This window comes from Symphodus melops (genome assembly GCF_947650265.1).
Source record: "Symphodus melops genome assembly, chromosome: 6".
NCBI lineage: Eukaryota > Metazoa > Chordata > Actinopteri > Labriformes > Labridae > Symphodus > Symphodus melops.
Genome location: NC_136696.1, coordinates 13111780 through 13397614, shown reverse-complemented (window position 1 = coordinate 13397614; position 285835 = coordinate 13111780). Strand labels below are relative to the sequence as shown.

General features: G+C 41.0%; 17 protein-coding genes and 2 long non-coding RNA genes across 30 annotated transcripts in view; 10 read left to right on the top strand and 9 right to left on the bottom strand.

The window, feature by feature from the left end:
* Positions 1-29389, bottom strand: part of banp (BTG3 associated nuclear protein) — a 30704-nt gene extending 1315 nt beyond the window's left edge. The window contains exons 1-13 of the mRNA XM_079346888.1: positions 29246-29389; positions 27375-27453; positions 27083-27192; positions 26740-26939; positions 26518-26607; positions 26141-26301; positions 24814-25053; positions 23044-23199; positions 20146-20267; positions 18364-18435; positions 16348-16392; positions 3438-3578; positions 1-899 (exon numbers count right to left, since the gene is read on the bottom strand). The exon at positions 1-899 is cut by the window's left edge and continues 1315 nt beyond it. Of these exons, the coding sequence (XP_079203014.1) occupies positions 783-899; positions 3438-3578; positions 16348-16392; positions 18364-18435; positions 20146-20267; positions 23044-23199; positions 24814-25053; positions 26141-26301; positions 26518-26607; positions 26740-26939; positions 27083-27192; positions 27375-27444 (1524 nt within the window). The 5' untranslated portion in view covers positions 27445-27453; positions 29246-29389 and the 3' untranslated portion in view covers positions 1-782. The remainder of the gene's footprint in view (positions 900-3437; positions 3579-16347; positions 16393-18363; positions 18436-20145; positions 20268-23043; positions 23200-24813; positions 25054-26140; positions 26302-26517; positions 26608-26739; positions 26940-27082; positions 27193-27374; positions 27454-29245) is intronic.
* A 12431-nt stretch (positions 29390-41820) lies between these two features.
* LOC306825994 lies at positions 41821-43117 on the top strand. Its single transcript, XR_013779341.1, has 3 exons — positions 41821-41919; positions 42593-42735; positions 42858-43117. It is a non-coding gene; the product is annotated as an uncharacterized lncRNA (long non-coding RNA).
* Positions 43118-45102: 1985 nt separating this feature from the next.
* On the top strand, positions 45103-50527 carry ces2b (carboxylesterase 2b; the record flags this gene model as incomplete). The annotated part of the gene is made up of 12 exons (XM_079345590.1): positions 45103-45290; positions 47091-47283; positions 47367-47508; positions 47691-47824; positions 48597-48750; positions 48874-48978; positions 49108-49206; positions 49311-49466; positions 49593-49809; positions 49906-50055; positions 50184-50256; positions 50341-50527. Exons 1-12 carry the CDS (start codon positions 45212-45214, stop codon positions 50525-50527), a joined length of 1689 nt encoding a protein of 562 aa, XP_079201716.1. The 5' UTR covers positions 45103-45211.
* A 683-nt stretch (positions 50528-51210) lies between these two features.
* Positions 51211-59029, bottom strand: fbxo31 (F-box protein 31). Of its 2 annotated transcripts, XM_079345588.1 has the most exons (10): positions 58481-59029; positions 57304-57375; positions 56905-56991; positions 56450-56526; positions 56125-56292; positions 54781-54855; positions 54526-54635; positions 54228-54381; positions 53224-53600; positions 51211-52991 (listed from the first exon to the last, which is right to left on the bottom strand). In XM_079345588.1, exons 1-10 carry the CDS (start codon positions 58893-58895, stop codon positions 52769-52771), a joined length of 1758 nt encoding a protein of 585 aa, XP_079201714.1. In that variant the 5' UTR covers positions 58896-59029; the 3' UTR covers positions 51211-52768. The 2 variants fall into 2 exon arrangements, with proteins under 2 accessions (XP_079201714.1, XP_079201715.1); XM_079345589.1 differs by lacking the exon at positions 56905-56991 and having other exon boundaries at positions 58481-59027.
* Positions 59030-62549: 3520 nt separating this feature from the next.
* On the top strand, positions 62550-73755 carry fanci (FA complementation group I). The gene is made up of 38 exons (XM_079346883.1): positions 62550-62685; positions 62812-62911; positions 63025-63097; positions 63182-63312; positions 63438-63591; positions 63716-63773; positions 63980-64021; positions 64245-64368; positions 64465-64550; positions 64638-64770; positions 64868-64945; positions 65042-65178; positions 65492-65672; positions 65785-65872; positions 65967-66097; positions 66184-66254; positions 68278-68392; positions 68498-68620; positions 68848-68916; positions 69011-69112; positions 69207-69404; positions 69715-69836; positions 69926-70087; positions 70390-70569; positions 70655-70821; positions 70910-70986; positions 71074-71190; positions 71274-71325; positions 71401-71528; positions 71866-71931; positions 72033-72129; positions 72215-72399; positions 72494-72550; positions 72634-72693; positions 72783-72857; positions 73036-73131; positions 73232-73333; positions 73448-73755. The coding sequence occupies exons 2-38, from the start codon at positions 62819-62821 to the stop codon at positions 73508-73510; spliced, it is 3993 nt and encodes a 1330-aa protein (XP_079203009.1). The 5' UTR covers positions 62550-62685; positions 62812-62818; the 3' UTR covers positions 73511-73755.
* On the bottom strand, positions 73546-82344 carry polg (polymerase (DNA directed), gamma). 4 transcript variants are annotated; one of them, XM_079346884.1, is made up of 23 exons: positions 82150-82344; positions 80731-81328; positions 80418-80613; positions 80025-80192; positions 79740-79886; positions 79541-79620; positions 79239-79421; positions 79026-79159; positions 78618-78741; positions 78299-78523; positions 77723-77840; positions 77473-77553; positions 77019-77132; positions 76755-76915; positions 76361-76414; positions 76159-76276; positions 75923-76058; positions 75312-75558; positions 75095-75217; positions 74832-75000; positions 74460-74668; positions 74213-74373; positions 73546-73682 (listed from the first exon to the last, which is right to left on the bottom strand). In XM_079346884.1, exons 2-23 carry the CDS (start codon positions 81300-81302, stop codon positions 73618-73620), a joined length of 3585 nt encoding a protein of 1194 aa, XP_079203010.1. In that variant the 5' UTR covers positions 81303-81328; positions 82150-82344; the 3' UTR covers positions 73546-73617. The 4 variants fall into 4 exon arrangements, with proteins under 4 accessions (XP_079203010.1, XP_079203012.1, XP_079203013.1 ...); XM_079346886.1 differs by lacking the exon at positions 82150-82344 and adding an exon at positions 82045-82130; XM_079346887.1 differs by lacking the exon at positions 82150-82344 and adding an exon at positions 81846-81891.
* A 2990-nt stretch (positions 82345-85334) lies between these two features.
* LOC306825085 lies at positions 85335-95746 on the top strand. Its single transcript, XR_013779219.1, has 4 exons — positions 85335-85480; positions 86928-87131; positions 88600-88905; positions 94807-95746. It is a non-coding gene; the product is annotated as an uncharacterized lncRNA (long non-coding RNA).
* A 10094-nt stretch (positions 95747-105840) lies between these two features.
* On the bottom strand, positions 105841-113745 carry rhcgb (Rh family, C glycoprotein b). Its single transcript, XM_079346948.1, has 11 exons — positions 113296-113745; positions 111122-111311; positions 110223-110373; positions 109454-109601; positions 109182-109348; positions 108945-109082; positions 108505-108641; positions 108240-108364; positions 108006-108079; positions 107044-107111; positions 105841-106401 (listed from the first exon to the last, which is right to left on the bottom strand). The coding sequence occupies exons 1-11, from the start codon at positions 113516-113518 to the stop codon at positions 106368-106370; spliced, it is 1455 nt and encodes a 484-aa protein (XP_079203074.1). The 5' UTR covers positions 113519-113745; the 3' UTR covers positions 105841-106367.
* A 2428-nt stretch (positions 113746-116173) lies between these two features.
* gdpgp1 (GDP-D-glucose phosphorylase 1) lies at positions 116174-118272 on the bottom strand. Of its 2 annotated transcripts, none has more exons than XM_079346351.1 (2): positions 118111-118272; positions 116174-117658 (listed from the first exon to the last, which is right to left on the bottom strand). In XM_079346351.1, exon 2 carries the CDS (start codon positions 117648-117650, stop codon positions 116586-116588), a length of 1065 nt encoding a protein of 354 aa, XP_079202477.1. In that variant the 5' UTR covers positions 117651-117658; positions 118111-118272; the 3' UTR covers positions 116174-116585. The 2 variants fall into 2 exon arrangements, with proteins under 2 accessions (XP_079202477.1, XP_079202478.1); XM_079346352.1 differs by having other exon boundaries at positions 116174-117624.
* Positions 118273-119022: 750 nt separating this feature from the next.
* Positions 119023-127541, top strand: LOC306825509 (titin-like). The gene is made up of 4 exons (XM_079346300.1): positions 119023-119145; positions 119694-119787; positions 120260-126505; positions 126613-127541. Exons 1-4 carry the CDS (start codon positions 119125-119127, stop codon positions 126645-126647), a joined length of 6396 nt encoding a protein of 2131 aa, XP_079202426.1. The 5' UTR covers positions 119023-119124; the 3' UTR covers positions 126648-127541.
* Positions 127426-129452, top strand: cib1 (calcium and integrin binding 1 (calmyrin)). The gene is made up of 7 exons (XM_079346305.1): positions 127426-127582; positions 127943-127977; positions 128080-128179; positions 128343-128496; positions 128578-128696; positions 128817-128905; positions 129253-129452. Exons 1-7 carry the CDS (start codon positions 127532-127534, stop codon positions 129272-129274), a joined length of 570 nt encoding a protein of 189 aa, XP_079202431.1. The 5' UTR covers positions 127426-127531; the 3' UTR covers positions 129275-129452.
* Positions 129250-131942, bottom strand: rccd1 (RCC1 domain containing 1). The gene is made up of 8 exons (XM_079346304.1): positions 131626-131942; positions 131319-131525; positions 131067-131232; positions 130835-130956; positions 130642-130746; positions 130035-130211; positions 129918-129947; positions 129250-129773 (listed from the first exon to the last, which is right to left on the bottom strand). The coding sequence occupies exons 1-8, from the start codon at positions 131813-131815 to the stop codon at positions 129613-129615; spliced, it is 1158 nt and encodes a 385-aa protein (XP_079202430.1). The 5' UTR covers positions 131816-131942; the 3' UTR covers positions 129250-129612.
* A 1221-nt stretch (positions 131943-133163) lies between these two features.
* On the bottom strand, positions 133164-139542 carry unc45a (unc-45 myosin chaperone A). The gene is made up of 19 exons (XM_079346301.1): positions 139381-139542; positions 139084-139276; positions 138357-138532; positions 138157-138246; positions 137841-138008; positions 137375-137543; positions 137086-137256; positions 136684-136855; positions 136263-136563; positions 136066-136160; positions 135772-135913; positions 135429-135569; positions 135047-135174; positions 134898-134964; positions 134681-134794; positions 134475-134590; positions 133979-134096; positions 133736-133891; positions 133164-133635 (listed from the first exon to the last, which is right to left on the bottom strand). Exons 1-19 carry the CDS (start codon positions 139402-139404, stop codon positions 133348-133350), a joined length of 2829 nt encoding a protein of 942 aa, XP_079202427.1. The 5' UTR covers positions 139405-139542; the 3' UTR covers positions 133164-133347.
* Positions 139543-141722: 2180 nt separating this feature from the next.
* On the top strand, positions 141723-156968 carry man2a2 (mannosidase, alpha, class 2A, member 2). The gene is made up of 23 exons (XM_079345478.1): positions 141723-141880; positions 142874-143804; positions 144219-144476; positions 144612-144756; positions 145436-145607; positions 145789-145916; positions 146143-146316; positions 146725-146911; positions 147818-147995; positions 148320-148522; positions 149008-149190; positions 149395-149509; positions 149628-149698; positions 149779-149944; positions 151494-151730; positions 151981-152103; positions 152339-152453; positions 152711-152844; positions 153000-153141; positions 153428-153561; positions 154335-154529; positions 154630-154743; positions 155391-156968. Exons 2-23 carry the CDS (start codon positions 143673-143675, stop codon positions 155541-155543), a joined length of 3459 nt encoding a protein of 1152 aa, XP_079201604.1. The 5' UTR covers positions 141723-141880; positions 142874-143672; the 3' UTR covers positions 155544-156968.
* Positions 156969-159591: 2623 nt separating this feature from the next.
* Positions 159592-231415, bottom strand: furinb (furin (paired basic amino acid cleaving enzyme) b). 4 transcript variants are annotated; one of them, XM_079347031.1, is made up of 18 exons: positions 224932-225031; positions 224729-224846; positions 223740-224030; positions 200460-200678; positions 199323-199421; positions 191579-191674; positions 190010-190138; positions 189796-189872; positions 177937-178025; positions 175337-175509; positions 170993-171205; positions 169373-169473; positions 166636-166739; positions 165532-165649; positions 164943-165122; positions 164632-164759; positions 163938-164066; positions 159592-161727 (listed from the first exon to the last, which is right to left on the bottom strand). In XM_079347031.1, exons 3-18 carry the CDS (start codon positions 223914-223916, stop codon positions 161024-161026), a joined length of 2736 nt encoding a protein of 911 aa, XP_079203157.1. In that variant the 5' UTR covers positions 223917-224030; positions 224729-224846; positions 224932-225031; the 3' UTR covers positions 159592-161023. The 4 variants fall into 4 exon arrangements, with proteins under 4 accessions (XP_079203157.1, XP_079203155.1, XP_079203156.1 ...); XM_079347029.1 differs by lacking the exons at positions 224729-224846; positions 224932-225031 and adding an exon at positions 230532-231415; XM_079347030.1 differs by lacking the exons at positions 224729-224846; positions 224932-225031 and adding an exon at positions 230912-231415.
* A 585-nt stretch (positions 231416-232000) lies between these two features.
* accs (1-aminocyclopropane-1-carboxylate synthase homolog (Arabidopsis)(non-functional)) lies at positions 232001-240641 on the top strand. Of its 3 annotated transcripts, none has more exons than XM_079347028.1 (16): positions 232001-232309; positions 232503-233143; positions 233398-234140; positions 234238-234297; positions 234424-234494; positions 234600-234669; positions 235786-235852; positions 237084-237181; positions 237308-237385; positions 237612-237712; positions 238014-238103; positions 238198-238243; positions 238367-238508; positions 238988-239130; positions 239278-239431; positions 239744-240641. In XM_079347028.1, exons 2-16 carry the CDS (start codon positions 232504-232506, stop codon positions 240160-240162), a joined length of 2922 nt encoding a protein of 973 aa, XP_079203154.1. In that variant the 5' UTR covers positions 232001-232309; position 232503; the 3' UTR covers positions 240163-240641. The 3 variants fall into 3 exon arrangements, with proteins under 3 accessions (XP_079203154.1, XP_079203153.1, XP_079203152.1); XM_079347027.1 differs by having other exon boundaries at positions 232477-233143; XM_079347026.1 differs by having other exon boundaries at positions 232434-233143.
* Positions 240642-241066: 425 nt separating this feature from the next.
* Positions 241067-245657, top strand: LOC306825670 (uncharacterized protein). Its single transcript, XM_079346553.1, has 4 exons — positions 241067-241411; positions 241563-241769; positions 244062-244253; positions 244646-245657. The coding sequence occupies exons 2-4, from the start codon at positions 241577-241579 to the stop codon at positions 244957-244959; spliced, it is 699 nt and encodes a 232-aa protein (XP_079202679.1). The 5' UTR covers positions 241067-241411; positions 241563-241576; the 3' UTR covers positions 244960-245657.
* A 10095-nt stretch (positions 245658-255752) lies between these two features.
* rag1 (recombination activating 1) lies at positions 255753-262445 on the top strand. The gene is made up of 4 exons (XM_079346233.1): positions 255753-255895; positions 256878-257226; positions 257311-258443; positions 259255-262445. Exons 2-4 carry the CDS (start codon positions 256895-256897, stop codon positions 261000-261002), a joined length of 3213 nt encoding a protein of 1070 aa, XP_079202359.1. The 5' UTR covers positions 255753-255895; positions 256878-256894; the 3' UTR covers positions 261003-262445.
* A 903-nt stretch (positions 262446-263348) lies between these two features.
* On the bottom strand, positions 263349-270314 carry rag2 (recombination activating gene 2). 2 transcript variants are annotated; one of them, XM_079346842.1, is made up of 2 exons: positions 270249-270314; positions 263349-265001 (listed from the first exon to the last, which is right to left on the bottom strand). In XM_079346842.1, exon 2 carries the CDS (start codon positions 264985-264987, stop codon positions 263389-263391), a length of 1599 nt encoding a protein of 532 aa, XP_079202968.1. In that variant the 5' UTR covers positions 264988-265001; positions 270249-270314; the 3' UTR covers positions 263349-263388. The 2 variants fall into 2 exon arrangements, with proteins under 2 accessions (XP_079202968.1, XP_079202967.1); XM_079346841.1 differs by lacking the exon at positions 270249-270314 and adding an exon at positions 266552-266667.
* Between the last annotated feature and the right edge of the window lie 15521 nt (positions 270315-285835).

Genomic DNA, 285835 nt, shown 5'->3' with positions numbered 1-285835 from the left:
CTTCACAATTCAAGCCCTCCAAATATATTTTTATAATTACATGAATCAAACAAACAAACAAACAAACAAACAAAGCTTTATGGAAAATCTTTATGAAAATGAGCTGTGAGGAGTAACAGACGGCCGAGATCACAGCCTGGAGAGATAGTATGGACTGTCACAAAGAAGCAGAATAATTGCAACCAAGCCTCGCTGTCTTAAGCTAAGTCTACGTTCCACTGCAGTCCATTGTGACAAGAATGACAGGAAAAGACGGAGTAAAGTACTGGTTGTTTGAGTAGGGATTCAAGGGTTTTAAAGACCCTCATGGGGTTTTTTTTAGAGTTAGCCAAGCAGCTTGACTCCAAGGAACTCCACTATTTTCCAATGCTGATGTAAACAAGCGCCTCTTCTGATGAAGTGGCAGGGTGATGGTCTGCATAAGCATCATCCTCCCTGGATAGACTATAATCCCACTGTGAGTGTTTTGCGATGGGCCAGGTCCTTCTGGTGAAGAAAACAACAGAAAGACCACAGCTGATTTTGGCCTATCAGGGTCTTTTCAAGCTCAATGTGAACATTTCCACATGGTGACATCTGGTTGGCAACAATCTTTAAAGTTTCAAGAGGAAAATAAAAACACAAACAAAAAAAAATGCTTCTTCCCCGTCTCTCATCAGTTTTTAAAAAACTTGTTTTAGACTCGATTCCTTTTTCAGAGCGTAAGCAGTTGTTCAGCTCTTTATGTTCAACCAAGACTGGTTAGGTGATGCTGTGGTGCTTCGTTTAGCTGTACAGAATCCTCATGTGGCCACAGATGTGACAATCTGGACCACCTCGCCATTTTCTCCCTGTATGGCACCCTGGATGGCCTCTTTCACCTCCATGTCTGATTGCAGGGCCGGGGCCAACTCAGCCGCCTGAAACACAAAAAAAACACAAGATAATCTTACATGAGTAAAGTGTAGCACCAAGGAAATGCGTTTCTTTTCTGAGGGAGCATAGAACTGACAGGAGAGATCAGAGCAGAAATACACAAGGAGAAAAAAATGGCTGAGAAAACAGGCCAAGTGCTAGGTGAAGAGAGACGTGATAAGTGATGAGCTTTGTGTGTTTTGATGCCCTCGGACTGTCTCAAAGGTGCGCGTCAGACGGAAGGTTTTGCGCGGCTTAAAAAAAAAAAGTCCTTAACAAATGATGAGAGAGGCTCATGACTCAGTCCTGGATGATGACCATGAATAGTGACTCACTTCTTCCTCGAAGGAATGCCAAAGGTTCCCTCAAACACACCTGCAACATTTAATCCTCCCGGCCCAGCATGCTGTCACTAGACAACAGTGTTGAGTGGAGCACAGCTGCTCCACAGCAGCACAAACACAACACGGAAAACATGCAATGGAACCAATGGGGGTAAGAAAACAAGTTCCTAGTAAAAGTAGCGTACATACATGTGTTTCAAAGAGACGATGAAATGCTGGACATGTTGAAATGTTAGATCTCCACTTGTAAATACTTATGGATAATCGGTCATTGCTTTGAACAGTATCAATCAGATACCGGTCTGGCATTTTCTCGTCAAAGCCTCCTTGAGCTCGTTTGTACAGATTTTACACCCGGGCCGAAGATGAATCACGCTGCATGAAAATTCAGCCCTCGTTTTGTATTTTTTTTTGCAAACGTGCAAAAATGTCACTCAGTGCCCCCCCCCCCCCCCCCTCCCTCCCTCCCTCATGTTATCGACTTTGTGTAATAGAAACCATTAAATTAAGGGAGAGGAAAAATGCAGAGATAAATAAATACAAAAGTCTAAGTAATTTTTGAAGAATTTGTATAAATGCTTCCACATGTCTGGAGACAGATGAGAGCAATTCACAATTCACTCAATTCAACACTTGAGGACGGGGGAAAAGAACAGTGTAAACCTCTCTGTGAACTCTTGAACGGATGGTCTGTAATTACATGTCATTCGTGTACATGAAGGGATATTAAAAAAAGAACTGTGATAATAACCCACCTGGATCCAGATAGATGTGTTTATCAATCTCTTCATACTGAATATGCTATTTGACTCAATCAGTGCAATAAGCCTTTACAATACAGATTCAATGTCCATGATATTTTCTTTTCTTTTTTAAGTGTTTAAACTGCATGCAGGGAGTTTTCTGTTCAGTAATTGAACACTGGATGGATAGACTGTTAGGTTAATATTCTGTTCAAGGTTAAACAGAGTCTATTTGAACATGCTGCATGTTAGCAACAACCGATTTGGTTGGAACATCATTATTGGGACCGTTGTCAATCGGCTTTTAACAACTCTTGGATCAACAGACAGCGCATTGCTAATCGACAGATATTCTGTCCATGTGCCCTTAATGAACCCGAGGCTGATGACTTACTCTGGCCAACGTTGTTGAGTTGTGTTCAAACCTGTTTACAATCAAACAATGGGAAAAATATCCTCTCCATACAAATCAGTAAAGTAAACAATCGGTTTGACCGTGCCAAGCAACGTGGAGCACAGACCTTGGAGCTACTCTGCATGATGCTCCAACCGTTTTCTTTTTTTATCTGTGTGCATGCGCTGCAGACAGAGAGCTTTGGAATGAACCCGTTTGTTTTTGATCCAAATAAGAAAAAGCATTAATTAATACAGGATGCTTTAATTACCTGTGCACAGGAGGAAGAAAACAATTACCTGGCAACAGACAGACAACAAAACAACAACAACAACAACAACAAGCTCTAAGTGAGAGGCTGAGTTGAAGATTCCACTGAAAAATCAGGTGATCCACATTTGCTCTCTGTAGTTGTAATGGGAGGACAGTCTAGAGGGAGAATTACAGGAGGGAACAACTGGTATTTTATAGGTCCACTTTTCATTTGAAGTTCTCTTTTGTTGGTACAACAACACAACCCAGACTTGACTCACGTCGGGGCGAAAGCGGAGAAAATGTTCAAACTCGAGGGAGAGATCTTACAGGGATAAAAGGGGAAAAAAAAAACATTCCAAAAAACGGAGAGAAAACAATGGTAACATGCTGTTCTGTTATATTCTTTACAGGGCTAACCTGACCACTTCAAAGACAACTGTGCTGTGCGTCTGTGAACCATCCCGACTCCACATGTCGCTGCGTTCTTACAAGCTCAATCAACACGGTGTTTTAGCGATATCTACCAACGACCTCTCATTTCCTTTTAACACTGCATGTCCTCCACTTTATTATGTGAAATGCAGCTGTGATGACTGAAAAGAGATAGTAATGGGAAGCTGACAAATTGTGGTTATGTGGTTTAGCTTAATTGCAGAAAAAATGCTCAAGAAGTAAAAAAAAAAAAAAAAAGAAATCACAAGGAAGAAACGTGTTGAACTCATACAATAGAGTTATACATGAAAATTAGGTGTGTCTGTATTATCTGAGAGGATAGCGGCATATTGATAACTTGTGTGTGTGTTTTACCTGGACGGCGGCAGTGTGATCTGCAACAGGGGCGAGTTGGACGTACTGCACTTGGATGTCAGGGGGCAAGGTAGAGCCTTCGACTGCTGTAGCCCCGCCATCAGCTGACGCCACTGCTATGAGCTGAGCCCCACGAAGCACCTATAGGACAGACCAGGAGGAAGAGGGGAGAGGAAACATCAACCAAAAGTGACATTTTCAGACTATTCCTAACATCATCAGTGTGAAAACACGCCCCCCTCCATCAGCTTCAAAAGAAACAATCTGACTGGCTCTTCGTCGATGTAAAGCGCACACCACTGGAAACAAGAACCAAATCAAAACAAACAGCGGAAAGCCTCATTGATGTCATATCTGATCTGTTTATTTCTTCCTTTATTGATTACAGCCATCCGTGTGTACATGTGCAGTGTCAAACAAGAAACTTTGCAGCAAAGAACGAGGCACACAGGGTTTCTGGGTGAAGTAAATAAACAGCTCAGTCCTGCTGTTTTCACTCTTTATGATCCTGCGTTGTGTTTTTACATCGAGTCGGAGAGAGACTTTACGATGCATTCAACTTAATTATAATCTTTACAAGTTTCTTTTCCTGGGCTTCACAACACAATCTGCTTGTTTGTTTTATTTAAGTCATATTTTGACAAAAAAAAAAAAAAAAAGCCTTGGCAGAGGGCGAGTAAATGCAGGGGGATCCTAATCTCCCCACAGCGTTGACAGTCAGCCAGGCAGCGTCAGTGCTCCGCAGTTCTGACACGATAATTACAGAGCGGAGTGTTGTTGGGTATTCCTATAGTTTGTTGAGGTTTATTCCTATAGATGGACTTTAACTACAAACACAGAAAGGATAGCGCGTGTGTGTTTCTATGAGTGGCTTCCACACACATGTGCTCTGGGATCAGCAGCGCACTGCTGTTCATTTGAATAGCTTAAGTCCCATGTGACAACAGGCATACAAATTAACATACAATCATGCTGTCACCGCGGACACAGAGAAAGACGAATGGAGGGACACACTCATTTAGTTTCCTGTTGTTTGTTTTAATCAGGGAAGAAGTCAGAGACAACGCTACTATCCTCCAGTGTGTCCCAAAGCTTTCCAACAATAACGGTCTTGGGTTTAAATAAAAGGCATTCCAACATGAACTGACAGTATGATCTCATTCAGATTTTTCCCAGGTTCGTGGCCTTGGACTGAAAGCGGGCCTCTTGCAGTATCTTCTGTCTGACAGGTTTTATGTGTGCGTATGGGAGCTCTCTTTGCCATGTTATGTGAGGTCTTGGTCTCCTTCTTCCAGCTGCATTTAGTGCTGGGACTGGCACAGGCATGCTCCGCAGACATTAAAAATTTAAAGGAGAATATGCAAGCCTGCAGAAAAACCCAAACCCTCACAGACCACAATTACAGACGATGCTTGCCCCCTAACCCTTTCAATCGTACACTGCCTCCCAGCCCCCGGTCAAACCTTTGCTTTGAAGTTTTGAGTTAGTGACAGGCCCCAAAGGTTCAGCTGTCCCCCCCCCCCCCCAACCCCAATTAAAAAAAACAAAAAAACAACCAGCCTGCCTCGTCATGTAAGACACTTTGCCAGATTTAACCACAAAATCTGCTGCCTCATCACCATAATGCGCCAGACCCAGCCGACCCGATGGAAGCGATTAGTTTAAAAAGTCTGTCTGACTCACCCAATCAGGCAACCAGGATGCTCAGAGAACAGACATGGATTGAGGCTAAGTGAGCGAGACTCTTTAAGACCAAAAGACACTTAGACTTCGAGTGAATCAGTGTTTGATCTCCAATAAAACATTCCTCATCAATTAGAGGATCAGCCCAGAGGATTGGTGTTTTAGCAGTGATCAGAAAGTTAGAGAAATTGTTTAACAAGTTGGAAACTGCGCTGATTGGTCCGAAAGGAAAATCAAAACCATCCGCCAGTCTATCGGCAAAACACAAGGCACGTTAGATTTGCTTAACATTCTTAGCGTTAGCTTAACAGATGGAAACACCTAGCTTGGCTCTGTCTCCAATATACTGAGAATCTTCTGGTATCACACATAAACAAACCCAGCCAGTTGTTGAAGTGTGTCTTCGTGGAGATCGAGCCTCATCCTCACACTTCATCACGTTGTTTCTTTTTAAGAATCAAAAGTAGTCTGCCAATTGCTCATCTGTCTGTATTTTGGGGAATCTGTTAGCATGCGTGTTCATGTGTGTAAAATCATGTGTCTGTACTGTCAGACTTGTGTATCGAAGTGTATCATTACCAGAGATCAAGAGATGCTATGGTTGATACCCGATATCGTAAACCCTTGTCTTATTCAATTAGATTCTCAACCTCCATTTGAGAGCACTTTGCATTCTCAGCTGCGAGCAGCCGCACACAGAGGCTCATAAAGCATTTACAGAGTTGGAACGGTGTGTGAGAGCTCTGCAGCGATTACACAGGAACTTCTCGGGTCCACATCCTGTCCCACGACTCGGTTCATCAGACCATCTCGTCTCCTTTGTTTGGGCGTGCTTATGTTGCGCTACGCTTTCAGGAAAAACTCAAATTAATCATTAATGAAATCTATGCCAAAGACATGAACATCCAACGCACTAAAAATGTCCAGAAATGTGTTCCTTTCTTTTTGGATTCTTTTCTTTTTTTTCTCCTCTATCAGCATAATTTATTGGTTTGCAGTTTATGGTTACTCAAAAGGTTTAAAGTACAAATAAAAACCTCCTTGAGCAACATTAAGTGTTTCTGTAAGCACTGATTGTAATTACATCTCATTCAGCTGATAGGATCTAATTATCATCAAGCTGGTTGGCAATGATGCACACAAAAAATAATTACGAAATTGCATTAAGGAAAGGGTTTAAGAGGAAGACGATCGTTAGGTTGAATCAACAACAAATCAAGATTGTAAGTCAAAACATACTGCTACACTATTAAACAAGACGGGAACTGTTTTGCAAAGGCGTTCTTGGAGCAGACAACTCCCATGACACGAAGAAACTTCACAGCTTTGCCTTTATGCATCAGTTTTCATGTGTGAGCTGGAAGGACTCACTTAAAATGTATCCCACTATATTATCTTTGACATCGCGAGCTCAAGATTTCACACACAAAGCCATCAACTGATCATAAGGGTATCAACTACTGCTGACCTCAAAGCTTGATGAATAGTAGCCTTTAAAAAAAATAAAAGTCAACATTGAGTGGCTGCCCACCACCATGCTGGAGGTCCAGAGAGGAGAGTAGACGAGCAGGATTTAAGTGGTGGGAAGATCCCTGAACAATCAAGAGCATCTTAAATTCTCTGCTTGCTGCTACGGGCTTCAGGAAAACAAAAAAAGGGGGAAGAAAAACATAAATCTTTTGCTGATGCTGTAATGCTTTCAGTAATGGATCCAGTACATGGAGAGGAAAGGCAGAAAAATGAACAACAGCAGCAGCTTGATGCAAAAAACATTCATGACTGCAAGTCTGAAAGACAATAACAGACTGCATAAACAACACTTTGAAACAAAACCCTGCTCTGTGCCTCTCGGACGATTACAAAATGTAGGTTTTCTCCTTTAATGTCACATGAAAGTATTTCGGAATGACTAAAGGTGACTTTGAGAGCACACAACAATGCTTGAAATCTCATCTTCATCATTTGTTGCGCTTGCAAAGTTTTGTTTTATATGAAAATCTGCCTCACCAATGCACATTTTTTGTGCAAGCTGGTATTGATTTCCAGGCTCACAGGAGGTCTCAGTTAAACTCAGCTGTTCATCGGACGATGCGATGAGTCACTCGCTTCATGTGCATGTGTGTGTTTGTGTCTGAAGATTTTTTGTCAAGATTCTGCTACACCCTGCTGCAAAATAAAAGTATGTTTAAATCACCCACAGCAACATAAGACCCACTTTTATTTTGTGCTTTCAGAGGAGACAAATGTGGTTCCTATCACCCTCAAAAGAATGCCTCCTCGTCCCCTTTTTTTTTTTTTTTTTTAAAGATGTGACGAAAAAAAGAAAAAAAAGAAAAACAGGGAAAGCAGGGAAATGTTAAAAGAAACGTTTGGGCTTTGGAGTGGCTGGAACTTCCTACAGGGTTCACAGCCGCCAACAACATCTGCCTCTGCCAACACTGGACAGATGTCCAGGCAGAAACAATATCTGCGGGTGGGTAGGTGGTGCGGAGGGAAGTGGAATGGAAGGGGATAAAGCCTGGCTGCGACTTGGCTGTTAATGTGCCCAAAGACACTAGGACGCACTAACTGCTTGTTTTTTAGTGAAGATTGGAAAAAAACAGAAAAGGGAAGACACTGGCCTACACTGCAGCCTTTAATTCTTAGTTATACAGACTTTTTTTTCTCCCAATCAGACAGTTGATTGTTGGACTGCATCCACACACTGTAATTACTCTGTTTTCCCGTGATAATAAGGAAATTCCATTGGTTTTCCGAAGATCTCAACTTATGTATCTCATACGCCCAGACAAAACAAACAGAAACATGCTGAACTTAATTCATAAGTGTGGCAACGTTGTTTGTAGTGGTTACACGGTTATTTGTTTTTTTTCCAAAATGGCCAGAATATGATCCAGTTATCATGAGAAAACAAGATTTGTTATCTCAACATAAGAAGAAAAATAAGATCCACGCAAAACAACTTAAACCAACAAGCCGTCACTGGGAAACCAGCATCCAGTTAACTTAGCTCAAGTTAATGGGATTTATAAATCAAGAAAACAAAAAAAAAGGAAATAAAATGTATGGATGCATGTCGTAGTAGCCCTTCTGTAGCTTTCAGCTGGGCCTGAGCTTATATATAATTTAACTATAAAAGAGGAGAGGTGATATGTGAATTGTCAGAAGCTGAGGTTCGACCTTTATGACCTTCATTGTAGGGGGGAAAAAAAATCTCTATCATATATGAATTCTATTATTTTGAAGTAACTGTTCACTCTTTTAAAAAAGTGACATTGCTGATGTATCCATCTCCTTTTACAATTAAGTCTTTGATCTGAAAAGCTTCCTTTAAATTCTTGTCCTGCTTGACCCCTGACCTTGTAACCTGGGCCACTGCTTCCCATCTCCACCTACACACCTTGATACTGTCCACACCAGAGCTCAACACCTGCATCCAATAAAACCCTCCCCTGCATCCTTTGCTCTGAAAGCTCCCACCAGCAGACTGGGAGTTAGATTCAGACGAGGCTCATAGAAAGGGTTTTATGTCTAAACCGACTTGACTTGAATCCTGATCCAGAACCAGCAAACCAAAGGGGAACTAACAACAAAAATAACAGCTGTAATTAAAAGTCAGGCCTAGAAAAAAATGAAATGGAGGAAAACTCGACCGAAGGTTCTCTCAAAAACAAATCCAAACTTGGCCTCCCTAATTGATGAAGGCGTATTTACAGTTGGTACATTTTATGGTTTAAGATGATGACTTTATTATGTTTTCCATTTTCCTGTTTTAGTCAAGGGAGATGATAGCCATAGGTTGTAAAACCCCACTAAATACCAGAATGCATAAAACAAAACCTCAATATGTCATTACATTATACTTTTTATTTAGAATTACGTCAGAACAGACATGTAGAATAATATATGCAAAGCTCTTCCTAAATCAAATGGGTTTTTTTTTTCAAGAAACTCGGGGGACTTATCATTTTTTGCTTTTAGTTCTGCATTTCAAATATTCAAAACAAAAGAAAATGCTTTTGAGAGAGAATCTATAGACCTGACATCACCAAGCGACCCAACACTGAGCTTGAAAGGAAGCAGCCAAACTTCAACAATCTTTCTGAAAGAGGACTCAGTGGGCCCTGAGCCTGAATGCAACAAGCACCTCCGAACACTGTAGGCAAGAATCCAACTCTTTTACTTCAAGCCTTAAGTCACCCGTCAGTTTATATCAAAGTGTAGAACACTTAAACTCACTGAGGCATCACAGCTATCATAAACCATTTGCCTATTTTTTCACAAGTCTCCTTTACGTCCAGTAAAAACTCTGCTCTCAAACATTTTATGTTAATGCATCTTTAATGTACTGCTTTTTACCGTTTTGCGATCTTTCCAACAAAATAACAGCTTTAACTGTTCGCCTACTGCGGGCATATAAATTAGACTAAAAAAAAAAGGAAAAAAAAAGACTGGAGTAATTTGAAAGAATGATGAGCCATCATCTCTGTTAATCACATAATGCTTATTCAGGCTATGACTCTAGTGTTAGTCAGATACCTTGATTCATTTGTTTACATGACAGTAATAAGACTTTGGCCTGGTCAAACTCCTCCCAGAGTCCATATAAACAAACTTGTGCCATGAGAAATAGCGGTCAGTGTCAAGAAGATGCTGAAACCAATGGATGATGAGCACTGTTGGCGTGAGACTGGTGGGAAGGGCTTTATCGAGCCTGTGCTGATGAGTCATACTGTAATCCATCTGACACATCTGGTCCCTCTTACTCTGCCCGCAAACACAAAGGACAACACTGCTGGGGGTACCCTCCTGTGCACTGCTCTAAAATGCTAAGTAACAAACACACACACCACGAGGGAGTCCCCAATCTGCGACGCTTTATCTCCAGGCCAAAAATGCCACAAAGCATAACACTTCTACTTTGAAACACAATCCACCACTAGACCTCTGAATCCGACACTGCTTATGTACATCCCACTTACGCTAAACATCAGTCGTAAAACATCTTGTTTGTATCTTTTCATCTCCTTTTACCCTCCCTCCACGCTGTGAATTACAGGAATCCAAGAAACCCCTTACACACAAGAAGCAACATTCCAACGCAGAGAGAGAACCAAAAAAAGAAAAAAAAAAGAAAAAAGGGACAACAGAGGAACTCGGGACTCAAGCCAGCTGTTTGACTCCCAGCACAAATCACACCCTGATTCTGTGAGATCAACCCTACACATTGTTGAGGCATCTGCTTTGTGTGAAGGAATGACAGGTCACATGACAGTGGGACAGCATACATTCACTGACGAGTGTGTCGTCCTTGGCCCAGACACACGACTTTTACACTTGAAGTGCAACATGAGTTCAAAGAGGGGGGGAGGAGGAGTTGAGGGCAATAAATATGAATTCCTCCTTTTACCTCTTCATCTCTTCTTGATGACCTCACTTTATTCAATTATGTTTCCCTAGCTTGTCCTCTTTCACAACATTTAGAGCCCGTTCTTTACTGCTTGCATGTTAACAGGTCCTAGGAGCCTTTTCTTTTTTTTTCTTGAAGGACCAGTAAAGCTCGTCTCTGTTCTGTGACCCATTTCCCATAATGACCATGAATAATGCCACTTGGGACAGTCAAACAGATGCGCTGCAACATGTGCTGACAGAAAGTAATGGCCGGAGTTCAGCTAGGGTGAGGAAGTGAGATGGGGGACTGGGTTCGCACTCGAGACAATCACAGATTAAGAACCCCGGTGGGCTGCAGTCAGGTCTGTGAGGAGTATATGACGCAGGGAGATGACAGGATCAGTAAATTTGAAAAAGTAAATGGCTATCTCTTGAGATGTGCCGATTTTTCACACTGGTTTTAAAGCTTACATAAGACAGTGACTCAAACGCTCTGAGCTCACCTGCCCTTTTACATGCTCATCACATTGGTTTGTTTTGCTTCAGATATGTACGAAAGACTGACACTTGAATGTGTGTGTGTGTGTGTGTGTGTGGGGGGGGGGGGGGGGCGCAATGGAGGCCTCTACTCCCTTTTCTCTGGCACCTTGTTGATCATGTTTGCTTAAAGGAGTGTTTTTCTTTTGTCCAAGTCATGGCTCAACTGGTTTCAGTTTTCAATCATAAATGGGACAAAACATCTCTTCCAGACAGTCTCCTGTTTTTGGCTTTCCTCTCCCTATCCTTTCATTTTTTCTCTCCTCCTCGTCAGCCGCTCCTTTCATCTACCAGTTCTCCATTTGGTCTGCATCAGTGCTGGGTAAGATAAAAGCTCAGAGAAAGAGGGGCACAAGACAGGAGGCTGTGACAGACAGAGAGTGCAGTAAAAGACTAGTTATTTTATAGTTTCAAGGCTCCACCTTCTCCTTAGTCCTAAGAGGGTTTTTATTGGCCCACAGAGAACATTGGATTCATTTTTTGTTTAGACTTTCGACCGGCACAGTAAAGCCCAGATCAGAACTACGCTGGCATGGACTGATACGGCAGCAGATGCAGAAAAAATACTGTCTGATGCTAAATATACGCATTCAAATAGTGCAAGACAAGCTAGACAAAAAGAAGAGTGAAATCTGTGAGGAGCATTGTGATGTTCTGGCATGCAGTACACATCAGGTGACAATAACAAGCATAAAGAGTTAACAGCGAGCAGAGAGAAGGAGGAGTCTGCAGCCTGCATTACTTTTATCAGTGCATATGGAGCGGGGGGGGGGGGGTGGCCCCTCTTTTAAACTAACCAGGCCTCATATTCTCTCTCGTATGTCGTATTCTGATGCTCGTCCATCTGGAGCTGCTTCTGTTGTGCTGACTCTACCTTGAGACTTCTTTAAATAACAAATGTCTTGATTTGCAGATTTAACATCCAGAAAGGAATGAATATATTTCTTAAAGCAGTGGTGACCACACAGCACTGATTGTGCCCATCATGATGGAGTCCTAACGCTAAATGTTTTGCAAATAAAAACAATTAAAAGCTTTAGTCAGAAATAGAATTCATGAAGATGAAACAATCCTAACAACAACATGAGAGAGCGTTGCAAAAGCAGCAAGTATAAAACACTGAGCGAGACACCTCATAAACACTTCACACAACTGCAATCCGCACCCAAAACTAAGATCCAAAAAGAAGGAGAGGGAGGCAGGCCACTTCAGAATCTCAACTTTGATAATGAATCTCGATGGGAAAGTCATGTTGCGCAAGAAGACATAAAAAAATGTTTTTTAAAAAGCAAATGTGCAGGGAGCCACAGAAACGTGTGCATTTATCTCAGATGGAGGCTCACACAGCCAATATTCCACCCGAGGGTGTACACACCTGACAGCACATGTGACTTGAAGTGATGGGATGAGGCAGGTGGCCTTTAAAAGACAGGTGTAAGCACAGCTACATAGCACAGAAAAGATTAAGGAGAGAGAGGGAGTCTGAGGAGAGGAAAGCAGCCCGGGGGATAGAAAGAAAATGATGAATGGTGTATACTCGGTTACACTAACACAGCATGAGCAATACTCTGCCAGATAACAAAAACAGTAACATCATATGTAGCCTATTTAATCTAAGCCTCTCTGTAAACACACAAATGACACGTTTAAAAAAAAAATACATGAAAAAAGACTGATCTGTATTATGTTTGTCTAAAGCTCTTCAAGTCCAAGATACATTACACTTATCGAGATAAAGACTGAATATTTCATTTGTTTGCAAGCATATCTGCAACGATTAATCTCATGAATAAGTGCTATGACTTATACGTTTCCCTTCGAGTGTCCTTCTGTCCAATCTGAGAGTCATCAGATTTAGGAGCTGACCCAGCTCTGCTCCCAGAGGCTATGAGAACAGGCAAGTGAGGAGAACCAACCACTGTCATGTAAAGTACAACTGCATGTGTGAAAAGCTTGACCTGCAGCATGATGGTTAAAAAATAAGTCACAGTGTGTTTGACTTGGCACTGCACTTGTATCATTTTACAGAACCAAACAAAGCACGAGCTAAAAAGAAAGGAAAAATAAAAAAAGATTTTTATTGGACTCGGCTCCCAGACACTGCCAAGGGAATAGAGGCCTTTGTGAAGTTCTTTGTTCTCCAATCCTGCAGTGCTTTGGTGTCCCTCTGCAAAGAACCAGCGCCTATATATCCCATGCTGCATTTCTCAATTACAGCATGTCCTGTACCGTATAACTTATACCCTACAGACATAACAAATCTGAGGGAAATCTCTGCAAACTGCTTTGAATTAAAAGTTGCAAATGTGCGCTGTGGTGCAAAATCTAAACCAAAAGCTGCCCAACACTTCTTTCAAGATGCTAGTGAGAGACACAGAGGAATGCTGCAGTCAGGCCCAGCATGCAGGGTCACCCGAGGACGCGAGCATGAGTGTGTGTTTATGTGTGAGAGAGAAGGAGCATGAGGATGTGCGGTGACTACCTCAATCAATTTGAAACACACACACGGAGCCCAACAAGCCATAAAACAATATAAACAACAAAAAGGCTCATATAAAGCAAATGCATTCACACATTATAAACATGCACGTACATAGATAGCCAACGGCGCTGTGAACGTATGAGGGAATTGGATGACTGAGGTCTTAATCAGACCATAAAACAGAGAGCTCAGCAGCTGAAAGTACATTGTTTCAGGCTGTGGGTGGCTTGTAACTTCCCCGACAGCCAATATTCTAACATATGTGTAACATATTAAGGCTGAGTTTTAGAGTGTAACGTTTAAAGAAATAGTATTGTAATCACATAAATACTTTCTGCATTGGAACAACAACAGGCCCCACCATACTGAGTAAACAAATAGGTAGTTACTTCCCTAACATTCTCAATCCTCTGAAGTCATTGGTATAACGTCGATGGAAAAAAAAAAAAATCTGCTTTGTCGTATTCAGACTTCAGTTCATGCCAGAGAGTAGAGTGAATTTAACTGAGCCAAATAAGTGGCAAATGCAACTCAGAAAGTTTAAATTTATAGCGGCAACGTTTTTGAATATTTTTTTTTACTACAAACCTTGGAAGCAAGAGGCAATGTCTTCAAGAAGTTTTACGGGGGCTTTAAAAAACACGAGGCTGTGTTGGACGGGTACGATGTCGACGGTACAGCTGACGAGAGGATGAATTACGATCCGATAAGAATGGCTCCAATAGTGCTTCCAAAAATGTGAGAGTTTATCGATTGCAAATGTTTATATGCCTTGTGGTGACTTCATTTACTTCCCAAGCGCCTAGTAAACAGAAGCATGGCACAACTTATCTATCAGAAATGTGCTCTGAGAGAAGCTCATTTCTTGAGTGCTGATGATGGTGCACTGTTTTGCAACAGAAGTTGGGAGAAAAAAACAACTTACTGGTGATAAACATCACGTTTCTGTGACAGGTGTTTTATGAAACAACCAATGGAGAGTTTTTTCCCTCTTCAATTAAATTGCACATTTTCACAAAACAGTGTAGCCCCTGGAGACGGGCAGCGTGAGACAGTACTTCCTTCCCTAAAGCCTAGCTGCTAGCTGAACACGATGAACTCATAAATGTGTAATTATTATTATGTGTTGGTCTTCAGGCGTCCATATGTGGCCTTCAATGGTCATACACATGCTGGCTCTCCTTTGATCCACGCTCACTTGGATCTAAGAGGAAAGGAAGGAGAAACAGGAAGAGCCCTCCATCCAAAACATCCCAGACAGAGATGGAGGAAGGAGAGGGATAAACAAAGACATGGACACTGGGCGGACACAAAAAGAATCCATTTATGTGTGTTTTAGGACAGTGTGAGTGTATGTTTACAATTAGTATATAAAGACAACAGAATGTAAGATTTTTCAATTGACTTATCATGACCTCACTATCTTGATGTGAATTTTTGTTGCGTCACTTTTTTTGAATTTTTGCTGTGAGCTCTTTTATCAGTTTGTTTTCATTCAGTCATTTATAACCCCCGACATGTCTGTCGCCTCATTTCCTACTTTTATTTTGCTACTTTCTTAAGATGAATGTCTGTGTTGTACTGCACAAAACCAAACGTCATCCAAATTAAGAAAATATTTGCCTGGAGGAGAGTTATTAGTGACAAAATGACAGGTCCATAACACAGTGATACGGCAATATAGGGAAGGATTGACGTTTTTCTGGAGACACACAAGAAACATCTTTGTATCTCAAAGGGGGTTTTTGTTTTGTTTTGTTTTTTAAATACATCCAAGCTGACTCACATCATCCATCAAGTTAATGTGCTACCTTGTTCATACATTTCATTTCACACATATTGAGAACAAACTGAAAATCTTTTTTTATGGTTCTTGATTTCTCATTTCTCACTGTTCCACTATAAATTGGTGGAAGTAAGGCAGACACCCAGTGAATCAGCAGCAGAGCCGGTGAGGAACAAGACTGCTCACCATCACATAAACAAGTTGAACGATGCTGGATCATTTGGAATACTTGAAAAAACCGGCTTATGCTTTATGAGAAGGCCTCTACTTTTGGAAATAATTCAACACATTTGTTGCAGCTCATAAGATTGAGAAACAGTGAATGTACTGCAAACACAACTTCTGTTTGTATACAGGCAGACACAGCTGGACAGTTTCAAATGCCTTATTATACCAATCATATAGTAATTTATATGTTCTGCCTCACTATACAGTCATCTCTTTCTCACAGTCTGCCTGAGCAGTGCTCAACCTTGTACCTTCATGGTGTGTGTAAGGTTGTGTGTCAGGATCAACACTGCTGCTAGCCTTGTCTAGTCTACATATTAGAGTTTGCCCCTTTTATACGGCCATGACTAATCATTTGTTTGATCTGGATTGATTATAGATTTCATTCATATAAGAGTCGAGCAGAAATCTAAAACTGAAACGGGCAGTTATGAGCTAAAAACAAAAACTTTACTTCTCTTTCATGTTCATGAAATACTCTGCCCATGTTGACACTGAAGCCGTACTAAAGTTGGCTGTGATATTCCAGTTATCACATGTGGGCAGTGTCTAAGTGGCAAAGTCAATGTAGCGTTAATCAAAGTTAGTCTTAAAATGTTGAGCTTAATATTCCCAACGCAGCCAAATCGGGACACTCACAGTGACGGTATTGTGGAGGGCAACAACGGGACATCACCTTACAAATAGGTCACCAATTACCATTATTCTAATTCAGACTTTGTAAGAATTGATGCAAGTGTATGGTGTATTGATTTATAAGTGTATTTTAACTCCTATTTAGTTTACTTAGAATGTGTTCTTACCTGTCCATCCTGTCCAACATGTACCTGGTGGATCTGAAGGTTTCCCTGAAATAGAGAAGTGAGAGTCCATGTTATCCACTTGCAGCTCTGTCGATATTTTAACCACAAAACATAAAGATGTGTGTTTCTAATGTCCTTACTTTCCCATCTGCAGCAACCTGTGCCGAGTTTGGGTTGATAAGAGCTGAACTGTCACAAGGTGATTCAACCCAATTACCAATGTTGCAGAGTGACAGTGTGGCTCATGTTGGCACGGTATACACAGGTATTACAACATGTTGGGTTTGGCAAAGAGAAGTGTTTGCAAAAGATGACATAAGCGTGCAAATCGGATGTAATGTCCTTGTATTTATGTCAGTCACTTCTGGCAACCCTGATACTGTTGTAAACAAAGACAGACAGGAACAAGTCTAATCACTGTCTCATCAAGATAAAATGACCATCAGAAAGGATCTGAACACCCACAGTGTTGTTAACAAGACCACAAAAGAGAGGACATCATATGAGCCATATTTGGCCAACCCCAGTCTTCAGCTGTGCTCGCTTGCTAATTTTATTTCATGTATATATCAAGCACTGGCTGAACTGCCATATGGCCAGAGAGCGGTGTAATCTCTCAAACAGCTCATTTCCTTTTCAAGCACGCAAAAAACCCATGTCTTTGAAGAAAAGGGCTCGGATCCTAATGAAAACATATTCCATGAGTGGCACTTGAGAGTTTTGGGATTTTGTTGCTAAGCTTTGAACTCCAAAAAAACAAACACTATCAAGCAATAGGAAGGAGAGAGGAGAAGAAAATCTGGGCTCAGCCACAAAGAGCAGGAAAGACTTTAAAGCTTTTCAGCGTCCAATTCACCCCGTCTCTCTCACTCAATGGTCCACTTCTTCTTCGGAGCGTTGTTTAGCACAACTTAATAGGAAATGAAGAAAAACACTCGGTCAAGGTGTCAACTCCTTTTTGCACAAATGTCATGCATGTGTGGAGCATATCGTTTAGAGTGCGTGCGCGTGGACACAAACTGGATCCTCTGAATAAATCTTTGACCCACATCCTTGAAGAGTCACTAACAATGACGCTGAAGTGGAAATTCCTCCACAGGAGTCAGTGCGGTGTGAAGTCAGATTTTGGTTTCAGCTGGCAGGTTAGTGCAGCGTGCGCATACACGGAGCGTACGCCTGCTGAGGGACGAGAGACATCAGGGCATTTTGTGGAAACAAACATCATGACCTTGGGCATTAAGATTAACTCAACACAGAACATCTGTTTTTGTTCATATTCACTAATGACTTAAATGCTGTCAGGTATTACTGGGTTAGGTTATGCTTCACTGGGATTGCCAATAGAACAGACCAACACAAACATCCAGGGCTCAAAGGACATATCAATGTTTGAAGATTCAAACCCTACATAAATGAACAATTACAGTTTGAAAATGTGTCTTTCCTTTTCTTCCTACGTGTGTGGATTCACTTGAAGTTACAAAGAAGGGAGTCAGTCGATTAAAACATTGAATCAATTATAGATACATTGATGCAGTTCTTAATTTTGGCTTTAATATTGCTTGAAAGAAAGCTTGTATTCACAGTAAAATCTCTTCCTGTCCCAGTGTGACTAAGCGTTTGTTGAATTTATATGCTGCCACAGATATCAAATTTCTCATGGCCAGTCAAATCATGTAAGCCATCAGCTCGTAACAAGTTGACCAAATAGCAAACCGGACTTTCCAACAAAACAAACTGAACCTCCCACACTTTGAAGTATTTATTTTTCTTCTCAGTAAACCGACGTCTCTCTCAAAAGTGAGTTCACTGTAACAGTTATATTCTTGTTTGGAGACTAATTCTCCTGACTGACGTGTTTGCTGAGAAATGTAATACACCGAGAAGAACGATTCAAGAAAAGGAGCGGCCCTGACACACACACACACACACACACGCGCACACAAACACACACACACACACACACACACACACACACACACACACACACACACACACACACACACACAGACTTGCCTCACTGTCCTGTGTGATCTGCACCTCCTCTCCTTGTGGCACCTGGGCAATGTGCAGCTGACCTTGTGGAATCTGAGAGGAAGAGATAAAGGATGAGAGACAGCTACTGCCGGAAATCCTTTTTTGTTTTTTTTAAATCATGAAGTTTACAAAAGCGTGTTTTTCAAGTATAACGTCATCTACATATATTGTTACACAGTAATAAATCACAGTTAAAGGATGTTTCATACATGTTTAAGTCAGATTTTTGTCAGACACCACGGCTGCAGCACTGAACCACAGCCGGTAAGTATACTTGATGCCCTTTGCTGTATTAGCAGCACTCATAAATTTGAGGCTCAGCTGCAGCCTCTAATAGCCTGCAGAGCGTCGAGAGGGTAATCACTGCACAGCAAGCTCCAGACAATCATCGGTCTCTCCCACTCCTCCACCTTTTGTCAAACTCCTCACCCTGCCTGTCCACCCTCTTTCTTTGATATCTTTTATCCTTCCAGTCACCTATCATCAGGACCTCCTAAGCTATGCATCGTGTACGAACCTTTTTGCAGGAGTAACACTCCACACTGTAAATCAGCCTGTGGCAGTGTCAGTCCATACAGTGGGTGTTTCTCCCAGCAGAATGAAAATTACTTCTCTAATGCTCACTTAGTATAATCAAATCATGTGTTATAATTACACTCACATATTCAAGTTGTTTACTGTCATACTGCAATTTACCAAAAAAAAAAAAAAAAAAATCTAATTTACTTTCCCCCATGAAAAACCATTCATTGTCTCACAGCTGGTGTGTGTCTTTCATTGGCTGATTGAATGCACAGCATGGAAGCAAACTGCTCTCCCTCAGTTTCAGTTTGGAAACATATCAGAGTTGACGCTGGTGTATTATTTGAGTTTATTCACTTATGTATTCATGTATGTATTGGCTCAGCATATGAATGCAAAAACTGAGGTGTTGACTAAATGATCACACCGGCAATCCATAGTGTGCCTTCACACGCTTCACCCCTGAAGTCCGGTTTGTTTGACCGGTGCGATCGCTCCGTACCGTGCACAGGCACGCCTCCTTAGCTCTGGCACGCTTCGGTATAGTTCATACACAAGCACAAACATACGGGTACACAACGCTGACAGCCTTCATTATGCAGAAATCCCCGAGTGTTCTGGCTGAATCTAACACCTTAAAATAAGTCACAAAGTCGCTGTCATGTTCTCCATGTTGTTCTCTGATGTGCAAACACTCAATTCGGCTGCACATCCCTTTTTTCCATTTATTTTTTTTCAGGTCCGTCTGTAAACTGAGCACGCTTCAGAAATAGCATAAAGCATGCATGTGCTGTAATACGACGCTATGCACAAGAGGTAACCGTGCTGGAGCAGTGTGAGCACAGTACGGATTGCAAAGTGTGACCGTGCCGTTACAGTGAGAGGATATAAGAAGGGTCAACAATATTTCTCTCAGGCCCTCAAGTGTTCTGTAAAAAAAAAAGTATTTTGGGTTTCATAGCACATGGAAGAGTACATTTGAGAGAGCCAGCATCTTTCCTTTTTCCCCTTTTTTTTTTAAACCTTTTAAAAAGTATCGGGCCTGAATATGACCTGAGATCATGGATGCTGTATGAGGTCATCCAATCCCAGAAAAATCAGAAAAGAGAGCTTATGAGTATAAATATCTAACAGATGTTTAGGTGGAGGTGGAAGGATGATGAAGAGAACTCCGTGTTTTGACAGTAAATGGCAACATTTTCTGCAGGTTAAGAATAAGATTCAACTGCTGACACTCACCACTTGAACTTGTCCGTCCTCGCCAATGCGGTGGAACTGAACTTGCTGGTTCGCGAGCGTGTAGTGCAAAGTCTGCGGGGCGGCGGTCTCAATGTGTTCCGTTTCGTCTGCGATGCCCCCCTCTGGTTAAAAGGACAAGCAGCATGGTCATTGATGTGCTCATGTTCACAATAAAAAGGAGTTCAGGGACGAACCTCAAATCATTCCAGCACATATTAGAAAATGATATTAAATCTCTAAGACACAGACAAACAAATAACCACCCACTCATGTTCATGTGAGGAGCCTCAGCAACCTCTCAAAAAAAAAAAAAACTGGCTAATTCCCAGGCCATCTGCTGGATGATGCTGTGTTTATACTTTATCGTATGCCTAAATACACAACAAGGTCTCTCCAGCTTGTCATCAACACACACTCATTGTCTAGCAGCCAAACACAAACTCCAGACCTCAGTAGAAACACACACAATCCTACAAGCAGCCTTTTTTTAACATCTTTATCATGTTGCATCAGTGTTTCCCACAGAATAACGTGACGTGCCGGGTGCTGGAGTTCACAGCTGCGCCCAGGTAAATTCTAATATCAGGTTTGTATTCACATCAAAAGTGTTTATTCCCTCTCAGTGAATGTACTGTTTCAACTCTATATTCTGTGATTTAGAGGAGTTCAGCACAGCATCAGCATCAAGCACAAGACAAAACATTCACGTTATTCAAACCAAACCATGAGAGGCTTCAGCTTGACTATGAGCAAGGCACCTCAATCGATGCATTTACAAAAGGGATGTCCAGGCAGTGGACTTTCTCTTCTCTCTCTCTCTCTCTCTCTGAAGCTGATGTCATTCTGCTCTCTTGGCTTTGCTGAGTCTCATCTCTCCACAGGAGTCGAGGGCTCAGGCACGGTTTAAAGTTCTGTGTGTTCACTCAGGTCCTTGTGCTCGCTCCTGTGCGCAACTTTATGTAAACAGTTAATACATCAAATCCGGTCGGAAATATACTTGGGTGGCTCAACCAGGTATCGTCTATGTGTGGGGAAACACTGTGTATACATAGAACTCATGTCACATGGCTGTCTCCTTGTTATGCTGCTGTCAGTATATGACAATATATAGAAAAATGTTATTTACAAAGTATTGGTTATATTGCAGTTACACACGTGTGTGTGTGTGTGTGTGTGTGTGTGTGTGTGTGTGTGTGTGTCTCAATGTATGCTCTATTACTTTACATGTTCAGCATTACTTGATGATCAAAATAAGCACTACTTAATTTTTAATACTGCAATCTAATTTCTCTCTTTTGCTCTTCCTCTGCAGTTACTGCTACGATTATTATTGTTGGTATGGTAGTATTATTAGTCCTTAGTGTCACTACTGTCTTCATGTGATTTCACCAACCATAAAAAAAAAAATAATATAACACAAGCAGCCTTTTTATCACCTAACGCAGCTGTTAAAAACAGCCACACAAAAAAGATTGAGACGTCGTGTCAGCAGAGCAAAGACAGCAGCATGCTAAATAAAATGCTGTCTAGACTTCACAGGTCACAAAACAAACTAAATCACGATGTCTTCTGAAAAACAAAATGTGCAGCTATAAAAAAAATAAAAAAATAAACATTTGGGAGACTGAGATGCTTAAAGATGACCTCAGTGTGACTTTGTTTTCAGCATATCAAATCCAGCACACACAGCTCAGTTTCTTTTTTCCCTTTATCTAACCAATCTCCTTTTCAACAGTGTCCTGGCTTTGCACACTAATTCTGTCTCCTAGCTTTAGTTGTTACTATTTTATACTATTATGGGAACTATTACTAAAGGAAGTATAGCCAGGTGGCTTTGTAGAAATACAGTTTGAGCTCTACTTAATGGTCCATTGACAAAAAGTGGTTTAAAAAAGCAGAAGAATTTCCTCTTTCCGGTCTGTTAGCGTGTTCTCTGATTAAAGAGGGAACTTGTATTTGCGTTGTACACTCTGGGGTGTGTGTCCTGAAAAAGGCACGGCCTGACAATCCTTCCCTAGTGTGTGCACACAGGATATTTGGGTTTCCCCAACAGTTTGACTTTTGGCCTGGTCAGAGGTGAGAGGTGATGGCTCACAGGGAGAGAAGGACAGACGGCATTGTGTGCAGATTACAACCATCTGCAGCATTACACACTGTATGTGCATTTGGGTTCAGGTCTTGATATAGCTTTTATATAACAGATTGAGTGTTTCTGCTGAACATTTACTTGGTCATTGTCCTGAAAATATGTAGTAGGAGGAACTGAAAGACAAAAAGGGCATTTCTCAATCATGTATCTTTCTTAGAGAAAAGTAGCCAATCAAAGAATCGCATGTAAATTCAGAGCTTCCTCTGAGTCGCAGGAGAAAAAACAAACAATACCTTCCTTCAAAACAGATTTAGCACCAGTACAAAGTCTCCTCTTAACATTTAGAACTTTTTTTAACGGATCCATGACGATGAGGTCACCAATGCAATGTGCTGATTTGAAACACTACAAACCACACAAAATTAAAATGTAAATAAAGAGTGGTGTTGGCCCATCAGACACAGCAGATCTTAATTCCCAGCACTGAACCTTGTTTGATTAGCATCAAGCAGATTGAAAGCAGGCGCAGAATCATAGCGACGTTATCAGCCAATCAGTCTCATGAAAGAGGAGAAAGGGTTGGCATTGGGTTTTTTTGGAGGCCAATCAGAATTCAAAGTGACAGAGTGTGTTTGTTTGTTTTCTTTTAAACAAAAATTCACACGCTTAAAGGTTTGGCTTTTGTATCTAAAAAAACAATCCAGTTTTCAAGTCATCGTCTGATACTATTTCACTTCTCCTTTGCTACACTTCAGCTGCATAGAGAACTCCACGCCTGTTAAACAATCCAACAATAAACTGAACTTCACCTGAAGAAGAACGAGGTGTGCGTTTGGAGAAGCTCTTGACAGCCAAACTCTGGCCGCGCTGTTTCCGTCTCCAGGCCGTGCGACACTTGGAGTCTATGCTTTGCTTGATGCGGTACCAGTCTGACTCAGAGATGGTAAATTTGTGAAACAAGTGACCTGTGGAGAAACAAGAGAGGGTGAAGGTCTCAACATAGTTTTAATCTGTTCATTATGCTTAGGCGCAGTGAAAAACATAAGGGTAAGGGACAAAAAAAATAAATATATATATATATATATATATATAGGTAAATTGCACCTTCATTTCAGCAAATTCACATCCACATTTTAGTTTTAACTCTATTTTAATGTTAAATTCTATGATTCCGTCCATGCATAGGGCGCCGGGTAAATACCAACTGTGACCGTGAAATAAAGCAGCAGACAACGGCTCAATATCTTCAATGTGGTCATTCTGTAACTCTCGTACGATGAGGGGAAACAACTCTCTCCACGTCCTTTCAAGAAATGTAGTCACAGGTTTATAACATTGTCGAGTCACTTTCTCAGAAACCAGAAGTACTTTCTTAATCCCAGGGGGAAATTCATTTTTTTTAACTTCGTTATGTGCAGGTGACACTGGTTGCAGCTGCAGTAGCTGCCTACCTCACTCTAAAGTAATGCCATTCCTACATACATTTAAAAAAGCAGTTACAGCCTCAGGACAGTAAAAGTAAGACGGTGAGAAAGCTAAGGGGTGTCTGGGGATGGAAGTGAACAGCAGTCCTTTTACACCTGATGGGTCCTGTACAGGCAGGCAGAGCAGTTGCTCCTTCATTCCTTCACTTTTTTTTTTTTTTTTTTCTGAAAAGGCAGTATGAGTCATTCAAAAGTCACCTGGCCCTGCTCCAGCTTCTGCATAGCTCTATGTCAGGGCAAATCTGCATGTAACTACACACACACATCACTCAGAGGAAATACAGGTAACCAAGTACACAAACAGTTTTGTATGCCATGGGGGACGTCAAGTAAAAACCTCCTGCACAGGGCCCAATGTGATCTCTGACGGAAAAGCTACAGTTAATACAGCCTCTCCTTGTGCTTCCATCTGAACCAAATACAACAAGTTTATAACCAAATGACATTTTGATCAGTTGGTCTGCAGTTATAAACCTGACCCTGCTTAATCAGGAATCCAACAGTTTGCTGAATGTGACGGTGACTCTGTTAGGACCTTCGTAGCAGACATGTGCTTGTCGTTTAGAGTCCGCTATGTTATAAAAATGTGTTGCACATTTTTGCATGTGTGCAATGATGAATACATGTTGTTGTAACCCCGCCTTGGGAACACAGACTGCAGTCTATTTCTGTGTTCAATTTGATGCTGCTCTGTAATGAGAACGGGATGAAATGTGGGGAGGTCTCAGAGAGTTCATTTATTGCTGAAAAGGGGGCACGGGTGTCGAACGTGGCTGAGTGAAAAGTATTAATTGTAACTTTCAACAATCAGGTTGTAATCATGAAATGAACTAGATTCTCTGAACTCCCTGTGGGTCATTAGTCAATGAAGTGAGAACAGACAGGAAACAGCAAGACATGTTCTAACTGTATTTCCAAGCCTTTGTGGCTTCTTTCAGTGGCAGCAGCAGGTAAACTAACGATGCTCCTTCATCTGATCGGAGAGGAGATACTGTTAAGCATCGGGTTTTCTTCCACATTATTTAACAAAAAAACGTCTCACGATGTGAAGCAGCTGCCGTGGAATCGATGAAGATGAGATGCACAGAGACTCACAGCGAATGCCGTAGATCATGAGCGGGTCCAGCTGCTTCTTGCCGTGTTTGCCCTGGCCAGAAAGGTTCGACATGGCCTGGATCTCCCGGTGGAAGAGGTAGTCCAACAGCGTCAGGGCCATTTTCTCAGCTGTTCGACAGTTTGAGGTGATGTGAATCATGTCAGCTGGAGACACTGGGCAGCGAACTCGCATCTCTGGGTTGTTCTCGTCTCCCAGCCAGGTGCCTGCTGGGTAATCCTCTACAGGAATTAGAGGAGGGAACAGTTACTCAAACAGTTCTAGAAAGTTCTCTTTACACAAACCTGAAACCTGTTTCAAACGGTGTCATCTGGACCAGCTATTTAATTCTAATGAAGCTTCCTTGACTGAAGGAAACAAAACTGTGTCACACACAGAAAAACACTACGCTGACAAGAAGAGACAGAGATATTCATGTTATACAACAGCGCACCCATGTGGCTGTAAAGGAGATAGGTAAAGTAAGGGCAAAGCTGTCTTATTGTTATCGCTCAACATGTGGTTTGGCTTTCTTCTCACAGCGTATGTTAGATGTTAGGTTTACCACGTAAACAAACACACAAACAAAGCATGGGACACGCTCTGAAGCCCACATGGTACCATCGAGTTCATGCTGACTAACACAGTTTTAATACGGTAACCCACAGCTGCAAATAAATGATTAACAGTTTGTCTTTGAAGATAACCGAGAGCTGCCCAAATCCAATTAAAAAGACCTAACCAAGAAATCAGCTAAATTAACAACAATGGCGACCTTATTTGAGTTTTCAGGATTATAAATTGACCACTTTCTTTCAGGCTCAGCCAGAACAATAAACAAAAAAATCACTGAAAATCTAAAAATACCAATCAATGAAGCCCGAGATAAAACCAAAATGACATGAACATGACACATCAGCACAGTGTTTTTGCCATTCAATATGGAGACCATCTGAAAGAGTCACTACAGTCAAAATAACTAAACCCAATCTCATAAAATGTCAACAGCAATTGTTTAGCGGTTCAGTGGACGAGGACATTAAGCAGGTCATTAAATGATCAAAATCTGTGCGTGACTGAGAGGGAAACAAAAAGTTTACAAAAAACTGACACGTGGCCTGTGCATCTTATTCAATGGCAACACTGATTTTGTTTTTGTGAGGTGGGTAACTCGACCCTGCCGGTTTTTCTAAAGTCCTACCAAACAGAAAATCTGATCCGTGTCTTCAATCAAGCAAAGGAAGGGTTTGATCATGAAGAAGAATTTCCATCCGCTGACAGACAGTCATGAATACAACATCGCTCTAGTTCAACAGTCTGACGTCATACCCTCTGAATTCAGTGTGATGAGTGTGACATTTGGCGTGTTGGAATTTCCACCGTTGGAAACAGAGTCACTGGCCTCTGAACCGCTTTCTTGGTCTTCCTGGCTTTCCTCAGGACCAGGAACCTTTACTAAGATTGTGTTCTGTCGCCTCCTTGCCACCGTGCTGAAATGAAATAGGGATACATTTTCAGCAGGACCAACACACACAAAACATGGCAGTGGTCAAATGAATAATTCAGATTTTGTATCTACTTTCTATCACGAGAGCTGAAGGAGTCAAAAGCTTTTTTGTCAAAGAAATTGAAAAAAAACACTCCAGCACTGTTTAAAAGACACTTTGATGGGAAGGATTTGTAGGATTTAAAAATGAGCCACTTACTTGCTAAGTAGGTTCTCCAGAGGAGTGTCTTCTTGGCTCGTACCCTTCGGATTTTCACTGCTCACAATTACATTTGTTTGTGGAACAACACTATAAAAAAGTGAAACACTTTTGTTAATTATCAAATTAGCATGCTTTGGATACTCTAAGAGATGTTTTAACCTATCATTTACCTCCTTCATTGAACCTAATTTAGACCATTTTTAATTAGCAATCACTTGCCATCGCACTTTGTTCCACGTTTGAGTGGCCCCCTGAGGAGACCCAGCAACCATGGGGACCTGGATAGGACTTTTTGCACAGGGCATCAGGCTGTCCAGTTTGCGCCCAAGGGCCCTGCATGTTGTGTCCAGAGCCTGTAACTTTGACTCAATTCCTTCAAGTCTCTGAGTGATTGATGCAGTGAATGAAACCAGCAGATTCTAGGAAAGGAAAAAAAATAAATAAATACATGTGTCACTTGTCCTGAGAAGTCCCACAATGTATTAATTGTTTCCCACTGATTTAAGAACATTAAAATTGATTAGCTTTGGAGAGTCGCCGTTTCATCAAGCTCAGCTGGTACCTTGATAAAAGATATGTCTTGGCAATTGTTGCTATTTTCTTGGCTGCTGCTTAATTTCCTCCTTTTCTTCTGAGGCCTTTCTTCGTCATCATCGTGATTTTCCAGCATTTCTAACAAGAGACAAATGCAAAGACGTGATCAAAACAACTTTCTAAGAGCATCGTGTTAACCCCATCAACCTGACTATATCTTCTCAAAAGAGCAGAGGATGTCTAAGTCTAGCAATTCAGCTTATACTGGTAAGGAAACAGAAAGAATGATACACTGTCATGTTGTACCACAGGATTCTTACCTGTTTGGGCATCCTGGTTGAAGTCCTCTACCGTTATCTGCACAATATCATCCAACTCTTGTTCCGACATTATTCACAACTGAAAATGTGACCATAGAAAACCCTGGTTAACTTAGCACAAGAATACTCACAGATAAGCTTCCATAAAGCAGAATAAGGATAAGGATAACCTTTATTGATCACAATATCTGTTCAAGCAGTGAATTTCAGTAGTGTGTGCACATAATATGAGTAGTTTGTTAAACAACAACAGCCGGAGGATTTTTTAAACCAGGTCTATTTTAATGTAAGCTTTACATGAACAACTAGAGACAGTGTATTGGAATGATGATTACCAACATGCATTTGGCCACACTGCAGTGCTTTGAATATCCTTTGAATACAATAACAGCAGACTAAAGCTTGCATGTCCTTCTTGTACAGTGCAACAAGTGTAAACAGGATGTCGGTAACAGTTGAGTTACAGAAGCAGCTCAACTGCCTTAAGGACATATTAAGCGTTCTCAAAACTATTGAGAAGCTAAATAAGAAAGAAAAGTGTCATTTTCATTGTCACTTAGATTTTCAATTACAAACTATTTCATTATAGTTGAGTTATGCAGATGAACGGCTTAAAGCTAAAACACTTTTTTCTTCCGTACTAACAGAAATCCCAAAGAAAAACACAAGTTACACTTTGCATTAAATATATATTATATACATTTTATGTATGTATTACTTCCCCTGTTCTATGTCTTAAGATCCAAGAACATTTATGTCACGTCAGTTATTGTGTATGTGCGCTCATTTGGTCTTCGCTGCACTACAACTCAATATTCTAACTGCATTTGAAAGACGGAGTAGGAGTGCAGTCACTTTACTTGTTGTTTACACTTTGTATGACAAAATAAAGCCCATATAAAATGTACCGCCTTTGACATTATTTATCAATTTCTGTTAAAGTAATAAGTACACATAGCGGTACAGACTTCAAAAAGTTGGAAAACATGAGACGTATTAATGTATTTACATTCATAAATCTAAAGAAATGTCTTAATCATTAATACGTATACGTATTATATGTGGTTCTATGTAAGAACTTAATGAATGATTGCAAAGGTGCATTTTCATCTTGTCTGAACTGCAGGATGAAAACATGACCAAGAAAGACAGCTTTTATAAACAGTAATGACGTTTCAGAAACACTTCTTTCACTTGAACAAATGTTTAAAATCCGTTTCAGTCAAACATGCATGAGGGCCTTTGTAATGGTATTCACAATTATCAATATATTAATGGAAAAGCGGTACGGATCAGTTTAACAGCATAGACTATAGTATAACTGTTGTCCCTTGCTACCTCTTAAAATTTTACCACCATGAAAATGGCACAGTGCATCCTAACTCTTGAGGGCTTCCTAGTTTTGTATCTTATTTATGTTAAGCTGTATCAACGTGATCGCTAAAGCTAAGCTATCAGGGCGGGGGTCTCGGGCTGAAGTTAAAGCGAAATAAAGACGATCAGTTTCAATTATAACAGTGATGAGAGGTTGTTTTGTAGCGACATACTTGACTCGGTCCAATCTAGCCTTTATAAAAACCTTAACAATTACGTTACAGCTAGTTAACAAGCATTAGCAGACGTGCTAATGCTAGCTAGCTAGCTTAGTGGGCTAAATGGGATTTGTAGCTCGCGCGCTAACATTGAAATAGAGTCGCGTTTTAAGCTAGCGTTGTAGTTAGCGTGCTTGTTAGGCCTGGAGGCCGCCCAAACCTCACTCAAATCTCGTTAACTGATGAAAAACAATGACCATTAAATGTGAATTTAAGTGAGCTCCTTTTCCACACTGCTGGCACACGACACATGTACCGTGTAAGATTGGGTTATTTTACCATGTGAATGATGAATTCTCGTGTTGTTTGTAGAGATTTCGATAATGGCGTCGTTCCTCGCGAGAGATGAGTCTTCGTGTGTTTTCATCGAACGGAGCGCGAGCTGCTTCCTCCAGCTGAGTACAAGCGACACAAAGCTCCGCAGGCAAATATTGTATTTTTATACGTTGAACAGCAAACAACTTTTAAATAAAGAAGCTGTTGGGTTAATTGTGCCAAATATTAGTAGTAAACAAGAATATGGTGTTGATTTTAGTTTTCTGATAAACACACTTTGTAACACATTATATATAAACCTTCTTAAGTGGTTCTTTTGGTTGTGTTTCAATCTAAACTTACACTTTTCGTCGCAGAAATTATAAATTAGGCAACCCCGATATTTTACCAATATCCCACTAACTCTGTTAATAAAATTGTAGATTATCGTCGTACTCGTTGTCATGCGTTTGGTTTAATTATTTCAGGCTCAATGCAATATGTGGGAGTGCATGTTGCCAAATTTGGCGACCAAAGATACACAATTTGTGCAGAGGCCAGCGCGTGTTGGTCGAGGTGAACAACAACAAAGCCCGTGAGATGACGCTGAGATCAGTAGATCGAATCCTGTAAGTGATGAACTCGTTGGGATTCCCACATCATAAACATTGTATATTAATATTTCCAAATCAAATATATAAACCCGTGTGCAATTAATCATTGCCTAATGTCACCATACACAGTTATAAACAACGATAAGAACTCGTTTATTTGGCTGGTTTTGTCCTGTTGATGCATTATTCGGACAGCAGGTGGCAGATTGGCTTGCATACCAAATCAAATGTTTTCCTTAATCCCCTTTTAATATTATTTGTAGTTTGCAAGATTATCAAATCGTGTTTTTAACCATATTAGTACTTTGCAAAATGTATAAGCCTATATTAAATTCCCCAAAACATTTGGCATCAATAACCCTTATTTTAATATTAAGGATTATTACTCTCAAGAGAAGCTGACAAATATTCAAAAGCATGTATGTAGATGACTATAGATATTTATATAGCCTATGAGTGTCTGTGTGTTATATCTTATGGGCAATAAAAAGAAAAGAAAAAGACACATTTAGATTTGTTTCATTTATCTAAAGAGGATAAGGAAGAAATGAAGACAGAAATGTTTGTTTGTTCAATTTTACATTTTATGAAAAACATTAATAAACAACACAGTGATTACAAGAACAATCAAGTGTTACATAAAAAATAGAAAAATAAATATAATAATAATAAAAACAATAATGGCATATGACACAGCAAACATGAACCGCATGTTGCCAGCCTTTTCCAGTTTTCCAACTGTACTCCTGGTATTCAGGTTCACAGCTAAACGCTGGAGTAGAGTAAGTAGAGGACAGGGAAAATAGGGCAGATCTACCACAATAAAATGCTTCCTTTAAACATTAGAAGTCTTTTTAGATGTTTCTCTGTCAGGCATTTTGATTAAGTCCTAATGTGGAGTGATCCTTAATAAATCCCAGTCTTGTTACACACACAGACTTAAGAAACTCAAGGGTTGTCATTGCTTGGCTTTTGTTTCTTCCCATATCCATGTTTTGCCAGCACAGCCCTCCATTCTTCATAAGATTGAGTCTCAGACTCTGTGCAGAACCAGTTTCCAAAGTACTGGCGATGTGACTGTGGCTTTCTGTCCTTGTTGCACTTTTTGCAAATGATGACATCCGACTTCTTTTCATATTTTCTTGTCATTTGTCCAGCGCGCTCTTTGTCTTGCTTTCTCTTCCTGTATTGCAGGGTTGTATATGGAATATCTTTATTTGAGGTCTGAGTGAAGGGTGGCATGAATGATGGTGGCATGGTGATGAACATCATCTGTGAGGGTCCTGCAGAACACTGCACAGATGGGGGAAAGAGAGGATTTTGGGGTTGTGAAGCCTGGGAGATAGTCTGAGGTTGTGGCCTTCTCTTTAGCCTCCCCAGCAGCTAGGAGGAAGAATGAAAGAATGAGGTTCAGCAGCTCCTTTCTGCAAAGCTGCAGGAAGCGTTTCAGTTGCTGCCATCAATGCGTCTGGAGCTGGGATGCCTTGCATCACAGTTTGTTGTTCCTGTGACCTACAACGCCTGCTGTACCTGAAGACAAAACAAAACAAAACAAAAAAAACTTCAGTTTTATCAGCTGATCAAATGTATCCTCCAATAGCACTTCATCACATAAGATAAGTTAAGATATAAGGTTTTATTGTTCTCAAAGGAACATTTGTCTTTAAAATAGCACATAGATTTATTTTACTTCACAGGTTATCTACATTTCTTTATATAAATATGAGTCTATTTTTAATTGCACGGGTTTAATTTGTAATTTGTTTATTCTGAGTCATATAGGGGGTCCTCTACATCTTGTTTCGGGTTTATCTATGGTTTAAATATGTAAGGGAAGGAGGACAGCAGTTGTTGAACACTAATGTCTTGTATCCCTGTGTCCCGCATGTCATGTATGTATGTATGTATATGTGTGTGTGTGTGTGTGTGTAGCGGTTTCATATATATATATATATATATATATATATATATATATATATATATATACACACACAAACTTGTATTATCAACACTATAGCATGATTACACTTTTTTTAAACTGTTTTCACATTTAACAATGAAATGGTCCTTCGTTTCATCATTCTTGTTTTTTTTTTTACTGAAAATAATGTAAGGCCATGAAGTTTCAGGTGGAAAACACTTGTTATTGTATTGTTTTACGGTAATTAAAAACACAAAACGGGTTAATTCGACCCAAACACCACTTCCACAGCTTGCGAAATTGTATTTTTTTCCTATATGCCTGTTTTTTTTACACCGATTACATTCAGTCATGATCGCCTTGTCATGCTATGCTCATAGCCACATTACACGAACTAAGTTAAAACAACTAACAGTAGCCTTGGGCCGGCGCGAGCGCTGATTGGCCACATCGTGGTAGAATTCTGGTAGATTCTTGGTAGCAGACGGGGACGTGATTGGTTGCCACTACCAAGAATCACCTCGACCGACGGGTGACGGGGGGTGCAGAAAAAAACGGAACGAGCCAGCCAGGAGTCGAACCTAGAATCTTCTGATCCGTAGTCAGACGCGTTATCCATTGCGCCACTGGCCCGAACTGGCAACATATAGTACCACGTGACTTATTAAAGGGCCAGCTAACTCCTAACCCTAACCCTAATCTGCGTTTTTACCTAAACCTAACCCTATTATTAGCGGTTATTATTGAAACGTGACTTTTCCCCCACAAAATAACCGAACACTTGAACCGTATCAGCATTTATTTTCTTCAAAGTTGAAAATCCTTCAATTCATCATTTAAAGGTAGAGTAGGTAAACTCTCAACAAAGATGTTAAATACATGCTGCTGAGATTGGAGGATCGAATCCTGCTCGTGATGCACTCGTTTGGGATTCTCATAGTATTGTAACCGAGCTCTCTGGGTTAGTCGGACCTAATACACTTCATCTGAAAAAACAATAAACGGGAGGTAGATAGGGAGCTTCATAGACATAGCCTACTAGACGTCGCGGAGCCTGTGTCCGCCCACCGCTTCGACACGTTAAAGCGGCCTCCACATCAACCTAAACAAGCCAATGCAACAGCGATGTGTTTCTGAAGAAAACCACGAAAATATACATTTAATTTATTGTGAAGAATCATTGCATTCATTTGTAATCTATTCATAATTATGGATGTAGCATACTTCGAGAAAGTATTGGGAAGAAATGGAATAAGTTTGCAAATTGGATTTTGAGATTGCAGTAGGCTACTCTCCTTTTTGAGCAGCTATATGATACTGCGGTCAGATCCAAAGTACGGCTGGCCCATGACAAAAATATGCAAAAGACTTTATTTAGATACAATGTGACATTTATGTACAATGAACATGCAAAAGTTAACATTTTTTGTAGAACAAATGTATTTACACATCTTTACACAAAATATTTACCTATTATATATCCATGGTTTTGACAACCCCAAGCAGAGAAGTGATGCGGCATCGCTGCTGATATCTTGACAAATGACACTCGCAGGATGGCGGACACACTGATGTGCTCCGGCCAGTCGGTGAGGCGTCTCGTGTTAATGTCTAAGGGGAGCTTCTTCTGTCAGGGCTTCCACTTTGTTCTCCACACGAGTACCGGAGTACAGGCGATCACAACATTTTCCAACGCTCTCCGTAACTCCGTAAGAACACAACTTACTTTAAAGGCGAGTGGATATACAGTTGCAATAACAACCACACAGTCTGTTACAGTATAAACATTTTCAAAATCGAATATCCAAACCCTCACGCAATGAATAATTGCCTAATGTCATCATGAACAGTTATAAACAACGATAAGAACTCACATTTGACAGAAAACAGCTTAGAATAGAAATTACACTGTAGCCTTTCAATCTATGTGACAAAATACTCACCAATTCAGTGAAACAATTCTCGAGGACAAAAGCAGCAGTAACAGGAGCAGCCATTATTTGTGGCGATAAGGAGGATTTTGTGCTTCTTTTGGTTTTGTTCTGTTGTTGCATCATTCGGACAGCAGGTGGCAGATTGGCATGCGTACCAAAACAATCGTTTCATCGTTAACACTTTTTAATATTATTTTGGGTTTTCAAGATGATCAAATCGTGTTTTTAACCATCATTTTAGTACTTGGCAAAATTTATATGTATATTGAATTCTCCCAAACATTTGGCATCTATAACCCTTGTTTTAATAAGGCAAGGATTTCTAAACAATTCTAAAAAGAGTTATAAAATTAAAAGGTCAAACTTTTGTCAGCTTTACAAGGTAAGAAGGTGAAACTTGTCAAATTGCTTAGTTTGAATGTATTCTGTGGCACATAAAGATGAAATGTCACATTTATTGTACCTTTGTGTATATCAGCATCCTCTTTTTACACAGTCACAACTTTAGCTGTGAAAACATTTCCCCCTTTATTGCACACAGGATGGATGAGAACTACAATATTGTTCTTCATGGAGTCAACTTCCAGGACCCCATCTTCCCTGACACAGCTGACATGAACCGCATGTATCCAGTTTTCCACCTGTACTCCCAGAATTCAGGTCAATAGCCACACGTCAGAGGACACAGGACAGCCTGTAGCCCAGATCTACAAAAATAAACCGTTTCCTTTAAACAGAAGTCACTTTAGATGTTTCTCTGCATTTTAATTCAGTCTTAATGTTCTTGTTGGCCATAGAAATATTTGAAGGATTGTCATTGCTTGGCTTTTTTTTTTTCTCCATATTCACCTTTTGCCAGCACAGCTCTCCATTCTTCATAAGACTGAGTCTCAGACTCTGTGCAGAACCAGTTTCCAAAGTACTGCTGATGTGATGCCTTTTTGCAAATGATGTCCGACTTTTTTTTTGTTTTCATATTTTCTTGTCACTTGTCAGGCACGCTCGTTTTCTCTTCCTGTATTGCTGGGTTGTATATGAAACATCTTTACTTGAGGTCTGAGTTGAGGGTGGTATACATGTTTATGGCATGTTGATGAACATCATCTGTAAATATCCTGCAGATGGTGGAAAGACAGGATTTTGGAGTTGTGGAGCCTGGGAAATGGTCTGAGGCATCCTCTTGAGCTTTGCCTCCCCAGCAGTGTTTAGGAGGCAGAATGAAAGGATGAGACTCAAACTACCAGAAAGCAGAGCAGCTCCTTTCCAGTAAGCAGAGCCGTTCCCATTTGCAAAGCCGCAGGAAGCTTTTCAGAGGCTGCCATTGGTGCGTCTGGAGCTGGGATACCTTGCATCACAGTCTCATGTTCCTGTAACTTGCAACGCCTGCTGAACCGGGGGGAAAAAAAACAAATGTATCCCCCAACGTCTGCCACAGGGGGATGATCAAGACGTTCTCTTCTCCAGTCAAAGTAGGACGATGTGCTAAGTCCGAACAAATCCTCTTCCAAGTCCTGCGACTCCATTTCCCTCGGGATCAATAAAGTATCTATCTATCTATCTACCCCTCAATATTGTCAAGGCCAACACAGACCTAAAAAGAAACATTTCAGAAGCTTTGATAGCAGAAAACAATTATACAATTGAAAATATCTGAGCATTTCCAACATGTCCAGAATTTGTTTACAAACAGAAACTTAAAAAAGGAATTGACATTACATCATGTGATGTGAACTCTTCGGATTTTGGAAGAAACCTTTCTGTTGGTAACTCGGCCGCACTGGGGCTTCAATAAAAGATGCCACTGGAGGAGGGACAACACACAATGACATGGTGCTGGATTGTGAAGATGTCACCGGAGATCGAGGGACCATAGAGGACGATGACATGGAGCTGGATGCAGGAGTTGTCAATGGAGATGGAGGGAGCACAGACGCTGCGGAAAATGATGCTTGTGAGGAGGCAGCAGGTGTTATTTCTGTGTCGAATGTTGGGACAGTGATGTCATGAAACTCCTCAGGTTCAGCATAACCTTCATCAGTCTCTACATCAAAGTCAGTGGTCTTTGACTCCTCAATGGCCACCTTGTAGTCCTGCAGAACTTTACCAGTTTGCTGGTAGAGGTATTCAAGTCCAATACGCTCACCTTTAAAATATATATAGTATATTAAAAAAGGCAAACAACAGGCCTAGACATTCTTTAACAGCTCAGTGGTAACACTGTTTTTGTAAACTTTGAAGTTGTCACAAAGAAAACAAAGAGTTGTCTACCAGTGTACTTTCTTGGCCCAACATACTCCTTATGATCTTCTTGCCAAGAACCTCTTCTACAAGATTGCTAACAGCCTGACAAAGAAGCTGATTGTAGCAACGTGGCTGTTGGGCCTCATTCCACCTTGAACATCCATTCACAAGATATGTTTGGTAGAAGGTGTCACTTGTCAGTATACCTGTAAAGTAATAAAATAAAATCATATATGAAAAATTGTACTTACAATTAACTTAATCTCTGAATAGTTCATTTCTTTATGTATATTGAAATTAAATCATATTTTTATAAAGTCACTATTAAAACTTATTTACCTGTGATGAATCTGTTCAGACGCAGGTGAAGGTACAGCAGAAGGTTTGCGAACGGTGCACTCCCTTTATTACAATTTCTGTTTGGTGCTCTGGACACTGCGCTGACAGACACAGCAAACCTTCCTTCCAAAGCTCGCATTGATGTGCCATCCTGAGCTGCACTACCTGCTACTTATCTCATGCTACCACGAGAGTGAAAGCTCCGCTAGCATTCAAAAGTGACCAAAACATCAGCCAGAAAGCATCGGAACTGAGAAATGGTCTGGGATCACCACCTGCAGAAACACTCCTTTATGTCTTGCTAATTGCCTATTTTCCACCTGTTGTCTATTCCATTTGTACAACAGCATGTGAAATTCATGGTCAATCAGTGTTGCTTTCTTGTGATTGGCTTGGAATTACATTGTGTTGTTTAAGTCGACCAACCAGCCCTGTCAGCTGTAGACCTTAATTTTGGTAGTGGCAACCAATCACGTCCCTGTCTGCTACGAAGAATACCAGAATTCTACCACGATGTGGCCAATCCGCGCTCGTATCGCTACCAACATTTACAGACCTAAAAACAGCTTCAGCTGACCAAAGTGCTTTACAGGCAGTGTATAAAAACAGCCTTGAAGAAAAATAAAATAAAAAGCAAAGACAACACTCGTAGCCTGCATACGCATTTCATACAAATACACACTCACATAGACATACATGTGCATACATGAATACAATAAAAAATAGAAATATGGGACCCGTTTTAAGATGGTTTTAAAGGCCTGAGAATAAAGTTGAGTTTTGAGTTATTTGAATGAGTTGGTTTCTCAGATGGGACAGGCAGTTGGTAATAAGCCTAGCATTAGAAGGTGATCTGAATATAATCAGTGTAGAAATATGCATATGCTACAAATAAAATTGGCAGTTATGGCACATATTTCACACATTTTGAAAGTGGTGTTAAGGTTGAATTGAACAGTTTTATATTTTTTTATTTAAAGACATACTACAGGAACAAATGTTTTCAACCTTACACTCCTTGGCCTTAGATTATTTTGTGAAAAAAATACAATAAGTCAAACATGAATAACAATTCCATTGTTTAATGTGATCGAATACATTTATATTGTTTGTTATGCTAAGGATTATGTAACCCAAAGCAGTTCATAAAGTGAAAATAATACAAGTGTTAAATACATGTGATGTTTTCCACAGCTGTTTTATACATCTGTTTCTCAGTTTTATTTTTATATTTTCCTTTTATATTCTGGATGGAACCTCGCTTCAGGAGACGAGCTGATGGCTGTCTTAATCTTACAGACACAATGAAAGCAACAAACGTGAAAGATACCTGTAGCAGCCCCAGAACAAGACAATGAGGAAGCGTGGAGTTCGACTGATGATTTTTTATTATCTCATTTCGAGCCCCGTGAAACTAGAAAACAATCAAAAGCAGTGGATTACAATTCCTTATAAATATATAAACATTTTACCATTCATTCAGAAACATTTCACAGATGCAACGATTTTACTTTATACACGTTAACAATAACGTACGCATTGAAACAGGCCTGATTCAAACACACGACTCATCACATAATAATTTGCACAATTCGCTTTTCATCACACAGGACTCTCCATAAAAGCCTAAACGAACCTTATTGCTTGTGTCCAAAAACAATCCATAAAGCTCAATTTTAGAGTCACGTTCCACAACAAGAAGTTACCGTAACAAACCAACAAAAAAAAACAACATTGTACACACGATAAACTTAAGCTTAAATTATCTGCCTTCTTCCCGCTGCTCGCTGTAAGACAAGCAGTGTGCGCTAAAACGCGCTATTCACGTTCCGGGGTGGCGCTACATGACGGAAACAAACCACAGGCTCCTTTGGCCACTAATTACCACCAGAAGCGAGCCGTGGATGCGACCCCTGCCCCCCAGATGGAGTGCTGGACAAAGCAAAAAAAAAAAAAAAAAAAAAGGCTTTAATCCACCACGTGGAAATAGGTAACTGGAAACACCTGCTGGTTTCTTTCAAATGCAGTTTTGTGTGTTTCATTGGCAGACCTTGAGGTAGATATGCTGCTTACCTGGTGGCAGCTATGGAGGGGGATCCCCACCAGAGGCAACACTCACACTCCCAGGAAATAACCACAACAAAATGTGTTTCAGGGAGTACATTTTCCTTCTGGCAGAATTGCTGTTGCAATACAAGGACAATATAATAGAAAAAAACCCAGCCAACTACCACAACCCAGCTCTGTCCCTCCACCCAGAGCATTTCCACCATCCAGAACACTCCAACTCAGCATGCTGCCACCTTTTCTCTTCACTCCCTCTTGGTTGGGAAATTGCACAATTCAAAAAGCTTAACCAAGACTATGACAAGGCTGGTTCCCCTCCCCCCTCCTCAAAGCAAAAGCATAGTGTTGTTTATCCGTTTCTTTTGGCTTTGACCGAGACACGCACACGGCCCTAACCTACCCTTGCTCGACCAACAGTCACTACTTAGGGAGGCACAGGGCCCTTACTCATCCTCGACTGTCTCTGCTCAGCGAGCCACCTTCTCCCACACCTCTGTCTACTAAGCTGGAGGACAGCACACTGCTGGCAGAGGCAATACGTTTTGAAAAGTCCAATGTAGCTAACTTTGGGGGTTTCCTCCACAGGTGCCACTGAAGACCAATATTTCTTCTCCTCTGGGGAATTACTTTGGCCATCCCCTGCTTCTCTGGATGCCACATGAGCTGTGGCAAGCCAAGTTGACCTGTCCGCACCCAGACTGCCACAAAGATCTTCTCACCTCTGCTGGCCTGCACCAGAAGATCAGACAGGTTGTGGCTATGGGTAAGATCAATTTTGTGGCATCCAGGATCGCCCAGGAGTGTAGCTCTACATGCAAACAGGAACTAATGAAGGGAGGCACCTTTTGCCAGCCTTCTGCTGTGCCAGAGGTTCCAGGCCCTGAAGAAGGCCAAGACATCAGAGCCAGAAGCTGCCCTGAAGACAGCCATCTGACACTTTTTTGCTGAGCAGAAGCGAGCGACTTCCAGATGAGTGAGATCTGGAAGTCACAGCGGAAGCATGTGGCCTGCATCCAGGATCGTCCAGGAGTGCAGTTTTACATGCAAACAGAAACTGTAATAAAGGGACCCGTTTGCAAACCTTCTGCTGTACCTTCACCTGCATCTGAACAGATTCATCACAGGTAAATAAGTTTTAAGAGTGACTTTATAAAAATACGATTTCATTTCAATATACATAAAGAAATGAACTATTTTGAGATTTTTTTTTTTTTATATATTATATATATTTTAAAGGTGAGCGTATTAGACTTGAATACCTCTACCAGCAAACTGGTAAAGTTCTGCAGGACTACAAGGTGGCCATTGAGGAGTCAAAGACCACTGACTTTGATGTAGAGACTGATGAAGGTTATGCTGAACCTGAGGAGTTTCATGACATCACTGTCCCAACATTCGACACAGAAATAACACCTGCTGCCTCCTCACAAGCATCATTTTCCGCAGCGTCTGTGCTCCCTCCATCTCCATTGACAACTCCTGCATCCAGCTCCATGTCATCGTCCTCTATGGTCCCTCGATCTCCGGTGACATCTTCACAATCCAGCACCATGTCATTGTGTGTTGTCCCTCCTCCAGTGGCATCTTTTATTGAAGCCCCAGTGCGGCCGAGTTACCAACAGAAAGGTTTCTTCCAAAATCCGAAGAGTTCACATCACATGATGTAATGTCAATTCCTTTTTTAAGTTTCTGTTTGTAAACAAATTCTGGACATGTTGGAAATGCTCAGATCTTTTCAATTGTATAATTGTTTTCTGCTATCAAAGCTTCTGAAATGTTTCTTTTTAGGTCTGTGTTGGCCTTGACAATATTGAGGGGTATGGAGCCGTGCAGGACTTGGAAGAGGTTTTGTTCGGACTTCAAGCACATCGTCCTGCTTTGACTGGAGAAGAGAACGCCTTGATCATCCCCCTGTGGCAGACGTTGGGGGATAAAAAAATGTTTCCCAGTTCAGCAGGCGTTGCAAGTTACAGGAACGTGAAACTGTGATGCAAGGTATCCCAGCTCCAGACGCACCAATGGCAGCCTCTGAAAAGCTTCCTGTGGCTTTGCAAATAGGAACGGCTCTGCTTACTGGAAAGGAGCTGCTCTGCTGTCTGGTAGTTTGAGTCTCATCCTTTCATTCTGCCTCCTAAACACTGCTGGGGAGGCAAAGCTCAAGAGGATGCCTCAGACCATTTCCCAGGCTCCACAAATCCAAAATCCTGTCTTTCCACCATCTGCAGGATCTTCACAGATGATGTTCATCAACATGCCATAAACATTTATACCACCCTCAACTCAGACCTCAAGTAAAGATGTTTCATATACAACCCAGCAATACAGGAAGAGAAAACAAGAGAGCGTGCCGGACAAGTGACAAGAAAATATGAAAACAAAAATAAAGTCAGACATCATTTGCAAAAAGGCATCACATCAGCAGTACTTTGGAAACTGGTTCTGCACAGAGTCTGAGACTCAGTCTTATGAAGAATGGAGAGCTGTGCTGGCAAAAGGTGAATATGGAGAAAAAAAAGCCAAGCAATGACAATCCTTCAGCTTCTTAAGTGGGTGTGTATAACAGTGTCTGAGACTCAGTCTTATGATCACCAATGGCAGTGTCTGAAAAGCTTCCTGCGGCTTTGGGGAAAGGAACTGCTCTGCTTTCTTGTAGTTTGAGTCTCATCTAACTGCTGTGTTACCACTGAGCTGTTAAATAATGTATTGGCATGTTGTTTAATTGTTTGCCTTTTTTAATATACTATCTATATTTTAAAGGTGAACATATACGACTTGAATACCTCTACCAGCAACCTGGTAAAGTTCTGCAGGACTACAAGGTGGCCATTGATTTTGAGACTGATGAAGGTTATGCTGAACCTGAGGAGTTTCATGACATCACTGTCCCAACATTCGACACAGAAATAACACCGGCTGCCTCCTTACAAGCATCATTTTCCGCAGCGTCTGTGCTCCCTCCATCTCCATTGGCAACTCCTGCATCCAGCTCCATGTCATCGTCCTCTATGGTCCCTCGATCTCCGGTGACATCTTCACAATCCAGTGTAACGGGTGTCTTTTCTGCTGAAGTGCTGAACCTCACTGGACGCACATTGGTTACTGGTCTTGTTGCTTGCCTTGTGTTCAGTTATTGTGTTGATGATAGAAGGGCTCGGATCAAAAACTGCAGATGGTTTCTCATTTAATATGAATCTTGCCGTCTGCTGCATCTGTCCAATTCAAGATAGATAGATACACAGCAAATTGAGAAGAGTTAAATTTTGGGTGTTGGCAAAATTTAAGCAAGTGTAGAGTCAATTTAACTCTAGAAAGAGTCATATCCCTCCAAATGTACTCTCAGTGTAAAAAGAGTTGGTGTCATATACGAGAGTAAAAACAAAGTGTCAGGCAAACAAATCTGTAAGTGTTACTGCAGCATCTTTAACTCTGAACCTGTCACTCTTAACTCTGACACTTATCAAGTGTTAGTTATCCCGCCCCAACATGCTCAGACGTGCCCACATGCCCAGTCCGAAACCAAGCTAGATTGTTTCACTTAACCGTGGCGTGCGTCAACTTCTGGATTTGGCTGTACGCTTTCAGGTAAGAAAAAAATGTAATTTCTGTCATTTTTTTCTCATATAGCTATTGATTCCTTTCAAATTGTTTTGAGTTATTGTATTACTGATAAGCCACTGTAGCACTGTAGGCTAAAGTTATGCTAACCGATCCAGATATAGCAAGTAGCTTACATGTTTATTTAGCTTGCTTAAAGCCAAACCTCATTGTGATAGCATACAACTTGTGTTGTATGCTATAATGTTGCAGGTAGGGCTTTCAAATTAGCTGTTAGTTAAGCTGAATTGGTGAAGTTTAATTTAAGGCTGGCTGAAATAGCTTTTCTGTGTTAACTACTAAACTTCTATGAGCACTAAGTTAGGGTTGGTACATTAGCATATGGTGAACAACATTAGTTTGGTCTTATTTGGTACTCCCAGTTTTTAAGACTTGAATCAATTTTTTGTTGTTGTTAAACCACAGCAACCGAAGATAGACAAGCAGCAGTTTGTCAATACAATATCTATAAACAATATCTGTCATACAATTAGGCTTTTGAAAAATCCTGATGATGCATTTCTATCATCATTAAAGTTTTATTATTTTGTATTGTGATCTCAAAATATATATATATTTTTTAATTTATCGTGATGTCATTGTTTTAAGGACTTCAGTTATTATATAAAGTATTTATGTTGATTTTTATTTCATTTTTTAGATCCAGAAATCCATTTGGTTGCAGAAGAATCAGAGCCATCAGCATCACCAGCTTCTTCTCGTTCAGATTCAACTGTTATTCTCGCATCCACAAAGAACAGGGAGAGGGGCTTGAGAGAACTTGATCATGATGAAGCAAAAAAGGTAAACATCACTATAGACATATATTGTTAGCTCACCAGTTCTTGAACTGCGAAACTGCAGCTGAAGTAAATCTTTAACATTTTCAAACTTTTCTGTCTCCTGTCCTCTCCTTTATCTTAAAGGCTGGGATAGTGACATGTCCTCACTCCTGCTGCTGTTGCTGCTCCTGCCCTCTACGTCAACAGCCAACATTAGCTCAGCACAGGCAGCCAACCACCTTGAGAGATTTGTTAAGGTATGTACCATAATCTTTTCATATCACCAACATTGTTTTTTGCAGCAGTTGTGAAAAAAGTGCATGTAGTTTTCTGTAGGAATGCAACAATACACTTTTAACTTATCTGGTATATTTTTGGATCTCTTTCATTCAAACTACTGGAAGGAGTCAGCCTCGCTGGAGAAAGAAATGCAATTCAACCCTTCCTTCTTTGCACTGCTGAGCAAAAGAAGAAAATCCAAAGGTTCTTCATTGTTTTGGACAAGAAAGCAATCCCAATTGTTTCTTATGTATGCATAAGACTATCAGTGAGTGTGTGAGTGATTAATACTGTATATCTGGTGTGCTCTAAGACGGCAAAGTGAGAGATGTTCCTGGTTTTGATTCTTCTTTCTTTCAACCCTGCACAGTACCTGTAAATTGCATTGTGGTGCACATTTTGAAAAATAAATTTGATTTTATCAAACATATCAGTATTTTTGCATAATTTTGAAAACATTTTTTGATAATTCATTACCCAATGTTTACACCCTGCAGTGTTAATAGAAAAGTAACACTTTTTATAGTTAAAAAATATACTCTAAAAGAGTTAAATTCTAACACTACATTGCAGTGTTAAGCAAAAGTGACACTGGTTAGTGTTACCCAGTGTTAAATTTTAACTCCGAAAAGAGTCAATAATAACACTAGAACAGTGTTAGTGTACAAACTCTCCAAAAAGAGTCAAATTAACACTTTGTGGTGTGGACCCATATAGACACTTTAAAAGTGTTGATATCAACTCCTATAGAGTTAATCTGAGTATCCTGGTTTTGCTGTGTAGATAGATAGATAGATACTTTATTGATCCCGAGGGAAATTCAAGGGAAATGTAAAAATCTTTGTAACATGCAGTTTCTCCCACAGGTCTCCAGTCCCCTTCTCTCAGTGAGCCTAGCGTGGACTGTGATTTTACTTTAGACATAGCTTACAAATAATCCATTTTAACAAGTCTCTGCTTCTGTTTTTAACAGCATTACTGAGTTGAAATTAAATGTAAAAATAAATTAATTTTAATTATTTTACTGCTAAATGCATTTCACAGTATATTAATAACAACCAGCATAATTATTTATACAAACTGAACATGTAAAATACACGTAAAATATACATACCTGTACAAGCCAAAAAGCAAACATGAAAATCTTTGTACCGTTTCTCTCACAAAGGTCTCCAGTCCCCTTTTTTAAATTGTTATTTATGGTCATCAATGTATTTCATAAAAAACTTGACAATGAACCATATAGGCCTTCAAAAAACAACCAACCTACCAAATCACAACCAACTATAGTTGTTCGTCTTTCATGATGATGTAGACGATGAAGAAATCTTCACTGACACTGACTTGTTTGTATAACGAGAAGTTTATTTATATAAACAAGAACAGAATCAAGGTTTTGCCAGTCCACCTGGGAGAGTCATCAGACAATTCTCGAACAAAGAAGGAGACTGTTATTTATACATCATTAGTCAAAGCAACATCAAAACATCTATGCCTTATTTGTACTTACATCAATACATGGCATTCAGGCCAACACCTTCTCATACTTTGCCTCAAGGCGTACAATTCAATGTGGGGGTGACTCCCTTAATTTTATCTCCTCCTGTGTACCCCGAGAGGCAACACCTGTCCAGACATGTTATAGTTGTTCTCCTACACATTCTTAAGGGAGGAGTAGGCCTACTAACCTTTTACCCCAAATAATCCACTTCATTCTCTTTGATGTTAAAGTCTTCCATATAGAACACTAATTCCTCTACTAAAAGTTCAGGTTTTAGCAGCACAGCTATACTATAGCACATTTGTTTGTAATTATTTATACGACACTGCGTAGCACTTGTAATTCACTTCACAACAAAATACAGCACGACTGTACAACGCTACAGCTATAACGAGACAAGCCAGTGGTGGCATTTTAAACGTTTCTCGTTAAGCACCCTTCCCGCAATGCTTCGACTACACGCGCACCTTAGAATAACTGAGGTTGGCTTATTCGTTTCTGAAGAGGAGGCGGGCTTAGCCACAATAAACGGTTGGAGGTAGCCTAGTGGGCGGATAGATACAGAATTGGTTACAGTTAGGTTATGTCACATGTTGCGCGCAATGTCAAATCCAGCAGTACTTTGGTCATGATTTGGGGCAGGAGTATGTGACTTCTCGTTTTCCTTTTTGCAGAGTTTGCCTGTGTTGCAATCCGTTCAGACTCAGAGACGACCGCCATGAAGTTACCCGCAAAACCAATTGTTTTCTTCTTTTTGGGATCTGTTTTCTTTCTTTCTGTTTCAGCAGAATCAAACGGTAAGTAACATTTCTTCCTTTGAATTCCTCCTCTGATTGAACAGTGTCATTTGGATTCTTGGGAAGCAGGAAATGTCTGCCTTCAAATGCAAACAGCTTACTATAACTACAGTATAGGTTACAGGTGATCAATCTAAATCCACATGCCACTTTTAGTGCACCTAAAATAGCATTTCACCTACTGTGGGTAATAGGAAACCTGATAGTGTCCAAAGGTGAAAATGCAACATCAAAACAGGGTCATTTTTTTCTTAGACTGTCATTTTTTTCAAATGGTTGAAAGCTAGTGCCAGATAATATAAATCCTGGAATGACTTTGTGTTCTGTCATGTTAATCTGTGAAGAGGTCATGTAACTTGTTGTTAAATGCCACTCTGCCACATTCTCTTCAATTGCACTGGTTCATGACATAAAACACACCTCAATACACATTCACATATTTTTGTCGGCTAACAGATGGTTAAACCTTATGATAACTGCTGGTTAAAAAATAAAATCCAAATTTATATAACTTGAGTCAGTTTGTCTGAGCTGATTCGCTGTTTACCTCGATTAGTAGTTAGCCAAATTAACAAAGAAGGATTACACATATCCATTATATGAGGCCTCTTTGAGTGTCAGGATATATGAGATCGTTCAAAGGCTTCTGCAGTTAAAAATTACGAGTTGGCTACCAGGGATTTCTAACAGAACACAGACTAGAACATGTTAGAAATGATGACCACCCATCTTGTTCCAACAATGTTCAAACAGCCAGAAGTTGTTGCTTGAGTGTAAAAATGTATGTGCAGAGATTTTAGCAAAACAAATGTTAAAAATGTTAGAATTGTCCTGATGGGGGAAAAAAAGAAGTCATGTTGCTATTGATGTTGTTTTAAGAGGGCACTTGTGAGGGCCTCAATTGTGTTTCTGCAACAGAAGAGTCTTTAGAACAGGGGTTCCCAAACTTATCTTACAGTATCTATCACACAGTGGTCATACATGATATGATAAATAGACATAGATTCCTAGACAAAACCACCCATTGAAAGCATTGTGAAATCAGCAGTCAGTCGTTGCAGCATGCTTTGGGCCAAAGTTGAAGCAGGGTGTGTCTCATAACCTGACCAGTCCAGAATGGGCATTCATGGATTAGTGGGCATGTTTTCCTCAGCTGAACTTGATCCACCATAAAGACAGTTTTAATAGTTTTATTATCAAACAATCTTGGAATCACAAGGTTCATTATAGAGCATCAACTTGCATATGGCTTTTATTTTTATTATTGTCCAAAAATGATTAATTAATGATTAATCATTAATGCTTACTATCCTGAAAAAGTAAACTAGAACAAAGTACAAATTGATCTTTAAACAATTCCCAAAGGTTTTCATTTAGAGACAAAAGGATGTTCATTATGTAATTAGATGGCAGACTTCTTGGATAATTGAAATGCACCATTATCCAGGGTCAAAAGTTTTCAAGGCGTCATATCAGCCCTTATGTCTTCATATATTTAATTTAAGTGACTCAAAAGTCTTAAGTTACTCTACAACAACAACAACAACAACAAAAACAGGCATTGCAAACCCAAATTCTTTCACATAGCTCTTGGTGAGTGAAATTAAATTTTTAGTTATTGAACTATCTATGCATTTTGAGTTGAAACTGAAGTTACAACCAACCAACCAGCTGTTGCATTGCATATACTGTACGTAAGACTATACTGTAGTTATCACTTAGCTGTAAAAAAAAAAAAAAAAGTTTTCAAAGTATTGAATTTAAAGCAATGATTCTATCTGAGTTTTTACATCCTGACAGCACCCGAGGTCCACACAGCACTCGGAAGTCTAAGGGGCGAATTTGTGAGCGTAAAGGGAAAGGTGGATGGGGTCCATGCCTACCTGGGTGTCCCATTTGCCAAGCCACCTGTAGGCCCTGCCTTGAGACTCTCTGCACCCCTGCCTGTGGAGGGATGGGAAGGAGTGAGAGATGCCTCTAAGCAGCCACCAATGTAACAATTTATGTGTTTTCAGTTGCTAGATACCACACTTTAATATTTTTTGTATGATTATTAAAGATATGTTTCTTTGAAAGGTGTTTTCAACATAAACCGATTCTTATTGATCTGCTTGATAAACTTGGCGGCATGGTGGCAGAGATCCCAGACGTTTCAGAAGACTGCCTTTACCTGAACATTTATGCACCTGCTAACAGAGCTAATGATGCCAAGCTCCCAGTAAGAACCCTTCACAGCTCAGCTACTTGGTTTCAGATTTGAATGGTGGTTTTGGTGAAGATTTCTTGAATGTGATTGTAGAATCCTTTATGCAGTTTTGGATAATGATGTCCATATTTGGAACCAGGCAGCAGAGAGATCGATACTGGCCTTAATTTGTGTCCTTGAATTAATCCTACCAGGTCATGGTCTGGATCCATGGTGGAGGCTTTACGTTAGGCTCAGCATCAATGTATGATGGCTCTGCTCTGGCTGCTTACCAGAATGTAGTTGTGGTTCTGATCCAGTACCGCTTGGGAGTTCTTGGCTTTCTCAGGTAAAAACAAGTCACTAAACCATCAAAATAAACATACTATTGAATTCTTAAGAAGTAATATTGTTATTATACAGGTGATAATCTTATGCATTGTAATTTACAGTATTGTAATGTCATGAATACTATGTTCAATAACAAATCCCTTAACTACTGTATTTACTTCTGTGAATTTTAGTAGGGTCGGTATGTACCTGTTTAAGGAACTCCTGATAACTCCCAGAGTTCGCTGTGATTCAGAGTCTATGCCAAAGGACTCTGTAAGAACATCATGTTCACCCTAAAGTCATTTATGACTTTGTCATATTTCATGCTTAACCTGCACATGGACTAAAAAAGTAGATAGATAGATAGATAGATAGATAGATAGATAGATAGATAGATAGATAGATAGATAGATAGATAGATAGATAGATGATAAAATGATTAAATCAGATTGAATTGATTTATAAATATGTAAATATGATTACAAGCATTCATTGTGTGTTATTTCCATTAAATATTCTGATGGCCGTTAAGAGAAATGACTAACGTTAAGGCCTGCGCCTCGGGGTGATCAGCCTGTTACTGAACGTACGCGATTGAATCATGTCCAGGGTGTGGAGAGGGTGTGTAGGATGTTGATTATTTCTGTTTTTAGGGTATTGTATTCTATCATATTCTATCCCCGTACTGGCCACAGTATCATTGTCATTAGGTGGGAAACACTGGTGGTTATAAACTAAAACATGACTGGTGTAAACACAGCCTAACAGAATGTAACTGCTCTATCCAGCACGGGAGATGAACACATGTCAGGGAACTTTGGCCTACTGGACCAGGTCGAAGCCCTGAGATGGATCCAACAGCATATACACAGCTTCGGTGGCAACCCAGATTTAGTTACCATATTTGGGGAGTCTGCTGGTGGAGTGAGCGTATCCCTCCTGGTAAGTATTAGGCTGTGGTTGAATGAGTGGTTGAAACACACTGTTTTTCAAGTATTTTATGATTAAGTCACTGCTGAGTTACAACTAAAGAATCCATCAAACATTTAATGTGGCTTGAAACAGCTTTTGTCACCATTGGCTGATGGACTTACTCACCGTGCCATTGCTGAAAGTGGCACTGCCGGTATGGATGTGCTTGTAGTAGATGATCCTCTACCAACGACACAGGTAGATTTTCAGCATTTGTTTTCTTGTGTAAAATCTTTTATTATTGCACAGTATAAAGATCATTACAATTGAAACTTTTATTTTCATTTTTCTGATTTGTTGAGATAACGTTCTTATTTACCTCCTTAGATAGTAGCAAATGTATCTGGCTGTAGCTCTGACAGCATAGAGAAGATTGCTGATTGCATAAAAAACCTCGACCTTGATTCTTTCTTTACTATTGTAGAGGTGAGATTTTTAACGCAATACTAACATATTTTGGCTTGATATCATTTTTGTGTGGTTTATTGTTGTTGTTTTTAAATGCTCTATTAACACTTAATTCTCTTCAGGATGCAGGACTGAGATATCCTATAAATGTAGATGGACACTTCCTGACAAAACCTGTGGAGGAGCTTATTCATAAGAAGGAACTTCTAACTATACCCTTCATGACCGGCATTAACAATGACGAAGGAGGGTTTTTACTTGCTGATGCAAGTATTAATGTGAAATTGTTTCTAAATTAGAAATGACCCAAATGCTAAGAGATTTTTAATATGAACCTGTGGGAAAAATATTTAGCTTTGCTTCTGTGCATGTTTGAAAATGTAATTCCTGCTGTTTGCCCTTAGTTCTTTGCTCCAAAAAACTGGACAGAGGGACTCGATCTGGAGACTGTCAAGAACATGCTCATGGTGTTTTACCCTGATCCAACCGTGAGAGATCTGCTAATAAAAGAATATATGGGAACTGGTGAAGATCCTGTGAGAACTAGAAATGGGTACACAGAGCTTCTTGGAGATATGTTGTTTACACTTCCAGCTATCAAGATTGCTAATGCCCACAGAGGTACTTAATATAATGTAAAATTGTTGGAAACCCCTCCTGATATTTACTGACCATTTAGAAAAAAAAAAACAAGATGTCACATTTTTCTACTTCTAGATGCTGGCGCACCTGTGTACCTGTATGAGTACCAGCATCCTCCCCAATTTTTGAAAGCAAAAAGGCCAAGCTTTGTTAAGGCCGACCATGGAGACGAAATCTTTACTGTATTTGGTTTATGCTTCACAAAAAAACACGTCACATTAAACCGTAAGGCTGATATATTATTATTATTGTTATTATTATTATTATTATTATTATTATTATTATTTTCAACTGGCCATTAGAAATCTTTTTTATTTGGTTTAAAGTGCTCAACCAGATAATCATTGTTTTAGATGTATGCCCAGAGGAGGAGGAAGAGTTGAGCAAAGTCATGATGAGCTACTGGGGCAACTTTGCACGCACTGGGTAGGAATGAGCCTTTATTAGAGACAAAAATGCACATTTAGATGAGACAAACTCCTTATTAACTTGTGTTCTTCTTGTGTGCAGTTCTCCGAATGGGGAAGGCCTCTCTCACTGGTCAAAGTATGGAGCAGAAGAACACTACTTGAAAATTGATTTGATGGAGCAAGTAACTGGTCAACACCTGAAGAAGGACCGGTTCATCTTCGCGAGTCAGACCCTGCCAGAAAAAATCCAACAACTCAAAGAGAAGGCGGATCATAACGAGCTGTAGTACAATCTCCTTTCTATGCTTCATAAACGTTTATTGATTCTATTTTTAACAACCAATAAATCAGCTGAAACCCATTAGACAAACCATGAGACATATGATACACTGTAATTAGTGTTTAAAAATAGCTGAAGTAGTATTTTAGTCTTTAACATAAATAAACATTTTTGTGGTATTTTGAGAAGTTTGGGCTAGAGGTCTTTTATTTACCGTTAATATGAAACATCAAATTAAACTCAAGGCATAGAGCTTCAGGAAATATTTTCTTGACTACGAACTTACATGTTCAAGCTTAATATAAAGTATATTTTAAAGCCTTTTAAATCTGTTTGAGACAAACTTTTCAACAATGTCGTTTGAATTACTCACTGAATAGTCCACACTTTTGTTCTCCCTCTACACAGAAACACTGGGAGCACATGTATATCGGTGTGATTGGTTGGGTCATGGGTTTACAGTCCAGTTTCTAATCAGGGTTTTTTATTGGTCCAGCACCAGTATGAAAGGTGAACGCAAGTGATTTAAGTTCACACTTCGTATTGATAAAATAAGTTTGTTGTCTATCTTTTGCCCCCCCATAGCAGTGAAGGCTGATAATCCATCCTAGGTGATAGTTGAGATCGGTGTACTTGCATTAAAGCACTGGGACGCACATACAACAATAAACCAATTTGACAAAAAATTCATTTCAGTTTGGTATTTTGTTTATTTCTGAGAAGACCATTCAAGCTGAAAAGCTCCCTGAAGTCTGAAATGAGCAGTTCAATACGTCCAACTTGGATTGTTTTTCCATAAAATCAGGCGCTTGGCATTGAAAATGGTCCAAAGAAACACTTAAAAGCAAATCATTCAAAAAGCTGGATACTTCAGACTTACAGACAGGAGAATGTGTACATTTTAAGTACTAAATTTGAGAGGAAATGAATAACTGACGTAAATTGAAGCTTCAGTTGACACTTTTTTTTGCAAATGTTAGTAAAGCTGCAGTCTGCTCTAAAAGTTCTGTTCTGTGGTTCTTACTGATTCACTATACTGCCCAGAAAAGTGCACTTGGAGTAGGAAAGCTACTGGGCTTCACTATCAGGCCAAAATGACACATACAGACACTCAGAACATTGAGATGCACTTTTAGCTGCTGGTTTGTATAATATTGAACTAGCCTGATTTCAGCTTTAAAATAAATAAGGAAACTGGAGGGAGTCATTTTGGATGTTTAAAGCCAGGCAAACATTAGGTCAGCCATTTCATTAAACAACAAACACAATACATTTCCAAGGTGACCATAATTAAATAAGCACATAACCTGTCAAGTTTTGATTTACTCCAGTTTACCAGCTAGTATATGTTATGTTTGCAATTACAATACAGCTTTCCATCTTACATAACATTACGAAAAGTGTGGTAGATGCAGAGCATACAACTGTAAAAGTTAACAACTAAGTTCAAGGGGCAGAAACTTATCAGTTGAACCAAAACTGACTGCTGTAGCTACATTGTTTGATAAGAAAGCAAATTCTCTCCTGCTCATTGTAAATCTCACTAAGAATCCCTATTGGACAAATTGATAAAATAACCATGAAATCCTATGTTTTCATTGTACACAAATACTGACTTGTGGAACAGATTAAAACACCTGAGATGTTGCCCTTTCTTTAATCTGGGTGTTTAAAGTAAAAACAAAACTACTGTCAATAAAACGTAATGGTCTAATATTTAATATGAATGGGATGCTCTTTGATCGAAATAAATTGCAGCATGCAGTTCAATATGTTGGGCACTAAAATTGGTGCCATACTATTTGTGGAATACATTGGACACCAATATCATCAAGCACTATAGTACAGACATGGTTTTAGAATTAGAGGCACGTACAGTTTGCTCCATTGTAAGTGGTATGAAATATCATTCCTTCTCTCCCGCAGGGAATAAATAAATAAATAATAAAAATGTATGTGACCTGTTATCATGCTGTACTGGAAGATTAAAGTCGTACTTAGGTGAGGTGATAAACAGTGATTGAGGGGGCGCTCGTAAAGGAACAGGAGCACAAGTGTGCCAGGTGAGGGTGACATAACTATCTTAACGAGACAGTCGAGCCCAATGTTTCTAAAAGATACAGCTAGAACAGGGAGAGGTCATAAGCTAGCATGATAGCAGAGATGTCAGTAGAGAGGACAGAGGTGAATTGTGTGTTAAGGTATTTCAATGCATTGTATTGTGGGAGGAGATTTAAAGCAAGCTGCATCAGGATGTCCAGGACTGCATGTTGCGCAGCATGGCCTCAAACCGCTCCATGTTCGGTGCATGAGCGTGGGCTAGTTGGTCCGTCAGACGACTGTACAGACTGAAAGACTTCAACTCCAACCAGATGAAACCAAAACGGTCCTCATCAAATAGCACAAAGAGCCCTGGCGTGCGCTCTGGACTTGTAAAGCCGTGCCCAGCGATAAGGCCTGTCCCATAGAAGCTGAAATGGAGGAACATAAATTCATCAATACGTCGGTGCTTCTGGACCCTGTGTGAACTGAAAACAACAACTTATAGCAATGACCTTTTTACAAAAAAAATGAAATCACTAATTTATAATAATAGCCAAAGGTTATCCTCGATTATCGTCATGACAATGTCCTCAATGACTAATGCAGACACACTTAATGAATAAGATACTGTTACTTTTCAATTAGCTGTCAAGTTCTTACCATTTCCTGCAGGTGCGAGGGTACACCTCATTACGAGCCATAACCCCCAGGGGCAGGACAAAGGGCTGGGCTTCAGGAGGATTGTCGGTATTACTGAAAACAGGCAGGCAGCCGGCTGATAACGCATCACTGTCTGCCTCTGGCCCTTCTGCTGCGCAGTCACCACCACAGGCCCCTTCTGCTGCACCTCTGGCTGTGGCAGCAGAGGTGCTCATCGCCTGTTGTTGTTGTGCCTCCCTTTGAACCTGCTCGTGTACCCCCAGTACCAGTCGTGAAAGCTCCTCTATGTTGCGCTGTTGCTCTAAGTCTGGAAGGACCATGGGCCGGCTCAGATCAACATCCAGGGTAAGTTGTCCGGCGGGAACATTGGGATCTCCCTGCAGGAAAAAGTAAGGTTACAGTCTGTACCACCAGAAGATATGGTCAGACATATGAGACTTTCCAATTGTGTGAGAGTGCCTTTTTAAAAGTATAGCACAGTTTCCACCAGAGTTTTTTTTGCTGAAAAGTAGTTATGGGCAGAAAGATTATTAACTAGAAAAATGTTTCCACTTCTTCCTCTACTACTTCACATCAGTCCAATAAGGCTATCCCATAAAATGACAGAGCAAACATATACGTCAATGTTGCTACTAAAAACTGTTTGTTTCACTCAGCTGGTTATGTCCGACTCAAGGATAGAAATGCTGACAACGAATTAATAAACATTTGAAATAAAGTTCAAAAGTAGCAACTGGTGTGTTGTACCCTCAGCATTACCAGCTTGGTAGAGAGAGAGCTGCCAGCACAAGACACGAAGAAGTTGAATGATGCAAGTCTTTACAGCTACTGCGATTGCCTTGCTCACGTGCATGCTAAATATGTAAATGACGTGGTGTATTTTGACCAAAATAGTGTTTATTGATACTTTAGGAAGTAATTAAATCAATTACAGGACAGCAGTTTTCCCATAGAAAATTAACAAGCTATGCCGTATTTTTAAACACGATTTTTCACTCATTTACCGTGAGCTTTGTGGCCCTTGCAGAGGTCTCGTGGAAACTTAGCATGACAATCTCCAAGCCGTGACTGCCATAGGTGCCTTTGAAGAGACCAGGCTGCAACAGGTCAGAGGGCATGAAAGGAGGAAGGTAGATTCTCCTGTATGTCAAACAGTTGCTGGCAGACAAACAAAAATACACAATAGTTACAGCTAGACCTACATGGAGAAAAATAAACAGTCAGCCATTACATATATAAGAGCAACATCTCAAGACAAATCTGGATACCAGAGAAAAAGTGTGACGCAGGATCAAGACTCACTCATATTGACTTGTGTAAATAAACTTCATTAGGATGAGCTCCTGCATGTGCTCATGGAAAATTTCTTCCAGTGTTCGACCCCATTCTTCCTCCAACCAAGTCCTGAACTCCTGAACACACACAAATTATAGGATACTGATAACACTCTTTGAATTTCTACATCATCAATGTACACAGGCTGTAAAACATAATCAGCAAAGATAAGTCAATATCTGTAACAGGTCATGTCAAGTGTTGTAATCTGATTTGACCCACCTCCTGTCTGCCCCCTGGCATGCGATGATGATCTGTCTGGTTACATTTTGTTGAAAATTCGTCCTTCTTCACAGTCTAAAAAAGAACATGGACATGTTAAAGGATGACTTAGGTTTGGGTGCACATGGCTGAGTAGTTAGGTCCCGCTGCATGTACAAAAGGCAAAAGCCCTCAAAGCGGGAGGCCCAGGTTCACGTTAAACCTATTGCTTCTAAAGCTAACCTATTGATTTAAAAATGTGTACGTTCTTTTAGGGCCACATGCAATTAAACAGAATACAATCTTATTATCTGTACTGTATTGTCCAATCAGGAATGCTGATCTGGTCAACTTTTGTTACTGTCACTGTCTGCATGTACCTACAGTCAGTAACTTAGTCTCCACACAGACTGTTTAACAGAGCAGGGTTATGTCCAAACACTGAAGATACAGTGAGAGCGATGTCCGCTGTCTGGTCTTTGAATACAAAGCACACAACTACATACGATGTATTTTTCCGTTTTGTGCAGCTGCTTGCAGCAGATGTGATTCGGTGCTCTCTTGGGTTTGCTGCATCTTGATAAGAATCTCCCCACACACGGGTCTGGGATCGGAACATTTTAAAACAGGAGCTCTGTTGTCTCGCACGGAGCCACCGGACACACTCGGTGCGTTCACTGCGGTCGTCCAAACCAATTAATTATTTGCAGCGTACTGTATCAGCGTTCAGAGCACGTGCAGGCAAGTACGAGTGTGTCGGTCATTAATATGATCACTACAACAGTCCAGTCCACGTGTTTATAGAAGTATTCAAATGAATGCATTGTTGTGTGAACACGTATATCTGACTAACACTTGGAATGTTAATAAAGACATTGGATCAAAATTGTTTTTCAGAAAAGGCACAAATTGGTGCATAAAACCTCATCAGAATGCAGGAAAATAAATGTTTGGTGTCCACAATCTTCCAAAAAATAAAATGGAGTACTATGTTAAAATGACATTTAATTTGGTAAAGACTGTTATTGACTTGCTCAGGACCTGAAGTTCAAAGTTTGATACTTTGAACTTCACTCTGAACATGGTTTTCTTTATTAAGGACTTAAGATTTACTTTTGACTTGCCAAAAAAAATGACTTTGTCCTACCTTAGCTTTCCTGCATGTCATTCCTTCTCACCCTGATTTCTTTCTCTGTCTACTCTACATTCAAATAAAGGCAAGAAGCCCAAAAATACATCTTTAAAAAAAGATGACCTACAGTACTTTTATAAGCTTCTAACCTCAAATGAAGTGATCTGTGCCAACAAATATCCTCAGTATGTTGCTATGCACAAAAAAAGCTTTTGAACCATATAAGCAGTCACCTGTATATCTCCTTTGTGGGGCCCCTTGTGTCCGTACATGCACTCCACTGTGGCCTTTTTGCTCTCCCACATATGTATACGAAAGAGGGGCCGTCTTCTCATTGGATCCTCCACACGAGGGTCATGAGGTGGCAAATACATCCAGCCAATGATAAACAGCCCGTCCACCTGAATGAAACATACTTTAATAGTTATCACCAACGTAATATAACATGAAGAGTTTAATACTGCAGCTTCATAAGGGAACAGATTTTGTTGATTTTTTTCTTGCAAAAGAGCTCAACAAACACTCACATTTTAATGCAAATTGAAAAACACAACTCACCACAACATTGAGCAGTCCACCATAAGGCCCAATGTCAGGCTGCCATAAGCCCAAAATATGTCTGTATGGGTGAAGCACTGAAACACAACGAAACACCACACTAATCAGTTGCAGCAGTGCTAAATCAATGTTTTACTATGAGCTACATTTTGCAAGGTTAGAAACACTAAAAAAGATGTTAAAGATTCACAGAGTCAACCATGAGTTAAGTGTCTGTCAGGGTGGAATCTATGAGCTGTAAACACAAAAGGAAGAAAGTGTGAACGAACCGCAGTCCCTGTCAGCCAGACTAATCAGAACACACAGCACCCTAAGTTTCCAGCATCCTGTTAAGGTTTAGTGTAAAAGCAAACAATAATAAATGTATTCTCCAGACAGGATGCATAGCAATGCTGCTGCTGCAATCGATAAGAGTCCAAGTCACACAACCTCTCATGCTTCTGCTGTGTACATACAGTGTGTGTAAATGTCTCTATAGTCCATGTGCTCATAGTCGGGGAGGAGCTTCATAAAGCGCCCAGACTTCACTCGTGGGTTGACACCTGGACACAAAACAGACATGTGTACTGCAACCAAGGACTAGTGTGGACTCTATGTAGCCGTCTTGTGAATGCAGTTATGTGCCAAAAATAATCTAATCAAATAGTTGCCAGTTTGTCTGCCATGTTTTGTGTTGGCAATAGTTTTCAAATGTTTAAAATAACCTTTTCCCATAAACTGCAAAGACCTTTTTTTGGACACCTACCTCCACATAAACACAAAGAACATATTAGGCTGCAAAACATAAGAGGACAAGTAGCAATGAACAAAATCTTTACTGGAATAATAAATACGTCACGTGACGATAGACTCACGTTTAACGTAGAGGTCCCGGCTTGATACCCCACCCACTTCCATTTTTCGCAGATCCTCCTTCATACCAAACTCTGCAAAGAGAAAATCCATAAAAAAAGTATTACCATTTTATTTTTATATATTTATTACAACTTCATCAAACATAGTGTTTGCAGTTCCCTAACATCCCCAGTGAGCTATGAACAACAGAGCTTAAGTGGTTAGTGTTTATTTCTATGATTATTTATACTTGGACGTTGTAATGGTATGTATTAAAGAACAAAAACACCAATCGAGTGGCAGAAGCCTACTACACAAGCCTAATTATTCAAGTCACTTATTTGTGTTTAATATTCGGTTCAACTTTTTTTTTTCAAGCTAACAATACTGGAAGATTCTCTTGGATTAAAACGTATCTTCTTCCAATAACCACTTCTTTTAATATCATGGTATGAACTGGTGAAGTCACCTATTGTGGGTGGTGTTCAGAGGGAAATCAATGAGCAGCAAAGCTGTGTGTTTTTATTGGATTGCCATATATTATGTTACTTAATTGTTAAAGATGTATCATTGTCTTTCATGTGGAAATATAAATGTTTTATTGTATTATTGCTAACTACTATTTATAAAAGAAAATAATCAAATGCTTTCTGCATTTTATGTAATTGTTTAGTGTCTCAGAAGTTCATCCAGAAAGCTTTAAGAATGTATTTTTTTTAAGAACCTGTCATTATCATTATTATTATTATTATTATTATTATGTATACACGTTGTCTTTTTTTGCATTTAATGAAACCTGTTACAGTAGGCCACACGCCCCTCACTACACATGACACAACACAGGCTGCTGTAGGTGCTTTTTAACAAAATAATGCTCGAGGCCTCCAAGAGACCAAGTCCGACTCTGAATCAACATTCATATCTGCACAGAATGGCTGACATGGGCCGACTAACAGGAAGACGTGGTTTGTTTTTGTACAGAGGCGGTTAAGGACGCAGTGTTAACTATAATGTGTTCCGATAATCCTGAACAGATCCATAGAAAGCTTATCAAAGAGCCATAGCTGTGCATGGCGCCTGTCAAAGAAGAACCGTAAACAACAACATGCAATCTGTCACTGCTTTTTTTTAAAATCTTACAACAGTCTAAAATAACATTGAAATATTACTTGTACTCGGTAATAAGCCTGTATTTACCTTGCGTGCACCGCCGTCTCCAGATGGTTTCAGTGTTTGCGATTTGCTTGAATTTCTTGCAGACGAGGGCGACATTAGGTAGCGCTGTTCCGGGGAGCAGGGACAGTATTTCTACGAGAAGCTCCGGGGGTAAATCCGCTAATGACTGCGGGTGTGGAGGTCCCGAGCTTGTTTGCTCGAGGCAGCTCATACTGTTGACATGACCGCTGCCATATTCTCTCGCGTCACTGGGCCCTGCAGTGGGGACGTCGCTCTCCGGGCCTCCGCAGCCGTCGGCTTGCCTCTGTCCTACAATCCGCTCTTCTTCATCCTCGTCCATTTCAGAATCGCTTCCCTGATCCTGCTGGTTTTGCCGCTGTCGCCTCCTGCACCTCCGCGACTGACCCACTCCGCAAAGCCTGGCACACACAGCCATTCTTAGTCACCAAACAGACAACATTACATCACTAAAACACATTTATCAGCTGCAGTGGGCTCATCTCCTTCTGCAGCCACGAGCACGGGAAGATCATTGGTTCTGACGTCACAGCGTTGCGCGTACCGAGCTGTGAGCAACTTTTCCTCCCTTCACCACCGGCAGTCATTTTCGACACAAGCCTAGATGATTGTTTCTTTCTTTTGATTTAAACATTTCAGTAAAATAATAATGTATAAATGTAAAGCAGATGCTCATTTTACAGCTTTCCTTTCGAGTAATCGTGTATTAACTACATACTCAAAGTGCCAAATACACATGAATACAGTACATAAATATGCATCAAATTCAAAGTGCATTATCAGTATAAACAACATGCACCGATGATTTTAACCTAATAATATTTGAGGGACATCCGGGAATCGAACCGTGATTGCCAACCAATGAGTACCTTTCTCCATAGCGCATAACGAAAGCCGTAATGGACCTCTCTTCTGCTATCCCTTTATAAACTTCTCAATATAAGAATAAGTAGGGGGCACTGGGGTAAATTGAGCCAAAAGTTCAGTTGAGCCACCCCTTGTTGCTAGAAAACGGTATAATTTTTTTTTTTTTTTTTTTTTAAAGCTCATGTGACCAAATATTTAGGAAGAAGGCATCGTTTCATCATATCAAGTCTGTGAAGTCAAAAACCATATGGATAAAGTGGTTAGCATTTATTAAAAAAACAAAAAAACAAAAACAAATGTGTATTATGTCAATGTGAGCTATGACATGATGTCGAAAACCTCGCTTTAAAAGTATTTAAGCTGTGGGTACTAATAAAGTCAAAATGGTAGCTCTGGGGTAAGTTGAGCCGGTTGGCCATAATATCTACTTTCAAAGAGAAAGATGAAGGATTCTTCCCAAGATGCAATGTCATCGCAAAACTCTCCACACCTCACAGAGCTGGTGGCACAGCTGGGAGGTCCCAGCAGTTTGTGTTCCCCTGCAGCCTCGACAGGTGGAGTATTGAGTAAAAGTGGAGTTGGGAGATGGATGGAGGGAGGGATGGGGATACATGTGTTACTACTTCTACTACTACTAACTGACCTTACTGTCAGCAAGGACATCAACCAACTATCTGGACTAAGGATTCAGTTCTAGTGATTACTTTCCAAAATCACAGCTGTAAATAATGTCTTCCGAGGCACACTTTAAGGCATTCTCATGTTATTTATTTATTTTAAAAAAACAGCCGTTTAGCATTAATATGCAATATTATTAATATATTTTTAAAATGTGTTGTACCTGTAGAATTGTGTATAATAAATAAAATGACACATGGATGTGAAGAAGTGAACGTTATTTATGGAGGTGGGGACAAGGCTAAATTTACCCAACACATGGGGTAAATGTGCCACAAGAACACTTTTTTTTTTTGACATGCTATATTATTGAAACAGTTATGTTTACACTCATTGTTTGTTTGAGGAGATGCACAACAACCTGACATATAAGCAGATATATTAGTTCATTCAAATATTTTTAAATGATGTTTAATATATGTATAATATATATCTATATTTAGGATGATCATGTGTTTTGTATAAATACAAAAATCTATGTTATATAGATCTATGCAAATATACATATAGGCTATGCTGCATATTCGAGGACAAGAAGGCAATGAAGATGTTTCAGTAAAAGTGGTAGTTTAACTTTTGTTTGTTGATGTTAAGAAAAGACAAATAGTAGTAATACACGGTTATAAAATAGGCATATGACTCGATATATAATAATAAAGACCACAGTCTATTTGCTCATTGATGGTGGATAGACAGACTATACTAAAGCTATTATTTAACCAGAGTATTAGACCTACAGCAACATAATTGCTCCTGGATCATAGGCCTAATAAATATATATAGTTTCTATCATCCGTTAGTTTAACACTGAACCAATCATAAGCTAAGGAAGGGAGGCTGCTTGGGACAAATGAATGATTATTAAAGGGAGATTACCTCTCGTTTAGGTCATGAATCAAACTAATAAACAGTTATTAGATAGATAGATACTTTATTGATCCCGAGGGAAATTCAGGAAAGTTACATTACATGATGGATTTATGAGACCGGAAGGCAATGACACACTGAATGTGCCAGTTTAAAAAGATGAGATTTAGAAATGTAGACAGAGTCGATGTTAGGTATGTGAGATGGTGATAGGTCTCTGCCTCCGACCCGAACTGGTAACTGGACACGTTTACACAAATAATAATGCCATTTTATAAGACTGTCCCTCATCAGCAACGCAAAATCATCGGAAGGGCTTTGAAAATACAAAAACAAATATGTATTAACATATTTATGTTAATCCGAGTCCATTTGTTGTGATTGCTGTTTTTTTTCTCCCGAGAGTTTCCTTTCAGGAGAAAAAGAACGAGCCAGCCAGGAGTCGAACCTAGAATCTTCTGATCCGTAGTCAGACGCGTTATCCATTGCGCCACTGGCCCGCGATGTGCGCAAAGGATCATGGGAATTTCTTAAAGGGCCAATACCAAGATTAATTTTAGATGGATAGATAAATAGATACTTTATTGATCCCGAGGGAAATTTTATCCGACAAGGCTGAAAGAAGAACCCTTAAAGCCACAAAATAAAGTCAGTGTGCTTCTTTCTTCCATATTTTCAGGGTCATTTTATGACAGCGCGATGTTGACGTGCTAAAATCATGAGTAGTTTCACATCTGCATAAGTCCCAACACAACCAAAAGGATATTTTTGTCGAGCTGTCTATGGTTTTTCCACACAGGAAAGTCACTGCTAAAGTATATCAACATGCTCCACGTTAGTTATCTTAAAAAAAATAACTTTTCTACCATGGGCTAAAGTAACGACATTAACTGCGTAAATGCATGACTTTATTCAAGTAATTTTACGAGTTTAACTTCGTCTTTTTTTTCTTTAACGTGGCCCTTATCTTCCGTCGTAAGTAACTGGCACAAACCCAGCAGATAGATAATTTACTTACTCTGTGAGGTACTGTCAACAATTTTTTACAGTCTGTGGCAACAACCCAGGAAAGGTCTCGCTTTATGCTGCATTCAAGTGCTGCTCGGGTGGTGCAAGTCTGAACGACAAACTGTGTGGATGCTGCGAAGAAGACAAGTGAAATGTTACTGTTTAAAGTCATATTTGAGAAAATTTGTTGTAGAATACGTGAATTAATAAATAGTATGTTAACATTAACGAAACATATTCAAGTTGGGCACCTAATGGTTTCCGAGTTGCCGACTTGAGCAGGTGTTCATGTGCGTTTTACAACCCGGAGACTCGTTTTTCCGACGTGTCCGACATGACTTGAATGCAGCATTACGCGTAGTTGGGGGCGTGCCTTGTGTAAACCGGGTTGCCAGGTATGTTACACAACGCGTTTTTTACTTAATGTTTAACTATCATATAACTCAAAGTACACAATGGAAAGAGGATATGTTTTATTATTATTTGTAAATTATGTGCGGCAGCCGAATTTCTTTTGTCATATATACATTTTACAATTTACTGTTAAACGTTGTGTCAATGTGATTATTAGTGCACTGTACCTGTGGCAACCTTATTTTTACAGTCTATGGTGGCAACCAAGAAGCAAAACAGGAAGTAACCGCTGGCGGGAATTGCATGACGTGTTTTGAAAGCGTTACCAATAGAAGCCGAAGTATTAACTTGAGCTTTTCCCGTACACGTTTAATACACATAAGTTAAAAGTCACATTTCAACTTTTACTGACCACAAGCCGTTGACACGCAGAGGTAAATATTTAATTCATGCATGTCCTTTATCAACTTCAACATTTATCATCGGTAACAGCAAGTCTATTGTGCTTTATCACGATTCATCACTCTCCATTCCTATACATCTATCTGTCCTCTTTGCAGGTCGATTATGAAGGCTGAAATTGATAAAATAGTAACGTTGTCGGATGGCGAGAATACAGGTGAACTTCAGAGATACCTGTCCTCCCTTTCAAACGACGAGGTAAAAAAAAATATCCAATCAACATTACATACCCTCAACATTTTAAAATCTTCGAGCTTCAACTTTTAAAAGAATAATATCCAATCTGTCCCCTCTGTTGTCCCCTTTTCTAGCTGATTACCGTGATTACTAATGGTGCATTAAAGGGTAAGAAGGTCGGTCCCATGATTAAAGGCATTTTTAAGGGTAAGTGAATTAGCTGCATAGTTTTGAATGTCAAACATGGTATCCCAGTTCAGTAAAAGTAAAGTGTTGTGCTCTGAAATGTAGGCTCACCCTCCAATTCATCTGAAGGGTCGAAGCGGAGACTTCTTGTTTATCAACACTGCATCCCTCTCTGTGAGTCTGGAGATCTTCAGACAGAGGTGGCCGCTGAGATCATTGGACTGCTGATGCTGGAGGTAAAAAAAAAAAAAAAACATCACTATGAAGCTTTCCATCTATCTTTTTAAAAGAAACCACACTAAGTGAGCTGTATTGACTGATGTGTCTGACTCCCACCATGTCTCTTAAATGTTATGCACAGACTCACACACTTAATGGATCCTCTCTTGCGCAACTGGCATCTCTGTTCGTTGAAGCCATTAAAGTGGGGAAAATGGGCAGCGGGAAGTCTCTGGAGCTTTTTCCTACTGTCCTTACTGCTCTGTCAGCATGTGAAGCCTTGTCTTATGGCAAAGGTAAGTGCACACTCCAGGCCTCAGTTACTTTATTGTTTTATGTTTTATTGTCTTTGTGTAGTTTTGTGATTTAAAATGAATCTTTATCTCTTGGTGTTTGCTTGTCGTTTTATTTAAACTTTAGGTGAACTCAATGGTGAGGAATACAAGAAACAGCTGATCAACAGTCTTTGCTCAAGCAGGTCAGGACTTATCAGATATAAAACTCAACATACATTTGCTATTTCCTGAGTTTTTAAGGACGGGTTTCCAGTGTTTTAAATGAGCATTGATCATGATGACAGCATAACTTCTCTCCTGACTGTAATACACTATTTAAGTTGAAATTATGGGAAACAGATCAGTCACAATGTTGATTTTCATATATTCCTGTTGATTGTTTATACAGATGGGACCCACATTGTGTTATTCACCTAACGACCATGTTCAGGTAAGACCTTCCATCACAGTCTTAGAGACTGATCCGTTCTCCAAAGACTAATCTCAAATTTTCACTTCGCAGTAGTTTGTCTTTTTTTTTTTTTTCGTATTTCTTTACAGATGGAATCACAATGCAAACTAGTAATATTTTCTCCCTGTGCTTCCTCTCCGGGCATTCAACTTGAGTCAGCCTTGGTTTTTTTTGTTTTGTTTTTTTGTCTACCTTATTGTAGAGATGTGCCTTTGTCATCTGAGGAGCTGCAGTTTGTGGTGGAGAAAGTTCTGAGGATGTTCACCAAACTAGATCTACAGGAGATCCCTCCACTGGTCTATCAGCTGCTACTTTTATCTGCAAAGGTAAATTTGTGTGTGAGAATCAATGCCTTTAATTGCAGCAACATTCCTCTCGTCTTTTGTATCTTCATCCCTGTGCCTCACTTGCACGCCTGATAGGGTTGTAAGAAACCGATCCTGGAAGGAATCATTGGATATTTTAAGGAACAAGACATTCACCAGGAAGAAGAGCAGAAACATGGAGAGTGAGTGGCTCATACAACACACTGTATTCAATCTACATTTTAAAATGCCAACTTCTTCACTTAATCTTTCTCTGCGTTCACACTAAGGAGTCTGGATCTAGAGGTTCAGTCCATCCCACAGGACCAGTTAAGGCATGTGGAGGGTACTGCTATTCTTCACATTGTGTTTGCTGTACGACTCGACCATGACCTCGGGAGAGAATTCCTCAAAAGCATTAAGGTTATGCAGCACTCATCTTTTTTTTTTAGTGAAGTTATTTTAATAGGATTTAGGCTGAACGATAAATCTTATTTCTCTTCTAATTGCATTTCCACAGACATCTTACGGGGACTTGTGCCCTTTCCGCGTTGCCCTGCTGCTATCGGTTGCACGTATCCAGCGTTATGAAGAGCAGGTGAGTCGACTTTTCCCCGAGGCTTCTTTTATTAAAAATAGACCTAAATGTAGTTTCTTTATGCTTCATTCTTCCCCCCTTCCCTGGTTCGGGTAGGTGTTTGACCTTTTGAAGGGGGCAATCATCAAGAGCTTCAAAGATGAGCAGCTACAGCAGGGATCAAAGTTCCTGCAGGACCTCCTGCCTGGACACTGCAGCGTGGCTCAGATGATACTTGACACAGTCAGCAACAGGTGAGACACATTTCAACCTTCATTTCAAGAACTATAATACAGCTTATATGTGGTGGCCCACACTATATATATAGTGTGAGTGTTCTGATACTTTTTTAGTCTTAGATTGTAATTAAAACATGTAACTCTAAATTGACATGCACAACCTGAGAAAAAGAAAAAGTTGATCAAAATATGCCCATGTTGGAAACCAATAATCTTTCTATTGGAAGTAAAACATGAGGATACACTACTCAGTCTTCTCACAAATCTCAAGGACAGTACATTCGTAATTTATTTTCTCCCTGTGACTCCTCCTCTTCCACCTGTGCAGTGTGTTTGGTTGGGATCATGTGACCCAGGGGCTGGTGCAGTTGGGATTCTTCCTTATGGATAACTTTGGACCCAAACCTGGTCCTTTTGGAAAGACCACAGAAGCATCTGTTTCCATAGCCCGGACCCCGACTCAGCTAGCCTGTAAGCTGGGGGGACAGGTGCTCCTGCATGGTTTTAAGGTAACATTTGATGTTTATTTTATTGAAGTATCACAAAAATGAAAATGGCATTGACTACATGTTTACATCATGTGTTCTTCTCACTGGCGTGTATGTGTTTCTCCTGTAACAGGTGCACGAGCCTATCAGAGGAGAGATCCTAGAGCAAGTCTTGAATCGATTGGTCTCAAAGACAGCCTCACCTGTCAGTCATTACTTAGGTAATACGACCTCAGAGACTTACTGCAGTAACATATTAGACTAGTTAGAACCTACATTCTCACTTTTGTTTTTCTATCCTGTCTGTTCCACCAGACCTTTTCTCTGACATTGTCATCTCTGCTCCCATGATCCTCCTGGAGTCATCCTCAAAGGTGACGGAGACATTTGACAACCTGTCATTCCTGCCACTGGCCACTGTTCAGGGTCTGCTGAAAGCCGTTCAGGTACCTAAAAACACACACATACAGTGTACATACAAGCTACCTGTTTGTTTTGTTGGTTATTTAGTTATTTTCCGTTTAACTTCCAGCCCCTGCTCAAGGTCAGTATGTCTTTGAAAGATGCTTTGATTCTAGTTCTCCGTAAGGCCATGTTTTCCAGGTGAGTACTGCTTTGCTCTTTTTATTTTTTAAATTGTTTTTATTTATTTTTTTTGTTATATCTCTTTATTAACTCAAATAGGTTTCATGACATACAATGATCATTCGGGAAACCTTTTTTTTTTTTCTTGATGACGACTCACATAAACCCCCCTCCACACACACACACACACAATACAATAATATAACCATACTGCACAAAAAGAAAAGAGAAAAAAAAAGAAAAGGGCGCGTACAAGAACTCAACAACAAAAGCGATATTACAATAGTAAGTGTCCCTCCCTTCCTCCTTACAGAGCACTCGAACAGTTTTGTATAGAAACTAGTGGGGGCCTCAGTTGCCCTGTCGTGTCTTTAATTTGGTTATGTAGTTGATCACAGGGCCCCAGACAAAAAATGTTCAGGTCAACCCCTCGAATTGTACTTACATTTCTCCAGGTTTAAAAACATCATGAGGTCCTTTAGCCAGTGTGATTCTTCTTCGAGCTAATAGAGATGCAAAAGAAATACAATCCGTTATTTTCCTGCTGGTTATTTGGTGAGCTGGTACTACTCCAAAGATAACTATTTCTCGGCCTGGTGTCAGAGATTTGTCTAAAGCCGTGGCGAGGTGATTGAGAATGTTTGTCAAGTATTCATACAAGCAGGGGCAATGACCAAAACATGTGCGTCATGTTTGCTGGGGACATGTGACATCTGTTGCAAGTGTCTGCTATATTCTCATACATTTTGAAGAGTTTATGGTATGTAAATTAGGAACGACGGACAACCTTGAGTTGTATCAGATTAAGTCTGGAGCAAGATGTGCTGTCATTCACTCGGGACAAAGCCTTGTGCCAAACATCGTGTACAATAACTGTACCAAGTTCCTCCTCCCAAACTTTTTAAATATTGTTTAGGGAAGAAACTCTGAGTTGTGATATTAAATTATAGATTGTTGAGATGAAGTCTTTCTGATTCGTGGGTATGTCCAAAATGGTATCGAATGTAGAAATAGGAGGAATATTAGGAAAGGAGGCGTTGTTTGCCTTGACAAAGTTACGGACTTGGAAGTATCGAAATAGGTGGGAGTATGGTAAGTTATATTTATCACACAGGTCACTAAAGCTGCAAAAGACATTATCTGAGTAAAGGTCCTTTAGCCTGACAAGACCTGACCTCTGCCACAAAGAAAAAGCCTTATCAGTACTGGGAGGGAGGAAAAGATGATTATTATGGATCGGGGTATGATTAGATAGACCCTGGAGCCCAAAGGCCAATCTAAATTGAGTCCAGATTCTTAGGGTGGAGGTGATGATTGAATTGCACGTGAATTGAGATGAACATGTGGGAAGTTTGGATGAGAGCATAGCCAAGAGTGAGCTAGAGAGGCAGGATTAGGCTTCGAGTTCAAACCAGCTTAATGTCATCCCAAAGGGACATTTTGTGAATATTAGTTGCCCAGTAATAGTGTCTTAGATTCGGAAGTGCCAATCCCCCTGCAGATCTCTGCCTTTGTAAGAACTCTCTTCTAATCCTGGGGGTCTTTCCATTCCATAGAAAGGAGGTAATTATTTTATCTATTTTGCAAAAAAAAGGATTTGGGTAAAAAGACTGGGAGACATTGAAAGAGATATAAAAAAACGTGGGAGAACATTAATTTTTACACAGTTAACCCTTCATGCAAGTGATAACTGTAAGCTGTTCCACCTTCCCAAATCCTTCCTGAGCTGACCAAGGGGGGAAAGTTTTTTTTTATGTAGAGGTCTGATAGTTTTTCTACATATGTTCACTCCTAAATATTTAAAACTGCTTCTGGATATCTTGAAGGGAATATGTTTGTCAGGGATCTGAGAGGCTAGGTCGTTTACAGGGAAGCATTCACTTTTTTTTCCTTTTTTTTAAATTAATTAATACTTTTTTGTAAGAGGAGTTAATGGATTACGAACCTGTCAAAGCATTTCATGGCTTAACAGTAATTACAAGGAGAGGCAGTTTATCTTCAATCAATATCACACATTGTTCTCCTCTTGCCTCTCCAATAGCCAACTGGATGGCAGGAAGTCTGCAGTGACCGGCTTCTTGTTGCTGTTGAAGAACTTCAAAGTGCTGGGCAGTCTGGCCTCCAGCCAGTGTAGCCAGGCAGTCTCCTCCAGCCAGGTATGGTCCCACATATACTCTTTGTGGTCTGAGCACAGATGCTTCTGGAAGAAGAACTGTGCACGTATCTGCAATTTTAAACACAATATCCATCTCTTTAAACAGACCCAAGTGGATGTTCATTCCCGTTACAACTCTGCTGCCAATGAAGCGTTCTGTCTGGAAATTCTCAGCAGCCTGCGTCGCTGCCTCAGCCAGCAGGCTGACGTGCGCCTCATGCTCTATGAGGTTCGAGGGTTTTTTTTCTCTGCCTGTCTGTTAGTTCATTTTTTAAAAGCAGTATGTCGCTAAACTAAAAGTTTTATTTGAGCAACATGCTTCTTTTCAGTTCATAAAGAGAAAACACATTTACTCCTAAGTTAGTATCTTCTTTGGATAGAAATCTTCGACTACAGACACTTTAAATGGAGCTTCTAAACATTTGTATTGTTTGAAGTGCAACTTTTCTCTTTCAGGGTTTCTATGATGTTCTTCGCCGCAACTCTCAACTTGCAAGCTCCATCATGCAGACCCTCTTCTCACAGGTGTGCCTGTCATCAAGCGCATGCTGTATTATGCAAAAAACTGCCTGTTTTTTATGTTATCTTATCAGATGGCTGTGTCATTATTTAACTCTAGCTGAGGCGATACTACGAGCCTGAACAGGACCTTCTCCCCCCGGTCAAACTGGAGCCGTGCATCACGGCTCTCGGAGACCAGGTCTACCTGCAGGAGCCTCTGGTACTCTTTATCTGCTGAGTCAGATTTTACCACTGTGTGTTTTTTTCTTCATTGTCAATTTCAGCCTTGGATATTTTTTTTCTTCCCCTTTCAGGCCCATCTTGTGAGTTGTACTGTGCACTGCCTGTTGTGGCTGCAGAACATGCGCCGATCAGCCCGCTGCAATGCTGACGACAGCAATGATGAGCTCGAGGAGGAGGAGGAGGAGGAGGGTTACCAGTCCGAACTGCAGAAGATCTTGGAGAGCATGACACGACGCATGACCAAGAGTGAACTGGAGGACTTTGAACTGGTATTGTAGACAGAAGTACACACTGTAAAAATGACAGACACACAACTACACTGAATGACTTGAAATCTTTACCTCCTGTTTAAAAGCAGGAGAAGCCTTTTATTGGTCTTATACGGTACATTTTTTTGTGGAAGTGACTTTTAACTAGGCATAAGCAGCAAGATGTTGTGTTTTTGCAGACAATAAACACACCCTTATCAGTTGTGTGTGTGTGTGTCCATTTGTGTGAATCCCCTGACTTAAATAAAAACCAAATACTTCAAGTTTAAGCTGTATGTTTTATTGTATATTCTGTCTTTGTGTTTACCAGGACAAGTCAGCTGAGTTCTCTCTGGGATCCAGCGTCGGGGTGAAGAATAACATCTACGCTGTGCTGGTGATGGGAGTGTATGAGGTCCTCATGGAGTTCAGCTTTACAAAAGCAAACTACAGGTAACAGCCTCTTTGTTTGAATGTGGACAGGAAGGATGCTGCCCAGCATAAATGTTGGCGATGTGTTAAATAAGAACTCTGTGTTGTAGTAAAAGCCGCTTTGAGGAGCTCTTGGAGTTGTTTAACCGCTACCACAAGCTTTCTGAGATCCTGAAGGAGAAATCCGGAAAGGGTCGTGGTCCCACGCAAAAGACGCCCCGCAGCTTACTCTCTTTGGGCTTCATATCAACTCTTCTCACCGTCCTCTTCAGGTAAAAGCTTCAGCTGGCTATGTGAACATGGCTTGTTGAAAGAGTAAGTGAGTCATTCTGAGTGAAAATACAATATTTAATCAATAAAAATCATGTTAGACCTTTAACTTAAAATAACTTGTTCATGTGTTCCCTGCTCCATGCACTCATTTAAAGTCTGGTTTGAGCATAGTGTTTGCAAAAATATGCAGCCCAGCAGAATGACAAACTCCATTAAAAAAGGAGCTGACCTCAAAAAGCAAGTCGTAAAAACAAACAAACTACAGAACAAAAACGTTGCAATTCCCTTTTTTTTTCTTCAGAGACAGCACTCAGAGCAGAGAGGAGGCTCTTTTGGTGCTTCGCTCGAGTGCAGAGTTTGTGCGTTATGCTCTCAGTGTGGCTGTGCAGAAGATCCAGCAGCTGGAGGAAACTGGACACGCAGAAGGCCCAGATGGACAGAACGCAGACAGAACTTTCAGGTTCCTTTGTGACATGACAAGGTTTGAATCCCTGGGCCTCAAAAACACCATCATCTTTAGCATGTTGTGTGGTCTATAACATCAACTGTGTCATTTTTCGTTCCAGTGTGCTGATGTGGCGTTACACCAACATCCCCAGCGTGGTGGAGGATGCAGGGAAGAAGGAGAAGCGCTCCAGCCTGTCTCTGATGTGTCTGGAAGGCTTGCTGAGGATCTTCACGACCTGCCAGCAGCGATATCCAGACAGAATGTCTCAGCTCCTCTCCACCATGGGTCAGACGGGAGCACTTTTAAAACTGTCGAAAGCGGTGATATTTATCTTTCACACTTGAGTGGATCATAGGAATGATTTCTCTTTCAGATGTCTCGGAGGACAACGAGGAGCCAGACGATGGCGGTGATACAGAGATGAACTTCTTCTACATCAGACAGTTTCAGGTGAATCTTTACACAACGTCTTAGTGTTTCTACTTTTTAAAGATAGAAATGTCGCCAGCACTGTTCTTCCCTTTTGTTTGTCACTAGAGGGCGCTGTTCACTCAGTTAAGTGGCAGTGAGGAGGAGTTTAACAGCAAAGAGGCTCAATTGCTGGTCAGCATCTTGAGTGTGCTTTCACGCCAGCTAAAGCCTTCCTCCCCGCAGGTAGGTGTATACCCAAGTGCACTTTGGAGGAGGGAGGGGGCTAACTGTAGGACTTTTATAAATTAATAGATCTTCCTTCACAGTTTGTTCAGATGATCACATGGACTGTTAAAGTTTGCAAGGAGACCAGTTTTGGTGAGTGACAGTATTTACTCTCTGTGTCTACTTGATGTGTTAGAAGTTGTGTTCTGATCATTTTCTCTCCTTCAGAGGATCCAGCTTTCACAAAGGGCCTGCTCTCTCTTCTCTTCAGTCTGCATACTCTCTACAAGAGTCCCGTCAGCCTGCTGCTGGAGCTCTGCCAGGACATCCACAGCCAACTGGGAGACATTGATCAGGTACATGCGGCACAGACACCGTATTGAGAGAACAAGCAACCTTCATCTCTCTCTTTTTAATGTGTTAAAACTGGATATACACATGTCTGCACCTTTCTCAAAGACTGCCCCATGTCATTCTAACTAAAGCTGGGTAGTGGATGGATAGTGACTCTTTGACTACTTTGAAGAACAGTGTTGGAACATTTCTTGCAACAAGTGCTACGTTTTTATGTTAAAAATCAGAACTACTTTATTAATCCCAGGGGAGAATTCAATCAAAGAAATGCGGCTGCAATGACTTTCCCCCAGGTTTAAACGTACAAAATGTATTCTGCTTTTTCCTCTGTACGATCAGGATGTGGAGGTGGAAAAACAATCCCACTTTGCCATTATCAACATGAAGACTGCCACCGCAGCAGCTGTAAGTATTTCATTATTTTTATGGCTTAGAATTTGCTCTTGACACGGAAACATTTGAATGTATTTGATCTCATTTGCATTTATTTCAATCTCCCGCTGCAGCTGCTGGTCCTGTCTCAGGTTGGCCGAGTGCTCGATGAAGTGGACTGGCTCATTGCCAGAAAGAAAAGCCAGGCATCCTCTGAAAAAATGGGCCCAGGTGAGAAGCACGCTCGAGATTTGTCGGGGGATGAGAGTTAAGAGAGAGGAGGAGGGACTTAAGTTTCTGTACATTCTGTTTGTAGGGGAGCCCACTCAGACAGCAGGCCAGCAGGACCCAATAGAGAAAGCTGTGACCCTGCAGCTCGGGACTCTTTTGACTGCATTAAACGAGCTGGTGCAAACGGCTCTGCTACCTGGCACCGGCACTATTACACTGCTGCGAGAACTGAGCCGCACCTACACCATCCTCACCACACTCGTCAAATACGTGCGGCATTTGTCCCTTCTGTGGTCTCACTACTTTTCTCAGTTTTTAATCCAGTCTTGTGTGAAATGTATTTCCTTCCTCTTTTTCTTTTTAGTACATCCAGGTATGTGCCAGTCAGCACGGCGCACTGCCAGCACGTTTTGAGAAGCTGGTGAGTCCGGTGTGATGTCAGGTTTTTTCTTTTTCAAATCCTGCAGTATGTTATGTCGCACTGACGGCTAACTTTCTGTGCAGGTCAAACTGTCCGGCTCCCACCTGACACCACAGTGCTACACTTTCATCACATACGCACAGGTACAGCTCAGTCTCGTTTTAACATGTGATTATCCTCTTGAAGTTTTTCATGCTCTATCTGAGAACTTGTGTTTTTTTTTGTCTGTCAGAGTGGTGAACTCAGTGGTGGAGGAGCGGATGACAAGAAGAAAAAGAAAAGGAATGAAGTGAACACTGCTGCATCGGTACGGATATATACTTATGTTATTGAAATGGTGTAAGAGATGGTTTATAGCTAAATATATATGTAAGTTCTTTATCATTAAATATGTTTACACATCATTTAAACATTTGTTTGGCTAAAACAAACCAGTTTAAATAAAACCCTTCAGAAGTTGTTAATCCAGCTTTGTCTCTTGTTAGGCGAAACTCCTACGAGAGACAAAAGCCATCCCTAACGTGATCTTCAGCATTGAGCAGTATGAGAAATTCCTCATTACCCTCTCAAAGAAATCAAAGGTATTTATATACATCTTACATTGAAGCAGTTTACAAAATGGGATTCTTGGAAAACATGAAGGAACTTTTTGAACAACGTGTGTATTTACTTTTGTTGTAGGTGAATCTGATGCAGTACATGAAGCTGAGCACCTCAAGAGATTTCCGCATCGTCGCTGCTACTCTGGAGGCAGCCCTGCAGGAGCAGCACGACAGTGATGAGGTAAATTATAGTGTGGGTTCATAGTCTCTTTCACTCGTGAACACTTCTTTTGAACACTCTAACTCAGTAGCTTCTGACTGAGAGCTCTGTCGATGTCGTCTTCTTTGCCCTCAGCCCGCAGAGTCACAGGAAGCAGAGGAGACACAGGAACCCAAACAGAAGAAGAGAAAACAGTGACGCCCTTCTTCCCTCCTCAGGAGAGTCGATTGCACATGGACCTTGCTGACCTTGAATTAAAGTCACTGCTGAACTGTTCTGTTACAAGAAGCTCCGCCCACAAAGTTCTATCTCCTTTTGTTCAGAGAGCCTTTCGTGATGTTGATGGCTTGGTAAATGTCCAAGGCCTCACCTGTGGAAAGTTTGTGTATAATATTAACAAAGTGTTTGTGTCCTTTAGTAGTAAAATAAATAAGTCATTTGTACACGAGATGCTGTTCATAACAAGTTTAATCTCAGTTCTAATGGTTCTTTTTGAGTGTAGTTTATATCCTCCATATAAGGCCAGTTTGACTTTCATTTGATGGCCACAGTTCTTGTTTTAAAGATATTGTGGTTGTTGCTAAGTACAGAAGAACAGAAGATAGCCCTTATTGTCCTTCCCACAACTATATGGGAAGATGTGGCTCTATGTTTCAAGTACACACAATGATCTCCCATATTTTTGTTCTTGTTCTGTTTATTCAAACTTGTATAAACTTGTATTGTGTCTTACATGGAACTCAACCTTTCCAGTAAGGATATAAACTGAGACAGAATGAATTCTCCTTCTTACTCCTTTCTAATAAGGAATAATAATAAATGTGCATTTCATGTGTATCAGTGTATTTAACATCTCGTACTACAGAAAAAGGATACACTGATACAGGTGTGCAGACTCACCTGGTGATATTCCGTATCTTCGTTCAAGACCTGTGGGGTTGGAAGGGGTCACGCAGTCCATGTTCACCTCCTTCCTCAGGCACTGGTCGATATCAACAGAACTGAAGAAAGCTACCGACTGAGGGAGGTCGTGCATGCCTAACGCATGAGCGAATATACTCCTATGGAAAACAGAAGCAGTCAATCAGAGAGCTGTCAGTTGTTTCGGGGGGATATTTTCACATAAAAGAATAAACCGTGAGCCGACCTTGTGAGCAGGTTGGTGATCTGAAGTGCTAGCGCAGCTCGGTAACGGTCCTCGCTGCAGACAAGATACCGCACCTCGTCATGTATGCTGATGCAGAAGCGGCCGTCGATGTCATACTCTTCAATGAGCCACTTCATGGCCACCAGCATCAGGTGTAAGTAATCCACCGCAGAGCTCTGGACCACCCAGTTCACTCTGCTAGTAATAAACTGACAAAAGAAAAATGGCATCGTCTTACAAGACAAAAGAGGAAGTTTTACAAACCATAATGTACCTGATCAACCCTGGGCTCTATGATTGACAAACTTTAAAAAAAAAAAAAAAAGATTTAGATTAAGAGTTTGTCTGTCCTGCTGATCATCACGGCCTCACCTCATCCTTTACTACTTTGGGCTCCAGCGCTCTGCTAATTCTGCAGCCTAGAACAGGAGTGGCTGGCTGGGCTGAATGTGCAATGCTCTCCAGTTTATTGAACATGTCCGACTCCGTTCCTCCTCCCCACAGACGTTTGCTAACCATCTCCCACCTCTTACGCCGAGAGCTGGAGGATAAGAGAAATTAAGGAACTCATTGAATGTGGGTAAATACTTCAGATCTGTGTATAATAATGTGACTGATGTTTTTCTCTCTCTCACCTCTGTGAGGCCAATCTAGTGATCCTCCGCAACTCTTCCAGCGTGACACTGCCATTTTCCTCCCTCTCCACGTCTATACCCAGCTCATGAACCAGCCACTCCCCCTCCTCTGAGAGATGGTATCTGACAAAATATATGAAATCAAAAATAAAGCAAAACAGTCCATCTGAAACACCTTTGCACACAAAAACTTAAATATATATATTCAAGTTGTTACCTGCGAATTCCCTTTGTTAAAACGTACATCTGCCTGGCCTTGCTAGCAGCTTCTGCTTGACTGAGTCGGTGGTTAAACTGCATAAGTAGCCTCTCAGCGAAGGGTTGTCCTGCACCATAAATGCGTCCGTAGTTGAACACTTTTGCATGCTCTCGGCTGATGCCCACAGTGTCAGCAGTGCGGCTGTGCAAGTCAGTGCCCTGATTCTTCTTCCCCTGAAGGGTCATCCAGCCAAACGCTGTACAGCCTGAAACCAGCGGACACACCACAATGAACACAGATGCTGTTTGTCACGAGTACACCAACTCTCTTACTGACCATAGTGAGAGTTTCCCTCTCCCCTTACGTGTGTCTTCTCTGTTCATGAAGTCACTCAAGAGGCAACTTTTGTTGAGATTAGTTTTACTCCTTTGTCCTTTGTTGTATAAAACAGCTGTTTGTGTCCGCCTATGTTACACCGGAGAGATCCCACAAAATACTCGTAAGCAGAAGAGGGGTGTGATAATTGTTCCTCCGCAGTGTGTGTCATTGCAATTTAGTAAAGTTTACTGAGTGATCTTTAAGCTTTAAGACAGGTCCAGACCAGGTTTATGAAAAAGAAAACATCTCACCATGCATGCCAGCAAAGTGAGCTTCTCCCAGCACAGCAGCAATCCACAGTTCCTGAGAATCGACATCGGCTCCCACCAGGTGATATCCAGGAGGCACCTGCACCATGGCTTTCAGCTCACTGCCGACCCGATCTTTCTGTAAAATGTAAGAAAGATGCACACAAATGTCCTCCGTTGGCTGATCGATTGAAACAGGTGGCTGAGTCGTGAGAATGTGACGTGTTCTTCTTTCTCACCCGAGCATTACTTGCGGTCAGCCATGTTGGCTCCACTGCCCTTCTTGTTACCGTCCCAGCAGTGATGACCTGAGGTAATATGGCACCATACTGGCCCTCCTCATCAAAGTCTTTGTGTCTTTGAGAGACAGAGACGTTGTTATACACAGCAATGACTACAAGGCCAAGAAATACAGGGATCATAATGATACTACGGACAAACCTGCTGACAGTACGAGGAAGCTCTCCCTTTCGTAGCCACAGTGTCATCTGAGAGCTGAGGAGGGACGGAAAACGTGTTCACATTCTTCATAATAATAACTTTAAAAAAAACGTTATTAAAAAATCAGTTTACTACCTCCAAGTGTTAATACATGAAAAAAAACATAATGACAAAATCTTAAAATTAAAATAAGAATGGTGGTAAACATTAAATCCAACCCCAAATAACAAACATGGGGAGATGTACTCCAAATGTGATCCGATAAATACAGAAGTAGCACACAGAACCAATAATAGCAACTTATAAAGTATCTTTTGTAAGAGTTCAACAGTTTCAGCTGATTTGATGGCAGGGCGAGTGAATTTAATCACCCAATAAGATGAATGAGGAGTACCTTATACGTTTATGGGCGTTCCTCCAAAAAGAGATCATTTTGTTTATCTCCAGAGCTTGTGTCGCGTTGGTTCCACCCCGTCCTGCCCTGAGAGTCCCGTCCTCCATCTTGGACAGGAAGTCTTTTGAAAAAGGGCTGCCCACATTGTTGTGATTTCCATCCTGAAATACACATTTTCAGTGATACCCTGATGGCCAGTAATGGTTGGAACAATCAGCTTGTGCCTCATACCGAAGAGGCCCTGAGGAAACAGTAAAACTTCACCTTATGAGGCAATTTGAAGAACCAGCATCCAGGGATATCTACATCGTTGTAGGGGCCGTTTCCATGGTGATAATGGCATTGATCTCTCTCTTGGTCGTGATGTGGATCTTTGGGCTAATGTGTGATACGGAGTGAATTATTTCAGACAGCCCATGGCAGTTACTGATGTGAACTTTACAGACAATGTAAGAAAAACCCAAAATAAAAATCACAACACTGCTGTTGGACTACAAAGACAGACTTCGTTGGGTTTCTGTAAATACAATTTATATTACATAAATTAACAGTCTAGTGTTTATTTTGCCCATAAAAATTAAAAACATTGCATCGTTTAATTCAGATACTGCCAATCCATATGAGAAAAGTATTTTAAAACATCATTAAAGAACCTGTAGTGTAACAAATGTTTATAATAAAGTGTGTCTGAATGAGCACAAGCATTTCATCCACTCACTATTTTCTTCTTTCCTCCACTTTTCATCATCTTGACTGCATGTTCCTCTGTCAGACTTTCCAGGGATCCTAACTCCTCCACCTTAAGATGAGGTGAGAAAACACATCTCAGTCAAGACACAATGTTCCTTTCAGAGGATTTAGATTAGTTTAGTTTTTTTATTCTTTATTTATGAATTAACAATTAAAATATGTGACCAATCTTCACCACGAAAGTTCAATGAAGTAAATCATAATACGAGTGAACACACCTTTGCCCACACAGTACTGTCAGTAAACATGAGGTCATCTGAAGGGTCGCAGTCCAGATATTCAGGCTGCCTTTTGCTGTTTTGCTCACAGTATTCTTTGTAAACACTCTCAATAGCTCTGTGGGACACAACAAAGATGGATTAACATGTCTGTTCCTCATCTGAGCCTGGGGAAGGTCTGTTTAGCTTCGCTAACTCCTCTACAGGGAACAAAATGGCTTGACACCAGAAAATCTCATTTCACTCGAAGCCTTTGGCTCGATCTTAAAAGACACAGAAAAAAACCTGAGACCACTGGACAGTGCCTTGGTTTTTTTAATTGGAATCTTTAATCACGAATCTGCACTTAATCTGTTTACGTATTGTTCGTGAACTTTTTCATCATGTATTGTTTACTATGACGTGTGCTCCTGTCCTCTTGGCCAGGTCACCCGTGTGAAAGAAAACTTAATCTCGATGGGTTACTCACCTTGTTAAAAAAAACAAAAAAAACATACAACATGACCTCTACAAAATCAAACACTAATTTCTTTACAAGTTCATGTCTTACTGTTGTAAGCTTGGTGAATACAATACCTGTGCGGGCACACAGGCCCTGTGTTTTCGTCCTCAGATTCTAGGTTATCTCTGCGCCCAGGTACCAGGTAGCCCCAACCGTGTTTCACTGTGTAATGCAGCGGGAAACCATCCCATGTCAAACCCATGAGCTTAGGTGTCAGTCTCATCTGTAGGCTGATGAGGTTGGCTCCAGGCGACCAGCTGTCGTCTTCAGACATCTTCTCACACAGCTTACGGTACCACCTGAGGGTCACAGAGAGGACAGGGGACGCTTTGATGTACTCTGCAAACAGAGGTAAAGATATGACAGATAATAAATAATAAAGATTGATCTTACCCCGGGTGTCCAGGTAGATGTTGCCGTCTCTTGGGAAGTCGATTCACAGTTTCCTTCAGATTCTCCACCGCCAGCCTGCTCGGACACGGGCCTGCAATCTCCTCTTCAGAGGGAGGACCTGGGTCTAGTATCAAAATGATCACAAATTAACAGATTTTAAATTAACACTGAGTCTGTTATTAGAACTCTTTTATTTATAGAGTTTATCTTGTCTCATTTTAATTTTACATGTTTTTGACGAATATTTTTGTTCTGTTTGTTTCCTTAAAACCTTGGTATCTATGGTTGTAAATGTTTGTTTCTACTTCTGCCTGTTCTGTCTCAGCATCTTCGAACCACTTTGGGCAACATGTTTGTATGAAAGATGCTTTTAAAACCAAGCTGAGCTGTGGTCCTGTTCTCTCATACCTTCTTCCCAGTCTGGAAGAGGAGTAACAGTTCTTGTTTCAGCCGCTTTTTTCTTCTTGCTCACAACTGTTTTCTTCTGCTTAAACTCCTGAACATCCCACTCAAGATCCCAAAGCCAGGGGTCTTCTTTATACCTAAAATTGAAAGAAAAATATGAAGCTGTAGCTGTGCTACAGATAGAAACATACAGTTATGAATATGTGCTCTTCTCACCTTTCATCCTGCAACAATTGGCAAGCATCATCTGCTAAAGCCATCAGAGACTTCTTCATCTCTCTCTGGAGCTCTTCATAAGTGTCCTCCGAATCTTCCAGGTAACGCCCCCAGTTTTGATTGACTGGGAGGTAACTCACCCCCATCTCCAGCATTCCTGCAAACGTCACAGGATGAGGGCACCTTACAAAAGATGAAAGAGATAGTTTAAATACTCAAATTCTGAAGAAAGTTTTATTTTTGTCTGGTCAATTGTTACTATTAGCTGATGGAAAATGTCTGTGGTTTGGGGGTTTTCTGACCTCTCCAGGAAGATTGGTAGTTGTTCTGTAAAGACTTGATGTGTGGCTTCAACATCCAGGGCGCAGTACTGCATCAACTCCTGTAGAGGTCAGCAGAGGCATGGTGATCAGTCACTTCATGATGATGCAGTCTTTTAAAGAACACATTTTTAGGATGGTTACACTAAATTTAAAACAGGATTTGTCATAAACCTCCAACCTGAAAGTTGTTCCTGACATCCATCATGCTTCCCTTCACAAAGGTCTCTCTGGCCTCTTTCTGCAGCGGCGGTCCTCCCACATATAGTGCATGGACATCAGCCAAGTTATTGATACTACTAATATTCACCCAGTCCCAGGAGCCTATCTGTACACAACAACATTATGGCAAAATGAGTTTTGTTGAAAGTCACCCTTGTGAAAAAGATTTTGATCTCAATTGGTTAATAACCTGGTTAAATAAGAAAAAAATAGTATCTAAGATATAGTCATAAAAGACACGAACCATTGGGCCTTCCCTTTTCTGTCCAGCTTTCATGATGTGTTGCTTCACCTCCTGAAGACCGCTCCTTTTCCCCAGTTTGTTGGCCATCCACAGTGTGCGCTGAAATCCAGTCAGACCGGAGATGGCCATGTGAAGACTCATGGTGTCCATGAAGCGAACTTTAGAGCCCTTATTGAAAGAAAACTATCATTTTAAGTGAACATAAACTTTAATGTCATACATGCGCAAGTATGTGCTACCTTGTCCACAAACTTGATACATACAGCAAGGGTCAATAAATAAAACAAAACGGATTCATACAAGTTAAAAAAAACCAAAAGAAAAACGGATAAAACAGGATTTGAATCCCCAATAATGAAACAAGGACAAAACAAAATGACTATGAATACTGACTTTGAGTAAGTATTGCTCTTTGATGAAAGAACGGTCAAAGCTGACATTATGGCCAACTATGAGCCTCTCCTTCCATTGACCCTCGGGCGGACGGGCAGAGTTTAAAGGCGTCTCCAGGGGTATAAGGTCAGCTAGGGTCAGCTGGTTTGACCAGGAGTAGCGCTCTTCAATCAGACGCTTACTGCACCAAGAGTACCTACAGGAGTGAGAAATATTAACTGTGGTAATTTAATAATTCACATTCAATTTTTGTGTGTATGAAAATGCTAATTCCATTAGATTTTTTTTCCCCTCTACATCAATTGTTTCTTACCAGTTAGTGGGAGACACAGCAACAGCAAGCGTTGGGCATCTTCCTTCAGTCATGCACACCTCCACATCAAACACCAGCGCTGACTCCACAGGAAAATCCACCCTCTGACTCTCCCCATTTGGCCCATAGCGAGTCCAGCCAACCTCCCAGCTCCATTCCTGTGGCATTGGTGGGAGCTCAGCCTGGTGCAGCTTGGTGGCAGCCTCGAGGTAGGGAAGACTCTGTGTCTCGGCCAAGATTCGAAAGTGCTCATCAATGTTTTTGCCATACATTTTGGGAAGCTTAAGCTCCACGTCAGGTAACAAAGAAGTCTCCTTCCCCCACAGCTGATGTTTCTGCAGGTGCTTGATGCTGCGCTCTACATCCTCCTCTCTGTTCTCTGGTTCTAGGCCACGAAAGATCTGCTCATGGAGGTTACGTGACAGCATCTGAATGTTTAAACGGTTGAGGCGCGTCTCTGTGGAGTCCTCGTCCTGAGAAGAATGAGGTTTGGTGGAGTAGAGGGAGCGTTGGTACTTCCATCTCTGAGAGATGAGAGTCCTCTGCAAAGGACAACGCAACACATGCAGCATCCCCTCATGTGGACTTTACACTGGTGCTGCAAGACGAAATACAACATTAAGATCAAAACAGCTAAACCCCATTTTGTATCTCATTTGATGTGACAAATAGTACCAACATAAGAACATTAAACTGTTTGGTTAAAGATCCACTGAAATAGGAGCAATAAAACTGCTGCAAAGTGCAGTCAAGGTTAAACAAGATTAATTGCACTAGGCTAGGGACATAAGAACATTTGTATTATGTTGCTCTTAGCCCTGTGCAGAAGAACTAATTCCTCCAAGAGTGGATGATCAGAGCTGGCCAAGACTGACCTTGAAAGCTGTTGAGTGCCAATCATTTGAACTAATACTGGACAAACGATTTTGTTGTGCACTAAAAGGTAGCCATACCATGAAATAAAACCAAATACTAGAATCAACTTAATACATTATCCTTGAATAAATCATCAGTCTGGCTATCAAGTAGAGATTCTGCAGTTATGGTCTGGTCTGGTCTGGTCATGTCATGGTTCAATGACTGTACCCAGGTACTTGTCACTGTCAAGACCGTACCTGAACACAGCTGTCGAACAGACCATTACTATTTAATCAACTGTAGCACGATGCATCTAAGTAAGTTACACAGTTGCCTTGTTTAAATAGGCTCAACTAACTTGTGTTTACATTTCCACGTTCTCCATGTTCTTTCTTTGAGGGAACTGTTACTAATGTTTGATCAACTAAACATAATATTAAAGTTACAGTCACATACTTAATATGTTTATTAGCCACATTGTCGCTTCAATCAAAACAAAAACATATTAAACGATCTGTCGTATGATGTTTAAACATATTGTTCGAAGCATGAATGGACTACCTTAGCATGATGCTTTCAGCTGCCCACGGGGTTATAACACTGAAAAAAAGAAAGTGTGAGCGACCCCAAGCGGTATGGAGGACTGCATGTGTTTTTATTCTTTTTTTAATAGTTAATTCACAAAGTAGATAAAGACGAAAGGGGAAACCCGCAGCCTGTGAATTACATTGAAGTGCAATATACGCAACCTCTGGCCTACAGTTGCGACACATAAATGGCCTTTAATATTTAATATTATATGTCTTCCCTTGACAGTATGTATCGGCCGCGTGGCCTAATGGATAAGGCGTCTGACTTCGGATCAGAAGATTGCAGGTTCGAGTCCTGCCGCGGTCGCTTTTTTGCAAATATTTCTTTGCTTAGGAGAATTCCAAGTGGCACTGTTCTACTCCGATCCTTATAAGATTCAATAATTAGGTGTTTTAATGATAAAGACATAACACGTAAATGTCCTGTTGGCTGGGCCTTCCTTGAAATAATTTTAAGCCAAGCTTTCTATATTCTCTGCTGATTTGAAGGAAGTCAATGAGGAAGCAGCGTGGGTCTTATTTCATTGCAACACTTTCTTCAAGCGCTTGTTATACGCTCTGCTAACACCAAATGGCAAGCTATTGGCTTTGTTTTAAACATCTATGCAGGCGTATACCCTTTTTTTTTTTTTTAAATGTCCCGTATTAAATCTGTCTGAATTTATGCCTTTAGCCTGTGTTTCATTTGTAGTGGGATGACAGATGCTGATTTTTCCGTTGCATCATGTCAGAAGATGGCAGAAGATACCAAGGATGTTGATCTTCACTTGACTCCTGATGAGCAGGAGAGGGCGCACGCGGGCTCTGTCATGAGGTACCCTGCAGGGGATTTTTTGATCATGCAACCTCACTTGTATTTCAGAGGTTTTTGGTTTAATTGATATCAAATTGACACGAATATATCACCCAGATAGGAGATTTACATGTTTGAATTATAAAAAGGTGTTTTATGTTCTAAAATCTTAAGTTGGATATGCAAACTAAGTGTACAGTCATAGGCTACTCAATGTGCTTATTTTCTCTGCGTGTATGTTATTCCAGATATCCTCTTGCCTCCCTTTTCCACCTGTTTTTCAGGGTGACTACAGTCACCTACTTGTTCTGTGTTTTGATCAGTGAGAACTTTGCTTCATGTTTCGTCCTGATCATCCATCTGCTCTCTTTTGACTTCTGGTCTGTCAAGGTGAGAAGTCAAAGAGGTCAGTAACTATTCTCCTTAATGCTCAACTCCTCTGACCTTCCTTTCCCTGTTATGCACTTAAGTTTGGTGCATGTTTAAATGTATGTGTTGGGGTTACTTAATGTTTGTGTTTCAGAATGTGACTGGCAGACTGCTGGTAGCTTAGGGCTGCGCTGGTGGAATTTAATGGAAAGACATTGACATTTTGGTATTGAACTATAGGGCATTTTTGTGTGTGAGCAGAACACTCATGCAAATAACATTGGTACCGAGGCAGAAGCTAGGATATTTTGGCTGGGTCTTTTCATCTGTCCCCTTATATGGACATTTTTCTTCTTCACTTCCCTCTTTTCTCTGATGATTAAATTGCTGGTAAGACTAATGTTTCTTGTGTTTATGCTCTGTGCATATTTGGTAGCGGTAGGCCTACATAATGTCCCACTTAAATCAAAACGTCCTTCGTTCTCCCCAGTCATTTGTGGTCGCTAGTTTTTCCCTCCAAATGGCTAATCTCTATGGTAACCTACGGTGCAAGGCAGTGGGAGAGGATGACCAACCTCCAGACACCCGCTCCTTAACTGGACAGCAACTCCTGCAGTGTTTGAGTGACTGCAGCATTTAGCATGTAAAGATGTTTTTCTCCATGTGAACACTAACTCAGCAATAATAAAATCACTTACAACTCAATCATTTTCTTTTTGCAGCCAGACATCATCTTTGGAATATTGTGAAGGACCTGATTACACTGTGTGCCTGACATGTTCTATGCTTCTGCATGTTCAGTTCCCATGTTGTCTCTGGATCTGTCTTTTAATTATGATAATAAAACTCAAGTGTATACAACTTGTCCAGTTCACGTTTGTCAACCACATATTCATGTTTTTACACACGATCCAATTTCAGTATTTTGCTCTTACCAGTGTGAGCTAATTTGCTTATACAGTGTTGTTTGGAAAAGCTGCCTATCTTTTAACTATTAAGTTTTCATTTCAAAAGCGAGACCCTTTTTTAAGCCTATACCAACTCTATTCCCATTTGAAACAATTTATTCAAACACAATGAATAGCCTAATAGACATGATAAGGTCAAACTAGTAATATTCTGCCTCATGTTTCGCCCACATTGAAACATTATGGCATTTTCTGTTCTGGGCCCTGCAGTGCTCTTGAGCAATCACATACAAACCATGATACAAACCTAATACAAACTCATCACACTTCAATGGTGTTTTACTTCATTGAGATTGAACACTGACGCTTGCTCTCAGCCTGTGAAAACTTTTGAACTGAGTACGACCGGAATCTTCACAGCTGTGCTCGTTTATTGAACCTTTGATGGCATGTTAGTCTACTTTACTTATGCGTAGATGTAAAAGGATTAGGACCGTTTTTCAGAACTTGCCTGATGGAAAGGGCTCCAGTGGCAGTGCTCGATTGGGTGTTGCAAATCTTTACAATCGAATTATCAAAGTTGAATAACAATTTCGTGTATTAAAATCCAACACGTTTTTAGCCTAGCCTATAAGCCTTGACCTATCCAAGGTAAAGCAAAAGTAGGCCTATCCGAACCAGTGACAAAGGTTGGTAAATGACCAATGACCACCACAGTGAGCCTTGCGGTAACTATTAAGAGTGTGTATGTGGGAGGCAATTTCGACTTTTAAGCAAACATAAGTGAAAATCTTTCAAAATGAAGAACTTGGACATTCACAATGTTTAATAAATGTATACAATTTACAAAACATATGCGCGGTACAAATGTGCTATCATTAACCGAAGGTTATGATGAGCATACACACAAAAAAAATCAATAGAACACTAATAGGAGTGAGACGTCTTCATGAATTTGGCTAGTCTTTGTTGGCGACGGACTCTCTGATTGGTCAGCTCGCCCCCAAGGCTCGGGGATGACGTCAGTGCAGGAGTGAGTAGAGGAAGCGCGCAGTCTGGAGGAGAGGCAGAAGCTGGAGGACCGAGGATGAGACTGGGCTCACCTAACAGCATCAGCAGCACGGACTCCTGTCACGGGCCCCGCGTTCACGCACACAAATCAATCTGGAAAATTGATAAGGATGAAAAGTTGAGGACTTTTCTCTTCAGAGTCTGCTTTGCTCATGAAACAGGTAAGACACGCATCACGATTTGTAACAGACAGGATCAGCAATGACAGCGTACGATTTTACCATCTTTGATTCTATTTTCGTGACTTTTCGTGTTTTACGCAAAGAATCGAGGGACACTGAAATGCGCTTTTGATTTACTCTCTGTTTTTTTATTCTTCATTGATTGATTCGCATTGATTAAACACCAGAAAGGGCCTGTTTAGGTCTTGGTCCCTGTACAGACAAAAAAAAGGAAAGTGCCAGAGTACAACTCAACGCTCCTTGGCCTATTATAATTATGATAATATAGCCTACAATTGTGTCTGTAATTGCATAACGTTTAATCCTCGAGTCGTGTAATAACCTAGTTTAGTTTTAGAAGAAGTAGGCCAACTCAAATTAAAAGTGGGGATTCGTTACCCCCCAAGAGGACCAACGAGGCTAGAGCCAAATTAAAGAATCCTAAAAACCCAGCTCAAATCAAAGGAAGATGACATTTCAAAGAGTCAAATGTTGATTATCATTGAACCTGCTCAGTGAAAACAGCCATTTCTTTATTTTTAACCTGCCTCAGGTTCATGGTCACGTTCATGCTTTCAGGCCACCCGTTTGGTCACACTGATGTTTCTTCATCATGCAAGAAAAGCGTTTTTCAAACATTTCGCTCCTTATAATGCAAGATGAACATTTCTAAAGCCTGAGATTTAAAGGGAAAAAATAATCTCTATTATTAGAGAATTATGGTAACGGTGGTTGTGTTAACAACCATTCCTAAAAAAGGAAAGGAAATGAAATATGTTTTACAGATAACAGATCCGTCTTACACTTTGTCTGTAATTAACTATTAAATAATCTGCATTTATGTAAGCAGGTCAATATTTTTCAAAGCAAGTTAACACATGAAATACAACTTAGGTTTTGTTTTTATATAGGAGATATACATTATGGCAAGATCTTATCAAACATGTGTTTAGGTAGATTTGAGGTATTATTACTATTATTATTATTTACGAATAGGCTATGGAAATATAGCTCACTAGTTCACCAATTCAACACGCCTAATACAGTTTATTGAGCCTAAATTAGACTATTTTTTAAACACTAGGATATTCCTTAAAACCGGTCTTGTATTTTTAGGATGTTCTTTTCAAGTAGAATTCCAGTTGAAATTACAGTTCCGTGTCAATGTAAGATTAATGAGGTCACTATAACATTATTGACAAGGCCTTGACTACACCTCATATCAGGGCAAGGTGACGTGACGGCTGTCATTTGTAGTAGGCCTATACTTTAACACACAATATAATACAGCGAGCTAAAATGTTTAAATTGAACGCAGCTGACCCACGTGTCGTACTCGCTTGCTTTATTCTTTGCGCTCTCATCTGAAATCTAAAATCCTGAACAGTGAAACTGAGCTGTGTATGTTTGAATAGGCCTACTAATGCGTCCTTACCTCCTTCTTTAGATTACGCCGATATCATGTCGAAGTGCAGCACGACACAGTGAGAGGATGTCTGTTTTTGTCTTTGGTTATCTAGCTGTATGAGTGTTAAATTCCTGTCATAAAGCTAGATAACCGAAAGTAGAAATGACTTCCATAACGCTGCATTCATTAACAAGGGACACCTCAGACTATGAATGCGGATTTTTGACTTTCACCTCTCCAAAGGTAAGAACATGTTTTTGAATTTCGTCAGGCCAAAATACAAATATTCAACACAGCATTTATTATTTATTGTCTGAAGGGGCAATATATAATAATATTACTTGTCTTTATCAAATTTCAATCAGAGAGGAAGATGTCAGGAAGTCATCAGACACAAAATATGATAGAGGTGTTTATACCATCTTCTTACAGAGAGTTGGATGTAGCTGCATTTATTTATTTATTGATCTCACATGGGGTTTAGTTTGTTCAAGTTAGCCTGAATAAGCGTTTTGAATGTGTCATCATTTAGACCCTTACTGTTGGACAGAGCGGGTGAACATTAACAAGAGCTGTGTTCTATTCAAGTGTCCCTGCAAACCAGCATGCACAATATACCAGAAATCCTGAAACTGATGCAGCTACACCAAATTCAGCCATCTTTAATTGTATTTTTTTAAACCTTGCCTTTTCCTTATTGGCAAATGTTGGTTTTTATGAGAGGTTTTTCTGGATTTATTTCAGGTGGGAGTAAATCCTCTTGATTTATCTTCTGCACTTCAGATCATACTTATGTATTTATTTTGTTATGTCTTGGACGATTGTATTCTCTTCCTGAAAAAATAAGGCTCTGCATTTCAGCTGTGCGACTTTGTTTATAGAACAAAGAAAAGTGAGATCAATGCTCTGTTAAGTTGAAGTTGAGTGTCGAAGCCCCCTACACACACACACACACACACACACACACACACACACACACAGGGCTTAAAAAAAACTCTTGGCGTCTGTATTTAAAGCTGTAGTGAGTGTTTGGGAAAACATTGTGTCTCTCCACAAAGAGAAGGCCATGGCCATCCTAAAGACAGGAGCTGAACTTTTCAACTTGGTACTTCAGGGCTGTGCGTTGGATATGCTCAGCCTGGAAACGCCACTACAGCCTAACGAGCACAAAGTGAGATGAGTTTTCATTCACTCTCTGCAGCAGGGCTCACTGTCAAATCAGGCTAATTGCTCTGTTTCACAGGGAAGTATTTGATATGTGAAAAGGCCGTGGTCCAAGTCTTTACCTGGGCTTTGTCTGGTGTAAGTAGTGTGTCAGCATGGCGGGCCTCCTTAATGAATACATATACAAACCATTGAGGGTTTATTTGTGAGACGTTTCAAGGGCCTCTTTATTTTAAAACGTCTATGTTTATACAAACAATGGCTCGTACGCTTGAATAGCAACAGAAACACACATTCATGCCCACAACAACCTCAATGATATGGATTGCTAAATTCACACAGAATTCAAACGCGTTGATTTCTAAATGACCATTTTCAACCAGCTTTAGAACCACTACTATGCTCACATGTATCATGCTGCCCGATTAAGGAATAAACTATGATTGAGAACCCTGAAGTTAAAAGTATGGATGTTTAGCATACTGATGAATAGAAGCGTTTTATTTATTTTTCTGTTTTTTCTCTCTTCCATACGCTCTCGTTACAGGCACCTGCTTAATGATCAGGGGCTTTCTTGAAAAGAGGATAGCCATCATTAAAAGAAAACATGGCGAGAGGGGTTGAAACGCTTCATCCGGATTTGCCACCTCCTCCTCTCCCCTCCCCCTACTCCTCAACCCTTTATGCCCAAGAGCCTCTAATGCCATCTGTACTGCCAACGGGGGACGCCCTGCCCGTGCCAGGAGGTGGACAAAGACCCTGCCATATCCTGCGAGTGTGAGCGCGCTCAAAAGGAGCCATCTTGGGATAGTTGTTGCCTCGACACCTAAAATGGCTGGGGCTGGCATAGGAGGTGAGCTGCATCATGGTTTTTCTGTTGGGTACCAGTGGTGGTGGTTAATGTGTGTGTATGTATGTGTGTGATAGTGTGTGTGTGTGTGTGTGTGTGTGTAATGATGGGGGAGAAGGAGAAAGGATGGGAAAGAGAAGAAGAAGAGTTTCCTCATCCTCCACTCACACATGGCTCTCTCTTCTCTCCTCCATCTCCTGCTCCTGCTAATTAGCAGTTAAGGGGTGATGTGAGGGGGGAGCGGGTGGTGGGTGAGGAAGGAAGGTTGTGGTTGGTGGTGGGATGGAGGAAAGGGGGAGGGGGGGAGGGCTGGGTAGCAAACAAAATTAATGAGCTGGCACTGGTTGAAGGAAACCTGCCACCCTCTCTAGTCATGGTGCTGCTCTACTTCCTGATGCACACCAGGCCGAGATGCAAGCCGTTTCTCCAGCTGACGCACCACACAGGTTAATTCATGCAAAAAATCTTTTATTATAAAGCTCACATAATAATATTTGTTGATGTGTCTCAGTTTTCTTAACAAGCTGGACACCTCAGGTGAATCGTGCTGACGACAGAGGGGGGATGGTTTCCTATCGGGGAATTCACAAAACTGCTTTTCAAAGTGGAAACATTACAGTTTAAAATTTGATTTAGCAAATTAACATACTTGTCTCATGAAATGATTATTTACGTATACTAAATTCAGTCCTGAGTATTAGCTGCTTCAAGTGCTTTGGTAATATGATGAATATACAACTTTAATGATTTTGCATGTTTGAGAGCTTTATTTGTCCCACAAAGAGAAAACATCTCAGACATCATTCATGAAACATCTCATATTTGTCCAAAATGTGACATGCTCAAAAATGTATGTTCCAAATTAAAGCCAATCAGTTACAACTTTACACACCTCCAACACACTCATAACACACACACAAAGTCAAACATTCAGATCCTGAGAATGCCTCCTGATCATGGCATCAGGCCTCTTTGTACCCTCTGGCAGCGACCTGAAGCAACAAAGTGCGACACGTGAATGTGTGTGTGTGTGTGTGTGTGTGTGTGTGTGTGTGTGTGTGTGTGTGTGTGTTTAGAGCCAACATGGGCAGCTGCACTACTTGTGTGTTAATGAACAGTGCCTTGCGTTTTCACATTATCATTCAGCACTGCTCTCTCTCTCTCTCCCCATCAATAGCCCCCCCCCTCCCCCCCCCCCCCCCCACTCACACACACAAATCCCTGCTCCCTCCGTAAAGGCCTGCTTTCCCACCATTGTGGGAGCGGGTGCTGTGGCGGGCCAGGCTGGGGGGCAGGGTGGGAAAGAGCCTCCAGACTAGACATGAGCAGATGCCTGAGACATTAGACTGTCGTGCAGATCACCGGGGTCGGGTGAGCTGCTGAGTTTTAATGTGTGTGCAAGTGTATGCGTGTTTGATATGTGTGTGTGATGGGGGGGGTGGTAGTCTGGACCATGACGTGCCACCTGACTGTTCATTAGTCTATTCAGCCTCCTCTGCATGTCTGAAAAGCATGGAGATGTAGCTTTTCTGCTAAATGAGAAGGATTTCACTGGAATTAGACACGCAAACATACATGCTCTGAATAAAGGTGCATACGCTCTGGCCGAAAACCTAAAACACAGCAGGGATTAGAGGTTATAAGCATTTGATACAATAACATTTTCCCTCACATTGTATAAATACTTTTGAGCATTTTAAAATATCTGTGTTAAAGCTGCAAGATGTGATTTATCTTAGTTATCTTAAATGCAATCAGCATCTATATAGATGTGTGTGTGTGTGTGTGTGTGTATTTATGTATATCAATATATATATATATATGTATATGTATCTGACATCATGAAATCGCACAGGACAGTTAGCATGTCACCAAGGATGACTCAGCTAAGGTGATGGGTGTGTCTAACAAGCAGAATGATGTAACCCACTGTAATGATTATTAATGAGCCTCGTACTGTACGTGTGCCTCCACATGATGTGTTAGGCATGTGCTGCCCACACATCAAAAGATTATTCCCTCTCTTTATTCGTATGAAAGACTCCGAGCTGTCTTTGTAATTGCATTTGCGCCGCTCATCTGTGATATACAGTGCATTGCTTAAGGCAGATTTGACAGAAGAGAGAGAAAAAAAAAGGTGAAGGCCAGGAATAAATCTTGGAGATACTATATAGCTTTCTCAATCCTACGTGTCTGATGCAATACTGTGCTGTACGTAAGAGAGAACGGAGGAGAACAACGGTAGGGTGACGAGATTGGTGCATTTGCATACCAAGAAAGGGTTAAAGACACATGTATGTAAAGGAGGCAGCAGAGGAGGAAGGTGTAGCACATCGGTGGCCATGTTGAGACAGCGCCGTGCTACTTCTGCACATGCTGATAAAGTTAGCTTGTGCTAGCTTGTGTAGTGCCACGCTGAAGCAATTTGCATCTGCGAGGAGCTGGGCATTGGGGACTTTTGTGTGTATGCACCTGCGTGTGTGTGTATGTTAAATAGTGTTTGTGTGATGAACCAGTAAGAAGAGAGGATTTTGTGATGCTGTATGTGATAGCTGTAGAAATGGCAATCGACAGACAGCTTCATACAGTCCTCTCCTCTTACTATATTCATCACACAAACACTACTTAAAACACACACTAATATACATACACACATGAATCCTCCATGTCAGGATTGCTTCAGCATTGCACTACACAAGCTAGCAAAAGCTAGCTTCATCAGCACATTCATCTTTTTAGCAATGAAAGGTGATCAATGCATCCACTAATCTTTTTTTGCAGTATTCTGTGCACATGCACAAGTGTAATGATTTCTATCTGTAATTCTGCCACATTGTAACGAACAAGGTTGGATTGTAAAAACTATGCAGTCAAGGTGAGTTCATTGTGATTGAAATATGTTGTTGTGTCTTCAAAGACTTTGTAGAAAACAGCTTGAGAGGTTTTAATCTGCTTTGAAACAAAGAGTTTTCAATTAAGATTATCCGAAAACAGAGCGGCCGATTGGCGAGGTCAGCGGCTTTGTCACCGTGTCAGGAGGATTTAGGATCTGAGTATCCGTGATTCTTCCTCTGCAACAACGTAGAGAAGCATTGACTTTGATATTCATCCTTCAGTACCTTCTTGTACATTGCAACAAAAAAAAAACTATAAAATAAATTCTCCCTCCAGAAAAAGGCAGAGTATAGGTTATTACCTTTCTCTGCTTTCCCCTGTTCTCCATTTGTTATTTATTATGAAATAAATACTGTTGGTTTTTTTTGGGGGGGGGGCGGGGGGGGGGGGGGGGGGGGGGTTTATGTGCAGTTTTCGGAGCTGAGAAATTATTGTGTGACATGATGAAGAGACAACAGCTCGTTTCACTTCCAATTGAGTGCTGGTGAAGCAGCGTAGCCATAGAGGTGATGAAATGTTAATACCATATAGCTCCTGGGTTACCTCTTTGGATTCTCCTCACTGTATGTGGACTGTATGAATGTTTTAACAGCTCTTCTGTGAGATATAAAGACCGCTTCCTGGGCTGCCCAGAGTCTTGGACGAGTTCCAATGTGGGTCAAGCGAGGCTCATCTGTTTTTTTTTTTTTTTTTAAATGCAACTTTGGCCGAGACTAATCTAGCACAAAGCCTGACATTAAGTATCTTAGAGGAAGATGGAGAGAAGTTTCTCCATCTAAGGCTTTTCAGATTACGTCTGTTGGCTGTGGCGTCTCTGCGTGGGGGTCCTGTGAGCTCCAATGAAAGTAGACGAGAATTAGGTGACTGAGCCTTTAATACAGTGGCTCTTTGTAATCATATCAAGAGAAGATGCGGTGCGAGGAGCAGAAATAGGGGAATCCATGGGGTGACCCCGTTTTTGAGACGTGTTTGTACACTACGTAAATTTGATAGGAGCTTACAGGAAGAAAAAAGGGAATATTACCCAAAAAAAAGGATGTTTTGTTTCTAGTCTTGCGATTGATGTTGACGACGATGAATCACTTAGTAAGCAAGTCAAGTTCAAGTTTGTGGGTGCAGGTGCTCTGTCTGTGGAGTAAAGACAGTCTGTGGCCACCCTGGTGTTCAACAGGAGGAGGAGGTGGAGGTGGGTGGATGGGGGGTACATAGCCTTTGACCTCTGCAGGGGTTGCTATGGGAAAGAGGCCCGTCGGCTCAGTAATGTACGTCTGAAAAGGCCGAACTGTCAGAGCTGTCTAGCAGACGTCAACCCCCCACCACACACACACACAAACCAACTATCTCTAACCCATTCACACTCTCTCACAGATGGCACGGGCCAGCTTGGGAATGTTCACTGCTTTCTGTTCATCAGACACCGTTATAATTCATCACCACTCTACTCTTCTTCTTCAGCGCTGGGACTCTTCTTCTCAGTGTTTCCGACTTATGCCAAAACAGTGTGTGTGTGTGTGTGTGTGTGTGTGTGTGTGTGTGTGTGTGTTTGTGCTTGTGTGTGCTTGTGTCGAGAATCTTGGCTGTTGAGACATCAGATAGCATCACTGTGGTTGAAAAATCTCTCTTTATCCTGGTTTCCATCTCTTAGTTTTATACATTTAATCTGGGCGTTATGAAAACTTCCCAACTAAGTCCAGGGTTTTGACCAAAAGTCAGCAGAATTTAAAACAATTAGCTGAAACCTGCACGTGTTTAATTATCTTTTATTGAACAAACACCAAATTGACTAATGTCATAGCACTAAATAAATAAAAGAGATTCTTTACGATTTCTAGAGGAAGTAACAGTCTTTGAGTATTTTATTTACTTGTGCATATTCTAGAAATGATGTGCTTCACATGAGCTTCTCCAGCATTTTGTTTATTTAAAGGAGAATATCTAATTTGAGCTCTTAGATATCAGAACACCCTGTTTTCTTTTGGAATAATATATTTTTGAAAAATAACTAAATGAATGGGTCCACCTTTTCAGTAGTTTTTTATTCCTTTAAAAAAAAGAACTGTACATGCAGACAGTTACAATAATTGGTGACATCAGTAAAATATATTTTCTGTCTGTTGATTTGAAAATAGTCAGTGCTCTATGTTTCAGTGACTGCATGTCAGTGAGGGCATGCTAATCCACTGAATGTAATACATGCTAGTTTCCATGCCGCCTCTGTAACTGTGTGCAAGTGTGTCCTCATTTAAGACTGCATTCATTCAGGGGAGGGGTCTGAGGAAGAAAAGAGCGTGTATTTGCATACGCTGCATGCCGTCTGCAGAGAGGGAGCAGTCAAAAAAAGATGTCAGAGGTGCACAAAGAGAATGGGGACAAATCCTTCATTGTGGGCTCAGTGAGAGAAAGGGGCTCGTCTGAATTGGGGAGTGGGTGAAAATTGACAGAGAAAGAGTTTGGGCTGGTTCCCCGCAGGGATAAAAGCCTTGAGATCCCTCCGTGCATACAGCCTGAAAATGGGAGAGTAGAACAACACGCAGAGTACAGGGGCCTTTTTTTTTTTTTTTTTTTTTTTTTTTTTTTTTTTTTACATAGCATGAAAAGGAAGTTTGTTTTTCTGAAACACTGCCTGCAATTTGTGAGGTACAAAACCAAGAAATAACACACAAAAACAAACTCAGTATCACCAAAACATACTCATCAGAAAGTTCAGTTTTTCAGATTAATTATCTGCTAATATGTTTTTGTTTTTTTTTCATATTTGTTTATTTACCACTTAACACTTTGCAAGCTTTGAAAAATACTTGACGCCTTAAGCTTTAAAGTTTAAATATCCCATGAAAGCAGTCTTGACAAGAAATTAATGATCCTTTATTCTACATTCAAAAAGAAAGTATGTACAGTGCAAACATTTTCTTAATTTTCTTTCATTCTAAGCCTGACTTGTGAAATGTTATCTTATTACAGTTCCTGCAGTGGTTTGTTGTGCTAATAGTTCCCTTCATTTCTCCTCAGGATGGAACAGGATCTGCAGGCCTCTCTTTGAGGAACATAGAGACACGAGGAGCTCATGGACAAGACTCACCAAAATGAGTCACTTGAGTTTGAACCAGAGAGATTTATTGGTCTTCACAGATAGGGGGATGATATGTTAAATGACTGTGGAAAAAAAAGATAGTATGTGTAACCCTGAAATGTATAATAACCTACAATCTCATCTATGTAAATTATGTTATTTTAAGATCCTGTAGATATATTTATTAGCCTACAAGTGTATTATTTGTCAAATTAAATTTAATTGACTTTCTTGCATGTTATAGGTTATCCATATTGCAATTAAAATCATATGTTCATTATGTTTAAACCAAATTCCTATCTATGTATTGTGTTTGTAAACTGTTTGTAAAGTTCAATGCTGTTGATGACTATTTCATGCAATAAAAACAACCCAACATTTTGTCCGTGTTCCAGTCTTGTTTTTCAGCAACAGGGTGTTTTATTTGATGGGAAACTGAAAACCCTTTTTCTCGGTTATTACATTATTATTGACATGTTAAACGAAAGGGTTTGTTTCTTTTTTTTTCAGTGAATCAATATCAATAGCGTTTGGTCCATCATATTCACGAACAAGAATGTCAAATAAGAAATGGAAACAGACCAGTGGGTTTAATAGTAAAGCCGAAGCTACAGGAGGTCTTTTCGTTTTCTTATAGCGCCACATGCTGTGCTTATGTTTGTGAGGATCGTGTGAGAAAGGTTTGAGTGACCCTGCAGCCTGTTCAGTTTTAAGGAGAAGACAGGAACGTGTGTTGAATCATGGGGAGAAAAAGTTCATCAGCCACAAAACTCAGCGGAAAAAAAGATCCTGCCTGCTATTAAAACATAATGGTAACTGTTTGTTCCCTTTGGAGACGCTTTAAATTATCCACGAAGAACCTAAACACGCTATGCATATTTCTTTGCGACAACATTAAAGGCCTTATCGAAGCAACATGCAGCCTAAATGAAACCTGGATTTAAACAGAAATGAAACTCCCATTTGAAGTTTACTCCCAATCTAAATGGATCACTTCCCACCATGCAGCGCTCGGTTTGGGCGATTAATCGGGTTTTTGAGGGATTACAAGTCGTCCGGGTGTCAATCGGATGGTCGGACCTCAATCAGTGAGTCGGCTTGATCTCTGTCCGGAGTCAAACAACAGATGGACACGCGCGGGGTCAACAAGGGATTATTTCTTTCTTTCTCCTCAGGCTTTGTTGAAACAAACGCCTGTAAAGAAACACACAGTCAGACAGGTCCGTAAATTATAAATGAAACCTAGATTTAGATAATTTCTCTCCATAAAAGTGAACATCTTTGTGCAGATACGATAGGTTTATTATGTGCATCTTTTGATCCACTTTAGACAATAACATTTTTACACGAATTCGCCCTGCTATTTTATTTATTTTTTAAATACTTTTGTATGTAACGATGGAACCATAACTTAACCTGTTATGCCACCTGCACTATAGCTTTTAATTCAATTTAGCAATTAAAATAGGCTGAGCCCAAATGGACTCCAAACAACCTCCAGCAAGCTGCTCGATGCTGCACATTTTACCTAATTAATGTAAACATGTTTTTTAATTTGAGTTCAATAATTCACTGCTGTCTTAGACATTAAAAAGGGGCGAAAAAGCATCTCAATCTCCTCTTGGAAGAAACAATAAAATAAAAAAAGAGAAACCTGAATGATTCCTTGCAGGAGTAAAATTCATTTTGCAGAAATTGCATGATATGATAACTTTAAAAGATTGAGTACAACAGGATATAGAAAGCAAATCTAACAATATGCAACCAAAAAGAGTCTTATGGCTTTAAAAAAAATATAGACAAAATATTACCAAATAAAGTGAGAAATCTACAACAACAATTTAAAACCATCACAAATAACATTATATTTAACACAAATACTAAAGTCAGCATCATAAAGCAATGGAGATTTGTCTTGGAGGCCCATGCAGGAGTCAGCATATTTTCAATCCATCTAAACACTACAGAGGCTGATCTCTGTGATTAGTTCCCCTCTGTGGATGAATGGAAACCAATTAGTGAAATCAGCCAGTGTAGAAGTTTGCTGGAACGAAAGCCCAAATGATTCTGTAAAAAACTTGTTACACTGCTGTGATTTTCATCATTAAAAAGTGTTATATTCTGTTTACTGCAACTTAAAAACTTTGCAATAGTTTGTAAACAAATGTTACAGAGCTTAATGTCAGCTTCAGTATTTTTTCAGAGGTAATTGCCCAAATAATCTTTTCAGGTTAAAAAAAAATTCTTTCTGATGAGTGTCAGCTCAGGGACCTGTTGTTTAAGTCCCTACAGGTCAGTGGGGTCAAGAGGTCACGGTATGGACAGTCCCCCAGAGGACAATAAACAGGCTGGAGGGAGGCTGAGGTCACAACTAGTCTGAGACAGAGCCAAAGGTCAAGGGCCGCTAATTAAGTGGCTATTTCCTGCTATTCCCAAGTGACCACTGGACATACGGATAGACTGGAAAAAGCATGAAGGAGTCTATTCAGACCAAGTTAATAAAAACTGGAGACCAGTTAAAATAATGAGACAGGTTGAAATAGATGACTGGAACAACCGATAATACAATGGAAAAACAACAACAGGCTCACCTCATCACAAGCTTTTAAAGAAGGAAATAAGATATACGTTTAAACGATTGTTTCACTAAAGTTTACCGAACAAATGTTTACAAATTTTGACTTTTTTTTGTACTGAAGTATTTTATTTTATTTTTTACCTGATTTTGACTCAAGAACACAATATAATTAACCACACTGGAAGAGTTTGTGCCCAATAATCTCAGATCCAAACTGACTTTATTCTCTAAAGAAAGGGGAAAAGAGAGGGAGGACTCCAGGACTGTAGTCGAGGAATTCAAACATTTTGGAGGGAAAGCTGTTTATGCCTTTCCAGCCTCTGAATGGGTCTGTGTGCATGATCCCTTAGCATAAGAAAAGAGAGGAGGCCAGTGAACTTCTCTGACACTGACCTCTCTCCCAGGATTTGAATAGTATCACTCAAGAGCTGCGCAGCATCCTTTCAATCCAGACCAGAGCCCTGCCCTCGCCTAAACTCCTAATCAGGCAGATTTAATGTCTCCTAAAAGTCCTTCCTCCTCGCACACACCATTGTTGTTACAGAGAACTGGACTGCAGGCTCACACACTCCACACAGCACTGCCTATGGGCCCCTGCACTTTAGGAAGTTGGAGGAGATGGTCTGAAACAACAGGGGGCTGCTCCCTCATACAGTCTGGGTCTCTTATAATCAATTGTTTCCCCCTATAAGGAGATGATGCTTAATCTGCAACTACTCATGGGTGTACCTAACAACTCACAGAATACAAGCTACCCCAGAGGAAACATCCAGCTTTAGCTGAGAGACCTATATGATACTGAATGAAAGAAAAAAAAAACGGAATAAAAACTGCTGTGATAAATTAAACTGTTAAACAAGCAACAGTATTGATATTTGTTCCTATTTTTTTTTAATGTTATCTATCATTTAGGAGCATAGCCTACACGTTGGGCTATATATAGCCAAAATCGGTCATGGTGAGCGAAGGGACGCTCCGATGTAGTGCTGAAAGAACAGCGCCAACAGGATCCTATCCTAAACCTAATCCTGAATGGAGCCGAGCTGAAACTCAACATTGTCACAAGAGATCCTTAAACAAAATCACAACAAGCTGTTCAGGATGACAGTCAAATACACCATTGTCTAATCGTGTTCATATTTATGTTTATAGGATCCGAAGTTAAGATGTAGGCCCAACTTTGATTTCAGATTTTATTTACATTTGAAGAAACTGAATAGGCCTAAATTAAACTTAATGTGACGGCTAATTTTATTTAGTTCTATTCGGTCTGAATAAACACGAGGCAAACATGTGGCTGCTCTCAATGTACTTTTAAATGACGAAATAAATAATATTGTATGTGATGGTTTGAGTTGATTTTATGTTCATTTAATCTCTTTTGATTACGACTTCAGTTTTTACAGCCAAAGACCTTTCTGATTTGTGAAGGCCTATACGTAACAGCGTCAGTGCAGCAGCGTGCAGTGTCTCGCCCCCGGCATGTAATATAGCCTACGTCAGCTCTCGGACAACCGGCGTCATGAAATACACTTCAGCCTACACCTATCAGTCACATTTTGTGTCTTTCTTATCTTTTCTTTTTAATTCTAGGAATCCATTAATATAATGTGTATTTCAATTGTCTGTTTACCAGTGTATCTGAACTTTCCAAGTTAATTATGAAGGAAATAAAGCAATGTACTGTAGTTGAACTGAGAGCAAACTTTTACCAGCTCTTTGTAGAATATAGTCTACATCTTTTAGATTAACTTTTTCTGTCCCACAAAGTGAGAAGTGTGTCTCAATTGGGCTCTTCACCCATGCTGCAGGATTTTCAACACCATTCACATGGCACAGAACAGCGACCTTGTGGGATGTTGTGTAATATTAATCAAACTGCTTTAGACTGCTATCAGTCCCAGATAGCAAAAAAATAAGTCTTTTTATTGATAGTGTTCTATAGTCTAAGTCTGTGTCCTTATTAAACTTTGCGTAGCTACAATGAAATAAGATTAATTATTCTGCACACAAAAATAAAATAAATGTAAGAAACTTTCCGCGGCCTTCACGCTTTTAGTTATAGACATTTTAAGGAGAAAAAAAAAACATCAATAGGCCTACCAAATGTTTCAATTTTGACTCGTGCATCGCGGATAAATTAGCTTAAATTACATATAACTGCTGGCCTACGCTGAAAGTCAATGCTGAGGCATTTAAAAAAAGATATAAAATCGAATTCTCCATAAAGAACAAGTCAATTAGACTAACTCTCACATTTGTAAATAGCCTACAAATGTATTTTTAGTCAAATTTAAGTTTGATAGTTACAACATTTTTTTAACTTAAGCCCAATAAAGCTTTAATTATTTGCTTTTTTAACCTTTATATTACTTGTTGGTTTGGTTAGAAAAGAAATCAGTAACAGAACACGAAGTGTGTATTGTTATTTAACCTTTATTTAATCAGGTTTGTCTTGAGATAGGAAATATAATTTTGAAGAAAAACTTTAAAGCATAGCAGTAAGTCTTAGCTTTAACACTTAAAAAACACGTTTGTTAAAAAAAGATACAATGGATCTGATTTCACATATGAAGCTGCAAGACTCAGGACTACAAACAGGTATTGAGTTGATACTCGACAGATGCTGCAAATGCAAGCACACTTGGTAACACAGTGATTGAATACGTGACTTTCCTAATTGTGTAATGAGTTGAGAAAGCTTTGAGAGATTGTTATTGCGTTTCTTGTCATCCTTTGTATTATTTGCACATTATGTTAAGTGAGTAGTAACAACATTTAATGTAAGTTTGCAACCCTCAGAGATATGTCTTGTCATTTGAAAAATGGAAGGGTTGAAAAAAAATCAATAGGGAGATGGGGATGTCAAATCGACAATTTAGGAAATATTTTTGATGTAGAGAAAATAAGTACATGTCTGTAAAAGGTGTTATAGAGACAGCAGGAATACAGCCAGTGATGTTATGTGAGAAAAGGAGATGAGAGTCCATATTGAGACACTACAGCTCTGTGCGCATGCTCACATGAGGCATGGAGGGGCTCATCAACAGAGCTTCTCTGTGTGTGGATCTGCATTTTTTTTTTTAAAGCTACATGAAGATGCAGTATTGCCATTGCCATGACATGCTGATAAATCTTGGATTTTTTTTAACTGCAAGGCTGTGAGTCAGCAGTAAAATGTTAAATATAACAAGGTTGTATGAAAATACTGTGATTGCAATCTGATTCTTTTTTGGAAGTATGTGAACATTTTGAACTACAAACATGAGATCAGTGTAGACACGTTTTTATTAATTTGAAGTGTACCATAATGCATGACAAGAAAGATACAATAATAATAAATGCAATCAAATAAATTAGTTTTGTTGTTCTTCATCATCATTTCTTTTTGTCTCCCTGAGGTCTTTGGGTCGGTCTCCTCAGGAATTCAAAGCCACATTCCAACAGGCTGATTTTAGGGTGATTTACCATTCAGCATTCATATGGACACAGGGGACTTGAACCGTGTCTGATGTGTGGCTGCTGTGTTAACCTGTGACCCCGGACTGTCTGGAGGGCCATGGTGACAGAGAGTCAAGGTCAAGGGGAAGGGGGATGGGGATGGGCGTGTGCAGCATCTGACGAGTGGAAGGGCTCCCCTGTCTGGGAGTGCAGAAGCCAGACAGTCCCAGACGTCTATGTGAGGGGAGGATGGTGTCGTGTGTGAACCCCTTCAGATCCCCACATCCTACCCTGTCTGTTCCCAGTCACCTCCGTGGCCCTGGAGGGGGACACAGGGGCCCACTGATGTCTACAGACCGGCAGGCTAATGGTTCTCAGGCTTGAGAAGGAGAGAGTCACATCTCAATATCTCTAACTCTACAGTTTTACATTATCCTTTTAATTTGCAGTCTGCTTTCTCAGTTTTACTTACACAAGTGTTTTGTTTTACCTGAGACAGCTTTCTTTCACAGGTCTTTGTTCTTTTCTTTCACTTTAAAACGATTATTTTTGAATGAGTGTATACAGTATTATAGCTCATATTATCATCCAACCGCATATGCATAACTGTATATTAACCTGTTTATAAAACATGTGAACACATTTTACCTTTTAAAATAATTGCAATCGATTGATTCATTGTGTACTTCAATGATTTTTCTAAATATCCATCCATGCAGTGCCGCAAATTCCATAAAAGGTGATGTCAGGTAGATCTGCACATATAGGTTTAACTTGCCTCAGGATACTGGAATCTTAAATTTTACATTTAAAGTGTGCTCTTACTTCAGTTTTTTTTCAAAGTTTGCTTTTCACTGTGGGATTTTTTTTATTGACTTCAATTTTCTTCGATTTGAAAATATGTAATAAGTCTGCAATCCATTAAACGTGATTTAAAAAACGGTGTCATTTTGACATTCAACCACATACAGGAAGTCTTTCACTTCGGCGCTCCCATTATATTTCTATGAATCATTTGCAGTCCCACCAATTGAAACACTTTAATTTTCTTAGCATGGTCATGTAGACCTACGATCAATCGTTTATTACATAATAACGTAATACTCAATTCATATTCATAAGATGATTGGCTTTCAAATTATTTACTTGCTTATTTTAGATTTGAGGTCAGCAGGATAAAGGTGGAAAAAGTCCTCTGTTGTCAAACTCTGCAGTGAAAAAATATCTGCACTGTGAAGCTTAAACATCCAAGTAAAGAAAAGCATTTTCAGAGTTTGGCTAAAAGATTGAGTTTGAATTTAAGACGTTTGCCAGCGGCATACTTACTGCAATGGCACCAAAACAGTGGTTAATAAACGGGTGATTGAACATCTTCTAGAAGCAGGAACAGCTCCCTCTAAAGGTAATAATTAGTTCTCCATTTGTACAATGGCAGATATTTGATTTAATTTGCCCCAAACTGGCTGTTCTCTGAAACAACCCACATATACAGCCTTATACACAATCTTCACACATGCTCACACACATACCGGTCACAGATATAAGGCCTCCCCAGACCTCCCGGGTGATCCGCAGTGGAGCGTGTAGCCACCTGTCAATCACCAGATCTTGGTTGCCTTAAGAGAGACATTTCGTCTGAGACAACGGCAGCCTGTCCCTCCCCATACATTCTGCCTCCCTTAGCAACCATGGCCGTGTGACTGAGGGGCTTTGTCCCCTCACAACAGGAGTCCGCCATTGAACCCTGAAGCCCGTAGCAACCAGAATTAGAGGGTGCCAGAAAGGGGTCTTTTTTCTGTAACTGGGGGTGAAGGCTCTGTTCTTGTCCCTGCGTCTGGGATTCATATCAGGGGTCTGAATGGCATCCCCTCCTCCTTTTAAATGCTGGTGTAACGGAGCGTATGAAGGGGCTAGCAGTGAGCGGATAGGATCATGGATAATCTGCTGTTCCTCTCCACTGTGGTCCGATAGGGACACTTAAGCAGCCTCTGTGGACAGTCAGTGGCGTGGGGAGGCCTGTGGATACCTGGGGCGGGGAGAGCTTGGGGTTTCATTGGCAGCTTGATCACAGAGGTGAAAAAGTTGACATTTACTTAGCTAAATAGTTCTACAAATTACAAAAATACTTAATTCCAAATAATAGTCAGACGTTCAAAAGTTTATTTAATCAAACGTTCAAAAGTTTAATTTGCCAAATTTACCTTAAGCCTCAAAAGTTCAGGAAGTTGTTCTGCAGAAAAGCAAAACTTCAGAACTTGCTGTAGAAACAGCAAACAGATAGTTTAGCAGACTTCAGTAAACATAGATGTGGAAATGTATGTCCGGCTTGGTTTTATGGAGTTTGTTTTTTTTAACAGAAATCCTTCAGAAATGTGCAGCTAACTGAAAATAAGGTTGCAGCTAACCTATATGCAAAATATAAAAAGAAAATTGGCCATGGAGCACGTTACCACCTGAGCAAAGAAGAAGCTCAAATACAGCATACAAACATCGTAATAGATCAGAAAGGAATCTCCCTTCCAATCACTTTTCTTATGTCACACTTTAGATGTTGTGTTTTGCGTCACCAATTTGCATCAGAACACCACAAAAAATATATTTTTAAGACTTTGCAGCAATATCTCTGTTTGAAAAGGGCTAGTAATTAAAATATGATGAGGGGTACCAACTGGACTATGGGTTCTTTTCGAGTCATCCTTTCTTGCAACTTTCAAATTCAAATTCATGGGGTGCAAAAAAAGTACAATATTATCTTCTGACATGTTGCGGAGTACAAGAACCTCAAAACTGCACAGAAACATATTCACAAGACTGACAGTGGGAAATCCAGGTGCTTGACAAAGGCCAGCACCAGGCACAAACAATGGATCTAAATGGTCAGAAAGGGGAGTTTTCGCCTGCTGAGATGAAACCTTTACCGGAAACTGCAGCTGTATGTCATGTAGGTAAAAAGAGAATAGAGGAGTAAGTGCTTGAGTAGTTTATGAACAGTTCTATGGACTTGTAGTTGCTTTCAATGGGGTTTTTACTGCTCTCTTTATGAGGGAGTGAACATGGACCCTGAACGCCTCCCTGAGTGCTGTAAATCTTCCTAACTGTGAAGTGAATTCAGAGGTATTTTACTGTTGTGACTGACACATGTAAAGATTAATACAATCTAATGAAAAAACGGGCAGGAAACATAATAGCAGTTGCTCATATTGCATTGTTTTTGGGCGGATTTTAAGAAAAAGAGCCAAATAGCCATCACCAGGTGCTCTAACTCGACCTCCCACGTTGTACTTAGGCCTGTAATGTTCTGTCCACTTTAAATCACCATGAGCAGAAGATTACAAACTAATCTCAACCTACAAACAACAACTCTGGCATGCAGAGAAAACATGCTTTTCCTGGTATGTTCTTTATCATTAATGAGCGTCTCTTCAGCCCCCTGTATAGGAGTATGTTTTGTGCAGCTCCTATTATATACTCTGGTTCTACACCCTTCTTTCCCACCCTCGACCTGTCAATCAAAGATCATGATTGAGCCCGGATGGCAGGCAGTCAGTCATCAGCAATGAAAGTGAGGCCTCATTCCCTGCCTGTCCCTCCCCATTTTCATGCCCCTTTGCCTCCTGAAGTTTCTCCTTCTCACCTCTTCTGGACCCCCCTCTCCCTGTACAGTTTGTGGAAGTCACATATGTGGTCGGAGTCTGTGCAATATAGGAGAATGAAATCCTCAAACATGGCCGCCATAAGGCTTGGCTCCCTCAAACTTGGAGAGGACAGCCAGGCATCATCAATAAATAAGTACAATCTAGTTTTAACAGGCCTCTGCATTGCCCTTTAAGCAGCTAATGAATAAACATGAGCAGAGTTGGGCGGGAACTGCATGGGGCTAGCATGAGAAGAGGCCCGGTTTGTGTGGAGTGTATATGTGTGTATGTATTGGGGAGGAGGACGGGGGTATTGAGGGCAATGGGGCAGCCTTTCTTCCCAGCAGGGCTGCATCTCTTTTAATTGGAGCACTTGTGGCACCATTACCTCCTTTACTCAAACACGTTACTGATGACAAAAGAAAACAGTACTAAGCCTGCCTTTGTTAGCTAGGGAACGGGACGAGGAGATGGATTCCTCACTGCTACTCATGTGTGGGAATCGTTTACACTCCCACCATAAACTGCTGCTGGCACCTTCGGCCAATGTAACAGGACACACACACAGGCAGGCAGGACTTGGAAATCACAGCAAATGGGCAGAAGGGATGTTTGTCTGATACAGAAATAAATTTACAGATAAAATGTTAGACATTTACAGATAAACTAGACATCAGGTTGCATATTTTGTTTCTCCTTGAATGGATCTCCTCACAATAATTCTAAACGCCAAATTGCAAAAATGGCAGAAAAATATCTATATTTTTAAATGATTGACTCCTGTGTATGTGTGGAGCCCTGTAATTGACCTTGCACTTTATCTTCCCTTTGAAGCGAGGACATGATGAGGCTGGTTTGCTGTTGGTCACCAGGGTCCCAAGAGAGCAATACGGGTGTTTGACATTTGCCCTCAGTCTGACCCCTCTGAAGAGGAAGCTCTGAATGGACTTCTAATTAATGGTTTATATTAAACACTAAGATGTAGTTGTGAACATGTGGGAATATTTTTTAAAATACCTTTTTTGCACTTTTTTTTAGCAGACACCTACATTATACTGTTTGATTGATGTAGTTTGGTTGAAGCCAAAAGGAAATAAGTGTTTACATGGCAAACTTATAATTCTTATAATTTTAGAATTCACCGGTCCAAAATCAGCAACATGATTTAAAAATCTCAGTGAAAAAGGTTGTAAAACACACAAAATCATTTTGTTATAATGCATTTATTGGCATTAGACAGGAACAAATGTGCCAAATGAACAATAACGAAGACATATAAATAAACATAAAATCAACAAAAAATTAAATCCACGGTATTAAAATTCATCTTTTTCTTTTATATTTTACTGGCATTCTGACACATCACACAGATTTGAAGAAAAAAACCCCATCCAAAACAAGGAGGTGATAGCCCCCACAGAAAGTCCTGAAAATGCAATTTATAGTGTAGAACAAACATTTTGATCATAGAGAGAGTGATAAATGATATAATACATATATACTCATCTATTTTAAAAGGGAAAAAACAAGGGAATGTTGACCTTCTTCTTATTTTTGAATTAGGGTAATAAATCTACTATAGTATCAGGATAATTGCATTTTCTGTTTTATAGAAAATGTTTTATCTTAAAATCAGTTGATTCTTTCAGGTCAAACAAAAAAGCAGAATTAGATGAATTATAGGCCAACTAACACATTTTAAGACATTCATTCACATTCAAATAACAGTGTTTGGTTATTGGGTTAAAATGATAGTTATAACAAATGAATATATCTGTCCAACAGCAGAGAAGAAAGAAGTAATGGACCATGTGTGATAAAGGCCGCTCAGGATGAAGGCCTGCTGTCAGTTCTGATCCATGGTGAAGTTGGACTCAGCTCTGAAATTAAAAAACAAAACAAACAAAAAAAAAACATTACAATTGCAAGCAAAAATCATGAGACTCTTATAATACTTGTGGTTGACACAGTTTTATTCAAATGTATAGCTTAATAGATAGAAACAGATGCGCATAAAGATTTGGATGAATGTTGTTCATGCATAATTGGATTTGTGGATTGAAATCTTACAGATCCACACAACAGTTCTTCTTTATTGATAGTATCATCTCCATTTCAAGTCAACACAACTCATGTGACTAAACATCAAGGTGACTTTCAAGAGCAGCACATGCATAACTGTGCTGTGAAAAGCAACAAACAGCACAGGTGAGCCTCATGTGGACTCACTTAGCTCAGGGTCATCATCAGCATAACACAATGTAGCCCTCCCAGAGTGACAGTAGAGGTGCCATGCTGTCTGCAGATACATCCTGGCTATGTGTTCACATACTATGAACAGGAATTCTCAACAAAGGGCAGAAATAACACTGAGTCACCTGCAGCTTGGGAAGTTTGGATATGCTGCCACCAAGAGGACACTAAATGCATTACATGTCAGAGCAACAAAGGCACCATACCTGCATCATGTGTTGTGTAAGAGAACAGCACGTCTTCAAGAACATAAACTGAGGGACACTTACATTTCTTTGTTCTGCATGTGGTTGTTGTAATGAAGGACTGGTGGGAAGCTCTCTTCATCATCAGGAAGCTGTGAAAAATTAGACTTAATGATTGCATCATAACACATCAAAAAACAAACAAAGTACTTCTCAAGGTCATGAAAATGGAAAATTATGAACTGACACAGCTCACTTAGTTTAAAAAAAAACAAAATAATGGAAAACAGTCTCACAGGAAAGGCACACATAATAGTAAAATGTTGAAAAACAGGAATAGCATAACAAACTACAAATCACAGCCAGGATGAATAGTTATCTAAACATAAGACCTTATGACTATCTCTTGTAATGCATTATGGCTTAACTTGCTCTTCAAAGAAAATCACAAAAAAACCCTGATCAACTCAGAAGAAAACAGACGAACAGAAGAGCCTTCAGTCAGCAGGTTTGAATAAACTGACACTGCAGATTATTCATGGTCAGGGTTTTGGAATGATGCATCCATAAACTTATTCAACACAAGATTTTAACCAAAATTAAACATTTCAAACGTTATAAAAAGTCAATTGAAATTATTTTAAAAATGCAATCTTGAGATTACTACTAGTTTTCATTTTGTACAGGTTTACATTTTCTGTAATTATAACCTAAATACTAAATTCACATCATGGATGGTAAATGGCACTTGACCTTGTATCAATCTTTTCTAGACCTCTGACTATAGCGCTTTTTTCACAACATGTCACACCTACTCATTCACACACAACAGCAGTGGTTGCTATGTGGTAAGACTATCAGTAACTAATCCCATTCATAAGCATCCATATGCTGCTGACGAAGTAACAGGAGCAATTTGTGGTTAAGTGTCTTTACATCCGGTTGAGAGATGGCTACTCTACCAACTGAGCCACAGCTGCCCCGATGAATCAATGTTCCTGTTTGAAATTGGAAACTTCTTGTTTCTTTAAATAATTATATCTCACCTCCCAGTAGGGCTCATCATCAAAACAGTTGTCATCTGCAGGATCTCCCCAGATAGGTAATCTTAAAATACATCCTGAGAAGAATACAACACAATAATCTATCATGTACGTATGAATGTGAACACACTCAATTAGCTACAGTACAAACATCTTGGAAAACCCATAATCATCTGTGCATTGCAAAGTGCAGTATATGATCCAGCTTATTGACAGTTGCAGTGGTTATTCCCTTACCAACAATGATGCCTCCACCTACGCCAAAGCAGATGGCCACACAAAGGCCTGCAGCCTGTAGACCCCCCTGCCGAGTGGGAGCTGTATTTTCAAATTCACCTTCGAAGTCAAAGGTGTTGATCAGCCTTTAATACAAAAAGAAAATGAGTTATAAAGTTGTCCTTTTCAGAGCAAAACCCCCAACATCTGATCAGGTTAACATGTACTATCACCACATAGTTTTTATGATCCTTCCCCCTCCTATTTGTAAGCGGGGGCCACTCACCCTTCTGTTCCATAGACTGATTTTGATGCAGCTGCTGCAGTAATGGCCCCCACAATGCCACCGATGACACCTGGCATGGCATGCAGGTTATGGATCCCACATGTGTCCTGGATCTTTAAATACTTCTCCATGAACGGCTGAACGAGACATGATTCATAAAGAAGTCTTAGCTGCACAATTTGACTTCATGTAAGAAACACAGATTGCGAAAAAAACAGATGATTTAAGAAGACACTTCCTGTGCTCAATAATAATAATGATAATATCTCGCTCAAATTAACTCTAAACCACCGAACATGAATATAGAGGAAATTTATATTGGTGGGTGCATTGAAAGTCTTCTCTTCATTTGTTTCCTGGAATAGGAACATTTTTGTATCTTATTTCTTGTCTTGACTGATGAATCCTAAAGGGAATCACAGAAGAACTTAATGGCTTACTGTGAGGTAGACATAGCCAAGTGTGGAGATGATGCCACAGCAGAAACCTACGATCAGAGACCCATAGGGCATTAGCATGAACTCTGCTGCAGTTCCCACAGCAACACCTCCAGCAAGAGTGGAGTTCTGGATGTGAACCTGAGCGTCAAGTGTAGAAAAAAATGCATCTGTTAATGACAGAAATATAATAAATGTAACTGTTTGTCTTTACAACAAACGAACGGTTCTGGACGTTACCATGTCTAGTTTCCCGTGTTTCTGACACAGGCTGGAGATGGCCACAGTGGTGAGCACAGTTGAAGCCAAAGCAAGGTAGGTGTTTATGGCTGCTCTATGCTGCCCATCACCATGGTCTGTGATGGCTGAGTTGAAACTAGGCCAGAACATCCACAGAAAGAGGGTGCCTGTATGCAGAAAACAGTGGATTTTAAAAATCTAGCTGTTCTTCCAGAATAAAAGTAAATCACGTGAAAGTGTAAAGAATGAATTAGCAATTGAATCATAATTACCAATCATAGCAAAAACATCTGAGTGGTATCTGGAGAGCTGCAGATGACTGCTCTGGTTCAGGTTTGGTCGATATAGCATCCATGAGATGGAGAGACCATAATAACCTCCAAATGTGTGGATTACCATAGATCCTCCGGCATCTCTGGCCTTCAGGAAAGATTAAAAAATATAAACATTCAGAGTAGTAACATTACAAAAAATGTCGAGAGCTGCAGCCTGCTGGATTTGTTCTTTGGGGTAACTTTCTCACAGGTCAAAAGTATTCTGAGCTGATTTTGGCCATAAGATTAGATCTGTAGTCACACGAATGAAAACCGGAGTGAGATCTTAGAAGAACAGGAATCTTAGATCTGAGTAGATAGTACTGTATGTAATGTTTGAATGTGTTGTCTTCTCTTCAAATAAAGACCATAAATCTGTTTCCTTTTCAGCTATCCCATCGGGATCATAATAATTGAATCATTATTGTGTTAAATTATTTCCAACCCACAGATCCTGGATAGCAAAAGATCTGCCCTCCCAAACTTGGCTCAATCTCATCTGAACACACTTTGCCGTGGGTACTCCTCAAGTGGAGGCACAATTTCAGACTTTAAAAAAGTTGCTGAATGTCACGGCTTATTAAGATTCAACAAATCAGTATTAACACGTCTGAATACTCAATCTAACCTACAGTCTGTGTGTTTAATCGAGTGTTATGTTTTGTTTTAAACCTATAGCTCAACATATTCATTAATTATTAAAAAAGGACAACATATTTTGACTTACATGAATGAGGTCAAGAATAATATACTCCTCCACAGCAAACAATGTGATCCCAAACAGAGTAAGAACCAGTAGTTGGACTGGACTGACTTTACCAAGCACTGCGCCGTAGGCGATTAAACAGCCTGCCACACAGAAGTCAGCATTGATCAGGCTGAAACAGAGAAAGTTAAGATGAGAATTAGTAGTCAATGTGAAATAGCTTATCATCTGTACTGGATAAAGATAAAATCATATTTTATAAAGAAGCCCCTGAATATGAACTTGGGCTGGGCAATACGGACCAAAACTGGTATCTCAATATTATTTCAATGAATGGCGAAACTCAATATATATTGTCTTATATTAACAATGAGTTACACGTTCAAAATGTACATGAAAATAAACTACCTGTTTGTGAACTTAATTAATTTTCTGCATCACAAAATATACACAGTGTTGTTTTGTCATCCATACATTTTTTTGAGTTTGATTCAGAAAAGAGCAGGGTGAAGATGTAGAGACAAAGAGATGAGAAAAAGGTGAACTGGCAGCTCTACAAGAAGACACATGTAACGTTATTTTAATGCAACATAAACTTTATCGACAGTAACAATATTGTCTTCTTACCCTATCTCTTGAAAATATATTGATGTATTTTAAAAACTCGATATATCACCCAGCCCTAATATGAACCATTATCTTTTGGACCTAACCAATAGTAAATTGTTATCTCATTCTCTTACAGACACACACAGGTACTTTATAAACACTCTCACCCTTTTTCATAAGGCTGACTGAATGGCATCTTGCCAATAAAACTGGTTTCTGCAGATTTATGCTGAATTGAGCTTTCGAAAAGGAAAATGTAATTAATCCTAATAATAAATACGTTGAGAACTTTAGAAAAACATTGAAATTACTTTTCAACTCCTATTTTGATCTTTCCATCATCGTCAAGGGAGTGGAACCAGCCTTGCATTAGCAGCGCCCACTGGAGGCCAAAAGCTGCAATAAGGAAATTGAAACCCACAGCACCGAAACTGTACCGCTTCAGAAATGTCATTAGGAAGCCAAATCCAACAAAGATCATCACATGGACGTCCTGGAAACCTATAGAGCAAAGAGATAAAGGGAGACATAAGGAAGAGGACTGGAGCTGGAACAATGAAAAGAAAAGACTGTTATTCAAGCGTTGGCACGTTTCTATTCAGAGCTGACTTGTTCAACACTTGTACTATATGGATGGAAAATCTGGGAAGCAGACAGCTCATGTTGTATTTGGCAAATGTTTCTGGTTCCACTACTGTTCAGTATCTGCCCTGATTTAGCCCAATCACAAGCGTTTATTTAATATGGATCAGGTTTAATATAATGACTAGTAGGTGAGCACTGCTCAATCTGATGGTAACGGTGAACACAGAGATATTATTGGTCTGCACCTGTTAATGTTTTGATTTGAGTGTTATGCTTTCTTTTAAATATTTTTGATTTACAATAATTCCCTCTTTCTTTGTCCCGGGCACAGTACACTACAACTTGAATGCAAGTAATACTGGTTGTCTGTTAAAAAAACAGAAACGCTGATTAAATAGAAGAGGGACATGAATATTATGTTTTCCAAATGTTTTTTGAATGGCATCATACTAACTTAAACAAAAACACCTAAAACAAAGAAACAAAATTATATGTGATGGTGACTTCCTAATATTATCAGGGTTGTTATATAGCATTTTGTAAAGATGACTATATATTAATTGTATGTTCTTCTGCATGGACGCCACACATGTGAAGACATTGTTTACAGACAGTTTGCTTTGACAACATGATGTCACCAGTGTGCAGGAGCAACATGGGGGCATATTAGATCAGAGAGAGGAATCACATGGAGATGACAAGGACATCACTATAATTACTTTCAGAAATGTTGATATTAAACATTTATCTTAAATGTATTAGCCTAAAACACCAAAGAGACAATAAAAACACAATATACATCCACTGTAATGCACAATCTAAAAATAGAAGAAATAAGAAATAAACAATATGGTAAATGAAAGCAACTTAGTCTTACAATGGTATCTATGACATTATTTTAAAGCTTTGGAAAAAAGTAAGTGACACAGTGCTGAGGTTTTTTTTTGTAAGATCACAAAGTCACCAAATGAATCTTTAAGCTCCACTATAATAGCCACAACTATTGCTACTTTGAACATATGATACATTTCACAAGCACAGAGCTTATATTCATTGTTGGCAATAATCACATTTGAAAGCATTCAATAACAGGTCTCTCTACTTTGTGAGACATTCACTGTCTACTGTAACCATCAAACAGCAGTTTGTAGATATACCAGCATAAACAATCAAGTATCCTTTTCAACACATAACAGGAAGAGTTTGGCACATCTCAGGGCAAAACAACTTCTTACAGTTCTGTGAAACAGGACTGTTTTCATGAAGAATTTTCATCAAACACAGTGTAATGTTTACAACCTTACAAAGAAAAAATGCATCATACAGGTCAGGCTTTCTTTCAGACTATACAGATAGTGGGCATAGTGTCAGAAAACAGCGTACTGTAACATTAACATGATGTGTTATTAGTCTCCTGACAGTATACTGTGCGTCAGGACGTACATTTGAAATCCAACACTATATCTGAGATGGCTTCATGATAGCCAGACACTAACTGCTGAGGGAAGAGTTCACTACAACCACACCCATACAATATGATCACATGCACACACCCAACATACATACAGACAATCAATAGATAAGGTTACAAATAAACAAATTCCATCCACGAAAAGAGAAAGGTATATCAGCTCAAATTAATCTCGAAAGATAAACCTGAGCCTCATGGGATATGTGCACCTGTGATCCTTCAGCATCTCATAGACCAGCACAAACTAAGATGTCAATTTGCTTATTCAAATAGAAATGTATTATAATCCAATTAAAACTTGTATCAGGAAACATTAATACAATTAGAAAACTGTTCAGAGTATATTAAAGAAAGTACATGATTGTTTTGAGGAAGGGTGAAAATAAAGTATATTTGTGAAACAATTGTAAGAAACACAAAGTTACTTACTTGGATATCTGAAGTAGAAGTCATTCTCAATGTCACTTGATATGTTGTTAACTTTCCTGTGCTCTATCCAGTGTGGATCTGACTCCTCGTTGTAACGAATAAAAATCCCAAACAAGATGATCATGGCTGTTTGCCAGACGAAGCAAACAGCTGGGAGACTCAGACGGACGTTTGTGTTTTTTGTACGATCACAAATTTCCCTGAAGCTTTGAACGCAGCCCATTGTTTTTGGTTAAAAAAAAATCTCTAGTGTTCTTTGAAGGCCTTCAGCATCTCAAGCACAAGTGAAAATGAAAAGAGAAGGGTGTTTGCTTTATTGTGAGGACACTCCCACTGTCACTCCTTTCACTAGTGTACTTGAAATGAACTTGACTTATTTCTATAATGCTCATACAGACAAAAGTAACAGAAAAGCTTCAACACCACTATTGTTAAATGACTATCCCCCCATTTACCCCCCCCCCCCCCAAAGAAAAAAAAAAACAACTAAAAATCAGTATGCAAAGAATCACACAGTTTAAAAAACACAATACCCATAATATAGGACAGATGAAACCTGACCAAATCGGAGAAAGAAGATACATAGTGGGACATCCTGAACCTGTAAACAGATTATGTTGGATGCTAAGGTTAAGGCTATTATCTGCCCAGTTGAAGAGGGATTGCATAGCTTTGATTTTTTAAAAATATATATATATACATATATAAACCTCCTCCCTTTGCACAAAAACTTTTGTCAGAGAAAGTTACACTCTTTAGTACAACATGATATCCTATTGTGTATACTGTCCACTATCATCTGTTATTTCCTGTAACAAATCAGAGGGTGTGGTATTTTTCATCTCTTCTGCTGTAAACTTTTCCTTCTTGGCCCACACAATGTTTACAGTAGCAAAAAGATGAACATACACACGTGTCAAATGTAAATAGCTTCCTCGTTTGTTGTGTAAGGAAGGTCAAAGTCACAAAACTTTTATGACGGAAAAGGGTATATTGATCTTGAAATAGCCAGTAATTAAATTGAATATTATTGATAAAGAGCTATTTATCTTCAGTATGGCACTCAAATGGGGAAATTTGACCAGTCACAATCTGGTAAAGCCAAAAAGAAAGCAGGTGAATTTCTATCCTCACTTATCACTTTAAAATCACTTTTAACAAAACCACACTAAACTTCTGAAACATTGTATTCCAGCCATTTAGAGCACAGTATATTAATTTTGAGTAATAAAGAATAAAAGATTGATGATAAAATATTGAATTATTTCTTTTTTTCATCTTTTTTTTTTTTTTTTCAAAATGGGCAGTCATGCAATTAAAGATGTAACTTTTTTTGTAGGGATAGGGATTTTGGCCAAAACAGAGCTATAAACATAACGTTAAAAAACAGACTTTTTTTTTTAAAAGAAAGTCTGAAATATATATATTTTACATTAAATGAATATGAATCCAGCTAACAGGCATAAGGAAACTCTTTAATTAAAACGAGTGAGATAGTATCTGTGCTCATTGATCTTACTGCTTAGCCGAGCACTGCTACCTTGGTGATGTAAATCTGGCAGATGATGTGCTCTTTGGGGACGATATGTACCATTGATGGACTGATTTACACACTTTGAGCAGGCTTGCTGAATCAGCTCTTACATCTTGAAGGGGGAGAAATGTATAATCCTGTCTTTTCCACAAGTTGTCGAGCTATTGTAGAAGTATATGTTTCATTAATTTAATATTAATCTGAGTGTCAGGTAAACATTGTAAATGCCAAAATCAGTGCACATTTCTGAATACATCTTGAATTAAAAAAAAGCCAAGTTTAAAATAAAAAAAGGGTTCAGATGGTAGTTAATAAGTGGATATTTGGACATGATAGCCAATACCTTTACCCTTTAATTATCCTCTACTTTGGATCAAAGGCAAACATCTGACACTCACTGTTGTCACATCAAAAAAGAATTTACAGTACTCTAGTGTTGAACCATCCCCCGCTTTCACTTTGATACAAAACCAACAGCCTGACAGCAAAACCTTCAGTTTTCGTTAATCTTCATTTAAAATTCCCTCGGGATCAATAAAGTATCTATCTATATCTAAGTATCTATCTATCTATCTATCTATCAATCATTGAATATTACAATTCAATGATGCTCTAGTTTTAATTAGTAGTGGTCTGAGTGTGTTCCTTTAATGACGACTGACCATTCTGATCCGATTATTGCTGCCCCAGAAAAATGTCTCTATATTTCTTTTGTCACTATAATTAAATATTACATCATAGGTGTTTTTAGAACAAATAATTGCCGATTTGCTGACAAGTATGATTAACAATGGGTCTGTTCTATTTTATTTAATGCAGAAAAACAAAACATTTACAGCCAAAACTTAGGAGAATTGCAAAGGAAGTTGGGATATAGCCATTTCTATAGAACGATTTAAATTATGTCTGTCCTATTCCAGCTTTCTAAATCCAAAACAATAAAAAAGGTCTGTCACAAAAAAATCCAATCAAGTAATGAAACTCAGAAGGTCAGAATAGAAGCGTGTGCATTAAGGGGGAACACTCCTGGTATCTTTATGAACCTATCTATGAACCATTTTAACATGACACTGCCATTGGTTTGTTTATTACATTATTAGAGACGTGACAGATCTAATGTTATATTGGGCCTGATATTGACGTAATTTACATATTGGATATCTGACTGACGGTGGAAGATCCGCGTCACTGATCAAGGACACTTAAAACATTCTCAGCTGCTGGCACATTCTCGCTTTGAAGACGTTTAGACTCAGCTGTAAGAAGTGTCCAAAAATCATCTCCATCATGACGTTCAGATGAGATACAACAGCTCCTTCTTTATGATCAATGCACTCTGACACCTTAGTTTAAAACATTTAATTTGAAACACCTGACAGCTGCTCACTGTTTGTATGCAAAGCCAGCACAATGCAATTCCAAGTTTCCAACACCAACACCAGCTTTACACATAATACCAACATCAACAATAACACTATTGGTTATGATAATAAAAATATCCAAATCAAACCGGAGCTGAAAAAACAGTAGATTGGTGCATCTCTAAAAATTAAATTGAGTTATTGAGAATTTCCCCTGTTGGGGATCAGTTCATATCTTGTGGCAATATTTTAAACCTAATACGGGTTAAGATATACAGCATAGCACCCAAGATAAAATGGTTTATGAAGAACTTTTTTTTTTAGTTGATTTCACAGTATTTTGTGTGGAAAACATGTAGCTCAAGCATAGTTATAACAATGATATAATGTAAGAGTCATACATCCATCACATGACGAGTAAGCTTCTGTTCCAATGTGTAAAACTCCTCATCAGACAGAAGATACTTTTGGACGATTTCTATAACATCTCTCTCTGTAGTGAGCTCATAATCCTTCTTGTTTTTAAATGGTAAATGTCCAGCCAGCTCACAAAGAGCAACATTGAAGGCAGACTCCTCCTTGGCACCAAAGCATGATATTCTGGGCCAAACAGCGATACGAACACCTTTTCTTGAACAGTGATCTTTTTCGCACATGGGCGGACATCCTCTTGTTAAAAAGAGATTGTGAGCGATGTTGCTCTCAACAAGAAAGTCTGTGACAAGACAGATGGCTCTCGCCACTTTCTTCACCTGTTCTGCCTCTGCGTAAAATAAAAAGCCTCCAGGGAAGTCCAACATGCGAAAAAATCCCATTTCAGGAACCAGTGGCTTTCCTGGTGTCGACTCTATCTTGAGCTCATGGTCCATGTAGTACCCATGTAGGTGTAAATGATTGACTGATGCAAATGCTCCGAGACTGTTGAACCCCACACGGAAGCCGGGATCAGAACTTAGGAACACAGACTCAATGCCAACCTGGATGGCGAAAGTCGTCAGGACCTGTGGGAAACATTGTGAGGGATCTGGAACAAAGAGACAATGTCCAAACTCCAGAGGGCTGACATTGACCAGCACAACCATTTTGCAGGGTTGATTCAGTTGTCCCCTTCCATTGCCTCCCTCATCGTCCTTCATCATCTCAAAGATGATTTCTTCATGATTGATTTTGTTGAAATTGAACTGTTTAGCGTTGAACTCCTGTTGAATGCTCAGGATCTCCTGAGGCTTTCTTCTCTCTATTCCTCTTTGGATATTCAGCTGGGCCACAAAGCCATACAGGCCTGGCATTAGACGTGTTTGAAGATCACCCAGGTGATAGCGGAAGAGCCCTCTGTCCATCCTGTCTGTCCACCCTTCTTGGATAGTTGTGTCAAACTTTGCTGGCACAGGACGGTTTCCTCTCCTACGACACACATCTGTGACAAAGTCCTGGCTGCTGTACAGAAATGGCAGAGACATGGTCGGGCCTGCTGTTGAACAATGAGGCAGACAGAGGTAATACAATAGGGTTTACTGGGGTGGGGCAATAAGGTGTCATTCTGCTGAATCATTGCATAGGGAGCCTCTTTACATGTGCACACAAGTGAGCAGTGGATGCTTGTAATTTTTGCTTTAAAAAAATGGACGAAACCATTAATCACTAATCTATATTATTTCCAGTACTATTGACCAGTATGACTGAATATACAAAGGTAGCAGATTTTAACATAAATATTTGTGGAGGTCTGAAACACTGAATGAAACAGTTTCATGTCGTGACAGTATCTCCAGTCTATTTGACTATTAATAATACAAAGCCTGAAGGCTCAAGCTTAAAGATAAAAATACTTAGAAATATACAGTGTTGTGAAAATATCTACTTTTGTTTTTAAAAGGTTATTTTCCATCACACAAACAAGATCATTGTTTTCAAACTCACCGATTGATTGTTTTGACGCTTATCAGACTCCGCGTCGTGAATCGAACAAAATATTGAATGCATAAACAAAGCCGGTATTAACTCTTTTTTTCCTCATTCAAATACTTAGCTAATCATTCATTCCAACTCTGTTTTAAAAAGCACAAACGCGTTCTTCCTCGTCGGTGTATTGTTAACTGTCGTGGTTCTTCTTCGTTTTCTTTTAAGTTTAAACGCTCTTAATGGTGCATTACCGCCACCTGCTGATTGTGGATCAGAATTCTAGCACATAAAAAAAGAAAAGAAAAACGACCATAATAACAAAACATTTAAAATATTTTTTCTCCAAGAAGGTGTTTGAGAGTAAAATTCCTCTTCAGTTGCTTTAATGTTTTACTGTTTATGCTATTATTTTTATAATTGGTTTTCTGATTACCATCTATGCCAGTGGACACCCAAATGCACCTAATGTTTGAGTTCTTGTTGTATGATCTGTAAAGGATATGGTTTGGTTTGGCAAAAACTACAAAATAAAACAGGAAACACTAAAAACTAAACCCAGGAATAGAAACAGGAAAATACACACACAACTGAGAAACATGAGGATATAAATCACAAAAAACAAAGAATGAACTAACTAAGCAAGAGTAAACAATGACACATAACCCATTTAAATGATAGACCAAGCTGTAAAAACAGGCTTTTTGAATTGGTGAGTATGTGACTAAAGGTATGATAACACACAGTAAAGCCTTATTGTAAACCCCCCTGTACTGAAATAGTCTGTCTGCAATATTTAACTGTTGAGCAGCTCTCCAGTTTTTCCCAGCTGACACATGTAGGCTCAACTAACTTGAAAGAATGAGCAGCTGGCCAATCAGGCATGATGGTTATTTTAGTCTCTGCATGCTTTCAGAGATAAAGCAGGCAGTGATTGGCAGACCTGTGTATATCTGCCTCAAGATTCAAGGGCTCACCACAGTCAATGCATCTCAGCCAGCAGATCAGCTGAACTATCATAAGGACAAGTAAAAGATGGAAGCAAGCAACCATGACGTAAGTACTTACCGCTGTGTTTAACAAATTTAACCGTTTAAGCCAGAATTGTTGAAGAATTCTTAAGTTGCTTTTCTTTCCTCTGTCATGATGCTTTTGATGTCTTGTGTGAAGCACTTTGAATTGCCTTGTTGTTGAAATGTGCTATGTAAATAAACTTGCCTTGCCCTCTTGTGAAATGGTTCATCCTTGTGAGAGCTGTAAGAGTAAGACAGTAACAGTTTGATCGGCTTTGGTAGAACAGATGGCAGTTTGGTCATGAATTCCTCTAGTTATTTTAAACACCAACATAGTGTCTATTACCAACCCATTGCACTCATTAAGCTAGCCTAGATATTAGCTTGTTGTGAAACACAAATGTTATTTTCGTCTTACTTTTATTAGATTCTCTACTCATGTCAACTTTATATTCTACCTTATAAACAAAACCAAAACAGAAAAGCCTAAGAAAGATTTAAAAAAAAGAAAAAAAGAACATACTGTGTTGATCATGTCAGCGTGTCTATATTTTTTATTGTCTGACAGTTTGTATCGTACTCTTTTTTTAGATGGGAGAAAAAGCAGAAGAACAAACTCACACTCTAAATATAAATGTGACACCAGACACTGAAACTCAGTCATCTTCAACAGTGGCCTACCAAGGTATGTTATGCATCATATCACTGACTAAAAAGACAATTTGTAAAGTTTTGAATTTTAACTAACTGATTTTGGTTCAGATATCTATGTATTGACTTGGGGGAGCTTTTAACTGGATTAATTTGTCTCATATATAACGCAGGCAAAGGTCAGGAATAAAATTAATGCTTTCATAGGCCTTTTTTTCCAAGTATTTTTTTTTTGAAAAATGTCTTCTGTCACACCTTATTATTAGCTACTAAATATGTTTTGACATCTGATATTTTCACAATATAGAATAAATGAAATTAAAGAGAGCAGAATAAATAATCAAATTTTAGAGTCCTTCAACAGATTTTGGTTTTGAATGTAACCCATTTTACATCTTACATAATCAATTGGAAGAACCATACTAATCACACATATATATCCTGACTCTACACAGTGACTCTATCTAATGTACTCTTTATTTAATGTTTTTAATTTCTCACACAAGGCCTGCCTGAACCTGACCCCATGGTCCAACCTGCTGCTGACATGGATGTGAAAAATGCCATTAAGCCCAAACTCCAGATAACTCTGAGCACATTTACTGTCAAGAATGGTGGAGAGCTGAAGGTAGAGATCCCAGTGGTTGGGCACCCAGCACCAAAGATTGAATGGAAAAGAGATGGCCTGGCAGTCAAAGAGACATCCAGGCTTGAGGTTTCAAACATGTCTTCATTAACACTTCTTCATATCAGACATGCTGCAAGGGAGCACTCTGGTCAATACTCTATCATTGCAAGCAACAGTGTTGGAAAATATACAGGAGAAATCACAGTAGTTGTTCTTGAAAGGCCTGACCCTCCAAAAGGCCCAGTAAAGATTGACGAGATCCAATCTGACTATGTGACCATCTCTTGGGAGCCCCCAGAATACACAGGAGGGTGCCAGCTAGACAACTACATAGTGGAGAAAAGGGAAATCTCAAGTACTGAATGGCAAACTGTGTCAGTGACAACAGTTAGAAATACAATTAAAGTCACCAAACTGAAGACAGGAAATGAATACCAATTTAGAGTATTTGCAGAAAATAGGTATGGGAAGAGTACTGCTATCACTTCTCCTTTCGTGATTGCACAATATCCTTTCAGTGTGCCCAGTGCTCCTGGCATCCCTTTCACATCCACAGTGACAAAGTATAATATGGTGGTTGAATGGGAACCTCCAGCCAAAGATGGAGGAAGCCCAGTCATTGGCTACCATCTTGAACGTAAGGAGAAGAACAGCATTTTGTGGACAAAACTGAACAAGCTTGTTATACCTGATGCTCGCTTTAAAACAAGTGGACTCGAGGAAGGCATTGAGTATGAATTCAGAGTCTTTGCTGAGAATACTGCTGGACTAAGTCAAGCAAGCAAAATATCTGAATGTTATGTGGCAAGAGACCCATGTGATCCACCTGGTAAACCTGAAGCTATTATTATTAACAGAGAGAACATAACACTTCAGTGGACAAAACCAAGGTTTGATGGTGGAAGCACTATTACAGGCTACGTTGTTGAAAAAAAGGAGCTCCCAGATGGCAGATGGATAAAGGCAAACTTCACAAATGTTATTGAGAATCAGTTTACAGTCACCGGTTTGACAGAAGACCAAAGTTATGAGTTCAGGGTAACTGCTAAGAATGGTGCTGGTGTTTGGAGTACACCGTCAGAAAGTGTAACGATCATTGCTCAGGATGTTATTGAAGGACCCACAGCATTCATTGATCCTAAGTTCAAGAGCACTTCTGTTGTTCAGGCTGGTGAGACATTCATCATTGATGCTGATTACTTTGGAAAGCCCCTTCCCGAAGTAACTTGGCTAAAGGACGGAAAAGAAATTGATAAAGTTACACCAAGAATGGAGGTCAAAAACAATCTGACTCATACAACTCTCATCGTAAGGGACTCTACACGAGTAGATGGAGGACACTTTCTCTTAAGCCTCAGCAACATTGGTGGAACTACATCTATCCCAGTTAATGTGAAAGTCCTTGATAGACCTGGTCCTCCGGATGGACCTCTGAAAGTTAAAGTTGTCAGTGCAGAGAAGTGTAATCTTCACTGGAACCCCCCTCTAAATGATGGTGGTGCTAGTGTTTCCCACTTCATCATAGAAAAAAGGGAGACCAGCCGTGTGACATGGACAGGTGTTGATTCTCACGTTGAAGCTGTCAGTTACAAAGTGACAAAACTGGTACCTGGCAAAGAATACATATTCAGAGTTGCCGCAATGAACAAATATGGGGTTGGGGAATTCCTGGAATCTGACCCCTTCATTGCACAAAATCCATTTACAACACCTAGTCCACCCTCTAGCCCTATAGCGAGTGCTGTGACTGGTGACTCTGTAGTGCTAACATGGGAAAGGCCTGAGACTGATGGGGGTTCAGAAATTGATGGCTACATCCTGGAGAAACGTGACAAAGAAGGTGTAAGGTGGACTAAATGCAACAAGAGAAGACTAAATGATTTGCGTTTCCGATGCACAGGCCTCGCTGAGGGACATTACTATCAGTTTAGAGTATTCGCTGAGAATGCTGGTGGTGTTGGTGAACCCAGTGAACCAAGTGAGTATATCAAAGTGTGTGAAGCTTCCTACCCACCTGGTCCACCGACCAACCCAAAGGTGATAGACTATTCCAGCAGAACTGTGTCTCTGTCATGGTCAAGGCCCATCTATGATGGTGGAGCAGCCATCAGTGGGTTTGCTATTGAGATGAAGGAATCAATGGAAGATGAGTGGATCACATGCACACCAAACATGGGGGTAGAGAACACAAACTACACTGTGATGAGACTGAGAGAAAATGCTTCTTACAATTTTCGTATACGTGCGATAAATGCAGTTGGAGTTGGAGAGCCAGTGGATGTGCCAGGGACTGTGGTAGCTGCTGAAAAACTGGAGGCTCCAGATATTGAGCTGGACAGTGCCTTGAGGAAGATTGTCAGTGTTAGAGCCTGTTCCACTTTACGTCTCTTTGTCAATATCAGGGGTAGACCAGAGCCTGTGGTTAAATGGTCAAAGGAAAGTGGTGCCATAAGTGAGCGTGCTCAGATTGAGGTGACAAGCTCCTACACAGTGTTAATGATTGAGAATGTCAATAGAAATGACACTGGAAAATATGTGTTGACTGTTGAGAACTACAGTGGTTCAAAGTCAGCTTTCATCAATGTCAGAGTATTGGACTCCCCCAGCGCACCAATTAACCTAAAGGTAGTGGATGTAAAGAGAGAATCTGTCTCAGTCTCCTGGGAGGCACCTGTCATTGATGGAGGATCAAAGATTTCACACTACATTGTAGAAAAACGAGAGGAGGCTAGAAAGGCATTCACAAGTGTTTGTGGCAACTGTATGAGAAACTCATGCAAAATTGAAAACCTCCAGGAAGGATGCTTCTATTATTTCCGTGTCCTTGCTGTAAATGAGTTTGGCGCTGGCTTGCCAGCAGAGATCAAAGATGCTGTTAAAGTGTCTGAGGCTCCACTTCCTCCTGGCAAAATCACAGTGAGTGATATTACTTGCAATAGTGCAAGAATCTCTTGGGAGAAGCCAGACCATGATGGAGGAAGCAAAATAATGTATTATGCTGTAGAAATGCAGGCCAAGGGGGATGACTTATGGACCACATGTTCAGACAGTAAAGCACATGAAGTGACTGTTAATGGGCTGGCTAAAGGAAAAGAATATTTATTTCGTGTGAGTGCTGTTAATGAAAAAGGAAAAAGTGAACCAAAGTCTCTTTTGTTACCAATTACAGTTAATGAAACAAGTGCTCAGCCAGTTATCAATTTGCTGTCCAACATATTCAGTGTGAAGGCCGGAAATGATTTAAAGGTTGATGTTCCTTTTAAGGGTGTACCACCACCAACTGTAGAATGGAAGAAAGATAACAACTTGCTGAAAGAGAGAAGCAGGGTAAATGTGTACACATCTGATATATCATCCCAGTTGACTATCAAAGATGCAACCAGAGTAGATGCTGGCATGTATACGGTGACCGTAGCAAACTCAGTTGGAACCACATCCGTTGAAATCCATATCAATGTTTTTGAAAGACCTGGATCACCAAGTGACCTCAGTGTGGATGAAGTGAGCGCTGACTTTATATCCCTGTCATGGCAGCCCCCGCATTATACTGGAGGATGTGAAATAAGCAATTATGTTGTTGAGAAGAGAGACACAGGCAGCACAATATGGCAGACTGTGTCAGCTACAGTTGCAAGAACATCAATCAAGATTTCTCGCCTAACGCAGGGTACTGAATATCAGTTTCGCATTGCTTCAGAGAATCGTTACGGCAAAAGTCAATTTGCTGAGTCACAACTTACTGTTGCTCAATATCCTTTCAAGCCACCTGGTCCCCCAATAAATCTCCATGTTGTTAATGCCTCCAAGTCCATCATGGCAGTTGCATGGTGCAAGCCAGATAGTGATGGTGGTAGCCCTATTATTGGTTATCACATTGAATGCAAAGATCAAAGCAGTATTTTGTGGACAAAGTTAAACAGAAATGTGTTGACTGAGAACCACTTTAAGGTGACAAGTGTTGAAGAAGGTTTGATATATGAGTTTCGAGTCTATGCTGAGAATTTGGCTGGTGTTGGACCATGCAGTAAAACATCTGAGCCTGTAGCAGCTAGAGACCAGTGTGATCCCCCGAGCAGCCTTTCAGTCACCAATGTAAGTAATAGCTCAGTTTCTCTCTCATGGGACAAACCAGAATACGATGGTGGGGCTAAAATAACTGGATATGTTGTTGAGCGTAAACAGTTTCCAGATGGTTGTTGGCTGAAATGTAACTTTACAAATCTACTGGACACCTTCTTGGAAGTGACTGGCCTCACAGAGGGTGAACAGTATGATTTTCGTGTGATTGCCAAAAATTCAGCTGAGCTGTTTAGTGCACCGTCTGAAACTACAGGAAGGGTTACAGTACAGCATGATGTAGAGCCACCTAAAATCATAATGGAGGACAAATTTAGACAAGCGGTTGTTGTAAAGGCAGGAGAACTCCTAAGAATAGATGCTGACATATCTGGCCGCCCTAACCCTTCTGTGTTTTGGATGAAGAATGGTAGAAATATTTGCACCAAGGGAAGGGTTGAAATTACTACAACAAAAACACATACTTCTCTACTTATCAGAGAAAGTGTTAGGAAAGACTCTGGACAGTATACTCTGACCTTACAGAGTATTGGAGGAACAACCAATAGAGCTGTTACCTGCAAGGTCCTGGACAGGCCAGGACCACCTGCAGGACCTCTGGAAGTCTCTGGACTCACAGCAGAAAAATGTACCTTGTCATGGGGATCCCCACCTGAGACTGGTGGTGCTGAGGTCATGTACTACATTGTTGAGAAATGTGAGACCAGCCGTGTAGCTTGGGTCATTGTCTATGGTGACATGATAGCAACTACTTGCAAAATAACCAAGTTGCTCAAAGGAAATGAATATCTTTTTAGGGTAAGAGCAGTCAACAAGTATGGGGAGGGGGAAACATTAGAAAGTGAGCCTGTAAAGGCCACAGATCCATTTACAATCCCATCTGCTCCAATGGACGTTGAGGTCACAAGTGTAACTAACGATTCTATGACTATCTGCTGGAAGAGACCTGCCACCGATGGAGGCAGCCGCATCGATGGTTACATTATAGAAAAGAGGGAGAAGCAGAGTGTTCGCTGGGTTCGTGTTAATAAGAAACCAGTATATGACTTACGTGTTAAAGCCTTCTGCCTGCATGAGGGATGTGAGTATCAATTCAGAGTTATTGCTGAGAATGCTGCAGGGTTAAGTGAACCAAGTTCTCCATGCCCTCTGACTCTGGCAGAGGATCCAAAGTTTCTACCTTCCCCTCCTGCAAAACCCATTATAGTTGATTCATCCAGGAGTTCCATCACTCTTTCATGGACCAAACCGCTGTTTGATGGTGGAGCAGCAGTCATTGGGTACAAAGTTGAATACAGAAAATCCACAGAAGATGACTGGACTGTTGGTACTCAAAACACAGATAAAACAGAGTTTGCAGTCACTGGACTCACACCAGGGGCAGGGTACATTTTTATTGTCAGATCAATAAACAAGATTGGTATCAGTGAGCCCAGTCCTGAAACAGAACCTGAAGTTGCAATGGAGAGAGAGGAGGAGCCAAGGTTTGAAATAAACCCTGAGATGCGGAAGACCGTGATTGTTAAAGAGGGTAGCTCTTTCACTTTGACTGTGCCATTCTCAGGCAAACCTGTTCCCAGTGTGACATGGGACAAAGCAAATGTTGACCTTAGAGTCAGAGGATTGGTCAACATGTGCAACTCTATGACCTCAATCACAGTGGAAGGAGCAACACGTGATGACTCTGGCAAGTACATAGTCAAGCTGCAAAATGTTGCTGGATCTGCCTCTTTGACGCTGAATGTTAGGGTTTTGGATTCCCCTGGTCCACCAACAAATGTAGCAGTAAAGGATGTGACAAAGAACTCTGCTGTTGTTTGTTGGGATATCCCAGAGAACGAGGGAGGAGCCTCTGTCAAGCACTACCATGTAGATATCCGGGACATCAGCAGAAAAGGATGGATGAGACTAACAGACAAATGCCGCCGACTGTCCTACAAGGTGTCCGACCTGGAAGAGGGAGGAATCTACTTCTTCAGAATCACTGCAGAAAATGAGTATGGAATCGGTGTTCCAGCTGAAACTAAAGAAGGAACAAAAATGAAAGGTACAAAATCTAAATTATTAGTAGGAATTCGGAAAAAAAAAAGTATTGTATGATTATCTCTGCCACATTGACATTTTGCATTTGCGTTCTCTTTGTGTGTGTTTCAGATACAACAGACTGGGAGACAAACCAAGGAGCTTAACTCCTCACAGCCTGAAGTTATCATCTCCTGAACCTCCTGTTGAATTGCTTGTCTATTTTTCATCTTTATTCAGCTTTGTTAAGAAAAACATGTTTGCAATGCTGTTGTTACAGAAGCTGTAGTTTTGTTAATAAGATCTCATCTTTGTTTTTCAATGTTTAAAAGTAATTATAAAATATTTAAACATTTTGATGCTGGGTTTTTTTGGGTTTTTTTTTGGCTCAGCCTAATAAACAATGATCTTAAGATCTACAAACAAATGACTGGGACAGTTTGAATTTTACTTGTTTTTCAAAAGTTATCCTATAGGCTATAATAGCTAGGTAACCACAAAATAACCTGCTGCACGGCATACGCTGTCAGTACAGAATATACATTTTAAAAAGGTGGAACAAATGTATGTTTAATTCTCCACGTTTTTTCCTTTCTAAAGATGCATATTAAAATAGCGTGAAATATTTCTATCGTTTCCGCAGTGGAGGCTGGATTGACCGCAGTGATGAACGTACACCTTATCTAACTTTTGCGTCGGCCAACCGAAGTTTAAAAAATATTTTGAGTTAACTGCAAGCAAGACCGCAGTGTGAAACTAGATTAATGACTGCAAGCGTTGCCTATGTCACACAAATAACCTAATTAAACGGCGAATTTCGACGAAACATGACCCGTTTTATTCCCTTAAATTACTTGCAGCCCTTTAGCGAAGCCAGCTATGCTGGTAGCCGCTTGCAAATCCGTCACCATGGAAACCGTTGCTGCCCAAAAAGGAAAGGGAAGGGTTCAGTGTGATACCGGAAGTACGCCATGTAAAAACAACTAGTTGTTCAGTCCGCCAAGGGTGAGTTACCATAAACAGAAGTCGTTTTTAAGTTTATAATATCAAGATGGGAACTACAGCAAGTCAACTTGGCAAGGATTTGCTTTCAGAATACCAAGTAAGTACCTAAAGTGATCTCTAGAAGGAACGTACAGTATTATGCTTGAAAAGTTTACCGAGTACCTTTAAGTTGAATGCAGTTGTTGTTACGCCCTGTAATAAAACCCAAGAATAAAGTAGAAGCTACATTTTAGCCTTTTAAGCACTTTAAAATGTACTTAAAGTCGGCAGTTGTATTATTCTGCTTAAAGTCAAACCTATCACTGTTAATGGGAATTTCGTGAAGTAGTGTCATGACGCCAGTAAAGATAGTTAATGTCACAAGTCTGCATGCATTATTGAAAGAGATAAAACAAAAACAGTGTTTTAAGTTACCTGTAGCTGTTGTCAATCTAATAAAGACCACTTGGACTTTTAGGAGCTGACATTTTTGACAAAGCAAGAAATTCTTCTGTAAGTGATCCTGCATTTTTTTTTTTTTTTTTTTAAATCAAAATAAGACTGTAATCAATCTAGCACTGCTTTTCCTGAATAACCATGAAGCTTTTTGTTTAGTGCTCACAAGAGATTCACTGAACTGCTCACAAAAGATGAGAAAGATGATCCAAATGTAAGAGTACCAATGGAAAGGATTCTCACTCTGCCAGAGCTAAAGGTGAGAATATATTTCACATTAAACTAGACTATGTTGGCTGCTCATTGCCTTTTTACATACATTGTTAATTGAAAGTAGAGAATTTATTTGCTTTGCATGTCTATGAGGAAGTGCTACAAGTACTGATTAACTGAACTGACCTTTGTACCTTTTCCCGTCACAGTCCAACCCTTTCAGGAAACGAATCTGCTACGTCTTCTCCACATCTGAGCTGAAAGATGGAAGCCTGACATTCGAGGACTTCCTCGACCTCTTGAGTGCCTTCAGTGACTCTGCTACCCTGGAAATCAAATCCCACTATGCATTCCGTATATTTGGTAAATAAGATTAAGAAAATGTAGTTACTGATTTAAAGACAGTGATATAAGTTACTGTATTATGCTTAATGATATTTACAGACTTTGACGATGATGGAACTCTTGATTGTGGTGATCTGGAGAAGTTAGTGAACTGCCTGACTGGTGAGACAGATGACACAAGACTAACGACTGAAGAAATGAGGCAGCTCATCGGCAATGTGAGTTCAGTCTTTCCATAAGTATTTGAGAGAGTAAGGGGGGGAAACTACAAAATTCAAACACATTTTGGTTCCAAGCTGTTTATTCCCCCCCCCCCCCCCCCCCAATATGTTCTTCAGATTCTTGAAGAGTCCGACATTGACAAAGATGGGACTGTTAACCTCTCGGAGTTTCAGCATGTCATCTCAAGATCACCAGATTTTGTCAGGTGACTCTAAATCATACTACTCTCATCACTAATACAGTATCTCACATTTCTGCAAATATTTGATCATATCTTTTCATGGGACACCACAAGCTGACAACCTTGACACAATGTAAAGTACAGCTTGTATAAGAGTGTGAATTTACTTTCCCCGTAAAATAACTCAACACACAGCCATTAATGTCTGCTGACTGCTGGCTACAAAAGTGAGTCCACTCCTAAGTGAAGATGTTCAAATTTGTAGAAATGTGAGGGTTGTACTCACATTGTGAGATACTGCATGCGCTTTTAAACTTCAAAATCTTGTCTGTTTTTTACTCTGTTTTTATTAATACTTTGGTTTCCAACAGTTCTTTCAAGATTGTGCTGTGAAGACCTCTAGCAAGATGTGGAAAAGCATTACTCCATAACTCTTTAATTTTTTAGTAGAACAATTTGAGATGTTTTCCTTAAATTATATTGACATGTAGTAAATGCACTGTTTGTAAAATATAAATCTGTGATTTTTTAAAGATTTCTTTAAAGAAAATTAAAAATATTTCCAAAAACATTTTATTATAAAAGTTCTTTGTTTCAACAGACAGAAGGGATGTCCTGTGTGCAGAATACATTAGATTCAAAGCATTGGATTTTTTTCGTAGTATTAAACACCTGCTGGTACCCTGTCAGAAATTCAGTGTGCGACTAATCAAGGGAATCCCATTTTAATTTTAAGTAGAAGCTTTTTCTTCCACCTTGACCACAGCAGCAAAAGTGTTCCAAGCTCCGCACACGACATCAACCGCACACATCTGCTGCTCCCTGAAAAACTCCACACGCTGGGGCTCATCCAAACTGAATAAACTCTGGTGTCCAAGTTGGCCGTAGTCACCTGAAATATTAACAGAAAAAAAGATGAAAGTTTAAGACATACTTAAATTGTGCTTAAAGATAACCTATTGATATTGGCAATGCTACAACATTTAAAGGATATTAATTTGTTTAACAATGTAGGTTTTACATTTAAGAAGCTTACCCCAGCCCCATGTGTATAGGTCACCGTTAGCTGTTTTAAAGAAGATTTGAGATAATGATCATGAGGGCATTGACTTGTCAAGAAATTGTGCATCAGTTGTCAAGTTAGGTTTCTTACTGGTTACGGCAGCTGTGTGTCGGCAACCACAGCTTACAGTCCTGATTTCACATGGTGGAGTGACATCCAGCAGAGCTGGGAACGCCTGGATTGATATGAATACCTCTTCATGTTTCTCTCCCTCTTGTGGCTGTTTGGCAGGAGGTGTGGTGGCATGCTGACATGGTACTCCTGCTTCTGTGTATTTAGAATTTCAGTGCTTAGGACTATTTAGTTAATTAAAGATGCTAATACAAGCAGCAAATCAGGTAACAAACAAGAAAAAAGTTAATAGAATGGTGTGAGTATGTTGAGCATTTCCAATAACTCAAATTCTACCTATACCTTAGTTTAAAGTGCAATACACTGATGACAGAGTTAATTTACTTAATGTTCCTTATAATTTCAAACATACATTTAAAGGAAAACATGGATATCCTTTCACATAAAATCACAGAGAACACATAGAACCTGGCAAACACTCATCTGTTTTTCACTTTTAACCAATTTGCAGCCTGATTAACAGATACTGCTGAAATGTTTGTATCAAAAATCTGGGTTTTATAGGCGTAAACTATATCACATTCTGTATTTCTTTAGAATGTTTTTAGTTAGGAAACAGATTTACCTGCTTGTTGGCTTGTTTGCTGCTGCAGAGGTTTTCTTAAACCTCGTGATGGAAGTCCAAGCTGGCCACTTTCATTCCAGCCCCACACATAAAGGTCACCTCCATCTGAAAAAAAGAGTCATTTAAGGTCAATATTCAAAGGTCAAGATGATGCTATAAACTTTGACACTATAACATCCTGTAGGACACTCACCACTGATACATACTGAGTGCCAACCTCCTGCAGCAACACAGCTCATTGGTAACCCACAGAGAGCCTCAACTGCTCTGGGTTCCTCCTCAGGGGTAAGGCCTCCATGCCCCAGTTGACCATGGCTGTCAGTTTATCACATCCAAATGCAAAAGGTCAGAGTGCGCATGAAGATCTTGTTGATCACATTCTACATTAAAAAAAAAAAAAAAAAGGATGCAAGTATTGTATGTACCTGCCAAGTCCCCATGTGTACACAGCTCCAGAGGCAGTGAGAAGGATGGCATGCTCTGCACTCAGTGAGAGACTCTTGGCTTTAAGATGTGGTGATAAGGAGCGATAGAGAGGTGGTTTCATGGCTATGTAACCCCCAGGGACCAATGGGAGACTCAAAGGGGGTCCTAAAAGGCAGCAAAATGTTATATCCTAAAGGAAGTATTTCAGGTATGATAGAGGATAAATAGGCCTATTGTAAAAATGACATTACCTGTGGTTTCCGATTGTGTATTTATTACAATGCTCCATGCCGGAGTCTCCACTTCTTTTTGCAGATCCCAGGACTCAACTCTGTCCGGGAAAGCGAGGGTCATGTAAGCTTCAGTGATGAAGACATCTGTACAGCCACTGCTGAGTTTCACTAAAGAGTCCTCGGACTGAACTGCACTGAATCCTGCCAGGCACACACACCTGTCCCCTGATAAACGGTGAGCAGAAATAAAACATCAACACTATATACAGGCTGGGATTTGTTTAAGTGTCTGAATAAAGGTTTGTTTTATCACTGACTGACTTACCATCCAAATGAGCAGATGCTCTTCGACTCCAGCTTGCTGTAACTTTTGCAGCGTTCAAGCAGCAGTCTCCGTTTATTGTTAGCTCTGTCGGGATACTCACTTTTACAGCGTCGCTACTATCTCCTGTTGGTGGTTTGGCGTGGACATGTATCTGTCCAAATGCGTTGAAACCGAAGCCAAACCACCGCATTAGACAAGCTTGGGCCTGCTTTTGTTTCTCATTGAAGCGTAGTTATCCACACACTTTGAACGCTAACGAGTTAGCACGCGTGCGTACTGCGCATGCGCCCTCGTAAGGTTGCGTTTAACTGACAGATGAAATGGCTTTGCATTGAGGGGAAACGGTAGTTCGAGTACAGACATTTTATTAATTAAGGCCTATGTGTTCAGTCAACAAAAAAAAACTACAACAACCACTCATACAATTATCACACTTGGATTGTAGTAGAGCAAAAGGAACAGCAATGAAATGTAATACAAAAGCAGACAATAAAAACATGATTGTGTTTCTGCTTTTTGTTTATAAAAAAAAATAATATAGCAGTAGATCTAATGAAAATCAAAGGCAATACATTTTTAGGAAAGATAGTCATATATTGTGTAAATATGAGGCATGTCAATCCAGCCAATTTTAAAATCCTGCCGTAAAGGCTGGTTCACACAGCAGGATTTTAAAATTGTCGGCCGATTTCCAAAACTTTAGAGACCACACACGTGGCGATAAATAATCGGAGGTTTTACAGTTTTGGTCGTACAGTGTGTGGTGTGTGGCCACACGGCAACATCAACACACCACACACGAACCGATTCCACTCGCGAACGTCCCCCGATCAGACGGGAAATCTCACAAAGCCTCTCGAGATCAAACGTGATTCCAGAGTCAACAAACGGACGAAGAGGACGTAATAGGGATCGTTTGGCTGTGTTTTTATCTGAAAAACAAAACACGTGTTAAAAACGTTTTAAAAAGGAGGCGTCGGTCAAAGGAGTGGAGACAACGGGAGCATGAACTGTACTTGCTACATGTTGATATGGAGTTAAGTAGTTGTTTTGCTCCCGGTGTTTTCGCTACTACGTCACCTCGCTTTCTGATTGGCTGCGCGTCACATTCAACAGGCTTGTGCTCGTTTTCTCCTCGGGACACCACACATTGAGAAAACGAGCACAAGGTTTCTCTGATGAGAGATCGGGCCAAAACAATCCAACATGTTGAATATCCCCGATTTGAGATCGGAGTGGTCCCGACATTCTTCCGACCAGACGAGAGCGGTCTGAACACACCACACACGGCAGGATGATTTTATAAGATTATTTTATGATGATCGGGGCGTCCTTCAGATTATCGGAAGGGGAGAATCGGGGCTAAAATCGGCGTAATTATCCTGCCGTGTGAACCAGGCGGTGAAGAACATGGAGTGATAAATGTGGTCTCAATGTGGATCCTTTAGTAAAATAAAGATAAATAAAATCTGTGTAAAAAAATTGTGAAAAACAAAAACAATAAAATCATATTTGTGACACACTGTACGTATGAGCTGTTTTTCCATTAAATCGTTTACTCTTTTTTATTGCCTTGAGTTTCTAGTTAAGACGTTGTAGTATTTCAACTTGTAACCCTCCCCACTGATTTTCTGCAAAAGTGAAATCACTTCACTGGTCCCATATAACCCTCAGAACACTTAACTTTGCCAGGAAGCAGATTCACATACTGTGGTGGTGCTTTCATGCTACAGGTTCTTTGCTTTTTCCCTTTTCGTCCCTGGACATGATGATGTTGTACTCTATTGCCTTGTCAAGACAGTTCTGAGCAATCTTAGAAACAGGCTCATAGATGCCCTCTCCTCCCTTTGCCAGGACAGAAAGAATCTCCAGAGCTTCACTCTCTATGAGTGTCTCAGCCAGACTCTTCTCTGCCTGCATCATGTTGTGAACTATGACTACTCCACGATGACGCAGGTCAGGTATTTCACTGAGCAACAGTGCCTGTACAATCTCGAGCCAGTGGGTTGTCTGAGAAGAGAAGACAATAAGAGGTCATATCAGAAAAATGATTCATAGAAGTATGTGTCAGTGCAAAAAGGTGGAAGTCAGAGGGCAGTGCTATGCTTACTGTTTGAGGGATGCGGGCGCAGAGCTCAGGCTGCTCAGCTGTCAACATGGCCAGAGTTCCTGCAGCAGCCTTCCTCAGCCTCTCATCCTCCTCTCCGCTGTACAGCACAAGCAGTTTCAAGCGATCGCTCCCTGTGGCCAGGTACAGCTTCTGCACCTGAAGACAACACCAAAAAAAACACCAATCTAAATGTTCAACATTTATGTGCCACAGAATAATCCATGTCTTTTTTTTTTTCTTTACCTCTGTGCTAAAAACCAGATTACACATGCACTCTGTGGCAGAAGCTCGGACCAGTTCGTGCTCTTCAAACATGTAACCTTCAATTTTTGGGACGGCCTTCTCCTTTATGATCTTTTGTCTGTGGATCAACACATGTCATCAATAAGTAAATGCCCTCGCTACTGAACAGTAAATATTAATTAAGATAAAACAAGTAATTCAGTGTAATACATCCTTAAGGCATATGCATTATGTGACACATTCACAGAAGTGACATCTTAGTGATGTGAAAAACAGAAACAGTTGTGTCAAAGACTTGAAATACTTGCATTTATAAACTTTTTTTCCCTTTTGGTTAATGAGAAGTTGATTTGCAGAATATATCAAAAGTAGAAAAAGTAGCAACACTTTTGGATATCTGCCAGTAAGTTCAACTATTTAGAAAACATGACCTGACTTTATTAAATGTGTAACAAGACATTGTTTTCTTAGAAGAGACCTCCCCCTAGTGGCAAACCTGAGTCTTTCACTGATGCCAGCCAGATTGGTGAGAGCCATGAGTGCTTCGAAGTTTTGCAGCAGGGTGCATTCAAGACTCAGAAGACTGACCAGGGGACGCACCATTTCATAGATCTGACAACAGAAAGTGAGATGAAGTTAAACAGCAAAGTTCTTTAGGTTTATATTCAACTTAATACATTTTCTACAGAATGTAGTCGTCACCCTTTCTCCTGGGAAGGCGATCGCAGGGTTAGATGTGATGGTTATTTTTGCCAACGCTTGTGCTGCTTTGATTTTACCAACATCTGTGTTGTCAGACGCCAGTGGTATCAAAGCCTGTGGAGGAGAAAATAAAAATAATCATTTTGAACCTCCTAAAGCAAGCTGTTTGGTCAGTGTGCAGAAAAACAAAATGTGTACATTTATCACAGTGCTCTACCTTTCCTCCCCCCTGTGCCACCACTGTGCCTCTGTCCTCCTGTCGCTCCACCAAAGCCAAGAAGACCCTGTCAAGAGAAATGGCAATGACTGAAAATATAAAAGGGTAAAAACCATAACTGGGAAATAAACAAAGTGCAGTTTCCCTACCTGCTTATACACTCCCTGCAGGCTTCAGTAAGGGCAGGACTCTCATTCTTGACCATACACACCAACGCAGACACCACACCAGCCTCTAACAGCTTCATGAGCCTTTTTTCCACATAGGAAGAAGCATCCTGACACACAAAGACAAACAGTTTTATGTAGTACAACAAATCTTTGAAAAAGAAATAGGGGCAGGAAAACATCCGAAGGTGGACATGAAGTTAGAGAAGTAAAGATTCTGGGGAATATCTCTCTCTCATATATATATATATATATATACATATATATATATATATATATATATATATATATATATATACACACACATATATACACACACATATATACACACATACATAAAATAATATGAGCATTTAAATGATACCTTGGGGTGCTCCTCAGGCACATGCTGCTTTGCATACTTGGCCAGCTCCACCATCTGAGGGTCTGGTTTCTCAGCATCATAGCTGTTGGTGCAATTCACTAATGTGGAGCCCACAGCAAAAAGCACCGTCTTATCTTCAGACTGATCGAACACAGGGAACAAAAAACATGGTTGTCAAAGCTCTTCTGGTGAACACAATCCTTTTTTTTGTATAATCCCATTTAAAGGTTTCAAATAGCGTAAAAAAGAAAAACAAAACATCTGAGAGGAATCCCACACCATTGAAATGTAGTGTCCTGTTTTTGACAAGTTCATAACCTTAAAATACAATCTCAAGTCAAACCTTAGCAAGTTCAAACATTCCCAGGAGAGCATTTTTGTCCTCCACCAAGTCCTCCTTCACATCAGCATCAAACGTAAGGTAGGCGAGGCCTTCCACCGACCACCGACGGGAGGTTGCGGGTAGAGCTTCGTTACACAGCCACCTACAAGGGAAGAAAGGTACAGCTTGCTACGTATTCTTATATGCAAGAAAAAAAAACACTTCTTAATTGTTGTTTTGACTCAACTCTGCACTTTGTGGACACATATTTCTTAATCTGTCCCAATGTTCAATAATCAGTTCAGGCAAACATACTTCCTGCACTGCTTGGCAAGCTTAAGCGTGGATCCCTCTGCAAACTGCTTCATGCTGAAATCTGTCCCCCCTGCTGATCCAAGCTTGCACAAACCCTGTGTAACAACAATCACAAACCATAGTTAATTTATTATTTTGGAGAGATGTTCTTTTCTCCATCTGTCTAAATAAAATACTTGCTTTTCTGTGACATTTACCACCAGGGCTCTGACACGTATCCTGTCATTTTCACTCTTCTTGTAGAGGTCCTTCAGAAGAGCAACACCATTCGCTGTAATGAAGGAGGCTCTCTTGGCCTTTCCTGCAGCATGGATAAGAGCCTCAACTGCTACTTGCTGGTGTGTAACATCGTCTGAGGCACACAGAGAGATCACTGCATCCATCATGCCCGACATCTCCATAGTTCTGTTACCAACCTCACTTGGTCCTTGGAGGAGCACAGATACTGTCTGGATAGCCCGCAGCTTGGACTCCAGGCCAGATCTGCTAAAGTGTTGTCTACCAAGACATAGATCAGATAAAAAAGGTTATGAAAAACAGTGTACTGTTAATCCAACGATGCAGCCCAAGTAAATAAAACTAAGGAAGCTATCAGAATATTTTCAGTGTCTGACTTACTGCACATATTCTTCACACAGCTTGTTGAAGTTCTCTCTTTCTTTGTCGCTCTTTAGGTCATCGTAGAGCTTATTAAGCAAGACAGAGCAGCTCATGTGGGAGTTGTCTGTAAGAGGAATCTCTTTTGAGAGCTCAGGAACTGTACCAGCCACGTCTAAGATTTTCTTTAAACCTGAAGGAGGACAAAGAGTTCATTAACGCCAGAAAAAGCTGGTGGCAGAGTGTCTGAAACGGACTTTCAATAGCTGAGGCCGTAGTTTGTTCTATAGTGATTTGACAACCCACAGTAGACATTCCCTTCATTTACTAGTTAGAAATGTTTAATGGATATCTTTGGCCTAAGGTCTAAATAGGTTTTGTATCCATAACAGCAGAAGAGGTATATGCAGGTGTGTTTCATACCCTGGTCTATCACCCAAAGGGTGACTGAGTTATCTGGGTTTTTCAAGGACTTGCGAGGAACTTGTTTGACCAGGAGGTTGATGGCGCTGTCTCTGCCCTGTCCTGACACACTGGAAGCAGGCATCATTTCCAAGAGGTGGCGCAGCATTGAACGTAGCTCTTTGGAAGGCTCTGTGTTAAATGGATAGAGTCAAAGTTGGTTAAAAGAGCACAGTGACACAAAAACAACCTTGTCAACTTTCAAGTGTACCGTAGCCTACTTTAATTAAAAACAGGAGTCCAGACTCACCGGGAAGAATAGCTTCATCTTTCCCTCTAATCTCTTTATTCATTCCCTCTGTCAGAGCCTCAAACATAACCTGCAGCAGGTGGCAGGCAGCCAGAGACACAGTGGAGACTCCTGATCCCATTACCGCACACAGCTGCGCCATTCCCAGCTCATTCACTATAGCCATAGTCTAGGAGTAAAAATAGATGTCAACAGTACAAATCAGCAAAGCAATCAACTAGCATTGTGTTGAGCTAATTTCTTCTTGACCTATATGGATGTAGATGTAAATACACATCTACTTGTCTGTGCTAGCAGACATTATACTGGATGGAAACAAATGTATAAAAAAATAAGAAATAAAATACAAAGATGGACATATTTATGGAAACACTCCCTGTATTTACTATAATTTCCCAGACAGAAAATATATACTGTATTTGCACGCTATGAATGTAGTAAAGAGGCAATGTAAAGCCTCACTTACTCTGGACTGATGCCCTGTACACAACCCAACAAGGGTTCTTAAGGCAGAAAGGACGATATCCTCCTGCTTTGACTGAAGAAGGTTCTGTAGGAGCTTCACCCCATCATTACGGAAGATCTGCTCAGCTCCTGCGTCTTCTCGAGATAAAACCACTAAATTCTGAGCAGCCTGAAAGCACACATTGAACCATGTTAATTTGGTATGTTACAACTTTCCAGACAGATAAAAGAAAAAAAATGGATATATGCAAGTCAAAACACAACATAAGAGTGAACTATATCACGTTATTGTCCGTTTATGTTTGACCTTTCCTTACCTTCTGTCGATCTGAGTCAACTGCAGACGCATCTATGAGGAGGGAGAACATTTGCTGCACACGAGCATCCGTGGAGTTTAGTTGCACCGACTACAAGTTCATGAGAAAACACTCATTAACAATACTTTCTTAAGGTCACTGTTTCAAATACAAGACGCATTTCCCATGGCCACTTCATGAAAAAAAAATAAATAAATCACCTTCTGCTGGATCTGTGCCCCGAGCTGTCGGAGCAAATCCTGGAAGGCTTTGTTTTTAGGCTCCAGCTGGGCACACTTCTGAGCATCCATAAAAGCCTGGTCGAGTCGAGCAAGCTTGTGGAAAGCCTGAGCTCTCCTGAACCTGGCCTTCACATCACCTGGGTCAGTATCAAGGGCTGAAAAGAATACCACTTGTCAAAGTCAATAAAAGGGTGAACATAAAGCACAGCGAGATTTACATTTCCATGAAAGCTGTTAACCCTTTCTTGAAAGTAATTTCTTCAATCAATGATACATATGAAGAAGAGTTTTGAAATGTACTGTACCCAAGGGTCTAACTTACATCTTAATTTACATCAACCATAGTTAGAAGCTAAGCTGCAATTTAAATGCACTATTTGTTTGAACGCAACACTCCCCAAACTCCATGTCACTCAGCATTCATGTTTTAGAGACAGATCACAGATAAAATCCTTAGCAGGTTATAGTAGCTGAACAGATTTAAGCTCAGGTAAAGGTGGGGGTTTTAATTGAAATGGTTCAGGTTTTGACAATCCACAGCCACGGTCTAAAGATGGAGCGTATTGTGTGATTACAATGATTTTTAAAGATGGGCTATATTTAATATACAACTGGCCTTACTTCATTTAGTTGGGTGATATCAGGCTGATGTGTATGTGTATGTTTGCACTGTGTGATGTGTAACATAAACAGGTGTGTATCCCACCTGTAGATGCATCAGCCTCTGCTTTATTAAACTCCTGCAGCTTCAGGTAGCAGGCTGATCGGTTTCGGTAAAGAACAGCTGTCTCTGCTCGGCTGTCACTTAGCTTTAATGCTTTGGTGTAACAGCAGACAGCTCCCTGCATATCCCCTGCCTTGAATAGGGTATTCCCCTCCTCCTTCAGGGCTGTCGGGTCCTGGGTTCAAGAGGATAAAGACAATGCTCAAAACGAAATCCATCTGAAGAAAATCTAAGAAGCTAAAAACAACGGACTACAAATGCAAAATTCTGTTTTCTTACCTTTTCTTTCTCACTAACTTCCATCTTCAATGTGCTACAGATAATACAAATTCACTGTTAGGATAATTAAAGCTGTCTACTTTCCCCACAAACAACGCTCATTCCAGTCAAACATTACGTTGCAACTGGCCTCGCTTCCGGGTTGCGGGAGCACGTCGATGACGTCTCGAAGTCGGTCCCGCCCATCTGCCCACACTACATGACCATAAAAGGAAGACATAAGCCTGCTCTTGCAAGGCTCCATCTCTGCTTTATTTGGCTAAATAATCTCCAGTCTGTGGCTCTCTTCTATCCACAAAGGCATAGAGGAGTTAAGAAGCTACTCACGAAATGAAATGATGAGGACGTAAAAATTCTGCCACATTTTTAATGCATTCTACTGAAAGACATTTTAATGATTGCAGGTTAAAACTCAGGAATGCATGAAATTCAATGAGCCCTTTTCTGATTTTTTTTAGAAGTATAGTCTAAAACCATGCTGTATGAAGGGATTATAAATTGAAACTAATTGCTGTATTAAAAGTTAATCAATCATTTAGTAAGGCTTAACAGTTAAGCAGCTGGATAACTTTGGGATTGAATGACTGAGAAACCACTTTCTCATGACCTAATCCCTTCATAAACAACCTGTTTAGCATTTACAATTTCAGGCATGAGTAATTTAAACAAATTGTCAGCATATAAAGAAGTACACTAGATGGATTATGAGAAAATAACAGGCTCATGTGCACCTATTGAAGGATTTATAAGACACGAAAGAAAATGAGAAAATAAACTGATCAGTGGGATATTTTGAAACCTGGCAACCTAATAGTTATTCTTACCTATGGTTTGTCTTAGACCTATGAAGCAATATTAAACAACGTATTAACCATTAAGGACGTATTAAGGATGCTGTACCACATTGTTCCATAATCTTTTCAATTAGAAGTTTCAGAAGCCCAAACACTTTGCCTAAAGTATTGCCCAAAAAGGAAAATAACTGAAAAAGAATACAATAAGTCATTAGTAACGCAATACTCTGACTTTAGTCACAACCTGAAAGGTTCAAAATGTACATTACATTCACAACAACTTCCTTCAGTTCACAAACACAAAGGGAAGTGTCTGGTGTGGTATTTCCAGTCACTTGAGGACTCTCGTTTTCCAGGACGGGCTAGCTTCACTGTTGTACACCTTAGTTGCCATAGAGACAAGGTACTTCCCTACTTGCTCAGACACACCTGTTCAGGCACTCAAATTACGATGCCTGCTTTGTGACTTAGGAAGAAGATCCTTCATGAATAGATAGTAAATATTTTTTTAAAGGCTGGGCTTGCAGTGAAACCTCATACCAGACCCACAGGAGATCAACGAGGCTCAGCCCCAGTGTCGGGGAGCCAAAGAGAGGAGGCCCAATCTGAAATAAAAATAAAACCCAGCTGTGTAAACATCTGTTCATCTTCACAACTTTGTTTGGAGAGAGCTAATACCTTCAGGAAAACTATTCATAGAAAAACTATCTTTCTTTTAACAATCTGAAAAACATTTTTTTTTACAACTCATGCACATTTTGGTGTGAAAATGTTAATCACATCAACATCTATCTGTCTTTCATGACTAAACAAAACCAAAACAACACCATCTGTTCATGTTGTGTCACACACAATCTGTTTAATTTATTAATGAAACGTCAGCTAAGCTCCAGTTTCCATAAACACAGAAAGATCTCCTGAATGATCTGTTTAAAGAACTTAATAATGGGACTCGTCTGCAAGGCATGCATTCTATTTTACACAAGAGACTTCTCAGGTTGTTGTTGTTTTTCACCTGCAGAAGGTTTTAAAGATGTCAAACAAGGTATTGGTGATAGAATAATCAGAAGAGACAGCATAGTTTGAGACACTCCATTTGAAGGACAACGCCTCAGACACAATTACTTTTCAGATGCATCCAGTGATCACGTTTTTATAAGATCTGATTCTCTAAAAAAGAAAAACTCCAAAATAGCAAATTAATTCATTTATTTTTTCCAACATCTTTTCTAACTTGGTTTTCGTTTGTTTTTAGAAGGTTTAAAAAACAAAATGCAAGCACTGTTGTTTTGACTTGACTTGTTTATTTTATGGACTGTTGGATGTTGGACCTTGTAAATAGTCCGAGCAGGTGATGCAACAGTCCACTATCAGGGGTATGCACCCTGCAGATATGGCTTTATGGTCCTCTGTCTTAAAGACTATCCATTCTGCATTAAGAAACATTTTACTTTTAAATCTAAAAGCAAAATAAATAATTGGTGTGTATTTTGGTGTATATTTTGAAAAGCAGGTAAAGCTGTTGTCCAATCACTGACTGATGCGCAGCTCTTCTCCTCCCAAGAGCCTTTGCGGCAGCTCAGTCAGTGGCGCTAGCTGCTGCAAAGGCTAAGCTATCAGCTTCAGTCGGTAATCTGTCATCCTGGAGCTAAACTCACACAACCCCCCTGGGCTCTCCTCTCTTCAGGATCACTCTCATTTCACAGGTAAATGTCACACACACTCCTCATGTGGTTCACAGAGAGACACGGTCCCAAGGTCGTTGATTAGTGTTAGTAAATGTTAGCCAGGACAGTCACGTCTTCATGTTTAAAGACTATCGTGTTCTGCTGCACCGTGCAGCTCAGGCTCCTCACAGACGCACAAAGACAGATGTGACTCCTCTACATGTGTCAGTGAATGACACATCTCTACACTGACATTATTGACTCTTCCTTACAAACATCTCTAGTGATATTTAAACTTAATAATGGATGGTGTTGTTGCTAGCGCTAGCTTGTTTAGCTGCGTATTCGTGATAATCAATCAAGTCTTAAAGTAACCTGGATTATTAAAGTTTGACGGGGTGTATATTAATGTGGCCAAAGGGCTAAGCAAGTGAATGCATTAAGCAGTAGCTGTGTTTCTGAGTTCACACTGGGAATGTAGGTATTTTAATGCTCTTAGGTTATAGCATCGTGGTTGTTACTGGATATCTGCCCTGAGATAAGACAACATTAACCTTATCATATTTACCACTTCCGTCCATGTCATCTAATACATTCACATTTTAGGACTTCAGGCTGCACAGAGCAGCTTTGATCTGCAGCATGTCCTTTAAAAAAACAGCGTATAAAAACCTGCCATGTTGGTTGTGTTTATAATCAGCTCCAGATGGTCTGAAATACAATGTGTAGTCCTGCTGACAGTGAGGCTATTTGTCAGCCCGGCTGAGGAAATGCATGCCAGGTGTTTATTCCACCTCTCTGTGAGAATCCTAAGATTGTCCCAGTTTAAAGAGAGCGGATTAGAAAGGTGTGGATTTGTACACGGAAGAAAACATGAGCACCTATTCGAGAGGAATCACGGGATACTTGGCTCAGCTTTACTGAATGAAATTATCTCTCAGATCGTTCAACCTTTTCACTCTTCAGTTCCTTTATTTGTGCGTATGACTTTTTTTTTTTATGCATGTGTTAATCAAAAAACTTTCCCAACAGTTGAAGAAGAAGACCCTCTAATGGGGATTGCAACTTTGGATGAAGAATAGACTTACAGCCCAATACTCTCACAGTGGATCTGCTGTCACCAGGCTGCTGAGAGAAGAATGACATTTGTCCCTTTTTAATTCCTGCTTTGGACAGAGTTGAGGCTGCATAAAAAGCTGCTGCTCTAAGCCAAGTTGCTCTTTTTCTTCTCGACCCTTTTCTTTGCAGCCGAGTGTGCAAGTGTTATGGCCCTGGAGGCCAACTGAGCAAAAGGACCAAACTGAGGGATTATGTTGGGCAGTGGTAGTGGGGATTGGACTGGGAGAGCAGGTCCATGCTGTGGGGACACTAGGGTCCCTGTTTGAGCCCCTCTCTGTGTGGCACTTTTTTTCCCCTTTTCCCCCAGTCTCCTCTGTTTGGATGTTTGAGCACAACGGCTACTTTGAAGGAGAGCACCGGTGGCTGTGGTTTGGCCAAAGCTGACAGACTGCTTGCCAGCTATTGCTGATTTAAAACACTTGTGGACTTATACCACTGCTGTAGCCCACATCGCCGTGGTCTTCAGTATGGTAAGCGAAGGCTGGAGGCATCATAAGACTGGAACTGAACCATCAACACTGGGGTAGCTGGTTACTTTCCATCTCTTTTTTTTCTGCACTGTGAAGGATTACATTCCAGTTTTCAAGGACTTATTTTTTTTTTTTCCATCAGCGCTGAGGGAAAAAAAGCAAACAAGGTCGTTTAAAAAAAACAAAAAAAACAACAACAACTCAAATTTAAAACCCCGGAAAGAGGACTGCTGCCTGGGAGGATGAAGCTGAGGAAACAGGTGACCGTTTGTGGTGGGGCCATATTCTGTGTGGCTGTGTTCTCACTGTATCTGATGTTGGATCGAGTCCAACATGACCCTGCAAGGCGACAGACGGGCGGGAACTTTCCAAGGGTGAGAATAATGACAGTGGTGGTGTTTAACATGATGTGTGAAACCTGCATTAAGCAGTTGTTGTTGTAACCCTTTTTGGTGTGTTTTGTGATACATGAGGTTTTATATCTAAGCAGAAAAATGACATAAAAAGACCTTTCAATGTTTACTTTTAGCTTATCCTGTATTAGCCCAACTGAGCTTAATATATAAATGTTTTATTAAAGTATAAATCATGTACCTTGGTATACAGTGTGTTAGGCTAGATTGATCTCCTGCTTCAGTTTCCTTGTCTAAATCAAATATTTTGGAAAATCTCACATTATTTAATTTCTGGTCCTGAAACAGCAACAGAGAAGAAGAACCTCAGTTTGTTTTTTTACCACATTGTACAGCTATGCGATTTATCCTTTTTGCTTGCACTTTTGTCTTTAGAGCCAAATCTCAGTTTTGCAGAACCGGATAGAGCAGCTGGAGCAGCTCTTGGAGGAAAACCACCAAATCATCAGCCACATAAAGGACTCTGTGATGGAGCTCACAGACACAGGAGCTGTGTCTCCGAGTGGCCACCTGCCTTTCAGAAGTGCCAATGGCTCCTGGGTCCTTCCCTTCGATGGCCGCCCCACTTTCCTCGCCGTTAAGCCCCAAGATTGCCAATTTGCTGCAGGCAGCCGTGGTCAAACAGATGTTCAGGTAGGCTGGTTATACAGAAGACTTTTCACCTGAACCAAAATGTGTTCTTTTAGCCTTACTGTGCTCACATTTGCATATTTATTTATTTATGGGGCTTGTCCTGGAGCAACTGATGAGTTTGTGTTTGGTTTTTAGATGCTGGATGTGTACTCCATCCTCAAGTTTGACAACCCTGATGGCGGTGTATGGAAACAGGGCTTTGACATTACTTATGACCCTGAAGAGTGGGATAATGAACCGCTACAAGTGTTTGTGGTGCCCCACTCACACAATGATCCAGGTGAGTGCTAAAACAGTCTTTGATTTCCTGTTTTTGTAGGTATTCGACTCTGCTGAGTCTTCGTCAGGAGAACAGATTTATGTTGAAGCTGAACTTGATTAAACTCTGCTTTTGCCAGAGTTATTTAGCGTTCAGTGTCCTGGGTTGACAGAGTCAGAGGTCATATTGACAGCTGACATAATGTGTAAACAGGTTCACTAGTTAAAGGCTTGATTTTGTGCATTGAGGCTTTTTTTTTTAAGCAAAGTCTTTTACTCTTATGAGCTCCTTATCTCAGTTGTGGTGATTTTGTTTCTAAAAAATGCTGTGAAATGGTGAATATGAGCCCACGGCGTGCCAGATAGACGAGTGACGTGATATTCACGTCCTGGTTTTCGACATTGTTGAACACTGAAAAAGTGCCTTTTAGCCACTTTCTTTTAAACCACTCTGCTGCTACATAGCTTTCTGAGAGCGAGCAGCCTTACTTCAATAAAATATGACTTTATTTTTGATCCAGTGCTGTGGTATTTTTGCCGCAGTCTCTTACCTGCCCAGTTTTCTTGTCTTTTTAATAGCCAGCTAGATGAAAAAAAGGAGTAGAGGTGTATTGTTTTCAGAGTAATCCAATATGTCTTGGACAGTCTGTTTGCACACTGTGGTGTGAAAATTGTTCATACTTATCTTGTTGTCCTGTTAGGTTGGATCAAGACTTTTGACAAGTACTTCACAGACCAGACGCAACACATTTTAAACAACATGGTGGTGAAGCTGGCGGAGGATCATCGCAGGAAGTTCATCTGGTCTGAGATTTCATTCTTTGCCAAGTGGTGGGAGAGCGCAGACATGCACAAGCAGGAGGCGATGCGCAAGTGAGTCACGGCTGATAATTCCTCAATACCTGTCGGCCTTAAGTACAGTGTTTTACACAATGAGTTGTTTGCGCTGGCCGATTGTGGTCACTCTAAAAATAGTTCATCTGCTTAGTGTGGCTCTTCCTCTTCAGGGCTGGATTATCATCACCTTGCTTTCTTAATCCTTTGTGTTCAACAGACTGATCCTAGGAGGGCAGCTGGAGATCGTGACAGGCGGATGGGTGATGACAGACGAAGCAAACGTTCACTACTTTGCCATGATAGACCAGCTCATTGAAGGGCATCAGTGGCTGGAGAGAAATCTAGGTACACAGAAAAATAACGTGCCACTTATTAGGCCTCAATAACACAATAACACTTCTCAAGTCTTCAACCTGGAGCGTTCCATCCTGCATGTATCTGGTGTAACCTCTCACTCAGTGGGTGATAAAATGCTTTGTGCTATTTTCCCTTCTCCTGCTGAGGACAGTGTTGTTCTGCTGCACCACTTTTTCTTTTTCTCATCCTAAACCTGAAATACTTGCTGTCATAGGTATTACTCCCCGCAGCGGGTGGGCGGTCGACCCTTTTGGCCACAGCGCTACAATGCCCTACCTGCTGAAGAAAGCAAACCTGACCAGCATGCTCATCCAGCGGGTCCACTACTCCATCAAAAAACACTTTGCCTCCACCCGCAGCCTGGAGTTTATGTGGAGGCAGGCCTGGGGTGAGTGGACTAGAGATGTCATATGATTCATGCGCTTATCTCTGTTAAACTCATTGCGTGATGAGTCACAAGTCCTTTTATCATGGCATTTGGAAGAGAAGGAAACTTTAGGAGCAGAGTCGGTGCGTAATAGCTTAAAAAGAGCCGTCTTCGTTATGATTTCTTAATGAATTGAACATCTGCCTGAGATTTACGGTCCCATTTGTTCGTAATGGAACAATCTTCAGATATTACACAGCCAGATGCTATTAATTTGAGATCATTTATTTTTTGGGGGATTAATTTTCTAATAGTTACTTTTTGCTGCTTTGTCCAAAAGGACTTTAGACTGTCCCCAGTTAACACAGTAAACATAAATGGAAATTCTGTTCATGTTGATGAGAGCATTTTTTTTAACCTCTTTGATAGACACTGGATCCAGCACGGACATGTTTTGCCACATGATGCCTTTCTACAGCTACGACGTACCTCACACCTGCGGGCCCGACCCCAAGATCTGCTGCCAGTTTGATTTCAAGAGGTTACCTGGTGGTCGCATAAACTGTCCCTGGAAGGTGCCGCCAAAAACTGTGGTGGAGGCCAATGTAGCAGAGAGGTGAGACACGGGGTTGTTAGCTCCAACTTTGGTTTAGTGGTACATGGTCTATAATTGAACTTGTGTGTTGACTTTATGCTGTTGAGAGTCCGAACGAGCGTCTTGAGTTGATCAGTCAGTTATCAGTAAATTCATCTGGAGCTACTTTGAAAATCGGTTAATTATTCCAGTAGCAGTCATGAATTTAGCAAATCCCGAAACACTCTTCAATTTCAGCTTGTCCTCTGTGATAGAGTGACCACTGGTTGTGTTTAGAAAATGGTTTGGTCAGTTTCCTAAACACAACAGACTTAGTCATTATGGTCTCGTTTGTTTGAATGACAATAAATATTTATATGAAAATGCGTCGGACCTGAACATGAATTATTCTGAAACACAACTACAGAGTTTGTCAACTCCATGAGCAGTGAGGTTTCAACTGTAAAGTATCTCGCTCTCTATGCATCTTGGCCTGGTCTCATTAAGAATGTTTATATGTACAGTGTCAGAATCCAAACTCCACCATTAGGAAGTCTGTGTTGTCAGAAATGTGTGACTTCTGTTGTGCAGTGTTTGGATACTGCTGTTGTCTGCTGAGACCTCTTCTAAATAAACTTCACTTGAACTTACACCAGTGATAACAGCCACAGGAGGGGGATGAACCAAAGGAGACCCATGCAGACTGGAGATATACTTGCAGTCTCATTAAACCTCTTTTTTTTGGACTTTAAGAACTTTCCAGAAGACGTGTTTCAGCAGCAAATGGAAAATTACCCCCAGGGCTCATTCGATCATCCTCTTTCCGAGGTCACGACGGTTTTCTGCAAAACTGGCGAATCCAAAGCGGGATAGTTTGAATGCCAAGAAAGTGAAGTGACCTTTTTTTTTCTCTCTTTTCTTTCCCTCCTACTTTCTCTTTCCGTTAAGGGCAAACCTCTTACTCGATCAGTATCGTAAAAAGTCCAAACTCTACCGCAGCAAGGTGGTCCTCGTCCCCCTGGGAGATGATTTCCGCTACGATAAGGCCTTGGAGTGGGATCAGCAGTACAGCAACTACCAGAAACTGTTTGACTACATGAATTCTCACCCCGAGATGCACGTTCAAGTGAGTGATGATTTGTCATCTGCCACAAACCAAACATATGTTGTTGTTGTTTTATGCATCTTTTTTGATTTGTTTCTGTGCCTCCAAGTGTGTGATCTATTAAGTATCTGACTTGTGATATTGAATCATGCTGCGGTATTTTAACACTCTGACGAATAAGAACCTGTCACGGCTCGACTTCTTGTGAAGAAGATGTCATGCTCGATGACAAGCGCATGAATAGTAATGAGAAATGTTCTCTGTTCGTTTGCCTGCGCTTGGCTGATGTGTTTTTGTGCACGCTGTTGTTGTCTGTTTGTAACATCGGTGTATTTGCTATTTCAGGCTCAGTTTGGGACTCTCACCGACTACTTCAATGCTGTATACAAAGAACACGGAGTGCCCCAAGGGTCCAGACCTCCAGACTTCCCTGTGCTCAGTGGAGATTTCTTTGCCTATGCCGACCGTGAAGACCACTACTGGACCGGCTATTTCACCTCCCGGCCTTTTTACAAGAGCCTGGACCGTGTTATAGAGTCGCACCTCAGGTGAGCTGGTTTTCACCCCACATGACTGAATAACTGACGCAACCGGTTTTGAATACTGAAGCGGTTTGTGTTCGTGTTTCTGTTTTGCATTGCAAACAAGATGAAGGTGTGCTGGGCTTGGCGAAAACGTAGGATAAGAAGTAGCATCACAAAAACAAAATCAGGCAACTATATATATATATACATATACGTATGTATGTATGTAGGCTGTTAAGCTTCCATCTTGTGGTTTCAGTTTCCTTCTCTACTGTTAACTACCTGAACTCTGTTTGTCACATTTAACAGCTAATGTACATCCAGCAAGGCAGTAGCAGGACTTATTATAGAGTCGGATTGGAGAGCAGTGGGCTGGAAGTAACCATGTGTAAACTCCCACTCTTCCAAAAGAACCAGCAACTGATATGTGAAATCATGTGAACACACCTTGAGTTCAAGACGTCTCACTTTCGATCGCTCGTCAATGCTAAGTGCTCCGTGTCCTTCAGGGGGGCAGAGATCCTCTACAGCCTAGCAGTTGCGAATGCTCGTCATGCTGGAATGGAAGGGCGGTACCCGGTCTCAGATTATGCTCTGCTGGTCGATGCGAGGCAGACTGTTGGACTCTTTCAACATCATGATGCCATCACTGGCACTGCCAAGGAAAATGTTGTCGTCGACTACGGTACCAGGTAAGGATCTAAGAGGAAAAGGTCTGTAATTAGGCTTTATATTTTGTGATTGACATAACACAGACAGAGTGTTCCCTTCTCGTTTTCATCCTCAGTCACTGTTGCTATTTTTAACTTGTTTGTTCAATACTTTGAAACACAGTCAAAAAAGTTGCAGTGACTGCTGCAGTGAGCCATTTAATGATTCCTCCTCCTCCTCCCTAGATTACTGCGCTCTCTTATCGGTCTGAAGAGAGTCATCATCAATGCCGCTCATTTCCTGGTGATGAAGAACAAAGAGTTTTATCGCTTTTACCAGACAGAGCCGTTCCTAGAGACGGTAATATTGAGGAACAATTCCCCGACTGAATCATAAACAGTTTGAAAAAGCTGCATGTTTGGTTCCTTGTGGAAGAACTCAGTGTGTTTTCCTGTTCTTTTTTTTTCCATTTCTGTAGGATGACAGGCGGGCTACTCAAGACTCTCTGCCTCAGCGCACTTTAATCGAGCTGGACCCTGCAGGGCCGAGGTATTATCTGCATCCCCTCACATCTTTAACCCCTCGTCCCACGTGCTGCGTGTCTGATTGCTTTTCCCCTCTCCCTACAGGTACCTGGTTCTGTTCAACCCCATTGAGCAGGAACGGCTGTGTGCGGTGACTGTGTTGGTCAATACGGTCAGGGTGCGGGTGCTCACCGAGGACGGACAAACCCTGCCGGTGCAGCTGAGCGCTCAGTGGAGCTCTGCCAGTCAGATGAGTGCAGAGGTATTCGAGGTAAGAGACTAAATTCATTAGGCACTGCAGGTTTCCACATAGTTCAATCAGAAAACTGCTGTGCACTTGAAACAGTTTTTCTCACACTTGGCCCTAAGACTTTATTGTAACATGATTTTAAATTGAAATCATTTAGACCTACATCGTCAGAGGGATGTGAGCGGGTTTGGGCTGCTTCTCAATAGAAAACAATTTAACATAAAGAATACAAAAACAATATAATACAAAACATGTAAAAGGGAAAAGCTGTACAGTTCTGCTGTACAGTGCAGAAACAAGGATCGATGATGGTTTGTCTAATTTTCTAATATGAGATACTTTCACTGTGTACGCAGACAATATCTAAGTACAGGCTGCATTCATGTAAATCTGGGCAGATCAGTTTCTGTTTGAGGGAATCGTTAAGGTTATATCCATCAGTATGTAAAGTGAAGTGGCGTTAGATTTAAAGGTGTTGTTAGTGTATTGAACACAGTGTGAAGCCTTTTTGACGCTTCAGCAAGAGCAGCAGGAAATCTTGACTCAAGTGTTTGTCAGTGTGGAAGCAAACGTTGAAAATAAAAATAGGTTGGGGTGTTTACTAAAGTGGGCGTTTTGCTTTGTTCATGTTCGTTATTTCTGCGATGGGCTGACAGTGTCAGGCTACATAAGACACTCAAAGCAACACGACTGTTTTACTGTACTTTTGGCAGTCTGGTTGCACTGTGGGTAACGGAGGCACAAGCTGTCTGTAACTCACTTATCACAGTGAAATTGTCACTGTATATCTGTGGAGCGCTCCAATTATCTGTGTGCCATTTTTGTATTAAGCATAAATAACTAAGCTTCACCAATCAATTTTTGTATCCGTGCAAAAATTATCCCAAAAAAAACAAAACACACAAACAAACGGCTCCTTTCTTTTGTTTAAACCTTTTTCTCCTCATACTGTACGGCTGAACCTCAGAGAGACTCTGTGGTCTGGTTGTTTGACCCCCGACCCCCTAAAGTTTGGAAAGTACCTGAGCGTTAAATTATGAATGGCTTCTGACTGGCATGGACCATAGAAAGTTTTTATTGTAATGTAAGAATAGAAGTACTCCGAAAAAAAAAAAAAAAAGGTTTTTATAGAAAAAGGCATCAAAGTTTCAAGTGTGCTTCTCGCCTCGTCTTTCTTACGTGCAAGCTTTCTCTTCTGCCAACAAATCAAAAATGGAATCAGCCTGAATCATTGATCTTCACTATAAATAACAATATCCTGTAATATTCCCCCCCCCCCCCAAACTTTAAATGTGTTTACTGTCCTGGAATAAAGTTGTCTCTACCCACAGTTAGTCATAAATGTAAATGAGACGCAGAGAAATACAGGCACATTAACACAATCACTCATTACATTTTAATGATAGCACATTGCTGCTAATGTGTAAAAGCTTTTAACTTTTAATGAGTTCTTTATAGTCGGCATGCAGGTCAAGAGGGAAAATTAAATCAAGCTTTTTAAACGCAAGTGTTTGTTTGTATTTCTGTACTCACTGATTTATACTCGACTGTTCTTCCTCTCTCCACCCAGGCAACATTCATGGTTCGCCTGCCGCCCCTAGGTCTAGCCGTCTTCCACGTTTATGACGCTCCTGACTCGCCTATGACTCTCCGCTCCGACACCCTGTTGAGGCTGTCGGGTCGCGGTGTCACCGCTCGTGCCGCTGATCCGCTCCCCGTCCGCTCCCAGCAGTCCGACCCTCAGACCTTCTACATCAGCAGTCAGTCTCTCACTCTGGGCTTCTCGGGATCCACCGGCCTGCTGGAGGTTTGTGATTTTTGTCGACCGCTACTTCTGTCGAGGAAATCCTTCTACGGATTCAGATTCAGCGTGTGGTGACTTTGATCTTTATTCCAGGATAAAAGAACCCTGAGTTTGATCAGACTGCAGGGATTTATTGGGAAATCAAAGTGAACATGGCATGTGTTGTTGCCACTAAGAAAGCCTTTCATCTCTTTCTTTAATATATTATTTTCTCCTTCTTCCTTCCTTTTTTTTTATTTTTACAAATTTCCAGAGTATCAAGCGTAAGGATGATCCTCAGGAAGTGAAGGTTCAGATGCAGTTCATGGTTTACGGCACTCGTCCCTCCAAAGATAAAAGTGGAGCGTACCTCTTTCTTCCTGACGGGAAAGCAAAGGTATTTTCTCAGTTGTTGTTTCTCCGATGTTTACTTGCAGCTCAAAAGGCTTTGATAACGTCTCTGCAGTGGATTTTGTCATTGTGTCACGCTGGGATGCTCGGGGGCAGAAGGAAGGAACACCGGGTGCCGTTTCCCTCTTTTCACTTGATTTTAAAGATAACATTTTAATGGCTTCCTCGCCTTACTGTACTGCATCACACTTGTTCTGATTTTCTCGCTCCCCTGATTTCAGCCCTACAACCAGAAGGAGCCCCCCGTGGTGCGCGTGGTGGAGGGGCCTCTCTTCTCGGAGGTGGTGGCACACTACCAGCACTTTCAGCAGACCATTCGCATTTACAACGTGCCAGGTAATAAACACACTGAATGCAATCGGTTCAAATTGCTTTGCGAAAGCTTTTCACGTCTTGTTAAAAGGCACCAGATGGTACAATTCAAGAAGAGCCAATATGTTTGACAAAGTGACTATTTATAATTCCATTAGGTAGCACTTTTCCTGTAAGCAGCCTCTTTTACATGTTTGCAAAATAATATCTGCAACAACGGCAAAGACGAGTGAATGGAAAAATATGATCTGATGGTTCTTTTATTTATTCTCTTTTTTTAGGTGTGGATGGGTTGTCCATAGACATCTGCACCACGGTGGACATCAGAGATCAGACCAATAAGGAGCTGGCTATGAGACTAGTAACAGACATCCAGAGTGGAGATGTTTTTTACACAGATCTCAACGGCTTCCAGGTAGGTCACAACTTCTGCAACAGTGGAAAAAAAAAAAAAAAAAGACCGGTTTTTGTAGAAAATCTTTTTTGAAGCTGTGTGAAATGGTAAGGTAAAGTTCTCCTTCATCTATTATAGTTTATTTTAATTTATTATTATTATTTTTTTGCTTGTAGATTCAGCCTCGTCAACACCACCTCAAGCTCCCCCTGCAGGCCAACTTCTATCCAATGCCCAGCCAGGCGTACATCCAGGACAGCCATCACCGCCTCACGCTGCACACGGCTCAGTCTCTTGGCGTCAGCAGCCTCGAGAATGGTCCGTCTATTCCTCAGTTTTGTTGTCTTCTGTTCCTCTCTGTCCCCAACCTATGTGGTACTATGCACTATTCCCTTAAGATCATTTCACAGAGCAAACTACTTTGTGCTCGCTCGTTAATGTACTCCACTAATCCTTTTATCATCGTTATGTGAGTGATGGAGGCTTCTTTAAAGGACAAATAGTTAATAGTGTTTTTATCTCCATTAAGTAATGTCTTTAACTTCAATACAAAGGCTCTGTACAAAAACCATTGTCCTTGCTCCTCCTCCTCCTCCCCCCTCAGGCCAGCTTGAAGTGATTATGGACCGACGGCTGATGCAGGATGATAACCGTGGGCTGGGTCAGGGCCTGAAGGACAACAAGAAGACGGCGAACCGCTTCCGCCTGCTACTGGAGAGGAGATCGGCGGGCAACAAGGTCAGAAAGATGACAGCGAAGGCGGTTATTGAAGCCGAGCGCTCTTGAAATTCCAGCCCACGTGTCTGAGTCTGCGCTGCTGATGAGCTCTGAGCACGGCTGTGGAATATAAAAGCTCCATGTCCTTCAAGCTGTCTTCATTTACACCTTACTTCATGTTTTTTTTTTTGTTCTTATTACCAGCCATCTGTCTCTTGTTTAATCCTCTTTAACGTTGCTTTCCTACTCTCCTCTTTCCCCTCCTCATTACATTCAGCATGATGGTTACTTTGCCAAACTCTCCTCCTTGTTTCACTCTTTCCTCTCCAAAATCTTGAGTGACCGAGTTCAAAAGGTAATGTTGCCTTGGTAACAGTGAGGATGCTTGTTAGTCTTCATCATAGCTTGTGGTCTGTAGCTCCTCCGTTTCCTCTTTGGTCTCCTCTACCTCATAGCCGTAGCTAAACCAGGCCAGCTCCTTGTGAGAGTAACACATGATAGAATCTGTTGAGTGAATGAAATGATTTGATAGAGAACGAAAGGCGAAAGCGGCAATTTGATCTCCAGCTCTGTGGAGAAACGATGTAGTGAAAGTGTTCTGACGCAAAACATGAAACGTAATTTCCTAAATAGTTAGTTTGAAAAGACTTCAAATCATTTTCTGGCTGCTTAAAAAAATATGTCCAGATCGATTAGCTCTGTTTGTCTGGACTGCAATTAGAAAATAGAGCTCATACTGTTAATGTTGTATTTTTTAAACTGTCACTCACTGCTCTGCCTCTGCCCTGCTCCAGATGGAGGACGATGCAACAACAAGCTTCCCGTCTATACTCAGTCACATGACCAACGCCTTCCTGAACCACGAGGTCCTCGCGCTGCCCGTCCTGCCAAAAAGGCGCGGGATCCCTCCTCTGCAAACCTTCGCCCCTCTCAAGTCCCTTCTGCCCTGCGACTTCCACATGCTGAACCTGCGCAGCATCCAGAGCCAGGTGACCAGAACAAAGAAACTTTGACTTTTTTTTCCCCCCAGAGATTCAGTGGTTTGATTTTAAAAATGTCTCCTCTGGTCATTCTGTGTCGTGTGAGCAGAAGGACCCCCACTCTCCGTCGCCGTACACAGCAATGATTCTTCACCGGCTGGCGCTGGACTGTGGCGTCGAGGCTCAAAACCTTGGCTTCAACTGCACCACCACACAAGGAGAGGTGAGGGTGGAAACACACACACAAACAGGACGGAAAGGATGCTCATCATGAGTTTTTTTTCCCCACCAAACTCTCCTTAATTTGAGTCAAACCTTCATTTATCCCTCTACAGGGACATTCACACTACAAGCAGCTAAAGGGTTGATTGTCTCTCCTGACTTTCTGCTTGAGGTTGACCTAAAAAAAAAAAATCAACAAAAGTAGATTAACTCAGACAAAGCACCGTAAACTCTGAAGAAACAGTACGTCTTACACACCACAGATTTAATTTGGGGTGTTTTATGCATACATTTGAGAGACAGGACAGTCACTATACAAACAAAAATCTTTATTTATTATGACTATAACTAAAAGCGAAACGTGAATCAGTTTAAATAACTATTTTTATCAACATATTTAAATTCTGCTTTAGTGTTGAACAAGTTTGAATCTAATTTTGATACTATCAGGACCTTCTGTGTCTGATTCTCTCACGCTGTACTATAAGGCAATATTTGTATAAATACTACATATATATATATATATATATATATATATATATATATATATATATATATATATATTTTGATTGTTATGCTGTCAATTGAAATGTCTTCTTCATATCCTTAACCTCTCTTGTTTGTTATCTTCTGCTACTCCCTCTACAGCTAAGTGTATCAGGACTGTTTAGGAACCTGGACCTGCAGCTGCTTCAGCCTGTCTCCCTGACTCTGATGCACTCCAGCATGCCTTTGGCCAACGACTCCTCCATCAGCCTTGATCCCATGGAAATCTCTGCCTTTAAGCTCAAGCTGCGCTAAAAGCTACTCACACTCAAAGAGGCAATAAAAAAAACCCCAAACCATACTCCTTGGACTAAGAACCAGTCCGAATACTGGCCACAGAGGGCTCTGAGTCTCTCTGTCTTTGCTGAGCAAAACCACAAACACTACAGCTGCGAGAGGACGGGTCCACTGTAACAGGAGCGACTGCACAGCAGGGGGCAGGCGATGGCTGTTACTGTGGATGTCTCTGAGAACAGAAAAAAACAAAACAAAAAAAGACCCTCCCTGAACTCGCAGCAGAACATGAAAGACTGCATGGATCAGAGAAAGTCGGGGATCACCCTGTAATCAAAAAATGAAATCTGAGTCAGTTCTGCTTTTGAAGAACGTTTGTCTTTTTCTATCTTGGCTCCATCCTGGACTGAACTACTGAATGTAAATATATCCAAATGACCTAAAGGGGGCGGGGCCTGGGACTCGTGCCACATCAGAGTGCAATTTACAAAGCTTTATTTGGTGAATGGGTTTCTAATTTTTCTATGTACGCAGTGAAGATGACACATCACAGAAGTCTTTTTTTTTTTTTTTTTATACTTGACTGCAATTTAATTATTTGTTCCCGACAGACTCGAATGCAGCAAAGAGAATGTGTTTTCTCTTCATCTCAAACTGCGTTACTGTGGCTCTTTTAAGCTCACAATGATGTCTGCGTCCGAGAGTCCCACGTCGCCTCGGGATAAAAGTGCGATCTTTTATCATATCAGATGACTGTTTACCCTCTGTTGGCTGCCTGTAGATAGTCTGAACACTTCCTTTCACTTCTTTCCTCCTCTCGTTTCTGCTGATGAAAAACAAACAAACATCTGTGCAAGAGGATGTGTGCATCTCAACACTCTTGTCAGTCATTCCTGCGTTTGAACTTCACCACTGAGAGTTTGGCTGTGTTTACCACGCTATATGCAGTAGAAGAGTAGACAAAGACTATACCTCATTTATTCCATGTGGCAGATAAATCAGTATGTGTGTGTGTGTGTTTCTGTAGGGTATGTTTATGTGAGATTACAGTGTGCACTATCAGGGACCATCCACAGCACTGTTAGGCCTCATTTTTTTTAGTTTGGATGTCTGCAGCAGGCGGTGGGTCTTATCTTTAGAGGGAGGGAGGGATCTTTGTGGAATTATAGTTACACATATTTTTCATCTCTCTTTAAAAAAAAAAAAAAGATAAACTAAGTAAAGTCTCTATCATCAAATGGATTTTATTGTCCGATAGGTCCTTGGAGCTGCTTCCAATGTTTGTGTGCATATTGATGAAGCCCGTTAAAAAAAAAAAAGTCCAAATGACTGAAGTCCTCTCTGGGCTGTCGAGAATTTATAGAATAGCACATAATTGTTGGAACTCTGCTTCTCAAATGAATAAGTCACATCATTGCTCATTAAATGAACCTGGAACGAGTTGAATTTATTCTCAAAATGGCTGATCATTTTTTTTGATACATTTTTGCACTTTATTTGTCTTTACCACCCTTATACAATGAAGCTAAAATATGGAATATGAATTTTGTGCTTAAAGCATTAAAATGTTCTATTTGGGGGAAAAAAAGTGGACTACATCCTGTCATTTCTAAAAAGCTCTGCCATTGATCTAAATATTTCACTGACTTTGCTGAGGCTGATTTGAAACTTGCCCATATTTTAGGTCGATTCTGAGAGCTGGTGTGCCATCATTTGAACAAAAGCGTAAAACCCCTGCTTGATTTCCAACGTGCACTTTATATGGCCATGGGTTTCATAAAAGTGATGTCACAACTACACAAAGAGAAATCAGCACAAAATATATGAAATGAAGAAAACAAAAAAGGTTTTCAGCTTACGTGTAATTCATAATGTGATGAAGAGGTTCCGCACCTCCACATATAAAAACAGCAGACTTTGTGGAAAGAAAAAAAAAAAAAAAAGATAAGTGGGAGAGCGACAGTGTGTGAAAACTGGGCGGGACAGTGTCTGGAAGGAGATGTTGCTGCTAAATTTTTTAGATGTAATTTTTCAAAGCTGCGAGCGCTTTGAGTCAAACTCCATTTATGTCCATCGCTGGTGGAACCGTGGAAGTCTCTGGAGGGAGAATTTCTTAAAAAGTTTGACAAAAAAAAAAAAACTGCATCAAGACCTGACTAAATTACTTAAGAGAGAAAAACTGTTCATCTGGATGAAACGGCCCATTTAAGAAGTTGTATCCAAACAAACACAGGGTTTCTTTGAATGGAGCTGTTATTTTCTTTTTTTGTGTGTTCCAGCTCTGCAGTGGCTCTTATCCCAAGGCCTAACTTTGCCTCCACTGTGGCCATGAATGATGTTTTTATGTGTCACACTCCATACTGCCCCGCTGCGTCTCGTCATTTTAACCGCTCATCTGCCTTATTCTTCATGAGACCTCCTGCTGCTCTGCCACTCTCCTCCTCTCCTGCCTGTCGTCTGGTTGCCATAGTTCAAAAAACTCCCCTCTCCTCCTCTATTAACATTTCTGGAACACCAGACTCAACTGCTTCTTCATTTGCACTTTCGCCTGCCGTCTTATGACCTCCTCTTCCTCCTGTGTGTCTGAGTCTCTGTTTAGATGTCTTTTTTTTTTTTTTTTGGATTGTGATACCCGTGTAGCACTATTTTTGTTTGTTCAGAGGGAACATAAGAAGGTAATATCTCATCTATTTGTTAATTCATTATGGATTTAAGCTACAGAGGAACAGATAAGATTAATAAAAATCACTTTATCTGAAACTAATTAGATTCCTTCAATCTTTTAATGCACCTGAGAATCCTGACTATTTAAGATGCTTTAGAGTCTTCTTGGTATTACAGCTGTTTTACTGTCTGTCAGTAGGGGGCAACATAGAGTCAGTGTAGCAGTCAATTCCTTTACATAGGCTGACTGTTAGTTTGAGGTAGAAGCAGGAACATGTTTATTTAGTGTTTCCACGAGGAGGACGAGAGCTGAATATCTCCACCTGGGTTTGTCCAAGATGTCCAGGGTACCAGTGACTTCTTTTAGCCTAAGTTGAACATGAAAGATGCTTCTTTGTTCATTTCGAGTCCCTCATGCATGCTTAACAAAGCATGAACAGAGTGTCGCGGCAGTGTCGCCTGAAGCCACCGTGTCTTAGTGGAGGCACCCTCGGGACACTCAGCCTCTACATTTCTCCTCCAGACTCCAGAGTTGGCTGCTGCCAGATCTATTTGTCTATAGAGGAGGAGGAACAAACAGTCAGCCTGTCACTAACAATGTTTGTGCAGCTGTTATAATTAAACCAGAACCTCAGTGTCCAATTGATCTGCATGTGAAAACGGCTAATGAGGAACTAATTTGTTGTTTTGATTAATCCAACATTTCTTGTTGTCTTGCCGAGTTAGCGGGCAGCATTGTGCAGAACATGACAGCTAATTAATAGAAGCTAAAGGCCATACAGTGGGAAAAAAAATACAAAACAAGAATCATGTAACGAGGGTGTGAATGAGGAGATAAAGGATTTCATATTTACCACCTTCCTCGGCTACAGGAGCCAATTAACACCTTTACGTTCACACGTACTGCATTTATCATGCAAAGCTTGAACCGTCACAGGGCTGCTGAGTTGTGCGTTGTGTTCTCCCACTAGATCTAATTATGGACCACAGATTGATTGTACCGCCACACATGAATCCAGGTACCTGTCCCCCCCTTAGATCATGTTATTGTGGAAAGCGTTAAGTGAACAAAGCTGCTGCTGGTGGAGAGGTGGTTTCCTGCATGCATACAAACCTGTCCTCTAAACTTTCCGGGTCCATCCTCTTGAATGTTGGGAAAACTGTTTATGAAGGTGTTTTTTTTTTGCAGCAACTGGATGGCAGAGAGAAGACGTGAACACTGGCTCCTGCTAAAGCGAAACACCCAGAGTGACGGAAACTCAATCGACACAATGATTTAAATCCGTGAAGAAGAGACGAGCCATCTGTTCTTCAGAGTTCTGCTCATGTCAGGGTGCTGGATTTAAGAAGCATAACTCCATGAAACTTTCACAACCTGGCAGTAAAGACACTCACAGTCTGTCTTTGCAACAGCTAGTAGTTTTATTCCAGCTGAAGCTGATCTCCACAATATTAACATCCACTGTCAGTTAAATAAAAAAAGATAGAAAACAAACATACAAAACATCTCTTCGGTTATTTATCGCTCTAACTAATCTGGCCTTTAGATTCAAAGTGTGCAGCTGTGAGGCCGCACTGCTTTAGCAGAGAGATAAAACGTGGGTTTGTCTTTAATGTATGGCACTGAGAGTAAAAAGGGAAAGAGGTTTATCCTGATGAAGACGTTCTGGGAGAGAAGCTCCAAAATCAATAAATACTCTGTGGAGGGAAAATGATCTTTTCTTTTTTTTTTTCCTTACCAGCAGCAACAAAGAAGAAAAATGTCGTAAAGGTCAACCAAGCTGCTCTGGGTTCAGTATTTTTTCCTCTGACTCGGAAACAGTTCAACTCTGCTTCGAGTCAATGAGATTTCTTTGACTGATGTATCTGATATGTCAGTGCTGCGCTAGCAATTCCCACTGAGCCGTGATTGAAAACTGAGCATCCTCCGCTGCTTCCTGCTCATCAAACAGCCTGCAGGATGTTTTATTATGCCGTCCCAGTGCACTGCAGAAAAAAAAAAAAAAAAAATCTTCCATTTTAAGTTCTCTTGCAATTAATGAGCACTGTGCCAACTTCACAACCCCAAATCTGACAAATACATAACAAAAAGGTTTATTCATTAGAGCTCCGCCTGTGCTCATGTTTGTGTTGCGGGTCAAATCAAACACTCGTTTTGGAAAGGGATGCACTATATACTCTTCAACTTCACTTTACCCATCATAGGAACCCATTTAAATTCTTACCCTGTTGTAAAATGTGCTGGAGGAATTTTGACAAGAGGTCATTCATTCATCGTTAAAATTAGAGGAAGTCAACAGGGTTATTTGAAGCTGTGGGTGGCTGCTGGCCTTTAAGACTCAACATGTTTTCAGAGACTGAGGGCGAGCCGTTTGTAATATGTGGTTCTAATAAGCTGCCTTTGGGGAAATGTAGGATTCAGAGTTTGACACCCCATTGATCCCATGACATTGAATTTACTCACTTACATCAGTCAGACTATCTAAGCCACTGCTGGAGAAGGTTAACCCATCCTTAATAAGAAGGTGTGAGGTACAAAATGACCCCTTTGAACACTGGACAGATCATTATCAAGCAGGTCACTGAAATTAGTTTCAATAAAAACGTTGAATCAAACCTTACATTGGTGAAGCAGGATACTTACTGAATCTGACATCTGAATACGTAATAAGATAAATAATCTCAGGTGAATAAATACATGAAAATCACGATAGACTCTGGAACACATTTGGACGGTTTACAGATGGACACTGGGGCCTGTGTTTTGTGTTTTTTCTGTTATTCTCATTTGTGTATGAGCTCCACACACTCAGATCTTAACAGTGAAGGGAGTCACTTTAGATCGAGCTCTGTGTCTTGATAAAAGCTGTCCTCTCGCTGTGACCGTCCACCTCCTCGCTGTCTGATTCAGACTGGTAGGCGACCATGTCCTCGTCCCCCCACACAGTGGGGATCCCCCTGTAGCATATTCGGGCTTTTCTCTCATGTCCTTGGCCGAAGCCGAAACCAAAACCCACCCGCACCCCCCTGCTCTGGGAATAAACAGAGGGCAGTTTGGTCCTCCAGCCCAGAGAAGCGCCACCTGAGCGAATCTGCAGCATGAAGAATACGCCGATGAAGGCCGCCAGGATGAAGGCACAGCTAAGCACCGCCACGACAGTGGGCAGCCGAGTGGACGGAGCGACGCTGAGCCCCGGAGGTTCCTCCGCTTCTCTGCTGTCGTCCAACTCTGACAGGTGCTCCTCCTCAAGCTGCTCTCCTTCCCCCTGGAGTCCTCCAGACGGAGATTTCCGCTGGACCTGGTTCTGGTGCAGGCAGGAGGTGAGGACCAGGTGGCTGTGTGCAGGACAGGACAGGCAGTCTGTGGGTCCAGTGTCAGAGCAGGTGAGGCATGTAGGGTTGCAGGGCAGGCAGGCCTGGACTGAAGACAAGTCCACCCAGTTCTCCAGGGAGAGATTGAGGAGCTGAGGGCCTGAGGTGAAGCCTGGTGGACACAACTTCACACAACCCTGCAGGAAGAGGGAGAAGCCGGGGCTGCACTCTGGATGGAGACATGAAAGAACGAGGGAGGTTAAGTCCTGTGAAATCTGCTCATAAAAAAACCCTCCTCATCCTCCTTTTTCATCATCCGCTCATCTTTGGATTGTTTTCTTGATGGACTGATGGTCAGTTAGAAAATAAGCGAAAAATGACAATCTCGAGGAGAATCAGTTGTTGCCGTTGCTCAAAAAATGTAGACTATAAAATAAAATAGAATAGAGATACTAAAAAAGCAATAAGTACCAGGAAGGACTGGAATAATAATCTATGCATGTTCTAGAACTAGGAAAAAGGGACCACATTACTCATGTATTGGTTTCTCTCCACTGGCTCCCTATAAAATCTAGAATAGAATTTAAAATCCTTCTTCTCACCTACAAAGCTCTAAAAGGTCAGGCACCATCGTATCTTAAAGAGTTAATTGTACCGTACTATCCGACAAGAACATTACGTTCCCAGAATGCAGGCCTGCTTGTGGTGCCTATAGTCTCTAAAAGTACTATGGGAGGTAGAGCCTTTAGTTATCAGGCACCGCTCCTTTGGAATCGTCTACCAGTCGGGGTCCGGGAGGCAGACACACTAGGTACTTTTAAGAATAGACTTCAAACTTTTCTTTTTGATAAATCTTATAGTTAGGGCTGGCTTAGGACCAGCTCATAGTTATGCTGCTATAGGCCTAGACTACCGGGGGAACTGGCACCAGGATCTCTTATCTCTCTCTTTCTCTCCCAGCTTTCATATCTTATTACTGCTTGTCATCTTTATATTCTAACCTCTCCTTTTTCTGGGAGCTCCTGAGCTCTCTTAGGTTCCTTGGGACTGTTGGTGAGGATGTCCTGCCCAAACAACCCCCCGCCCCCCCCCCCCCCAAACCTATCCTATCCTATTCTTCTTTCTGCATCTTGTCCCATCTCCCCCATCCCATTTGAAGCCCAGCACAGTTTAGCAGATGGCTGTTCTGTCATGAGCCCGGGTCTGCTGAAGATTTCTGCCTGTTAAAAGGAAGTTTTTTCTTGCCATGCTATGACAGATTAAGCTGGGTTCTTGTAATATAGCCATCAGTAAGGTCCTTTACCTGCTTTTTGTAAACATAATGATGAGCATGGTCTTGTTACCTGCTCTTTTGTAATGTTAACAGACAAACAGTAAGGTCCTTTACCTGCTTTTGTAAAGTGTCTCGAGATAACACCTGTTATGAATTGACGCTATACAAATAAAGATTGAATGAAGATAGTGATTGATGTACAAGTGCAAATGACTTCAAGATTGAAGTATAAAGAATACTGACAGTTACTAGTATACACAAGGAGTTAAATAGTTTAAATAGTGAAATAGTATCTGAGTGTTTTTGGACGAGTCCAATGAGGAAAACCAGTTTAAAACCTGCATCCATCAACTGTTTGGTATCTTTTTTGAAATAACAACTTATGTGATCAATCAATTATCATCATTGTTGAGATGGTATTGTTTGTTTGGATCATGAGAATCATTTCTTCCCATTCCTCTCTGTGTTAAAAGTTGAGGTGGATTTAACAGTGGTGCCTGGGAATAACGTGCTCAGCTAAGATCCACGGTTTAAAACCACATTCGATATAGTTCATGAATAGATTTCTTTGCTGATGTTAACATGACTACAGACACAACGCACCGAGTAAACGATGTTCACAATTTAACAAAAAGATCATGACGCCTCGACATCTTCCACTTTTCCTTACAAAGTTCGCTCAGGGAACCTTTTCCTTCACTTTTTCGGGAGGTATGAAACTAGGACACTAAAATACTGCCTTCCTTCTAACACCTGAAATGTGAATTGTCAATAAATGATGGAGAAGTCTGGGATGATTAAGAGTCTGCTTCGCAGCAGAACAAGCTTCTGACCTCATCCTCCTTTCAACGAGGGACTCGGCGTGCTCAACACTTGTTGAAAAACGTCGCGCCTCCTGCACTGACACAGTCTTAATCTTCTCCTGCTGCTGCTCAATACGTCCCCGCACGCATTCTAACTAATGTGTGACATATGGCGATGTGCACGGAGTGTGTGTGTGCAAACAGACGCACGAGAGGCTTGTAGACGGGGCCATTTGTATGAACAACATTTGCCTTACAGAAGTTGAAATTCCCCAAACAGTCTGATCGAAAGCCTGTTTTCTAACGCAAACTGTGAGCCGGCGCCAACAAGGACTGAGTCGAGCTAGAGAGCCAAAATCTCACCGATACAGATCTGCTGGGCATCGAATGTCTTGCAGCTGTTGTTGGATGGCCGAGGAAAGTCGGACGCTGCGGGGTTGACGACGCTGGATCCAGTGCCCCACAGGGTGAGGGTGAACTGACTCAGCACACCTGAGAGGGCAAGAGAGACGTACGGAGAGAGACGGAGAGATGAGAAGATCAATGTAGCTCTTCTCAGACAGGGAACAGTGTGAGCTAGCTGAGAGAAGGATACGGGGGTGGAAGGAAAGGAAAGGAGACGAGGGCAGACTGAATATGTTTTCTTTAATCATGTCTCTACTTTCTCACAGGAAGCAAAACCACAGACACGCTTTAGGACTTAATGAGTCTGCGACAAACAGCCTTTGAAAACCAGAAAAAACAAAACAAAAAGAAAAACATCATCGATGCAGAAGCTCATTGTCCTAAAGTTGCCTACAACATTGTCGAGGCAGAGTTGTTCTGCTGAGCAGCTAGAAGGTTTGTGATTCCCCCTGGAACCAAAAATGGTCAACAACACCAGAGAGAAGAAAAGGGACAGAAAAAAAAGAGAATGTGAGCAGAGGAGACGTTTTGAGAAGTCAGAAAAATACGAGAGAGGACTTGAGTTGATGAGGGGGCATTGAAAGCTGTCATGAGTGTAGGTCTGACATGATTCGAGCAGACGGTACAATAAAGCACGATGAGCAGGGGTTACCATAGTCACGTCCGAGAGGAGATGCATTCTCTATTTCCAGCGTCCATTCTCCTCGAGGGTCCTCGTCCCATGAGTGGGTGGTCATGAAAGCCCAGTCGTTGAATCCTTCAGAAGAGAAGTCGTTTGGCCTGGAAGAAGAAGGAAGGAGATGAAGTGTCTTCGGTGGGTTTTTAATTTTTTTTTTACTTGTGGGAGGATATGTGCACAACTCAACTGAAGCACACGCACACACACACTGCGTTTGTCCTCGTTTGTGACAGAGACATCGCTTCACACAAAGCTGTGATGTCTTCGTGTGTATTACAGTGTACCTGGGGAACAGCAAGGTGGAGCGTGTGCCCAGCGGGCTGATGAGATGAACGGCCAGTTTCCCTCTCTGGTTGTGAGAGAGAGTGAGGCGAGCCTGAACATGTTCCAGAGAGCTGACATATTCCGGTCGTCCCCAGCAGGCATCCACACTGGTGCTGAACACCAGCTTGTTCCCGATGTCTCTGCAGGTTTGACACGAGGAGGGGAGAGAGGTTAATGTAGTGTGGCTGCGTGAAGCGGACACAGACAATAAGACAGTGCTACAAATCTACCGGAGCGTCCGAGCTTAGGGCCGAATGAGGGTGACATCCATCAGGCTGAGCAGGACGAGAGAACAGCTCGTAATGAGAGGAAAAGTCACTGAGGTACACACACACACACACACACACACACACACACACACACACACACACACACACACACACACACACACACACACACACACACACACACACACACACACACACACACACACACACACACACACACACACACACACACACACACACACACACACACACACACACACACACACACACACACACACACACACACACACACACACACAGAGCTTTGAGTGGGCCCTCTAACCTCGGTTCTGTCAGCATGCTGTGTACACACTGATGCTGTGGCCCCACTGTGGTCCAGTTCTGTGCCAAAGCCACCATGGCTCCTGCATCCAGGAGACCATAACCATAGGAATGACTCACTGTGAAGAGAAAAAGGTGAAGACGTGTTGAAGCGTTGACAATAACCTCATGTCAAACAGACATCACAGTCAGTCCATTATGGAGTCTTTACAAACGACTTTTATTTACTCCTCTATACTGCGTTCAAACATACTGAGCTGTTAAAGCATCGTCAGCAGTTTGTTCATAAAATGACATTAAAATAAAAAGAAACAAACATCCTTCTTTTGGTCCGTGCTGACTGAGAAGAAGAAGTCATGACAGACAAACTGTTGCTCACTGAGTGATGGCTCCAGAAAAAAAGGACCCATGTAATATTTGAAGCTCTGTTTCTCTGTCGGTTAAAGTGCTGATGTGTCATCCTGTTTGTACGCTGGATGAGAATATGACATCACTGTAGAGTCAAAGACAAAGCTGGTTGTTGCAACGCGCTCGGCTGCTCTCGGCATGTTGGAATGCTGACTGTGTAACTTTGTGCAGACGGGGGGCAATTAAGCAATTGAATTGGCTATATGGAGAAAATGTAATTACCAGTATTCAATTATGCATCAGGGGAAGTATTTGATGTGATAAAAAGTGGCATGCTCATATTAATTTCTTCCTCTTGGGTGTCTTATTAAAAAAAAGTAAATTATAAAACATGTTGTGATTGGGGAAGATTGTGGCATACTGCAAACGGTTTTGGTAAAAGAATAAAGAAAGAAAGAGAAGAGTGTAGGGAGAGCTCGTCTCTGAGGAGTAAGGAGTGCAGAGAAGAGGAAGCTTGAAACTAAGAGAGAGGGGTTATTATTATGTGATTATGTGCATAATAGCAGGCACTCACTTGAATTTACTTTGCACATGACAGCTTTTTGTTTGCTTTCATTAAACCACTCTCTGCATACTAATGAAGTGTCTGCCAAATTATTTATTAGCGTACAAAACTCTTCTCCTGCGCTCAAAAGTGTTCGACTGTGCACACGCACAAAACACAACCCCGCGTGATACCAGATCAGTCGGCCTCTACCTCTGCGCCCCACTCCGTTGGTCCTCCAGTCTCCGGCGCTGAGGCGTCCGGGCCGGGACGTTCTCACCACCAGGTGCTGCATGTCCCTCCAGGTCAGGTTCATGCTGCGAAGAAGCAGGAAGAGAAAGCAGAGTGAGGGTATTACTCCCTACGTAATGCACATGATGAGAGCAGCCCGGTTTAGATCACCTCAACTGTGCAACAACGCAGCAGAGGAAATATGAGGAGCTACAGGATGTGGAGAAGGTCAGGAGTCTGTAGTAACACCTGAGATGTAATCTAGCACATCATATACTGTGCATAGACAGGACAGTTTTACATTGATGAGATCTGATACTCAGACAGAGCAGACGCCCTCGGGGACGTTGTCAGTCAGCCATAACAAAGATGTGAGCACACACCGTGGCTTTAACAGCATCATAGGCCACCAGTATTAAAGTTACAGCGGCGATGAAAGGTCAGAGAACAGTAAAACTTTCAAATACAACACCACAGAGAACAGTGTGGACAGTTTCTAATGAGGTCTGGGATTTGGGAGATGGAGTCACCTTCCACGCAGTAGCTGCCTTATAAAAAAGAAAAACAAGAGTTTTATTAAGAGGCACAGCAGACACGCATGCCGAGGAGAGGGCTTTTGAGTGAGGGGGAAACAAAAAGTGCTCCGTGGGTTGGGATAATCAAACCATGAATCACTCAGAGCAACATCAGAGTTGATAGAAATGGGAACGCAGAATGCACTGTGGCGCATCACCTCTGTCGCCTCTCTGCATCAGCATTCACGTCTCACATCCTCTCATGTGTTATTAATGGACAAGATCCCCCAAACCACTCAATGTCACCCCGGCTAAAGGCGGGGGGGGGGGGGGGGGGGGGGGGGAGAAATAACCCCCCCCCCCCAAAAAAAAACAGCAGAAAGCCAAAACACCCTTCCTATTAAATGATTCCATCTCCGTGCCTCCAGTGTGCTCCCAGTCTGATAAACCAGCTACCCTGTTATTACAGCCGCCTGTCAGGAAGGGTCGAGATGGTGACGGGAGGGGGGGGGGGGGGCCCTTGCTCGCTGGCTCTGCTGTTGGTTTTGAAAGTGAGAGATATTCTACATGTTGTAAACATTCGCCCTGTCAGTCAGAGCTCCTCTCGTCTGATTTTCAGAGGTGACAAGAGCCGAGATAAAACCTGCGACACCGCCGATGTTTTCCTCAACTGGGCCGTGAGGAGCGACTGGATGTGATGCGACATCTGTCAGCTAATTGCTTATGTGGAAATAAAGAAGGCGCTGAGCAGGGTGAAGGAGCGCTGACAGATAAGAGAACTTAAGATGCATGAGATATGAATAAAGGTACGGACATAATGGAGAACACATTAGAGCTGCTGACAGAAACGGAGATAGTGACACCTGAGTGAGTGATAAAGAGAGCCATGCTGGCTTTAAACTCTTCACTAGCAGCACTAAGCAGTACGGTAATTCAGATGTCTGTGTCTGTCTGTGCGGGAGGCAGCCGCTGTGTTGTCTTGCTAATTAACTGGTTCTCAAAAAGCTTCATTTACTGACGGAAGAATTTGTGGGCCGGGGATTTAAGGCCCGCTCTGACTCCCAGATGCTTTTGTGAACTTTCAGACGCCAGTGCCAGACAACCCTGCTGCACCCATACAAACAAGCTTCCCATGGGTGCACAGTAGATGACAAAATATGAGGTTTATGACTGGTTTAAAAATGTAAAGTTTGTCCTTTAGCAACATCCATACGCTGGCTTGGTCTCACACTCAACTCGTCATTTACAGCTGCCTGGTAAACGGTAACACAGCATTATAGTGTGATCCTGGGAGATAAAGGCAGGGTAAAAAAAAAAAGGTAAACATTCCAGGTGTGTGAAGTTCATATTTAAAACTAAAAGTCATGTCAATTCTTCTTTAGAAATGAACTTCTAAATGATGTAAAACAGTCCTAACAGTATTTTCCCTCCCCTGACCAACACACCTAAACCTCATCAAACTATAAGGAACTACAAGATGAACGTTTGTTGTTGTTGTTTTTTTTTGGCACTTTAAAGACTCCTAAGGTGTCGTCACCTGACAGAGGAAATGAGCTAGTTCTTCTCTTCTCAGACTGATGTTTTTTTTTTTTTCCCCTGATTCAAATAAACTGAACTAATATTCTCAACAGCGGCCTCGGCCCTGTGCATGTCACCCCCCACTCTCTCCTCAGCTGTCCTATCTGAAAAAAAAGGCAAAGGCTGCCTTTGTTTGCTTTAAATATGGATATACTGCCTGAACTAACAAAGCAAAGGAATGAGTTTTTTCTCTGTCACTCTCTGTGGATATTTACTGCGATAAGACATGCACAGAAATATTCAGGCTGCTCTGTAAGCTTACATGTTTGCACAGGACTGGTGGTGAGTGATTATATAAACAGGGGTGTCTCTCTCCCTGTATTCAAAGCAAGATATCATTGATTTACAGTTCAAATGTGATAACCTCATTTTCTGTATACAGAGTTAATATTTTCACAGGTTTAAAGGAACCATTTTAGATGGAACCATTTTTTTCAGTGAAAATGACAATAAGATCATGTCAGTTATATAAGATCGTTCCTAATGTAGACGGATTGAGTCAATAGATTGCAACAAATAAAGGTTTACAGTATTAAAGTCAACACTGGAGAGAGTGTGTGTTGCGGCTGCATTGGATAACTCAAATAAACAGCATGCAGCAGAAACAGTGTGTCATGCTCACTCACTTTGCCTCCAGAGCCAGAGCAATGATCCCAGCAGCCAGCGGGGCAGAGGCCGATGTCCCTGTGTGTGAGTCTGTGCATTTTTGCCTCAGGTCTGTGGTCACCTTGGAGACAGTAGAAGAGAGAGAAGTGTACGGAAATTCAGACCGAGACACATTTAATGTGACACATTCAGTTCCCAACTTTAACTAAGACGGAGATGAGTGAGGGTAGAGGACAGTGTGAGCTCTGCCTGCAGCAGTCTGAGACAATCATGGGGGCCCTGTGTGTGTGTGTGTGTGTGTGTGTGTGTGTGTGTGTGTGTGTGTGTGTGTGTGTGTGTATGTGTGTGTGTGCGTGTGGGGTTCATTCTCAGGTCTGTGGATTCACACCCAAAGGGTCACAGCCAGGGCGCTGATTGTCAGCTAAATCAGGCCAGCCAGGTCAGACGATGGAAAGACAAAGTATGTTATCACTCCGGGCGTACCTTTGCTCTCGCTGCCGGCCGATGCCAGGAAGCTAATGAGGCCCGTTCTAGTCATTATGGGGACACGTCAGAGATGACAGGAAACCGTAGGGCAAGGACAGCGGTGATGGTTTGAAACACTTTCTTGGTTTGAAACTTTTGGCCTGACAGATTGGGGCTCTAATGACCATTATCAGGGGAAAGAAATCAAAATGTCAGAGAAGTAACCGACGCAAGTGTCTGCACAGGCCAGCTAAAAAACCTTGAAACTGTCATGTTTATTCATTTTTTTTTATTTGAATTCACCGACTGAGGGCTGAAATTTGGGTTTCATACAAAACAAGCTTTTTCAACTATTTCTTTTACACAGAACCTGAAGTTAGCAAAGACATACTGGTTCACTAATACTGAATATTGCAGAAACCATTCATATCCGAGTAAACAAGTTAGAAATCTGACTTTTTAAAATCTAACTGTTGGATACAAAATATCTCAACAGACGTCAGGTGACGCCCAAATCAGCTGCTTGGAAGTCCAGGCAGGATTTATTTGGAACCCCGGCTGGCTCGTACTCAGATGCTCCAGACACAAATTCACCCGAAGTGATCATGAATACTAGTCGAGGATAAAAGAAATCTCCAAGTACTCACCCTTACTGCAAATAGCTGCTTCTGACAAAAAAGCAACAGTACAAAGCAAGCGCTGCGGCACATTTTAAAAACACTTCAGTTTCATCCATTTGATGAGTCGTGTTTGCTTGCCTGCAGCTTGCCTCTGGTTTATTTCAGATAGAACGGCAGATTCATGGTTGTTTTATGTTATTCGATGTCCCTGAGGCGGATCTTTTTCTTCAGCTGACAAGAAGCTTGAAGGAAGCATGTGGCATCCCTCAGTGTTTGTCAGCTTGGCTTGCTGTGTGCTGTACATCAGTCACTCTGATTCTGACAGTTTGATGCCCATGTTTGATTTGAGACACACCAGATTAAAGTCAATGTACACTTGAGAAGGATTCTTTCTGATATATATCGGCGTCAGCGTTTTGGCCAGTACAAAGTATGAGGTGTTATTTTTACACGGCTGACTTTTAGATCATAGATTAATATAAAAACAATCCGACATAATACTTGGGATAATAGGAGTGTGTGTGTGTGTGTGTGTGTGTATGTGTATGCACCCACTATCTGTTTCTCCCCTGGGTTTCCAGAGCTGAAGGTGGTAGCGAGGGTGGATGAGCAGGGCTCGCTGTACCACGGCACATTGCCGGACTGCGTGGTGCTGCTGATGGACAGCGTGTAAATGCTGTTGGTGTAGCCGTCACAGTTGCAGCTGTCCTGCTCCCGGCCACCATTACCCGATGCCCACACAAAGATAGAGCCAAGTCCTCCACGCCCCTGTGGAAATTGAAACAAATATATACGTTCATGAAGCTGGGATCTACAGACAAACACAGGAAGAAAATTTTTTTTTGCCTTCGACAAAGAAGTTTGTCTCGCTGCTAAAACGGCTCGTCGCTTATGTTTTCAGAAACAGTGAAGCGCTGTAGGCACAACTCTTATTAATACATCATAATGTCAGGCAGCAGAACATCAGATAACAAATAGCAGAGATGTAATTACAAGATCTACTCAAGCTGAATACAATATAGAGCTCTGACAAATGACAACAGGATATCTGGCAGTGAGACTGTACGCTCTTAAAATACACAACACAGTAAACTCACGTTGAGTCCAGTAGTGTATGGACTGCCAACACGATGCTTGACATCTCGGGGAGCTTTATGACTCAGATTAAAATGTCATATTCAAGCAAAACAACAAAGAGCATCATTTGTCAACTCAGAACATTACTGAGATTAGATTGTTCTTTTGTTTCTGAGACACATAAATCCTTAGCTCTGCATTTGTCTCCGGTAGATTAGATCACTAAACACTCTTCATTTGCTGAATCGCCACAGAAATCGATGCACCACCCTCAGTTTGTACAAAACACAGCTGCAAGGATGTTCGCAATTTTCAGACTATTCTTTTTCTCCATTTATGTTACATCCATCTGTAAGATTAGATTTTCATACATTAATCATTTCTAGCACGAGGACTGGTCTGCCTCCTTCCTACACAGCTGACCTTCTTATTCTCATTACTGAACTTAGCCCGAGGTCTGCTGACCAGTTGGTGCTGACTGTCTCCGGGGTGCCGGGGTGGACACAGACCGAGGGCAGCAGGTCATCTGCAGTCAGAGCTCCACAGCTTGGAAACATCCCCTCAGTGCAGAGCAGCCTCAGCGCCTTTTGCTGAAGTCTCTATTAAATATATGTTCAATAAGCTTTACTTTCACTGACACAAAGTAATTGAGCTCTCTTTTTATATGTTCTTATGTGAGGCTTTTTTAAATAACTGAAGGACAGACGGTAAATATAAGAATTTTATAGATTAGATAGATATTTAAACATGTAAAAATGTATGTACGGTAAAAATCTAAATTCTTCTCTTCTCAGATTTGAAATTGAATGATAACTTCCAAAAATGTATTAACAATTTTTTTTCTTTTTTTTCTTTGGGGGACTAATCAGTCACTCTGTGCTAAGTGCTAATGCTAGCTCTTTAATTCAGCAGAATGAATAATGGAGCAAGAAGATATTTAGTCTCCACTCACAGATGACTGGAGTAGATCCTGTGTACGAACTCCTAAATAAACTTTGAACCCATGGATTGAAAATCGATTCTGAATCAAATTGTGACCCCAAGAATCAAAAGACTCACAGCCCTAATCAGTGTTCTGCTGAAGTTTCTCTGTATCCATTTACACATAGTTCTCTAAAGTTAGACATTTTATTGCACTTTTATTTAATCAAAGGTTGAAAGTAGCATTCCCCAAACTCTGACCTGGAGAACTAGAAGTGCTCTGTGACAGGTGAGACTTCCGACAAGGTCTCAAGTCCATCGTCAATAAAATGCAAAATCTGCCAGCAAAACCACCATCGAGCTCTGAAGTTTTTCCACATGGATGAGAATTAGGTCGAAGCATGTTCACACCAAGCTCTTCATCATGTAATCTGTGCACTGAATTCATATTCTCAATCTCAACATTTACTCTTATTAATCATACATTTGAGGACAGACAAAAACCTCTCATGCAGATGTGTTCAATTTCTTATTCTTGCACAACCTCAGTGTGTACAGTACATTCACATGGAAGACATTTTTAACAAGACATATTTATAGTACTTATAATACTCCTTCATTACTGCTTGCAAATAAAATGGATAATGGATCTTCCTTTTCTCATGTTCCATCATTAATTAAAATGAGGCCGTTCTCTTGGATCACGCGAAAAGTGAGACAAAGAAAGCAAAGCCTTCTTAGTTTATAAAAACTTCACTTTCCTCTTCCTCCCACATTCTGAAGCAGGTGGGCTGATACCACACTCATCCTAAGAGAAGAGAGCAGACGGGCCTCTCTCACATCCCACAGGCAGAGAGCAGGAGCATTGAAACAGGTGATGAAGAGGAACACACTATTATGATGAAGAAAACAGATGTGATGCCCTTATTTCTCTAAGTAAGAGAGAGAGAAAAAAAGAAACAGACATTTTCTGTTTTCAGCGAGTGTGCGATGAAGAAAAAAAAAAAAAAAAAAAAAGCTGTAAGAATGTTTTGCTGCTCCTGTTGTTGTTCGACTGGTCTGTCTGTTCTGCTCCCCGCCTGTTTGAGTCCTGGCCTGGCTGTTAAGAGAATAAAAGTCCCATTACACTGTCACTTCCACTATTTTGGCTTCACACTCCGCAAAAACACAAAGACACCTGGATGTTTGCTACCTAACACATGTTGTTTCTGTCTTCTCTGATGCAGTTGATCAGATTTGGAGGGATTAAGAGAACAAAGGGATCTCAACGTGACTCGATCACAGACTGTAAATTCGCTTCAGAGGTTTTAAAACAGGAATTATCTGTTTTATTTTCTTAATGGATTCTGGATTCCCCCGCCTCCAATAAAAAGAAGGGAACAACTGTATGCACGATGCACACTGTATCATAGCACAGCAGTCCTGAGCTTTAGCTAATACTCCCAAACCTTTCATCCACATTTGTGACCTGACGATGCCTTTGCTGCAGGTTACAGAGGCCAGACGATAAGACTTCAGTGCCAGGGGTTATCTCTCTGCCAGGAGAACACACGCTGAACCTGAAAGATCCTGTTGTGCTGCTGACAGGCAATTTCTCCTCACTTACACGCCGTGATATGTGGAGCATTGCACATTTTGTGATGGGACTTATGAATCATTCTTTCCCCAAGAAAATCTGCCGTTTCACTCATTTATACGCTAATTGCTGCCTTTTTTTTTTCTTTTTAAATCCAACTATTGTTCGGCGTCAGTGCTCGCTGCTCATTTTTTAGTTCCTCCACGCTTACATTTATCATTCAGCTGTTCCACTCGAGTCTTTTGATGTAGCATGCAGACACATGACGAATGATGACATTAGCCTGAGATAATAAGTCATACTCTTCCATGTCTCACTCTACCAAACTCTGAAGGACCAGTTTGAGGGTAATTAGCACACTCACCTTGAGGTGTCCTTCACTAGGGTTCATCTCAGAGACATTTCCTCCGTTAATGACTGATCCAGTTTGATCATGTACGTGGAAATATGTTCAGGCCTCAGATTTCTCTCAGGCTTTTTGTCGGCTTAAGGAAAAGCTTTCAGGAATTGAAAATGGAGAACTAAATAACAGCATCCCCTTCACTGTAGGGACATGGATGAGAACACGAGCACTAAACTCATGTCAGTATTTTTTTAAAAATTTTTTTAACTTGAAACTGAAGCCGGCGGATTGTTAGCTTAGCTTAGCATAGAACCAAGAATCACAGGAAAAGCTCAAACTAGCTCCCCCAAAAGGTGGCAAAATTGCTGTTGGTGTGAAGCTCAGTAATAACCTGTCATTTTGTTTTTCTCCTTCATATCAACTGAGATGTGGATTGTTTGGTCCGGGATCAGCTGCCACGCTCTTATTGGAAGTGACAGGTCGTTTTACATGTCCTGATGCAACGCTCCAGCATCCTTTTTGGTTTCCGCGGCGAGTCTTATTGAATCCTTCACTCCAGCCATTCAACCACTGTCGTTTTTAGCCTCAGTTCAATGTTACTTCAGCTACAATCACCATGAACTGATGGGAGACATTGTTAGAAGGAGAGGCTGATGACGATGCTACAATGATAAGAAAAAGCTGCACGTAAAATGTAAAAATGTTTGTTTCTCACTTGGACTTTTGTACGGGGGATTTGAAAGAGCTATTTGAGGATATTTTTTGTCTTCAGATGGAAAGAGACCAGCTGTTTTCCCCTGCTGACAGTTTCTATGCGAAGCTAAGACAACCTTCTGCTGCTTTTAAAGTCATACTTACAAGACAGATCCATGAAGATGTTCTCTATAGTTGTACAGTAATAACCGACATGTCAAAGTGATACCAACCGTTGTCTATGTCTGATAGTGATGCTGGACGTTGTGAGTGATCAGCTCGGACTAACCTTGGTGATTCCCTGGAGGAAAGCCTCTTTCGCCAGCTTGGCAGGACCGTCCAGTGACTTGCCGTCGTCCTCTGGGCCCCAGCTGGCACTGTAGATGTGGATGTGCTGAGAGTTTAGGCTGAGAGAGTGGGCTTCCACCACGTCCGTAACCTCCCCATCCAACATCCGAACTCCTGTAACAAGAACACCCAAGGCAGTGCAAATGAGATTTACCAAACTAAAGAGATGAAAAGGTGTGGAGAAAGTGACAGAATGACAGATGGTGAAAAGATACTGAGCGTATGAATTTAAGCCTCAGAGGGGTGGAGAGGTATCAAACCTGAGGAGGGGGAAAAGAAAATCTGCGTGAGATGACAGGAACAGAAAACTTGTCTTAATAATCGCTCAGACTGTAAATTTCCATTTTATCTTCTGCCACACAAAAACACAACAAACCAGAGAACATGGGAAAAGAAAGGACTTCACAGAGTTGTAGTTTTTTAATGACTCAGCCTTCAAAGCTTCACCCACAAAAGCTGCTCCGACAGGCACTAAATGTTTCCACTGTCACATAAACAAAAAACTCAGCTGGGTGTTAAACCAAGAAAGGCCCCTCCTGACCCCTGCCAAGACACAGAAAGAACAAGTAGACTGCAGAGAAGAGAGAGCCACACACGCACACTCCCACTGACAGAGTCTACAAAGCCTCCAACAGACCGCCGTGTCCACGGGGTATCGCCAAATGTCACCTTTCATCTGATCATACCTGAACGCAACGCTGTCTGAGCCTTTGAAGTGAGCAGCCTCAGATCAGTCCTCTGAACATTAATGGCTGTAGAGAGCCGTGAAATGAAAACCACCCTCAACTAAGGTCCATTACTGGGAGAGGACCCTCGGACCCTCAGAGGCATCAGCACCAGTGCCGACGTCCACATTAAGACTTCAATAATCCATTCAAGACAACCTGTCTGCCCCTGCAGGCACAGACACATGCCAGAGGGGAGGCAGCCAAAAGCTGTAATTACTCTGTTGGCGTCAAGACTCGGTGTGACACGAGTTTGAACACTGAGCAGCTTTAAAAAAAATAAATGAAAAAAATGTGTTTTATAGGGCTTAACATGCAACACAACGCACAATGTTTGTTTGGAGATCATTATGCAGCGGCTGTATAGAGTAGTAATGATAAGGGTTTTAACAATGCTCATCAACTTCCTGCTGCTTGACAGTTACTTATTAAGAAACTGCAGAGTAAGTTCCCTGCAGCTAGCGAGCAGGTAGCAACGCAGCTATCTGTGTGTGTGTGTGTGTGTGTGTGTGTGTGTGTGTGTGTGTGTGTGTGTGTGTGTGTGAAGTACAGTAGGAGAGAGAAACACGGAATGAGCCAAATAGGGTCAATTACAGGTTTTTAACTCTAATCACAGATCATTACGCACATGCAAGCACGCACGCACACGCACGCGCACGCACACACACACACACACACACACACACACACACACACAAAAACAATCGAATAGCGGAGTAAATCACAACTGTTTATAAACAAGCGACCCCAAATGACGTGAACAGATTCACAGCGGAGTTATTTATGAGCGCAGGGGCCGAAGCGCTGCTCTGTCTGTCGGGAGATGAATAGTAATGAAGACAAAGAAGGGAAGTTATGAGAAACATCTGTGAGCGCGGCTGCTCAGAGCTTCGCTGAGTCCTGGCGGCTGCCATCGGGCCACTGACAGATTGTCTGGTGAGGAGGAAATCTAAAAGCCTCCCAGGAAAACGTTATCAACCTCAAAGATTTCTTTTAACCAACGATAAAGAAAGAAAACCTTTCAGACTTCATTTGTGATCACAGGTTTCAGTTAAAGGCATGATTGCATCTGCATGATGGCAGCTTTACTTCAGTTTAAACTAGAGCATGCTCGGCTTGTTTGGACTGTATGTTTTAAGAAGGTGATTTCACAGGGTTGAAGAAAAGTGCAGTGGAAGGGATGTTTTTGGCTTCAGTGTGTTACTAAACTCAGGTGGATCCTTTTTCACAAAGGACTCAGACAAACTCTTAGAAACGTCGAGCTTGCTTTTAAGTTCTTGGCAGAGAAGAGACTCAAGTTTCAGGCGAAGTACCAGGAGTTGGTTGAATAAAAGTGCAGCTCGTCACAAACGTAACGCTGACGCACTCGTTATAAAAGACATTTATTACTGTTTGGATTGTTAATGTATTGATGTTATGTAAGAGACATGATGCAGCCTTGAAGAAGCGACGATCTACTTAATGGAGGAACAGGACAGTTGAGAGCTCGTTCTGTCAAATCTCTGCAGCACACTCTGCACATCTGACCATTAGTGAGTCATTCAGCCGGCTAAAAAGAGTCAATGGCTTAAAAAAAGAACATCGTGGATACCAGCTTTAAAATCTATCACGACGTCTATACTAAAACGTAAAAACACACCTTTATACGTGATTCTAATTTAGGTCCCAGACTAAAGAGAGATTAAAGATTACATCTGAATTTGATGTGCCTTTCATCTCCCCCCCCCCCAAAAAAAAACCACTCCCAACTCCTTTGAATGAATTGCATTAAAAGGAGTCTCTGAGATAAAAACCCCCACTGGTACACTTCACTCACCTCCGATTCTGGCGTTATAGGCCACACCTACACCGCAGACACCGTTGTTTGCTGCAGCTGCCACTTCTCCCGCACATCGAGTTCCATGTCTGAGGAAAGGAAAAGATTCACACAAGGAGACGAAGTATGAATAGGAGGGGAAGAAAAAAACAAAACAAAAAAACCAAACTAGACTATTTACACAGAAAACAGGGCCATCACAGAAGCTCTACTAAATACTGGCAGTAAAAGAGGCAGCTCCCTTGACTGCGCTGAGCCGTTAAACAATACAGTAGCTGAAGTGATGCTAAAAATATACCACAAGCAAAAGAGGAGCATAATCCCAGTGGCTCTGCAGAGGACGAGTGTTTGCAAAGTTACAATAACGCCTGATATAAATCTGAATTAAAAAGGTCGCTCGCTTGAATAGATTTAGGATTCTAAAATGTATAAAAGCAGCAAAGAGTGCAGTTTGGGCAATAAGAATGGATGTAGAAAGGCCAGCGTTATGAGAGGTGGCGTACAATAGGAAGGTCAAATCACCACGTGAAGCATTAAAGCCCCTCTAATTACATGACAAGAAAAACTAAAAAACACCAGTTCTCAGTATTTATGTCAAAAATCTGATGACGGCTTCAGTTTCCAGCCATGTCGATCAAATCTGATGAAACACAACCACACAGTCCCGTCTAAGAAGTAGACTATGTTTTTTTTCCCGATTTCACATATATTCTATGTTACAGAGAACTATGTCAGGTGTCAAACTAAGGTCTCTACAGCAGAACAGTGTTTCAATGTGTGAGTCAATTTGCTAAACCGAGACCTACAGTATCTCAAGAAAGTGAAATGACACTGATCCTGGCTCTTCAGGTCCTTAAATAATCAGACATGTGCAGAGTTGAATATATTGTGTACACCAGTGAATGCTGTGAGTTTGCAATGGAAACAACTTCTTTGTCCTCTTCTTCCTTTTGCCTTTCAAACTCCCGTCGTTAAGGCTACAACAGGGCGGCAGCGTAAAGGCTCTTCCACTCAAGAAGGACCTGAGGAGAAATAGAGACTGAACAAGCTGCAGCTTTAACTAGCCTGATGTTATTGATGTACATACATTATTCACTTAGTTGCTCATTAATATATTCAACCAGTCATGTGTTTCAAAGATCAGAGAGGCTCCCTACGGCGCGATATCAAGATGTCAAACACTTCACAAACAAACACTCCGAGCCCTCGAGAACCTGCTCTTTTTAAACCGGGGCTAGATCTTCTCAACACAAAGAAAAAAGTCTCAAATGAAACCTTTCGTCTTTTCAGCCGAGGAGCTAATAGTTAGTGAAATGGGTTCAATGTGTTTCCTTGACTCCTGTGGATGAAGCGCTGTGATCAGACGGTGAATAGATGGATCCAAAAGAGTGTTTGGCATTTAACACGGGTCATTAAGATTGTCTCCTGATTAAAGTGCAGATACCTGATTAGGAGGTGTACAGTTTCTTTCACCCAGTCTGGGTCGTGCTGCGTTAACGTTATCGAGAAAAAAAGAAGAAGCTAATTACACAGACGGCATTGTTTGAAAAAAGAAAAAAGAAAAAAAAAAAGAGCCATAAAAAATGACTTCCTCTCTGATCTCCCAACCCTCCCCCTGACTAAAAGGCAGAGGACAAAGTCGTTTTAACAGGGTCAGAGCGCAGCCACGTCTCCAGCTGGGATCCTGATTAAGACTCTGTAGCGCCCTGTGATATATTAGCCACCCGCTAATTCTGAATTTTGTTCACTGTAAAAACATTTGAGCAGAGGATCACTGCGGCTTCATTCCTATGTCCTCTCCTGTCTTTCTCGTCCTCCTTAATGACCTCAGAATTCAGGACGTCAAAGAGCAAAAAGGACCAACCCCCCCCCCCCCAAAAAAAAGAAAACCCTCAACGGTGCAGTGCCTCCTTAAAGAGAGTTTATCACATGACGGGAGCTGTCAATAACCACAAGCAGTAAAGTGATTCTTTAACAAGTAGTCATCATGCCTGACAGGACTTATTTCTCACTGACAGATTTGCCCTTAACCGAGGACCTTGGCACAACATATGGCACGGAGCAATTCATCACGAAGGCAATTAAAATGTGATGATTGCTATCAAGAGGTTAAAGCCCATTGCTTTACAGCTAAGTGACTTATAAAAGGCAGCAGTTGAGGGAGGCTTCACTGCTCCCTTATGAACAATTGTTGTACTCTGGGGTTAAATCAGGACCGATTATGCGGCGAGACAATTTTTCCAACTTTTATGTAGCACAAGCGGTTTGTGTAAGAAAGGCAGCTTCAACCATCATAAAGAGCCTGATGAGGAATGATTACAATCCATCACACAATTTATCTAATCATTAAGGAAACATGAAACGCTTGAAAGAGCTTGAGGCGCAGTCCACAGCCTCAGTTATTCATATTCCTGCTATGTTGATGCCTGTTGGGTAGGACATCCCTGTCTGCATGTTAAGTGTTGAGCCGGGCTTTTAGCTAAGTTTATTCGCAGCACTAAAGAGGAACGGGCCGGCCCACTCATTATATTCAAGCTCACCGCTGTGCGCCTTACAATCTCCGACTGGCTTGCTATACAAGGCTCATCCATACAAATCAGTCATGTTATTATGTGTTGAGATACTACAGCGTGGGTGCTGAATTGTGACTGTCAGTCATCTTAAGACAGAACACACAAAAAAAAAAGCTTTTGAGAGCAAAAGCCTTTCTGTGTCTGACTTGTGTTTAAGAATTATACCTTACAAGAGGGAAATAGCAGTGAGAAGATTTTAACTGCAAGATGCCAGGGAGAAAATCTGAGCATCATTCCTCAGGACACAGTTTCACCTCCAGCATGTTATTTATCCCCCTGTATCTGCTTCACATAGAAATACAAGTAGATGAGATGTGAATTTAAAGATGCTTAATCTCTCATTTCACGTCGCAGTACAGTAGGTCATAGATGCACACTATGTTCGGAGCTTTATTTTCCCTCAATAATGAATCAGAAAAATAATAAGCACAACTTTAAATGTACACTTGTTTGGTTTCATTTCAAAAGGTGAGCTATTTGAGTAATACAGAGCAAACAGAGCAAATAGAGATTTCCAATGGGAACATCTTTATTAAACCATCCATTTCATGCAACAGCCTGAATGCATGAAGCCATCCACACTGGCCAAAAACACACAAACACACACACAAACACGCGCTTGCACATACAAATTCAGTCAGGACCACAGATGGCTTGGCACAAAATATATCATGTATCATGTTTGCACTGTGCAGAAATGTGCACGTTGAGTTGCACTGCAAATAGCAGCATCAAGTGTAACCTGTCGATGACTTTTGTTCAGGTAATCACAGAGCTCACCTTCAAGCACTGGCTTTTTAAAAAGGAAAGCTGCCGTGAAAAATATTGTTTTCTTTTTATTTGGATCTTGATTGGCGAGTCTGTGATTTAGCTACAATCAAAACAACAACAACAACAACAAAATCACTCCTGTGATTTTCTGGCTCTTAGGGTGTGGTTGTCAACATTTGGGTGCAGTTATCTCCATTTACATTTAATCACTCATTTCCAGCTTTTTTTTGTGCTTTTTTTCTTTGCTTTTAAACAGCACATAACCTCAGACGAAGGAGCTACGGCCACAGATGTGATGCCAGGCAGCAACTTAGCCAGGCCGGCCAGAGAGCGAACAGAGCCAGAGGCTTAGGAAGACATTTAAAGAGAGGCCACACACACACACACCAAGCTAAAGCTGAGTACCATCTGCATGTACAAGCCCGTGTGTGTGTGTGTGTGTGTGTGTGTGTGTGTGTGCGTGCATATAAGTGATTGGCCTGGATTGAATTCAGCGAACACAGCCAGACAGCTTAATATTTCCAGGGAGGCTCAGATGTGCCAGAGCAGACAAAGGGATTTCAGATGAAGCCACAATTTTATCTGTCAAATATCCATGAAATTAAATGATTTTCAAGACACTTTACTGAATGCCTTCATTCTATATTAATCATAAATTGATTTTTTTTTTGAGATGGTCAACAGTGAGTCACGCGGTGTGTTTGATTAGTTTAGACCAGAGATGTGGGAAAACAACAAAACATAAAAAAACAGTCAATAAATGTTCAGTGTTTGAGGGAGGATAGTCAAAACACAACAAAGGCCTCTAATCTGAAGACACTGTGTTTTCCCAGCCAATGTGACCTTTCTTTTATCTAATCTGGAGGAGTGAAGGAACAGAATGAGGGGATGCTTTTATCTCTGCTCCTCAGGACAAGGCTCCGTATTCGGTCAAGTCATTGTGCTGACATTTACCCGAGAATGTTGAAACCGTGGCCAACACCATCTTCCTGAACACGATGCAAATGTAACCACAGAGCATACAGAGTGCCCAAACTGTTCAGCGCTCTCTACCGCTGCTCGGTATGCAGACACAGCCAACATAAGGATGCTCATTATGTTCTTCAGAACAGTAACGTCTTATTTAAGGTGACACTTAAATCAAGCCCCACATTTAATCTGATCCTTAACTCAGTCTTAACCCATTCACACAAGTACTCGTACACTGATTTCTAAGATAATCCCATTCATACTCCTTTGCCTCTCAGGAGTAATTTGGGGTTCAATGTCTTGCCCACCAGCAAACTGCCAACCTTCTGATTGAGTAGTATCCTGTCTTTCTTTCACAGTGACGGACAGCAGTTATTTACCAGAACAGTTTCTAATGGATCTATTTTTACGCTCTGCATCTAAAATCCGAACCTCGAAGGGGTTTCAGAAGTTCCATTGGGTTTCGGGACGTGGATTTAAAAGGTAGAAACAGGACAGCCGCTACAGTCGGCAATCAAGGAGAGAGAGCAAAATGGTGCTCTTGAACTAACCGCAAGGCCATCGGTGACCCAGTAAAATCAAGTTTTAACTGCTTCTTTGACCCAAACTTGGATCCCCCATTTCCCACAATGCAACTTAAGCGCCTCACTCATTTATACTCTTCTGATTCCTTGATCCTATGGAAAAGTTTTTTTTTTTCTTCCTGTAATTTTCAACTCATTTCTTTCGTCATTCATGTAAAATAAAAATAAAAACCCACTTTAAATAACTCGTGCGGTATAGAGAAATATTTTGTGTTTCTAAGCTCAGAATAATTTTGGATCCAGATCTGTTTTTTTTGTGTGATCGAACAACATCATTTTAATTTCTTTACTCCTGACACAACTTCCAACACTGTTTTTAATCTATCCGTTCAATCATTTACTTCAGTGTTTACCTGAGGTCGTACAGATTCTAGCAGTGTGACACTTATCAAGTCACTTCACAGTTCTTAAGGTTAACTCTGTGTCTTTCTTTGTTCACAGCCTTTAACACTAAGTCTTTGTTCATCATTCTCTGTTGATGTTTTCAGGGAAAAACAACTATATAAAGCTCCTCCTCAGCCACCGACACACACCGGCTGAGTCTTAGTCTTTGTGATGAGTAAACTGTGGGTGTTACTATTCACGGATATGAAGGAGAAGAACATTATAAAACCCTATGCTGAAATGACAAACCTTCACATGTGGTAAATCAAACGATGTGTAATCCATCATTGAGCGCGGTGCAAATCGTTGAAATGTAACCGTGACCACCCAAACACTTTCACTAAGTGTTTGGGTTGTTTCGTCACGAGCTTGTGTGTTATATATGGAGCGCCACGTGTGATTGATGTCTAACTCCATGCTGGCTTTAACTGTTGGATCTGTATGTTGGCATTGCTTTGTTGGGTGATATCTGTTTTTAGAGGGTCTGAATGGGGTCTGCGCTCTCCTGCTGCCAAAAGGATTAGGCTATTTTCTGCTCGGCTCAGCTCAACTGTGGCCTCAGGCACGTCTGTTCAAATGGTTTCACTGGAGTGTGAAGTGGATGTCTCGCCATCGTGTAGCTGAACACAATGGTGTTGTCTATAGCCCGGTGAAGACGATCATCTGTCAGATCTCAGTTTTCAGTTTGAGGAAGGATCAACATAAAAAAAGGCCCATCAGTAATAACTTTTCACACTGAAACCGATTTATGCAATTTATATCCTTTGGACATCAAGTGGAAAAAACTAACTTTAAAAAGAGGAGGCTCATAAATCCAAGTGTCTTTTATACTATGAGGCAGAACAGTAACAGCTGTGCTTCTCCCTGAATAAAATGTATTATCGCCGTGCTATATGGAGCACCATGGTAGGAGAGGAAATAAACTCTTTGGATGGGGCCATTGTGTTTGAAAGGACCATTTCTCAATGATGAGGCATCTTGAGATAAAATGAAAACACAGTGAATCAGTGGGAGTTACTGAAAACAAACAAGAAAAAAGTCTGTCAAAGGTAGTGTTGCAGTCAACGCCACACTTACCGAGACTAAGACATACTCGAAACCGCCGGGCTCAGAGATCCGAGACATTTCTTTAATTGAGACCGAGTCAATACCAAAAATCCTCATCTTGTGTTTTTAGAAGGGTCGTAACCAAGCAGAGCAAGCCAAACCACAAAAGAATTTAAGTTATCGGTCGTTTCAGAAAGGTGCATTTCTTCTTTTAACCACAGTGGTGACTTGAGAAAGAAGCCCATCAGTGGGGGTCTTAATGTGAAATCTGGAGTACGCTCAATCTGAGACCGAGACAACACCAAGACCTTTATAAAGTGGTCTTGTGACTGGTGTTTGGACCAACAGCACTCTCGAGTACTACATCACTAGTCAAATTCAAAGTAAAAGCAAAGAAATGTGTTAGGAACAAAAAAAGCCTCGACATCTCCTGACATGTTCAAACTGGAATTTAAACACCAGTCTTAACACTTTTCCACAGTTTACCATCAACCATCATGGGAGGATAAAAGTAATCAGCTAAAAGTTATCAGTTCATTACAGAATGGGGTTTTGGTCACCTCCAGTAAGCGTGGGATTGGGTCTTGGAATTGTTTAGAAAACTGCAGCTTTCAATCATGTTCTCTTGTAAAAATGATTCACAGGAAACCAGGCAATGAGCCAGAGGAATCAGGTTAGAAGAGTGACGTCTCTGCCAACATCACCTCTGAAAAGGGTGCCAGGCTGTGTGGAATATAAACAAGCCATCCCCGGCAGAATAAACAGGAGGAGGGGAAGCCGAATTACAATCATCAGGCTTGACAAAGGGTGGCAGTTTTGTAAACAATAATTGATAAACTTTGTACAAACAGGAGGAAGTTGTGTGCAGCATGCCATGGAGTAAACAGAGAGCGTGTTTGTCTGCAGGTTCTTTACTCCTCTCTTGTTTTCTTGTTGGTCATTCTCTGCACACATTGCACACAGGCATCTTTAAGAGGTTTATTGTCAAATTGTCAGGCTTTGGCCTAACAATGATGAATGAAGTCTTTTAAAAGGGCACACAGAAGTTTCCCTTTTTCTAAACTATGTTCACTTTGTACTTACTAAAAAAAAAAAAAGCTGTTTACTTGTTGGGTGGTTGGAACATTTCGTTCCCAACCTCCTTCCTTTGTGCTGCACTGGCTACAATTAGTCTTTTTTAAAAAGCTGATGAAACTGATGAAAAAAAAATACTTATTTTCTTGCTAAGATCGTACTTGGAATGAGAGCAACAATGTGGGAGCTTGAGAGTTGACTGGTTCACTTGAGACTTTCTACTGACATGTTTCATCCACAAAGTCAAGGCATCACATCCTGCTGTGCCAAACACGGCGCTGAAGCAGGCGGCGCTGGAGGAAGCTGTCCTTTTTGATGTGTGTTCTCCTTCAGTCCAACTTGTCCCGTATCACACCCTCGATGGCTCGAGGTTATTACCTCCATACAAACTAAGATATACACGCAGTGTGAGTCCAGCTGGGCTGTGGATTTGCAGAGCCCAGGACAGGCGTTGTCTTTTGAATTTACATATCTAGTTAGGCAGCATGTCAAGCCTCAGAGGCCTCTCGTCTGCCGGCGTTTGGCAAAAGACACACCTGCGGGTCATTTCTAACCCCTGCTTGATCATTTTCTAGTGTTGCTAGAACCGACACACATCTCATTTAAAAAGAGATTTCTTTTCTTTCAGCCAACTAAAAAAAACTAAAAACTCCAATGTGAAAGAGTTGAAATGTGTAAAAAATAACAAGCATTCTACCAACAGAGTCAGTAACGCAAAATATTTTGATGCAGGTCTTTATTATATTTATAATATTTATTATTAGAATTATTTTCTATTATAACTTGTTTCCTCATGTGTCTCAATAAAGTCAAATCTTTCACAACTAAAACATCTAAACAATACTACTTTGCAGAAACATTAATCCTTTTTTTTTTTTTACCCACTAAAACCTTAAAAACAAAAACAACACTATTTAGAGACAAATCAGCCTTGAATTTAGACCTGAGGTCAAAACTGTAATAACACAAATTTACATTTTTCCTAGACTGCTGTATCTTTTAGTATGGAAGTGTCAAATATAAGAGATTATTATCTCCTATATATTATTATCTAGGATGTCGTCTATGATGGTTTGAAACTAACGAGAGACAGATGATCACAGCAACGTGCACAACAACTAAGAATGGAAAAATAATGACTTTTTAGGACCTGAAGGAAGATCCGGACTAGATAATGGACTCTTTTCTTTATGTGTTCAGTTGAGGGATTATTGTTTAAAAGAAATACAAAACTAAAAAAAACGTATAAACTAGCCCGACTGGGAAAAGATTGAAGTCAATCTCAGCGCTCTACCACTCTTCAAGAGAATGTAGAATGTAGACTATTCGAGGACATAGAGAGTGTTGCAGGAAAAATCTAAATTTAATGTTGGCTGGTATGATGGAGTAGAGAGGCAAACTGTTTGTCTATTGGGAAAATATAAACAATAATAGAATACAATGAAAAATGGAATGTACAAAACCTACAGAATGGAAAGTGATTTATCTTGTTTATATAAATGATTGTCAGATTAATAATGATAGACACGTAACCAAGATATTATTATCTACATGTAGGAAGGCAATAACAGGAAACTTGAAGACTGAGAGAAGACACTTTCAGGAGAAAATGAAAGACATGGATAATCTAGGACTCTTTCACAAGGGCTTTGTACCTGATGTTGATGTAATAAACTATTAAGAATGACATTCATTGGAGGTGTATCTTCTGCAGCCTCAGAGGCAGGCTTATGTGCCATTTTTCCTCTCCTGTTGTTTTCTGCTGAAGAAGCACTTTCATGGTCAGAGACACATATAGCCATGTGGCACCAAGGGCAAAGCAATTCGGTAGGGCAAAGGAAGCAGCGCCATCACATCAAAAACAAAACAAAACAAACACGTCTCCTTCAAGTTCCAAACCTTGAGTTTGAGTCACTCTGGTATTCAGGTGTAAATGGGTTAGTTTGGACTGAAGGTTACAGTCCTGTGCAGCCCTCCACACTCCTGTTCATTTCTAATAAAGGCTGTCACTACCCAATGTTAGCGTGGAGGCCTGTGGATCTCAATTAATGGACCCCTGTGAAAAGTGCCTTTGCTAATGGCTCTCTACAGAGAAGTCAGGCCGTGTGTGTGTGTGTGTGTGTGTGTTTAAAGAATAAGGGGCAGTGAGCATGTTAAAACAATCACTACACCAATGATCTTCTACTCATTAAACTAATACAAATCAACATTTGCACAGCAGTATGCAGATTTGAAATGTAAGGAATATTTTTCTACACCCAAGTATGCTTACAATTACTCTTAATAACGGTCTGATTACATTTAAATTTGAGGTGATTTATTTGGAAATATTGGTTAAAATGTTACGTTTAATGGATTGCGTAGCTTGCATATGTTAGCAGTTTGTTGTGTATTTAAATCCCTGAAGAATCATGATAAGAAGATAAGAGAGGAATACTTTGTGAAGATATACGGTTTGATTCTGAATAGAAAGAATTTCTTCTTTTGTATGCATGTATAATGTATTTGGAGACATATCTCATTTATTATAAAGATCAGTCTCATATGATGAAATGGCACTACCCTCTTATCCCTCTTTGCGTTTTCTTCTGAAATATTTCATGCTGTTCTGCTCCACTGACAGGCTGTAGACGGGAGGTGAAATCAATCGTGCTCGGAGCCTGCCCTCGACATCCACAACGCACCGAAACAATCAGATGAAAACGGGAAAAACTAAGGTCAGACTTGTCATAATGATGCACAAACGGATTGTGTGTTCCACCGGACCCTTCAAATAAGTCTGCCCCAACCGTCAACAGAATCCTCCTGAAGCTGCCAACTTGAGCGAACAGATCATCTGGAAAACTCCAGAGCTGAGAATTCAAAAATCGGCCTTGCGAGTCATCTGTACAAATGAACCGACCTTCACGGCGATGGAAAACACCCGCCTCCGACTCCCATTGCTTTTTTGTTGTCCTATGAATATATTCATCTCATCTTATTGTGAGGAGGTTGTGTGCATTACTCAACCGTCAGCATTACTCTGTGTTGATTTACATAACTCATTGGGCATAATTTTCCCACAGGTCAATTCAAACAGCTCAGCTCCATGCTGTGTGGAAACACACTTTTCATTGCATGCCCATAAATTGATACAGTCTCCGGTAATTGCTTTGCCAATTCCACTCACATAAGTAAAAAAGTGTGCGGTGCAAATCTGTGCACTCAGTCATTCTATTAAATGTGTGTATGTACTGTATGTGTGTGTGTGTGTGTGTGTGTGTGTGTGTGTGTGTGTGTGTGTGTGTGTGTGTGTGTGTGTGTGTGTGTGTGTGTGTGTGTAAGTGTGGCTTTCCAAGGTAAAAGCATGCTGCAGTTGGGGAGTAGAAGTGAACCCGAGGCGGGGAGTAATCCCCTCCAGTAGTGCTTTGTTCCATCAGCAGGACAGAGTGGGTTCTACTTTACACTGGCAGGAGGAGCCGGGGTCGCTCCGCATGGCTGCTGGAGCTTTCTGCAAAGACGAGGAACAAGGCTTGCTACTCAGACACCTGCTGATACGAGTCTACTTTCAAGATAAGTAAACGTTGCAGATGAAAAGAAAGGCGTTAAGATATTGACAGGAAATGTACTGCTATCTGTAGTGTAGAAATGCTGAAGCCCTAAAATGATGCTTTCTACGATCTCATGGAAATGTCTTTGACTCATTTAGCTTGCCTCCTCTTACTAACTGGGAGCGGATGCTGTGATTTGAAAGCCATGCAAAGAACAACAAACAGACAGACAGCAGCTGCAGAAAAAGAGAGAGATTTGTGACAAATCCTGCAGGGTCCTTCAGAAGTAAGACAAAGCTTCTCATCTGCTCCAGCAGGATTGGACTAATGCAGAGGACCGTGGTGTTTGGAGAAATGGCTAAGGGTGGGGTGGGATTGGTCCCTTCGCAAGGGCTTTAGTGTTCCATCATTAAATCTGGGCAACCATGTTAAATGCGATCAACAGACGCTGGGAGAGAAGAGCATGGATCACTGAGGGCAAGTAAACAAGTATTGTGTTAGCAACAAATAGGTGGTGCAGTAGCTGTAGAGCTGCAAAGACTGGACCTTGAGAAGCAGCGACAGTACACAAGTGCAGCTTGTTTACTAATACAAGAGAAGAGAGTTTATTTCTTTTCCTTGAATTTCCCTCGGGATCAATAAAGTATCTATCTATCTATCTATCTATCTATCTATCTATCTATCTATCTATCTATCTATCTATCTATCTATCTATTTCAAGACTTTGGAAAATGTCTGCACCACAGTGCTTTGAAACTTTGCACAACTGGTTTGCGTCGCAAATGCATCAACTGAGAGCACCAGAGCAATAGCCTTTTATAATGAGCGCTTTGCCACCAGTATAATTTTCTGGGAGGTTTCCATTTGCATGACGCTCTCTCAGAATGAATTAAAAAGAATATCTCAGGCACAGAGCCATTTAATTACCTGTTCTCATTGCGCTGCGTGTATCTCGGCTGGGGGTCTGCGTCGCCATCGTTTACATCGTAGCTGGCCTCGGGGTCCTTAGAGAGAAATGAGAAACCGTTCACACTCACGTCATGTTTTATTCACTTTCTCTTCGAACACTGGCTTTACTTAGCTGGAAGATTCCGTGGGCCTCAATGAAAGGGCGACTTTGCCAGTTGTATTTTTGACTCACATAATTGTCGATGAGGTCAGGGTGGTCTTTCTCGATGCCATCGTCTAGAATAGTCACCACTACACCTCTTCCCGTGTAGCCTTGAGCCCAGGCTACCTTGGTATTCAGGTCTTGATGTGTAGGTGTGGACTGGAAGAGACACAGGGCTTTTGTTTAGCTGTCAATCTGCTGTGACTGACACTTCCAAAGCAACGGGAAAAAGCCCGAACAGCTGAAATCATCCCCGAAGACCTTTTACTCGCTGCAAAATGTCATGTTCACAGAGAAAATGAAAATGCTCTATCCTCTAATAAACAGCACGACGTGAGAGAGAAAAGCAGAGGTGAAACACAGACACCAAGAATTCAGTTTTAATGAGTCAAGCAGACATGAGGTATCCTGCTGAAAGATGACAGACAACAGGTTGCAGGGCAGACGTCTTTGGTGGGATGCATTTGTCCCTCTTGCAGAGGCAGAGTCAGCACGGGAGCTTTTAGAAGAAGGGGAGGTAAAGAAAAAAACAGGATACTGAGTGATAAAGCAAGAATCGGATGAAGGAAGGGAAATTTGAACAGTTTTAGGTATGCGGAGAAGGGATCGCTCGAGGTGAAAAAGATGGGTTTAGATAAACAGGTGTGATGGAGAATGGAAAGACTTCACAGACAACTTTATCTCCTCCCATGTTTCTGAGCGAGTTTCTGCCACGGGGCAAAACTCCTGCACGTGCACTTCTGTAAAGATGCCAGGATGCTACGTCGAGCAACTTCAGTTCCTGACTGTCGCTTTTGAACTGGCACAGGTGGCACTCAACATTTTGTAGAAACCATTTATTACAAAAGATGAAGAGTCATTTTGAATCTCTCTCTCTCTCTCTCTCTCTCTCTCTCTTGATGTCTGGGCGAGTCAGGGTTGTCATCTGTCGAAATGACAGAGGTTTTGTGCATATAAAGAAAATGAAGGCAAAACAAAGAATTTTCTAGAAAGGCTTTGAATAACAACACAGAGCCACAGAACCATTAGCGATCCATTTTTCACAGGCAGCTCGGTGCAGGATCCCTGGCATTGGATTGTACATTAAATACAGCAAGTCCTCAGATGAATTGTGTAACAGGATTCGCCTTGTGTTGGTGGTAACCGAGGTCCAAGAGACAGCAAATTCAATTTATCCTCATCTCACTGACCATAATGGAATAAATATAAAAAAACAACATCTTTCTATCAAGTATCCTGACAGGAGTCCTCAGGGCTGCAATCATACAGTGCTGTAGTCTTCAGCAAGGGCTGAACAAGACACCGAGGAATTTAAATAACAGACTTTTTATATCAAGAACAAAAAAACAATACAATTACAGTCAAAATACAGAATGGTATTATTAACAAATCGAAAAGCAGAGAAGAAAACCTTCTCTCTAACTTTATGATCTGGATCCTTTATTTAGGGCACATCCATGTCATGCACAGATGCAGCTTCAACACATCCAGCTCATAACTGCAGTTTATTCTATAAAAAGACTCTGAGCACTTAACATTCTGACTGGATTTTAAATGATTAAAGACTCATCGGCATAAAGAGAAGAGACTGTCACATACCAGGTACCACTGTTTGGGGAAATCAGGGTCTGTTGGCTCCTTGTAGACGTCCCTCTTCTTCCTTTTTTTCACCACCTGCTGCTCCGACCACAGGACCTGGGGTGCACAGACAGACGCATGTTAGAATTTAAAAGCACACCAATCTACTGTGAGGTCTCCTAAAATACAGAAAATTGCAGACTTGGTTAACAGCTAGCTACACCCACAGACTTGTTTAGATCGATAAACTCCATCATTCATCCCATTTCTGCTCCTGCCCCTTCTCTACTGTGTCTATTTGTGAGGATGTTTTAAATGTCTTCATCAATAAAAATGAGGAAATGCGTCCCACACACCAATCCCACCAGCCATGACATCCTCTGAGCTGTACGAGTTTTTGCCCCACTGTCCCCTTTTATTTTAGCTATAATCAATATCTCATTAGAAGATGGACAGTGACACAAACACTTTGAATTCAAAGTGAGCAGCAGTGATTGGAGGGAAACAACAGAGAGACGTGTGCAGTTTCAGATGGGTTGAAGAGCATCTGCAGAGGTTTTAAGTGTGCTTGCTGTACCAGTTCATACAAACACAGAGACAATAGGGCAGAGTTTGCAAAATGATATTGACATGATATGAAGGTCGGTACAAATGTTGTAATTCCAGACGTCGTTGCCATGTGCTCCTGACTGCAGAGGCAGAAAACATGGCCCCAGCTGTGTTCAAAAAGTAATAACTTGAAAGAGAAGCAGAGATGCGCAGCAAATCTAATTCATCGAGATGCAGAGGGGAAGTGGCTGTACTGTACGCTGTGCCGGAGTTGAGGCCTTTGAAGTCCTGGAGGATGCTGGGATATTACGCACAGGATTGGAAAGGTGACACTAAGTGCAAAAATCACACACAGTTAATCCATTAAGAAGTTTTATTTCTGAAGTTGATGGAAAAAAAAAAAAAAAAAAATCCAACTTAGCATCCTTACCAAAAGCCTCACAATAAAAATCATAGATGCGTGTCCAGTAAAACGAGGGTGCACTAATCTTTCCCCCGTTTTTCTAGTATCTCTTTTTTTTTGGACAGGTCGTTAAGTGCAGTGAGCGTGATTCAAAGAAAAATCTCCCAACACTGTCTTTGAATAATTAAACAAAAATATGAAATGGAAAAATGAGAAATAAAACGGTTTGGGCTTCACTGCTGGCCAATACATGTCCAAATATAGATGAAAGTAGTTCAGTGATGCTAAATGCTTCTTTCATTTTCATGTCTTTAATATCTGCGACTTTGTTCCACGAGATGCGAGCCAGATCGGATCGTCTCCCGTGAAGATGTCATTCAATGTTTTACTGCTCTGTCTGCACAGAAACAATTTGCAGTAGATGGTATGTGCCCAAGGACACATTGATATGAGGCTCCAGGAGCTGGGGATCAAACCCCTGACCTTCCAGGGACTGTCAGATCTACCACTGAACCACAGCTGCGCCCTACTTTAAACTCTTTGTCCAGTAAACATAGAGTTTATAAAACTGTTACATCCTTGGTTGAGTTTTGTCTTCAAAACAGTTCCAGGTTTCTGTTAACAACGCCTGAGCCAAGTGTGGCTAAACAAACAAACTTTGTCTTTAAAGCATTTTGTCTTTTTTTCCCCCTTTTGCATGTTGCTGTCAGAGCCATTTGTGGCGAGGACTTTCTGCTCGCTTTGTGTCCGTGATCTTACAAGGCGTCTGTTCGGAATATATAAACATCCAGCTGGTGAGGCACCCAACCTTGTGACAAAACTTTGCCTCAGAGAATGAAGCCATTAACCTCATGCAAGTGACCCGAGACTAATGAACATTAATCTCATTCCAGTACATTTATAACTGCACAAGGCTGACCTCGTTGCTCTGCTGCACACTGTGCGACACGTTATTATCAGAGCAAATTACAACTGGAAGCACGAACCAGGCCACGATCTTTGTAAAGCCATCTACTGTGGGAATCAAAATCTAAAATATACAGCCCAGTAATGGTGCTAAATAGTTTATTATAAACACATCCAACCATTCTGAACTTTCTTATACAATGTCACTTTCAAAAAACTGAGGCTTCAGGATGAAATGCCCAAATGAAACCTGTTTAATGATGACAAATATTAAGAGATTTGATGCACATGAATAAAAATGTAAATGCAACATGGTAACCTGTAGAGCCGCTCAGTAGAACGAGGTTCAGTCAGTAACTTTGTAAAGACCAAGTCAGAGATGAAGAATAAATAAACCAACAAAGAAGCAGTGGAAGCACTGGCCCCGAGCTCTGGATACGGAAAAAAAGCAGTCAAACACAACCACAGCACTGCAATCATAAGACGAGAAGAAGTCGTGCACATGGTCGAGGTCAGTAATCCACTGGAGTAATAAACGATTTGTTCCATCTCTTGCACTGTGTCCTGAGGGCCTTCCTGTCTGATGACTAAGACGAAGCCGTGCTGGTATTGTTTGTGATGCAGAGACAGAACAGTAGAGGGAAAGCCTGCGCTTTGATCTTCTAATCTGTGTTTTCTACAGTGTATGTACAAAGACCAAAACCAACGGAGAATTATTTTGTCTTTGTAAGCCAGAGGTTTTTAATAGTTCTTTTTCTGTTTCACATGCGTACCGCTCCATTAGCTAAAAGACTCAAAGGAAACCTTACAGGACCACGAGTCGAGGAGGAAATGGCCGGGTAATTCATGATCAGTCTTATGGATAACATTCAGAGGGACAATCGTGTCATGACAAAACTGAAAGGGTGCAAGGGGACATTATCTTGTGTTCACTATTATTATTCATGTCATTCGCACTAAAGATGCAACTCATCCGATTCATCGTTCTTTCTAGGTCTGACCTGTTGGTTTAGTTTTTGGCTGATTCCGATGATTCAACGTCGCTCGTCGATCACAGCTGATCTGAAGCTGAAAACCATGATCACCAGCAGTTCGATCAGTGCACGTCTAAAAAGCGCCACCAAGAGGAGTCAGGAAGTTTGTACATGGCGAGTCAAATTGCAAGGAGTATGAGTTTCGAGCGTTCTGTCGTTTATTGTGAAAATCGTCAAGCCTTCAGTGTTCTGTATCCATAAAGAAGTGTTCCAAACCGACGAGCGCCTGCAAGAACCACTTGAGGTGTCTCTAAATGGAGGCGTTAACTCATTTTAGCATAACTTTTTTTTTTTTTTTTTTTTTAAGTTTTATTTTTGGCCTTTTTGCCTTTATTTGAGAGGGAGGACAGTGGATAGAGTCGGAAAGGGGGAGAGAGAGCGTGGAGAGACATGCGGGAAATAGGCACACAGGCCGGACGCGAACCCGGGCCGCCCGCTCGCGAGGACTGAGCCTCAATACATGGGGTTGCGCGCACTGCCGCTGCGCCACCGGCGACCCCTAGCATAACATTTCTATCTTTGATTTTATATTTGATTAGAGCTAGTGCCTTAAATATATCAAGTGCATGAAATCTGCTCCTGAAGATCGTCCAAAACAGTCGCATTGTTTTCGCCTGTCCCTCCTTTGACTCACATTCAAACATTGTGAGCGGAAAACATTGAGTGATAAACTCGCGCATTGTTAAATTTGGTCTTTTTTGGGATTTGTTGACAAGAGCATAAATAGAGAAAATCACAGGCTTTTCACCGCAGAGAAAAGGCACATTGCACTCTCGCAGCCGGAGACAAACCCCTGGTGCAAAAACTGCAAAGAGAGAGGGATCAAGAGAAAGATGTTGGGTTTAAGTCCCTTGGAAAAACCCGGCGCGCAATGAGCAGCCTTTACACTGCGGTTTGTAGAAAACAAACAGCAGCCGCCCGAAAACAAATCGATTCCTTCCCTCACAGAGAAGGCCGTGTTGGGGTGTGGAGGAGAGATGACAAACACTCCTCACCAGCATAATGGTAAAAGCGTATGCAGCTGCCAATGTCGTCCTGCCACTGAGATTATTCAAAGGGTCTGCTGATAAGCAGCATGTAAGCACAACAGAGTGGAGGCACAATCACACAAAGGAGGTAATGTTTGAGACGGCAGCAGGATTACAGAGAGGAAACACTGTAACAAGCTCAAGCATGGCAATGACTAATCCAAATCTAACCATTATGTTCTCACTGTCTTTTTAATGCTTCCTTTCAACCAGGTGGAGCGGAACCTTTCCTTTACCCTTTTTCCAGAGATCAGCTGAGCTCACAAACACACACACACACACACACACACACACACACACACACACACACAAATATACAAATACACATTAATAAACAGATGTAAACACAAACCCACTCACTAATGCTGCGGTGGGTTTTGGCAGTGGGCAAGCTTCGCCTGAGGTTTGCACCGTTTCTAGTCGTGTGGGTGGGAAGGTAACCTCGGGACAAACTGTTGCTCCTTACATAGAAACCTGCTGCCCTGAATAGTTGCTGATTCACGAGCGGTGTTAGCTTCAACTCCTCACTGAGATGATCCTGTGAGATGAAATCTCTTCTGTTGAAAATGTCTTTATCTTCCTAGCTCTGCTGCGAGGGGGTTTCAGATTTCAATTCAAGATCTTTTTTTTTTTTTCCCCTCCCATTCTGGTTGCCAAACAGCAAAGTACAGCATTGAATATATACTCAACCTAGCACATAATAAATCTCTTCTTTCCATTTTCCAGATTGATCGTGGTCCTTTCCAGCCACTAATCACGAGGACATCAACTTTCTACTGACTTCTTATTGGTTTGGTTGTTCTGCATCGTATCCCTCAACAATACAGCGCATACAACTCTAAGCTCCCCTAAAGCACAGCATTAATTCCTCTGCCTCGCCTCTGTCGCTGCTTTTACTAAATCCTATTAGTTGTCGATGGAGGAGCTCTGCAAACAAATCTTTCAACTATTTGAGTACCACAGTGCGCCCACACACACACACACACACACACCTGAACCTGTACAGTTATGATCGCTGAGCTTGTTAATGTCCATTTAGGCTGACCCCTGACACCACTGGCCTGAGCGAGTGTCACCGTGTCTCACTAATGATGACTTGAGCCTTCAGTGACTGTCAGTACTCATCGGTCCTCCTCACCAAACCAGCTGGATTTGGGCTGGAGAAAAGCAAGACAAAGAAGTTAGGCTCGACTTCTCTAAAAGATTGCCCCAGTCTGTCTGAACCTCGTAACTGTCCTCTCTCTCTCTGTCTTTTTTTTTGCACCAGTCAGGTACCGCTTAAGATGATTTTTAAATAGCAGCAATTACCAGCGCTGCCTCCAGTGTTTCCAATGTAAACATTTCAGTAGAGTGCTGCTGAGTCAGGGGCCAGCAGGAGCGAAGAAGAGGATGCACAAACAGTTATCTGCTTCGGCTGCTGCCTGGATGATTTCAACGTTTTTACCTCTGAGATATGTTTACTTTTAACAGCAACTGGGAAAATCTGTTGGAGTGTTATGGGCATCTCTATTTACAGTTACAACGGCAGATTTTACGCGTGGGTTAATCCAAATCACAAAGAAACATTCCCCCCCCTTTTTTTTTTTTACCTCCTGTGCTACTTTATCTTGCGATGCAAGGTTGACACGGGTGGCAAGCAGTTTGCCGTTTGGCAGTAAGAGCATTAAAAAGGTTCAAAGAAAAAAGACGAAGCTACAGCTACTTTATAAATAGAATCTTTGAAGCATGGCTCATGTGTGAAGAAAAACAACTAATTTCATGCACACAGCCTTTTAAAGGTCGCAACATTCATATGCTTATAAATGCATAGCCATTAGCTACCTTTATTTTTGTCTAACTTCTGATCACATATGAAGCTTGTTTGAAAAGTGTACCGGTACTTGCTTCCTTTAAAACAGCGCCTTCTTTGCTACAATCTTTAAGCAATGATAAGACAAATGGTCGAGTGAGACACCTTCTGATTTTGGATTGGATCAAATCATCATCGCTTATGCTGATAATCTTTATGAGAAAGCTACCTGATCTTCAATGAAAAGGCCATACTGGCTTTCTAAGATGTTCTATTTGCATGTATTTCCCGGTGCCACCTTTGACAAGACCCGGGCCATATCAATCTATGCACTTCCCATCTGATAGCCCTGTTTATGTATCATGAAATGTATTTATTCAAGATGTTTCCTCCAGGATTATTTAAGCAGTAATGTGAGGCGACTAAGACTTGATCCGAGTGTGGCTGTGGATGGGAGACGTGCAATTTTAATAAATGAATAAATTCCAGAGCAATGCGTGTTTTTTTCGTGTGTGAATTTAATCAAAGTAAAACCTGTTAAACAAAAATCACCGACATATTCAAACCCAGCCAGTGCTATGAGTGTCATATTGTGAAGAACGCCAAGAACCTTTTAAATAGAGAAACAGGTTTTTGTTATTCATGCGGGCTGATTTACAACGCGACTGACTAAGTGCTTTCGGCCCTCCTCCACTCTCTCCTCTGGCTTTTTCAAAGTCATGTCTATGTGGTGGGAAAAACAAACAAACCTTGCTTTCTGCATAAGCAACCTTACATCACGCTATGATAAGAGTTTTCTCTTTGCTTTGACAAAAAAGAGAGAGACGATGGATACTGAAAAGAAGAGTGCAAACTAAGTATGGATCTATACATCTACGTCTAATGCTTTCTCGATACAGACACGCCATTCGCTGCAAACAGGAAGTAGTTTTTTGAGGGGCTTAAAATTGTTCTAGATTGACCGAACATCACACAAATGATCCCAGTAAGAAAGTCCAATTTGTCATGTGGGTATAATAAGTGGGCATGGCTAAATGGCTCAGTGATGCCCCCTTGAAAATTTCCAAAAGGCTTCCCCATAGATGTTGACATCATCCTACATACATGACAATCTTTATGCACGTAAACCATGTAAGGACCAATATAAAATCCTCTTACAAACATGGTCAAAACATTACTCTAAATTACTGTTCAGATCTACTCATGTACTTAAGTGCACTCAAAATGTTATTTTAAGTTGTTTAAACTAAAATGTACTATTCAGCTCTATTCATGTACTTATAAATACTTAAATTGCATTTGCAAAAAAATCTAAAATCTACAAAAAATCCTCTGGCAACCATAGTCAAAACCCAACAGGAAGTCCGTCATCATTTTTTGAATGTATGAATGATGACCAATTTTTGCATTTTCACACTGCTTATTTGAATATACTTCCTTGAGATCCTGTACATGCGCTTATTACCAACACAGTGTCAGTGTGTTCTAGACACGTCTAAGATCTCCTGTTGTTCTTCTCATGATTCTACAGAAAAGGGCGTGGCCTCAGTGTCCTGTCAAACATTTCACTTTTACACAAATCAAACTGTAAGGCCTGCTGCTTGGACACGTCTCACGGTTGGACTCCCGCGGTCGTAACACACCCCGACATGCACGGGGTGCTTCGGGCCCTTCATCACAGCTTGCGGTTTTAATTATGTTTGTTTCATGTTACACTAATGAATGCCAATTTCCCCTGTAGTTAACAAACAGTCTAAATGTAGATTTTTCAGAAGTGGAGAAAAAAACAAAACAAAATCAAGCCGCTCCCAGCTGCTGTGTTGTGCCTCAGAGTTTTTTCTTCACGGTTATGTGACCTCACTGGGGTTCAGGGGGACGTATCGAGGATTGGATGGGACTGCAAAGAATACAGAGTTTGACAAGCTGTCATTGATGCTGGCACCCTTATCTCTTTGAATATACACACTCTCTTTGTGTAATCCAATCTGTCTTTTGGCCTTTTGTTGCCAACAGGGAGTGCTGCAATGAGCTGAGTGAGAACAGACAGCCTTCTTACCTGTGCTTCTCTTTGCAGTCTGATGTGCATCCCCCTGTGGCCAGACAAAGCCCTCTTCTCCACCGCGTGATGCCTGAAGTGATAATAATTTCCAAAAACCTGCACAAACACAAAAGAGAAAGGCATTAGGTTCAGCTGCAGCAGCAAAGGGACTGCATGATAGCACGGTGTGCTTCTGAGAACATTCATATACTGACCAAGCATAGATTATGTTCACAATCAGAACAATCAAAAGACACAGACACATTGATTTAGACATCAGAGCGCCTTGTAGTCTGTCCATATCAAATGTCTTCCACTGCATTAGTAGATACATAAGACTGTCTTCTCTTTCGCAGAGAAAAAGCAGCCCATTATCTTAATCAGAACTTATAACACACCGCATGAATCTCAGCTTTACAAGTGCTGTAACACCACATGAGAGTTGCAGTCATTAAATGCCAACAAAATGAGTCTTTTATCATTGTTTAAATAAAGTGTTAGATTTTCACTCGCCGCTACGGTGCAGATATCCATTTAACGATTTCAACAGACCAAAGACCAAAGATCTGAATGTTCACAAAGAATAATGAAAAAGAATCTGCCGATTCCGCAGGGCTTCAAAACCAAGAGGAACAGAAGCGAACCTGGAGGTGGGTAAAGGCATTCTGCGGATTGGAGAAATTGTCAGGCGCACAGACCAACAAAGAGATCTCTATCTTTCAAAAATGATGAGATGCATCCATTAGTGGTAGGGTCACTTCAGAGATAGTCTGAAACGTTCCGTGCTCTGCTGTCGTTCTTCCCTCACACATTGTGGACACAACGGAGCTTTTAAGGACAAACATTTCGGCGACAGCTGTCACTAATCTGGCCTTAAACCTCGGGCGGAGCTTTCTTTTAGTCAGCCGTGCTCTGAAGTGATGCACAGAGCAGCCAGTGCCTCCTCTTGTCATGGTCAAGGACAGCTGACCTGAGAACAGGATTGAACTTAAATAATGCAGACGTCCAGAGATAGATGTGAGGCAGCAGACTCAAATAAGTGACCAAAAGGTGGCTCAGCCGCTCTTTGCATGGCTATATTCACAAGAGAGAGGCCTCCATTCCAAAAAGGAAGTATTGCAATCTGTACAGTAGTGCCATTGGGGACTGGCTCACCTTCACGAGCCCAGTGGAGCGGAGGAAGAGTGGGGGGGAGGCAACGAGGGGAGGGAGACGCAGGGTTTGACAGGCCGACCAGGCGGGATGGATGTGTGTGAGGACGCAGAAGAGCAGACGCAGCAGGATGGAAGGCTCTCCTGAGGTCCGCGGGCTGATTCTGCAGGCTGCCTGTCTGTTAGCCGTCCAAACTGGAGGCTGGAGCTCAGAGGCCTTTTTCTGTTCGCAGAGATATAAAGGCGGCCAATTTCACTTCATTTGTCAAATATTTGCAATTAGGACCTGATTGTGGAATCGTTTCCTGCGATAATTTCCACATAAAAGGAGCGACCATCGGTCTTAAATTACTCAGAGCTGGAGAAAATTTATCTCTCTTTTTTTTTTTCTTCCCAAGTTCATGTTCATATTGTTCAGTTCTGCACATAATTATGTGTAGAACTGAAGAATTAGGCTGCCTCAGTGTGGGGACAGCTTTGCAAAAAATGATCATCGTTTAATGATTAAAAATGAGGACAGTGCAAGAAAGATGTCTCCATAAAATTGGATTTCATGGCCATCACAACACGCAAAGACTGCAATCTTATATACGGCAGCTGAAAGATTACAGTTCCAGAGGAGCACTTTGTGTGACTGCGACAGGATGTCTGCAGGTTCTGTACAGCTGACGCTGACTTTGTGACACCTTCAGTGAATTAGACAATCAGCGACTGACCTAACAGAGACCCGTCTCGCACAAAAAAAAAAAACCCCCCGTCAAAGCCACGCAACAGGAAATGGCCTGTGAATGATGCAAGATTGAGGTGCGATGAAGGATGTGACCCAGGAAATTAATGAGACCCAATTTCATATTGATTGTGGTGGGGGCAGAAAGCTAATTCATGCAGCTCCAGTGTGGCTTTTCTGTGGTACAAACCTATTTCCTAGAGTGCTGATGTCCTCATTTAGACCAAGCGGCTTCAGGTCTTGGGAAATTGAGATGGAGATAGAAATGTTGCCGTAGCTGCCTTTAAGTGTGGCTGAGTCATGCCTCCCTTAAGTCTGAACCGAAATGAATCATATGGTGTGTGTGTGTGTGTGCGTGCGTGCGTGTGTGCCAGCGATGATAATTGAGAGCACTGGGGGTCATTAGTCACACTGCCACTGCGCTCCCAGTCTGCATAAGAGGCATATTGCCCTTTACACTGCTGGCTGGGCGGGCAGTGCCAGAGGCTGCTTTTCATGTTCATCCAACTTTGACCGTCTCCAACCTGGTGCAGATTTCTTTACATTTTTTAAAAGACAGACAAGATAGTTCAGATTATACATCCAGATTACTAAAAAGATGGTTCCACTTGTGCTGGGTTTAGTGAGTACGTAGACGCACACGTGCTTTCATTTGACTCTGATTCATGTATTCTGCAGGTCGAAGTAGATACAAATGAAATAATAAAACGGCACGGTTGATATCAGGCAAGAAAGTTCTCTGTTCTACGAAACAGGTTCAATTAAACATTAAACCAAGGAAGCTAGCTAAAGCTAATAACGTCTATTTCAAGTCATTATCTAAGAATCTCATTGGATCATCGAGAAGAGTTTTGTATTGACAAAAGAGGAAAATGAAAGGTTAATTTTCAAATGACACTGAAGTCAGTCTATTCAGGCAGGAGAGAGACACATCTTCGATGTTTTCAGCTTCTCATTCAGGGATAATTATAAGGAGCAGTTGATGTTCTTTGAGAGGAGCAGCAGCAGCACGCGGCCCTGAGAGGACTGAGAGAATGTCCTTGTAAACCTTGGTGAAAGTTGCTCTTGAATTAGGTTTTCCGATGTACAGTATGTAGCATAACACGACTCTCTTTCATCTCTGCCTTGAAAGACTTGAACTTGTGGCTGCAGTTGTTGAAAGAGAACTTAAGCAACAACTATTTCTAAAGAAGCCCTGACAACTAAAGAGGTATACCTATTGTATCCAAACTCCCTTTTGAAACGGTGGTGGCTTCAGTCAAATAAAGGAGACTCACTGTCGACGAGAAGCTCAAGCTCGAGTCCCTCCGCTAGACGCTGACGCTGTCATTCTAAAGATTTGAAAAATGGTCCAAACATAGAAAACAAAATATCAAACATAACTTAATAGAGCCATACAAGAACTGTAGGCCTGGAAACAGACCGTACATTGTTTGGATTTGGTTCATCAGTAAACTAATAGAACTAGATTTGATGGTGGCTTGAAAAGCCGACCTCTAAAATGAAGCCTTGAGATGAAATAAAATACTGCACAAATGATCTAATTCAACTGTAGCTGACACAATGATGTGATAGCCCTCTTAAAGTTTGACGAGGCTAATTAGCATCTAACTTGGCAAATATTTCTCTTTCTGTGTCTATTTCTGGTTGAAACCCTCGGTGCAGCTAAAAAAAAAAAAAAAAGGAGAAGAAAAAAAAAAGAACTCAATTCTATGACAGTTTTGAAAAAACAACATTAGTCGAGATCTGAGGTTTACCTTCATCAGGTTCATGTGATGTGAATGTGAAAGTATTTCAAGTTTGAAAGCTGAAGACATTTGAGGTGATACGACTGAACTCGTGGAACAGATGCAACTGACGTTAAGATGTCTGTCAGTCCGAGAGTTGAATGTGAAGCATCAACCAGTTGCTCTCAAGTTATTTCAGTGTTTCTTCTGCCCACGCACCACCTCACTGTTCCTCTTTAGAGTATTACGTTCTCTAAAAGCACTTTCTTAGTTTGCTCAGCCTAACCACTAGAAAGTTTCAAACACGCTCCTTTTATCAAATGTTTCATATTAGAGGTCAAACTTTTTTTTTCTCCTATACACTCCGCCTGGGAATTCAAGCTAGCTGCTAACATTGTCAGTCAAGAGATGTTGTCAGACTTCAAGGTGACTGAATGTAATGTCACGCTCTTCCTCCTGACATCCCAGGTTCTGCGGCGTTCTGTCCTGGTCTCCTCGCTGGGGGCTGCCCTGGTCTCTTGCCACCTCCTGCCACAGTTGTTAAGTCAATATTGGCCAGGAGGGATTGGTTTCAGATCAGTGGTGCCGAAACGAGAAATGCAGCAAGCGTTCTTTGGGCTGCAGCTTCATGTTATTACACGAGGCGATGCGTGTGCATACAAGTGTCTGAGCAGAAGGAAACATTTCTTCTCGCTCTAATCTAACTAGAATTCTGTGAAGCGGCTGAGATGTAAATTTACTCAAAATGGAAGTCTAATTTACCTCATTGTCCAACTGAAATGAAGCAGGGACACTTAAAAGAATGACTGCATTCAGCAAAGTGGTGGTGAAGGACAGTATGGGTGCAGATTGCAGATAAGTAATCAAGTCATACAGTGTGTGTGTGTGTGTGTGTTTGTTTGTTTGCATGAATTCAGCCAGGGAGACAAACATAAATATTCAGTATTGAGCATTAGGAGCTATAAGGCTCACGATGATGATACTGACTGTGACAAGAATTCCACATGAAGTGTATTCCTAAAGTGCAAACAGGCAAATCCACCTTATTGGAACTGGCATCAATTAGACCCATCGTTCAAGGAAAAAGTCCAGCATCAATGGAGGAGGGGGGGGGGGGGGGGGGGGGGGGGGGGTTAGAGACGCAGCAATAACAGTAATTCACTCGAGACAAAGAGAGCTTCATTCACAGCCTGGGATGGCTGATTCCACTAACCTTGATAAACGGAGGCTACAGTGTGTGATACACATATAGGAATGCACACAATGCTTCCAGCTGGTGTGTACAGTGGGAAGGCTCCTCGGCGGCAACGAGAGAGAGAGACAGAAATGTCAGCAGCAGAGAGCTCACTGAATGTCACACAGACCACCAATCTTTTCGCCTCTCCCTTTGATTCGATTTTGTTCCTCAACGAAAACACGCGGCTGTGCAAAACCCCGACATGAAATGTTTGCTACTGCAGCTCGTACACACAGCTAATATGTTTGGTTTTGGGATGTTGCACACATTTGTTGTTATGCTTATAATACAGTCATGTTATTATCGTCCTCGGAGCCGCTGGGCTGCCATCCTTTTAGTCTAATTGCAACTGAAACTTCTGGTTCAGCTTACTGGTACCAGCTCATTATTTTACACTGAAATAGAGGCTAATTGAGTCTTCTCAAATGAAGGGTAATTATTTGTTTTCATCTTAGCTCTGATTCTGCATGTTCCCCGCCTTGGTCGAATTCACCCGCTCAGGGGACTTGTTTTTCTCGGATGAAGAAATAAAAAGACGGTTTTGGCTAATTATGTGGCTGAATAGTAAAGACGTTACAAAAGTCCCAGGACAACAGGCGTGGTGAAGTTTTAAGACAGAGGCAGCATAAAAGGTGTAAAAAAAACAAAAAAAACAACCACTGAATGCATTTATTCTACACTTCTAAAGAAGGGTGATTCAGGCAGTGGTTATCACGAAGACCTTGAAGGTAAGGAGATTCTAAATCATCATGTGTCCAGCGCGACCTAGTCCTATTCTTAGTAGGGTGCAGAGGATATGGAAGGGAAATGAAAGTAAGGCAGGAGAAAGAAATAGATCACAGGAGAATAGATGAGACGAGACAGAGGAGAACTAAGTAGTGGTACAGAAGGCACGCGTCATGAAAGCCATTAAGAGAGTAGAAATGTAGACCCCCCCCCCCCCCCCCCCCCAACAAACAAATGTCTGACCTTTGGCTAAAACCATAACATTTCAGTTTCAGATTTCTGTCACTGTAAATGACTACTGCCTTGTCATGTCTATCAATGATGACCCCCACTGCCGTGAACATATGCCTGATTAAACGACGGGATGCATGCCTTAATGCAGGGGATTCAGAGTTCAATCAGACAAGATAATGAAATGGCCCGGAATCTGGATGTCACGCGTTAGCTGTAGAAATGAAACAAATGCAGAAAAAAGGAGCATCACTGATGTTGTTTATCTCCGTGGTGCAGATAAGGGAGAGAGCAGGAAGAGAGGCGCTTATCAAAATCAGGCACACACGGCCATGTGGAGCAAAGGGTGGCACTCATACATCCAGCCAGCACCACGAATTCACAGACATGCAAGTGTTCAAAGTTATTCACGTGCACACACTCACTCACAGTCACTGAAAACTCTGAGCTGTAGCCTTGAGACAGACAGAGAGAGAGAGACAGAGAGAGAGAGATATTGAATATTTCAGATGCCTTTTTGCCACTTTAATTCGAGATTTATCCCACAGGGCTTATTCCTAAATCAAATCCCGTACGTGGTCAGAGAAATTAGCTAACCAAATTGGTAAACAGCCAACCTTCGCCATGCTTCACCGGAGCGTGGAATATTCATGGAGTCGAGGGAGTAGGGGGAATCCATTCCTTGTCAGCGTGTTGAGACTTGCTTTCTACTTCTATTAGTTCTATCGGTGATCTTGATATTAAATGGCTCTAATCGCTCAGAGTGATGGTCTGTGGAGCCAAGGGACAAAAAGAAGCTCCACAGCAATCCATGTCATGCTGCTGTTACTACTCACTGAGCAAGAAATAGAGGCATGAGACAAATCAGAGGAGAGAAGAAAGAGGAGGGGGTGAGTAATGGAAGACGCATTTAGACATGTTGGTAAATAGAATCTTTACTGAAACTGCGGGCCACGTGGGGCCGTTTCCTCTTGCCACAAACAAACGCAGGAGACGCCTGGATGATTCATGAAAATGACTTTAGCTGAAAGGAAAGGACGGAGATCATACTGGGTTAATTTTCAAGCCGTCTGCAGAGAGGGAAAGCGCACAGACATTTGAACAGATAAAAAATTGAAACAAATGTGTCACAACCACTATGCATGCCTCCAACAAAGAGCTTCAGCAATGGAGTGTCACATTATGCAAACAGGAAAAAAGAAGAAGAAAAAAAAGAAGCTTGAGTATGTATTAAAAAAAAACAGGAAATCTTGTGAGGTATTAGGGATGTTCCAGTGTTCATATGTGTTGTGCAGTGAACGTACAACCATGGTGCTGTTGGAATCTAGTTTGTACCTGCAGGAAGAACATGGCCTTGTTTTCCATGTCATACAAATTTAAAACAATTGTGATGTGAAGTGAAGAGCACTTCACTCTGTCGTGCAAAAAAAAAAAAAAAAACCCAACAAAAAAACGAGACATTATTTTCCGCTCCGTCTCCACCGCTCATTTTTTCGGGTGTGCTCTGATGGTTTTGTTTCAACCTGTTGTCTGAAGAGTCATGATGACAGAGCACAGCTTCCCACGGAATCAAATGCCTGCTACTCATTAGCACAGTAAGTACAGTCCATAACAATCAATGTGAAGAGCACTCAAACCGGCGTCCTATTGATTTTTCATAGACACAGATGAGTCAATCTATCATTGGTAGGAGGAGGAGGAGCAGGCACAGACTGGAATCCTGTGTGTGCGCGGCAGTAGTGATGGACTACTGGAAAGACTATGTACAAAACATCCTTAGTCTAGTATTTGCCCTCTCCTTCAAGGGCTCAGCTCAAGAAAATGGAAGCTGTCAGCATCTTCAGACATTCAGCGAGGAGATGCAACCACGCTGCAGAGAGAAAAGAATCACCTCACACAAGCAAGAGGGAAAGAAACACAAGCTCACACAGTCACGCCTCCATATCTCTGTCTTCCACTCGACGTGGGCGAAGAGGTCAATAAAAAAAAAAAAAAAAAGACATCTGCAGCCTCCAGCTGTCCCCTCTGACACGCTCCTCGTGTGTGTGTGTGTGTGTGTGTGTGTGTGTGTGTGTGTGTGTGTGTGTGTGTGTGTGTGTGTGTGTGTGTGTCGCCTGTTTAAGAGCGCCGGGATTCTGCGAGGCTTCTGGATTATTCATTTGCAGGGTGTAACTCAGCCCCGCTGCTCTTTTTCCACATCACCTATGCTGAATTCCCTGATGGCAGAAGAGCCTCAGTCAGGCTCTGTCACCCTAGGTTTTTTTTTTTTTTTCTCTGGAGCTGAAGTAAATAGGTTCCACTTCCATTTCCCATTCAGCACTCGTCACTTTAATTCCTTTACTCTGCGTGTCTTACACTCGTTCCCCTGCGACTCGTCCCCTGGTTCCGTCTATTAATGCCGACATCTTCAGCGGCAGCACTTAAAATCGGATGCGTCTCCTCTTGTTGAGTCCGTACTTAAAATCAATCTTGTCGTCTTATCTGTTCGATGTAAAGTGAGTAGAGAAGCTGACAAGATTTAGGCAGCATGTTAAGGTATAATACATCTGAAAGTGTTTCTTCTGTCTGCTCTGTAAATGAGGACATCTTGGTTTCTGTGTTTGTAGCATTCTTTTTAAGTTGCTGGTGTTTTTCATTTTGCATAGTTTAACATTCGGGGGGTAGTTTGAGAGGTGAATCGGGTTTAGGCGTGCCAGTGGACATTTAATGGCGTGCTGCGACTTTGGAGGCAGCGTTGTGAAGTCTGCTGCCTGTCTGCAGAGATAGGGTCAGGTGCAATTTGTCGTTGGGCACCTCTTTGCTCTTCTTTGCTTTGAGATGGGGCCGCACCCACGATATAAATCCCCCCTCCTAAAGCCACACTATTTGTGTGCCTGTTTCACTTTCATTAGATCCTGTTCAAGCGCGTGCAAAGAATTGAAAAGAGAGAACAGTGGACATATTGATCATATGCAACACTTCTTCCAACTACTAGTTGTGTTTACAGCTTATTGTTAGACTCAACACATCATCTAACCATGGGAGTATATTTGGCTGTAAACTGAAGGTACCTGCAACTTTTCACCTCCCACACTTCACTTTGACAGAACCGTGAGTTGGAAGCACAATACCTCTTCAACATGGGAAGAGTTGATTGATCAAGCTTCAGACGCACCTCAGGAAGAACGGCTGCAGCAATAGTGCGGCTAATGGGGATCCAAATAAACCAAACTAAAGTCCACACTAATTGAAAGTGAATGTTAATAGGTTCTTTCTACTCCCAGCGTGTTGCCCAGTGTCTCCTCAGAGGACGTGTGGCACACTCGAGTGTGCTTTACCGCTCATGTGTTGTGAAGGGTTGAGTGGAGCCGAGCAGCAGAGATGGTTTTAAAAGAGGAGAAGAATCTTTTAGTCTTCTCTGAGGTTTCTGCTTTTAATGCTGTGTTACATTAGACTTTGTAATAGACCAGTGTCTAAAAGTGGCCTGGAAGTAGCCTAGTGGTTAGTTGGCGCCCCCACGTACAAAGGCGACAGTCCTCCTCTTTGAATCTGACCTTTGGATCCTTAGCTGCATGTCCTCCAATCTCTCCCTTGATATCGACTCTATCCACTAATCTTTATCTCTCTAGTAAAATCATAGAAGCCGAAAAATTAATTTAAAAAAAAGAAAAAAGAAATTTAATTATGCTCTTTTTTAAATTTCAGCCAGTTTAATTTATTTATTCATCTTTTTTATCTTTGAGCACAGAATCAATTATTTTTTTCCCCCAGTTGAAATGTTGTCTTCTTAAGTATAGCGATACTAGGCAGAGCTTCGATATATAACATCAACTTGTTGAAAGTTGAAATCAAAGATCAAGTTCAGCAAAGCTCTCACAGCAGTGAAACCCAGTTTCACACATTTTCATTACGTGGTTTCAATGAAAGGGTTTTGTATTTCTTAATGTTTAGTTAAATGATTCATACGATGTGTGTGCATATTGGGGAAAAAATAAAATAAAATCATTGACTGTGGCCTCAGGTTAAAGAAAAGACTCTGAACACTCAAGTCTGCTGCTTCTTCAGTGTGTTTTCCCCCGAGAGAAAGGCACAGGACACGGCGTACAGCAGCCATGGAAGGAGCAGAGACAGCTGGCTACAAGACCGCAGGGGTGCCCGACCCGCAGCTTTGAACCAAGCCTCGTTCAAATTCATGGAGCATGAAGCCCCTTTCTTCAACCTTAGATGCATAGAGATCAAAACTGAGTGTCTTCGGAGTTGTCTGTGTATTGGGAATGAGAACATGTGCTTTGCATAGCTTCATAAGAAGCCTTGAATAACCTCTGGAAGGGAGCTGGCTTTGTGCCTAAATCTGATGGCACGTCGGAGTAATTTGAAGCTCTGGGCTACAATGAGTCACTGCACAAACCCATCAGACATCATAACACAACATCCAAGTTAAAACATGAAAAATAATGGATTAACTCTAGCTTTAATTAAAGTCTCTTGACACTCTTAAAATGTCTGACAATCTATCTCTCAAACAGTAAAATATACTGACGATGTCTAAAAGACCTTAAAGTTCAGCATCTCATTAAAGATGCACTCAAATCTGAACAGAATGTTTGAGTTGTCTGAGTCACATTCAGAGGAAGTCTGCCAACAGAAAACAAACCAAGCCAATCACAAACTGTGTACCTATCCACATCTCAGTTAGCGGTTCAGAAGCACATGAGCAGGAATGCCCTTGTTCCCTCTCTTTCTGTTCTCAGAGCGATGAATGTACTTTAAATGATGATGACTGAGCTTTACTCCTGCTGCTGAGGCTCAACACTCATCAAGTGTTTCCATGTGCACAACCATGCAGTGTGCTTTTTCTTTAGTCATAAATATATCTTTGAATTGGTTCCAGTTATTTAAACGCTGTAAGACTCTTCTTAGTCATTCTGTTCAATGTGGCTTCAACGCTTGAGATCCAAGCTTATCCTCACCCATGATTGAAATGGATTTTTCTGGCAGGGTAGAACATGCTAATGGTTGGATCACTTTATTGAAAAAAACAAACAAACAAACAAAAACAAAAAAACACTTATATTTAATAACAGCATGGTATAAGCATAAGGACTAAGGGCCCGACCCTTTTGGGTTCGATGCCGATATCGATATTAGCAACAACAAAAAACACCGATATAAAGTATTGGCCGATATTCTTCTTGGATCTTCAAACTGTAAAAGTAGATCGATAAAGATACATAATGCATGTGTGTTGATCTCTCAAAATTGTAGATCAAACACTTTTGGAAAAGATATACAATGAACAAAAGATGGTCACTCAACTCAAAAGGTAAGCACGCATGTTTACGTTGGTGCGTCACTACTCTGTTGTGATCCATGTAGCGCTCTCTGCTGGTGACAGCCAGGAAGACAAATACATCGTGTAATACAATGACACTCACATGAAATGCTTTTTGACTGGTGAATAAATGTAGTAATATCTTTGCTAACATCGGCCAGTATGAGGTTAAACTCTGACTCTTAAGGTGTGTAGTGTTGTTGTGATGATGCTCAACAGATTTACACAGCATTAATCAAGGTTTTACAATGTTATTTTAGACCAAACATTCCTGAGTCGCAAAGGGCAAAACATGTTTAACTTCTGTCTCTTTAAGACACAGCGTGATGAGCAGAAGCATGCACGTCTGTCTTTGTGGTTTGAGAGTGTAAAAGGTATCAGATATTAGCAGGGTTTTATAAACGTTACTTCCCCCCTCATATTCAGCCGTGTGCCGTGTTTGCATTTGTGTGGCAGCACTGGAAATACGAGAGAACAGAGCACTTATTATAAAGGACTCTTGTGCAAGGTCCCATGATAGCCTTCATAACAATGATAAATGACTCAAGCATTTCGCAAAGCTACATCATATGACTACAGCACCTTCAGGAGATTTTCTCTCTTATGCTTAGGAGGGGAAGTTTTTCTGAAAAAACAGAATAAGGATTAACACCCTGGGAACCTTTACATATTTTCTAACCTTATTTTGCGTTTGGTTTTTTTCCCACTGTTTTTCCATACATCCGTCACAGAGAGAGGCTCCAGACAGCCTGGTGTGCTGTTTTTTTTTCTCTTCCTATCCACAATCCTCCCACAAAACAACAACACTAGAGCTGGTAGCAGGATGTCATTAGGTTTATGGTGGGAAGCTGACGAGAGGAGCCTTCACTAATTTTTCGACGGCCTCTTTGATGCAATTCTTAGATTGTTGAAAGAATCTTCTCGGTTGTGAGAGTCGATCTCTCAGCCAAATTTATTCCACCCTTACGACGCATCAGAGGGGTGACTGAAACATGTTGTGACATGCCGTTTTTGATGTAAATCTGCCTGATAAACACCGAAAAAAAACCCAACACTTTTTATTCATCCTTAAAAAAAAAAAAAAAAAAAAAAAGATGGTATATGGGATCAGTTGTGCATTACTCTGCGTAACAAAAACAACATTTGTATAATGTGCTGGCTGCATAAAACTTCAGCAACCAAATTGAAATATTGAAGAGTTCTGTAATAAGATGTCGAATCAGTGCTATTGTACAAATCCTGAGGTGAATTAGCGGGCAGCGTCTAATACAGTATAATGCAGCATAAATGTCGAAGGTGTGGAGCGTTGCACGAGCTGCACAAAAAGCAGACATAAATAATGCAGTCGTCGTTTCCCATTACAGTGTAATATGGACTACAAATTTATAGTGTTCCCTGTTCCACCCAACCCCCTAATGAGGAGGCATTTAAGCAGAAGGTGCATTAGTCCTTATTATGGACCAGTAGCATTCATAAATAAACATGCTTGTCCAATATGTGGAATAAAAGCATGACTCTGAATGTTCGGGAGCGGTGTTTCTTTTAGCGACTCGGAGGTTAAAACAAGCTTTGGTGCAGAAGAAAAAGAAGGTTCAGCGTCAAACGGGGACTCATTGGCTGAGGACTCCATGTGAATACAGGAGACACGTTTATTTAATCTCAACCATATAGTGCCAGCTCACATGACTGTGCGTCTCAGACAAAGTCTTTATCCAGAGCTGAGAGGCAGACGTTTTTTTTTTTTTTTAAAGTGCCATTAGAACAGAAAGCCCCTGGCATTTTCTGGGTCAATTGCTCCATTTTTTAATGTCACTTTGATTTTAGAGAACACCATCTGAAGAACCCCAGTGTCGTTTAAATTTTAGAGAAGGAGCTGCTCATGCGGCACCGCTGGCAGTCTTTGCCCACAAAAGGACTCTCCAGGAGAATGAAAATGGAACAAACTCTGTAAAAAAGTATTCTGCGTTCAAGGCACTCTCTGTGCTTTGGTCAGGCTGACGATGATCTACCTGTAATCTTATCATAATGTGACGAAGCACAACTCCAGTCTGTGGGTGAGGAGGTGTATGGCAGCATGCACTCATCTTGGAACATGTCGATTATTGGCCATTTACAATTTCAACAGATTAGCTTTAAAATTTGGAAAATATTTGTTTTCGTTTGCATTGCAGTCAACACCACAAACCTTTGATCTAGCCAAAAGTGCTAACTGATGCTAATTACTTTAATCTAAATAATGCATCTTCATCAAGTTCCTCCACATCGCCACTGTTAAAAACAAAAACTCACTTCCTGCAGCCTCCAGAGAGAAGCTAACGGATCACCAACAGAGCCCGTGTCAGGGAGTCAGAGGGGGGCTGCCTTGTTATTTCACCATCACTCTCTGTCGTGTCTCTGCTAAATCACATCAGCCTGCAATTGACCAAGTGTCACACTTCAGAGGGAAGCCTGATATCTCCCGGGCAGGAAAGCTTTTTTACTTCTTCATTCTGCCTTCCTCCAAAGGTCATATTTATACTTTTACAGTGGCACGAAAAAGTACACATCGCACTGCAGAACTTTTTCTTGTGTCTTATCATCCTCTTCTTTTAGATGGTTAGATTGGGGGGAGGGGGGGCTCATAGTTCAGTCTGAAGCCTGACTGTATCATGATAAAAAACCTTGTAGATACTTTTGGTGCTGCTGGTTGATAATAAAAAAAGAAAAAGAGTTTGACTTGATTTATGTTTGACTAGTAAATGGAACATGAATACATTATTTCTGCAGCAGAGAGTGTTTGCTCACAGAAAAGAAGAAGTCATGCTTAATGACTGAGTTTTGACTCAACAAGACCGCCTGAGGTTGAATAAAAAAAATTCAAAAAAAAGATGGCATGCTGGTACTTTGATCAATACTGTGGAAGATCAGACGTCCAACCCCGGACACGTGCACAGTGAACAATGAGATTCAAATGGCCTTAACAATGACCAACTCCTCAGCAGGAAATGTTAAGTGAGGTGTCTTGTCTGGCTCTCTAATGAGTCGCTGAAGTCTTGTGTAAAGACATAAGCTTGCCAGGCTTGTTCCTTCCATTTCTTTATAGAATGTCATTCATTCAGAACTCATTTTCAACGACCAGTGATTCCAGTGTGTTTCTAAAACCATATCAAACACTTAATAACAGTGTTTGTTTGTGTTTCTTTTTATTGTCTCAAAATAAAAAGAGAAATGAAACGAGTGCAGTCAGAGATGTGAAAGCTCCTGCTGAAGATCCGTTCTTAAGTCCCTTTTATTAAAACTAACTCTTTGTGCTGAGCTCTGATTTACATTTCATGGGTTCTTCAAGTATTGATGTTGCTTTGACAGGTTGCAAAAAAAGAACAAGAACCCCCTGGTGATACTCTGGCAGACTGCAAACACGATATGAAATATAAAAAGAGAGAAATTAAATCTGGAGGAAAAAAAAACCCCCAAAACAAATAAATGACATTTCACGACCGACAGAATCTGGGCACACAGCAGAGGAAACTAATAACTTCTTGATAACTCGTCTCATGTCCTCAATAACAGTCCAAAAAATGATTATGCGTGTACGCCTTGCCTCACCTCTTTCATATTTTATTGGAGCATGGATAAACAGGAGAGTTTCAGCTGAATGTGATACTGGCTGCAGCACTAATCTGATCTCTCAGGAACAATGTCCCCTCAGCTCAAAGGTGTTTCTCACACACCTATCCTTGTTGATAACAGCACAAATTACATTTCCTGTAAGTTTTCTCATAAGCAAAAGAAAAGAACGTGATGTGCATGGCAAAATGAAAGCCAGAGAAGATAAACATTAGATCGCCGTGCTAAGGTACCAGTGGAAAAACATGGCTGAGACGTGAGGTACTTTTTGCTTGCATTGCTCAAAAACTTCTGCTGCCTGGCATGCAGAATGCTTAGAGGTTATTCCCCATGTAGCGTTCCCAAGGCTGACTCAAGGTCTCTGCATATTGTTCTTTTTTTCTTCCAAGCTGTGGACAAAAAAAAAAAAAAAAAGGTGCTGTGCTCCAAAGCACTGCCTTTAAACTGCAAAGAAAGGCTATCATTTTCAGACATTCTAAATGCTCCATGGCTTTGTGGATTAATGGCATGACAACGATTTAATCCAATTATTCAGGCTGGCAATGCGTTTGAAGAGACATTATTACTGCTTTGTTCTCTTCTTGAAGTCATTCAGCTCAGCTTTGGAAAAACAGATGGATTCAGTAACAAGTCATAAAAAAAAAAATAAAAAAAACTTTCCCTCCATATTGATTAACTATGAAGCTAATTAACAGCTACACATTGCAGTTATGTGTTTACTTGTGATTGCCTTCACAGAGTTTGGCACACATAGTTTTCTCTGTGCAGTAACAATACTTGTAGTTGTGACAGCAGCAGCAGCGGCCTCAATAGGAGTGACATTTGGAGCCGCAGCGTTTACTGGGCTGTCAGTGGCGACGGGAGCTGCTGCAGTAATGGCAGGATTTTACTATAAAAGAATGTGAAGATTCCTTTCAATTTGATCCCTGCAATTCAAAGTGTTCAATTTGATAATTGCTTAAGCCGGAGCAATTTCTTTCATCAACGTCAATGCAATGAATTGCCATGATTGTAATTGATGCAATGAATCATTACCTGCAGAGCAATTCAGAGGCAGCGCTTTCTCCAAGTGTTTGGCAGCCATAGAACAAAATATCTGCAGGCAGCCTGGCATGATGGTGTTCACAAAAGCCTGAACCTCTGCAGCAAAACATCTCTGACTGCACGCCGCGCACACCACTTTTAACCTGTTTGGTCTTGTCGCTGGCTGTTACACATTATTCTGCAATGTACACCCAAGTGCTTCATGCAAAGTGCACGGAAACACTGTGACAGCTCAAGTGTGTGCAAGCGTATATTAGGCCCACATGTGACAGACTTCTTCTCACACACAGACACACACACACAGACACACACACCTTCTTCACTATTCTGAATCGTTCAGTTAGCAGAGACAACACGGGCAGCAGCCAGATGCAGCTGGTACAACATCTTCTGAAACAGTCCTGCCACAAGTTCTACCCTGTTCAAATTTCAAATGGTGGATCTGAGCCAAGTGTTTTTATTGGACAGTGTCAAACGTTCTGATGATCCGTTTTCTACAGCTGACCCAATACCACTTCGAATCAACTAAAACCCCTGAACCCCGCCCCCGTCATGAAGCCTGCCACTCTGATACTAGCCTTGTTGTAGTTTAAAACTAAACAGAGGCATCCAAATGAAAAGAAGCCCAGCAAGCCCAAGTGCAGTGCTTGTGGAGAATCACAACAGAGGCATATTACGGGGAAAAAAACCACTTTTTTCACGGTCCATAGAGATCCTACAAATACACTGACATATTTGAAATCCAGAGCTACGGCTAACGTGTTATTGTGAACTGCTCCATAGGTCAATCGTCTTTCAAGATTTTCATCACAGCTTTGCCGCCACATCGACTCTGTAACATCTGCACCGATATACACAATATACTGCAATATGGATTTTTATTTTATTTATTTTTTTAAGCAGAGCCTTACCCCAGGGGCCAACCACTGCCTTCTTGTGGATGCATGCGTTAAATGTGTAAATGCACATGAATGAATGAACAGATGTGCAAGCAAACAACAAGCCGCTTGCTTTTCCTCAAACTGTGCCTGCACCTCACAAATATGTTTCCATCTATTCACAGAAGAGAAATACTGCAGCTGAAAAGAACAACCCAAACCACTACAGCTGTGGCTTTTGCAGCTGAATCCTATTATATCGGCACTTTTTTTCTCTCCCAAGAACAAAAGTCGATGCTGCACAAAAGGGAAAGTTCTATCTTCAGTTTACTCAAAGACCATCCTGAGTCAATAATGGGGCAGATTATGAATGTGTGTAGTGTTAAAAAAATAAAGAGAGAAGAGCCTTGAGTGCAGTCAGACAAAGCACACACATGGATGGCTCCATATCTCGGACAAACAAAGAGCAGCCCTTATCCTGCGCCACACACACGACCCACACGGCCTGCTCTTTCAGTCCCCACTGCAAAAAAAACCCCTCTTAAAGACAGCCTGTTGGCAGCATGTAAAGCTGGGTACTGAGTATTGTATATCATATAAATAAAGCAAAGATGTATTTTCGTGATAAAAAAAAGTTCTAAGTACCTCTAGGGTCATATTTTTTTGTGGGTCTCTGGATCTGTGCCACCCCATTTTTAGGAGACAATTTTAGAAACAGCTAAAAGGTCTGTGGCTGCAGGCTTCATATAATGAAGTGGTGCATTTAAATGAGAGACAGCTCTGGGACTAGGAGGTACTCTTCCCTCAGATCAGAAAACAAGGAAGGAAAGTGGAGGCTACATAATGAAGAAAAAGGAAAGTGGGGATGCCCAGAGCAGGAGGGGAGAGGAAATAGGGAAACTGCCTTGAGACCAGACCTCCAAAGCACCTGCAAATATTGGAAGTTTTAAGAGAGGACAAGATTAAAAAGGATAGGAGGTAAAAATGGCTGAGAGCCACAGAGGGAAACGAGGAGATTGCAGTGGACCCAGTGGACTTTGTGGGATATTGTAGTAGCAAACGGATGATGCAGGAACAAAAACAACCCTCAAATACCTGGAAAAAAACAAACAAACAAACAAAAAGGAAGTCAAGCGCAGATAGAGAAAGCTTTATAAAGCCGCTGTATCTAAATTTTCTAATTAAACACAAACACCAGACGGACGAGGACTATTTTCTTTAAAAGCCAAATGGCCTTAAGATCCCAGAAAACACATGGTGTTGTACTGCCAACAAAAAAAACACACCCTCACTTCCCCCTCAAACAGTGGAAACATTGGACTAATATTGGCAGTTTTCTCCATGGTAACCCTAATGCCAGAACAGACTCTGGTTTGGTGTGCCAGCAGGCAGACGGTAACAGTATGGATTTAAGGCAATGAGTAGGAGCAGAGGGTGGCACCAACTCTAAAGAAATGGGACAATAATGTCCACGAATACCGACACATACAGTACATGCACACAGAACGAGTGAGTAAGAGAGAGGAAAAATGAAAGACTTCTAATTAAAACTGCACGCGGTGATGAAGGGCCCCGTGCATGTCGGGGTGTGTAGCTACTGCGGGACGCGGCCAAGCAGCAGGTTCGATTTGTGTAAAAGTCAAAGTTGGACACTACGCCAAGGCCACGCCCTTTTTTGTAGAATTGACTGGAAGAATGATCACATATTTTTTGTAGGCCGACTTCGCCCATGGGGGTTCAAAAGAGAATTATCCTATGGGATTTTGGATCATTGCAGAAAATAAACTCTGTGTCAAAACACAGGTTTCTGATGCGTAGCTGTTTTGTTCAGCTGGACAATCTTTACAGATGAACATCACTTACATGAAGTTAGAAGAGTTAATGCAGCCGTGAGGAGTAAAAAGTTAAAGTTATGCTACAAGCGAACTACACCGCCGCGGTTGATTTTGACGTCGCAAATTTTTCACCAGACCAGATGACCTTGAAAATGTTGGTGAGTTTTCGTTCACGTTCAGGCACTCCAAAATGGCTGCAAAGTGGCAGAAGAATAAAAACACTGAAGGGATACAATAGGGTCCTTCGCACTGTCAGTGCTTCGGGCAGGCCCTAACTAGCCAATAAAATACAGACGTTACAACTTGCGCACGATATTTCAACACTAATCTATTATTTTCCTTAAAAAGAAGGAGGCTGTAGCTGGAAGTGAAGAAACAGCTGTGGTCTCGCAAAATAAGAAAAGAGAGCTTTTCTTCTAAATTCTCTCGGGATGCAGCAATCGACATTTCATGCTTTTTTTTTTTCTATTGTTCCAACAACAAAGAAGCAGACATGCTGTGCTCCTATACAAGGAAGAAGAAATTACAGATCCGAGAAGACAATCAGATTCACTGTCATTTTAATTTTACAATCTAATTAAAAACTCAGATTCAGACTCCATTGTTAGATCCTGGCGGTGCTACAGTTGGATTTGTCTCCTTTATGAGTCTATTGATTAAAAAGGACTGAGCCACATCAAATAGTGCTTTTTAGTCGAGATTTACTTTAATTATAATAATACAGTTTTATCATTTCTATGAACACGTAGTCATCTCTCCACAGAATAACGATGTCAATCAGTTTGCCTTCTGAGGATCATAAACTGGAAGTTTAAGGGGGAAAAGGAGCAGGCATAGAGGGAGGCGAGAGAGCAAAAGAAAGGGAGGAAAGAAAGATAAAAGAAGATTTATAGGGCAGAAAAATGGAAGGTCTTGGGGCTCTCATCTTGAAAAATGTGAGGGGTTTTTTTATCGTGCAGCTTAATGATGTTTGGGGGGGAAATGGTGCTGCAAGAGTAGAAATGAATATGAGCAATGTTTGCAAATCAATCTGTTTATATTTGAATATTCTGAATTAAGAAAAAAATAGACTTTCAGTAAATATCACTGAACAAGATGAATCTGCAGATGCTCTTCATTTTCTCAGCTCGACTTAAAGGCAGGGTAGGCAATTCTCAAAAACCTGCATGATTTTAAAAGTAGAGTTCTCTCCGTTCTTCGTATTCACTCAACCCCTCTCCTCTTTGCACTCTCAAAAGCCACGCCCCCTCGTTTACACAAACTAGTGTCATTGGTCAAGAAGCGGATTTCAGCTCATGCTTTGAGTGTGGGCTCATGTACACATGCGGTAGAGAGGCTTGATTGCTTTATAAAAAAAACAAACATCAATCTGACATCGATCGAAGTTTTGATAGGCTTACAGCTGCTACAGATGATGGATTTTCTTCCTTCCTTTTTCAGGACACATGAGATCTTAATTACTGTCAGGACATAAAAACATTTCCAACCAAAAACTTAAAAAATGTATCTGAAGGCAATTACCTACGCTGCCTTTAAGCCAAGAGCAAACAGTTGACGGTGACTGTGCTATAGTGTTCGTCTCCGTGCTTCATGTGTCAGTTTATTCTGACACCCAGCATCAGTATTACCCACTGCATGAATTAAACAGGCTCATCTTTCACCTCTAATAAGATCATGTGTATTTAGATGATGAATCCACAGTAAAGTCACACGATTTCATTGATTGTTTTTTACTGGCTGGTATTCCATGCTAAGTACATCATATAAGAATATTAATGCTCGTTTACATGAAGGATTAGACAATTTGAAAGAAAAAAAAGAAAAAAGAAAAAAAAGAAGTGAATATTCATGATAAAAGATTCTGAAATTGACTCGGGACCACCATAGCTTATAAAGCCTAAAGATGCAGTGATACGAGTCTGTCTTTGAATAATCTCCTGGTAACATTAATATATATTAGCACATCTGCACACTTCCCATCAAGAGGCCGTTCATGCCAACGGCAAGACTTACTCTGTGAGACTTCTTAAATTTCCCATAAAATGTCCTTGGGGAAATAGAATACAGCCAATACTGCAGATGCAGACAGTGCGTGTCTGTCTGCTGCAGAACAGTCAGATGGATATGCACAGGAGAACACGATACAGGCAGACAGTGAGGGACCACAGAGAGAGGTTCCATTAAAGGAATGATTACACTAAATTACAGCCAAAAATAAATAAATAAATCGGCAAGCTTATGAGAAAAAAAAAAAAACTGACACGCACACACACACATTCTCACTGCAGTCAGGGCAAATGATAGTGGGATAAGCCCTTTATGATACAATCACTCAGATGGTGCTCTCTTTACAATAACATTGGTACATAAAATAATCAGACTCCCAGCTGCCCATACACATCCTGAAAAGAAGCAGTGTCATTTCTTTAGCAGTATAACACTAACTCCATCCTGCAGTGCCGAGATCATCTCACACAGCCACCGAGTAAGTAGACCATAGAGGGAGGAAAAGAGAGCGAGAAATTCATGTATTTATTTTGTTACATTGCATGCCAATACAGCTCATTTGGACTGAATTGAATCCACACAGATAAAAAGAAAGAGAGAGCGAGAGAATGAGGGACAGAGCAAGAGAGAGAGAGAGTGAGCTGGCCAGCAGGTGTGTGCATCACACAGTTGGCAGGGCTCTATGTGCAGCACAGTAATGAACAATGGCAGTGGAGCACATTACACTGTACCTAGCACAGTGTGTGTGTGTGTGTGTGTGTGTGTGTGTGTGTGTGTGTGTGTGTGTGTGTGTGTTGGGCTGTGACGGTATGAAAAACAAGAGAGTTTTCAGCAGTATAATTGAATTTTAAAGGAATACATACCGATACTTAAATTACCTAGTGCAAAGGCACTTCAATCAAACATTGTTCCGTTTACTTCTAAATGACCTGTTGCCCATGCAGCACAGGAAGAAGTGTGTTCCGAGAGCTTGTAAAAAGGGGCCACGGCTGCTGGAGCAGACAGTGGGAAGCGTGCATGTTGGCTTTCCATCAGATTAAACCGTAGCTGCATTTTGGAATCCTTAATAGAAAGAGATGAGGCAGATGGAGAGATATAGACAGGGAAACAAAAAGACTAAGAGAGGCACTGGCATTAGATGTTTAATCCGCACAGCGGGTTGATTCGGTGTGTCAACACCCACAGAGCCTGCCGGTCCTCATAAAAACAACGATTCTGACTCTGCTCAGCAAGAAAACAACATGACATTTAGGACTAAACCCTGATATCCCCCACCCACCCCCACCCATGCAGCAACAAAAGCATTATTTGAAAAACAAAAGAAAGCATGAACGAACAAACTGACAAAAAAAAAATGTTCTGAGACAATTTGTCAAATCTTGATGACATTTATAGTAGAATTCTTGTTTCACACACGCACACGCCATTTTACCCCTGTACAAAGGCAAAGAAATAGCAAGTTGAAAGAAGAAAAAAAAAAGAAATGGAATCAATGCATTAAGGATCCACCACTATAATGAGGCATCTCTGAGCACTGAACAAACCACCTGATGATCCTATAATCACGAGTGATGAAAATGCCATTACCTGCAAAAACACACACGGCCCCTTTGCCGTCCAATGCTGTAACAACCTGCAGTGATATAAACACAGTAGGTTGTTCACCATGCACAGCCTTCCACAGCCACAGCACGTCACCTGTTCATCATCTGTTTCCCACAGCAAACACCCGGGGCCTACAAAGTTCAATCAAACTTATTGGTTTCCTCCTTTAACACAATGACTGAAGATTTTACGCCCAAACACAATCTAACTGCAGTCAGTGGATTATACTAAATGTCACCCTTCAAGCCATCCAATGCTTACAGGTTTTGGTAATAATATCATACTCCATTAGCTCGCTTTCTTTTTTTCTCCCACATGCCCTCAGAGGTGACTTGCTTTCACCACACGTCTCCCTTCCACTCTTTACGGATTTTTTTCCATGGGAAAATGTCAATTATCACATTATTTTTATTCTCAATCCTGCTACCTTTTTAACATCCACCTTCACCCTCTCTACACTAGCAAACATGTATGTATATATATATATATATATTTTGCTGGAATATTTTCCTCTCGAGCTTCACTCGGGCATATATTCAGGGTGAAATCCACATCTGTAAAGGTGACAGACATCCTGTGGGCTGTGGTGTCAGGCACCTTGCACCGCAGAGAGGTACTGTGGCTTTCTTGGGATGACGTAAAAAAAAAAAAAAAAGGTAAGGTTGTGTTTTAAGAACCACAATATGCAATGTGGCTCCCCTCCTCTTTCACGCTCGGGGACCCCGGTGACTTAATGTCACATCTCGCATGCTCTAAAACGACAAGCTGCCATATGGCATCATACTTTCAGTCAGAGACTTCTCAGAGGCTTGTGCCTGTGGCTAACTCTAACTCTGCCTCCTCTGATGCATTCACTGATCGGCAGAGGAGAAAGCTTTAGTTCTTTCCATTAATCTAGTTGGTTTGTTGGAGAGAAGAGAGGCTGGAGATGTCACGAAGCTTTGGCGGAATTGTGGAAGGAGAGATAAACAAAAGGGAAGACAGCCAAGGTTTTTTTATTTTTCTCTTTTGGAGAGGGATCACAAACAGTGGATATGAAAGAAAGAGCTGTGTTTGTGAAGTGATGTCTCCTGGGTGATTGTTAAAATGTCTACGTGTGTTTATAAGTAAGGAGAATATTGAACATTTCATTTGATCAAAATGGCTCCTCTAACACTGGAGATTTATTCACTGTCCACACATTTACTGAAGCAGTTAAGAGTAAACATCAGTTAGGGGATCATTACACCTAAAGCACGCTCTCTTTTCTAACCAGTACAATAGTTTGAGGGTAGTTGGAACAACAGAAAATATCCAGATCGATATTAAATCAACTCCAAATACAAGCAGAATGGAAGTTTCTCAGCAGCAGGCCCGTGGATATTTAATATGGTCTATAATTGGGTTGGACAGTAAAGTGCTTTTAATAATGCCACACCTAATCTCTCACACATTGGCCATGTGAAAACTGTTCACTACGATGAGAGGGAGACTAACAACATGTGGCTTTGCATTCCAGACAAAGCTTAATCTCTGACATATTAAGAAAGCAAAAATGAGCCTGAAATTAATTCTGAAAACCTTCTTTTTTAGAAAATCCTCTTTATTCAGGGGTGGGGAGAAGTGTGGTGGGAATTTGCAGAACCTCCTCCGCATATTTCCTGAGGAGTAATCCAGAAGGCTGTTCAGTGGCGTGTGTAGCACTCGGGCAGCTCCACAAAGAAGACGCATGCAAATGAAGTAAAGTCTCAAGTGGAGAAACAGGGGAGAGAGAGAGGGGGGGGGGCACGAGCGTTGATTCCCCGAGACCGCTGCTAAACACAAACATGGCAAAGCTTAGCCTGGGAAGCAGTTTGATATTCAAGGGACCGAACACACCACTGAGAGGACAATAAGTCACTACACACTTCCTCCTCTCTCTGCCCATACTTCACTGTTGTTTTCTTCCCCTCAAAAACAGTAACACAACAACACGCTTAATTAAAGTACTTCACAGAAACAGAAGCTATAGTTGGAGCTATAAAACCTAACTAGCTCCATTACTATAAAATATAACAACCTTCCTTGAAACCCCAAAATAACAGCCTTATTATTCCAGTCTATTCCTAACACTACTCTGTAAACACAAGTGTCTGCCAGTGTATTAGGAAGCCATGCATGCCCCACTTAAGCTACAAGAAGTGGAGGAGATCACACTTTTTCGCTATTCGCCACACAAACAGGATCGCCTGGAGGTGTTGTGTTAGGCTCTCTGATGCTCGGCTTTGATGTACAACACTTTTGTAACATTGAAATTCTGGTTCTAGCCCCTCATGGGGTTACATCACGCGAGACGAACGTGCACTTTTACGCAGACATGCTGTCGACTTACGTTGCCGAGGTTGTTGAATCCATGTTCTCTGGCGACGCGGTCTGCCTCCTCTGGCCCGCCTTCGATCTGGACAGCCCAAGTGTTGGTGTAGACTTCGGCAGCATCAATCCACTTCAGCTCTGCTGTCAGGAGGACAAGGACTGCCCAGAAGTGCAGCAGGACCACCCTGGCATCCATGAAAAGGACAAGGCTTCTCTGGGCGGCCTATCTGTCCGTCAATTGCTGCTTTCCCCCCCCTCTTCGTCCAGAGTGGGGCTGCTCTACCTCACAGCAGCAAAGTGGAACAGTGGCCTAGAGATGAAAGAAAGGACAGAGGCGGTTCTGAACACAAACATGGCCTTCTTAACTGGGTCACTCTTGGGCCTGAATTACCTAATGCAGATACTTTTCTGAAAGAAAAAAAAAAGAAGAATCCCAAAACTGCAGCAAAAAATATAAACAGCACCACCCACAGCGTTAGCATGCATCATGCTTTGCTCACTGTCATCTGTCAAACCAGAGGAAAAAAAAAAAAAAACAACTTCATAAATGTGCTAAGCATAAATATCAGGTCAAAACAGACAGGGCTTCTGCCAAAATCTGAACTACATTTTTCAACCTCCACCTCCCCTCATCTTAGTCAGACCAGGGATGGTAATGTATGATAATGATATGCACAAGGCATGTTCTGCAGATGACATTACATAGTGGCACATACTAGAAGGCACAACATCTGAGGAGAGTGTCTCACAGACTCCGGGATATTTCAGTGTTTTACTTCAACCAACTGTGACGTCTGAGAAGGTTCTGATCTATATTCTAACAAATAGTCAAATAATGAGCAGGGTAAAAAAGGACCTTTTTTTCCCCCAGACTGCTACATTTCGCTGGCTTTTTCATTTGCAGCTCTTTTGAGTCCAAGTAAAAGAGCCGATAAGTCACACATAAAAAGGAAAGCTTTTTGCTCGGTAAACCAACTGAGTGAGAAAAAGATAATACGGTGTTGGAACCTGCTAAGTGTATCTGCTCATCCCGTAAGAAAGAGGAAGAGGACGGAGGATTAGTGGGCCAAAATGCCCGTCCAGTCCACCAAGTTGGTACCAGCACAGCCCTGGGTTAAATCCTGGCCTGACGTGAGAGGAATAAGAAGCAGATTTAGAGTTAACCTGATGCCTTTATTTTAATGTAACACGCTGAAGTGTGCTGTGCTCACATATTTACGCTCCCCTGACAATGACGGTAAGTTGGTGAGTCAGTCGGGCACTTTAGTCTGCAGTGAGCCCATCAGGCCGGAGTTCGCTCTGAAATAAGTCAGCGCCAATGAGCAATGAAAGTGAATGAAGACATCCGTTCTACTTTAAAATGACGTACTTCTATATTCTGACAGCGAAAGAAGTGTCACATGCCCTGATCTGCCATCGTACTGGCAGCTGCTCACAGGACAACCCATGATGTGTTTTTAAAATTGTCATGGTCTTTGCTCAGCAGTTTTTGGCGTTCTAAGAAGATAACCTCTTTTGGTTGTCTAATAACCTAATGCCCCCCCCCCCCCCCCCCCCCCCGTCTCTATGGCCGACCACCCACAGGACAAATTAACATTTTTATTCCCACTCCCTTAAGGCTCAGAGAAAAGCAAAATCAGCAGAATGGTGTTCATTCTGTCAAACTGTTTGAGACTGCGGAGGGTAATGAACATTGGAGGCAATAGACGCTGCTATGGGGCCTTAGACTTTCAGTCTCGTTAATGGATTTTAGGAAAATAATGCAAGCCTGTTTCTTCTGCAAGGTAAGGAAAACCTGCAGGCTGACTGAGGGTTCACACTTCACACAGGTGACATAAGAGAACTTTTCTATTACCGCACTGTTTCCAATTAAGAAGGGGGGTGTTGTGGCAGGAGGCGGCACAGTAAACACCATGATGGAAGACATAATTTCAAATATTACCAATGTGATGGCTGGTTTAGTTACATCTTGTGTTTTGAGCAAGTAATTTGATTGGACAAAAAAGGATATACCATAAGCACTGATGAAGAAAACAACTGTTCACCAGATGTATCACTTTACATCACGCCTGACTATCGTTCACTCACAGTTACAACAGGTCTTTAGTTGATCAAGCTGGTAGCTCAGAATCACTCAGCCCATCAACAGAATCTTATTTCGCTGCTTGCATGAGAAATAAAAAACAGACAGGTCAGGGTTTGCCATGCTAAGCAGCATGTGTCAACACAAAGTACTGAGTGCAGGTATGTGTGGCAGATAATTCAGGATAATTCAGGCTGTGGTTATCTTCAACACGAAGCCTGCAGCCTCCAGCCTGTGACCGAATCACAGCCATGCTGACACTCTGCACTATATTTACACTTTTTTAAAGGGATTGTACACAGATTTTTTTTTATGGCCGTTTTCTAAACATAACTATGTGGAGGATTTTTCTTTTTTCTTTTTTAACATTCCCACAAATAACGTTTTCACTTTAGAAGCCCAGTCCATTTATTGCTCGACTTCATGTGATGCAGGATACTGTAAACTGTGCTCGTGTTCTTTGTGCTGGACAGACACTGTTAAGATACCAGCGCTACTATTTTTGCGTATCAATTAGAAAACACATTTTGATGTTTACATACGTATGTGATAGGCCCATATCATAAAATAAACTTGCGGATATTTCAGTCCATCTTTAGTCATAATCTAAAGTTGTACAATAGAGGTAAAAACATTTCAGCCTTTAAAGGCTTATGGAGAGGGTTGAGCTTTGTTGCGATTGCTCGGCATTGGATTGTGTTAAACTTCTCACGAGGAAAGAAAAATCTCCTTTTGGCGAGCCATCTATATTGATTTTCCACACTGAAAACACACTGTCAATTTAACTGGGCCTTTTCTTGCAGACGTGGAAAATGAAACTAATTTGAAAAATGCCTTCTTGTTGTCAATGGGTAATTTACACTGTAACAACGTGCTTGGTTTGCAGGCAAGCTTTTGACGTTGCCTTCATTTACAAGAAAAGAAAAAAAATCTATATCAGCTTTTTTTCCCCAACAGAGGATGGCCTTTTCCTTGATCTACTTTAACAATTAGCCCCAGCTTGGAGAATTTGCCATTCAAGGCGGAGAAGCTTACTGATGCATCTGTGGCTATATGGTACATTTAGGAGTGGGTGTGATTGGAGCGCAGCAGGAGAGGTGGTGGAAACATGACCAGGGGGCTGTCACTCTTCCTGTGGAGCAATTCTTCTAAGCTCATTAGATGCTGCACTGGAGTCTGAAAAAGTGGAGCATGGTGTATGCTGTCACTTATAGAGGGGCTGAGATAGGGAGGAGAATACAGAGGAGAAAGAGTGTGTGTGGGTGGGGGTGTGTGTGTGTGTGTGTGTGTGTGTGGGGGGGGTCTCCTCCATACTACAGTGTAGGGGAAAATAATGAGCACATAAGGACATGACACCCAAAACACCTTGTCTGAAAACAAAGCCTGGAGTGGAGTTAAGAAGAGCCTGCTTCCTCCTACATTATACATCAAAGGCCTAAAACTTGTACTTAGAAAAGGGGGAAAACTTAAGAGTTTAGAATCTAGACTACAAAGAAAATTAAAAAAAAAATCAGTTACATAACCTCGGAGGATCAGCACCACACTCCAGTGAGTGAGCCAGTCAAAATGCAGACGAGGAGACGTGACCTGCGGTAAGCTAAAATAACATGACAGCCTTAAATGATTCATTCAGCACCTTCTGTTTCGCACTATTGACAGAACTCCTATCTTAGCTGAGCATCAACTTATCATTAGGATGCAGAGACATTTTAATCAAAGACTCCTGCACTTCAAAAAGTAAATCCCTTCATTATGGGACAGAGAACCAGCAGCAGTAAAAAACAAAACAAACAAAAAAAACAGGCTGATTATCTGAAAACACGTTTTCACATTCTGTGTGGAAAATTCATAATGAGCAAAGCTGCCCTCTGCTTCACAAACAAAGCCGAGGTGCACTTGAGGAGCACACGTCGTCGCTCAAAGCACACCAGCGGAGCTGCTCGCTGGACAACAGGACCAGATTGTGTCGCGCAGATGAACTGCGGAGTCATTCCTATCCTGCGACGCCCTCTCACTCTCCCCTCAACACTGTGCTTTTTATGATTGTCTTGATATGAGCTTGGAGCCCCGGGGGCAAAACAGCTTCTACGCTGCTGGACGCTCGCCTGGCTCTCTTTGCTTTGAGCAACACGAGCTGTAAAGACGTGTAATAAGCCAGACAGCGGAGAACTGAGGAAGGGTTAGTGAGATCTGGGGGTGGAGGGGAGTGGTGGTGCTGAGGTTTGAAATACAGCAACACCAACATGAATAATGCATCAGCATGTCGTCTTCTACATATCTTACAGGCTGTGCTTTAGGCATCTGTGCAGTTGTCTCCATTGTATCCTTAGCTTCAGATACACCCTGACTACAAATCTACAGCAAAGTTATTATTAGTAATTATTAGCTTATTCCAAAAAAGTAGAAAGACAAAGATTTACTTTATTGTTCCCCGAAGGGAAATGAGGTTTTTACATTCTGTTCTTACACTAATGAAGAGATGAGTGAGTGAGGGAGCAGCCCCCGGCCGAGCTACTTTATTGATGACGCTTTAATAATGATTGTCAGTATTATTAATTCTAAAAATGAGACAATGAAATACTCCACAAGGTTTCATGTTGACTGTCTTCAGATATTGTATTTACTGGTCGACCATGTAGCTCATTCAGATTTTTGTTGAACACTAAAACATCTGGTTGCTATTTAAAACATGTGACAAATCACTGAAAGAATGATCTGAGGGATTCTTGCCAAAGAGTCCGAGTTTCAAACTCAGTTTCAACCAGTGCCCCGTACCTCTTTCAGAGCTCGAAGATATCAGCACAGGAGCTAGTTAAGTAAAACATCTCATCAGTCACGTGTAGCTGAATCAAACAGTTAACCAGTGTTTATCTCTTTGAGCTATTACTCACACTCGTATCATCATTTCAAAAGTTTTGTTGATGACATTATTTCATTATCAACATCCTGGTCCTGAGTCAAGCACATAATGATATCGACACGCTCAGATCGAGGGCTACCTCTTCTTCTGCCTGCAAAGAGTTAAAACCGAGGGAATTGGATTTGAGAGCAGAAAGTAGCCCATTTTTCTTTCCACTTGGAAAACGTGTGTGACCTGAAAAACACTTGTCCCCCAGCTGCAGCAGAGAAACGGCTCAGTGAACAGCAGCGGGAGAACCCAGGGTGATACATCAACACGTCCACACCACTCTTGAGAAATTCAACGTATCGGACTAGCGGTGTTTGCGTGAAGTTCACTTTCCCTGCGTCTCCGAGAGCGTAATGGAGCTGCTCTTGATGGGGATGAGCACTGCATTCTCCATTGCTAATGACAAGCATGCGAAGCTTTGACAGACCCTATGCAGCACTCCAGCTCTATTTCAGGCTGCCCACCAGCCAAATCAACACCCACCATGTGCTCGGAGCTGCCCTCTCATAGAAATAAAAAAAAAAAACCCACACACCCAGGATCAGGAGAGAACTGCAGCATTTGTGAAGCACCGCTGACAGTTAAGCATCCTCTCCTGAGAAGATCATTTGCTCCAAGTTAGAGCGGGATTGAAAAACTAGAGATGTTGCACACAGGCATGTTGTGCTCTGTCAGGACAGCAGTACACAGCAGGAAGTGAGCTGTACTGCATTCATGCGAGGTGCACTGTGAAGTGGAAGAGAGAGAGAGAGAGAGAGAGAGCGCGAGGACACAGTGACTGAGTGCCACTAAACCCTGATCTATCTTAGCTCCCGCAACCTACGAGCTGCGGAGATGGAAAAGCCTGATAAAAATGTTGTCTAGGGCAGCAGCAATGTGTCCAGGAGGAAGAATCAATTCTCTAAGTGATGTCCCACAGAGACATCCAGCCTAGTTTTCAACAGCCATCTGAATCTTGGCATTGTTCCCTGTGTCAAACTTCCTCTCTCTGCCCTCGTTTAAAGATGACTTATACTGTTGACATAGTTTGTCTTTCTACTTCTTTTATTCTCCGCTGCAATCCTATCACACGCTTCTTTCATGATGTGGGAATTGTAAACTGCTGTATTGTTAAAGTCAGAACGGGTGAATCAAAGGAGCTTGAAAGGTGGTGTCTGGAGGAAAGTCTATGAACTAATCTCAGCCTCGCTTCCTCTAGTGACATAAACATAATGTTGGACCAAGCCTTTAAATAGCTTTGATCTCTTAACTGGCCTGGGCAAGATTTCAGTCTAACACAAAGAGCCCAAAAGATTAGCTCAACAGACAGATTGTGCGATGTTGTGATGGTAATCTGATTGAGGAGGATGCTGTTTGCCTCAGTAGCTGGTGACCTTGGCTTCCTCCCGGTGAAAGTTGTGCTAGATGTAAAAAATAACACTGGCAACCAGAGGACAACACAGGATGAGTTGGATCACCTCAACTTTTCCACCCTGTTGGTTCAAACTGACCTTACTTTGCTCGACTTAAAATAACCAGCATGTAATGCCACGGTGGGAAGAGAATTATTGAAGCAATTTATGAAATATGCTTCAGCTTTGAATCTTAACACTTTACACATACAAAGTCCCTGGTAAGGTGGTGATGGTGGTGGTGGTGGGGGGGGTTATCAGAAAGGGGTAAATAAGTAAGTGCACGAAATTGTATGAGTCACAGACAAAATAAAGAAAGAAGTACAAACATTTAAATAACCAGTGTCAGATGAGACATGCTTTAGAGCAAGAACCAGCACTGTTAATACGATTCTAAACAAAACAATAAAAATCGTGCAGTAATCTTACCACCAATAAACAGTGAAGGCTGGAGTGGAAGATGGATCATCGCCGTGCTCAAGTCATGTCTCCTCGAACCAGTCGGGTCCTCGTGTAATGTATGCAGAAAGCCTGTAGTCGAGACTAGGGAAGGCTTTACCTGACTGGGAGGACTGGTGATAACTGTCGGCAGCGCTGGCAGAGTCTTTATAGTGAAAAAGCAGTCACGCTTTCAGCAAATACTCCCATTGTTCCCACCCACTCTGCCACTACTGCCCTCCCTGCTTCTTTGAACACATCCAACTAACTCTTGGAAGCTTTAAACAACAACGAAGACGCCAACAAGAACCGAGACGTCATGCCTCCTCATCCTCTTCTGCTCCCCTCCGGGCGGGCGGGCGGAGACTCACCTTTCTCCTGCGGCTCCACTTGCAACTTTACATCTAACCTGACGCCGTACACGCCTCTTTTTGGTCCAGGAGGCGAGTAGAAATGTCACCCGCACACACCCATCCTCCTCACAAAGCGCTGAATTCAACTAAACTCGTCTTGCGTTGCAATTCCGCCCCCAACTTGGCACGAGCGTCACCATGGTTATATTTTCCCGGTTAACTTCAACCGCCGCACTCACGTATTTCGGTCTCCCGGTTACTTTGAACAGTTTCTGTTCATTTTCGTAGCTTTTACACGAGTTGGTATTAATTCAAACACGCAGAATACATACACGGAAAGCGAAAAAAACCCCGAGCGAATAAAGGGTTACGTGCCTCCACACTATAACGGTTCACTAGTGGATGGAGATGACAACAAACTGCCACAAATCCTCCTTTTCTCCAGGAAATACGTCACAATTATAGCCGACTGGAATATCGTGTGTGCTTGATTCGCTTTACCTTCTCAATTGAGAAGGGCGGGTAATTGCTTCTTTGAAACAATAACCCCGAATAACCAACAAATAAACCTGTTACCTGATTTATCATTTATCAACATTTTGTTTGTAGATTTTAACGTATAAACATTTAGCGGGTTCAAATTAATTAATTTAAGGCCTAATCTGAAATGATATAAAAACACGATGTATAGCAATTTAAAGTCAACACACAAGAATATATGTTGAACCAAAACCTCGATATATTTTTCTAAGTGACATGAAAAACAGTTATCTCCAAATTGTGTGTGTGTGTGTGTGTGGGGGGGGGGGGGGGTTGTAATTGTTTCAAGTTTATTTTGTTATTATTCTCGTAACGAATAATACCGGGACACGCCTGTAGCCAAAACATGCATCTTTACTGTCTAGGCTCGCCTGACCCGTGTCGCTGTGTGGGAGCGCCACCCTGTGGTTATCACAGACACTTACATTTACCGGTAATACATTACATTGTGCGGTAGAGGGGGACATATCACGTAGCTCTCACTTTGACTCGCACGGCTGGGTCTACCCCTTCACCGCTTTGTGAGAAGGAAATCCAGCCTGCTTGCAGCACCCCCCCCCCCCCCCCCCCCCCCCCCCCACACACACACACTCCCCCCTTTTAGCACGGACCAAAGTTATCCCGGAATAAGCACAGCACGCATGTGCCACCAACCCGGATGTAGATATATATGTGCAAGCGTCTACGCCCCCATTTCAACCAAGTTAAGACAAATTTAGCACAACAACGTTTTCTAGATTTTTGTCCCGCCTGCACCAAACTCTGCAATTCCAAACCTGTCCAAACCGGGTTAACCAGACACGTGTCACGTGACTGCTCACATCGCATCTGATTGACAGCTGGACATCAAACGGAGAGCAGCGCTTTACATTGACGGTGAGAGAGCAGAAGTGTGTAAAATGACGTTCAAATGTTCACTGTATGCATAAACTGTTTGCATATAGGTAGTAGTAAAATGCACGTGAGCACTCAATGTCATGTCGTTTCTCTGTGTCTAAAGTTAGAAGGTGAACCTGTTTTGGTCTTCTCGTCCTGTGTTGCAGTTAAAGTCTTTTTTTTTTACTGAAAGGATGGACTTTCGCGGCCGGAGGCACGAGCGAGGCAGCAACTGGACCGACCCGGAGATAGTGGAGCTGCTCCAGCTGTGGTCCGACGAGTCGGTCCAGATTGAATTGGAGAGCTCTTTGCGCAACCAGCGCGTCTTTGACCGTATAGCCAACATCCTGCGTGAAAAGGGCATCTACCGTACAGGTGACCAGTGCAGGGAGAAGATTAAAAAGATGAAGCTGGAGTACCGCCGTATTAAGGATAACTACAAAATAAAGACCTGGAAGTTCTTTGACGTCATGGACAGGGTGCTGGCTAACAGACCCGCCATCACCTACTCCTCTTTGGGTGGTGCTGTCATCGCTCAACAGGTGTTTCAGAGCCCCGGTGGCCCTGACTCGTACTCTCAAGGGGCTCCACCCGACTCCTTTGGTCCTGCTACCTCGGGAGGGTTTCTGTTTGGACTACCTCCAAAACCTGGGGATCCCCTGGATATTAAATGTGAGGATGTTGATGACAGGATGCTGAACTCAGGTGTTGCACCACCTGAGATGTATTATGAGTCTGGAGATGACCAGGAAACTGATGGGCATTCTCTGCTGGAGGCGGAGAACACTCCAGTTCCAAGGGACCACTTAAGAAATGCAAGAATCTCACCTTCAGGTTTGTCAATGCAAATGCTAGTATCACACTTTCTATCATTAGCGGTAACATCAATGTTAGGGGAATCACAGGGTGACTCATGATATGGTAAACACCAGATACATGGCTCATAATAACAATTATACACTGTGATTCTGGGATAGTTTATAATTTGCATGTCACAATACCATATTAAAAAAACTTAAAAACAAAAATACCACCATATCAGTTTAATTCACTCAGGAAGAAAGTGATTTCTCTGTTCATTTCCCTAGGGTTCAGTGACCTGAACGTTGCTGGCTCTGCCACAGCTGCCACCCAGGCTGTTAGGGGTCCAATGACAGAGGACCCACCCGAGCAGCTCAATAAGAAGGATCCTCATCCCCCCTCCTCTTTTAGACAAAGGAAGCGTCCTCTGGGTGGCAGAACATCCTGGGGCCACAGCACTAGTCGTAGCAGTCAGGGCCGTCTAGATAAAGCCCTGGCCAGCTTCCTTGACTGGCAGCAATCAGCAGAGGAACGCCTCCTTTCCCTGGAGGAGGCGCGGCTGGAGAGAGAGTTTGAGGCAGAGGAACGCAGGGAGCAGAGGGAGGACCGAAGGGCAGAACAGGAGCGCCAGCATGAGCTCCGACTGTTTAGCATGATCACAAGGGCATTAGCTGCTGTCAGACAGAGTGCAACGACCACGACTGACCACTGCATCCCACCCGTTGCTCAACCGTCTACTTCACTGGAGACCGCCCCCTCTGTCGCCTCTTTTTTGTCTCGTTCACCTTCACAACCTCCGACATCACAGGCCACTGCCTCTCAGGACACAGTCAAATCAACGCTTTCAACTTCTGTGAAGGCCTGCAAAAGGTCTCAGAGTGACTTGGCTGTAGAGAAAGCTCACAAAACCCCTGGACGTAGCGTGTACCTGTCCAACCGTGGAAACAACATCCGGCAGCATCACAGCATTCTGTATGAGGGCTTTTTTCAACATGGAATGGACAAACACCACGACACAGATAACCCTGATGTGAGTCTAGGTCGTGCAGTAAATAACTTTTAGCAGGTTGAATTTGTCCAGACGTTACAGTGATTTATGCGTGTTCACTTTTTTTCTTCATCCTTAGGGTATTATTAACCTGGGCACCAGTGAGAACAAATTATGCTATGATGTTATTCATAAACGGGTAAGATAAACACTAAAAAACAGTTCTGCTGTCATGAGGTCATACTGTAAAAGACTATATATAATCGTGTTTACAACCCAACTTTGCTTGCATTCACAAAGACATTCATTTTATTCTCTGCAACAGCTGACCAAGCCCGACATGCTTCATGTTGAGCCATCCCTGCTGCAGTATGCAGACCAGAGGGGACACTTGTTGTGAGAGAATAACCTTGAGCTCTATTTTTATTTTATTAGGAGCAAACCAACCTTTGTTATTACGTTTTAACCCTCTTAAAAACCTTTCCTCTCTGCTCTTTTCAGCTTGAGACAGGAGGTCGCCAAGTTCCTGACTCACTACTGCTGTTCTCCAAAGCCGCTGACAGCTGACAACGTAAGTGAAGATTTGGGATTTTTCAATGTGTAAGCCAAATGCTAAAGTCATTTGAGGCACGGTAAGGAGCACTTTGATAATGTCATATTTACATGTTGTAACACAACTGGACTTTTGTGAGACAAATACTGCACTTTGTACAACGTGAATGACATCATGGCTAGATTGATGGTGGCAACTTTGCAGTAATGATTCATTCTTTCATTCAGGATTTTTCAAGACAGAACCCTACAGGTGATGTAAAGTGAAATGAATGCCCAAAGTCCAAGACTCCAGTTAAGATGAGCCTTATGACCTCTGCTGGAGTACACACAGCAGCAAGCTCTGATAGTTATAACAACATGTATTGTTTTAATAATTAGATTATACAAAATATAGTCATTTTATTCTGTTTTTTTTTTAATTTTTACTTAAGTTACATGCAGGACTTTCACTTAGTATTGAATAATGTATGTATTGTTTTAATATGGATGATGTCATTTAACATGGTTCAAAAACAGCATGAAACTGATTGGTCGAACAGAGAGTGTATAGCTTTTACTTGTTTTTTTCATGTTGCTCCTTTATATTTACCGTGTAAAAATAGTGTTCAGTTACATAAAAGCACATAACACAAGAAGGATAAGGTACAATAAATAAAGTCGAGCATTTTGACATGATTGTGTTGCTTCTTTTAAAGTGGTAGTTACACACATATCCACCAGTAAGCATACAGTTCCCTCCTTTTTTTTGATAGGTTCTTCTGTGAATGAATAATTGTGGATTTAAGAATGCTAATTCAGATGGCTGATTCACACTCCTAGAATTGCAAAAGCCTCCTATTGTAATGTTTCATTCTGCTGCCGTACACTTTGGATTACAGCCATCCATTTTCAAAGATGAAGGCGACAGATGAAATTAATTTAGATGATTTACACTGTAATGATTATAACAAGGCCAAATGCTGCAAATGAACTAAGACGGTCTTTTTTTCATAGAGTGACCACCTTAATTTGCCTGTTTAATAAATGGATGTTTCAGTGGGTGGATGAATTTGTAGCTTATTTATCAGCCGCTTTCTCTGCCTTAATTTGGTCTTTTATAACACAGTTGATGTGCGTTTGTGTGTTTTTTCAGGTCGTAGTGATGAATAGCTGTACTTCTCTATTCTCGTCTATTGGAGCGGTAATTTGCGACCCTCAAGGTAAGTTCGCACACACACAACGCATCCCTATCAATACTGCATGAATTTAAAGGTGTGAACAGGGGGTATTGTAAGTTTTTGTCTGTTTTGTATGGAGAATTATTCTTGTAAAATAAAAAATAAACAGGGAAAGTCAAACCTTTTTAAACGTAACTGTTCAGGCGGCTGCATTCATTTCTAAGTATTTAATGCCACTACAAGCCAGGCCACATGTTTTAGTAGCCTAATGTAATGATGTTTTATATGTTCAGTACATACTGAAAAAGCAGACTTCTTTTCTCGTGCCGCCAACTTTCATCACACACTGTAAGGTTTTCATTCGTGCAAATACGCATGACAAATTTAGATAAGTGCATTTTAGTCACTCCTAATTAGCTTCCAACCTAGCGACAAACCCCCCAGTCCCCCCCCCCACTCACAAAAGACAATCTCACAAACATAGGGGGATTAGAGTCAGCAAATACAACTTCAGTGTGACTGCCACCAGACATAGTGAGTAGTAAAGGTTTGAATTATGACAAGATGATTATATGAAGGGGAGTAGAAAGAGAAAGAAGAAAACAAGCATGCAGGGTATACAGCACATCTAAAACTAAACATACTGAGTCAGAGGATTCAGGGAATAAGGGTATGAAATGACCAACAGTTCTTGACTTATTTCTTGGTTTCTGAAAGAAGAGATTGAAACATAGATCTGAAGTTAACGCTGGATGTGGTGAGCTAAGAAAGTATAGTTTTGTATATAAAATACTTTGCTGGTAGAGCCATTAGGTTAATCATATACTGTATGTAGGACCCTTATCCTATAACCATAGACTTAGAATGAACGCATTAAACGAAGCTGAAAGCTTCAATCTAGCTGGACCACAGATCAATGATAAACTTTTTGTATATTACACAATAAACAACAACTTGAAAATGATCACAGCATCATTAATTTGTAGCTTTGTATGCGTGTACTTGTGCAAAAAAAAAAAAAAGAGTTCACGTGGGGTGCTGGAAGCCCAGCGGTTATGTCCCCCATGTACAGAGGCCTTGTTAAAGCGGCTGTGGGTTCAAATCTGATCACCGCCCTTTGCTACACGTCCTCCCCCTTTCTCTCCTTCCAAAGTATCCTGTCTCTCTACTGCTGTCTTATCCAATAAAGGTGAAAAGGAATAGAAATATTTAAGAAAGAAAAAAATATATATATGGCGATGATTCATGTGTTGATGTGTTTTTCATGTCACAGATGCCATTCTCATTTCCACTCCCTTCTACGGCTTTATCACCGAGGATGTACTTTTTTACAGTGGCGTAAAACTCTTCCATGTTCCTCTTGACTGTGAGGTAGGACTACAGAGCCCGTGTGCACCCTAATGTGTCAAACCAACACCACCTAAACAATCTCACATTCAAGGTGTGTTGAGTTATTGAATGTTTTGACTGGTTATTTTTCATTTTTTTTGTGTGCAGGCGGATGAAAAAGACACTCGGCCCTTCCACCTCACAGTAGAAAAGCTAGAAGAAGGTCTGAAAAAGGCGAAGCAGGAGGTGATTGATAATAATTCTTTTCTTCAGCCCTTTTAAATACATACAAAAAGAGGCCAAAGCACTCGAAGCCTTCTCTGCCAAAGTTCTTTTAGTAGATAAATTCCTTGGTTGCTCTATTTATCTCTGTGATTTGTAATTCAGACTTATCTTTCTCAATCTGTCTGTAACACTGGGAAGACACAGTGGCTCAGTTTACTTGCACTCAAAGATTGTTTGTCTTTATTAGGGGGTAAGCGTCCGAGCTGTACTGCTGATAAACCCCCACAACCCTCTGGCTGAGATCTACACCGCCAAGGAGATGACTGCCTTCTTGGAGTTTGCCAAAACGTATGTTCATTGCACACAGGACGCCTATCACTGCAACGCTGCATGTTCGCACTCCGTGTTTGCATTTCCTCCCATGGCTCTGCATACCGTTCTTTGTGTGAACACATTTGATGAAAGGGAGCTCTTTCCCGTGTGTGGAATTTGAGGCATCAGCATATAGTCAAGTGCATCCATGTACCAAAGAGACTCTGTAAACGGTTTGCCAGAGTTATACCCTCCATAGATCGGTGCATGCACAATCAGCATTATCAGTTCTAAACTGTCTTATCCTCCTTTTCCTTTTTTCCCCCCCCTGCTTAAGCAATGAGCTGCACGCCATCGTCGATGAAGTGTACATGTTGACTGTCTTCGATGAATCTCTCACCGTTCAAAGTGTCCTCGGCCTAGACAGGTACTTCATAAGCCAAACCCCTACATTTAAGCTCCCTTAATCATAACACTAGAAGACCGTCACTCACCTGTTAATGATGTGCTCTTTTGTTCAGTGTGCCTGACCCGCAGAGGACGCATGTAATGTGGGGTTTAAGCAAGGTGTGAACTGTCTCTGTGAGACTTTTTTTTATATCTTACAGTACAGCCAACTCCCAGCGTTTCTCCAGTGGTTGTTTTTTTTTTTCTCTCTGAGATAAATGTGAATTCTCTTTGTCTTTCTAGGACTTTGCAATGTCAGGATTAAGAGTAGGAACTCTGTACACTGGGAACAGAGACCTGGTGGAGGCTTTGACTCTGCTGGGTGCGTTTCATGGCGTCCCTGGAACCACTCAGCACCAGGTAGCACAAGTGCTGGGGGACAGAGGTATGGCTGAAACTTCACTGGTGCTTCTGCAAAGACATTTCAATTAGATTAAAGTCCTTGCATCAAACGCTGGTCACAATCATTGGTAAATTTAAGATAAGCCCCAAAGTTTAACTAAATGTAAAATGTATGAAGGCTAAATGGAGTCAAACAGCTCCTATAAAAGACAATCGATTGAAGCAATTTTGCAACACAGAGATAAGAAAGAAAAGTAAGCAAGGAAAAGTACAACATCTACATGTTCAACATTTTTCCTGACTGAGTTAGAATTACTAAATGCAATTATTTTGAATGCAACATTCTTCACAGTTTTGACATGTTCTTGCTGGCCAGTTCCTTGTTTCAGAGAAGAACTCATCTTTTTCTTCTCCTCTTAATGACAGGAGCACATTATTGGCTTCTGCTGACCATTGCTGCAAAAATGCTTTTAACTTTCCATTTACACTCGCCTTCCATCACTTTTCACTCTCATGTCCTAGACTGGATCGACCAGGAGTTTTTGCCTGAAAACAGACGCAGACTGAAAGCTGCTCACAGATATGTGACGAGTGAAATGCAGAGTATGGGCATCCCCTACCTGGACCGGCCTGCCACACTTTATGTGTGGTTTGACCTCAGAAAGGTTTGCTAAGATGTTTGGACTCTTAATTTTTTTTTTCTAGCTTTCTGTTACTCAGCTAATTGATTGCCTATAACTCCTTATGATTTGTGCTCCTGAAAGCACTCCCTGAGGCTTGACGTGTCACTTCTGTCTCTCTGTTGTTGTTAGTACCTCACGCAGTCGTCGTTTGAGGAGGAGCTTTCTCTGTGGAGGAGATTCCTCAGACACAAGGTTGTCCTGAGCTGTGGTCAGGCCTTCTTCTGCTCCACACCCGGCTGGTTCCGCATGGTCTTCGCAAACCAGCCGCACCACCTTCAGCTTGGTCAGTATGTAGTGTATGAGACAGAACTACCCACAGTCCTCACCTTTTGCTTTTTACTTTTTATACCTACTGAATTGTTCAAACCCCTGCCATCATAAATCGTGTGTTGAAATATGATCTTTTTTTTTAATGTTCAATCCCTCTAATTACAGCTTTCTGTCTTAAGCTGCACATTGCGTAGACAATATCTATTCCTACATTTGTCTTGTTAATAATTTGTGTTTGTTCAGCTCACCTCCACTTTTGTGTCATAATTTTCTATTGATCTGATAACAGTTAGTGGCCTGATCTGAAAAATGTCTGTTCTTACAGGTATGAAGCGATTTAAGGAGGCTTTGAAGGAAATTGAAGAAAATGCCATCAGCTCTGATTCCAACTGTATCAAAGAAACGTGTAACAGGAGGATAAATTCAGTGAAAGAGGACCAAGCAGATTTAGACAATGCTGCGATTGTGAATTTAACATCATCCCCCCAGCGCAAGTCATGTGACAAGCTGAAGGAGATGCACCGTCCTGTCTCTGACTCAGCCTCACTGGCAAGTGAAGAAATTGTGTTGCTGGAGTGCCAAGCATCAAAGCCTGAAGAGGGTCTGGACTCTCTGATTGGTACCCTCCGGCACCAGATCCGCTCCTCTGATTGGCTGGAGAAAAACACTCCAGAGCTATCTGCTGGGGAGGACCCGGAGGTTCTTGATGTATTCAAGGCCCTCCTGCAGAGAGCCAAAAAGTAGGCTTAGGACAAACAGACATGAATGCCAAATCTCAAGAGGCAGCACTTAGGTCTCCAACATCTTTCCCTCCATGTATTATGAAGAGCGAAATACAAACACTTGACACAGGGTCAGATCTGATGTCTGTTTCTGAGTTAAGAGGAAAAACACGATGGGTCGAGACTAATGAGAAGGAGAAAAGTGACCCAGGCAAGACTGGGATGGAAGAACAGTAAAAAGTTGCAATTTTTATCTCGGGGCCTTATTTCGAAGTTGGTATGCGAGATGATCTTACCTTTTGGTTTTTTGAGAAAAAGATTCAAAAAATACATATTTATTTTGTCTTATTTTCAATGAATGTGAAATCAGCCAAACAGTATTTTATGTTCTATCCATATGCATCTGAATTGAATATCTTTATGATTCCCTCATAGGCACTTTATCATAATGTATATATGTCTTGAAAGTGAAGGTGATTAAAATAATGTATTATAAAATCATTTTGTGACTAATCAGTTTTATTTTGAGTAATATTTTTTATCATTGGTTATTTATCTCTTGACAGTCCCTTTATTCACACGGGGTAATTAACATCTATTTGTTATAATGTTTTATTCTATATTATCTTACAACAGTTCCATCTTAGTTTGTGGGTGTTTTACCGTCAGTGTGACATAAGTAAACATGCTTTATGGTGGGCTTTGAGAGCTGTTCCATAGCAACAAAGGAAACTGAAGGGGGGCGGTGAAGAGGAAAGTGTTAGTGGAGGTTGAACCCTCAAGAACCGCAGTTACACGATGCCTCACTGTGTTTTATGACAGAAGGATTTTCTTTCAAATCTGCATTTACTGTAGCCCTGTATAGAGACAATTAACCATTGAAACCCAAACATACACAGTCCCTGGGTTTTCTTTTTTTATTTTAACAGACACTCTTCTGCTTCCTCTTTCACTGAAAGGTCAATTGCTTTTTGCTGCTTTCACTTTCCCTCCAGAATGAGCTGCTGGGCCACAGTGGAGAGTACACAGGGAAATTTGGCTGTTGGCTGGGGGAGATTCCATCTTAGCAGAGGAGGAGAAACACTGAAGGGGTGTGATCTGCGAGGGTAAGGGCTTGTGGTCACGAGTAGTCGGAGTACAAATGCATCAGGCTGTTCAAACGCTTATGACAGCAGTAACAACAAGGAATTCCTCTAGTGTAACAGTCGTCCTGCTGACAACTACCAAACAGGTTGGTTCCTAAGACCTCTCTACTCCCTACAACAACAAAGGTAAAACTGCATTTACAATATTTACACTTTAAAAGGATTACGATGGACTAAAGATTTGTTTTAAGACATATTTTCTTGTTTTTATTTTGAATTGACCACCCTCTCTTATATATGTTCCCCTTACTCCACTGTTGTCCCTGTTTTCTCTCAGGTGTTTTAAGCAACATGACTTTTCTGGAGCTGGGGGATGTCATCAGTCGCTTCAGGTTTTCTCAGTCCTGTGTTGGTCTGGCCGGTTGCCTGTGTGTGTGTTATTCAGTCTGCACACCATTCTGGCTGAATGAGAGGGGACTCTGGGCACAGTGGAATATCACTTATATTGACTACAACATTCGTGAAGATGGCACTTTCTTTAATGGTAAGCAACAATCCGTGTTATCCTCTTTGTCATGTTTGCAGTCAACACGAGTCGTCCTGCCTCAAGCTGTCCCTTTCGGGATTAGGGTAAGGTTTCAGATTAGATTGACATAAATGATGAAATATGGAATTAAATGTATGAGCCAGGAAGAAATTTAAATAAGGTGTAAACATGTTGCTGTAGACACTCTGCTGGAGATTATCCTGAGGGATAGAGATCAACACCAGGAGGAACATTTTGAAACACTAGGTTACAGAGGAGCTTCTCAGCAGACAGGCTTGAACATGTGCCTATGTCTGAGAAATGCATTCTTTGTATCTAATGAAGCTTTTGCAACTGGCTGAAGAAAACTGAGCTGAATTCTCAGTTAGCTGAAATCTGGTTTTGTCATTTACGCTTACTGTCTATTGTCAGTTTCGACCAAAAAAGTAGGCTCCTTGAGAATGTAAGCCTGTCTTTTACATTTTTACATGCAAACTCACTTTAACAGAGAATCTAAAAAGGCTTCTGCCTTGAATACACGAGCAGTAAAATAATGCGCTTTTTTTTCAAGGTGCCATCACTTTAAATCTATTGGAAGCTTTTCTCAAACAACAAATGTGATGATAGTTGTTAAAAAAAAGAATACAAAAACAACAACAAAGAAGCATCTGGGAAAAAAAACAAGGGTTATCAAGGATAAAGATAAAAACTATTTTGTGTGAAAATTGCAGTGACATTTTAATGTACTGGAATCTAAACGTTCAGACCATGGACTAAACATAAGACAAAGCACGTTTTTCTAATGTTAAATTGTCCCTGATGCCAAGAGGAAAGAAATATGAAGGAGCCAACTCATAGGAAGTACAACATTGTGCAAAGTCAAGTGAACATACTCCAAGAGTATAAAAGTTCAAGTTAAAAAATAAACTAACAATGACATTAGTCCAACTGTAATAGATTGAAACTTTAGGATGTACAAATTAGACTACGTCAGAAACTTACTGGTAACCTTTGTTTTCTGCTGATCAGTTAACTTTGAGTAGAGATCACAGAAAAAACAAACTTAAATGAATTAAAGACAAGTAAAAGAAGATACAGACAATGTTCCAAACAGAAAATGTAGGCACAAGATGAAGGACCTGCTTTATGGCTGATTGATTATAGACAGTAGTGACTGTTTAGCTAATGAATTACTGCTCAGGGAGTTTCTATGAACCAACAAGTGTCCTCACTGTCTGCTGTAAAGGATGTTATTTTGTTTAAATCATACTTATATATTGTTGAGGAAATTATCAAGACTTGACTCCACACAATAAGACTCCTTAGACTTAGAACACCACCGCTAGATTATTCCAAAGGCTCTGGATATATTCAAAAAGATATTATCATTATCAGGGTCTTGCCACATTGACCCACTAGAATAATCTGTGACTTTTAGTGACTCCCAAACATCCCTGCAGATATCAGAAAGAACTGTTGCCACTCTCTAAGCAGTCCTTGGTGTCGAGACAAAGCTGAACTGTATCAACATTGAATTAACATTACACATTTAATTAAGTAATTACAGAAATTCCACAACATGTATCTTATCAAAAAATGCACATCAAATTTGGTGTACATCATTCACCCCTACACATTGCTGTTCCTCGATTTCTTAACTATTCAACTTGTTTTTGTGCACATATTGGTTTTAAACTTGGTAATCAGCTACAAAAATCACAACAAGAAAAATAAAGACTTTTTAAGTATTTTATGTTCTCAGCAATGTATGGCCCCAATAGCATTTTTATCTGGAATTAGTACTTCTAAATCGCCCACCAGCACCATATAGATGTTATACTTCTTGAAAGATATACCCTTAAATCTAAAAGCGAGACAGATTTCTTGATTCATATCTGCTTTATATCTCACTGGGAATATGACCCTGTCTGCTAGAAAAAGGTTAGTATAACACTTGAACACCTGTAAAACAACTTGGCAATTGTGAACAAAATCATTTGTTCCCTGTCTGTTTATTTTGGTTCAGTGTGTTATGTGATTTGGCAAACACATTTAGAAAGATTCAAATGCACAGTGAGATTACCAGAGTTTTTGGGGGGGGTTTGCACAGAAACTATCTAGAAAGTGCATGACCTCTTGATTTATCTGTGCTGGTTTCAGTTTTAGAAAGGGAAATGTTTGGCCTTCCCGGGGATTGTGTCATCAACCCACTTTCACTTCAGCATTCTGAGAACTAATATTTGAAAATATGAAATGAATATCAACCATTCTGGTTTATACATTTTACATGTGTGGTTTTGTATCTTGCAGCCTTGGAAGCAGAGAGAGTGTTTGGAGTTCTTGCCCTCCTCATGGCTGTGAGCACTGGTATTCTGTGCTTGGTGTTCGCCCTCTGCTGGACATCTGAGACGGTGCGCTCCTACTCTAACACTCGCTCTCTCCTCATGGCAGGACAGGCCCTTTATCCAACCACTCTACTGCTGCTCACCATGGCCTCCACAGGTAACATTACTGCATTAATCAAACATGTAGAACACTTGTTGGCCTGAACTTAAAAATATATTTTGTGTTTCGCCTAATTAATAATAAGAGTGGGGTTGGGGGAGTTTTAATATATCTCATAATAATAAAGTACGAAAGTCCCATTTTAATTAACCTCTAAAAAGCTTTTTGGTTTGTGCAGTTCAAGTCAAGCTCACACCCCAGAACATCTTTTCTTTCTGCTCATTTACATAGACTGCAGAGCAGCAGTTTTGAAAGAAACCTTTTCCTTAGAATTGCAGTTCATTATCATACAAAGTCTTTTCTAAAGCTCCAGGCACACCATGATTGACCTTAATTACTTTTTTTCACAATAATATTTGAGTTGACTCATAGTCCTCTTTTATCTACAGGTTTCTTCTTCCTCCTCTGCTGGTCTTTCTTCACTTATCAGCACAAGGAAGAAATCCGTCAGGACTTCTCCGGCCTCGGCTCTTCTTATTGGCTGGGGGCGTTAGGATGGGTCCTGCTGTTGATCGTGGAGGGGATTGTCTTCATAGCTGAACAAGCTGTCGTGCCAGACATCCTACCAGACTTAGAGAAGGCTGTAGAGATTTGGCGTCATTCCTCTCAACTCAAGGCTGCCAAACGCACTTTTAGCGATGGTTATCACCGTGGTGACGGCATAAGCAGCATGACTCCAGAGAGGTGTATGTCATTATCTTGAGAAGTGAAACAGGGACATGACAGAGAAAATAAATGTGACATTAATGCACAAAGACTCGATGGGAAACCAGCAATTCCTCACAGTGTTAAAGACCTCTACGACCAGACGCAATTTCCCTTTGTGAGGAGTTTATTGGTGGCTTCAGGATTTGAGATCCTACATCCCAAAAGTCAGGAAGGGGTGAGCGCTCCAGCTTTAGAGGAGCTGATCTGGGTGGTCAAGCTATATTTTACTCCCAGTATGGACTGAGATTAAAAATAAAAACACTATGGACCAACAACACTGACTGAATACTAATACCTTGCTCTGAAAAGTACACATGAAAAAAGTGTACATATGACATAAATATTGCTACAATGCAGTTTATGAAAAATAAGTACTCTTCACTTTGTGATTTCCATTTGACACTTCTGGCAAATCTCAACACAGAGAAAAAAAACACACATTTTCTTATTTTTTAAAATGCTTTAGAACATAGTGTGTAAGAAAACCAAAATTGTCAAATATTGATAGAAAACATATGAACTGTGACATACATGTATTCAGAGTTTCCTACTTCGTTTCAAATAAGCACTCAAATGGGTACCAGAATGTGCTACATGTACTGTAACTAAGCTAAGTTTGAACGTGTTATCTTCTGCATGGCAACAGATTAAAAGTTGAACTCCATAAACGTCCTTGTGTCTGTCTTTAGGCAAATAAAAGTTCACATCCATGACAAAATGTCTGTCTTAAAGGGCAAACTGGAGTCATCTGACAACAAACAAAATGTGGGCACTCGTATTTGGTTTTGATGGTTAACTGCTCGGACATTTGTGCTACATCAGCCCACAAGGAATTTCATGTGTAATGAAACAGATTTTTTGTAAGCTTGTCCCCTTTTTTCCCCTCTAAACATTCTCCTAATGTAATTCCAGCCCACTTTTCCCAGCTCTGCAGCAGATTTGGACCACCAGACAACAGACTGCCTCCAAAGTCGTTATTTACTTTTCTCTCACACATTCCCAGTGGAGAGGAAGCACTCTGACGCTGGACCGCTTATGTTTGTGCTCGCAACCTGCCAAAGTGGGGGAGAATTAAGTAGCTCTGGCTCTGTTAATTGGGCGTTAATCAGGTGTTGCTCTAATTAAAAGGCAGTTCCGCCCTGTTGGGCCCTGTTAATGAGTTTGTTATTAAATCCACAGAGGATTTTTGTCTCTTTTTCAATTTGCCAACAGGGTAGTGCTTAATTGCGGTGTAAATTATGGGAATGTCCTTGAAGGTGGTCTTGCATCAGCAAGCGATCCATGAGCAGAATAGTTCTGAAGAGCTTCCCCTGAATAGCTTCAAATCCATTCATACCTTCCTCTTGAACCCTGCTGTACCTTTTAGAAGTGACTCTTATTAAGAATCCTCTCTAAAGCTCATTTCAAAAATCGAGAGTAGGTGACCCACTTTCTTTTATAAATAAAAGCACTTTTAAAATTGATTTCCTTGGCATCTGAAGTTGCTTTATTCTCCCTGGTAGGTGCCGTACGGCCCATTGACAGCATGCTATCTTTTATGGCTGCCTGTGTCTCTTCAACAAACCCTCCACTTTTCACCCCCCACCACTACAAATGCTGCTCCTTCCCCTTCCTTGGAGAAACACGGCAAAGGTTAAGAATGCCTTCAGAGAGAGAGAGACAGGCCGAATCAATGCAGAGATGGAAAGAAAGAGATAGTAAGATGTTTAGGCACAAAGAGAGAAATGACAGATGAATGGTGGAAGATTTTATACACAGATAGACAGGGGGCCTGATAGACACAGAGAGATCATGGGTACTGATTGTTGAAGGGCATTTGCTACAGAGACATCAATCAGAAGGTGGCACTGAGATTGAGCAGGCCACCGTTGTTTCCTGCCTGAGGCCGGCGGCATGTGTAGAACACAACCTGGCTCCAACCGCAGCTCTTCATATCAATTAAAAACCACTTATACAGCCATGTCCTACTAATTACACTGCACCGCCAGTGTGCCATCCCCCCAGTAGAAAGTGTGCTTCTCTACTCTAATGTGGATCTGTGGTTGTGTTCAATGAGATAAATAAATAAACTTGCCGCTTGCCAAGAAGAAGCATCCTTAATCTGATTTTCAGCGCTGTAAATTTGTATTTTGGAAGGGAAGGAAAAGAGAAAAGAAAACTGTTGTTTTTCACTTTACCTTTTGGTGGTGCTGGTGTAACATCTATGTCTCTGCCTCTTGCATTGAGTCTGGTGAAATGTGTGAGACACTGCTCTCATTTGATGAGTAATGCAACCACACACATGGAAAAAAAAAAATCCATGTATGTGTGCATTTGTGTCTCTGTGTGTGCTCAGGATTTTATTTGTGAGGTAGACAAAGTGTGATAAATATTCTCAAGCATATTTCTGAGGATTTTCAGCGACAATGTGCCGGACTACTTAATAAGTCAGGTTTTTTATTTGGCTGGATCTTTGAGTGTGATGAATAATGAAATAAAGCAAGACATCCATGCTTTTTTCCCAGTTTTATTTCTCTGTGGTTTACATTATTCACTCCGAACATTTGTAACTTTCTGACAGGTTAATGCTGTCGGGTTCAAAGTGAAAGCACTGAGGAAATACTCAGAAAGAAAAGACAGCAGGGGGAGAGACAGACATCGAGATGAGAGGTGGAGAGAACAAAGGGGGAGAGAGGATTTGAGGTGTCACACAATAGTTTCACACTGTCCCTGAATTCTGTACAGCAATGTGAGGTGCCAGATAGTGACAAACCTTGTACCTTTCTCTTTTCCCATTTCTCTCTATGGGACTGAATGTTCTCATGGAGCCAAAATCAGAGCTTGACCACATGTGCCTTTGCACTGCATTGTCATCAGTATAAGTGGACGCTCTTTGAAAAAGGGGGGGAGGGATATTTGATATCTGCAGTGCTACAGTCTTAGAAAAAAGCAGAGGGAGGGAGAGAAAACCTTGTGTCCTTCAGTCGTCTTTTCTTGCAGGGACTGAGTTCATCTCTGACCGAGCCTGTAGAATCTGCAATGAGCCATTGCTCTTTGAGACTGACATCCCACCCAGACCACCCTGCTGATTACATTTGTTCAGAGGAGCTGAGTGCTGACAGTAAGAAGTGAGACAGAGCTTGCATCAGGGAAAAATAGTTCCTTGATTCTTGTGCTTTTACTTACATTGATTTTATTTGCGGGTGCAGGTGTTCTCGCATTGTAGAATTTTCTTTGTTTTTTTTCTAACATTGTTTCTGTGGCTTTGAGTATACACTCTTCTAGCCTGAGTGTACCGTATCTACTCTCTGGTACCCTTGTTCATGAGTGTTGTCGTCATGGACATCTTGGTCTTTACAATGAAGCCGTAGTCCCATTCTTGTTTCTCTATTCATTCCTGGCCAACTGTCGCCGCTCCCTTCTCTTATCTCTGTGTGACCAAGGAAATTAAATTACAAATATAATCACTTGGCACCAGTTTTCCAACAGTGCGTCTCTGCTTTGCATATAGAGTGTGCTTGCTATGGAGACACGTTGTGTGAAGTTACTTATTGGCCTATTTACGATAATGGGCTATGCTCTGCTAGTGGAGTCACACACACCTTTTTTTTCTCTACAATGACAGAATGGCACGAGGAAGTGAAGCAGAAGGAGACTGAGGGAAAAAGAAAGAGTCTAACAGGGAGACTCTGAGACTTAATTGCAAGCTGCTTGGTAAAATAATTTGTAATGGATGACTTATCTGAGAAAGCAAAGATGAGATCTATGAAAGAGGAGACGGAAAGGCAAAAGCACTATCTCACTCACTTAATCAGGCATCCAAAATCACTACATTGCCTAGACCACTACATTTGCTTTAAAGGATGACTTACTGCAAATATATGCACTATATAATGTTATAAAAAAGAGTTAAAAGACACCCATGTTTTTTCCGCCTATGAATAGAAGGATTCTTGTGAATGTGGTACAGATTGTGTTCTCCCTTCTTTGACTGCAGCACCATTATTAGCTCAATTTAACATGCCTAGTGGTTTGTTTATAATGAATTAACTGAAAGCTGATGGCATGCTGACATTAACTTAAAAGCCATTGAGAACCCACTCGAAAGCTACAGTACAGTTTGCAAAACCTTCTAGCAATGGCTTTTCTGTTGACTTCATGGTTATCTGTTTTGGCTGTGGTAGTTTGGTGCAAGCTATGTATGTGAGCTTGTTTCAATCAGGTGTTTAGCTTGAATTGAATTTGAAGGTATCATTTGGGCATAAATGTATGCCTTGCATAAGGTACATTAAGAGAAAAAAAATCCTGACCTCACTATTTTTTAAACCCTGGTTACGACCCTGCTAGAAAGTAAAGTCCAGGGAGTGATTTTAGTCACAGCATCCTTCACTCACTTGCTGATGCCAACTGCTGTTGTGTAGACAGCTTCCTCTTCAGCCCGAATCTATTCCCCACACGTTAGGCCATCTGACTGAATAAACAGTTCTCATCTCTCGAGCTCTCCCTCTCACTGCCTCTGTATGTTTTGCAGGTCTTTCTCAGAAAGGGAATGTATGAAAACCTATGAATTAGAATGAAGTGTGTCACTCAGGAGCACAAAGAGAAAAGTTGGTAGACGGAGAGTGAGAAGAGTATGAATAGAAGAATGCCATTTTATAATTTTTATTATAAGAAGGCCATCACATGCTTCTCAGGGCTATATCTCTATTTCCCTATTCAGTCAAAAATGTACTTGCTGATGCAGGTCCTGTTGCATTGGCTCGTACAGGCAGGACAACAAATGCAGAACTGTATCAATGCTTTGTGCTCTTCCTGGTCCCACCCAAAGCACTCTAACAGGTAGATGGCACATTTATTTGTGATCTTTATAGGCTATTCATGCTATAGCGACAACAGATGTTTTGATACAGATATTGGAAAAATGTGTACAATGTGGCCTAAATGCAATATAGGGTATTGTAGTATGTATGCAAGTCAATGCACTGAGCCCATTCCATAATGCACAAGCCTCCAAAGCATTCTGGTTGCCAATAGCAACCACTCTTTTCAGAAAAAACAGCAGCTGCTAACTGTCATTGTACAGTTAACTAGCTACATTTATTCAACAAACAATAATTGAAAGGCTGTTTTTCCTGCTAAAAAAGTTACAAATTATTATTCATTATGTCAGCTTTCAGCTGATGGGTTAACATTTGGTATGGTAACGTACAATTTCAATTCCAAAATCCAACCATAAGAATAGTTACACAGCAACTTTCAGCTTGTCTCATCAGACAACGGCAAACTCCGTTATCAAATGTTGTGGTGAACATATTGTATACCAACATTTTTAAGCCTTGACAGCATTATGACCTCACTAGAGCTTCAAAGAAAAACAGCAGCTGCAAGGTGAAAACTGTGCCATTAGCTAGCTAAATGTTTTTTGAAAACTGAATCAGAAAACTTTTCAAAATGAATTGAAATGTTAAGATACTTTAAACACACACAATATCAGTTTGCTGGTAAGCAAGGTTTGATTGACATAAAACTCAAAAAAAGCTGTTGGGAGGTCAGATGCTGCGGATAGCTTAGCTTGCACATAGGTTAGGATCCTTTCAGTGTGCACTACTAGGCTATACCATAGACACACCGATAAAGTAAGCCGTACTTGGTTAGTATTGTCCACAGTGGTAAACAAATAAATAAATATACTGTGGATACTTTTTTATTGCAATAGTAGCCTTTATCAGACAGCACTTACTGTAAGCCTAGGAATTCAGGTTGGTTTTGGAGGAAAATTGGTGCTGAAAAATGCTATGTCCCTCTCCCCTCTAACTACAGGAACATATGTTTGTCAGTTCTCTTGCATATATATGTTCTGTGCAGAGAATAAACAACAGACTCTCAGTGTAGTCCAATCCACAGACTAGATATGAATTTTGAAAGGAGGTGGGACTTTCCAAGCTATAATCCTTGAAAAACGACTGTGTATGTCTGCTCCAGTGCTCATAGAGCCCACAGCTATCTCCATCCTCGCCACCAGCAGGTTGCCGTGAGAGACCGGGGTGGTAAAATAACGGCTCCCCGCTGGATCGTGTGAATCATTGCGATGACTTGTTGATAAATGCTCCACCACCGAGGCTCTGGCTCCAATAGTAATTTCTCGCTCCAACTGGACAGGCTGCCAAATGACAACAACCTCCCAACTCTAACCCCCCTCCCTCCATCCCCACCACCACCTATGCACAGCATCAGTTCTCAGCCCATCCCCTCCTATAATTACTGTACTCTGTAAGTCGGGTTTAAGACCAGTCACTCTAAATCAGCCCTGAATCACTGTGTGTTGCTGGGTCCATTGTTCCCTTGTCTGAGCTCTGGCAGAGCGAGTGCAGAAAAGGGCACTGCTGTCCTGGCATTTCCTATAATGGACTTTGTAGTTAAAAGACAGGGAAATAATAAGCAGATCTACGTGTGGGAAAAGGGCTCATTGTGTTTGGTGGGAAGTTAAGACAGAGGACACTTGGGGGTTAGAGTTGACGGACAACAGCGCTGCTCTTTTCACACTCCTTGACACATAATGGGACCAATCTTTTTCTCCACATCTCTCCCTAGGGGCCATGATTTGCTCATTTCATTGATGGAGGGAGGCCAGGGAAGTTAGTCCGGGAGAAAAAGAGGGAGAATGACCAGTCAAGAGACAAATAGTGTGAAATTTATTTGCGCTTAGGATTCAGTTTTACTCAAAAACTGTTCAGATATAACCCCCTTTTTATGTGTTTCACAACTTCCTTTGAAAGTCTCCCTTCATGGATGCTGAATGTTTGAAATCTTAAGAAGTTGTTTGCTAAATGTTATCCCTCAGCTGACAGACCTGCTGTGTAAACCTGCACCAGACAGTTTGGGGAAAAAAGGACTAATACATGGTTAAACAGAAGACAAATCCAGTGAGTGGATGTTTATGCGACTGGAGGGCTTCTGGCATCAAGGGGACCGTTGTGCAATCAGGGAAATCTACATTTAATTAACATAGAATTAAAGAGTATTGTTAGTTTGATTAAAGACTGTGATTTTGTTTCCCCAACTCTATAGTGCTCCTGAATCCATCTCAGGTTTAATTTAATTTGCTATACTGCGAGTGGATCAACATCCGTCTGGATTGTCTGCTCAGATGCAGGTCTTGCTTTTTCAAAGGGCTGTAATGTGAACTCTAGCACAATTGCACTATACTGAAATCTCAGCATGTTATTGTCCTCTCTATGGCCTATCTTGTTATTGTAATAGAAAAAAAACAAACAAAAAAAACAACGTTCAAAGTTGCAGTAACTCAACTTGTTTTCCATTTTGTCCAACTCACAAGAACAGAGAAGCTGAATGGAACCGGACCAGAACAAAAATAACTCTGCAGTGCCTCAGGGAGAGTTATAAAACAAGACTTGGAACAAATTAATGCCGTTCCGAGACTATTCTATCCAATAAAATGAATATTTGGATAACTGGACGTGACAGATATTGTGGTGTCAGGCTGTCAGCAGCTTGTGGGGATGTTGTGGTTTGTCTCCGCTCTCTGTTAAAGCTCCATCAGTCAGGATGAGCCGACAGCAGAGTCATAGAGGGTCACATGAGGCCTCGAGACGGCATCACTCAACCCAGCTGTCCCCTGCTGTCACTGTGTGATTATAGGCACATTACAGAGGGAGAAGAGCCAGTAATTAATCACCTCATTGGAATAATCACATAATTGATTATTAACAAAAGCCGAGGTGAGGGTGAGAGAAGAGGGGAAACAAGACTTTGAGAAGGAGAGATGGGGAGATGGATTATGGGGGAATTGAGTGGTGGGGTAAGGGGTTTGTTCTGGCAGGTACCTTTGACGAATAGCTCTGCATTTAAGTCCACCTCTCTGAGAATTAATCCTGAGAATCATGTCATTGGATGAGGGATAGGAGGGGTGGACAGAAGGGAGGCGCCTTGGTTGGGAATTGACTGGGTGAGGCTGAAGAAGTTGTTGAACACGCTATGAAAATGCAATTAAGAATTTGCATACCGCTCCGTATTTATATTACAACACTTAGTGGAAATATAGAAGTGAAATGCCCTCTTTACCCTGAATACAATCACAAAGATGCCTACATTCTCCATGACATTTAGAAATCTCATGCAGCAATTTTGGTTGCTCTATTCAAATGTGAACGACGCTGACATTTTATTCCCTGTGAGGAAGGAGCTGCATGTGGAATTCATTCATTCACTACCCATCTCTGCTATTGACACTTTTTGAGTCTTGAGCTGTCTTTTCGGACCTTTGGCTTACAAAGTTCTGCCTGGAAGGCTTGATCTCTTTCCCCCTTTTCTTGTCACAGACTGCAATCAGCCTTAAGCCTTTTTGTGTTCTCCTCCCTGAGCTAATCCTGTTATCCTGTGCAAGTCCTTTACACAGGATCACAACTATATCCCCTTTCTCTGTCTCTCACCTCTTACACCTTTTCTCTCATTCCCCTGCTTTGTTTCACACATACTGACCCCAAATGTAATGGTTCTAAGGTTTCTCAAGTTATTTAGAATGATTTGCTCTTGTTCTTGGGCATCAGCTACACACCAGCACAGACTCACAAAAACAGAGACAAACACAGATAATCCAGGACTCTTTTTTTTCTCCATCTCTCCCCTAACATATGCACAACATGCACCGTCCCTGCCATATTCCTACTAATCCATTCCATTGCACACACCTGCAACACACTTATATAAACACATTGCTCACTGCTGTTTTCTGGATTTATCACATAAGAAAAAACATCCTCTCCCAGTGCAAGATGTGAGTGCAATGGTGCATTTCAAACTCCTGTATGTCCTCCTAAACTGCAGCCTCTAGTCCCATGGGGTCTGCTCCTCACATTCATAACACTCCGCTCCATGCCAGGTGGCTGTCTCCACAAGTCCTCTTCCTCATAAATCAGACCGTCTTTGAGTTGATCAATAACAGGTCAATTAGCAGGCACAGAGAGATGAGGGTCTCTGAGGGTCAGCGCTTGTTTGTCATGCAGACATTTGCAGCTCTGTCCCTGTCTGCCATGGAGCGAGGTGTGTCGTTTACCTCTGGAAACATGTGGCTAGCTGGCGATCATAAATCTAAATATCATCTATAAATAGGATGGGAACATCTTGCTACAATCCATCATTTGCTTGTTCTTTGATATGTAATGAATCAAGCATTGTGTACTTCAAATCACCCAGCTGTGTCTGATGGATTTGCCTGGGGAAAAAAGCACTTTCTGTTAACTTTTCTTTTTTATTTCATCTTGAAGATTTTCTGTGAATATACAACTCTGTCACAAGGGAAGAAACAATTCTACCAATGATGCCAAGTATGACCATATGCACAAAATATAAGTCTACCAGTATTCATCCTGTTCCAATGTTAAGCTGACAAGAGTTGGAGAGACCCAACTGTTGTTTGATGCCCACTGACTGTGTATCTAATGACTTGGCTGGTGAATCCAACGTATCAGCAACAGGCTCCTGTGGCGAATACAGCAGATTAATCCCCTGGATAATTACAAACAATAATGATCTTTGGCAAATACTCCCAACACCTACTGAGAAATTACAAGAGACACTGTTGTCCAATTTTAACTCAGTATAAATATGTATATAGATGGAGCCTTCAAAGAAATTGATACAAAATGGGGATGATGGATAGAGAAGACGATGAAAAAGTGCACAAAAACAAGGTCACAAAACCAACGCAGTTTATTGGAATAAGAAACAAAATGTATTTAGCCCACGCAACAACAATTCATACAGTTGTCAAGGCTAAGATATCCACCTGTGAAAGATCTCTTATTTTACTTTGAAAACTCCAATTATATAGGTGAACAAATGCTGCTTATTTGCATTCAATTCATCCTGACATGGCTCACTCATGTGACTGCCTTTTTCATTTTGATGTACAGCAGCCTCCACCCAAGCTGCTGTTACATCAGCTACATACAGTGAAAACATGAAGTGACAAGTGGAATGTTTTAATAATACAAATATAAAAAAAACACAATCTATTACAAACGTTGTCTCTATCTCTCATTATATTGTAGTGCCATGTTTTATCAGTAACACTTTTCTTTATCGCTGCTGCTCCCTACAAATGAAATATATCCATTTAAAATGACATACATTACATTATATGTATTCCTTTGTGAGTGTAGAAATACACATCACTTCATTTCATAACCCTATATGTCTTTAACAGCACACATGTAAGTACTGCCTTTTAAAAACCAAACACCTAACATGGACCTCCACACCAATAGAAATACTCAGCTCTATTAATTTGCTCCTGCACTGACTCAGAATCTTATACTGTGGATGTTGCTTTTATATTAATTCCAGTACCGGTAGTTAATTTGTATTTTTAAGATTAAATAAAGATTAGCTATATTATGTGTGATAGGCTTTTATTTATTTAAGGGACATCCAGTGTATTAACTGTATGCTCTGTTGTGTCTCTGCACTATTTGACTTTTCAGTAAGTTTAAGAGAGGTGTTTTCTGTCAAACAGAGGCCACCTGGATGTGCTCAGTTACATATGACAAAGAGGAGATAAAAGTGTTTCCAGCTGAGGATCACTGCAATGTGGTTTAAAGTTTTTTTTTTGTTTGGGGTAGTGCTGTTGGATTCTGTACATACACATGTGCAACTGTGCTTTGGGGTTGACCTTGTTTTTTGTTCAAATCAGCTGCATGTATCAGGTGTCAGGAATTGACTGTTAGGATCCCACCGAAGGGTATAAATACAAGACACAGGAGTTATCCCACTGTATGGAGCCACAGCTCCTGGTAACAGATGCTCCACACTGTGACAGACTCAAACATTTACTGTATTTGTGGTGTAAAAGGCCTGGCTCCAGGGCTTCCCTTGCGCGCCCATGCGAAGAAACCCCCCAGGGGATCTGACGCCAGCTGAGACTGAAAAACAAGGTAAGAGCCCAGCTGACACACATGCACCCAGGCTCAGCTGTTTGTCTTAAAGGAGAGTTCAGTCTGTAAAGTACACAGAGGGCCTGGATATAAAGGAGACTGCCAAACTCAAGACTCCAAGGAAGAAAATGTAGAGACTCTTAAAGATGGATAGATGGAAGTTGCTGGAGTGTTTGCACTGGAGGTGTGCAATGGTAAGATTGTTTGCTTTATTGTCTGAACTGGTAATAGAACCTAGATAGAATGGAGGGAGATGAAATAAGGTCTGTCACAGTTGCTGTGTCATTGATCTTGCCTGTTCCACATTATAACAGCACTTGGCTGTTGAAAGACAGCTTTTAGATTGAACTGTTTTCTGTTTGGAATAATTCTGTTGGCTCTTTATTCAGTATGATGCTTTTTTGTTTTCTTTTCCTTTGTGGTTGGGCAATATCTATGTATTATGAAATAGGTTCCCTGTGTCTCCAATTTCCCCCCACATTTTAAATGCCAGTTGGAGGCTCTGGGGGGCTCCAATTCTCTTTCCAGCCAAGAAAATGACTAATATAAATGATTGACAGCCTCGCAGGGATATTGTTGTCCATTTAGCAAACTCGCTGTGTCAAAGAAAAAAGTATCAACGGCTCCCTGAGCCATGGGATTGGAGATGAAAGAAATGAAGATTTTGGGGCTGTATCGATTCCCACAGCACGTTTCTCATGCATTTTACACAAGATCTAAATGCCACTTATGGTATAATATAGCTTGGATGAATACTCCCTTTTCAGTGGGATTTCAGGGTACCTGGTGTATAAATTCAACAGGAATCAAGTGAAGCTGTTAGATTGTGTCACAGGATCAAAGCTAAGAGGGCAACAGGGATGTCTGAGCATCTGAAACATCAAATCTTCTCGTTTTATCCATTAATAAGCCTCTTATGGACTGCAGAAATTATTGATGTGCTTTTCTAAGTCCTTTTATTAAGCTCTCTTCTCCTTTTCAGGGTTTAAGGTCTGAATCATGGCGGAGGAAAGCCTGGAAACAGATGATCCCAGGTCCTCCATGCCGGCTGAGCTCCATCACCCCCACTCTAAGTACTCTCAATGGAAGTTCAAACTGTTTCGCGTGAGGTCCATGGAGAAGGCCCCTCTGCCCAGTGAGACCCAACCTGAGCAAGGAGCCTTGTTAGGGATCTCACTTCCTGCAGCTACAAATTTAGGGATAGATCAAACGAGTCCAGGCAGTGTCATGAAATTGTGCCTCGGGGGGAAAAGTAAGGAAAATGTGGAGGGCCCAGGCCGGAGGGTAGATATGAAGCTACAGGAAATGGACACCCATATGAACTACCTAAGGTAATCAAATGTTAAATACTATAACAACTACAATGTATCTATTTCTTGTTAAGAATGTGAAAAAATTGTTGTCTCTCTTAAAAGGTGCTTATGCCGTCTCTGTGGAATGGCCTTGAGAAAAGTCAAAGGACCGGTGAAGGATGTTCATAGTCACCTGGATGAGGCGAGCAAAGGTGCCCTGCGTAAAATGGGCTGCAAATTTACCAGCTGGTCAGAGGTCATTCTCAAAGTCTTCAAAGTGGATGTGACAGAGGACACAGAATCTATCCACCCTTCATCTTTCTGTCATCGCTGCTGGATGGTTGCCATGCGAGGAGGAGGTGTCTGCAGCCTCTCCAGAACAAGAGTCCCAGAGTGGAAAGCTCACTTTTCCCACTGCCACCTTTGCTTCCCCAGGAAACCTTCACTTCATCGGACTGGTAGAAAGAGGCAAAAAGCCATTCCCAGAGCCCAGAGCCTTGCAAAAAGGACCAAGAAAGATCATGGCAACAACATTGTCATTGGAGAGAGGAGGACCCTAAGACCATTTGGAAACTATCATCAGGGCCCTGTGTTAAGGGGGTGGAGGAAACCCAGCTTACAGAGAGAGCAATGGGTGAAAAACATCACCCAATGCCAGAAAGAGCACCTCAGTACTAAGATGATCTCTGAGAATCTCCCTGCAGACTTTCTATATTCTTTTAGCTGTATGGTGTGTGACCACCTGCTCTCTGACCCTGTCCAGGCCCCATGTGGGCACCTTTTCTGCCGAAGCTGTATCATGAAGTTTATTTACGTTCTGGGACCACATTGCCCAGCCTGCAACTTGCCCTGTGCCTCTGAAGATTTTATAACGCCAGCGAAAGCATTCTTATCAGCCCTACTTTCTTTGCCCCTGCTCTGCTCAAGCAGTGGCTGCAGCAAGCAAGTAAGCCTGGACTCATTTAAAGCTCATTGTCTAAGTCATGAACTGGATGAGCAGAATGCAAGCCAGCAGTCATCAGAACTTGACAACTACCTGCTGACCAACAAAGGGGGGCGACCCCGTCAGCACTTGCTAATGCTAACTCGTCGTGCCCAGAAGCACAGGCTGAGAGAGCTGAAGAATCAGGTGAAGGTGTTTGCGGACAAAGAGGAAGGTGGTGACCTAAAGTCTGTGTGCCAGACTCTGTTCCTACTCGCGCTGAGATCTGAGAATGAACACCGACAGGCAGATGATCTTGAAGCCATGATGCAAGGTAAGAGGTTATTATACAGCTTCAATAAACATTTTCAGTGATAGCCAAGAGAGAGAGAGAGAGAGAGAGAGAGAGAGACATGAATTATAGGAAGATAGTTCTTGCTCTTTTATATTTCTACCGACTTTTGAAAAATCTCTGTGGAGCGATAACAGACATTTTTCTGTGAAAATGATTGTAAAGCATTTCATTAGTGTCCATCTCTGTATATTGAACCACTGCCGTTATACGCCCAACCCCTCCCTTTTTCTCTCTCACTCTTACTCTCACTCTTAATCTGCCTGGCCTGTCTGTCAGTCCCTCAGTCTCACACTCCCTTTAATGCACAATAACAACTCTTGTGAAGGGGCTGTTAAAATCAAAACAACATCAGCAGCTCTTGTATCTGCAAATTACACAGACAGCACCACCGAGCTCTCTGGGGAATAGAAACCAGCTGGTGTCTGTTTTCATCTGCAGCCAATACATCACTTTTGCCAGCTTCGCTGATTCACCCTCTTTCCCCTTATAACATTTTGAAATTAGGAAATATTGGTCTTTGTAATCATGTACTCGTGGGCTTTTGACAATGATACATTCACATTTGGGTATTAGAGTCTCATTGTATAAATGACACCAAATGCAGGATATCAAATGAGGAAATTTGAGATATGGCAGTTATTTTCAAAGCCCTGAAATGGGCTTCCACAGTTTGGTGTTAAATAATTCTGTTGAAGTCAAAATCCTTTCTTCCAGTCTCACGCTTTTAAATTTTTTTCTTTCTGTCTCTCTCTGGTATTTCCTCTCATCCCATTTTTCTTTGTCTCTGCAGGCAGAGGCTTTGGGTTGCATCCTGCTGTGTGTTTAGCCATCCGGGTCAACACTTTCCTGAGCTGCAGCCAGTATCATAAGATGTACAGGACTGTCAAAGCCACCAGTGGCCGCCAGATCTTTCAGCCCCTGCACACCCTGCGAGCTGCAGAAAAGGAGCTTCTCCCTGGATTTCACGAGTTTGAATGGCAGCCAGCGCTCAAGAATGTGTCTACATCTTGCAATGTCGGCATTATTGATGGGTTTGCTGGATGCACCTCCTCTGTGGATGACTCTCCAACTGACACTATAACTCGCCGGTTTCGCTATGATGTGGCATTGGTGTCAGCCTTAAAGGATCTGGAGGAGGACATCATGGAGGGGCTGAGAGAGAGTGGACTGGAAGACAGTACTTGCACTTTAGGTTTCAGTGTCATGATCAAGGAATCTTGTGACGGCATGGGCGATGTCAGCGAGAAGCATGGCGGAGGACCAGTTGTTCCTGAGAAGGCTGTACGTTTCTCTTTCACTGTTATGTCAGTCTCTGTCCTGGCAGAAGGCAAGGAGAAACAGGTTACCATTTTCACTGAGCCAAAGCCAAACTCAGAACTGTCCTGTAAACCCCTTTGCTTGACATTTGTGGATGAATCAGACCATGAGACACTCACGGCAGTCTTGAGCCCTGTTGTTGCAGAGCGTGAAGCGATGAAAGAAAGCAGGCTCATCCTATCCATGGGGGGACTGCTTCGCTCCTTCCGCTTGCACTTTAGAGGCACAGGATATGATGAGAAGATGGTGCGTGAGATGGAGGGCCTTGAGGCTTCAGGGTCCACCTACATCTGCACTCTTTGTGACTCGAGTCGAGCTGAGGCCTCTCAAAACATGGTGCTCCACTCTGTCACACGCAGTCACGGCGAGAACCTAGAACGTTACGAAATATGGAGAACCAACCCTTTTTCTGAGTCAGCAGATGAGCTTCGACAAAGGGTCAAAGGTGTCTCCGCCAAGCCCTTCATGGAGACTCAGCCAACTCTTGATGCGTTACACTGTGACATTGGTAATGCCACTGAGTTCTACAAAATCTTCCAGGACGAGATCGGGGAGGTGTTTCAAAAGGTCAACCCAACCCGGGACGAACGGCGTAGCTGGAGGGCAGCCCTCGACAAACAGCTGAGGAAGAAGATGAAGATCAGACCAGTAATGAGGATGAATGGGAACTATGCACGCAGGCTAATGACCCAAGAGGCTATAGAGGTGGTGTGTGAGCTGGTGCCCACAGAGGAGAGAAGGGAGGCCCTTAGGGAGCTCATGAGGCTCTACCTCCAGATGAAGCCTGTTTGGCGAGCCACCTGCCCAGCCAAAGAGTGCCCTGACCAGCTGTGTCGCTACAGCTTCAACTCCCAGCGCTTTGCTGACCTCCTCTCCTCCACCTTCAAATACAGGTACAATGGAAAGATAACCAATTATCTGCACAAAACCCTGGCCCATGTGCCTGAAATCATAGAGAGAGATGGTTCCATAGGGGCCTGGGCCAGCGAGGGGAATGAGTCAGCAAACAAACTGTTTCGGCGTTTCAGAAAGATGAATGCACGTCAGTCAAAAACTTTTGAACTGGAGGATGTTTTGAAACATCACTGGCTCTACACCTCCAAGTACCTGCAGAAGTTTATGGAAGCTCACAAAGACTCTGCCAAAGCTTTTCAAGCTACCATCGACCCAGTAGAGAGCCAGGATAATGAGTACTTGTCTCTGGAAATGAATGAGTTTTGATTATTCTTTTTTATGTCAAACTTGAGAATGAGGACTTTATTTGAATTATTTTCACATGATAATTTCCACATTCTTTTATTAAAATGCCTTGTTTAATAACATTTCCTTTACTTACTTAACCTTTTGATTGATAAAATAATGGCAGGGGAATGAAGCCAGCGTCTGGCCGGAGGCTGGACATAAAATAATTGGAAAATAAATTGGAAAATGTTTCTTTTACGCCACGGTTTTAAACACATGTTAGTCTTGCTTTTAACCTTTACTTGTATTGTACTTGTACTCTGTCTTGTTGCTTAAATGTGCTTTACAAGAACATTTTGCTTGCCTAACATTGTTAGCTCTTAATAACTGTGCAGATGAGACTGCAGAGGGATATAGAAATAACACACAGGATTCTTTTCTCCTGTTCTTTGCGGGGGGATTCTGTTTTTTGTCTTCACCGTCTGTGAAATATGGCACAGTTTATTGTATTGCAAGGGTATGACACATTTATGAATTTATACGGAGAGGATATTTATGGAAACAGGTGAAAGAGCTGTAACTCACTGAGGGAAATTGTGTTAAAAAGACCACATTTGTGGCCACCGTATTAATATATCATTTTGAGCTGGAGCAAAATGCAATCACAGACTTCATGAGGACCCGATGAAAAAGATTACTTTCGTGCTTTATCTTAGAATCCCTGAGGGCCACAATAGATGCCAGGTCACTTTGAAGCAATTTTACCTTTTTTAGTTTTTGCGCACAGTGGAATAGATGATACTTATTCACCTTCTTCACATAAAATGAAGCATATACTGACCTTTATGTTGATATCATGAAACACAGTATGGTCCATTACAGAGCCGAACACTTCATGGACTCTCCAGAAGGCAGGGATTTGTCTTAAGTCCTGTATAAAACCTGGCTCTTTTTCTCTTGCTGATATTTCTTCATTGGCTTTGCTGACAAAAAAGAAGAATGGGAGGGAGCCCTAAAGATCTCTTCTAAACTGATTTCTTGGCAACTTTATTTTGTTTGATTGATTGATTATTTGTATTTTTCTTCGCTCACAATTTTGTGTCTTGACAGGCAATTTTGTTTTCTTTCTTGATTGAATGTTTGATGTCATCAGTTTAGCCACACGACATGCTATAAAACATTCACATTTCATTCCACAGTTGTCACAGACCTACAATAACATCATGTTTTAGAGTACATAACAGCAATTTGTCACATATTTGTATTGTACCGTAATGAATAGCATATCCAAAGTAATGGGTGATGGATGATTCACAGCATCCCGCTTTCCTCAGTTTTGTTATAAACTGAGGTTTCAGGAAACTTCCAGAAGATTTTTTTCTTTTCATTCAATGTTTCAATGAAGTTTGACTGATTTTAGGAGGGGGGAATTTTAACTTTGTTGTCTTTGTATTCCATCAGAGAATAAAAGAAGTAAAGGTCTGTCTTGTTCTAGTGCTTTGTATCTACTGAACAATTCTATTTTGATAGATTATTGCATTCAAATAACATAATTCAAGTACATCTAGTCGAGGAACACAGAACACAGAGCTCTGCCTTATATTCATTGTTTTCTCTGAATATATAATAATAATAAAGAGCTGTTATACATAGCTGTTATACATATACAATGAATATACAAACAGGGATACTATTATCAATTAAAAAAGCTGTCTGCGCTGTATAATGATTGTGAAAACCCAATGGTTGTTTAGATTATTCTTTCAGGTTGCAATTCATTGTTTGATCTAATATTAAACTTATTAAAATAGTCCCATTTATGTTAGATGTTATTGATCAATTCTTTATACAGATATATAATTGTCAAAACTATTTGGACTAGGAAGAAATATTAGGAAATAGCTGTTTAGGTTATTGATTTCATTGTGAAAGTGGTCACAATTCTTAGGAATGTATATTTAAAAGAGTTCGAGTTTCATCAAGATATTTTGGTGGCATAAAGTGTGAGTAGAAAAAAATACAATGTAATGATATGAAAAACAGAATTTTTTATTTTTTTGATTTGAAGGAGTAATGAAAGACATAAAACCAGTGCCATTTCTTATTCAATTTTTTTTAATCAAATAATTGTATAAACAATATGTTTTATTGGAAAAAAAGTGTAAAGTAAATCCTTTAATATCAAATAAATGCAAAATAACAATTTCAACATTCAAAGGACAGTTATATACAAAGCTATATACTTGAAATGTTTTATAAGATACTCATCTGTCACTGATGATGAAAATTGTTCAAACCGAGTAGAGATCAATACTGTTTCATTTATTGTCCATAATCCTTTCACTTTCAACAAACATGACACATCATTAATATACTGGACATCATTAAACAGTTATATGAGAACAAATCACATTTAAAACAAGACTCAGTCAAAGAGCCGCCGGAAAAAGCTTTTCTTGGCAGGGGACATTTTGATTGTTGGGGGAGTCTTTTTGTCCTTAACCTTTAGGGGGGTCCGCTTCAGAGGCGTCGCCTGTCGCGGTGGGGTCATTTCCTGGTAAGGCAGGCCTCCGTGGTCCAGACAGAAGTACCTCTTGTTGCCCTGTGAGAGCCTGAGCAGCAGGATCTCAGACAGCTCCATGCATTGAGCATGGACCCAATGTCCCCCCTCCCCCCTGGAGCAAAAGATCATGGCTGGTCGGTGTAGCTCTGTGGAGTAGTATGGCTCCCACGTGTTGGGATTTAAGTGACAGTCAAGACAGCATTTGATCCAGTAGCCTGTGTGTGATTCATCCTCCTCATCATCCTCTTTGTAGGCATCTTCTTCTGCATCGCTACTCTCCTCCAGCTCATGTGGCTCACGACCAAAATAGAGTTCCTCGGAGTCTTCAAGAGGAGTGGAGTTGTCGTAATCACTTGATTCCTGGCTGCAGCCCTGCGTTCCTTCTTCTTCTTTGCCTTCTTCTGTCTGAAAGCTCACATGATAGACATAATGCATATCTGCCTGCGATGACCTTCCCTCTGTAGGAACAGCTAAAAGGAAGCTTCCTTCCCCTGCACTGCCTCCAAACCAAGTGCGACTATGGACGATATCTTGGGTCCACTTAGGTGGCTCAAAAGGCTCTAATTGAATCCCTTTCTCATCCAGAATCACAGCACTGCACTCCATTCTTTTCTGAGAATCTGACCGATACCCACCCAAAACAATATATCTGTGGGCAGGACCTGTACGGGTGATTATGGCACTAGAGATTGATATACCAGTGTGTAGAATCTCACAGGAAAGCAAGGGACTTCCCTGTAGAAGCTCAACACGCAGGCAGAAGAGTCGAGGGGGGCGGGAGTCAGACGTGATGGAGTGACCCCCCAGGAAGTACACACAGTCTTTTCTTGAAAAGGCCAAATGGAAGGACTGTCCATCACTGAGCTCTGGCAGAGCGTGTGCAGAGGAGCAACCAAACTCTAAGTCGAATAGGAACACCTGAGGAGGACAGTCCACAACGCTGTTCCAGTTCTGCGTGGTCCGCTCTCCGGCTGGCATGTAGGATCTACCGCCGAATAGCACACATGCTGTCTTCCCGTGGCTCTGAACTATGCTCACTGTGTGGCCATATCTGGCGCCCGGCACTTCTCCCACTAGTTCAATCTCTTTGCAGCGCAGGGTGAGCTTACGATTGCATCCTCTGCTATCCATGGTGAGCAGGTACAAGCTGGAGGAGATCTCATTATTTGGTGTACGGCCACCGTGGATGAGGTAACTCTCTGGAAGCCCATCATAGGGGTCAAGGCGACACACTGCTGGACACCGCAACGGAGGAAGGTAGCATGAGTCATTGGAAAAGGAGATGGCCCTCAACTTCATTTCGTTACATTTAAGCCGAATCCCAAAGACACCTGTTGGGCAGGTGCGTTTGGGCCAACCTTTCTGGCCAAACAGGAGAAGTTCTCCATCAAACTGCATCAGAGAGCAGCCAGGCTGCAGCAGGCTGGCACAGTTCACTGGAGTTACTGGTTGCAGGGTCATTTTTCAGCAGGTGCCTGTATCCAAACAAAACACACAAACACAACATGTCGATCAGCTGTTAGTTGTTTTCATTTAAAGGTTTTAAATTTTGACTTCCTGTTTTTCAACGAGACATCTGGAGGACCACGATTGTCATAATCATGATGTTTGCAAGAGTGTCTCTTGTGGACGGATGTGACATAAAGAAAAAAAAGACACCAGTAGCAAACGAAGCAACAGAGTCCGTTATACGCTGCTATAATGAGAATATTGGCCTTTATATCGATGCAACGCGTAGTCTAACGGAATATCACATCAACAATAGAGCAAAGAACATTCTGACGAACAGACGACGTAATGCTGCAGTTGAATTACTGTATTACTATTATCTGGATGATTTTCCACTTTGTTCTCACATAAACTCATTCGGATTTGCTGTGGAAAAAAAACTAGGGGTTATGTCTTAACAAAAAATGTATCTATTTGCATTCACAAATACAGCTTCTCTGGCAAATATAAGGAGTTTTCCAGCAAGTGTAAAACCCCCACGTAAAATAAACTTGCCTTTACTTCATCACTTGAATCATCGTCAACACAGTATCTTTAAGTTGCCCTGATGTTGTTTCACTTAGTGTGGCTTGTGCAGTGACTGTACTTAACAACATTTATTGATCATTTACGTAACCTTACACCACTTATTGACATGACACTGTTGATTTAGAAAGACCCAACACTTAAAACATGTGTTGACCAGTGCATACAAAGTGATGTGAGAACTTGGTGAGAAGATAGCGATGAGACTGCTAATTGTAAGACAGAAAATCTGCAGATTAACATGGCTTTTTTAAAAACTTTTAATCAAGTCTTGTCAGCCTTTTAGGTTCTCTGGGCCCATTAAAACCACCATATAATTATCATTGAAAAGAATTGAATAATAGCAGCTACTTATTAATGTAATTAAATATAAAGGGAGTTTGCAATAAATATGGAAGAATGGTAACTAGATATTTAAAGGAATAAAGAGCACAAACAACACAATAAATGATCAGCAATTCTAATAATTATAAGTACAACTCAATGTGCTTTGTGCTTTGTTTATGCTGCTTCTGCCTGCATTAGGCTACATATTGTATTCTCTTGTATTCTTCTTTGGAGACTATGACAGGAGCTGCTACACTGAGTCAGTAACTTTCTGGGAATGTTTTCAGAAATCAGCCTGACTTTGCTAGAAATTGCTAAAAAAGTTTTAGTGCAGTGCATTATTGGGCAAGGCTGCACAGCGTGAATATTGTACATGAAGTAAGTGTGATTGATTTTACCTGGAAAGTAAAATGAAATACAAAGTACTTCCTGAATGACATGTCAAATTGAATGACTACTATCTCTTTCATTGTTTCAAGTCTAAATGAATAGCATAATAAATTAACTGCTATTATAAACTTCAACAGCTTACTCATCATTGTGCTTCAATGAAGGGAATGGAGTATACAAGTCATCAAACTGGAACATCAACACAAGAATAATTCAATCGTCCCAGAACTGTTCATTCTTCCTTCAAATTGTATGATAATTTTAATATTCTTACCTTATGGGCAGGGATAAGATGCAGTGATTTAAGCCAAACTTAGTGTGAGTCCTCACACTTCAACTATTGTTAACATGAAGCTAAATCGCTCTTTATGAAACCAAACTTTGACAAAGGCAGACCCTGACAGAGTTTGTGAAGCTTCGTTGACTCACAAACACTTCCAGATCTTGAGGTTAACAGTCTGTGACTGCTGCTCAGTGGCAGGTGTGCTGCCTGAATGCATTTAGTGATTCGCTTCATTGATATCTCCGAATATCAGATATACCACAGACAGGACAGTGAGCTATTGTAAGAGTCTTGCTGTCTTCGGACTCATCTTGACCTGTGTAATACCTGAAGAAGTTAACCCTGAAGAGGTAGAAAACATTTTTTTCCAAGCATTTCATCGTATACATTGCAGCCCCCTGCCTGAGCACATTGCTTTCTGAATTCATCATGCGTTGTTGTTTTTCTACATGAACTTAAAATATTGTGTTGTCTGACACTAAAATAAACTTGCAAACAACATAAATAATTTAAACTAATGCTTATAACACTTTACAGTATGGCAGGAAATATGGCACCACATTTAGAAGGAAGTGCATTTTGAAATAGGCTTATAGTTCTAGTCATTATTTTTATTGCCAGAGAAGGGCACGCCTCATCAATGAATTGTGAATTGTTTCCTACCTGCCCTACCCACTCCCAAATTCATTGAAAAAAACAAAGTCTTGAGATGCTTCCCAGTGAAATATTGAGTTTACAACTATTAATTAATTAACACTTAATCTAAAGCTGTAGACACGTTGATTAGAGGGTGCATAAAAAGAATAGTTTCAATGTACAAAAATGTCAACAACAAAGAAAACTTATCCAAAAATATTCTTAACAAAAGTTCATACAACCAGCTTTAGAAGTCCACAACAAATGTGTACTGCATGTGAAAACACCTGCTACGCAGCTTTTTTTCTTATCCTATAAACTGCTGCAGATGTAAAGACTCTGCAAAGAAAAGTTCACAACGTTAATTTAGACCCTAAAAAGAGCAATTTTTTGTATTTGTTTTATTAAAAATGCCAAATAACTTGAATTTATAGAAAACATACTTCATGTGGATTACTTTCGTAAACTGTCTACTAATCTCAGACTTGAAGCCTTAATGCAAAGTTTTTTGAAAAAAAGAAAAAAAAGAAAGAAAGAATAAAGCACCTTATCAACTTTCTAAATAATCTCTGTCTAGTTTGTTTGTTGGTAATGAAAAATGTAAATAAGCAACTGGAAAGTAATTCAAACATGACAACAAACATTTATCTAATAGGAAACTCCATGAGAACCAAGGTTTGTTTATAGCGTCTTGAATTTAATAACTATTAGGTATCTAGTCATTTCAGATTCACAACTGTAGCTTTGCTTGTGTAGCTTAAATTGAATTATTGTTTCTGTATCGGTCTTCACTCAGCCTTCTTATTAACTTTATATTTCACCTCATTATTTTAAACATTGTTGGCATTAAAAATGTTTTGTTCCTTTAAACACAGTCACACTTATCTTTTAGCATTCTGTTAATTGCACTCTGCCTTATGCATAAAAAAAAACTCTCCTTCAACTCTGAATAACATGCTGTGGCAGGAGAAAGGAGAAACCAAAAGGCATTCTTCCATAATGATGAAGTCATTGTGACACAAAAAGTCTGAAATCCTTTTTACATGTCGATGTTTTCAATATTTGAACTACTATAGGTGAAATCAGTGATTTTTGAGCGACACACACTGATGCCTAAACACACAGAGAATAACAGAGCTGGAAGCAGATGTCTACAAACTCATTAGCATAATGTTTTTGTGCACTGAGCGGCTGAGAGAGAAAACTTGAGGAGTGTGCAAAACAAAAAAGGCAGAAACCACAAGTGCCTGGAAGACCGTTACAGCTTGAATACACAAAACAGCCGAGCACCTGTGTGTCTAAACTGACGTTCACAGAGCTGGAAGAGAAAGAATTTACTCCTGTTAACGGAGAGGATATAATGCATGAATTCAGATGTCAGCAGGAGTGTTTTTTCTTGTTTCTTTATTTTTATGAGAAGTTTTTCCAGCCGTATGAATTCCGCCTTGGAAAAACAAACCTTTCTAGTCACCTCGAGGCATCCACACAAAGCACTGTTGAAAAGCACTGCCTGCTATGTCGCCACAGCTGGGATGTGCAGAGAGTGAGTAGGAGGCACAGCAGCGGTGTGTGGCAGACCCCAGGCCATGCAAAGGATTTGTACATAATTGATAGAACAAAGTAATTAGAATCTATGGTAGCACCTGTTTCTGTCCCATGTAATGTATCACTGCCTGACTGTTGGTACCTTGCAGCATGGTTTTGAAGGATGGCGCGGTGACACTTCTGATGTTCTGACAATCACTGTGCAGTGGTGTTTATCACTATTTAATGCTCTGGTAATCGCTCCCCTTCTGCTGATCGGTGCCAGTGTGGCACTACCATCTCACTGGATAATTTTGCCACGTGATTATGGTGACTTGTAATATCACATTAGAGTCAGAATCAGCTTTATAGGCCAGGTATGTGTAACACATACAGAATTTAACTCCGGTAGGTATTTAATTACATTTAGAGTTTTCAGGATTTTCTTTCCTGTGGACATTTATTAACAATTGAAAAAAAATAATTAATTGATTAATTAATTAATTAAAATGGATGTTGTAGAAAGCCTCAGACTCAACAGCTTGCCTTAGCTTTTAGCTTGTTGTTTTGGTTTTCAAACAGCAGTTTTAAAGTTTTAAGGCTTTCTTATTACTTTGGTCCACCTTTTTAGAAGTTGAAAAAGACCCAAACTAAATGGTTACTTAAATGGCCAAGTAAAAAACATATTAAATGTGAATCAAAATGTGAATGTCATTGCAAGTTCTCCACTTATTCTGTGTGTGCAGTCACAGGAATCAATAGTATATTTAACAGTCTACATAGACTTATCATGTCTACTTTATCTTTAAATAATCAGAAATGTTTTGTAGTTCTATGTATTTTTTTCAAAAACTTTATTAAGTAAAACTATTCTTGTCTTATTTATTGAGGTTTCAGAAACAATATTATTAAAATCACAATTTAGTGACTCTAAATTACTAAAAGTAAGTAATGTGCCAAAGCTATAGTATCAATTATCTGAGAAGAGGTTAGGATTTTGGTTTGGGACCTGAGGTGACCAAACAGGTAACACGGGGGCCCAGCCCCCCCATTTTGCCACGGCTTTGGTTTGGCCCTTCCAAACACCTTTTATTACAGAGGAGGCTCCCACAGTTTGAGGAGCCCTGTGTGTGTCTGTGTGTATTTGGTCTCTGCTCAGGAATTAGCAACCTGTTTTAAGAGTACTACTGTAGGTATTATAACTTTTTAGTATCTGCTTTCTTAAAACAGTGTCTCTTTTATTTGAAATGAACTTTAACAATAACATGTAAACAAGATGACTGGTTCATAAAGAACCTTTATCAATGAATTTGATTCTTTGTAAGAATAAAAATAAATCAGAAAGTTACACTTTATGTTACTTATGTACACAAAATTCACAGTCTTATTTTTGTTACAGCGCAATCGTATGTTATTGGTAATATTATTTAGTTATTTATCATCATAACTATTCGCGATGCCACGAAATCTAATGGACATACCGGTAGTTTTTTATCCAGGTTTGATATACAGAATAGTTCAAACTTACTTGTACGCACCCATTCACGCTGGATCCGTTTCTGGAACGTCAGCACAGATGACCCATGATTCCTGATCAGCTGTACATAATGGGAGAACAACAAGATCAGGGCCTTTCAGTGTCTTTATAGCCTAAAGCTTATGTGTTGGCCTTAAAATGACACATGTATTTGCTTTGTTAAAATGACACTCTTATTACTATAGTCAGGTTTTTTGTATTTGAGAGGGACTGCCATAATCATGATCGAGGAAGAATTTACATAAAATCATATTCAGAAAAGTACCCTCTGTCTTGCACAACTACTTTTGTAAGACATAGAAATCCACAGTCTGTCTTCCATGCTCAGTGTTTCTTTGCACCAAATCCTTGTCTCCTTTCCTATTGGTCTTGGATTCCTTGCTCCTTTTAACATGTATCTCCTCAGTTGTCTGTGTAGGTGAACAGAAAGGTTTAGTTCCCTCACTGAGTGGCAGGATGCCAGGAGTGCAGTCTGCCTTAGATACATTGGCACCAGACCAGACACTGCTGGAAACCCTGAGGTGTTTTTTAGGCTTCCTATAAGCTCTTCTGAGTCTTCTTCATTCAGCTTTCTTCATGGCAGTGTCACAGTTCATGGGCTGTGACTGTTACATGATGAGGAGGTAACCTAAACGCATGTTTTAAGCTGATAAGCTTAGATCTGCAGTCACCCAGCCTCTCTTCTCCCTACACAGGGGACGAGACAACATGAGTGTGACCCTGCAATTTACCTCACTCCTGTGGGAGATCATGAAACAGAGGAAGATCAGGGCAGGATGTGACAACAGATAGACAGCTCTTGTGGCAGGATCTTGTCCATGGATCAGGTTTTGATCTGTGACATCTTGACCCTTACTGTGGCAGCTGATGAAGAATTGAGAGAGAAAACCTGCTTAAAAAACTCCTCCATTATTCAAACTGACAACTCTAAGCTCCTCCAATATTCAATGAAAATGTGCAATTTGAGTCTGTCCAATAACACAGTATGCAATACTGAAACATAATCTGCAATACACCTGTGATATCTTACTGTTCATACTGCTCTTTGTTTGATTATTATCATTAAATCATTATCTGATTCTTTTTCATTTCATTTCAAGTAATAGTTCTTTTTGATATTATTATTAATGAATGAGAAGCAGCATTTTTAATGAGTGCACTATTTATTACCCCAACAATTTGGACAATAACAAAAATAACCAAAATTGACAAAGTCAGTATAGCGGGTATTTCCACCATTTGCTGCAATGACAGCTTGACAGTGTTGAGTCTAGCTCCTAACTAGCCTCATGATGTTGCTCTGAGTTAATGCGTTCCACTCCTCTACAAGTGCTCTATGCAACTCTACCAAGGTCCCGTGGGGGTGGGGTATGAGCATTCAGTCGCTGCTTCAGCTGGTCCCAGACGTGCTCTATGGGGTTCAGGTCAGGGACATTGCTGGCCATACCATATGAGGCACTCCGACTTTCTGAAGTCGAGCTGTGACAATTCTGGCACGATGTGAAGGAGCATTATCATGCATGAACAGAAAATTGGGGGTGTACTGGTGCAATTGGGAGATGATGAGGAGCTCTATGCTGTCTCTGAGGTAAGAATGTGCAGTGACTGAGCCATCTACAGTCTGGTCCAGGTTAAATGGTCATGGCGGGGTTTTGGTGTCGGTGTAGTCACCTGCAACAGTCGTCCGGCCAAAGCGGTGGAGTCTGTTGCGAATGGTTTGTCTGGAAACCCTCGTACCTCTCACTTCTTATAAACAGGCCTGCAACTTTGTGGCAGTAGCTTAACTATCTGAGTGCATAGGTCCTTAGGTACTTAGGTCATCATTGCGGTCCATCACTCATGGGGCTCCACTCCTGGGTCTGTCATGTGTCTTGCTGCAAGTCTGCTGATGACCCTTTGAGAAACAACAAGTTCACGAGCAAAATCTGACTGTCTTCTACCGACCTGAAGGCCCACTATGGCCAGGTGGCACTGCTCATCCTTTGAGTGTGTGTTTATGGCTGCTTGAATGATGAACTAGGAATGACTTACTGATAATACCATCTTTTTAAACCCCAGAATGTCGAAATTGATGCCACATTGAAAGGGGTTGTGATTTTTTAGTTTTTGGCATTGGCTCCAATATGTAAGGTGCACTGCACTCAGTTAGGCCATTACGTGGAAAACACAAAATGAAAACACCCTAATAAAATTGCCTCCCTATCCCAAACATCACTGAAGTGAAACAGACACCTTATGTATAAAACCTACTCAGGACCTCACAATATCCCTAACTTATTGTGTGTAGTTATTGTTCTTGGTAAATAGCTTCATTTCTTCAACAGTCTTATACTTATTGCTTTATCTCTACACGTCTTAGTTGATGCATCTTTTTTTTATTGATATTCCTATATTTCTTTATTGTTATTGTGTTTAAGAGTACACTGACACTAAGGCACATATCAGGCATACGACAGCAACATACAACAATGAACTGACACAGAAAGGAAGATTCACAGACTTTATTCAGACTGCCGCTCAAAGGCGATTTTTTCCCCCAAATCAGATCAGAATCTGATCTAACTGACTGACTGTCCACATTACAAATTGCAAGTGACCAGAAGCGATCTCTTTGTCCATATTGACATGGTCTGATCCACGTTGATTTCTATGGTAACAGGTTACGTCCAGGAAATACAACAACAAAATGGATGACAGAGAAGTATGTTTATTTCTGATGCAAACAATTTTGTGGAGCAGTCTGCCCACGGGCTGTTGTTTTCTTACATGTTTGTTTTTATTATTCTTGCTGTTTTTTTCCAAAGTTAACTTGCTGAATCTACGTAGTTATTGTTGATGGTGTCGCGTTGCGAGTGATGCAGACGACACATTGAGTCTGATCTGTTGGAATCAGATTTGAATCGCATTCGCAGCCATCTACGTATGTGGTTTGAATCAGATTTGGAAAAATCTGATCTCATATGGCTTTTTGTGTCCAGAAAAAACTACGTACAATCTGGAAGTGCTAAAATGCGATTTGGAGGTGCAATGTGGCCTGTGCTCACAATGCAGCAGGATAATCCAGGCAGCCGTGCTGAAACATACCTCTCTTAAGCTTACCAGAGATCACAGTGATCAAACAAGCTGGACTTTAGGTGTAAAGTGTGCTTAGGTACGGTATGGATTGTCAGTGTAATTGTGCGCTAAATCTGCCTTGGGACTATCACATAGCTCCTGACTCCTCCCCTTTTATTATCCCGTATGTAATCCATATCTCTTCTCATGTTTCTTCCACTTCCTCATTCCCACTTTCACAGCCCACACACTTGCTGTTCACCAATTAGTCTGGTTCTGCTTGTTTAAAGAAGGTTGCCACAGTTTTCCTCATGATGGATTCATACTTTGTCTAAAATATAATACAGTTCGACAAAGAGGGAAGTCTTGAGAAATTAATTGACAAGTTGAGAACAGTTTCCATTCATGCAGATTTTCCTCGTTGAATAACCTCTCCTGTCTCAAGCTTCCTTCCTTTACCTCTCTGATTCCTGCTGTGAATCTCCACAGTCCTCTCTGATGCAGCGAGTCTCGATTTTCTTTAAGCAAATGGCCCAATTGTTTCAGCGCAATGGAGTTTACTTCGGATGTGTACACTGAAGCATGAACAGGACCTCAGGCAATGCCAGGTATTGATTTTGCCATGATTCTGATTAGGCTCCCTGTTGCAATCGATACCATACATCACTGAAGTACGTGCTGAAACTGATGGTCCCAGATAGGATCCCATATTTGGTTTCCAATTAATTTATTTGTTGATTAATTTTAAGATTAGAAGGCAGTTGAGTGAGCACCAGATCCCTCAGCATAAAACATTTCAGCATGAAAGCTTTCAACCGTCCACTCACATAGGACATCGCATGTAACTAACACAGTCAATAGCAGCACTCGATCATCAGGATAACATTTTATAGACTGCAAGACACTGCAAACTGTATGATAGCAGCATGAAAGATACTCCTCTCATCCAGCTTTTTTCATTGACTGTTTTATCTTATTGTAATGAATGATGGGGCTGCCGCTTTGAAAAGAAGCAGCTTGGGGGAAACGGTAGTGCACTGGAGGAGAGCCTGGAGGTTATTAGAACTATATTCAAACAGACAACACTAGCATTTAGCTAATGGACATACTGATAAACTAAGTAGATATATATTTCCTAAAAGGAAGTGACAACACTCACATTTTAAGATGTTGAATTTTAATGGTGATAATATTAAACATTGTACCCATTAAACATGTACAGCACTGATAAAGATAACCAGAATTATGACATACAAATTAAACTTGAAGCTTGAACTTCACAGGGTTTCTAGTGGCTGTTGACTCAATTGTCTTGAGTAAAGTTTTTTTTTTTTACTTTTTACCTGGACTTTGATAAACTTTATGTTTCCACTAAAAAAACTTTTCTCTGCCTTTTTCCTCATTCATGCAGACTCAGATTTGCTTATAAAGAGAGGTGTTCTTTAAGTAGAGCATAATGAAATTCGGGTTATTTGAAAATCAGCTCGTTTAATTGTGTGTATGGATCTTCATTTATGCCAATTTATCCTACTTTTTTTCAGATTATGTTGAAAATAGGGCTAGAATATTGCCCTGCGGCATCCATATGAGACGACCAAAATGCCATTTCATGGAGGATGGTTCTTTTAATCAAGGTTCTGACAGTAAATGGGATTCACTGAGCTTTTCCAATTTTTGCAAAAAAGAATGCAAAACTCAATAAAAGTTAAATGCATCTTTATTCAAGAGAGTGTACTCGACAGTTACTAAGTCTTTGAAAGACAATTACGTGTCACCTTTTAATTTATTAGGAAATAGATGATATTAAATGCTTATTATGTGGGTGATTAAGGAAGCCGTTTCCTTTGAAATAGTCTGTATTAAAATTTTTATGCTCAATCAACATGCAGATTGTGTTGCTGTCCTGCTGTTGGCATTGAACGTGTAGCTCTTCCTGTTTCATTATTCTCAGTATGGCATCCATTTCAATGCTCTGACCTTGATCACAGACTTCAAAAACTTATTTGTGTTTATTTGTCTCATGTTATGCACAGTGGAGACGTGCCCATTCAACAGACTATGTGTGACTCAATGTCGGCTGTTTGAGCGGAGTGGTATGCGAGGATTGTCTAGTGTGTGTGTGTGTGTGTGTGTGTGTGTGTGGGGGGGGGTCTTTGTAATGTCTGCCAAATGGTAGAGGAGTGATTTGGCTGTTGACTCTCTGTTGCCACTCCGAGATGCTGACATAATGGAATAGCTAACTGTGAACTCCCACCTTGATTAGCATGTGCAATTATAAATATGCTGCCGTAAGCGTAAAATCAGAGTGGAAGGAGGCTTTCTGGAAAGTAGCTGTGTCTCTTTGACACTGAAGGAGCCTGTAATTGCCTCAACCACATGATCAATGACTGCTCAGCATTTGGCACTTGCATAAATCAGCCTGTCTCAAGGCTATTTGGGCAAAATATGTCCAGTTTAAGGAGTTGTACGTTTGCAGTATTTTGTAGCCCTTACACAACAACAATAAATAAATGAAAAAATATTATATTCCAAGTTCTGTGTGTATTTGTTTCAGGATCTCTCCAGTCTATCCATGTTTGGGACTGACTTAAACAGATGTGTGTTTAGGTTCATGGCTTACATGTAAAAAAAAAAAAAAAAGACAATCATCCTCAAGAACAATGGTTTTTAGTGTGGCATGGTGGACAACAACCAGTGCTGAGGAGAAGAACACCCATGGTACTCATGCTCAGAGTTGTTTGTCAGAGTGTCCTCGGGATGACACGTTTTCTCTTCCCGTTTTCAATTTCCCCCCTACCTATCCTTTGTATTGGGTGTCAATTCTGGCCTGTCGATAAAACATGTGAGGTTATGTTTGTCCTAATTCTAGTATTCATTCCTGTCCACACGGAAGATGGCGGTAATGCACCTATAAGCCGTTTGCCAACAGTCAATAAACGCTAAACAAAGACACCATCTTTTGTTCTTTTTACCAGGGAAGATTTGATTAACAAAATAGGAGAAATGTTTTACTATTACTTTCAAAACATTTGAAATAAAGTTTAAACATATTGCAGTATGATCACCTAAATGTGAGGTGATGTTATTAGAACAAAAGACAGTTTGTGGTGTGTGTTTTGTTTGGGGGTAATAAACATCTAACAGTAGACTATGACCAAATATAAAGCAATACTAATGCTGGCTGGCTGCAGTTACTGTAGCCATTACAGAAAACTCAAACGATTAAAATTCCACTACAGTCAGGAGGAGACTAGCAGCATGTATGAATGCAAGGTTTTGTCTGTCTGTGGTTTTCAAGACATTTTGGGATGTTTTACTTGGGATTTTATGTGAACAGAGCGACAGTCTAGTTATTGCAATTAAGTGCAGATAAATCTGGAGAAATGTAAGATTTGTAACAGTCAACCCTTAAGCATTACTTTTGGACATTCTGTGCTCATCCTTGCTTTTTCTCTAACATGTCTCTGTGAACGCAGCTGGCTGGAAACAATTTTAAGGTTGATAGCTTATCAAGGAGTGACAAAAGACAAAAAGCAATACACTTTGTAAGTTAAGGTTAAAAGGTGCATATACTCTGAATTTATGATGACACATCTACCCACACATGAAGCCATCCATCAGTCTAAGTAATGCAGCTAAAATGTCTTTTTCATACCAATTGATCCTGCAGGAGTCTGAGATTGTGTACTGTTGTATTTCCTGTGTCTCCTTCACAGAATAGTACCAGGCCCATCTCCTGAGTTAGCTACTCATTCTGTCAAGGTAGACCACCAAGTAAAGCACCCAAACTTCCCAACACAACCTCACGTCTGTCTGTCTGTCTGTCTGTCTGTCTGTCTGTCTGTCTGTCTGTCTGTCTGTCTGTCTGTCTGTCTGTCTGTCTGTCTGTCTGTCTGTCTGTCTGTCTGTCTGTCTGTCTGTCTGTCTGTCTGTCGCACTCTGGACCTTGTGATGCAATACTAAGGCTGCACAAATCAGCGATCAATGTAATGATCCTCTCTTCCACAAACCCCCTTAAAAATGTGTGTAATGTTTAGAAAGGGATTTCAGAAATAGAGTCTTCGGATATCTTGGCAATTTTAGCTCAAGAGCAAATAAACATTACACAATAAGATTGGACTCCCAACTGCATTCATTCAACTGTTTTCATAATTTTGCTGATTCAATGACTTCATTAGAAGTGATGATTATCTTTAATATTTCCTAATAATTATGACGAGACATTAAGCTGGTCAAGTGCCTCTTAAATGGGTACTGCCACCTCTGACTGCGAATAAAAAAGGAACTGCTCCCACACGGTGATTTTAAACAATGACCAATAGCTTCCACTCTGTGCTTTAATAAAAAGAGCTTCAAAGAGATAAGTAGGAATGTTATTGTTTTTGAGGGTTACCATTTTAAGGTTTTCTATCCAACTTTCTCACCAACAACAGTAGGAAAAGTACAGGAAAGGATGTGATGAGATGGCGCAGCGGATGGTTGCCACGGTACTGCGCTCTCTCGTATAGTTGTTGTGTGTTTTCTTTTTTTTGCTCCCCTTCTCTGGTCTCTTTCACCAGAGAAGAACTTTTACACAATCAGCAGTCCTCTGCCGAACTGTTTTAACTGCATCTCATTGAAACACAAAGTCAAACAGAGATTCTTGTCGGAGATGCCGCAGACGAGTTAAACGAGCATACACGCTCGTTAAACTGAGGTAGTGGGGATTACGCACTGCGCTTCCATCCATTCCCTGGGAAATAAGATGGACAAACTGCTGCTTCTAAACAAAAGAAACACGGATCCGCCACCCTGTGTTTTACTGAAACCTGGCTCAGTGAACACATCCCGAATAGCTCACTTCAGCTCCTCAGCGTAAAAGAGCTCTCTGGAAAGATGAGGGGAGGCGAAATATGCTTGTACATAAACCAAGGTTGTTGCACAGATGCCACAGTGTTGAAGCAGACGTGTAGCTCAAATCTGGAGTTTTTTCATAAACTGTATATATATATTTTTTTTCACCGCGGGAGTTCTCCTTGTTTGTTATGGTCTGTGTTTAAATCCCACCTTAGGCCTGCATAACAGAGGCGTTACAGCACCTGGCTGACCAGATCGCAGACATGGAGAAAAAATATCCTGACTCTCTGCTCATCATTCTAGGGGATTTAACTGAACACATATAACCCACAAACTTCCTAAATACAGACAGCATATTAAGTGCCCCAACAGGGGAGCTAACACACTGGACCACTGCTACACAGTAATAGAGGAGTCATGTCGCTCTGTTCCCCGTGCAGCTTTGGGACTCTCTGATCACTGTCTGATTCATCTCATCCCAACCTAGAGGCAGAAGTTAAAAACTGCTACGCCTGTAGTAAGGACAGTGAAGAAGTGGACAGAGGAGTTAAAGCAGGAGTTACAGGCCTGCTTTGATTGCCCTGATTGGAGTGTTTTTGAAGCTGCATCAGAACATCTTGATGAACTCACTGACACTGTGACATCGTACATCAGCTTCTGTGAGGACATCTGTGCTGACCAGATCCTTCTGCCCATAAAACAACAACAAGCCATGGTTTATGCCTCAGTTTAGGAAGCTGCATCAGGCCAAGGAAGAAGCCTACAGGAGTCTTGACTGGGACTTCACTCCCCCTCTCACCATTCTGAACAGCACAGTGTCTACTGTATTATTATCCTGATCAATCTTGAATTGTCTTTAGCTGCTAGTTGTTTGTCCGAAACCTTTGAACTGAGCAGGCACAGGAGTGTAGTGTTAGCTTGTCTACCTTGGTCTGGCCTCTGAGAGCAACAGTACGATTTTGGGGCCTTCTTGTAATAAGGACTTTGATTCTTTAGTGCTGGTTTGATTGCAATGTATTGTATTGTACCAACATGCTGCTGATTTATCTGTCTTTTCAGTGAGAACATCTCTGAAGAAGGTTAAATGGATTTACCAAGCATGCAAGGAAACAGCATCGAAAGCTTGCATGCTGACATTAATCAACGTTTATCTCACCTGCTTTCTGCGACAAGAATTGTCACCTATTTTCCCCTTTGGCAGCTCACAGCTGTTTTTCTTTAAATGGGTATGATGTCATAATAATTGATTCCAGAAAAATAAGAGCCCCCCCCCAAAAAAAATAAAATAAAATAAAATCCTGATAATTCAGTAAAAGTTTTGTTTCCCACTCCTAGAAATGGACTAGATTGTTGCCATATAGATATCTGTGTATAAATAAAAGTTTATAATTGCATCCATAGCTGCAGGTTCACCAAAGCCCACTGAAATGCTTTTTGGAAATGGATTTGGTTTACAAACAGAAACCTGAACTCCTCAGATACCTCTATATCTAGTCTAATTCAAAATTGGATTATTTAGAATATCTTTGATTGCCAAACTCAACAGTAAGAAAGGTTTCAATATTTAATAGTGTTGGCACGTTGAAATTGATTGAAATCCCCTTTTATGAACACAGGGAAGAACATAATTGTTTCCCCTTGCCAGTCTTTGGCACCATCTGCTCCTTTCAGTCTGCCTTGTCTTGGCCATCACAATTGCAACAACGTCTGCGGATATTACGTCCGTCCACTATTAAAAGTCATTTTAGCCTTTGTTGTCTTTGCTTGTGGTGTTTATTGTTCAGTTTTCTACCCTGTGTCTGCTATCTGCCATTGGATTCCATTAGCAAAGTGACAGAGATGTGATTAAAGCCAGCCCAGGTCTTTTAATACAGCTAAGTCATCTGTGATGTCTTCCGTATGTCTGCCATCACACTGTTCCTCAAGTTATTGTCTGGGGGCTTTTTTCCCTCCCTGAGCTGTTGATGTGGCTCGCTGTATGTGTTGGTCTATTTTTTATGCACTTTGCAATGGTGAATATCGCTATTTGACATAACTAATAAGGCCTTTCAATTTGATGGAATTCTCTCTCAGTGGAGCCTGAAGCCTGTGTTTTCTGTCAGGGAGACGGAGCAGTTTGCTGTGGCAGTGGGCGGAGCTGAGAGACAGATTGTGCCAAACAAAAGTGTTGTGTTGGCAGCACTCGGTTCCACTTCCAATCCCTTCAGGTTATTAAATGTATGCTTGCAATGTCTACTGGTTGAGAGTAAAAGAAAGGTAAATAATTACTTTACAAAATTATCATTTCCATGCATAATTTCATTGTGATACAATTCAATTACATTGATAAACAACTCCTTCAGGAACAACTGGAGCCTGATTTTAATTGAACAGCGAGTCATTTCTCATTTCAACTGATTTGATTGTCACACTCCTGAATTGCGTTTGATGATCCCACAAAACAAACCCAATGAGATAATCATTTGCAGTGTAATGCTGTACTTATTCTAGTCTAAAGGAATACAAGGGGTTTGCCAGGCAGGTAAGAGAAGCTGTCATTCCTAATCAGGCCGAGCCAGCAGAGCATTCAGCGCGAAGATGGGAAAAGCTGGAAAGCAGGACTTAATGGTTTTGTCTTTCCACATCTCTCCATGTGCCTGTCTGAATGCAATTAAGGGTCCTCTGGTGGCAGCATTCATTACTCTGTCAGCGCACCTGGAATGACTTCAGTTGAAAGCATTTACATTTCTGTGCACCTCTTACCCATAATGCTCTTGTATGGCTGGTCAAGGGAGACAACAAACAGGATGATTCGCCTTTTGTTTGTCATTCCATCATGATCTAGGTGTTGTCCAACTGAGAAGGTGAGGATGATGTCACACTGACACACCTGCCTCTTTCACTGGGTGCAACTGTAACTGACCCTCACTTCCAGGGGCCTTAGGACACAATGTTTCAGCACAACCTTTGCTAATAATGACACCCGCCAGATACACAAACATAATGATGTTAGTGGTGAAGAAGCTTCAAGACAAAACATTTCTCAATTTAAACTTTTCATGATTGACCGTACGTTAAATTAATGAATTATTAGAAGTCAACCCCCATAAAGGAGAAGCCAACAATATATATCAGCCACTTACATATTTTCTGACTGTCTAAAAGTTCCAAAGTTATCCCAGATTAATTGTGCTAAACATGAAACATTAATACAGGAATTTCCAGAAAAGCTTTTAACATAGCTATTTTGGTTAGTTATGTTGCACCGCCCACTTAGCCACTAATTTAGTAGTAATTTAGGAGTAAACTTCAACAGAGGAATAATGCTTCACATTTAGTTGGGAGATGGGATCAAAAGGTATAAATGCATCTCCTGAATACAGTGCATAAATGTCATGTCCTGTCGGTGTTTGAGTTGAAAAATGTTTAACAACAGATATTAAGCAAGCACCTAGCAGGGCTGTTTGTTCTTTTTTTCCAGTTTCCCACTCACTTTAAGATTTTAGCAGCAGATTTCTTTAGCTTTATCTCTTCCTGTCATGACCCTGACCTTCTGACCTTTGCTAGTAATAATTAAACTGGAGAAAAAAACATCAGATTTGAAGCTGAAATGAAACAGTTACCAAAGCAAAAAGGTGAAATTTATGTGTGATAATTGTAGTATAAAACATCTAGCATGAGGAAAATGGATTTTAAAAACCAAAATGCCTGCTAGTGGACTGCCTGTAAATGGATTGGTAAACATTTCAACCAATCTAGATGGGATATGGTAGATTAGAGATTTAGGTTTAAGGTCCTTTAATGACATGACAAGAACTGAAGCCCGTGTGTAGGAGTGTGTGTGAATGTGTGCTTGGGAGTAAATAAGGTGTGCACTTGCAGGGGTATATGCGTGGTATGTTGCCCACTGGGTGAACATGCAGCACTGTAATTAATTTCATGTCACCACACTCTGAGTGTCAGGGCTTTTCTGTAGAAACAAATGGCTAACAGAGGTGGAAACCTAAGAGGTGATGGCAAAGTGTGTGTTTGCTAATTACATTTGGGTTGGATTTATGTTTTAGTTCCTCCCACTGATTTGACTTTGCTGTGACTTTTTTTAGCACGGTAATTATTTAAAGGCTTAGGTTTTGTTCCCTGACTGTAGCTGGCTTTCCAAGACTCTCTGTTCAGTGTCATCAGTCTTATGTGTCACTCTCTGATGCTGTTCTCTTTTGTACCTGAGAGTTTGTTTTCCTGCATGATAGCCTCTATACTTGAATTGTTCAGTGGAGAAGAATGGAAAATAAATGTTGGGTTTGTGCTAGAAAGAGAAACTAAGTGTGCGTGACAGGATTAGGCTGGAGTACATACTGCAGAAAACAGGGGAAAACATTTTGCTGCATAAATGTTGGTCGACTCTTTACTTTAAGACATTTAGAAGAATGTGTTCACGTGCATACTCAGAGACCAAAAGGACAAAATCTTACCGGGATACATCAAACACTTAGAGCAGGAGAGAAGAATTTCACAGCATTGACACACTTCTGGCACCATTGTGTATTATAAATGAGCCCATTATCCATGTGTCACTTACATTTGAATTAAACAAAGACACTCGCAGAAGATCATTTCAATATCCGATTTTGTATTTTAATACTTTTGTTAATCTCCGTGTTAGTTTTAATTAAAAGCAGCAAATGAACTGAAAAATAAGCCCCTGATTTCTTTTTTAATGTACAATACATTTTGATATGATGAAGCCCTGTCTTTTGTTTGCATGTGTTTAAATGCTCCTGTTTTTGTTTGTTTGCTTGAATAACATGATCCAGTTCCGATAGTAGGCTTACTCTTGCAGGTACCGCTACCCCCCAGGTGGTTGTGGTCGCTGAGAAGTAAAGGGCCATGACCACAGCCTTTCAGTTTGTGCAACCCCGACAGGAGAGATGAGGATTTAGATAAAAGGGCACCCCCAACCCCTGTGTGCCCCCACTGCTGTTTGCAGGTGCACTGTTAGTGGGCCACCAACAGTAACACCCAGGTGATCATGCTCAGAGAGGGCAAGTCGAACAGGAGAGAGTCATGGGGCCTCCAACTGGCACAGCTGTGCATAGTGTGCATCTCTTTTTCACTCAAAATCAAATGTTGTTTATGTGTTAGATAAAAGCTATCCATACTCACCTGGACATTACATATTTTAAATACAAGAAAACTGATGAAATGGGAAGATATAATGAAAACCATTCCAGATGATAAAGTGCACTTGTAATAAAATGTTAGTCTGATAATGAATACCTAAGCTTTTCACATGTCCATCGTGTTAATTTGTAAACACTGAGAAACACCGGGCCTTGGCTTTTCATAATTCTATATATTTATCACCCTAATACAACAAGCAATGCTGCCAGTTAGCTCAAAGTTCTGCCAAGCAGACAGCAGCTGGAGAGCCACGCGGCTGAAATTGTACAAGCAACATATGACATTCACAGGACATTCACAGGAAAATAACTTTTAGCTAAGCCAGATGGATAATTGGTGAAAATCATGGTAATTGGTTAGAAAGTGTGTTTCTTTGACACACAGAACCCAAATGTGTATATGGAGGATGGTGGAGAAAACTGTAACTCACCTGCCTGGTGTTATTTCAGGCCTGGATGGAGGACAAAGTAATTTGTTCATTTCATGGGCAGATGGAAACCAGAGTGACAGATGATTCACTTTACTTCATCTTCTCTTCCTGTTATGTGGCTAATTCTATCCCAGATCCTTTGTTGACGTCTGTTATAGCAGAAACAAACAAGTACAAACACTGTACAGTGCCATGGCACTCCTGTGATGATGACAGACTGTAATCAGCTCACTTATAAAGTAAAAAAAAACCCCGCAAAGAAACAAAAACATTCTGCTATTAAAAAGAAAAGGCATACAATTGTTTTTAGCAAAGAACACGGCTGGTTAGTATTGAGAATTATTTCAAGGCATAATTTGTGTTACTTGAGGAGGAGCCTATAAGTAGGGTATATTTTAAAATAAAATAAAAAATCAATACTTGAAAAATACAAGACCTTTGAAAAGTAAAGTGCACTATTTCACCAGCTTCATTTATTGTTTTTTAATGTTTTGTTTTTCTTTTGCACTGAACAGCGTCTTCTATTTTATACTGAATGAATCAAAGTAGTATTATGCAAAGCACATGTACTGTATGTTGATTAAAGGAAGTTGGATGTCGTAGCTTATCAGATCAGATTTTCTTTCATGTAATCAAAAGACTAATATCTACTGAGTATTGAGAACTAACCTTGTTTATTTACTAAACAGATTCTTGTTTGGGGACTCGACTTACATAAGCAAACACTCTTCTCACAACCTGCAGTCACACTGGTCGACCAAAGGCAAATCATATTTTAGAACTCATGTTCCTTTTAAATTAGGGACCAAGATTATGTGTCAGGTGTAAAACGATGACAGAGATCGTATGGATCACCCTTGGGCTTTTTTTCTTTCAAAGACACCCTGTTGCAAGAGGAAAAAAGAGATTTGAGACACTTCTGTGAGGTAAACACACAACAGTGGAGCACATCGGTTAAAGCGTTTAATGTCTTTTGTAGTGCTCTTGCTGCAGAAAGTTTCTCCTGGCCTATTTAAGATAGGGATTTCAAAAAAGATTGCCATTATTTTATAGTTTTACCCTTGCCCAATACGTCTCCATGAGCTATATGCATGCAGGGAACAATCAGAGAAGGTAGCAGGGATTTTCCCCCCCCTCTGGCAGAAAAGAAAGGTACATTTCTCCTCCTGTGGGTGTCACTGTTACTACATCTCAGGCATTAAGCTGGCTCACCCACTGGTCCCATTGCACTAATGGGTTTTGGTGGTGGCTGTACACACAGACCACCAAATTTCTGCAACACCTAACACATGCATACATTCTGTGACACACATGTGAGCGTCTACACCACTAACAGAGAGTGAGTTCTACACTCAATGTATGAGATAGAGTTCAGGCTTGGCTTTCAGTGCTTGGACAAACTCATGCAGACAGCCAAGCAATTGGTCTTAAATAGCTGCAACAGCAAGTACATCTCATAGCATTAAAGATAGAGGAGGAGGCCACAATGGACCATTCTGGACTGTCGTGTTACTAGAATCAGCAGATAAATGGATTTTGGTGTTTTTGATTCATGGAAAGATCCTTCTACTCGTGAATGTACAAGGTTTATTTAGTTTGATTGTTTTTACACTAGATCGCTAACAACACATTTTGATGTTTTGGAACATTCGTCTGATTCATGATGAAATGTAACAATGCAGTTATATAAATGCATGTTATTAAGTGTGGCACCCAATATGTTAGGTACTTAGAATATGCTCAGGCTTAGGGTAATGTTAGGTGTTATAAGTTTATGTTTTTACTTGGCTCTTTGCCTTTAAGCGTAATTTTTTCAGTTTTGGGTAATTTGCTTAAACACCTTGTGTCACAATTCACCTGCTTCACCTTAAGTAGCTGCAGGGCAATATTTATTTCCCCCATTTATCTGCAATAGTAAGCACTTTTGGTATAGTATGTTATTGACTGGTGCTGTTACTCCTTGGCCTCTCTCAAACCCATGATTGCATGCTTGCAAGAAATCTATATTTGTCAGATATATACCAAAGGGATGTGGGATTATAATCAAGAAAATGTATTGGTAATTATAAAATTAAAAATAGTTGTATCATGGGTTAGGCAG

Excerpts from the sequence above, each read along its gene's own strand:
- polg (XM_079346884.1), bottom strand. The coding sequence starts at position 81,302 with ATGCTGCATGTGTTGCGTTGTCCTTTGCAGAGGACTCTCATCTCTCAG. Across the intron at positions 79,160-79,238 it reads CAATTGTTGCAGGATGAAAG|GTATAAAGAAGACCCCTGGC; the intron begins GTGAGAAGAGCA and ends TTTCAATTTTAG. Across the intron at positions 78,742-79,025 it reads TCTTCCAGACTGGGAAGAAG|ACCCAGGTCCTCCCTCTGAA; the intron begins GTATGAGAGAAC and ends TTTTGATACTAG.
- gdpgp1 (XM_079346351.1), bottom strand. The coding sequence starts at position 117,650 with ATGTCTCTGCCATTTCTGTACAGCAGCCAGGACTTTGTCACAGATGTG.
- unc45a (XM_079346301.1), bottom strand. The coding sequence starts at position 139,404 with ATGGAAGTTAGTGAGAAAGAAAAG. Across the intron at positions 136,564-136,683 it reads CTGTGTGAAGAATATGTGCA|ACAACACTTTAGCAGATCTG; the intron begins GTAAGTCAGACA and ends ATGTCTTGGTAG. Across the intron at positions 134,097-134,474 it reads GGCATCAGTGAAAGACTCAG|ACAAAAGATCATAAAGGAGA; the intron begins GTTTGCCACTAG and ends GTTGATCCACAG.
- fbxo31 (XM_079345588.1), bottom strand. The coding sequence starts at position 58,895 with ATGGCTGTGTGTGCCAGGCTTTGCGGAGTGGGTCAGTCGCGGAGGTGC. Across the intron at positions 56,992-57,303 it reads CCGGGACCTCTACGTTAAAC|GTGTCAACCCACGAGTGAAG; the intron begins GTGAGTCTATCG and ends TTTTGTGTCCAG. Across the intron at positions 56,293-56,449 it reads GTGGACTGCTCAATGTTGTG|GTGGACGGGCTGTTTATCAT; the intron begins GTGAGTTGTGTT and ends TGTTTCATTCAG.
- cib1 (XM_079346305.1), top strand. The coding sequence starts at position 127,532 with ATGGGAACTACAGCAAGTCAACTTGGCAAGGATTTGCTTTCAGAATAC. Across the intron at positions 127,978-128,079 it reads ACAAAGCAAGAAATTCTTCT|TGCTCACAAGAGATTCACTG; the intron begins GTAAGTGATCCT and ends CTTTTTGTTTAG. Across the intron at positions 128,180-128,342 it reads TCACTCTGCCAGAGCTAAAG|TCCAACCCTTTCAGGAAACG; the intron begins GTGAGAATATAT and ends TTCCCGTCACAG.
- fanci (XM_079346883.1), top strand. The coding sequence starts at position 62,819 with ATGAAGGCTGAAATTGATAAAATAGTAACGTTGTCGGATGGCGAGAAT. Across the intron at positions 64,771-64,867 it reads AATTCCTCAAAAGCATTAAG|ACATCTTACGGGGACTTGTG; the intron begins GTTATGCAGCAC and ends GCATTTCCACAG. Across the intron at positions 69,113-69,206 it reads TCTACCTGCAGGAGCCTCTG|GCCCATCTTGTGAGTTGTAC; the intron begins GTACTCTTTATC and ends TTCCCCTTTCAG.
- rag1 (XM_079346233.1), top strand. The coding sequence starts at position 256,895 with ATGGCGGAGGAAAGCCTGGAAACAGATGATCCCAGGTCCTCCATGCCG. Across the intron at positions 257,227-257,310 it reads ACCCATATGAACTACCTAAG|GTGCTTATGCCGTCTCTGTG; the intron begins GTAATCAAATGT and ends CTCTCTTAAAAG. Across the intron at positions 258,444-259,254 it reads TCTTGAAGCCATGATGCAAG|GCAGAGGCTTTGGGTTGCAT; the intron begins GTAAGAGGTTAT and ends TTGTCTCTGCAG.
- furinb (XM_079347029.1), bottom strand. The coding sequence starts at position 223,916 with ATGGATGCCAGGGTGGTCCTGCTGCACTTCTGGGCAGTCCTTGTCCTC. Across the intron at positions 175,510-177,936 it reads CTATAACGCCAGAATCGGAG|GAGTTCGGATGTTGGATGGG; the intron begins GTGAGTGAAGTG and ends TTCTTGTTACAG. Across the intron at positions 164,067-164,631 it reads TCCTCTCGGACGTGACTATG|GTGTGCTGAGTCAGTTCACC; the intron begins GTAACCCCTGCT and ends TTGCCCTCTCAG.
- LOC306825670 (XM_079346553.1), top strand. The coding sequence starts at position 241,577 with ATGACTTTTCTGGAGCTGGGGGATGTCATCAGTCGCTTCAGGTTTTCT. Across the intron at positions 241,770-244,061 it reads AGATGGCACTTTCTTTAATG|CCTTGGAAGCAGAGAGAGTG; the intron begins GTAAGCAACAAT and ends TGTATCTTGCAG. Across the intron at positions 244,254-244,645 it reads GCTCACCATGGCCTCCACAG|GTTTCTTCTTCCTCCTCTGC; the intron begins GTAACATTACTG and ends TTTTATCTACAG.
- rccd1 (XM_079346304.1), bottom strand. The coding sequence starts at position 131,815 with ATGCGGTGGTTTGGCTTCGGTTTCAACGCATTTGGACAGATACATGTC. Across the intron at positions 131,526-131,625 it reads AGCATCTGCTCATTTGGATG|GGGACAGGTGTGTGTGCCTG; the intron begins GTAAGTCAGTCA and ends ACCGTTTATCAG. Across the intron at positions 131,233-131,318 it reads TACACAATCGGAAACCACAG|GACCCCCTTTGAGTCTCCCA; the intron begins GTAATGTCATTT and ends GCTGCCTTTTAG.
- man2a2 (XM_079345478.1), top strand. The coding sequence starts at position 143,673 with ATGAAGCTGAGGAAACAGGTGACCGTTTGTGGTGGGGCCATATTCTGT. Across the intron at positions 151,731-151,980 it reads GATCCACCGGCCTGCTGGAG|AGTATCAAGCGTAAGGATGA; the intron begins GTTTGTGATTTT and ends ACAAATTTCCAG. Across the intron at positions 152,104-152,338 it reads TTCCTGACGGGAAAGCAAAG|CCCTACAACCAGAAGGAGCC; the intron begins GTATTTTCTCAG and ends CCCTGATTTCAG.
- rag2 (XM_079346842.1), bottom strand. The coding sequence starts at position 264,987 with ATGACCCTGCAACCAGTAACTCCAGTGAACTGTGCCAGCCTGCTGCAG.
- LOC306825509 (XM_079346300.1), top strand. The coding sequence starts at position 119,125 with ATGGAAGCAAGCAACCATGAC. Across the intron at positions 119,788-120,259 it reads TTCAACAGTGGCCTACCAAG|GCCTGCCTGAACCTGACCCC; the intron begins GTATGTTATGCA and ends TTCTCACACAAG. Across the intron at positions 126,506-126,612 it reads AGAAGGAACAAAAATGAAAG|ATACAACAGACTGGGAGACA; the intron begins GTACAAAATCTA and ends TGTGTGTTTCAG.
- rhcgb (XM_079346948.1), bottom strand. The coding sequence starts at position 113,518 with ATGGGCTGCGTTCAAAGCTTCAGGGAAATTTGTGATCGTACAAAAAAC. Across the intron at positions 109,602-110,222 it reads TTATTCTTGACCTCATTCAT|GCCAGAGATGCCGGAGGATC; the intron begins GTAAGTCAAAAT and ends TCTTTCCTGAAG. Across the intron at positions 106,402-107,043 it reads CACATGCAGAACAAAGAAAT|AGCTGAGTCCAACTTCACCA; the intron begins GTAAGTGTCCCT and ends TTTTAATTTCAG.
- accs (XM_079347028.1), top strand. The coding sequence starts at position 232,504 with ATGGACTTTCGCGGCCGGAGGCACGAGCGAGGCAGCAACTGGACCGAC. Across the intron at positions 234,141-234,237 it reads ACGACACAGATAACCCTGAT|GGTATTATTAACCTGGGCAC; the intron begins GTGAGTCTAGGT and ends CTTCATCCTTAG. Across the intron at positions 237,182-237,307 it reads ATGTTCCTCTTGACTGTGAG|GCGGATGAAAAAGACACTCG; the intron begins GTAGGACTACAG and ends TTTTGTGTGCAG.